The 288,358-nt window shown below is 43.3% G+C and overlaps 5 protein-coding genes across 5 annotated transcripts; 2 read left to right on the top strand and 3 right to left on the bottom strand.

Moving 5' to 3' along the window:
* Positions 1-80,268: 80,268 nt before the first annotated feature.
* On the top strand, positions 80,269-127,482 carry LOC311519031 (putative tubulin polyglutamylase TTLL2). Its single transcript, XM_084625187.1, has 10 exons — positions 80,269-80,635; positions 84,793-85,232; positions 87,934-88,115; positions 89,324-89,553; positions 93,911-94,042; positions 98,020-98,237; positions 103,486-103,621; positions 105,638-105,769; positions 120,109-120,204; positions 125,566-127,482. Exons 2-10 carry the CDS (start codon positions 85,146-85,148, stop codon positions 127,248-127,250), a joined length of 2,898 nt encoding a protein of 965 aa, XP_084481313.1. The 5' UTR covers positions 80,269-80,635; positions 84,793-85,145; the 3' UTR covers positions 127,251-127,482.
* Positions 127,483-130,823: 3,341 nt separating this feature from the next.
* Positions 130,824-193,326, bottom strand: LOC311518174 (centrosomal P4.1-associated protein-like). Its single transcript, XM_084623722.1, has 20 exons — positions 192,729-193,326; positions 189,094-189,190; positions 176,932-177,177; positions 175,786-175,881; positions 174,328-174,469; positions 170,439-170,529; positions 162,327-163,782; positions 159,511-159,637; positions 155,475-155,640; positions 144,660-144,875; positions 143,366-143,512; positions 141,054-141,212; positions 140,606-140,720; positions 140,200-140,306; positions 139,746-139,901; positions 137,478-137,582; positions 135,233-135,373; positions 134,378-134,462; positions 133,916-134,036; positions 130,824-132,283 (listed from the first exon to the last, which is right to left on the bottom strand). The coding sequence occupies exons 1-20, from the start codon at positions 193,164-193,166 to the stop codon at positions 132,094-132,096; spliced, it is 4,401 nt and encodes a 1,466-aa protein (XP_084479848.1). The 5' UTR covers positions 193,167-193,326; the 3' UTR covers positions 130,824-132,093.
* GPR31 (G protein-coupled receptor 31) lies at positions 183,360-184,545 on the top strand (the record flags this gene model as incomplete). The annotated part of the gene is made up of 1 exon (XM_084623723.1): positions 183,360-184,545. The coding sequence occupies one exon, from the start codon at positions 183,360-183,362 to the stop codon at positions 184,326-184,328; it is 969 nt and encodes a 322-aa protein (XP_084479849.1). The 3' UTR covers positions 184,329-184,545.
* Positions 193,327-233,594: 40,268 nt separating the features above from the next.
* Positions 233,595-257,047, bottom strand: LOC311517497 (monocarboxylate transporter 10-like; the record flags this gene model as incomplete). The annotated part of the gene is made up of 8 exons (XM_084622341.1): positions 256,999-257,047; positions 252,806-253,059; positions 249,632-249,847; positions 246,659-246,868; positions 243,747-243,898; positions 242,331-242,493; positions 234,054-234,257; positions 233,595-233,710 (listed from the first exon to the last, which is right to left on the bottom strand). The coding sequence occupies exons 2-8, from the start codon at positions 253,041-253,043 to the stop codon at positions 233,595-233,597; spliced, it is 1,299 nt and encodes a 432-aa protein (XP_084478467.1). The 5' UTR covers positions 253,044-253,059; positions 256,999-257,047.
* A 9,376-nt stretch (positions 257,048-266,423) lies between these two features.
* Positions 266,424-268,198, bottom strand: CCR6 (C-C motif chemokine receptor 6; the record flags this gene model as incomplete). The annotated part of the gene is made up of 3 exons (XM_084624935.1): positions 266,424-267,509; positions 267,753-267,914; positions 268,190-268,198. 3 exons carry the CDS (start codon positions 268,196-268,198, stop codon positions 266,424-266,426), a joined length of 1,257 nt encoding a protein of 418 aa, XP_084481061.1.
* Positions 268,199-288,358: the final 20,160 nt, after the last annotated feature.

Genomic DNA, 288,358 nt, shown 5'->3' with positions numbered 1-288,358 from the left:
CCAAGCTGCCGCCTGCGCACCTGGGGTCCCAGCTGCCTCCCTGCCAGCCCCTGCTGGGGCTCGGGCTGCCGGCCCCAACTGCCCGGCCCCACTCTCCATGGGGCTCGGGCTGCCAGCCCAACTGCCGTGGGCTCAGGCTGCTGGCCCCTCCGCCAAATGGGGCTCGGCTGCACGTTCCACAGCGCTCGGGCTGCCGGCCCCAACTGCCCGGCTCTGCGCTGCTCGGGCTGCTGGCACCTCCGCTGACCAGGGCTCAGCTGCCCGCTCAGCACTCCACAGGGCTCGGGCTGTCTGCTCCGCAACCAGGTCCCACCTGCTGCCTCCCCTGCCTGGGGTCCTCTGGCCGCCATTAAAGACATTTTTCTGGCGACCCCCCTGTAACATTGTGCGAACCCCTAGGGGTTCGCGAACCCCAGTTTGGGAACCACTGCACTAGATGACCTCCTGAGGTCTCTTCCAACCCTAATCTTCTATGATTATATGATTTTCCTCATTGGTTAAAAAGAAAGGAAATGCTACCTATCCTTATCTTCTTGTTTTACCAGGACACTATCAGTGTAGAAGTTAACCCTTTATGAACAGCATTTTCTTCCTACTCAAAATAGAATTAACCAGGATTATACTAGATTAATATATGAGCACTCAGATCCAACTGCACAACTCAAACTTACTTTGTACCCTTCTCCATGTTAATAAAAAAGAGAGAGAGAGAGAAGTTAATTTCATAAAAGAAAAGCATAGCTCTGGGAATTAGTAAGGGGTAGGCAATTGACTTTAAACAGAAAATAAAATTTTTAAAAAGGGGATGGGTGGGAAAGGGTTGTCTTATCTGTGACATCTTGAATTGGTTCTGATCTTCTAGGTGAAAGACTTTTTTTTATTTTAAAAACAGGTAATTCTGCTTATTCCAGTGAAGTGAAGATGTATTATTTTCACTTGTGGGTTATCATCTATCATTTTACAGCTGGCCTCAGGTGAAATTTGTAAGGCCCTTGTGCCAAAACAATTCACGTTCTCCTTGACCATAAATAGGAGTAATTTATGTCTTTAGCAGAGTTTGAAGCAGACCTAGTCTTTACTGTCACGAAAGTGTTTGTAGAAAATCATATTCCCTATAGGGGAATTGTTTAAAAAAACCCATCATACTGAAGCCCATAAAATTATCAGTGTAAATATAAATTTTGAAGAAAGATTTTTCTTCTTCTACTCAACTGTATAGAAATTACATATGCTGTATAAACTAGGTATGTGTGTTAGACATGGGCTTCAGCTGCCTAGGTCTGATCCATATTTGAATCTGAACAATCCAAAGTTCAGGGGTATTTGAAACTGTATTTTGATTTGAACCCAACTCAAAATATTTTCCGCAGAATCTGAAATCACTCACATCATCTCTTATGCTGGAATGGTTAGCACAGGCCTCCTCAAATTTATCCACCTAAAGGTAGCATTTAGTTGCACCTTGTGGTCCATGTGTAATTTCAGAACGTAGCTGAATTTTACTGCCTGCACCATCTGACACTTGGCGTTACATGTCTGTCTTTCTAGGTGCTTCTAAGCTGCTTTTTATCCCTTCCAGAAAGGCTGCCTCTGTCTACCTTTCCTGTAGTAATACACTGGCTGTTTGTATATAAGCAAGCATATTATAGTGCCTGATCACAGAGAAGATCAGAGACTTACTACTAGTGTGTGCTTTATGATTTCTCCTTCAGTTTACCTGGTAGAGATCCGCAGCTTTTTGGAGCTGAAGGCTCAGGGTTTCAGTTTCAGTCCCAGTTTCCTCTGTACATGTGTAAGTTGCATAATAATTTCATCTGTCTGCATCATATGGTTACACCATTGACTGTAAGCACGTAGTCATGTTCCAAATATCTAGCATGACAACCTGGCCAAGCTAGGACAGGTGAAAAAAATAGCAACTCCTATTCATCTTTGTGAAACAGTGCCACACCTTTTGAATAACTTGTATGGCGACACTGTTTCTTTGCCATCAGCAGATTACCTTCCATTGTGGGACATCAGTTTATTATCGTAGTTCCAAATCTTCATGTGATGGGTTTGGGAGGTGCTATAGCTGCATGATCTCTCTCTATTGTTGCTACATTTAACAAAACGATAAGGCTGTATTTGCTCCTAAGCTAATTTAGGGGGCAAGTTATTATCAACTGTGATCTAGGCTACATTTAATGAGTGCAAGTCTCGTGCATTAGTCTGTGTAACTGGGGAGAAAGGCACCAAACAACGCTCAGTAGCCAAGGAGCTTTGAAAAAGTGCTGCTGTCTCTATGTCCTTGCAAGTGTGAGGGACTCGCCCCTGGGGCTCCTCCTGCTGGTGTCCTGGGAATTAGCTCTACTTCCAGCCTTGGAGCGCCCTCTGCAGGCCGGTGTCCCGCTTATGCCAGGCCCCCGTGTCCCTTCCGGATCCGGTGCCCCTTGTACACCGGGGTGCTGCCCCCCCATAGTAACCCCTCACTTGCAAGGTCTCCCCACCCAGGGTTCCCCCACCCCCTAGCCCCACCTCACCTCACCTCAGTCTTTGGCTACTGCCCAGTCACTATCTAGCCCCCGTTCACTGGGGCTGACTGCAGTATATAAGCCACTCATCACAGGCAAGGGGGGTTTGGACCGGCTGCCTCTACCTACCCGAAGGCTGCCCCCTACAACCCCAGTACCTAACTGGCCTTTGACTAGGCCGCAGCCTAGGGGGTTTCCATGCTGGAGCTCCCTAGCTCCCTTGGCCTTCCCCCAACCCTGCTCCACTCTAGGCACTTGGTTAGGCTCCCCAGCAGCCAGGACCTACTCTCTCTACAGGCAGAGAGAGTCTGTTTGGACTCCTGGCTCGCAGCCTCTTATAGGGGCCAGCTGGGCCTGATTGGGGTGTGGCCCTAGCTGTTGCTGCCTTTCCCAAATCAGCCCAGGCTTCTTGTCCCCAGCCACAGCCCTCTCCGGGGCTGTTCTAAGCCCCTCAGGGCAGGAACGGTGTCTACCCCACTACAGTCCCTTATACAGGTGATACAAGGATAAACCTTACAGAGAGATAGAGAAAATAAGGCTGAGATAGGTGACTTGCCCAAGGTCACAAATTTAGTCTGGGGCAGAGCTGACGCTAGAATGCAGAGCCCCAATCCCTAGTGCCATGGTCTGGATATACTGGGTCACATTCTGCTCTCCGTTACACCAGGGTAAATCTCGAATAACTTCACTGTCTTCTGCTTTGCATTGTGTTGGCCTCCATGACCAACATAGGTTTTTTAATGAGGTTTTCCACTGGTAGCAGGTTCCTGTAAGCTTCCTGGATGTACACGTACTGTCAGATATTGACTCAGTTGACTCTGGGACAAAAAAACCAAACCAAACAAACAAAAAACTGTTGCAAGCCAAGCCCTCACTTACTACAGGCTGTTCCACCCAGGCAGGCCCAGGGTGTCATCTTTATTTTATGCCCTGGTAGTGGAGTATGTTGGTGCTGCTTTTCAGATAGAGAGCTGGGTCACAATGATGGGGAAGTGAGCTATCGAGTCTTTACTGGCAGTGTTAGAAGTATGCTATATAAAACTCACTGATAGCTTTGCCATTCATGAGTAATGCAGCCATCCTTAACTCATGCTAAGAAAGCCATTGTACAACACCATCACCTAACGCATGTATAAAAATTCTAACAATGGCTGGATCTGTACTTCTCCAAAGTTCCAGGAAAGAGGTTGAATGTGGTACTCATATCGAGGCCCATCTCTGGTACATACAAATTATGCCCCCACAGCAATTCTTTCCTTCCTAACCCATTCCACCTGTGCAGTTCCATATCCTCGTTCACTCCCACCAATATCTGCTCCATTCATTTTACTGAGATTCCCCTCCCACGTGCACCTGCAAATCCCTTGGATCGCCTCTCCCAATTGTCTCCATGCCTTTCAGTTGTTTTCTTTTACTTACCATGACTTTTAAAGAGCTTCCCATCTAGCCTCACCATAGGCAGAGAATTCACCAGCAAGACTCTCCTGCTCTGTCAGCATTCTGTGAGGTAAGAATTCAATTGACTCGGGGCCAGAAACCATATGTGAGCCCAGCCCTTGCTTGTGTGCTTCCACCCACACTGTCATCGCTGCTGTTTCATGCTCTGCTACGAGTTGCCTTAGTGTTGATCACCAGAAAATACACCAGGCCTTCATTTAATATCTATTCTTATCTGATCTAGATGATGTTGGACTGTGCAGATATAGGTCTCTTTTTGTCATCCCCTCGGAATTAGATTCTATTCATGCCAATGAAAGAGATGGTTAGCTACACAAGTCACTGACAACAGTGGGGATATGATGAGGATACACCTGGCTTTGAGACCCTTTTTCCTGGGCCCTCACAGCATGTGGATCCTCAGTCCATCACTAGGAGACTCTCTCCTCCTTTAGTGATCCATCAGGTAGCTCTCCTTCAGCCAACTCTCCTTAAATGGCTCCTTTTTTCTGTGAAGTCTCCCCCAGACATGGGGGATGCCGCCCATTTGACTCTAAGCCGAGGTGCCATACTTTCAGCACACCACCAGCAGGACAGACTCAAGGTGGCAGTATCCATTCAAAGACATTCAACCCTTTTGGTAGCAGAATTTCCTCCATTCTGTCCCAACAGCACATTCCTCCTTCTTGTTCTTCACCCCCATTTCCCATTCTCCATTGACAGGGTTTCCCCATGAGTTCATGCACTTTCACAGGCTGCATTAGCTGGTTGAACACATGGCCAACCAAGGTTGGGTGGACACCATTTGAATATATCCTCCTCTGCCAAATCCTTAACACAACCACCACCACCCTTTTTACAAGAAAGACTAATACACTAAACTGCTTTATTTTATGGGGAAGGAGAGAGGAACTTTGCTCCTCTTCCTTGTGGGAACTGAGGTACTGTAAGTTTAAATTCAGAAAAATGAATGCAGGCACAAATACCTTAGAAGTATTATTAATACATACTTATTATACAAACACATGGCAAGAGGACATGAGGAAGGACTTGGGTGTGTTTGCAGGCAACTCTATAAAAATAAAACAAAATTATCATTGTTTGACAATGTTCCTGTTAGTGACAGGTGAACTTACGAAGCAAAGGTTCGGATAAACATGAAAAGGTTGATCTAGAAAGTCTACAAAACTCTGATGGAAGATTCTTGACACCTGACTTTCTTAACAAAATTTCAGGCACTTCTTGCTTCCAGCTGTGTTGCAAACAGGAAATACCATCACCATGTAAAGAAAGGAAAAAGCAATGAAACAAAACTTTGAGACACTAGAGAAGCTTGAGAGTCTGGTTTTTGGATGAATGCTTAGGCCAGTCTCCTGAAGTTGCCCACTCATATTTAGTTTCTATAGCCATCACACTTACACAACACCATCAGCAAGTTCCAGTACTCCCATAGCCCAGCGTTAATTCTCTTTTTCATGGAGCACACAGTTATAAATCCCTTCCCTCTACTTAAACAAGCCTGTATATCTACCGAGTTGAGAATGGCCCTGTAGAATAGCTGAAGGACTCCTAACACACAGCACTCCCGTGGGAAATAATTGTTCACATTTACAATTTCTAGATGCTTTACACAAAGATTAACTAGTTGATCTTTTCAACACTTTTGGAAAGCAAGTAGATATTATGAACCCTGCTTACAGATTTGAGGAAGAATCAAAGTTATTTACTCAAGACTGTCGAGCAAGGATATGAATCCTGTGATCAGTCCACTAAGGTGCACCTTTCACATAGCCACATGTTACTTTTCCCCCAACTACATATCATTTTGAAATATTCATCACTATGGACAAAAAAAAAATTGTACTCCATACATCTGTGGTCCAAAATGACCAGAGCAGTTGTCAGGGCCCTCTGGACTCTGAATATCACCAATGCTTCATTACTGATCTGGACACTGAATGAAATCAGTCATCCTAAGAAAGACACATTTTCAAACTGCATCTGTTTGCCTAGAAGAAAAAAAATATGAAATATTCTGTGTAATCATTCTCCTGAAAACACAGCTCCTGTCAGCTTATATTATATGTGAGTTACAAGCCAAACTTAGACCCACAGATTTTAAAAGAGACCAAAACCCCATGAAGCCTATAGAACGTTAGCAGAATGGAACCCAAAATACTAAGCAATCTAGCTAGGGGAAAAACAACGCTTGTCCTCAAGAGTTGCATTCTATACGAACAAGAAAGAAAATATAGATCACTTACAATGCTAAATGAAAGCAACACAATCCCCAATGAAGAAAGCAAAGAGCATATTAGAGTAAATCTCAAAGGAAAAACAGCAGACGTCAGTCAAGAAGTCACAGAAATATGAACAACAATTAGCATTTTCCCCACTTGTCACCATTCTTCACACATACTTGGTTTCTTTGATTGCATCCATGCTGAAAATGTTAGGCATTTCTAGCACCAGTGCAGCTCCACCACTGCTAACAATGGTAAGAGTGCTAACATAGGAAAACCATAGAACATAGCTCATCTAACCATGTTCAGAACAGATCTCGACAACGATAGTATAAAGTTGCCTGCAGCCAGTCTACACTAACAATCCCATTGTTGCTAGCCCTGGTTTTAGGACAAATGCCTAATTTTCTGGGGACTGGACTCTCCAATCTGTTCTGCCACTTTGAGCTGACCAGGTGGCACAGAATGGGTGGATTTTGGCTGTAGCTGGCCAGAGCAGAATTCCCTTTCACACAATCAAAATATCAGGGTTGGAAGGGACCTGAGGAGGTCATCTAGTCCAACCCCCTGCTCAAAGCAGGACCAATCCCCAACTAAATCATCCCAGCCAGGGCTTTGTCAAGCCTGACCTTAAAAACCTTTCCAACATAGGAACTTTCCACTGGCATAACTGGTGCCGGGTCCTGTGCCAGCTGCCCCTCCTCCCCATAACATAGGGGGAAAGAGGGGCAAATGGTATAGCAGAGCTCCCCTACATCTATCCTTCACCTGCATAAGGTCCCGTAGAGGCCTTTCACCAGTGGCACAAGTTACAGCAGCTAGGGGTGTGCTCTAAGTTTTGCCAGGCTTGGTTGGCACAGGATCAAGGGCTGCAATCGCTCCTTGTGGCCACCACTCTCCACTTTTCCTGAGCTCCCCTTGGATGCAGTTGTCCTCACCATTGAGGCCTCACCACAGACAATGCCATTCTTGCCTAAAACCAAAGTATGTTGGGCAGAAAGTTCTAAGTGTCTTGAATGGTCACTGAGAGGCTGGCTATTTTACTTCCACTCCTTCGCTTTGCTGGTTGGAATCAGACATACCCAGATGTTTGTGCCTTTGCCACCATTTAGTGGATGACCTAGAAAGTAGATAAGCACCTTTATGTGACTCCCAACTAATGGGAACACGTGTTAGCATAAAATGCAGAGACTTGTGGTTCTGGAGAGGAAGGGTCACATGTTTTGTTTCACATGCTACAAGTAAGCAATTTAACTGGTGACCATGGCATCTGTGTTTGTTATACAACTAAATAAAATGTGAATTCCATGCGCACCGATGTCATTTGTGTCTTCAGATTGAGCCATCATCAGTGTTAGCTAAGGGAGTGAAACTGGGTTCTAATCAGGTTTAGATAGGTGCTCTTGAAAATTTTACCCTCTAACTGAAAATCAGTGGAACGTAGCTGGCTCTGTGCCCGTTGCTCTTGAAAATGGGACAAAGGTACTTTTGAACGTTTTACCTAGAAAGATTTTCTTCAGCTTTGAAAAACAGACTCAGCTGCTCTACAGGCAAGTTTTAAAAAAAGCAACGGTTGTTGTCTTTCTTCACTGAAGAACTATTTGAGTAGAAGGATTATGTAGCTGGGGCTACTTAGATTGAAAGGGCAGAGACTTTGTTTTCATATAAGTCCCCAACATACGACATTTCCTTGTTTCCTGAGACTGGCATTTCAAGGATTAACAGTCACGCTTAAACTCTTGGATGACCCAGTGTAGCCAACCACGGAGCTTGCTTCTCTTTCCCTTCTCCCACCCCATCTCAAAGGAAAGGATGGATTTTTACTTGTTTAATATTTAATGACGCCTCTCTAAAGAAGTTTCAGCCCAACAGAAATACAAGCCTTAAGCACAGAACAACACTGCAGTGTTTGGACTATTTCGTCTGACCAATTAATCTTATTTTGTGAGAGATTGGGCAGCTTCGGCAGGGTGTTGAGCATCATCAAGTCCCACTGAAGCCCAAGGGAATAGAGGATATTCAGCACCTTGCAGGAAACGCTGAGCAGCTTGCAAGATTAGACCCTAACGTAGTACAAAAAGAAGGGATGATCGAAGATAACGATTCTTGGTAATCAGTATCCCACAGCTGATCTATTTTACAAGAGTTCCCCCCCTCTACCCTCATTGTATTATGGACTTTTCTCTTTTAGGATAGAAGGCACCGTAGACATGTACAGTATTTTCCCGGGACGTCTGGAGTTGTTGATTCAGCATGGAAGGGATGGGTGGTAATGTGTCAGGAAGCTGTCTGGCAGACGCGTGTATAGACCTTTGTTTTGTAATTTAGACAAGCTGCCTGGTGGGTCTGCCATATGTAGCAGTCTCCCCGTCAGCCTGGAATGTGATGTGTTAATGTCTGACACTGACTTGTTCTTTGCTTTCACCAGAAGCAAGAAAGCTCTGGCCAGGCCAGAGCCCTTTAAAGGGAATTTTCCACTCCTCCAGTTCTTTCCTCAGCTGTGCCTTGGCCTACCATACAGCCACTAGAAGCCTCAGAGGAGAATAGAATTGTTCTTTATCAAACTCAAGTCTTCTCTTCTCCCTAGATTTGTTAGAAATATTTGGAATATGACAGGCTTTTCCACATTCAAAGTACTGAAGGTTTTCTTTCTAGCACCAATGCTTCCATTGTAATAAACAAGCCAGCTGATGACTCTGCTAAAGAATCAGAACCCACATGCCATTTGTATATGTTAAATTAATGTTTGATTTACTAGTAATCATTTGAAAAGAAATAGAAAACACTACATATTTGCCTAAGCCAGCACATACATCTCATAATAGGTGTTGTAACCTTTATGCAGCATACACACAATACAGAACCTAGTCTATATTTCTTCATCTGTCTCACCCAGCATTGTACAACAGTTAACTTTCATGATGATCAAAATCTTTTTTCCCCCCAATAAAGCATTCCAGATTAAAATTGGCAGGGAAACCCCCATTCTCCCAAACCTACAAATCAAAACAACCTCAGTGGTCTTAAATTTGTGATGTTCTAAATTGATTAAGATCTCATGGGTTTGAATCAGTTTTTCAGGACTCGCCACACAGATCTGTGCTCCCTCAGATCTGTCTGCTATAAAATGTATCATTATTATTTGTATTGCAGTATTGCAGCATCACCCCAGTCAAGGGTCAGGGCCTCAATTTGTTAGGCACCGTACACACATAACAAAAAGACGGTCCCTGCCCCAGAGAACTTACAGCCTTTGCATACTGGAGGGTGAAATGGATCACCTCTGATCAATCTTTCAGAAAGGTCCCCAGAAAACAGACTTCATAGCTGTCTCAAACCCTGAGAGCTTCCCGAATGGCAGATCTAGCCCATTTCTATAGAACAGGAGAAAGTACGTTGAGCAGGAGTGTGTATGTATGTATGTGCGGGGGGTGGTTACACAAATTTCACAAGAGCAATTCTGTGGCAGGGTGAGATTTGATTTATTCTTTGGCCTTCTGTACAGTACAGGATAAGAGTGTGTTTAAACATGCATGTGAACAACCAAGTTAGATGTTACAATGTTGACCGCAAGTTAATGGTCAGGGTAGACCAGGACAAATCATGTTCAGCATCATGTTAATTAATTGTAATCAAAGCCTGTTGGAACCAAGGTTTATTCCTGATTGGCTGACCTGATGCTGACTGTTATGGGGTCTACCCTGACGACGTATGGCTTCCTACGTTACATGACCCTTCCCCAGAAGGAATGATTCACAAGAGGATATATGGTATGTATGGTAGGAGAAAGGACCGACCTTATTTGCTCTTTGCAATTTCCTCTCTCAGAAGTGGTTCTGTTGGCGGCGCTTATCAGTGGAGATGCTGTCAGAGGCTGTGAGGCTTTATTAGAACATCAGAGTGATCATTATTTTTACTCCTTCTTCAAAGACCTCTTTACAATGAAACCCTGTGAAGTTTTCCCCTTTTGAAGATCTTTCCTGTCAGGAGGTTCACATCCAATGTTCTCTCAAACCACAAAACCCTTTCCCCATGACACAATGTTAGGCTGCATAGACTCCATGTGATAAACATGTTGCATATTGCAGAACTATGAGTCAAATGGATGCAGTGGAAGAGAGGAGAAATGTGGGGGTAAGAGATCTACTCTTCTCTCCTTTGTTTCTTGGGGGTGGAGGTGGGGACTCCCTGTAAACATTCACAAAGCTGCCTCATTATCCTCCTTCAAATCCCTCCTTAAAACTCTCCTTTGACATGCTGCCTAAAAAAAACTCGACAATGGTTAGGCTGCTGGTGTGCCAGCCATGTTGGCCAAAATTATCTCATTATTCCCTCGCACGTCCCTGTCTGTCTGTATCCATCTCTTGTCTCTTATCTTCTTCTTCAATTGTAAGCTCTTTGGGGGCAGGGACAATCTTTTGTTCTGTTTTTGTACAGCACCTAGCACAATGGGTCCTGGTCCTCGACTGGGGCTCATAGGCCCTATGGTAATACAATTAATTAATAATACAGTACAATCCACAGATCAATCAGATGCTCCCAATTTGGTTTTAACTCATAGAATCATAGAAATGTAGGACTGGAAGGGACCTTGAGAGGTCATCTAGTCCAGTCTCTGCACTAAGCCAGGACTAAGTATTAACTAGACCATCCCTGACAGTCTAACCTGTTCTTAAAAGCCTCCAATGATGAAGATTGCACAACCTCTCTAGGTAATTTGTTCCAGTGCTTAACAACCCTGACAGTTAGGCAGTTTTTCCTAATGCCCAACCTAAACCTCCCTTGCTGCAATTTAAACCCATTACTTCTTGTCCTGTCCTCAGTGATTAAGGAGAATATTTTATCACCCTCCTCTTTATAACATTTCTCCAGTTTGTCAAGAACATTTTGAATTCTAACTCTGACCTCCAAAGTGCTGGCAAACTGAATATTGTCCACAAACTTTATAACCATACTTTCCATGCCAATATCCAAATCATTTATGAAGATATTAAATAGAACTGGACCCACGACAGATTCCTGTGGGAATACACTTGATATGCCTGCCAGCTTGTGAACCATTGATAAACGCCCTTTGAATATTATTTTCCAATCAGATGTGCACTCATCTTATAGTAGGTTCGTCTAGGCTATTTTCCCTAGTTTGCTTCTGAGAAGGTCATGTGAGACAGTATCAAAAGCCCTACTAGAGTTGAGATATTTCACATCTACTACTTCTCCCCACCCACAACACTTGTTACCCTATCAAACAAGGATGTTAAGTTGGATTGACATGATTTGTTCTTGACAAAGCCATGTTCACTGTTACGTCTCACCTTATTTTCTAGGCAGGTGCTTGCACATTGGTTGCTTATTTGCTCCAATATCTTTCCAGGTACCGAAGTTAAGCTTACTGGTCTATAGTTCCCTGGGTTGTGCTTATTTCCCTTTTAATAGATAGGTACTATATTTGCCCCTCTCCAGTCCTCTGGGATTTTTTCTGTCCTCCTCAAGTTCTCAAAGATAATTGGTAATGGCTCAAAGCTCTCTTCAACCAGTTCCTTAAGTACTCTAGGATGGATTTTATCAGGCCCTGTGCCTTGAAGATATCTAATTTGTCTAGTTGTCTAGAAGATATCTAACTTGTTTTTTCCCTGTTTCAGTTCCAGGTCCTACCCCATTTACACTGATGTTCACTATGTTAGTCATCCAATCACTGCTAACCTTTTTGGTGAAAACTGGGGGATAAACAAACAAACAAACAAAACATTAACACTGGCCATTGCTGCATTTTCTGTTATTGTCTTTCCCTCCTCATTGAGTAATGGGCCTACTCGGTCCTTGGTTTTTCTCTTGCTTATGTATTTGTAAAATGTTTTCTTGTTACTCTTTATGTCCCTAACTAGTTTAATCTCATTTTGTATGTTGGCCTTTCTAACTTTGTCCCTACATGCTTGTGTTGGTTTTTTATATTCATCCTTCATAATTTGACAAGTTTCTATTTTTATATGACTCCGTTTTGAGTTTCAGGTTGTTTAACATCTCCTGGCTAAGCTGGGGTGGCCTCTTACCATACTTTCTATCTTTCCTGCATATTGGGATAGTTTGCTCTTGTGCCCTTAATAATGTCTCTTTAAAAAACTGCCAACTCTCCTGGACTCTTTTTTGTCCTCTTAGGCTTGATTCCCATAGGATCCTACAGACCAATTCTTTGAGTTTGCTAAAGTCTGCCTTCATGAAGTCCATTGTCTTTATTCTTCCTTTTTCCCTCCTACCATTCTGTAGTCCTGAATGCTATCATTTCATGATCACTTACACCCAAGTTGCTTCCTACCTTCAAATCTCAACCAGTTCCTCCCTGTTCGTCAGAATCAAAGCTAGAATAGTCTCCCCCTTAGTTGCTTTTCCATCTTCTGTAATAAAAAGTTGTCTCCAATGCATTCCAAGAACTTGTTGGATAATCCGTGCCCCACTGTAATTTTCCCAATAGATGTCTGGGTAGTTGAAATCCCCCCCACCAAGTCTTTTGTGCTTTGGATGAGTTTGTTAGATGTTTCAAAAAAAGCCTGATCCAACTCTCCTTCCTGGTTTGGTGTTCTATAGTAAACCCCGCACCATGACATCACCTCTCCTCACCCCCCCCCCCTTTAACCCCTTTTATTCTTACCCAGAGACTTTGAATTTTTCCAATATCTTTCCAAGTATCAAAGTTAAGCTGACTGGTCTATAATTCCCTGGGTTGTACTTATTTCCCTTTTCATAGATAGGTACTATATTTTCCCTTTTCTAGTCCTCTGGATTGCCTCCCACTTCTACCTTGACTTCTGTGCAAGTGTATATTTTTTTGATATACCAGGTAACACCTCCTCCCTTTTTCATTGCCTGTCCTTCCTGAACGAACTGTACCCTTCTTTACCAATATTTGCAGTCATCTGAATTATCCCACCAATCAGTGATGCCAGTTATGTCATAATTCACTAGTATTTCTAGTTCTTCCTGTTTGTTCCCTATAGTTCTTGTATAGTATACAGACATCTAAGATGTTCATTAGCCTTCCCTTCTATATTCCCCATTGTCTCTTCTTTGTCCTTGCTATGATTACACATGTTCCCCCCAGATTCTGACCCTTCACCCTGGTCTCCAGGTTCCGGACTTACCTGTGGGCTTTTGTCTCCTGTCCCTGTTGAACCTAGTTTAAAGCCCACCTCACTAGTTTAGCAGTCTGAATCCAAAGATAGTGTTCCCCTTCCCTGATAGGTGGACCCCATCTCTGCTCAACAGCATCCCATGGTCGAGGAAGCTGAAGCCCTCCTAGCAACATTAGGATGCGCAGCCATGGAGTTACCTCCAGGATGTGTCTGTCTCTGCCTGGCCCCTTACCCTTCACTGGACGTGTAGACATTACAATTCACCATTGTATTACACCTTGTGTAGCCACTTACATCAGTACAAAATGAGTATAGAGTAGGTATAAAATGATCCCTGCATTTTGTTGCCAGTAAAGATGGTTTAGCAACAAAACCTGATTCCAAACACCTCCAAAGTTCAAGAAAGATCAAATTCAAACTTCATGGTTGGCCCATATTTCAATAGTGAGACAAACAAATGTGCCAGCTCCATACAGCCCTGAAGTCTGAGGCATCTTGGATCCAGATCTGAACCCAAATTCTGCTGCTTAGGGTGTGTGTGTGTATCTCCAAGGTTTTCCACATCTGTAAGCCAATGGTTATGTTATTTCTACTGGGTGTTAGCTATAGATTTATGATGCAAACTATGCGTTTTGGTTTCCAAATTTATCTGGAGTAGACATATTTACAGTACATTTTATATGGCAACATTTAAGGATATATCCAATGCTATTCTGGGAAAAAGTCCTTAAGACTGACTCTAGCTGGCTGTGCTAGGGTGTAGAATGGTAAACAGAGAAGGAGACAGAAAAGGGAGCACCATTACTCAGACTCAGGCTGTAAACTGAGATCAACAGCAAGGGTATGCAAGGTTGGTCAGATTTGCACACAGCAGGAGGTGCTGCTGCTGATGTCAGTAAGAATTAGGATAGAGGCTTCAGCCAAGGGACAGAAAGATACCATAGATATTAAACACAAAATAGATAGTGTAAACAAAGCCTCAAGGAAAACACTCAGAGAAGTAGATTTTTCAGTTACTCAGTGCACAGGCAATGCATTGGGGTGAGGGTGGGGGGGGAAGAATAGGGGGTCACGTGCCAGATTTCTGCCTTCCCTTTAGTACAGAGTTTCCCAAAGTGTTTGAAAACCAACACCTCCTGCCAGAAGCCAGCTGATCGGAAGCTGGTGGGAGCCACTTGCCCCCCTCGGGCCCCTGGCTCTCCATGCTGTGGGAGCCAGGGTGCTGGCTGGCTGCCTGGCAGCCCTCCTTGCCAGGCTGCCTCTGCGCGGCCAGATGCTCCTCAGCTGGGTGGGCAGTACAGCTCCGAACTGCACCCCTGATGCGCTCTTGCCTCTCTGCCCAAGAAGCCCGGCTGCCATGAGCTGCTCCCCGAGGCGCTCACTCACTACTGCCCTGGCACTCCTGGCTCTGCTGCTGCTCCTCACGAGGGAAATGCACTTCAAGTTAAGATGTTTCAATTCTTGAGCTAAAATTAATTCTTTAAGCAAAAAATATTTGCAAGTGATTCATACTGTGGAAAGTTACAGTATTGAAACTGGAAAATCTATTTCACAGTGAAAAATAATTGTCTATTTAAACAGATATCATTATTTCAGTGTTATAATGAAAGCCGTAGATGCTTACAGTCATTAATATGTCTTGATCAAACATAAACGTCTTGATTTTTCAGCTCAAATGACCCGTGATGAGCTATTAATGTGAAGTTCTATAATGAGCATTGAGCTTCTCCTCAAGGTAATTGCTATTTCTTGTTTAATTGCTGAGTGTAAGGTCATACAAGTCACCTCATAATCAGAAGTGGTCATGTGTCCCGTCCCCACATTTAAATTGTGCTCCCTCCCACTATCAAGAGTTAACCATTGCTTCTGATTCAGTGTAAAGGTGGGGGGACACCACTGACTTCAAACAAGTTACTCCAAATTTACACCAGTGTAACTAAGAATAGAATTTGGCCCTTTGCTTCCACTCTCCCAGTTAATGCACTAGGATTTGGATTGGCGTTTCCTGTTAAGAGTAAAAGGAGTCACCCCAATAAATTACCCTCATCTGCACATCGGTAGGAGACTGAGAGCCCCTTGTCAACTAACAAAGTGCGCCATATACAAAATAAATGTAGCATGCTAATTATTCTCTACAATTGTCATTGATTTTTGTGTTCGTTTTGCACATTCTGTAACTAGGAAAGCTAATTTACTAATTTTTATAGTAAACATTAAAGCCTAAAATGGCTATTCAGGTCTATGCCCAAATGACATATTTGTCAATTCTGCAGGCAGATTCTACAGCATTCAAAGCTGGTTGCAACCTGGATGCTGTTTATTTCAGGCAATGTACAAATTTGTCTCCATAAACTGTATCCAAATGTGAGCTCTCTGGGTTACTGTAGCTGATAGAATTGTAAGCTTAGTGAATGCTCATGGAAATCTGATGGGTTATTTATAAGGACCTCCAATATAAATATTGATGAGCCACCTGCTCATCAAATTTGGACAGCATAGACACACTGTACCTGTGAACCAGAAATGTAAGAAGCTTAGCCAACAATTAAGCTCTTTGTATAATGAAAGGCAGTCTTTGGGACCTGCAAAGTCTGAAATCCTGGTTCCCTGATAAGTATAAGTGCCAAGGGGGGATGTAAAAGCTCAGCATGCTCTTCTTTTGCTCATTTACAAGTTTATTTCTGGCCTGTTTCCTGACAAAGACAGTTTACATTTGCAAGGCTGATTGCTAGGCTTGATTCCCCTGCCCCCCCAAATAAGTCATTGATTTTGGATGGTTTTCACCTACGGCCACCTAGGGATGGTCTTTGGAGTCTAAAAACCACAGGTCTCTAGCTGGATCAGTTAGCCTGCAGTCATATGAGACTGTGCCATCCAGACTGCTGGTGGTGGTGGCGGCATTAGAACCACTGGCAAGCTACCTCCCAGCCATCTGCATGTAGGCTCCAGTTTTCACCTTTTGAAGAGCAAAGAGATCATAGCAGAGGAATTTGGATTGTGCAGCTCTTGAAGCTGGAAGGCGGGAACTTGAAGCTGAGAAAAGTGTTAATTGTGCAAATAAACAAGTGAGAAATGAAGGCCCAAATGAGATCTCCCTTACAGCAATATACTCCTATTGGCTTTGACTGTGTTTCTTCTGATTTACACCAGCATGAGATAGTTCAGAATCCACCTGCTATTGAGTTGGAAGAAATACATTAGCCCTCACAGGTAGGTGTTTGTAAAAACCCTTCGTAGCTGCAGTTTGCTAGCACGAAATGAAGAACTCTGGAGCAAAATGTTGTGCATTCTTTTTATCTGTATAAAAGATAAAGATACTAGATATAGTAACTATCTATATTCAGAAGGGACTGTTAATCCTAGATTTCGATGCCAGACCCAATCTTGCACTCCGTAATCCCATTGATTTCCATCAATGGGAGATTGTTCTGAGTAGGGCTTGCAGGATTTTAAGAAGAGAGTAGCTTTACATTCCCAAGAGCCTGATTCTATTCTCTGTTGTACCAAGTTCTACCAAAAGTAACTACAGTGAAGTTGATGGAATTACACTGATATTAGCGAGAGGTGAACAGCTTAATTGTGGGGCCCAATTGTCTAGGAAGAAATACTGGTTTAAAATGTAATACTAGAGCTAGCTGGAAAAAATCCAATGAAAAAATATTTCATTGGTATTTGCCAGGTCATCAAAACTGAAATGTTCTGCGGAGATGGTTCGAGTTGAATGAAGTTCTGATGGAACCCAGGGCAGGGATTTGATAGAACTCTGCATATCAGGCACGTTTGGAAATCTGCCTGGCTCCAGTCTGGTCCATTCGCTGGACTGCCTTAGAATCTGGGATCTCAGGGCTTCCAGAGACCAGAGCTCTGGGGCAGCCAGCCAGATCGACTGCCCTGGAACTGGGGCTCCCTTCCCTTTTGCAGGGAATTTCAAAAATTTTGGAATCAGAACAAAAGCAATTTTTGACATATCGAAATCCTTTTCAAAGCTGTTACCTCTCTCCACATGGCTCTATTTAATGCACATTACGGACTCAGTTTTCATCTGTGTTGTATCCAGTGCAGTCATTTACCCCTGTGTAATGTGTGTATAAGGTGCTACCCAGTCAGGTTTCTCAAATTCCTTAGCTATAATTTCTCTCCCTAAAAGCCCTCAGTCAGGCTGGGTTTACGAGCAGAGGGATATAAAAATGTATACCGTCCTGGCTACATTTGTTTTAAAATTCAAAACTATTATTAAAATTATCCCCCCTCCTTCCTCACCACATCTGTGGCATGTCACTAAACAAACAGATATTGGGGGCTATGACTTCTTATTGGTATGAATTTGGGACGGTCTACTTGATACTAATGTGGTTATCCCAAACACATGCCAATTAAACATCCATCTTTCCCACACACAGACTACTTTTTCTTCCTCCTTGCCCTCCTCATGTTCCCTCACCACTAGTTTATCCTCATACTTGGGCCCGTAGTGGCCTACTTGTAAGCTGTATCTGTGTTTTCTCTATGAGGCACCTTTTTGTTACTGATTCAGCAGAGGATGTTGAGGATCTACCATTTACATAGTCTTTTTGGTAGGGCACAGGATTTCATATACCAGCTATGTGACAGTCCGCTGGAAAGTTACCCATTGGAACAAGGTACCAAGGGTTGTGGTAGATTTTCCAGCACTGGCCATTTTAACATCAAGATTAGATGTTTTTCTGAGAGGCTCTAATTCAAACAGGAATTATTTCAGAGAAGTTCCAGGCCTGTGCAGGAGGTCATAGTAGATAATCACAGAGATCCCTTTTGGATTTAGATGCATAGATTTTATTCCTAATTGCATTACTTGAATAAACCTCTTTTGTAAAGCTTCACTAAGCTGTTATGTTCAGTTTTACTCAGAAACTTAGGTCTGGTCTACACTACAGAGGTAGGCTGATGCAAGACAGCTTCCATCGATCTAACTACAGAAGTGTCTACACTTAAATTTTGCTCCCGCCAATGCAACCGCCCTGCTTCACCAGTTTAAGAATCACCTCCACGAGTGGCAGGTTGACACAGTGTCAGTATAGTAACTATGTTGCTGACATCGACTGCTACTGAGTTGCAGGAGCCATTTCATAATGCCCTACACCGACAGTACAATCGATTCAAGTGCTCCTGGTGGGGAAACGCACTGCCGACACCAGGAGCAAAACAATGCAATTACTGCGGTGGCTGTATGCTGACATAAGTTAGGGCAACATGATTTGGTAGGGTAGACATTCCCTGCAGTGAAGGCGTTGGCTTATCACAACAAAGACCTGCTAGCTAGAGCTAAGAACTAAAATCCCAAACAGTTTAATACATTGCAGGCTGGCATTGCCACGTTCTGAAAGGCTACCCATTTTGTAACTCTATTACTGAGACAGAGATTTTCTCTCTTCCTTACAACTTAATTTTGAGGACCTTTCCATAAAAATCACATTAAGTGTAGAGAGCAACTGGCAGTGGTTTTAGCCCTAAAGATGAGACTGTCAAAAGACTTAATAGTGGTTTTAATCTTTTTTATCTGCCCTAGGATTCAAAGGAAGAAAGTCATTTATCAAAAAATACATGTGAAAGGCCTACAGTCTGTATATTTTAGATCAGCTTAGTCTCACTGATCCTTGCTTAACTCTTTTTTTTCTGATTATAAATCCAATTCTCCACTTGTTCTCCCTTGTCTGACATTTTCTATTGAGAAGTATAATATTTACCTTTATATGTCAGAGCAATCTCAGCAAAATATCTGTAAGACTCTATCCAAATAAACACAAGACCAGTGGGATCAAAACCTCAGACCTGAAGTACCAGCCAATACCATTACAGCTAAAGTAGTAACTCCATCAGCTGCCAATAAGTAGCAGACACTTACCTTTGCTAGGATTGGCCACTGGAGAGACCAAGACTTTGTCTTCACTGGAAAAAAAAAGTGCATTTTTTTAACCATGAAATAATTAACATGCAGTAATTAGCATGCTGTGAAATCCTAGTGGAGACAAAGTACCTATAGTTTTTACCATGAGATTGCTAACTGAGGTCAACACTCAGTCCACTTCCACCCATGGCTGACCTCTCCTAGTTTACGTTATGGTAATACTAGTCAGTGCCCTTTATGCACTAGGATATTACCGTGGGATAGATAACACACAGTAGTTATCCTGCAGTGAAAACATACCTTTTTGTCAGTGACGACAAGACCTAAGTAAAAAAATGACAATAGCATAGAAAATTCGAGCTAAATTCTGTCTCATTACACTGATACCATCTCTTTGATTTCACCTCACAGACACTGATTGGTTTATATGGATTGCAGACTCCAAGCAGAGTTTTGCCCATTATCTGTAGATTTTATTCCAGTGCTGTACTCCCTTCTTTATTCTCCCCATGTTTACCAACTGCCAGAGCAGAGTTCTCCTGGTACCCTAGATATATGCAGTAAAATTCTAGTTTCCTATGTCTAGGGCATAGGATATTGTCCCATGGTTTCATGATGCTACTACATAAATGGCAAGGCAAAGCCAAACTGTTTATTTTCAAAAGTAGCGTGGAAGACCTTTCAGAAACAGCGATCTGTTGCATGGATTTCATCCCTCTTATGCCAAATTTCAGAGTAGCCGCTGCATTCTGATTTGCTTGGGGAACAAAGCTAGTGTGTGCTTTAGCCAACCAAAGCCGAGAATTCCTGGGTTTTTAAAATCCAGAATCTTGCATTATTATGAACAAACAGGTTTCTGAATGGCTGAGTTAGAAGCTGGTTTTAAATACATATACCACTAAGTTTTACAAGTCAGCTAATAAAAAAAAGCTGATTGTCTGGGACAGACTCCTGTTGCTATAATGCAGTACTTATTCAAGTGGTCACTGATGTAAGTGAGATTCAGTCAAACCCTAAGGGAGCAGCCTCTGTTTCCTTGCAACTCTGGCAGTGGAATCTCTCTACAGAGAAAGTTGCTTGTAAAGAGCAAAACAGCTTCCCTGCATACACTCCCCTCCCCCGTCTACTTTTTATTCCTTCTGTGGTCCCACTCTCCCTCCTCCTGCTGCACACACAGCTAACTCCCAGATCAGAAGCAGCTCTCCACTAAAGACAGGAAGCAATTCATTTGTCTTGAACCTCAACACCACACTAATCCGAAACATGCTGGAATCATTCTTCTTTGAAATAGTTTTCTAGCCCATTAGCTGTAGTTATGGAGCATGGAGCAGTGCTACTTATGTTACAACACAGGGATCCAGAGCTGGAAATGAGGATCATTGTCTCAAACCAACAGCAGAGAGGTAGGACAAAAGATTCTCTCAGTCAGCCTGCAGCCGCCTGTCCTAGGGGGAGCATAGAAGTAGTGTATACCTCCTTCTTGAAACCCCTATACATTTCAGCAGGCTGTTGGCTAGCTTTGAAATTCACAGAGGGGAAGGAATACCGAATCCCTTCCAATCTCCACCATGCCAGAAATTCCCCTGGAAGCTTAAGATTTCATGTCAGATGAGAAGTTTCACATCCAAAACATTTTTTTAAAATGAAATGATAAATACAAGGAACCCAGGTAGAGTGAAAGTGGGTTCAGTGCAACTCCTTTAGTGAAGTAGATTCAAATGGTCCCACATTTTTGCAGCATATTGTGATGCCAATGAGCCTATTCTTTAACTGAAAGGGGGTTTTTTTGGTTTGTTTTTGTAAGGGAGAGAAATGAGTTCATAATCAAAGGGCATGATTATAAAATATCAGTCTGGGCCATTCCAGTCCATCCTAATACTCTACATTTTGAAAGTAACTTTCTTTCTTCATGAGAGGGCATAGGTGAGAGAGAGAGAATAGTCACATCTTGAAAATAAGAAGTAGAGAAAGTCAGTGACTTGTGTCTGACAGAAATTCCTTCAGCAACATGGAGAGACTCATTAGAATTTTCCCATGACACACCACAAAAGATAGCTGGGGAAAACAAAGTAAGGTGCTGGAGCTCAGTATATTCCTTTGTCCTTGAGAATCCTGGCCTTGCTGAATCTCACGGGCTGGTGCATGCATAATTTGGGGCAGCTAATTAAGTGCTCTTGCCAAAATAAAGGGGGTTGAAAGGGGTGGGGGAAAGATATAAAGTTGGCTTTAATTAAAACCATGTGATTGTCTTTAATATTTACATAACGTGCTATCATAATTGCCCCTGATTGGAGACTTAAAACTGGGAGGAGGAAATGGCAGGCTGGAATTTCCCAGCTGTGAAAACCAAACACAAGCCCCTTCAACCAAACTGACCCAAAAAGCCACAGCAGAGGAAATGCATTTGAGCAATTTTAAACCCAAGAGTTACGAGCTGGGCTCAGATCAGCATATTTGTTATCATGCATTAATATGCTTTCAACAAATTGCAACACTCATGCAGGTGGTCCTATGAGCACCATTATTCTGGTTTATGGCTGCACACTTCATTAGTGCAGACAGGTTGCACGATATCAGATGGCAGTGGATTGGGGGGGGGGGCTGTTAAGTAAAGCGTGTCTTGTTTGGTGCTGGTCTCCTGCCTCTCAGATTTGAGAGTCAGCAACTTGTTATACCAATAAAATAAAAACCAGCAGGATCTTATTAAAGAGGAAAAGGCAAAATGCCACATTTATTGTGAATACAGAAAGAATCATAGTAAGCAGTTAGTTATAGCTATAACATTCCATTCAATTTCATATTTATTCACACACACACACAGGTTCTGCAAGGTTATCATAGTTATCAGCCTTAGAGTTGCTCATGGCAAGCCTCTGGCCAGGTGGCCTGGACATGAGGAGGGAGCAGGGCCTCGTCTGATGCTCCTGGAAGTTGGTTTGCAGAATCAGACCCCAAAGTTCTCACTTTCTAGAGTCCATTTTTATAGGAATTTCTTCCTATGCCAGTCTACGGGAATTGCTTCATCATGCTGTTGCTGATGGCACATTCCTGACGGGCTCCGTGCTGCCAGATGTTATCTTGTTCTTTGGTTCTCCCATTCTTGAGGCTGTTGGGTGGATTCCAGTCTGCCCGTGTGTGTGTGCGCGCGTGTGTGTGTGTGTGTCCGTCCCTCTGGTTATTTCCACTTGACACCTTCTTCAGCCGATGGACACTGCATTCTTAAACTGACACCTCCTTGATCATTCAGTTATTATTCACACCAAGAATCAACCACATACATCCTCCATCTCTATTTTAATCACAATTGTTAACAAAGTGAGATGAATACAACAAAAGGGCGGGGAGTCTCTGGGTGCTGTTTCTGTTGTTACAGAGTATTGCTTTGAGAGTCTCTGTGTGTGAGTAGTTGTTGTTACAAAGAATTGCTTTGAGAACAGACTCTGTCTTAGAATGTACTAGCACAATTAGCAGCTTGCAAGTTTCACACAGAGGGAGAGAAACAGTACCAAAAACCAAGAGACCTCTTAATTAGTAATACCCTGGAATTTAAACTCTGGGGAATCAAACTCATTTGTGATTTTATACAGAACTTCTTTAATATGATCCAACAAACTAACTGCTAGGGAAGGAGGAGAGTCTGATAAGAGTCTACATAAAAGAAAGCGCAATACTTTCTTTTGGTCTTCATTGTATTAATGTAATGTTAATCATGATGACCTTTTTAGATGCAGATTGAATGTATAATTTTGTATGAATTTAATATGGCTATAACTCAATACATAACAGGAAACAGATGGGCCCTGTACCTGAACCCTCTGAAAATTGACATCTGGATCCAAATATTGCAGTTCAGAACCATCTCTATAAAAGGCCTTAACCTGAACCCAAGCATGCTTGAACTTAATCACTTGTGGAGATAGCTATAAAACTGATGCCGTGTGTGTGTGTGTGTGTGTAGGGTATTTTTAAGTTTAAAGACAGCAACCATTTTGGCTGCTATGATGTGCAAAAGCAGAAACCATTTTGTGCTCAGAGATCCTGTTATGGAGGAGAGACAGTCACTGTGCTCTCCCTCATGGAAACTTTATTTTGTTATCTCATTGGTAACCTTGATCTACAAAAATGTATAGAGTTGCTCTTTGTGTATGGAAAGACATGAGAATTGTGGTGATCTGGAACTATTAGAACAAAAATAAAATTTCCATGAGAGAACGCCCAGTGTGTGTTTGTGCAGCCCGCACTGTGTACGGCTGCAGCATCTCTGATGAAAATATGGCAGCTGTCTCTACATACATTCAAAGTTCTTGGAAATTTAAAGGTGCGGTATTCAGAAAACAAAGGCATACTGTTTCATAGCTACTTACAACAAGGAATTATAGGTAATGAGAACCAAGTACAAAGAGAAACGCAATTGTATTGCTCTGTGAAACATTCTCTAGGCTCATATAATGAGAAATTGTTAAATTTCTATCCTTTTCCTTGCAAAGATACCCTTAAAAATGCATGCTAACGTACTGCTAGGATTGAAAGTTTGGCACTGATTTTTCCTAAAAGTCATGGAATAATTGCTATTTCTCACACTTACAACTCCTACAGCCCAACTTTAAGGAACTTGAAAACCAGGGACACAAGTCCTTTCTATTTTTGAGAGGACCCCAGATCATTTCACAGCTATTGAGTGTAATTCCACACAACTTGCCATGAGTAGCACCACTGAAGGTTCTCTCCTAGCCAGTTCCTTCCAAATGGGCTGGCTCTGCTCAGCAACCAGCACAACCTCTGACCACAGGAAGATGCACCTGAGTAGTATGAGGCACCATGTGGACTAACCATGGAGTGAAAAGGGGACTCCTGGGCTCTAATGACAGCTCCACCACCGGCTCTCTTTGTAACCTTATTCAAGACACTTAGGCCATGACCATCAGGCATATCTATTAATTCAGGGTCCGTAGGGGCGCTGAGCACCCACATTGACTTCAACTGGAATTATGGGTGCTCAGCATCTGTGAACATCAGGCACGAAGGCTCAGATGGCAGTTAGGAGCCTAAATACTTTTGTGGTTCTCGGCGTAACTGTCAGACCTTGAGCACTCAAAGACCAAAATTTATGGACGCAGGAAACTGTTGCTCTTAACTTCACTGCCTTAGTTTTTCCTAATATAAAATGGAGATAATTATAGCCTTTTTGATGGATGGGTGGTTTGATTACTGGTTAATCTCTCAGACTGCATTGGTTCAAGATTCTGTCTTCCGAGGGCTACAGCACCACTTGCCCCCAGCACGTGGGCCGGGCAATATACTGGTACTTCCCTACCTCACAGGGATGCTACAGCCATTAGTGTGTGTAAAGTGCTAAGAGTCACTGGAACACACACACAAAACCCTCCAGTGGCTGAGGGCTTAGTGGCCCTCACATTCCCTTATACACTGACACCATTGCAAGCAGCTGGTCTCCATTTCTCCTGAACAGCTGAGAGGGACCAGAAGGTTTGTTGTTTTAGTGCTACAGCCATAATGCTAATTGCCTATACGTTATATCTAGCTTCACATGTTGTGTTAGTGAGCATACTGAGAGCAATGCTCTTTACCGTAGACGGGCCACGCAAGACCCTCTGCATGGTGGGTTGTCTGCCGGGAGCCCCTGGCAGAGTGGATGGCAATGGGGATGGACCAGAGTAGTGGTGTCACAAATTCCACCGATCTCATGGCTCACGTGCAACGGATGCAGAAGAGCTACAGCTTCTATTCTGACCCAGTGTTGGACTAGTGGCCACAATGGGGCAGTATGTACTGCAGCCCTACATCCTCTACGCCCATTTTATTGATTAATACCACTCAGCATCAAGGTTTTGACTGTGAAATGCTGCTGTTCACTCGCCATCTTTGTACAAGCAAACTTCAGAAAGTTTCAGTGATGAACTTAGTTTCTGTCCCTTCCATCAGAGAGAAGCTAGTGACCTGATGAATCTACAAAGACATTTGGAAATGCACTTTGGTATTGCTGTGTCATTTGATCATTTCACAGCAACGACAATAAGAAGAAACTACTCTGCCACAGTCAGGTCCCCAATAGCCACATTTGCCAGCTGTACCCAGATACAGTAGATTTAGTCACATACACATTGCTGCTCTGACTAGTTTCTGGCCACTTCCAAAAGATAACCTGATAGTGGTGCTCAAAACGTTCTAACAAACTCTTTAAAGGCATACTACCTCATTGCTATACACTACACATGCCTCTCCCCTTAATGTAAAAAGAACAAAGTCACAACTGCATTACTATCATTAAATATCAACATGCTACAGATTAAGTCTGAGAAGTGGTTTACAACCTCTCTCCGGATAACATTTCGTAAGCATCGCAAAAACAGCTAGAACAGTGTTTGTACATTACCAGCAACATCTTCCTGCTCTATATTGGTAAGGTTTCAGAGTAACAGCCGGGTTAGTCTGTATTCGCAAAAAGAAAAGGAGTACTTGTGGCACCTTAGAGACTAACCAATTTATTTGAGCATGAGCTTTCGTGAGCTACAGCTCACTTCATCGGATGCATACCGTGGAGTAAGGTAATTTGTGGTATACTACTCTGTTCCTATTGGTACATCACAAGTGCCAAATATTCCTTTTCAGTACTCGAAAGAATCAACCTCAATGAGAGAAATCCATCTGTGTGACCTAACTCTCTTGGTTAAGGAAATCATCTGCACAAGAAACTACATTTCAGTGCCGTCAGTGAGCTCGCAACAGAAAAGTCAAGAAGCCTATATTCCATCCCATAAAACTCACTGAATAAAGAGGCATGACGTATGTGCAACCTTGGACATAGCTCAAACTCGTTGTTGAACTTTGGGCTCACAACATATGTGGCCTCTCAGACTCTGGGCTTGTCCATACAAACACTTAGTTCACAGCAAATTGGGGTGTAAATCTACCCTGCGCTAGCCAACTGCACACTAATCGTCCATGTGGACCTTGCTGCTGTGCAGTGAAAGTTCCCTAGTGCACTTTGCTCTACTCCAGCACCACTCTAGCAGGTGAGGGAATTTACAGTACTAAGCAGCGGAATCCACACGGACAGCGAGAGTGGAGCAGGCTAATGCTGGGTAGATTTACACTACAGCTTGCCATGAATAAGTAAGTGCTTGTATAGACAAGCCCTTACTTTACCCATCTACAAAATGGATACATTAGAATGGGGAAACACAATGGATACACACTAGACTGAAAGTTATGAGACCTGGGTTCCCTTCCCACTCCTTCCATTGATTCCCTACTAAACTGCAAAGTCTCTTAACCTCTGTGCCTCAGTTTCCCCCTCCCCCAGACCTGTAAGAATGGGGAGAAACAATGCTTACTAACTTTTGTAAAGCATTTGGAGAAATACATAGGCAAGTCACTATCCAACTGCAAAGCAATTTCCTTTTTAATACTTAACAAAGGAATGTTCTAAGGGTTAATACTGGAAAGGGACTCCGTCATGGTAGGTGTAAATTATTATTTCTGTGAAGTTGATTTTTGTCAGAGTAAAGGCATCTGAATGTTTGTCTTTGCCAGGAGAAAGCAAAAATGTGACCAGTTCAATAGCACTGTTGTGGAAAATTCAGACAACCTTCAGACAGGAGAGTGCTCCCCACAGCAATATTAATCGCATAGTTTACAGTTGTAAACAACTAGACAAGAAGCTATTTAGAATATAATAGGCTCTCAAACATATGTTTTGAATGTCATGCATTTCTAAACACCGCTTCAATACCTTGCTTTTCTGGACATTTCAGTCACGGACTAGGTGTTAAACGGGTCATAATGTATTGTAACTGCTCCAGATTAACAAATCATATTAGCAAATAGCTTGGGTAGCACAGAGCTACAATATTTTCTGCATTCCTGCTATCCCCTTCATGCATTTCTACTAGGGTTACCCTTACTGGCCCGTATTTGACTGGCCTGGTCAGTTTTTCTATGGATTTGCCAGTTACCATAAAAATAAATTAATCTGCTGGGGTTTCTTTTACATGGGTCTAAAGATTTCTATTATCACCACAATACACTGGGATATCTAATGTTAAACGTTTCTGTGCCCAGCTAAAGATGCTGCAGTGTTCCCACTGCTGCAGTTTAAGCAATAACTAGGGCCCTACCAAATTTACAGCCATGAAAAACACGTCACAGACTGTGAAATCTGGTCTCCACCCGTGAAATCTGTATAGCATAAGGTAAAAGCATACAAAAGACCAGATTTCACGGGGGAGACCAGCGTTTCTCAAATTGGGGGTCCTGACCCAAATGGGAGATGCGGGGGGGGGTCACAAGGTTATTTTAGTGGGGTTACAGTATTGCTACCCTTACTTCTGCACTGCTGCTGGTGGGACACTGCCTTCAGAGCTGGGTGGCCAGAGAATAGAATCATAGAATCTCATGATTCAGAGCTGGGCAAGCAGAGAGTGGCGGCTGCTGACCGAGGACCCAGCTCTGCAGGCAGTAGCGCAGAAGTAGGGGTGGCAATGTCATACCAGGCCAACCTTACTTTTGCACTGCTGCTGGCGCTTCAGAGCTGGGCTCCCAGCCAGCAGCCGCCGCTCTCCAGCTGCCCAGCTCTGAAAGCAGCACGGCCACCAGCAGCTGCACAGAAGTAAGGGTAGCAGTACCGCAACCCCCCCTACAATAACCTTATGACCTCCCCACAACTCCTTTTTGGGTCAGGACCCCTACAATTACAACACCATGAAATTTCAGTTTTAAATAGCTGAAATCATGAAATTTACAATTTTTTAAATCCTATGACCATGAAATTGACCAAAATGGACCCTGAATGTGTGTGAGAGAGGGTTTGAGTCACATGAGAGTGAGGAGACATGCTATGTTATCAATCTTATCTATGTGTGTTATCTCTCTAGATCAGGGGTCAGCAACCTATGGCACGAGTGCCAAAGATGGCACGCAAGCCAATTTTAGATGGCACGCAAGCCAATTTTTAATGGCACGCTACTGTCTGCCGGACCCCGGCAGACAGCAGCATGCCATTAAAAATCCTACCCGGCCCGCTCTTTTCTGCCCCCCACCCACCGCTCTCTCCTTGCAGGGCAGGCAAGCTTCCCCCTCCCCCGGCCTCTTCCCCCAGCGTGCTGGGTTCCTGTCCCTCCTTCTCTCCCTCCCTATGGCCGATCAGCTGACAGCCCTTGCTACAGAGCGGGAGGGGGAGAGGGAAAAGCGGAGCCACAGAGCGCTTTGTGCTCTGGGGACCTTGGGGAAGGGGGTGGAATCAGGGCATATCCCCTCCAACCCCCTTCCCTGAGCTGCTCAGGGCAGGGGGCTGGGAGAACCCCCACAGCCCCAGCCCTCACTTCCAGCCCTCTGCCCTTACCCCTGAACCCCCCCCACCCCAGCCCCATGCCCTGACCTCGGAGCCCCCCAGCCCCGTACCCTGACTCCGGCACCCCCCACACATACCCAGCCGCCCCACACCCCATGCCCTGACTCTTGCACCCCCCACACATACCCAGCCACCCCACACCCCATGCCCTGACTCTTGCACCCCCCACATCTCCACCCCCACCCTGAGCACTGAACAGGAGCTCCTGCACCCCCCCCCCACATTCCCACCTGCACCCCTCATACCAAATGGGAGCTGACCAGGAAAGCGCTCCACACCCATACCTCCTGCCCCAACCTGAGCCCCCTCAGTCATTTTAGTTCCTGGCCAGACCCTGCACCCCAATCCCCAGCCTGCTCCTTCACCCCCAGCCCTGTTCTCAGCGCACTCCCACCCTCATCTCAGTGCAGAGAGAGGAAGAGAATGGCTAGAACCAGGGAGAAGGTAGGTACCCACTCTATGTGGACAGGGCCGGGACCCCAGACCAGCAGTGGGCTGAATGGGGCCGGCAGCCGGGACCCTGGCTGGCAGGAGCCGGCAGACAGAACCCCAGACCGGCAGCGGGCTGAGCTGCTCAGCCCATTGCTGGTCTGGGGTCCCAGCCGCCGGCCCGCTCAGCCCACTGCCGGTCTGGGGTTCTGGCTGCCGGCCCCTTGCCAGCCAGGGTCCCGGCCGCAGGCCCCGCTCAGCCCGCTGCTGGCCTAGGTGAATGGAACCCTCAGGCTGGCAATGGGCTGAGCGGGCCGGCAGTGTAAGATCAGCATTTTAATTTAATATGAAGCTTCTTAAACATTTTGAAAACCTTGTTTACATATGACAATAGTTCAGTTATAATAATATATAGACTTATCGAGCGAGACCTTCTAAAAAACGTTAAAATGTATTACTGGCACACGAAACCTTAAAGTGAATAAATGAAGACTCAGCCCACCACTTCTAAAAGGTTGCCGACACCTGCTCTAGATACTGTAAGTGGCTGTTAAAGGGGGGGGAGGTTCAGAGTTGCCTTGTAGTTGTGGGATGGAGTTGAGGTGGGCTTGCCTGCCTTGTGTGTGGGGGGCGTGCTGGTTTTTTTGCATTTCAAAGGTGGTAACCCCCTAGTTTCTACAATGAGAGTAGAATAGAACCTCAGTTACAAAAACTTCGGGAATGGAGGTGGTTCATAACTCTGAAATGTTCGTAACTCTGAATAAAACTTTATGGTTGTTTTCAAAAGCTTACAACTGAACATTGACTTAATACAGCTTTGAAACTTTACTATACAGAAGGAAAATGCTGCTTTTAACCATCTTAACCAGCTACCCTGGGAAACTACATGAACCTTAAGAGCCCCCAAACAGTCATAGGCCAGAACTGCTCACACCTGGACTCTGTAGGCAAGAAATAGGTAGAATGCTTTCCTTCCCACTTTAACAAGCACACCTCCTCTCTTTAAAAGTCTAGTCATTGATCTTCCACTGGTGTAGTCATAGCTCCATTGACTTCAAAGGATTTATGACAGTTTACAGCAGATGAGATTTGGCTTCTCATCTTTGAGGCCCAGCTGTCAGCCTCTCCCTCCAGGACTAACAGGCTGTACTAGTTTTTCAGGGTGTGGCAGGTACTTTCCTCCCTCTAAGGAATCTGATTAACCTCAACCTCCCTTTGCTATGGCCAATGAGTACAGGCACTCTAAGACATGCAGCAAAGACCATATTTTAGAGACTAATTAAGATTCTAAAATTGACAGGAGCCCTGTTCACAGATGTTACGTAACACGAGTCCTTTGCTCACTCTAGGATGCCTGGAGTATGGAGCTGCATTCTATTCTGTACTTGCACATTTTAATACCATCTCTTCTCCACCTGTATTCTCTGAAATGCCTCCAAAGATTTATTGTTTTATCCTCTCAGCTTTGAACTGGATACAGGCAACAAAACCTACATTTTATTAAACTGATTTACACAGGCATATAAGGTCAAGCTTAATCCCTGTGTTTTGTGTTACATAATGAAACCTATCACAGCAGGCTTTCAAGTTATTAAGCTTTTTTATGTTACTCAATTTTTTTGTTTATTGCTGCATTCCTCCCCAAGGATTTGTTGCTTTATTGTTTTTGGTTATGTGGCAATAGTGAAACTCATTTTAATTCATTTGCTTTTGCATACCATGCCCCAGCACTTATGGATGAGTAGCTTTGCATATGTGAGTAGTCCCATTGACCTCTCAAAGAAGTAAAGTTACTTGTGAGTGAAAGTCTTTGCAGTACCAGGGCCCATGCTTTTAACAACCACTGTATACTGTTCTTAAATATTTTGGGTCTGCCCCCGGGTAATGCCACTGAAATAAATGGAATTACACCAATGCGAAGGTGGTGTCAGGATTAGAATCAAGTCTACTGACTGGAGTAAATAATTAACAAAGCTATTTCTCCAGCTAGCCTAAGAAATCTAACTCTTTGTAGGTTAGTAGTAGTATCTGTTTTTATTAGTTTTGAAAAGTAATTTTCTAATATAGAAGTTCCCTCTTCCTGGTGATAAACAGCTTCAGGCTCCCCCCTGCTTTTCTCCCAATCCTTGCTGTCTCTAATTATAATATATTTTTCACTTCTACAGTGTCTCATCTGAAGATCTCAAATTACTTTCCAAACCTTAATTCATTAATCTTCAAATCATCCCTTTGACGTAGGTGCTTATTAATAGACCCATGTTATGGGTGGGCAAATTCAGGCAGAGTGAAATTAAGCCGTTTGCCCAAAGTCACAAAGCAAGTCAGCAGAAGGATAAGAATGGATTCCTATGAGAAGCCATTGGAAACACTCCTGCTCAATGAGGATTCCACATTTACAGTTAAATTTTGAGACCCATCAGCTAGCCAGTTTTCAATCCATTTAAAGGTGCCATGATAATTTTATATCATTCTAGTTTTTTAATCAAAATGTCATGCTCAGTACCTCTGAAGATCAGATCCAAATTGGCTGCTACCCATTTCTGCAGTAGCTTATCCACTCTAATGAGACTCACAGTACTTTCATGGCTGCATTAATTATTTTCCTTTTTACTGAATGCTCTTCTGAATTAAAATAATCTATCCCCCAACCCACCCGCTCCAGCCCCCCTTTTTCTTATTTTCCTCCTAAATGCTACAGAAATTGCTTTCCTGGGACTCAGAAACTAATTTATGCAAATTGTTACAGAGCATCACCACTGCCATGGTGCCACTACATTGGTGAGATGGTTAATTATCAGGATAATACAATTTGTCTGCTCTCAATACCCTTGTGCTGCTCTTAAAAGGAAACAAATGAAGCAGCATCAGTGAGACCAAAAAAAGAGGGATACTTCAGTACTCTATTAATAACAGCCATAAAGGAAATAAAAGATTAAAGGCCATTCCCAGTACAAATGGCATGCAGCTTTATGCAGCACAAAAGCTGAGGGGCTAGGACCTCAGTGGCATACCTGGCCTCGTCATTCATGAGGAGATAAATCCAAAGGTCCTTTCTTAATTGTTATTTAATTACTTTTACCTCACTAGGAATTTCAGAGAAGAAAGAACTGAGTAAAGCTGAGGACCTGTGGTGAGAGATTGGACTTGGATTCAGAAGACATACATTTTCTTCTCAGCTTTGCCACTGACGTGCTGTTTGACCTTGGGCAAGTCATATAAATTCTCTGTACCTCAATTTCCCTATCCATAAAATGGGGATAACTATGATTATTCATGGTTGTGTTGGGAAAAGTGACAGTAAAATTTATATCAGCTTACTCAACCTTTATGCTCTGTGGGTGTCTTCAAGTTATAGCTGCTTACTTTCATAACAGAAACAAGAGTGTCTTCTGTTAGGGCCAGTACAGCTATAGGAGAGCAAGCTGGGAACTGTTTTGGCTCCCACATGAACAGATTTGTCAGCTAAGTCCTGCCACCAGTTCTTTACTACTGGTGATGCTGTAAGATGCAGAAAGAACCAGCTTGACTTTCAGATCCCAGGCTGCATCTGCAGAGCTGCAGCTCTGAAGAAAACAACTTTTGCTAACTGAATAAATTTGATGAGAAGCCCATGAGAGAATAATAATGAGCGGGGATAGCACACAGTGAGCCTGATCCCATACTCACAGGGACCAATCACGGAACTCTTCCTTATGCAGCGGGAGCAGGAACAGACCGGATACCATTTTCCAGTCACTTTCCTGACTGCATCTGCAGCTTAAACTGGATTAACTGCCCTTTATGCTTGCGCATTACTATCCAGATAATTGCCCTTGGCTGAACATTTTTAAGTGCTTATTTTTCCGCTAGAAAAACTCTCTCTCCCTTCAATCAAGCGCAGTTACCTCAACCTCCATTTCTAATTGTTGATTTTCCACACATGCACAAAATTCCCTTGGGGGTTTTCTGCCACTGTCAGTAGATACTTTATTAGCAGAATCCACTGAAGCTATTGGAGCTGGCAGCCATCTTTCATCTGTGGCTGGCAGGTACTAAACCACCATGTATGGGGATGCCCTGAGTGGCTAGTGGCATGAAGGGGAGGAGGGAGAGATAGAGACCTAGAAATACACATGTGAATAACAGTTGTGTGTCTTGAATTAGAGCCAAAACTCCACAGATGCCCAGCTGGCAGAGCCCATATGGAGCCTCTGAGGCCAGGAACTATGGAGACGCAATATATTTCCTAGATGTCTTCCCATTTTAATTGCTGAAGTAGTCTCTTTTCTTTATCTCAACAGGAGCTGCAGTAGGAGAACAGAGATACATATCTTGGCTGCTCTTCTATTGTAAAACCATCCTGACAAGGGCAGTGGGAAATTAAAATCAGCTGCCAGACACTTTACGCAACTCTCGGCTTCAGGCCAATCAAGAAGAAACAAAAGAGGCAACAGGAACACATTCCCTATTCCCAGTGTCTCTGAGTCAGACCAGTCCCAGGCATGTGCCGTTACTGCAGACTGTACACTGAAAACAGTCCGGTGGGATGAATAGAGCCAATATAGATTTTAAAAGAAAATCTATTGTTGGGGTCGGTCTGTCCCCTCTGTTTAAGGGGCGAAGACATGTTGGCTTTGTACAGCACTATAAGTGGGGCAGGGAGGGCGGCAGAGACCTCAAATGCAGGAGACAAGAGCTTTATACAGGATAAAAGAAAAATTACTTCTGTTCCATTACCCTTGAAAAATGATTTAGAACCTCCCTCCCCTAGCTTTTATTGAATCTAAATTATAGCAGGGTTTTCATCATCTGTGTCATCTCTGCCTTTTCTGTAGCAGGCTTGATTAAATAAGTCATCATTGGACAGTTTTTCCCCCACTCAAAAAAAAAAAAAAGGCAATTTGGACAGGTTTTTTCCTGTTAGTCTTTTGCAAAATGGTGCAAACGTGGCATTTGGGATGTAATCGTAGCATTTATCCTACCACTTCTTCACTGGGTAATGCTGTAGGGATGTGCACAAATATGAACAGGATGCTTTTCGGAACTTTTTTGGGATCTAACTATCAGAGAGTACAAATCTGTAACATATTTGTCCATCCACTTCCGGTGGCCATGATGAGACAGGCGCAACTCAGGACGGAGTGGCAAAAATGGAATCACACCAGTTTTGCATCTGCAGGATTCTGGGGCTTCCAGGGACAGGTTCAGGGGGCTCCTCAAACAAGTCTGAGGCGCAATGGTCTGTGAGAAACCACCAGTTAGGTCAGAACAGCTGCCGTGCAGAGCAGAGTAGAAACATCCTCTTCTCCCCCTAATATGCTCCCTGCTTCCCCCATCCTTACACCAGGTGTGGATTCTCTCTCCTGTGGGTAGATCAGCTGCTTGTCAGCCCACTCAAGCTGCAGAAGCAGCATAAGAGAGTCAGAACAGAACCCCAAACTGGGGCCTAAAAATCAGCCTCCTGTGATTTCAGGCATGTTTCCAATCCCTACACTGTGACCAAACCACAGGCCTCTGGTGACCTCTTTTCTTCTCTGTGACCCTGGCTTCCAGGTCTCTTCCTCCCAGTAACCCCTTTATCTCCCTGAAACTTCCATTTTCTTTCCATCCAGGACACTACTTGCAAGGACCCCCTATCTTTGATCCCATGGAGGCAGCTTTCTTCTCTGATACATCTACTCTCTCAGCCAGGCCAGCTCCTCCTTCTTGCTTCCAACTGATTTAAAGAAAATGGGCCTAAACAGGAGAATTTGGATATCCGTTCAAATTCTGAACCCTTCCCATGTTCTGGGATTTTGGATCTGAGGAGTTGGTTCACCTCATTATGGAGATAAGGCCAGACACTACATTTTGATCCAGACTTACATTCAGATTTTAAGTCCTACCCAAAATGCCAGGATATTCAGAGTTACAATTCTGGTTTGGGCCCGTGTCTAATTTACATCTTGCAGCTCAAGAGCGTTCCCTGACCTGGAGAGCTCCTAAGAAACTGAAATAGAGACGCCCAAATTCTTGTGCGTGGAGCACTTGCTGGTGATCTACAGAATGTTCAAGCACATAGTGATGGAGTTTGTTGTTTTTTCCCCCTGTCCAGCTGCTTCTACAGGTGCCCAAGTTCCTCACTGCAAAAATGCTGTAAAAGCTGCTAGGGGCTGCTTCTACAAGAAGAGGAAGAGAAAAAACAGAAGTCTGGAACCACCAGGTTCCGGGGGAGCAGGGAACAGTACAGCTAGGCAGGATGTTCAAAGGAGTGGGAGGGGTCAGGAGAGGAGAAGAGATTCAGATGTCCGGCAGAAGGAAATCGTGTGGCAGGGATTTACAAGCAAGGCAAAAGAAGCATGTGCAGGGAGAGAGGAGGAGATGGGAACCGGGCCTGACTAAGCCGAGGAAAGAGGAACGGTGGCGGGTACAGAGAAAATGGGGGGGACAATGGGCCGATTCTCAAAGGTATTTAGGCACCTAACTCCCATTGAAATCAATGGGAATTAGGTGCCTAAATACCTTTGAGGATTTGAGCCAATGTGATTAACTTTCTGAAAGAAAAACACTTAGGCACAGATTTTAAGTGACAAATGATTTTGTTTGCCTCAATTTCTGGGCAACCGACTCGAGATACCTTAAAGAAACCAGATTTTCAAAAGTGCTGAGCACTCCCCTTCTGAAAATCCAGGTCCCTTTAAAGGTGTCTCAGGCTGGGAACTAAAAATGGAGGCACCCAGAATCGCTAGTCACTGTTGAAAGTCTGGGCCTCATTGTATTAAAAGAGTTATCATGCATAAATAATGCCCTCACTACTTCTGCCTGGGAGCAACAGCTCTTCTTGCCACTGAAAATGGGAAGGCAGGGGAGTCCACAAGACAGGCTCTCAAACCGGGAGCACTGTTATGAAAGAGCTTCAGGACACCTGAAAAAAAGATCCTATGTAATACCAGGGCAAGAGGCTCGTGCAGAGCCGTGAGCATTTCCAGAGATGGGCCTTCCCCAGTGGGATCAACAAATGTAGGGAGGCGTCATGAGTCTTCTCGGGTGGGAAGAAGGAAGACTGAAATCTCTGCTGTTTGTAAGAAGGGAGTATAGAATAAAGCCACAGACAAGGAAAGCGGCTGAAGAGTCATAGCAGGGGCGATGAGCCAACACAGCCTGGACAAAAATCCAGATCCCAGGTTCTATGGCACCTCTGTAATATCCATAATTTTTCATGGATGACATTAAGACACAGGACAATTCAAACATTTAAGCTTTCTAGCTGTAGCTCACGAAAGCTTATGCTCAAATAAATTGGTTAGTCTCTAAGGTGCCACAAGTCCTCCTTTTCTTTTAGCTAGAGTAGTTTTCCCTCATTTAATAGGACTTCTTTTGCTACCCAAGTGCATATTTTATCTCTCTCCACCCCTGCCTGCCCCAGCTTCCAAGTGCTGATTTAAATGCAACTCTTCAGAATCGGCTCATTAATGTTAAGCTCCATATCTCCATTTTCCTTGGCAAAATAATCTAACTACTGGTATCCTTTGCTCTGCCACTGCAGAGATGATTCCTGCATCCTTGAAAGACAGGGAGAGAAAGCTAAAAGAAAAGTTAACAAGCAGTCAGGGGAATGTAGGTTACTACAAACAAACAGAAACTGGAGGGCTGTAATGAGATACAAATTGAAAATGAGACAAAGCATTGCCATGCTATCCTTCTACACACAGAGACAACATCATTCACCTTGACTAATGAGAGCTGTGGAACAAAATGGGCAAAGAGGGGGACTTGGCTGCACTGAATAATATTCTAGTGCAAGTTGAACTAATAGGTAAATTTCATCTGGTGATGAATGAACACGTTTGGCATGCATGGCAGAAAGAGCCCATGATTATGTCATGAGGGGGAAATGCATTTATCGAAGGGGATACTGGCAAGGTATTTAAAAAAAATTGTAATAGTTTTTTCCACTCACTGTGTTTATAATGAATCACCTCTTGGAATCTTGAGACTGAAATTGGTTTTCCTAAGGAATCCCTGTAGCAGGGCGAGCACCCCGGTCTGGAAAGAAAAGGGTTAATACCAGCTCTGGGAAAGGACTGCCCTGAGGAGCCGATCAGGTGAAGGCAGGTAGCAGCCAGCCAGGCCTGGTAGGGCTGGTATAAAAAGGGCTGTGAGCTAGGAGGCAGGCAGTCTCACTCTAGCCTTGGGGTGGGAAGGACTGGGCTGCCTGGGAGCACAGGGTACCTTCAACAGAGCAGTGGAGTGGGAGGGCAGGCTGAGCTGGGAAGCTCAGGCCTGGTGACCTCCCAGGCTGAGGCCTGACAGGAAGGCGTAAAGAGGTACTGGGGCTGCAGGGAAAGGCAACAGGTCCAACGCTCTAGCCAATGATGAGTGGCCACTTCAGACTGCAGTTTGCCTCTGAGGGACAGGGCTAGATGAAGACTGGCAGTGGGTCACTGAGGCGAGGTGGGCTCAGTGGAGTGGGGTTCCCTGCGTGAGGGGCAGCACCCCAAGGTAAGGGGCACTGTGGTCTGGGAGGAATGTGGGGCCTATACGGGGTGGAAACAAAGAGACTGCAGAGGGGTAGGTAAGGGCAGGAAGAAACTGGCCAGAGGAGGGCACTCCTGAGCTGAATAAGCTAATTCCCAGACTGACCAGCAGGAGGTGCTGCTCTGGTGAGTCAGCACCTTGCCACAATCCCCTTCCCCCACTTTGTGTTGTATGACTGAACTCACATTGATTATTTTAATGATGTATCAATATTTTGTAATTAGTACTAAAAGGGAATACTTTTTCCACATAAAATACAATTAGCTGGTGGAACTCATGGCCACTAGATATCACTGAGGCCAAGAGGTTTGGTCACTTCTGCATATTCCTCTGATTTGTATTATTAGAATAGTAAATATTTTACAAGTAAACAAGAGTTTTGGAAGGAATATAAACCCTTATGCTTCAGAGTAGTAGTAGGGTTTCTTGCACTTTCTTTTGAAGCACCTGGTGCTGGCCACTGTTGGATACAGGATACTGGACTAGATGGACATTGGTCTCATGCAGTGTGATTATTCCTAGGTTCCTACTTATATACCATCAAGAGGTGCATCTAGAGCACCTATAATTCCAGAATCTCAAAGTGCTTTACAGGCACTAAGGGTATGTCTACACTGCAATTAAAAACCTGCAGGTAGCTTGTGCCAACTGACCCACCTTGCAGGGTCCTAGAGCTTGGGCTCCAGCCAAGGGCTGTCTCTAGCTATTCTGGGGTCCTATACAACACCCAATTTGGTGCCCCAAATTTCCTGGTGCCCTACGCAGCTGCATTCTTTGCGTATGGGTAGGGACGGCCCTGGTCCAGCCCAATCCCGAACACCTACACTGTAATTAAACAGCCCCTTAAAGCCCCAGACACCAGAGCAATGCTAAGGAGTAGCCAAACTGGGGGGAAGCTCCCTGAGCTTAAGGTTCACTTGGACAGTTTCGAAGGACAAGGTGGAGGGAAGAGAACGGTTAGAAGACAGTAGGAATGGTTTCAAGATCCAGAATGAATTCCTAACTACATTTAAACTCAAACAGGTTTCTCCTCATTTATACTGTCAGACCATTAGTGAGTTTTAAGGTATGTTTATCAGTCTGAGGTAATGCGAAAAGAGGACCCTTTTAATTCTTCTGGCCCTCTCCATGAGGTACTTATGTTTCCTTCCCCCTCCTACTTCCATCTTTGTGGCCATCAGCACATTCCTTCAGACTAGAAGAGAAATGTCCCCAAACCCCACAGTTGCACTGTCTGGGATATGCTAAAAGGAGGCTCCTGATGGCTTCAGGAAGTCCCTTGCTAAAATTCTCTCACCCCTTTGAAGGCAGGGAGTTGAGGTGATTTCCCACAGCAGGATGGGCCCCTCTCAGAGAAATACCCACAGAAGTCAAACCTCAGGGAAGAGTTTGCTGGGATCGCTAAGAGTGGGGGCAGAGCTTTTGCTTCCCTGCAGAACAGGCAGCAGAAATTGCCAGAGGTTTACCACAAACACCCAAGTAGGCTGAGTAGTACATGCACAATGCCTTGCAACTGTTCCCTCCCGTGGCCCATGCATGCACCTCTGGGGTCCCTGGATGTGTAGGACTCCAATAGCTTGCCATAATGAATGTTGCTCAGACTGGCTGGTAATTGTAAAGAATCCCTTTGTGTTTTTAGGGTTAAATACGAGAATAATATTCCTAAATCCAATGTCAAAACTACGGTTAATCATTGGCGGCGGCGGGGTGGTAGTAGGGGTGCAAGTGTCCTATGCAGACATCTGCACTTTTATGTGGGCAGCCTCCTGACAATGCTGTCCAGTCAGAAAGCCATTAGTTTAATTTTTTTCCTAACATCTAGCTCACAGCCAGCTTGCAAGTAAAAGGTTTTCAAATGGCCATCAAACAAAGGAGCTGCCTGAGCCCTTTCTGCTGCCAAAGTCCCTCTACCTCATGTGGTATAGAAATCTTGTTTACGAAGTTGGAGTGTGACTGTCACGGTTCCTCCCCCACTCTGAACTCTAGGGTACAGATGTGGGGACCTGCATGAAAAACCTCCTAAGCTTATCTTTACCAGCTTAGGTCAAACTTCCCCAAGGTACAAAATATTACCCCCGTTATCCTTGGACTGGCCGCTACCACCACCAAACTAATACTGGTTACTGGGGAAGAGCTGTTTGGACGCGTCCTTCCCCCCAAAATACTTCCCAAAACCTTGCACCCCACTTCCTGGACAAGGTTTGGTAAAAAGCCTCACCAATTTGCATAGGTGACCACAGACCCAGACCCTTGGATCTGAGAACAATGAAAAAGCATTCAGTGTTTTACAAGAAGACTTTTAATAAAAAATAGAAGTAAATAGAAATAAAGAAATCCCCCCTGTAAAATCAGGATGGTAGATATCTTATAGGGTAATTAGATTCAAAAACATAGAGAACCCCTCTAGGCAAAACCTTAAGTTACAAAAAAGATACACAGACAGAAATAGTTATTCTATTCAGCACAATTCTTTTCTCAGCCATTTAAAGAAATCATAATCTAACACATACCTAGCTAGATTACTTACTAAAAGTTCTAGGACTCCATTCCTGTTCTGTCCCTGGCCAAGACGACTACAGACAGACACAGACCCTTTGTTTCTCTCCCTCCTCCCAGCTTTTGAAAGTATCTTGTCTCCTCATTGGTCATTTTGGTCAGGTGCCAGCGAGGTTACCTTTAGCTTCTTAACCCTTTACAGGTGAGAGGAGCTTTCCCCTGGCCAGGAGGGATTTCAAAGGGGTTTACCCTTCCCTTTATATTTATGACACGCCCCTCAAATCTCAGCTAGGGTGAAACACTGGCTGGGATTTCTTCCTGGAGCTCTAGGAAAACAGAGTTAATAAGACACATGCATCTCTAAATATACTACCAAGTACATAAAGACTAACAATATTTTCCACATCTCAAGGACGATTTTAACCAGTTGATTCTGGGAAACTTTCACGGGAGAGTGCATCAGCCACTTTGTTAGAAGCTCCTGAGATGTGTTGGATGTCGAAATTAAAATCTTGGAGAGCTAAACTCCACCGAAGAAGTTTTTTGTTAGTTTCTTTGACGGTGTGAAGCCACTTTAGTGCAGCATGGTCGGGTTGCAGGTGGAAACGCCGTCCCCAAACATATGGGCGTAGCTTTTCCAGAGCGTAGACAATGGCATAACATTCTTTTTCAGTGACTGACCAGTTGCTTTCCCTCTCAGACAGTTTTTTGCTGAGAAACACTACAGGGTGGAATTCTTGATCAGGTCCTTTCTGCATTAAAACTGCTCCCACACCACGCTCGGATGCATCTGTGGTTACTAGGAACGGTTTGTCAAAGTCTGGGGCCCTTAGTACAGGGTCAGACATGAGTGTCGCTTTAAGCTTGTTAAAGGCCTTCTGACACTTTCCGGTCCACTGAACAGCATTTGGCTGTTTCTTTTTGGTTAGGTCTGTCAGTGGGGCAGCGATTTGGCTGTAGTGCGGTACAAATCGTCTGTAATAACCGGCCAAGCCTAAGAAGGATTGAACCTGTTTCTTTGACTTTGGGACAGGCCACCTTTGGATAGCATCCACTTTGGCCTGTAGGGGGCTGATAGTTCCTTGACCCACCTGGTGTCCAAGGTAAGTCACTCTGTTTAGGCCTATTTGACACTTCTTAGCCTTAACAGTTAGTCCTGCCTCCCTTATGCGCTCAAGGACTTTTTGTAGATGTTCCAGGTGGTCTGCCCAGGAATCCGAAAATATGGCCACATCGTCAAGGTAGGCAACTGCATATTCTCCTAATCCCGCTAGGAGACCATCTACAAGTCTTTGGAAAGTGGCGGGTGCATTTCGCAGCCCGAAAGGGAGTACATTAAATTCATACAGCCCGAGATGTGTGATGAAGGCTGACCTTTCCTTGGCAGATTCATCTAGCGGTACCTGCCAGTACCCCTTGGTTAAGTCCAAGGTAGAGATGAACTGGGCCCGTCCCAGTTTCTCTAATAGTTCATCAGTGCGTGGCATTGGATAGTTGTCTGGGCGAGTTACAGCATTTAGCTTACGGTAGTCCACGCAAAAACGTATTTCCCCATCTGGTTTGGGAACTAGAACCACTGGAGATGCCCATGCACTTTCAGAGGGGCGGATTACACCCATCTGTAACATATCCTGGATCTCCCGTTCTATAGCAGTTTTAGCTTGAGGAGACACCCGGTAAGGGTGGACCCTAATTGGGTGAGCTTTACCTGTGTCAATGGAGTGGTATGCCCGTTCAGTCAGTCCTGGGGTGGCTGAGAACGTTGGCGCGTAGCTAGTGCACAGCTCCTGGATCTGCTGTCGCTGCATACGCCCAAGGGTCATGGAGAGGTTCACCTCTTCCACACCACCAGCACATTTCCCTTCGTAATAGACACCTTCAGGCCACTCAGCGTCGTCTCCTCCCTGGGCTGTAAACTGACAAACCTTTAATTCTCTGGAATAAAAGGGCTTTAGAGAATTAATATGATACACCTTAGGCTTTCGGTTGGAGGTGGGGAATGCTATGAGATAATTAACAGCTCCCAGGCGCTCCTGGACCACGAATGGCCCTTCCCACGATGCTTCCATTTTATGGGCCTGGAGCGCCTTTAAGACCATGACCTGGTCTCCTACTTTGAAGGAACGCTCTCTGGCATGTTTATCATACCAGGCTTTTTGCTCTTTTTGAGCATCCTGTAAGTTTTCTCTAGCAAGGGCTAAAGAGGTTCGGAGGGTGTTTTGTAGGTTGGTTACAAAGTCCAGAATGTTAGTTCCTGGAGAAGGTGTAAATCCCTCCCATTGCTGCTTCACCAACTGCAATGGCCCCTTAACCTCACGGCCATATACAAGTTCAAATGGGGAAAACCCTAAACTGGGATGTGGTACAGCTCTGTAGGCAAAGAGCAACTGCTGCAATACTAGGTCCCAATCATTGGAGTGCTCATTTACGAATTTACGTATCATGGCCCCCAAAGTTCCATTAAACTTCTCCACCATGCCATTTGTTTGATGTTGGTAAGGAGTGGCAACCAAGTGATTTACCCCATGAGCTTCCCAAAGGTTTTTCATAGTTCCTGCCAGGAAATTAGTCCCTGCATCTGTGAGGATGTCGGAGGGCCAACCTACCCTGGCAAAAATGTCTGCTAGTGCCTGGCACACACTTTTAGCCCTGGTGTTGCTTAGAGCTACTGCTTCCGGCCATCGGGTGGCAAAATCCATGAAAGTCAGTATGTACTGCTTTCCTCTGGGTGTCTTTTTCGGAAAAGGACCCAGAATATCCACAGCTACTCGCTGAAATGGAACTTCAATGATGGGGAGTGGCTGGAGAGGAGCTTTGACCTGGTCTTGGGGTTTTCCCACTCCTTGGCACACCTCACAAGACTGGACATAGGTAGAAACATCCTTGCCCATTCCCTCCCAGTGGAATGACCCCCCCAAACGGTCTTTGGTCCTGTTCACCCCAGCATGGCTACTAGGGTGATCATGGGCTAAGCTCAAGAGCTTGGCCCGGTATTTAGTTGGAACTACCAACTGTCTCTGAGGATGCCAGTCTTCCTGGTGTCTCCCAGAAAGAGTTTCCTTGTATAAAAGTCCTCTTTCTACAACAAACCTGGATCGATTAGAAGAGCTGAGAGGCGGTGGGTTGCTCCGTGCCGCCGTCCAAGCTCTCTGGAGGCTTTCATCTGCTTCCTGTTCGGTCTGGAACTGTTCCCTTGATGCTGGAGACATCAGTTCCTCATGGGATTGTGGACCTAGGCTTGGGCCCTCTGGAAGCGATATAGGGGATGGAGCTGTTTCTGTTGACTGTGAACCGCTCTCCGCTGGTGCACTATGTTGGGATTCAGGCTCCGGCTGAGCCTCTTGTGTAGGGTTATCGGCTGCTGCCAGTTCAGGTTCGGTGGGGCCCTCTGGTGTTGAGGTTGCAAGTACTGGATTCAGTGCTGGCACGGGGTCTGGTGTTGGTTGTTTGGCTGGTTCCGGTTCTGGGACTGGTTCCGTCTGGGTCTCTGGGACTGGATCCACTACTGCTGTTGCAGACATTGGCCTGGGGTCCGGGTCCATCACCTCTGACCGGGTCCTGATAGAAGTTTCCGGAACAGAGCTAGGCCTCACGGCTTGTTTAGCCTGGCTGCGGGTGACCGTTCCCACCCTCTTGGCCTGCTTCACGTGATTGGCCAAGTCTTCCCCCAACAGCATGGGGATGGGATAATCATCATAGACTGCAAAAGTCCACATTCCTGACCAGCCCTTGTACTGGACAGGCAACTTGGCTGTAGGCAAATTGAAAGAGTTGGACTTGAAGGGTTGAATCGTCACTTGGATCTCTGGGTTGATTAAATTGGGGTCCACTAAGGAAGCATGGATAGCTGACACTTGTGCTCCGGTGTCCCTCCACGCGGTGACCTTCTTCCCGCCCACACTCACAGTTTCCCTCCGCTCCAAGGGTATCTGGGAGGTATCTGGGCCTGTGGACCTCTGGTGTGATTCCGGTGCAATGAACTGTAATCTGTTGGGGTTCTTGGGGCAGTTGGCCTTTACATGCCCCAGCTCGTTACATTTAAAACATCGTCCAGCTGATGGGTCACCGGGGCGAGGTGGGTTGCTGGAGAACGGGGTGGTGGGACGGTAAGGGGTCTGGAGGGTTCTTTGGGAGGTAGGTGGGGCTTTGGGCGGCCCCCGGTAATAGGGTGTGGTCTGGGGTGGTCCCTTCTGGTCTCCGCTCCAACTGCGACCAGTTTTCTTCTTCTCTGCCACCTCCACCCATCTGGCTCCAATCTCTCCTGCCTCGATTACAGTTTTGGGTTTCCCATCTAGGATGTATCTTTCTATTTCCTCAGGAACACCCTCTAAGAATTGTTCCATTTGCATTAGGAAGGGCAAATTTACTGGAGATTCAACACTTGCTCCTGATATCCAGGCATCCCAATGTTTCACAATGTGGTAGGCATGTCGGGTAAATGACATGTCTGGTTTCCACCTTAGGGCTCGGAACCTCCGACGAGACTGCTCGGGTGTTATCCCCATTCTGACTCTCGCCTTGGATTTAAACAGTTCATACTTGTTCATATGTTCTTTAGGCATTTCAGCTGCCACCTCAGCTAAGGGTCCACTGAGCTGCGGCCTCAGCTCTACCATGTATTGGTCAGTAGAGATGTTGTACCCAAGGCAGGCCCTTTCGAAGTTTTCTAAGAAGGCCTCAGTATCATCACCTGCCTTGTAGGTGGGGAACTTTCTGGGATGGGAAGTGGTACCTGGAGAAGGATTGCTAGGGTTTGTTGGTATATTCTGCTGGGCCTTTATCCTCTCCATCTCCTCCACATGCTTCCTTGCCTCCATTTCCCTTTTGTGGGCAGCCTCCTGTACCTCCTTCTCCAGCCGCATGAGTTCTATCTGTCTTTCATGTTCCCTTTGTTTTTCCTCAGCCTGAAATTTGGCTAATTCCAGCTGTAGTCGAGCCGAGGATTTGGCCATTCTAACCTCTCTGTTTTGAACTAACTTTACACCCGAGGTTTAGAAATAAACAAACAAAACTTGGCTGTAAAATTTTGCTGTGCTGGAATAGAATACCTATTCTCTGATAGTGATTGTCAGCCTACAGAAAAAGACAATTCCCTTGTCTCTGCTCTGGGCCCAAATTAAAGCAAAAAACCTCCAACTACTTGGAAACCTGCTTACCCAGCCCAAAGGAAAAAAAAATTCTTTTCAAACCTGTGCTCCTTGTAAAACAAAAAAAAATCAAAATCCTAAAAAAAACCCTGCCACTTTTGTCTCCAGGCAAATGGGTAGAGCACACACCCCCTATTTACTTTTAGGAAGAAAAGAAAAAAAACCTCTGGGTTGGAAGACTGTGAATTTCCCTGCAGGAGTTAAGTACCCTGCCTCCAGGCAAAGAAAACCTGCAATTCACAAGATAATCCCCTTTTGTCTCTGCTTGGCCACAAAGCAGAGAGAAACCAAGCTGCTTTCAGTTTCAAAGCTGCTTTCTGGACTTCCTAAAAATTCCTTTTTAAAATCTGTATTTCTAGTTCAAAAAATCTCAACTGGATCTCAAAATGATTTCAGGTTAATCCCACCTCTGTGCCACCATGTCACGGTTCCTCCCCCACTCTGAACTCTAGGGTACAGATGTGGGGACCTGCATGAAAAACCTCCTAAGCTTATCTTTACCAGCTTAGGTCAAACTTCCCCAAGGTACAAAATATTACCCCCGTTATCCTTGGACTGGCCGCTACCACCACCAAACTAATACTGGTTACTGGGGAAGAGCTGTTTGGACGCGTCCTTCCCCCCAAAATACTTCCCAAAACCTTGCACCCCACTTCCTGGACAAGGTTTGGTAAAAAGCCTCACCAATTTGCATAGGTGACCACAGACCCAGACCCTTGGATCTTAAGAACAATGAACAATCCTCCCAACACTTGCACCCCCCCTTTCCTGGGAAATGTTGGATAAAAAGCCTCACCAATTTGCATAGGTGACCACAGACCCAAACCCTTGGATCTGAGAACAATGAAAAAGCATTCAGTGTTTTACAAGAAGACTTTTAATAAAAAATAGAAGTAAATAGAAATAAAGAAATCCCCCCTGTAAAATCAGGATGGTAGATATCTTATAGGGTAATTAGATTCAAAAACATAGAGAACCCCTCTAGGCAAAACCTTAAGTTACAAAAAAGATACACAGACAGAAATAGTTATTCTATTCAGCACAATTCTTTTCTCAGCCATTTAAAGAAATCATAATCTAACACATACCTAGCTAGATTACTTACTAAAAGTTCTAGGACTCCATTCCTGTTCTGTCCCTGGCCAAGACGACTACAGACAGACACAGACCCTTTGTTTCTCTCCCTCCTCCCAGCTTTTGAAAGTATCTTGTCTCCTCATTGGTCATTTTGGTCAGGTGCCAGCGAGGTTACCTTTAGCTTCTTAACCCTTTACAGGTGAGAGGAGCTTTCCCCTGGCCAGGAGGGATTTCAAAGGGGTTTACCCTTCCCTTTATATTTATGACAGTGACGAAAGCAGCATTCCAGCATGGTCATAGTCAATGCCACTGATGATGCATGCCAGCTCTTTACGCGTTAGAAATGCACCTTAATTGTCGTTTGTTAGCTCCTTGAAGAAGTTACAAACTTCTACAGAAAGTCATTAACTTTGACATGAAACCTAGGTGGAAAACCCCACCCAGTTTTTATTCTGATAGTAGGATTTTACTATTACTTGATTTCACCTTTAAGAAAAACACCTCAAATTAAACAAAATATAAAATCTGAAACTCAGGCTGGCCCACCTTTGTTCCATTTCATCTGAATCTGGAATGTTCTTTGGCAGCTCCTCTAACTGGTACTCAAAAGCAAGGTACAATAGTGTGACAAGTTCAGTTTTAATAACCTAAAATTCTACAGGCACATATTTCTGCCAGCCAGAGCCATACATAGTCGCACCTTTGTGAGCGACAGGGCGTTAGAGGGAGGTCGATGTGGATTCTGTGCGCTGATAGTGCAATGTAATATAAATGACCAGCTAGGTAATATGCTGTCAGTCATTTGCAGACCCCAACCACTTTGTAACTGCATGTGGGTTCATGTTGTGTACAGATACTGCAGTGATATCACCAAAATACCAACCAGATTACCTGTCAGAGAATAGATTTCAATTGAAATCCCTGTTTACACACCACTGGGACACTGAACTACCTATAATGGAAATTTAGGTTTTTCCTAAATACCACTGTCTACTTGCACCCACCCAAGTGATGTAACTTGCACAGACTAGTCAGACTGATACCAGTGCTTTTGACTCTGGCTCTTTAACTGTTGTGCTGCACTGCTCTTGTTTTGTTGAGCTTGAGCCAATGCCTAGTGAACTCAATGGGTCTTTCCATTGGGGTGCTGGATTGGACCCAAAATGCAGTGAATGCTTAAAGTACAAAACAATAGAATCACAGAAGAAAAGAAATATTTCTTGAAAAACATATTTGAATGGGAAATACAACTTGGAATTCCCCTAACCGTATGACAATCATAGAATCAGAACAGTGTAGGGCTGGAAGGGACCTTGAGAAGCATAGGCACCGAGTTTCTAATCTGCCTGGGGATGCTCCCCCCGGCTCCGCCCAGGCCCTGTCCCCACTCCACCCCTTCCCCAATGCCTCACCCCCACCCACCTCTTCCCACCCCTGCTCCGGCCTGCCTCTTCCCTGCCCAGTTCCGCCAAGCATGCTGCACCCTCCCTCCTCCCCCACCCCAATGCCTCCAGATGCTGCAAAACAGCTGATCCACAGGAGGCAGTAGGTGCTGGGAGGGAGGGGGAGGCACTGATCAGCAGGCAGGAGGCACTGGGGGGAGGGAGAGGCATTGATAAAGGGGCTGCTGGTGGGTGATGAGCATCCGCCATTTTTTACCCATGGGTGCTCCAGAGGTCATCAAGTCCAGCCCCTTGTGCTGTGGCAGGACCAAGTAAACCTAGACCAATCAGAGCAACAGAAACTGACCATCACCAGAAAGCTTTGCAATGTAATACCCCAGCATCTCCTGGCCTCAGTCTTGGGGCTGCTCCAGAATTTAGTCTTACCCACATGATACTGGACAACTCAGTCAGGAACTTATTCAACAGCAGAGGAAAGCAGAGACTCATGCCTGACTGTGTGCGCCCTGTAGTACTACTTTATATCATTTTTAGGTAGAGAGAGTGGCTCCTGCTTGTTTCATAGCCATTAACAAACACATGGCTTGTGACTCTTGGGGAAAATAACATCAAAAGAATAAATAGGATTCCATTTTCCAGGTACATTTTTCTCAGCCCGACAAGAACAATAAAGGTCTGGCTGCGTTGCGTTCCTTGAAAGCTGTGAGCCATGGAATAAGGCCACTGCAGCGGGAGTGCTCTTTCACTGCTCTGCTGTGTGACCTCAAGCAAAGCACTGCACCTCTCTGTACCTCTTTCCCCCTCCATCTGTTACATGGGGATGATACTTACCTGCCTTCGTAAAGCACTTTGAAAGCAAAGGATGAAAAGTGCTATATAAAAACTAAGTATGAATAAATACATTTTTCAAAAAAAAGAAAAATCAACATGAACAGAAGAAAAAGAAAAAGAAAAAGAGCCAGTACAGAGTGTAGTCATGATGAATAAAGTTGTTATATAAAGTTATTTAATAAAAAATAACCTGTACAAAAAGAAAAGAAAGAAAGAAAAGTAGGATTATAGCCTGCTATTGTTCCCAGAATGTAACTGGCTCTGTAACACTGTACAAAAATCTGCTACAATTTGTTATTTCCCTGTGCCTAGGTTCCAGAGGATAATGTAACAACCATTTCCTCTGCACAAATTCCTTAGCCATAATAAACTCAGAACAAATACAAGTAAATAAACATTTGTCTGCAGGTCTCGTCTGTTACGATCACTATTTATTATTTGTATGGCTGTTTAACCTACAAAGTTCTAGGTGTTTTCCAAGCAGAGAGGAAGATAGTGCTTTTGCCAAAGAGGTCAAAGTCTCAGGTCCTGCTGGTCTGATACCCATCAAAGCCAATGGGTAGGGCCTGATCCTTAAGTAAACAAGGCAGAAAAACAATAGGGGCCTGATACAAAGTCTCAATGAAGTCAATGGAAATACTCCCACCGATTACAAAAGGCTTTGAATGAGGCCCTGTATGAATAACAAAGCAGCAAAGTGTGAAGGAGGATGGTATGTATTGTGTTTGTTTTTTTCCTTTTCAGGACCTTCATCCCCAACCACTACACATCTGGCCATCAAGCCCCTCCCTCAGCCATATTCCTACCCTTTTCTTTCATCCAGATTACTCTCCCATGCCAAAGCACCAGCCTACCCATGACTCCCCTGTAATATTCCCCAAGACATTGAGTCCCCCAGCCTTTCCCAAGCCTCCCTGTCAAGCAGTCCACAGAAATGAGGAGCCCCCAGAATGGCGAAAGGTGTACTCTCTCCCCCTCCTCCCACACCATTGTAACTGCTCCAACCACTGCCAGAAAATCTCTGGCCTCCACAGAGACTGATGATGAGATTTCCTGCCCCATGTAGGTGTCTCCTTTTAATTTTTTGTCCAAACATTGGGTTTGCAGCCCAGATTTATGATAACACTTGGTATTCAGCCATAGATCTGAAACATTTTACAAAGGTGGCTAAAATATTATTGTCTCCATTTTACAGGAGAAGAATTCAGATCTTTTTAATCCCAGGCCAGTTCCTTAACTGCAAGGCCAGACCATCCTTCCTCTCTTCACAGCCCTTATTGGGTTAGAACCTGACTAACGCAGAAACTGCTCCACTCTTCATAAAAAGAAAAGGAGTACTTGTGGCCACAAGTACTCCTTTTCTTTTTGCAAATACAGACTAACACGGCTGCTACTCTGAATCCACTCTTCATGACTCTCACCTACCACACAGCTACAGAGTTCAGGAATATAGGAGATTACTATGTTTAGGGTGAAACTCTAATGGCTGGGTGTTTTCTCGCCTTCCCAGTTGCAGGACCATGGTAATGGAGTTCCCTTCCAGCAGATACCAGAAGATCCCAAATCCCACTATCTTTGGAAAATAATGTAGGTGCTCTCTCTCTCAAATTTCTGGAAGATGCCAAATAATAGCAATGAAAAGAAACCACAAATTCATCCTTGGTGCCTCATAAATTCAACAGGGAAAGTAGTCTGTCAGACTGATTGGTTTTTGCAACTTTGGTTGTGCTGATTGGCCAGGAGAGGTCCATGTGCTAGATTAGATAAAATACTTAGACTTTCAGGGCAAGGAGTGTCCATATTTTGGAGAAAGGATGGTTTTGTGTTTAAGGCACTTGACTATAACTCAGGATCTCTGGGTTTCAAATCCCAGCTCTGCCAGAGGCTTCCTGTATGACCTCAGCAACTCATTTAATCTCTGAATCTCTAAAATGGGTGTAATACGAGGGTCTGGGGGAAGAGGGCAGTGTTAGGCTAAATCAATACATGCTCAAAAGGAGATTAGAATCCACACTGTTCCTATTGGGATCCAGAAAGTGGGCAGGCGGAAGCCCGCCCACTGCTAAAGGGTCCTCTCCCAGCCTAAGGGGGGATCCACAGGACCTGGAAGACAAGTGATTTCAGGGGACAACTAATAAAAGAACAGGAGTGTGGTCAAAGGGTCAAACAAAGGGAACTTGATGGGGACACTGAGCAGAGAACCCCGAACAGCGCCCACTGCTCCTCAAAGGCATTAAGAGAGTCAGTGGGCACCGCCCAGAGGAATTCTGCCCAGATGCGTGAACAGACAGAGGATTGGAAATAGGCCCCACAGTCACAGGAGTCTCCATCGGCCAACCTCTTCTCCCTGGTTTTATAGATGGCCATTTTAGACAGGGCCAGGAGGAGGTTGACCAGGAGGTCCTGTGGCTTTGTGGGGCCATGGATAGGGAGTGCATAGATAAGGCAGTGAGGGGAAAAGTGTAGCCAGAAACGTAACAAAATATTTGTGAGAAGCCGGAATAGGGGATGCAACCTGGTGCACTCCAAGTAAATGTGTGCCAGGGTCTCCCTCACGCCACAGAAAGGGCAGGTGTCCAGGCTATATAAATAGACACATCGTGGGTTGGATCCTGGTCTTTCTTCTGACAGTGCAAAGGGACCATGAAGTTGTCTGGGCAATTGGGAATTTCCCTGGTGTGGGGAAACTCCTAGATGGTGTTAGTAAGGAGAAAGTGTCACCACCTCTTGGCCCTCTTGCACAGGGTACATGCCAGGGTGCCATGGGGCACGGCCACAGCATGCTACACTCCAGCCATCCTAGAACAGTAGAATGGCCCCTGGGAGACTGATCCAAACCAGCAGGAAGCGAGACTGCACAGAGTTATGATAGAAACCAAACTGACCACCTTTGCCCACCCCAACCTCTGTTTTACTGTGCAGAAGTCTGGGATAGCTGAGGATCTGGCCCCCTGTACCTTAGTCAATGCTGAGCACCATGTTGCTGCTTAACAAATATAAAACAACAACAACAACAGACGAAGTATCTATCATAACTGTTCTCTGCTACAATGTAAGAGTTGAGCTAAAGGAGACTTGTTCCAGAACAAACAATGTAATCTTTTATTTCAGGAATTACTGTGCTATGACTCATTATATGTCAGATCACACAGACTAGAGCCACTTGTATAGCCCAGTAACTGTTATCGATACTCATGCTAATGTAATTAATGTACACTACCTGTATATCTCTTTTAAAAACAGCGTAACTCTGTGTGTGTGTGTGTACGCGCATGTGTATACCTGCGCCAGGATTTCAAGGGATTATGTACCAGCTGTTTCAGCATGTGGCATATGATGCTGAGCAAATGATAACAAAACTTGTAACATGAAGGGCAGAATCTCTGACTGGAAGCTATCTCAAAGGACTGGAGAATCCAAGAAATTCCAGGTTTTTCTAAAGCACTTTGAATGCTCAGAGCTCTGTAAACAAAACGGTGGCTTGGAAAAGGCACTCCCTTCGTTAGCATAAAATTAGTGCAGTGTTGATGGCAGGTGCCCGAATGACAGGCTTGAGGACCAAAGTCCTCTCTTTACACAGCAATGCTGCAAACCTCATTACAGTCCCTTGCCAAACTACTTGACCCTTGCCCTGAAGGAAATTATAGGTGTGAACTATCCTGCAGTCTCCAAGCCTGTTTGCTGGAGCATGAACAAAGCGGCTTTACTAGTTGTAATGTGGGTTTCTGTTAAATAAATAGGATTGTCCATTAGGAACTGTACTGAAACCCCCAACCCATTTCAGATATGGATCTAACGGTCTTTGATTTTTCTATAGCACCTATCAACCTGGCATCTGGATAACCACCATACTCTGCTATATCCTCTATCAGCCTGGACCACACTGGAACCTGTGACCTGGATCACATTTTCAACCAATGTGCAAAATGTTCCCTATCCTGCTAGTAATTTTCTTAGCCATCAAGAATGTTAATAACAAATTATTCTCTCTCTAGTCACATTTATTTACTGAGCTCATTAAACCAACTAAAGCAGTGCAGATTAAATGTCGTTTCCAGGCACATGGCGGGTAGGGTACCAGAGCTGGGTTACAATGGCCTCCCACCAAATACAGTCACTAAAAACTGATAAAATAATCTTAATACACAAGTGAATTTCCTTAGCATAAACCTACATATTGTTCAGTAAAGGAATGGATTTCTTTTTTAAAAAATAGTAAAACTTATATTCTTTTTAGTAAAAAGAAAAGGAGGACTTGTGGCACCTTAGAGACTAACCAATTTATTAGTTAATAAACCAATAAATAAATAAATTGGTTAGTCTCTAAGGTGCCACAAGTCCTCCTTTTCTTTTTGCGAATACAGACTAACACGGCTGTTACTCTGAAACCATTCTTTTTAGTATCACTCGGAATCCTGTTCATGTTCATTTGTTCTTTATCGGCAGATCTTCAGCTGATTTAAATTGGCATAGCTCCACTGAAGTCAATCCATAGACCTATGCCAATGTACACAAGCTGAGGATACGGCCCTTATTTTCCATCACCTTTGGATGGCAGTGTATCAGAGGATCTGAATCCACATTCAGAAAGATATTGCTAAAGTATCTTTCCCAGAGTAAAACTTTAGCTATCTATACATGCACTTCATAAAGTCACTTTGGCTCAAGGGGTAAATCCATCTGATTTTGATCAAATGATTATGGTGATGTGAGGTGATAAAGAATGCCAAACAGCAAATCTAATTAAGCAGGGGTGTAATATGTATAATTTGTGCAAAGTTGTGGCTGAGCAGCTATAAATTATATCACCATATTCAATTACAGGAAACAATATTTCCTGTGCCAAACAACCTTTAAAGTCTGCAAGGAGATTTCCCCATTTCATATGTACATTTTTAATCACTGCTTCAATTTTTCACTTGAAAGAAAAGAATAGAATCAACACACAACAGGAAGGTCAAAAAGTTCTTACATTCTAGACTTCTAAAAGCATCTTAGTTTGAGAACTTTGGGTTCATAACAACAGATACACACACAGTATATAAACAAAAAATCTTAAAGGGACAGATACCTGACACATGAGATCCTTCACACCTTCATTTTGTGGTGCATCTATAGCAGAAACTAATAGTATGAGACACAAACACACCACAGGGAGGGGGCTGTGAGCAGGGATGGGGGAAGAGGGGTGCCAAATCTTGCCTTCATCTGGGGTATCTAGGCATCCAGGGGCCAATTTTGGAGTGTCCAAGGGTCAATACATTGCATCAGGCCACCTAGTCACCTGGCACTGAGAGGACACTATTTGCTGACATGAAAGCCCCTATTATCTGCCTAGCTTTATTACATGGGATGACCCTGTTTGGAATCCACCTCCCTCAACTCAAACAAAGCTACAGTTCCCATTTTGTCTCCTTGCACTTACTTGGCATCCAAGGTGGTAAAAGTGGTAAGAAGCCAATGGCCAAGGAGTTAGAGCAAAGGGCTTGTGAGCTTGGAAGTCCTGGTCCTGATTCTCCTCTGACTTGCACTGTGTTTGCAGCACTGTAGCCCCATTGAGTTAAATGGTGTTACTCTGAAACGATGCCAGTGTAACAGCAGAGGGGAATTGGAACCTCTGAGTTTAAACCCCAGCTGAGTCACTTGTCTTCACTAGATTTATTTTCCTAAAACTTCCCAGCATTGCAGCTCCACCAGCAGTAGCAGTAGTGTAGAAAAGGCACTGACCTGCTGCAGGTGTTTTAACCACGGTTAAAGTAGCCGAGACGAAACAATGGTTAAAATGCTGTTGTTGGTCTTCACTTGGGCTTCCATCACTGCTAACACTGGAGGAGTATTAAATCCACTGCTCTGGGATCACTGGGATTCCACTTCACACCTGCAAACGCTGAAGGAAACTGCTGCTAATGCACCACCAAGGCTTAAAGAGAGTGTCCAGGGACTGGAAGGGGCAGCAGAGGTAGATTGCTGTTTCCTGTAGATTTTCTCTCTTGTAGATTTTGCAACCTTTCAACTGGTATCTGGCTCATTATGCACATAAGCATCCCAGACCTTAAGAACATATCTTTTCACTTTAGATACATAATTCCTTAAATATTATCCATACATATATTTCACAATGATTATGATGACCCCAGTTGGCTCACGGTTCTTGGTAGAGACCTCACATACCAGCCTTTGGAGAACTATTATGCATATATCTGACCCAGGGGATCCACGTAAAACCCTACACATCCCTTGTGTCTGCCAGTTGACACTGACAGGTCCCTGGGTCACAAACCCCACATCAGAATATCTCATAGCTCAGTGGTTAGGGCTCTCTCCTGATTGAGGAAGGCACTTAGCTCATGGTTGCACGAAACAGTTTAGGCACTTAAGCTGCCTGACTCCCTGAGAGGGGTTCCTGACTGGGGATCAGAAGGAGAGATAGGGGCCTTTCTCCAGCTCGGAGTTAGGTGCCTAAATCTGTGAGGGGGTGGGGCCTAGGACACACCCCTCTCACTGGCATCTCCCAGTAGCTAGTTTAGGCAGTTCCCTTCCTAATTTGCTGGCTTTTGGGGCTCCCATTCATAGGTGCCTTTCTCTCCCCATTCATTGTATAGGAAACCGAGGCACCTAATTCAATTTTGTGGATCCTGCTGATGTTCCAGTGATTTCCAAGGTGCCTAAAGGTAGGCATTGCAATACATAAGTCCCTTTGTGGATCCAGGCCATTGTGCTTTAGAAGCACTGAGTAGGTATACTGACTTTTTGGAGTCATGGTGAAAAGCATGAGAGCAGAATCAGGCACTAATGCCAAAATGTTTAAAGTTGAGTTCCAAATTAGAGACTTAATAAAACTGGCCTCTGGTGCTGAGCACCCACAGTCCCCTGGGAGTCAGTAGAAGCTGCCGGTGCTCCACAGACAACTAATTTGCAGGGATAGTGAATAGTGGAAGCTCCTACTGACCCTTCCATCTACCAGCATTTTTCAGGCATTTATGACACTGGTGTCTGAGCACTCTGGGTCCCAATCTCACTCGTCTTTCTTCCACGCCATTTCAAGACTCCATCTTTATTCTACCCCTTCAGCTAAACTCTCATTCAGGTTCTCAACATATCCCATCTTAACTACTATCACTTCTTCCCCCCTGGACTCCCTGACATCCACACTGACCTCCTTGTGCATACAAAAACCAGCTGCTCAGATCTTCATCCTTGCCTGTTGTTTTGACCATTTCATCTCTCTCTGAAACCCACAGCTGGTTCCCTCTTTCTCCACCAACCTTCTTGTCCTGCTCTTCAAAGCCCTGCAAGGCTTTCCCCCTCTCTCCTTTACTTACCTCATTTCCCCCCTCCTCCAGCCCATCAAATGGTGTTGCCCTTGATATCCCGTTTGTTCACTTCTCCCATCATCATCTCCATGTTGTCTTTCACACTGCTTCCTAGGCATAGATATCCTTCCTTAGCTGCCTCTGAGAGACTTACTTCTGATGGTGTGTCTACAAGAAACTAGCCAACTAATAATGACTAGATAGAGGAACATTTCGGAATCCTATATAAAATGTCTGTATGCTTTAGCTGTTCCCAGACCTAACCCCATTTCTTTTCTTCATAGAACATAGGCTTTTGGACTGTGCATTTCCATTTCTGTCCAGCATTTAGCACACTGTGGATGCTGTAATTCATAATAACAGACATAGTTCTCTAGTGTGAACACCTGTCGTAAGTGTGTAGAAAGTAGTTCCCATGTTGATTTTTCATTAACGATATATATTGTCGAGTTTGCCAAAGCTGTAAAGCTTTGGAGAACGGCATAATAATGGAAACCAGTATTGTGGCCAATGCACATACTTTAAGCCAGACATGTACATCCATAATTGAGCACTAACGTAAATAAGTGACCTGATTTTCAGAGGCGTCAGTGGGCATTTGTGGCTTCTCAGCCACTGTGAAAATAAACCAGGCCACTTTTGTTTATGTTCCTAACACCCAAGTTTGAAAATGTCAGCTTATGATTCATGATTTAAAGAGAGAGAAAGAGATTAAACTGTGTGTGGTGGACTTGCAGGGAGTTTTGCACAAATTGGAATGTTGCCATGACAGACAGTTGATCAATGTAGGATTTCATCATATCATACAATTGCTTTACAATGATTTTCCCTGTACAGAGTATTGGCACTGTCCTTTTCAGTCCATTTGGAGTGTGGTGGAAGGTTAATGGGAGGTTTCCATAAGGTATCCAGATGGCTGAGGCTGCCTCTGAGATACACGGGGGGTTTAAAGAAACTTTTGACCAATAATGAAAAACAGAAGCCATGACTGGTGTTGGCTTCCAAGTTACTCATTTTCCTGTGAAATCCTTGACTGACACGCAAGCTGATTGGGGAGTCGGATTTGTAACAACCTGCTGCCATTAGAGCTACGCTGTTGCGCTAAGGCTGTGAGAAGTCAGGTGCGTCAGCCATTAGCCATAGATGTACAGTAGAAGGTTATAGCAGTTGTCCTGAAAACTGGGACGGGCTCATTCTTGTGAGCGAGTTAAAGAACTGAGAGTTAACAAATCAAATACCCTTGAAGGCCAGCACTTGTCCCTGAGCATTACCTTTGTACTAGTAGCTAAGGATTCTCTTGTATTCATAGCCTGTCTAGCATATTTTTTTCCAAACCCACATGCTAGTTTCTAACTCACTCTCTTTCCTTTGAGCTTAGCTGTTCTTTATTTAAGGCTCCCCTCCCGGGACTCAGTAAAGATTTTTACATCCACTAGGTTATTTTACAGCAGGTTTAACCCATTTTCCAAGTATGGCTTCAAACACTTGGCCCAAAGAATTAACCATAAGGGCCAGATCCTCAGCTGGCATAAAGCTCCATAAAGACCTTTAAAGGAAAATTGTCCATAAAAAGGCTACAAAGTGAGAACTCTTCTGAAGGGGAGAGGAGAGTCCAGAGAGTGAAGTTCTGTACAGCTACAGGACTCTTTTCCTGATAACTCTGCCATTTATCCTGTCAGAAACAGACCCATGGCTCTGGCTGATGGAGTCAAGTCTGAAATTAAGCCTCTTGCTGAACAAAGGAGTAATTGACAATAACTGATCCCTCAGGCTGTGAGCATGCACAGTGTTATTTGGGGCTCTCCAGCCACAGTTCAGAAACTTCAAACCATCCTCTCCCCATTTAGATTTCATTAGTCTTGTCTTCAAATGGCACTCTTGGAGTCAACCCTTTGGAAGCTGCAGGCATCCTTCTGAGCATTTGGCTGGTTGGCAGTCTGCAAAATGCCATCGTACAATTTCAATTTCTGAGGGCCAATATATGTTAGCACCTAACAAGGCCTCTGAGTAACATGCTGGCTGGATAATGTGCGGCTTGCTGTACCCGCAGCATTGGTGGTCACATGAAACCAAATTGTTCCCTCCCACAAATGGATGATACACAGAGATCATGAACCTGAGGGTTACCTTCAAATCTTGCCCTCCTGGGGATGGCTTGGGTGGTACCTTCTCTCAGAAACAGGGGATCTTATGGAAAGGAGACATGGAGGATTGGAATCCAATGGGATGTCACACCCAATGCAGCTACACTGCACCGGCACAAAAAGCCGTCCATTTATTGTGTACATTGGCCAAACTGGACAGTCTCTACGTAAAAGAATAAATGGACACAAATCAGTTGTCAAGAATTGTAACATTCAAAAACCAGTAGGAGAACACTTCAATCTCTTTGGTCACTCGACTACAGACCTAAAAGTGACAATTCAACAAAAAACTTCAAAAACAGACTCCAACAAGTGACTGCTGAATTGGAATTAATTTGCAAACTGGATACAATTAACTTAGGCTTGAATACAGACTGGGAGTGGATGGGTCATTACACAAAGTACAACTATTTCCCCATGTTTATTTCCCCTCCTACTGTTCTTCAACTGCTGGAAATGGCCCACCTTGATTATCACTACAAAAGGTTCCAATCCCGCCCCCCCGCCCGGTTCTCCTGCTGGTAATACCTCACCTTTCCTGATCACTCATTACAGTGTGTATGGTAACACCCATTGGTTCATGTTCTCTGTGTATATAAAATCTCCTCACTGTATTTTCCACTGAATGCATCCAATGAAGTGAGCTGTAGCTCACGAAAGCTTATGCTCTAATTAATGTGTTAGTCTTTAAGGTGCCACAAGTACTCCTTTTCTTTATACTTTACTTTGGACACAAAAAGAGAGCTCAGGTTAGGAAAATCTGGTCCTAAAACTCTATCCCTTAAGGACTCCAGCAATAGACATATTTCCAAACCAACCTTTGCTACAGCATTAAATTAAAAAAACCCACACAACTAAAAAACTCCCCATGGGCCAGATTCTGATACCCTTATGCATACTGAGTATCACCTTACTCCTTGAGCAGTCCCATCAAAATCACAGTATCTTACATCTAAGCAAACTCATGTATGCACCCTATCTGCTTTCACTGCACACATGCAGGAATTTGGAACACATAGCAAGCTGTGGGAGTGAGTTGATTTTTTTTTTAGTAAACTCTGCAAAATAATACTAATTTTAAAATGTTCACAGCTACAATCCTTAAGGTGAGTTCCATGATATGGGACATTTGTTGAGTCACATTGATTTGAAGTCCTACCACAACATTGACAGTGTTCCTCAGAATCCATTATGAATTCACCTTATTACCCTTATTACAATGCTTATCTCAAAGAACAGCCCTATATGAAGGGAGTTCTATACCCATAAAACTAATAGAGCTTTCTGGACATTTGCCCTTCCCGGTTGTGATATTTGTGTTTAGTGCTGCCTGCAGTACACCCAACTGGGTGTTGAGAGGTATGCCAGAAAGCCTCTGAATATGTGAACATTATCAGCTGGGACAGCACCATCAAATGCTGCACAATAAATGCCTGTATCTAGCTGTCCTGCTAAAGCTCTCTCTCTCTTTCTGTTTCTGGTTGAGTCTCACTTGTTTGCAGTCATTTACCTTTCAGGCTGATTTTGCATATCCTCCACACCGCTCCCCCACTGCCCCCCCCACCCCCCCAGATATTTTGGAATGTACGGCTGATCACAGGCAGCTGTAATTGGTCATGAATGGCAATGTGCTCTGGAGAAGAGGAAATACAGTATCTGTCACTCATCTATACTCCAGGCAAATTGTCTGCTTCAAGAGAAAAGATCGCCTTTAAAAAACAGGGGGAAATAAAATTGAAGAGGAAGAGTCAGAAGACATTTTGAATGAAGTCAACTGGCTTTAGAAAACAGCAAACTTCTCACCTACAAGGACATAACAGGCTGAGAAACTAGTTATTCCAGATGTACTGTATATCCTGCGCACACATGAAATACTACACAGAAATGTACAGTGCACTTCAGTTCCTATCTGCGTGGGCCTGCTTCTGATAAACATACAATAAATAAAAAGAAAAGGAGTACTTGTGGCACCTTAGAGACTAACCAATTTATTTGAGCATAAGCTTTTGTGAGCTACAGCTCACTTCATCGGATGCATTCTGTGGAAAATACAGAAGGTGTTCTTATACATACAAACCATGAAAAAAAATGGGTGTTTACCACTACAAAAGGTTTTCTCTCCCAGCAGGAGAGTGGGGTGGGGGGAGAGAAAACCTTTTGTAGTGGTAAACACCCATTTTTTTCATGGTTTGTATGTATAAGAACACCTTCTGTATTTTCCACAGAATGCATCCGATGAAGTGAGCTGTAGCTCACAAAAGCTTATGCTCAAATAAATTGGTTAGTCTCTAAGGTGCCACAAGTACTCCTTTTCTTTTTGCAAATACAGACTAACACAGCTATTACTCTGAAACCTATACAATAAATAGCATCTTACTTCCCATCGACTTAGGTGGTTACCTCTTGTGGAGGAAGGTGCCGCTCAAGGTGAGTAAAGGGTATCAGAATCTGGGAGAAGTCTTTTTGCATGCGACACAACTGTTTCTCTGCACCACGTTTTCCATCTCCTCTTTTGCTGGTGTCCATCATGTTGATTCATTTAAGTCTCATACTGTAGCTTTAAAAGGTTATGAGTTACATGCACAATCAATGGGCCAAGTCTCCATTCAGCTTCTATTGTTGCTCATGCCCATGGCTGTCAGTCCCCTAGCAATGACTCCTATGACACTGCTGCTATGGTTCATACATATCATCCTTTATGCCTTTCAGTCTTCCGTATGATAGTTCAGATGACACACACCTCCCAGAATTCTATGCAGAAGCAGGTCACACTCTCAACCTGTCACTATTTTGGATCATATTAAAGAAGTTCTGTATTAAAATCACAAATGAGTTTGATTCCCCATAGTTTAAATTCCAGGGTATTACTAATTAAGAGGTCTCTTGGTTTTTGGTACTGTTTCTCTCCCTCTATGTGTGAAACTTGCAAGCTGCTAATTGTGCTAGTACATTCTAAGACAGAGTCTGTTCTCAAAGCAATTCTTTGTAACAACAACTACTCACACAGAGAGAGACTCAAAGCAATACTCTGTAACAACAGAAACAGCATCCAGAGACCCCCCCGCCCTTTTGTCGTATTCATCTCGCTTTGTTAACAATTGTTATTAAAATAGAGATAGAGGAGGTATGTGGATGGATGCTTGATGTGGATAATTGAATGATCAGGGAGGTGCCAGACTAAGAATCCAGTGTCCATCAGCTGAAGAAGGCGTCAAGTGGAAATAACCAGAGGACCTCCGGTGGGCAGACTGGAATCCACCCAACAGCCTCAAGAATGGGAGAACCAAAGAACAAGATAACATCTGGCAGCACGGAGCCGTCAGGAATGTGCCATCAGCAACAGCATGATGAAGCAATTCCCGTAGACTGGCATAGGAAGAAATTCCTATAAAAATGGACTCTAGAAAGTGAGAACTTTGGGGTCTGATTCTGCAAACCAACTTCCAGGAGCATCAGATGAGCATCTGACAAGGCCCTGCTCCCTCCTCATGTCCAGGCCACCTGGCCAGTGGCTTGCCATGAGCAACTCTAAGGCTGATAACTATGATAACAACCTTGCAGAACCTGTGTGTGTGTGTGTGTATGAATGAATGTGTGAATAAATATGAGATTGAATGGAATGTTATAGCTATAACTAACTGCTTACTATGATTCTTTCTGTATTCACAATAAATGTGGCATTTTGCCTTTTCCCCTTTAATAAGATCCTGCTGGTTTTTATTTTATTGGTATAACTATGTTTATTTGTGCAGCATTTAGTATTGTTAATAAAGGGCAATTATGGTTAAAATGCATCATTCTGCTCCCTCACTTAGGCTAGTGTAAAACTCAAATAACCCAAGGAATTATTCCAGATTTCCATTGATGTAACAAAAATCAAAATCTGGCCCAGAAGCTCTATGTTAGAAACAACACTTCCTTACTCAGACTGTGTGTACACCAACTTTTCTGACAATAATATATTTTATTCCAATCCTGATAGCTTTGCAGAGCCCAACAGAGAGAGATTGAACTGGATTTTTCTGACTCATGCACCTTACAATGCCTGTAATAGTTATCAGCTTCTTCATAATTAACATTATTGTTAAAGATTCTGCAACAGGAACTTAGCAACTAGTGGCGTGAGAGCAAGAAACACTCCACCTGGACTTTTAGATCTGAGGTGGAGTTTGTGGGCTGGCAGTTAGAAAAAGGCCATCTTTTCACTTGTAGCCAGAGCAAAATTGTTATTGAGCCACTAGCCATGGTAACCCACAATGCCGTTTGTAAAGCCAGGTCATGAAGTATAATTGCATTTTTATCATCATTCTTGTGTTCAGGACTTTACAGAACATAAGGGAAGATCTGGTCCCTGCTTCCAGAAGCTTGCACATCCTCAGAGAGACAATTCAGTTCAAACACATAGCACTTCAATCCTGATTAAATCCCCTTTGCACCACTCTAGCAATATGGAAGGAATTTAAAGCATCCACAGACATCCACAGTTCAGATATATTGTGATGTGGGGAAGGAGGCAGAGCCAGTGTGTGATGCACTCCAGCAGCCCTGGGCCACCACTAGGGGGCCATTGCAGTTGGCATAATTCAGAGCAGCTCCACCGATGCTCTTACTTGCAACCAGTTTGGCTCCCAGGAAGGAGAGAGAAATGAAGGTGGCTGACCCTTTGCCTCCCTCCTCAGCTGTGCTGACTGTAAATTTACAGATGATGGTTGAAACTCAAAGCAGTGCAGATACTTTCTCTTTTAAATTCTGAATCTGTATTCCTGTGATTCATGTTGCAACAGCGGATGGTCTAATGCAGCTGCAGTTGTGGGTGGGCTGGTAGCGTTTCCATGGAAGATTGGCTCTGCAACAGAAGCAGAACAGGCAGTTGCCCAGGGCAGCAAAACATTAGGAACAGCAAAGTGACAGTTTGTTGAGTGAGTGACTGCAGGTCCCGAAAGCCTGGATGTTTTCCAACAGAGCAGCAGACCTCAGTGCTGGCTGCTGTATCTCCATGCATCACTGCTCAGACCAAAGGAACAGTGCTGACCATTAGTGATCACAGAAGAGATAAGAACAATAAATATGGGGAAGGGTCTGATTCACTGTCCTTTATAATGTTTAAGGCAGTGCTAGGGTAACAGAAGCATCAACAACGTAGAGAGCTAATCTTATTTTTTCAGCTGCTTAAAAACTAGATCACCCTTCTCCTCCAGCCCCACCATACTCTTTTCTTCCGAATAGCCGCACATATAAGCCTCGGGTGCTATTTAAATAAAGTTACTTTATTTCAGAGAGGTTTCCAAACCTCAAAGTTCAGACCCGGATTTAGATCCAGACTTCTCCTGAGTTCAGATGCAGTTCATTCCGCTCATTAGAGATAGAAGACAAGCAGGGGATTCTGATGTAAACGTTCCCAAAGTTCAGGTATGTTTAGAACTGGATTATTTTATTTAGGCCCATCTCCACTTTATTTATAATGCTGCTGGTGGTTCAGTAGGTGGCACTCTTCCTTCTGAGTCACTGGCTCAGCATAGAGCTAGAGGTTATTAGGCTACAGAAAGTGATGTCTTTGAGATGAGAAACAAAAATCAAGGACCGGACAATTAAGAAGCGTGTTTTAAAGTCTAGGTGAAACTCCAATTTAGCTAATGTAGATGTCCTCTCTGCAGTTCCAAATGGACAGGGTAACCTTGACTTCTCCAAAGCAATTTTGTATTTTTTGGGAGGGGTGGGCTGTATTAAAAAAATGCTTGTCAAAGCCTTATCCAGGGTCCATTGAAGTCAGTGAAAAGACTCCAATTGACTTCAAAGGGCATTGGATTAGGGCCAGACTCCTCCTTATATTCACTGGTAAGAGAGGAGAATCAGGCCCTGAGAGTTTACCTATCTGGCCCAAAAGCAGTGAGATGTGTAATGTTGTAGGGGCGTCTCCTCTGCACTCCCAGACAGGTCTTTGTAACAATTAACAAAGCAACTGCCTCCAGAGAATCCGCTGCAGAGCCCAATGCATGTTAAGAATCATTTTAAGAGATTTTTTCTTCAAGTAACCATAAAATCTGCTTATCTGCACAGGGAGGTTTCCAAAGCAGAGTGCATGCCCCTTGTTACAATCTACCACAGGAGTTAGTGGCGTAAGGGATGCTGTGTCCTTTGGTGCTACAATTTGGAGTAGCAACTGCTATCTGTATTTATTGAGCCTCATTCTCCCCCATCTTGCATCTTGTGTATTCATTTGCATTGGTGCAAAGTGGGTGTAAAATGCTGTCAGAGCAGAATAGTAGCATTTTACCCCACTTTGGACAGGGGTAAATAACTACACAAGGTGCAAGACTAGAGAATCAGGACTCCAGTGTTTATTCATGGAGATATATGAATAAATTGTCTGCAAAGTAAAATCCTTCAGAAAGAGAATATCAATGTAATTGGCTTCTGAGTTTCATGTGTGTAGTGATGCCCGGTGAATTGCGATGGTACTCAAATCAATTGCTGATTTGAAAGGGGTTTTACTGATTATATAACAGTGGAGGAACAGACAACAGTAACAAATGTTGCTCCCAAGGGCAGACATGCTGAATAGCATTCTGGTTATGGTAGAAAAGCTTTGTCAAATAAGGAAGATTGTGCAGCATTTCCTAGAGGTGGTTAGACTCTGCATTTGTATAACCTCCTTGGAAATTCATTCTGCAGCTAGATACCCTCAACTGGCAATACACTGTCCCCAATTCCTCTGGCACTTGGCCATCCAACCAGCTCCACGCATTGTTAGAGGTGCCTCAAGCTGAGGTTTGGGGCACACTAATGGGAGCAGAGTGGTTAATCAATCGCCATGATCCCTTACATATCTGTGCCATGGATAAACTGATGACTTTAAGTCTCAAAGGATGACAAGGCTGCTTCTTTCCTAGCATCAGATTAACTAAGTAAAAACCAAACCAAGTAAATTTAGTGAAATCTGCTTTCTGAAGAGGTCAGCAATTCATATCCTCTTGAGGTACCATACCAAAGTCTGTCACTCACCCGTCTAATTTTAGTTGCTTGGATTTTGTGGCTGCACTAGTGATGCTTCCTGGCTCTGAATACTGCTTAGCCTGCCTCGGGTCTTAGATTTACACTGGAAAGAGACCAGCAAAAATAATTTGCAACTTGCTTCAGAGCCAATAAACACAGTTGGCATTGTTTTGCTGTGCCACTCTGGTTGTAAAACACAGATGGGCTTCCCTTTATTCCTTGGATTCTTTTTTTATTATGACTATTTCAGAAATGTCCAAGAATGTCAGCTAACTTCTCTCAAACTGATACTTCAATGACATCTGGTGGTCTGGTCAATAAATTGTTTTCAGATGCTCTGAACAATCATAGTGGGGAATTGTCTTTTCAAGGGTAGGGTGTATTTCCATTGCAAAAACCTTTTATTGCTTGTAGGTGCTTTATTGATTGACGTTTTCATTAATCCCAACATAAAAAATGTGCTAGATTTTACTTTGAGCAGCAGCGTCAAAGCATATGAGTCAGCACTTGGCTTCCCTCCACCACCATGAACATCTGGGGAAACAGATGTCACCCCATAAAACTGCCAAAGTAATTCATCTCTGTCACCAAGGGGAGTAAGTGGGTTACTTGGGACAGTTGCTGAGTGGTTTCCCATTAGAATTACTGACTTGTTCTGCTGTACCAGGGCAGTCAAGGCTTTAGGGCTATTGTGGACAAAAATTCTGAGTAGTATTACGGAAGGATTCCCAAATTGGCTCTGATGTTGATATATCCTGGAGTAGAATCCAGATCAGCATTCTGATTGTTACTGGAGTGCAGACCTTTTCCCAATTTCCTCTAACATAAAATACAATAAATGTACAACTTTCCTGTTAATAATCTTACCTATAATAATAATAATAAAAAAAACAGTCTAACCTGCGTGTGTGTGCTTCATACTCTGAGTTGTAAGCCTGGCCAGTGAACTGTTGCAAATACCAGCTCAAGAAAGTGAATCAAATGCTGATGAATACACATATTACATACATAAAAGCAATCAAGTTTAAGGCAAAAGCCCAGACTGGGTTAGGCATTAAAGAATAAAAACATTTCATATTTACTGTAAGTGGAAGAATAATGGTTACTGCTGGGAGAGAGAAATGAAATACATTGGAAAACACGTAGTAAGTGCTGAGTCACTTTCCAAAAGCAAAGTTATGCATGAGTGAGATGCATCTGTTAACACGGTAAATGAAAATAGGGAATGCTACACTGGGCTGCTGCGTTCAGATAACTGTTGACATATAACTGGAGATACTGATAAAATATAATTAAGGAAGGTTCAGAACAGACACAGGAAAACAGACTAATGCAATTTCCAGAGGAAAATGCAATAGAAATAAAAAAGAATACACAAGCCACCTGGAGAAAAATAATGACTGTTACTGTCTTTACCAACTGTCCTTGTTCTCAAGGGGCAGTTCCTGTTAGCAGCTTTAAACCCATGCTGCAAAGTGTGGAGTATGAGACCAATGCAAAAGTTAATTTGTAAGGCCAGCCATTTTCAGGAGTTGCGAGAGAACAGTGTGCTGCCCTCAGCCAAAGAGTGGTTTTTCAGGGAAGTTGTCCTTATATGTTAGTTTGCGTTTCACTGGTTGAGTTCACTTAATATCTTGCTGCCAGAGTTGTGAGGCTACTTTTTGGAATAAACCGTCCTTGGTGCAAGTCAGAGCAGAACCTACCTGAAGGAGCAAAGCATTGGAAAACTGCAGAGTTCTCTATTACTTGTTCTGCTTCATCCCTCCACTTTCCTGCCCAGTTTTGAGAGGTCAAGAGGTCCTTTGAAATGTTGTGTTTGACTAATTGACCACATAACTTTATGTTCAACTTCCTCAATTGTTTAGATATGGGCAGGAGGGGAGATTGACTCTTGTTAACTGGAACATGATGTCTTGAACAGGGAAGCTTCCCACAGGGCTACCTTTAGAGAGACAAGTAGCTTGGAAGTGTCAGACTGGGCTAGCAGCTCTTGAATAACATGACTTTTGAGACAGAGCATTACAAGAAAAGACCTGTATAGCACACACGTTTCTTTCATATCACCACAGGGTTGTTTTTCTGTTTTGGTTTGGCTTTGGGGGGGAAAGTGTGTTTATTTTTTAAGCTGTAAAAAGCAGACAAACAATGATAGGGGAGTCTTTTTTGCTAACTCCATGATATTTGGTGTTTTTCTTATGGTTCCAGTTCCTGGAGTCACATGTGACTATGTGAGCATAAGCTTTCGTGAGCTACAGCTCACTTCATCGGATGCATGTAGTTGAAAATACAGTGGGGAGATTTATATACACAGAGAACATGAAACAATGGGTGTTACCATACACACTGTAACAAGAGTGATCAGGTAAGGTGAGCTATTACCAGCAGGAGAGCGGGGTTGGGGGGACCTTTTGTAGTGATAATCAAGGTGGGCCATTTCCAGCAGTTGACAAGAACATCTGAGGAACAATGGCAGGGGGGAGGGATAAACATGGGGAAATAGTTTTACTTTGTGTAATGACCCATCCACTCCCAGTCTTTATTCAAGCCTAAATTAATTGTATCCAGTTTGCAAATTAATTCCAATTCAGCAGTCTCTCGTTGGAGTCTGTTTTTGAAGGTTTTTTTGTTGAAGAATTGCCACTTTTAGGTCTGTAATCGAGTGACCAAAGAGATTGAAGTGTTCTCCGACTGGTTTTTGAATGTTACAATTATTGACGTCTGATTTGTGTCCATTTATTCTTTTACGTAGAGACTGTCCAGTTTGGCCAATACATGGCAGAGGGGCATTGTGACCTCATAATTGTGAGGAAAAAGTGAACCACAAAGTTTCAAAAGCCAGAAGGCAAATAAATCCCAGCAATTATTAATGTTAAAAATCTCCATGCTCTGACACAGACTTCTTGTGTGACCTTGGGCAAGTCTCTCTCTTGGGCAAGCTTCTCTGTGCCTCAGTTCCCCATCTATCTCACAGGGGTGTTGTGACGATAAATATAGGAAGACTGTGAAGTGCTTTGAGATCTATGAATGAAAAATGCTATACAAGAGCTAGGTGTGACTATTATTATTTATTGAACCAATCTCATTATTTTTGAATGCTTAGGATTGGTAATACTGTCCGTGTTTTCATGAAGGTGGGTCTAAGCAACTAAAATGCTCGAAGATAGCTTTCATCAGCCAAGGGAATGAAACCACACAAATCTTTGTTCTTTCTGATTAATCGTTAGAAGGGTGCCACCAACTCAGCCAATATTACCACGAACATCTCTGCACTAAACATCCATTAAACCCAAATGGTCTGATTTTTATTTGCACCCAAGGCAAGATAATTCATTATGAAGAATGTTTTTACATGGGCAGCTCAAACCCATTTCTGTGCGAGAAGAAAATAAGTCTACCAGAAAATTTAAAACCTTCAGGTGTGAGGTAAACAGGATGGAGCTAAGATTCCTTAGGGAAAAAACAACAAAGCAACCCAACAGTTAACTACCTTTTAGCAGGAGACTTCAATTTCAAGTAGGCAAAGAAAGCTGGAGATAAGAAGTTATCTGCTTAAGATTTCTAAGTATCCAGCCTTATGAAAGTCAAGAACAAGTTCCACACACTATCTGGTGAAGATTATGCCTGACTAGGCACAGAGTGTGTAAACAAGAACAGCATTGGATTATATATAGTGCCTTTCAAACTCTGGGAGTCTTAAAAGCATTGTTGGTAGTATCACTTTCCAAATGAGCTGCATTTAGTGGATCAGACCTATACTAAGAAAGGACATGAGTTGTGAGAGGTTCCAACTTGCACACACACCAGCAGGATACATTAAGTATGTGGAGCCTACCTGACCTTTCCTATCATATTCCATTGTGAGAGTGGGCAAATCACAATCTCTTTTTGCCTCAGTTTAATGTGAATAAAATGGGGATAATATTTCTTTTCTCCTATCCTTTGTCTGTCTTGTTTATTTAGATTGTAAATTCTTCAGAGCAGATAACGTCTCTTACAATGTGTTTGTTCAGAGTCTATCTCAACATGATCTTGATCTTGGCTAGGGCACCTAACTGCTATCATAACACCCATAAGAAATAGTAACATAGGCTAGAAAGAATGCATATGGCAAAGGATTGTGGGCTCCACTGATGGCACCACAGGCTGAAACTCCATTAAGCAGGGCAATTGGGCACATGAACAGACTGGGGTTTGACATGAGGGGAATTGCAGTTTCAATCCTTCCTCCAGACTCAACTTGTTCAACCTATTTTAGTCAACCTCGCTCTGTGCCCTAGAGTCCATCCCAAAGAAGGGGCAGAGAAGACAGTGGTCCTCCTTTCTCACAGACGGGCAGAGGTACATTGCAGGATGCAGACAGCACCATCCCAAAGAAGGTTGTTGCTCGCACATTCTCTCTGAGACACTGTCCCTCCCAGAGCTTCCCCAGGGGCAGGGCAGCTCCCCAGTGCATGCAACGCAGGCCTGTGGTTAAATACCACAATCTATGCCTACATAAATTACTCCCTCCGTCACAGAACCTTACAGGAGAGTTTAATCTGCTGGGCAGCTCCACCATGAGCAGTTAAGTCTCCTTTGTCTTTGACTAACACACATACTGCAAGAGCGGGGGATCATTTACACTGTAAGTAATTCTGGATTGGCTATGACTGCAATTAATGGAAAGGGGGAAAGGCTCTGAAAAAAACAGTAACCCGTTGGACTTACAATATATGCAATCCCACTGACTACATTTGGCTTCTAGGAGGTGTAAATCAGACAGGAAAATTGGAGTACATGTTTATATAGTATGGGCCTGATCCTCAGCTGGTGTCAATCAGCCTTGCCCCATTGACTTCATTGAAACTGTACTAATTGACACCTGGGGGGGATCTGCCCTGTATAGGAAAATAATCCTGAACTTTCCCACTCACAACAGCAAACTTGCCACATCAGTTAAGACTCTCTCAGTCCAGCCAGCAATACAGCTTCCCCCCCCCCCCCGATTACTATTAAAGGGAGTTAGGAACATGCATCGAGTAGAGAATGCAACCTACTGTGTTCAGTGACCTTCATCTCATTTAATCAGAGTACTAACTCACTGGCTCTACCAGACACTGCCTTGCACAGTTTCCCTTGGTGCTTGTGTGTGTTATAGGTAATTCATAACAACACATGACAGGATGTGCATTGGAGTCTCAAGCACTAGAGATGTATTACACAACATAACGCAATGCGTGACCTGGAGTGCTTGAATGCGTTTACTTGTGCAGTGAGGAGATAACTTGTATTCCAGTTCCCTGCAATCTAGCCTGAAATGTCTGCTTTATGGGAGATTTAGGTCAAGGAAAAAAATATATGGATTTATGTGTGTTTCAATTATTTCTAAAGCAGCGCTGAAGTACTTTGAGTTACCAAGGATTGGCAGAGGTGATGTAATGCATCATCGCCATGAGCACTGTGATTAGGCAAGTAGGTGGTGGTAGAGGATTCTGTTGCCTTGTCTTACCTTTTTTTTTAAAAAAAAAAAGGTATTTTCAGTGTTCCACGGTGACTTTCCCATTAAACAGACGGATTCGAATTCTGGCCAGACGCACACCCAGTACAATCTGCTTTTAGCTGAGAGGGTTGCAGGGGGCCTATTCTTGTCATAAATAAATGATTTCCTGCCTGCCTCACTGACAAACCAATGCTACCCAGGTAAATTCTGCACATCATTAGAGGAGGTAGAACAACCGCGCTGCATAACGATCCCATTTCTCTAGCACAAGATCCCCCTTTTTCCCCAGACCTGAGTTATGCCCAGGAAACTTGGAGTAATAATATTGTACCAATACATAGCACCTTTCATGTAATGTATCTACTTATAGCTCCTCTGAAATGCAGCCACCTCTGGGTGGGAAACCAGCGGACAGTCAACTGTGGCTTTGTGGGGAGTAATGGATGATTCTTTGGTCAAAGTCATGGAGCCTGCTCTTGTCAAAAGTATATCAGGATCTTTCATGTCCATAAAGGACTGACAGGTTTTTAAGAGTTCACCTGAAAGCCCATGACACAGTAAGATGTGTGGTACTGACCAGAGCTCACTGAAAAAATCTGAATTTTGTTTTTTTGATGAAAAAAAGGGATGATTTTTTTCACAATACATTTCCCCATTTTTTCCATTTGTTCTAGTATTGACTTTTATCATCTGACAGGCTTTAACACCATTGGATTCCTGACCCAGGTCAGGTGACTGGAGCCAAGAAACAAACTCATTCTGTCTTTCCAGCACTCATGTGTGTCAGAAGTATGTTATATCACCCTGTCAGGATCTGAGCCTGTTGTTCTAGGGAACCTAAGTATTCCAAATCTCCCTCTGATACTACGAAGTCAGGTTCTTCTAGTGGGCTGTCAACTCTCCTTTCCAGCACAGGGGATCATTTACCAAAAAATGAATTGTTCCACACACATTTTCACCTTTATCTTTCTGACATACAGTTTTCCACTCCCCATCTATATCCCGCTGTTGAAGAGACAGAAAAAGATTTTTAAAACTTCCAAAACTGTTATTCTCTGTTTTGTGCTTTCATCTGACAGCTCATTCCTCACCACTAAATTCTGTTTTTTGAAACTGGGCAAAGTGATATTTTGTGTGACTGAGTAAGCTAATTCCAACACTTGCTGCTGACCTCGCAATAGCCTAGTCAGTGGCCAATCAGATCACTGGATTTATATGGTCCATTTTATAAATGGAGTTGCTGTATTAAAGGATAAGCGTAGGAAGTGTTATTTTGGCTCCAAATATGGAACACTGAGACACAGTAACCACCTGTTACCTTGAGCCATCTTTTGAAGTTTCATGGAACCATATGGATCATCATACTGCTTTTGTAGCTCCTAAGTAACATCTGGCTTTCATTTTCCTTAGCCCTCTTCTGATGCACTTCTAAATCTAAGACTTCTGAGTCTTGGAAAGGAAGCTTTTACATTTTATATGCTTCAGAACACTAAATAGATTTTCACAGAAAGTTTTTAGAGAAAAGGACAAGGTCATATGGACCAGAGATCTCTTTGATAATTCGCCTTGCCTAGTCTTTACTTAAACTGACCCAGATGCTGAATGAGCAGATTTCCAGGTTCCAGTTTGCTTCCTTACCTTGCTGACAAGTTCACTAACCCTGCTATTTGTTATGTTCAGTTTCTATGTTTATCAGCTCTTCACTCAAAGTTTATGAAAAAGATGTTCTGATGAGGGGGATTAAAAAGAAGTAAAAATCCAAGGCCAGATTATCCACACTATTATGCCAGTATTATGCTGGTGTGACTCCTCAAGAATCACCTGTGTAAAACTGATGGAACTTGGATGAGAATCTGGCTTTCAGAATAAGTAGGGAGGAGCCACTTCTCACAAAGGATAATATATGGAATAAATTACCAGGGACATGATTGAAGCAAAGAGCCTAAATGAGTTCAAGAAATACCAAGATCTTTTCTGAAGGAAGGAATCTGTGAGGATAGAGAAAAAGACTTACAACTAAAAATAAATAAATAATAATTAAAAAGGGCTAGTGTGCTAAATGGCATTTTGTATTCCTAAAATCCCTTTACGTTGGACCTTCTTGTAAATGCATTAAAGTGACCCACTGGAAAATTATGCTCGCTTCAACTTTTTGTAAGGGAAAGGTTTCTTGGGGAAAAAATACTAGAAATGGGCCTGAATCATACCCCAGATACTAATTTGACATCTGGATCTGAATACAGAATTTGTCAAAGAACTGGATATTCAGATCCAGTGTTTAGATTCAGCCCATTAAATAAGTACAAGCTGTGAACTCAGATCTGAGGTCCAGATCAAGATTTGGGGTCATAACGTGGGTTTTAATATACGTTCATCTCTAAAGCATACTCACTCAATTATTTTTCAACATTTTCAAGATGGATTTCAGAAAACAAGCACTAATCTCTCTATGATGACATCTCTTGCTTTGTAAAATGTCATATTGTGACAGAGTAGTCGATATATATTGTCACTATACAAGCCTCTCCATGTCACACAGCCACTCCATGATTGGAAACCTTGGTAGTCCATGCCCAGGAAAAAAATCACAATAATAGGGTCTCCTGGGTTAGGACGGAGGCTTGTTAGCAGAGCTGTATGGAGGAAGCTTCCACAATGTCCACTATCATTTGGCTCAAACTAAGTGCTATCACTCCCTCAGATACATGAACATTATAACTCACTCCATTCTAAATAATACCATGCCGCTACCTGTTTATCTTACATTTTTATAATACACCAAGCCCTGTGCAATCTAAGTATTGCACAAAACTAAAGCGCACAAATGCCCCCAATTTGATATATTTATTTATGCTGGGAACCACCTTCCTTCAAAAATAGTCACATTGACATGAATGCTACACTACATGAGTAAGAGTAGCAGAATCTGACCCAGGGTGTTTTCCTTTTTTGTTCCTCTAGTGCAAAGAAGCATGAGTTAGTCCGCAAAGGATATTTTAAGAGCATTGACAAATATGTTTACAAAACACTTTGAAACAAATAGAGGTTAGCAATAATGAATTATTTCTGTCCCACAAGGTTCTTTTCTTTGTTCTCAGGTCTGCAGCAAATATACAGAATACTGCAGTCTGATTTTTCTTTACTTCCTCCCCCAAAGATCTACAGATTTTCAGTGGTCTCTAAATTGTTCGAGTCAATTTTACAGCCAGAAACCATTTCACGTATTGATTGTCATCTATTGAGTACAAGCAACTCCACACTGGACTTTCTGCAGGTGACATTCCAAGAGGAGACAATAATGACTCACATTTACAAGAAGGAAATGGGAGAAAGCTACAATCACAGTATTTCTAACCCAATCGGAATGTAGTCTCTGATGCACCCAGCTTTTAGATCAGATTTTCAGAAGAGCTCTGCTCTAATTTAAACACCAAAACCAGATAGATGTCTTTGTCCATTTTTAAACCATAAATTAAATGATCTTTTCCTATTGCAACCTGTGACAGCCGTCGGTCGGTCCTCCGAGCCCCTAGGGGTGATGGAGAGCAATGGTCTCCGTGGCAGGCCTCGGCCCCACCTCCCGGGCGTTGGGGAATTAGCGGGAAGGGGTGCCGGCCAGCGTCAGTCGCGCGCCCCTCGGGCAGGGGAGCGCCGGGGTAGGGGAACGCAGGCCCACCCAACTCCACTGCGTTCCAGCCCAGGGCCCTGACAGTGGCGGGAGGCAAAGGTCCCACCGCTGGGTCAGCGGGACAATCCGCACCCGCTGACCAAACACACCCACCCCACGGTGTAGTTGGGCCCCTGGGCTACTTCCTACCCGGTCTCTCTCAGGCGGGCCGCTCCGGTCCCTCCACCTCCTCCGGGTAATCCACTGAAGGCAGCTCCGGTTCCTCCGGGTATTCCGCTGCGGGCCACCCCTGCTCTCCCTCGGTATCGGACTCACGCTGGTCCGGGCTGCAGTCAGGCCTCTCCAAGTCCTCTGGGTATTCAGCGCCCGGCAGCCCTGGTTCCCACAGGCCTTCCCCCCGGTCAGGCTCCTCCTTGCTTCGCCTGGGTCAGCAGCAGGATCGCGAGGGAGCAGCCTGTGTCTCCCTCCCTCCCTGGTGCTCTCCTCACTGGGCAGAGGGACCCGCCCTTTGTACTTCCTGTCCCACCCTTCCCCTTCTGGGGATTGGCGGAAGCTTGGCCTGGCCCCGCTCAGGCTCAGAGGGTGGCTCTTTACCCTCTGGTTCGGAGGGGAGCCACTCTGGCTCCCTACACAACCCATTGCCCCAAGTTGAACTCTGTTTCTCGGTCTTAGGATATATGTGTACTGCCAAAAAACTTATCTTAATAAAAGTCAATCTCCACAGGAATGTTGAACCTAAAATTTGAACTTTTAAAAAATGGAAAAGAACTGAAAAAAAAATAGTTAAAGCTCAGGATCAAGGCCCTGATTCAGCAAAGCTCTTAAATATGTGTTTAACTTAAATACATGCTTAAGTCCCATTGATTTCAATCCCAAACACGGGGTATTTCATACCCTCTGAGTTCAATCCTGAGCTCCACTCCAGGTCCTTTGTGCTGCTCCAACAGCAGTCAAAGGGGCAAGAAAGTCAGTGGTTCTTCCTAAATGGGGATTCTCCTGGTGTGGGGGCATCCTTGGGTGGCACAGAGCTGGTATCTAGTCTACTCCTTTCCAGCTCCCAGCACCCATTGCAGAGGGACATTCTGAGGGTGTGGCCTGAGGATACTGCCCTCCAGCGATCCCCAGTTGGTAGAGCAATCCCTTTTTGCATAGCCAGATAGGAATTGTTTAAAGCAGCCTGAGCTGAGCTTTGAGACCCAGGACTGGTGGATCTCCCAACTCCCACGGGCTGGCCCTGGCATTTACAGAACATGTGGATTTAGGCTTCTATATGCAAATGAGGAGACACTCAGCTGGTGAGTCTGCATGCAAACTGAGCAGTTCCCTTTCAAAACCTCTTTTCAGTTAATGCTGTGGTTTTTTTCTCCTTCAAGTTCCATAGAAGACACTCTCTGTTACACTTATGCTTAAATTATACATGCTTTTAAACAGAGGGAGAGAGAACTAAAATCCAAGCCACTTTAGGTTAACATAGCCATATAAAATAGTTATATCACAAATTTAAAACCACCATATATCAGTTACATTATCCCTAAACCAAAGCAAAACTTCTCTAGCAAGATTATATGTGATATCTAGCCACAGTGAGTGATCTACATTAGACCCCAGCTCCCACAATAATTCTTCTGCAGCTTGTCCATTTCATCATGTGGCCATCAAGTATAGAGCAATTGAATCCCTTGCCCCTTTATTTAAAATGTGGAGGGCTTTGATCAGTTTTGTCCCATGTGATTTGAATCTGTGCACATGTAAGCCCTGCTTGGAAAATGTGGAGCCATTTTCCTTTCTAGTGACTGGTTCATATAAGAGATTAGCGAGCCTGCTACTAAGTGCTTTAGCTCAAGCAGTTGAGGGTCATATTTTAGTTTTGCAGGTTCTGGTTTCAAACCCTCAGTGTTCAAACTTTCTGGAAATTATCAGAACTATTGCTAGAGAAATTTTTAACTAATCTATTGAAATCACATCATGATTTTGCTTGCTGGGAAATATGACCACTTTAAATCTGAAGGGCTAAGAGAATCATGCTTGTATGAAGTGTAAACAATGCTAGTGACTGAAAGAAAGTGTCTCATGCCCACATGGGTTGGCCCATACCCTCTTTCATCTAATATGTGGGCAGAATTCCTATTGAAGACCTTGGTTTATAAGAAGTATCATTGCAAAAGAATGGACAAACAAGTACATACTTGTGGTCTCTGCTTTGGAGATCACTCCCTCAAAGTTACTTGTGTTGGAATTATGGATGACTTCATCTACTGTACAGACTTAGCCTCCCAACATTTTGAAATGCTGCTGTTCTCATATCCACCCACTTAATGATGAATAATAGCACAGAGCTATTTTGATGACTTCAGTACACGTCAGAAGCTATGTTTATATGCAAATTACATCATTTTTGAAAATTCATAACAAAATTTCTTCTTCAAGTAGCCACAACCAAATGTAGCTCTGCTCTGGCTCACTGGCTTTAGAGAATCCAGTAAACATCTCTCTTTTACCAAACAGTGACTGTGAAGGTTAATGAAAGTGGTTTAACTGGGAACTGGCTGCTATTTCATGGTTTCCCTCATGCTGCTGTGACAGTCTTTCCTAGCTGGTTCATGGACTGTTCCCTCCAGAAGTGCTTGGAGGGTCTCTAACCATGTGCCTCTGACACTGCCCCACCACTCGTCCAACGGGGCCTTAATGCTGCTCCAACAATGTTTAGAGTACCACAGGCATTTGTCAGCATAGCAGTCTACTCACTGCAAGATGAGAAAGGAGGCCCTGAGTCAGTTTAAATTCAGGCTATTTATCCAAGTCCTCTCATTGTCTGTTAGTCTCTGAAAAACCCAATTTGAACTATATTATATGCAAGCCTCTCCCATGATACTTCTCCGGAGGTGTTACATCCTGAGTGAATTTGCCTAATTATCCCCCACTGTTCTTAATTCCTGGAGGGCTGTGATTACCCTGCCCCATGGAATTACATGCAATCCCGGGCCTACAATGACACATAAACTTAATACAGTAAGTTCTCCCAAAGAGATTGCATAAAATTGCCATATCTGTCACAGCCTGAGCTTCCAGAAACGCGACACAGTGTTAAAACATGTATACATGGAGTGTTTCAGAGGTGTCATTGAATGAATGAGGGACTGGGAATGGAATGTAGAGTGTTTCATCTTTTAAAAACTCAGTTTATTAGGCTGAGGGTTACTGAAAATCATTACCATCCTGAAATTATTTGGTGACTTATGTGAGGTGTGTTGTAGGCCTTAGACCCTTTCTGACTAGACAAGTGACTATGTCACACATACACAATTGGGTTTCCTACTGACAAACTCACCATTACAACTGGCAGACACCAAGAAAAGAACAGGCATGGAGAACTAATTACCCATTAACCCTCGAGTTGGGTCATCCAGGGTCAGTGCACATGCTCTTCTACTTGGGCATGAAAATTGGGATGTACTTGTATGTCCCCTGGGTCCATTATTTGAGTTTAAGCCCTTAGAATGCTTCCTAATCGCCAAATGTATACCATCTGGAAACATATTTTGAGAGCTGGAAATAAGACTGCAATGGGCACATGCCCAAAGGCAGCAGGAAAGCTCAGCAGTGGAGAAACTGTCTCCAGTCACCCAGTACTGTTTCCTGGGGATGGGTAAACTGCATTGCAGTGTTTTGACCATTCATAAGAACTAGATAGGCAAGAAAGAATCAATTTTAAAATTGATCTCAAGATTATGCTTGCTTTGGGAAATAAGGATTGCTATTATTTGTCATGATTAGCAAGGGATGAGGTTATGTGGGGGTGACTTCATAAATATTATTTTGTTTTACTAGCTCAGGGCATACACCAGGAACTGACATGACTACAGGAAGGTTTCAAACAGAGAAGGAACAGGAAACAGTTTTGCAATTCTAATGAGCACACTGGGACTGTTTGCTTTTAGATCTGGGTAAGATTAGAACTACACACGTGTGCTAAATGTGTCCATGACAGAATCAAATGAGCTTTCCTGACTGAGGAGCCGAAGATTGTTGTGAAAGTGCTGAAGGCACAAGCACAGAGTCAGAAATCTCAGTGAATCTCTTTGTATTGTCTGCCTAATAAATGAACATTCAACTTTACAAACAAACAAACAAACACCACGTTTGCCAGCCTCACAGCGCAGAGGGGGAAATCAGGACTGATTCAGATGAACAGGCTGTAAATTGCTGCCACTGCAGTGACAGACTCCAGTGACTGCTTTTGAGAGGTCCCTCATCGATATTGAAATTGCAATTCACAGCAAGCCTCCTGAAAGGTAATTCAATTGAACAAATGGCTAAGGGTTAAAGTCTGACCAGCTTGTGAACATAGCAGGTGTGTGTGTGGACCAGCAAGGAGCTTCCTCCCATTATGCAGCATGTGGAAGGCCAGCCACCACTACAGTCCCTGCACTTAGGTGCTTTGCACCTTGCAGTTATTTATGCCTCTGCAAGATGGGTATAATGATTTTGTTGAACTCTTCCATGGGGGAAAAAAACAAAAACAAAACATTTTTTGACCAGCGCCAATCATCACTCTTTTTTTCTGCAATGTACAATTTACCCTGCAGGAGACCTTTCATTGCACCTCAGGCATATATCAAACTTTTTTTTTTCCCTTTTTTTGCTGTTTTTGTTTCACCAGTTTGCATTCTAAGAGCCCGATTCTGCAACCCTCTCTCACATTCAGTAGTACCTGCTCCCACTGAACTCAGTGAGCCTGTTCACATGAGCAACTGCTACAGAGCATAAACTAGGCTTGTAGCAGAAGGGGCGGAGTCTTGACCGCCTCACACTTTGCATAGTCATTTACACCCGTCAAAGTGGGTATGAAGTGCTTCCCGAATAGCACTCCCTTTGCACTGGTGTAAATGATCACACTAGGTACAAGGCAGGGGAGAATCGGAACCAAAAGCATTTAACAGGTTTCAGAGTAGCAGCCGTGTTAGTCTGTATCCGCAAAAAGAACAGGAGGACTTGTGGCACCTTAAAGACTAACAAATTTGTTAGAGCATAAGCTTTCATGGGCTACAGCCCACTTCATCGGATGCATAGAATGGAACATATAGTAAGATTATATATATACGTACAGGTAAGTTGGAAGTTACCATACAAACTGTGAGAGGCTAATTAGTTAAGATGAGCTATTATCAGGCACTCGTCACCAAGAACACTGGGAGACCAAGAGGTTTCTGCACATTACAGCAGTGGTTCTTGGCCTTTTCCATCCCATGAGCCCAATAGAAAATGTTTCAGGCTCCCCCCCTCCTATCTAGCTATAAAGACAGGGAGGAGAAGAGTTGTGACCCCTTAAGGCCTGTTTGTGGGTCTTCTGGGGATCACAAAACCCAGTTTGAAAATCTGTGTGTTACAGCATCTTTTGGGTTAGTTTGGTAATGGGCATTGCTGACATGGGTATATGCCTGGCAAACTATCTATGGCATTTATATGATCCCCCATCACTGTTGTGCCTGAGTGTCTCACAATTTTTAATCCTGTGAAGTAGAGAAATTCCCATTTTACAGATAGGGAACTCAGTCACGGATAGGCAAAGCGACTTGCCCTCAGGTGCAGTGGAATTCTGTGATGTAGTAGTGAATTGAACTCAGAGGTGCTAAACTAGAACCTTAACTGCTGGACCATACTTCCTGTCCAACTGGAATCGGCAAGATGTTGCAAGTTTAGGGACAGCATGGAAGGTGGCTTAGAGATGAGTGCAGGAGGAGTAGTCAGGCTGGTTTCATTAGCACAGAGAGGGGAGGAGTGGTAAGAAATGATGGCAGAGATGTAGGCATGGTGGAGTCGTACATGGCCCTGCAGATAAGAGAAGAAAATTAAACTTCAGAGCAAAGATGACAGGATGCCACTAGAGGGATTGAAGAGGAGAGTGAGTCATGAGTGCACCAGTAATTTTGAGGCGTGATCATATGAGATGTTAACAAGCAGTTGAGCGAATTTCCTGAGCTGCCAACAAGTGGCGACTGAGTTTTGCAGAGCAGCCGTGGTACAAGCCTCTGTTGTTCACAAACAGGATCTGGCTGCCCCTTTCGTTAGAAAGGGTCCATATCACAACAGGGGCATGTGCTTTTTCTTAGCAGTACTCAGTCCTGCTGAGTCAGAGTCACCTTGTACGCAGCCAAGCACAAGCCAGTAAAACGGGCATTAATCAAGTTGTTCTGAGCCATGCAAAAGAGCAGAGGTAAATGCAGATGTGAACTGCTTAGAGGCAGGATATTTTCAGAAGGTAAGACGTGGATGGGCTGAAGCAGAGGAGAGATACTGCAGGTAGAGAAGTGAATGCAATATGCATACTAGAGAAACAGACTACTTCATGTGTGGGGAGCTCCCAGCTGAGTTTAACGTCCTACTGGATCTGTGACACAAAGATTAAGTCTGGCACCCTGACTGAGCAAGCAGGAAATGCTTCTTTGTCCTGGCAATTTGGGATTCAGGGGAGGAGCCCTACTGTGCTGAGAGCACCCTGCCCCAAGCCAGTCCCAGCCTCTACTACAGGACCAGCACAGGTTACCTGAACAACTGGACTCAGCAGAGGTGGCAGCTGCTGTAAGCCTCCTGCAAGTAAGGACCACAGAGCCCCACAGATGTGCAGGTAAGAAGCCACAGCTGAGACTCCCGTCTGCATTCACTCTGCTCTCTTTCTAGCTGGGCACCTCTCCCCACCCTAGCTGCAGAGCAGGGGAAGTTTCTCTTCTTCCCACCTTAGGGGATAGGTAAAGGGAGTAGAGGGGTGTGGACAGTGTGGGAGGGGAGGCGGACGGGGACTGTGGGGAGGACAAGGTGGAACATCAAGGATTGAAGAAAGAAGAGCGTGGCAGGATGTGCAAGGGGTTTGCAGGAGGGGAGCCTGAGAGGGAGAAACTGGGTTGGGGACGTGGGGAAGAGGAGCTGGGGAGGAGAAAGCAGAGAGATGAAGGATGAAGACAAGGAGGAATGGAGAGATGAGACTGGGGAAAAGCAGAGCAAGGAGGGATGATAGGATACATCAAGGGGCAAAGAAAAGCAAGCGGGTGTCACAGAAGGAAGATAGAAAGGGGGACATCACAGGATAAGATTTAGACATACCTAGGGGCAGAGGGATACTGGATGTAGCAAAGGGACTGTAGACACCTTGGAAGAGTGAACAGAAGTGGGATATCTATGAGTAGGTTGCGGAGAGGAGAATGGGTGGTGTTTGAAGGGACAGGATGTAGAGACTGGATCTGTGGGTAGAGGAGAGAGGGATGGAAAGTTGGGTAGAGGCCAGGGAAACGTTTAGAGCTTTAGGTGGAGGTAGGAGAGAACTAATACTGCTGGGAGCTTTGGGCACAGCGTGGCTCCTGGTTCTGTGAGTGTCTTTGTCCTCCCTTCACTTTGTTGACAGAATTACTCCACTGATTGGCAGCTGTCTGCTAGGCCTGATTGATTCCCAGGAGAAAACAGCCTTTGCTACTTGGGGTATTCCACTTAGCCACCCCTCAGCATTTAATAGGTTGTATTCTCCCTGGCCACCAGCAGTATGCAGCTGCCCACCTGCATGATGGGTCATCTTTAGTCCTACTTATCAGTCACATCTGAGTGAGGAGGGAACTGACAGTTGAGGGAGGCTGGAGTCAGTGCTAACCTGAACTCCTGCAAACTTGGGAAAGGAGAAGCTATATACCTGCTAGGAAATGAGCAAGTTCAACCTACCCTACCTCCACCCACAGAGAAAGTGGAGACCCTCCAAAAAGCCCATTCCCTAAAACCAAGAAGCAGGTATGCTCCTTCTTGGAGGTGGCCAGCTATTGCATGGGATTCCTGACACATTTCGCCACACTTGCTTGAGCTTAAAAAACAGTGAGGCACCACAGCAGGTGTATGAGGCACAACCATGCAACCAGGCTTTCACAGTGATAAAAGAACATATTTTTTAAACAGCCTGGGCTAAGCAACCTAGATTTTAACTGGACGCTTACTCTACTGAGCAGATAAATTGGATATTGAATTGGGGGCTGTATGATTCCAGAAATTTCAGGGTGAAGACCACAATATATTATACTGGAGATGTAGACTCATTCCCATTGGGGTGGGGAGTGGGGAAGATCTTTAAGGAGAGAGTGGTTGCTTTAAGACAGTACTGGTTTGGGTACCCTTTTATTTTGTTTACAGGCCATGCTGCCCTGTGTTGGTTACATACTCTGAAAGAGTCTAATCTCCAGATCATCCATTACTACCTGAGGCTCCAGCCTTATGTTTTCCATGTGCAACACCGACCTGCGAGGCAGCATGGGAAGGGTTAACTTCCCATGCACCCTACCCCCAACTTGGTCGCTGGCAAAAACCCCAGTATCCATGCCTCTAATATAATGAGGCCAGTATGGGTTATACATGGGGAGTTTGTTAGACAAGTGGGCCTTGTTAACTTGCCAATATGGGGCATGTAACTTGCTGACTTTGCCTGTGGGGGAAACTCAGAGAACAGTCAGCCCACAAGAAAGGGCTCTAACCCAAGTAACTTGGAAGGGGGTCTCCTTACACAGTGAGCTATTTAAGTTTCTTTTTTTTAAAATTGCTGCTGTTAAAGACAATCCTGGGCCTGCATTCTAGTCCATCGGTGACACTCCAGCTGTGCAAAGGGGCTGCAAAAGAGCCAATGTCTCCAGCTGGTGTGAAACGTTGGCATAGCTACCTTCTGTCACTCCGCCCCCTGTTGTAGCCTGATTCCAGGGTTGGGAACATTCTGGGGGGAAAGCATGGCCAGATGACTTGTGTGCTCTGGCAACCCCCAGGAAGTGGTCACCCCTTGGGGTCCAGCAGCAGCCAGGGATAGTTTAGAGCAGCTTTTGGGCTGCTGTAAACTATGCTGGTGCCAGAAGCAGGGAGTGGATCACTCAATGGCTGCCTGTTCTGCTCATTTCCTCTGAAGTGCCTGGTATTGGTCACTGTTGGAAAACAGGATAGATAGCTGGACCATTGGTCTGACCCAGTATGGCTATTCTTACGTTCTTATGACCCAGGATCTGGGAGCCACAAAATGCTACTCATCCCTCCTTCAGCTGCATCCATTGGCTAGTGGGCATAGCCAGAGATCAAAGCCAATAAAGTAACAGCCAGCCTGTGGCCTGAGATAGAGGGATCTAGGGTGGGTCTTCTGTTTTTATTGGGTTTGTTCAATGAAAGCCTAAAATGAACAGATACCCCAGTAAAAGGTGGATGGCTAGAGGGAGGGGTGAACACTTGAGAAAAAAAAAAGTCAACCAGAAGGTCTGTTGTGATTTAAGAGAAGCCAGGGCTCAGTTATAGTCACCTCAGAGAACAAACGTTCTTGACTGTGGGATGGAGTCATTAATTTAATTGGTCCATTCCATTTCCAGTTTCAGTGATCCCTCCATGTGAGAGCTTTTAGCTAGGAGTGTGTCGATCCCCTGCTTGAGACCTGAGATTGCACACATGTTCGGCTCAGATCTTGAGACTCACTTAATCTTAGGTAAACTGACAGAAGGAATGAAAGGGGTGTCGGGTTGATACACAGCAGGCTCACTGGAGACGCTCACAGCTTGGTACAAAATGAAGAACATCTCAACCTTATCAGATTTCATTGGTAAAGAGTCTGCACATTCCTTTGGAGAGACTCATTAGAAGGCAGATAAGCCAAAGGTCTGGACAGGGACATACAGCAGGCCAAAATGTCTCTCAGATCAATCAAAAAACCAAAGAGCCCAAAAATGCTTTCCAGGAACAGGTGTTGCTGGTGGGAAAGACTGTGTGTTGGCTCTCAACTGACAGTCTCTCCAATTGTGCCTTTAAAAAAGAGTGTCATGTTAAAAACTATTTTAAAAAAGCTTCCCTTTCTAAGTGACTACCAACACAGTGAAGTATTACAAAACAAAGGATTTTGAAAATGTAAAGTGCCTTTCACTGTTGCATGTGTGCACTGTTTATTCTTGCATCAGAGTGGGAAGTGAGGTGTTTCAATTTTGTTTAAAGTCAGTATCACTGTCATGTTCTTATGTATTAGTTCAGTTCAGCACTGGTTTGGGTTACAACCACTACAGGAGAAGGCTGGGTATGTAACTATCAATACTTGCGCCTCCAAAACAAAGGCTGGGTTGAGGCTCAGCTGAAAATTAGACTCTATGTATGTGTGCCAAGTGTGATAGTCCTTAACATAAAGAGACAGTATTTCACTGTCTATTTAGAAAGTCTTGCATTTATTTATAAATATCCTATTCTCAAAGGGATATTAATAACTTCTTCACTCTCACTTGGGGTTGGAAGAATATTTTTCTTCTGCATTTACTTGAATTATAAAACAAGAACTAAAAAGATCAGAAAGTGGATGTTCCTCAAAAACAGGAGCTAGCTTTGACTTCTTGGTATGTTAAAATATATTCAGCCTTTTTCTTGTTTTCTTTGTTTTGGTCTTGATTGAATGTGTGTATGGGAAGCAACACTGTGCCATCTAGTACAATCCTGTGAATGATTCCCAGCCATGTATTCCCAAATTCCACTTGGTTTTGCTGGGGGTAGGGTATCTTCCATTAGACAAACAGGCAACACCCTTGCTTTTGTGTGCTGTATCTATGTCAAGATTGAGAAACCCTCCAAGTAACAGTCTCACATTACCCAGTCACATAAACAGGCTGGTTTGTTTGTGTGGTTTGCAACCTTAGTTAAGGAACAGACCTGATATAGATTTCCAAGCAACCTTTTCATCTTTGCCCTGTAAGGTTTAGCTCTAATTGTATTCAAGCCATGCACTTAACTATCTGCATTCTTCTGTTCCAGGAACAGGAGGAAGCCACATACTATACAGATGAAATATGAAATTTTGCCTCATTCTTACAAGCGATTTGTGAACTTGAATATAAAGTACAGAGATCTAATGCAAGCTGATAAGTCCTAATTGTTATTGCTTCACAGCAACTGAATGAGTAACCGGTTCATATGGAGTTTTCAGTATCAGAGAAAGTAAAGTTCACCGGCTGACACACAACTGGCTAACAATTCTTTCTACTATAGATGCAGTGAGAAGTTGATCCTTACCAACAAGCAGATCCTGTTTTTCCCTCCCTAAGTACCAGCTGGGCCACTTTGATCAATACCTTTAACTGTCAGGCCTTTATCTTCTATGAACCAACATGGAAAGCAATCTTAAGAATGTCCTTGTCATTTCTTTTGGATTTTTACTTCTATTTACTGCTTACGGAGGGCTTCAGAGTCTGCAGGTAAATGTAACTAGTTTCATTAGTTGCTATGATATCCGTTCCTGTAGTTTTCAGAGTAACAGCCGTGTTAGTCTGTATTTGCCAAAAGAAAAGGAGTATTTGTGGCACCTTAGAGACTAACCAATTTATTTGAGCATAAGCTTTCGTGAGCTACAGCGTACTTCATTGGATGAAGTGAGCTGTAGCTCACGAAAGCTTATGCTCAAATAAATTGGTTAGTCTCTAAGGTGCCACAAGTACTTCTTTTCTTGTTCCTATAGTTGCATCAGTCCAGTCAAGGGGTGTGAAACATAATCTTTTCTTGGTATCTTTGAACAAAAATGTGATTTTCTGGTGTGGGCTGAGATATGGCCTGGCAACAGATGATGTGTTTTACCCAAGTTCCAGAGCTTCTGTTAAGAATTTTATACCTGGAATGCAATGGAAGGGCTCAGAAATAGAGGGGATTTTTAGGAGTAGAAATAGTTCTAGAAATGCCTAGATCTGTAAAAAAATGCCTAAGACGTACGTTGGCCATGAAAAGGTGACACGGTATCTTGTTTGCAGACTTGTGCAATGCCAAACGCAGGATGTACCCTTCCTGCCATATGATCTTAAACTGTGATCTTTTCAGATCTCAATAACATTTTGGAATAAAAGGCTGTCTCGAAAAACCCAGAATGCTGCAGCTAGGGATGTTGGTAATTCAGGAAATGGTTCTCTTCCTTCTGTGGCCCCCTCTTGATGAAGAAAAAAGGTGCATTTTTCAATCATGTAAACGTAACATGATTGGAAAGTCCTGGTAAATATGCAGTCTAATACATCTGAAGCCTGGTTAACTGGTTGCATTGCAGCCTAGCAGGAACCCTTAAAGAATTTCTTTTTAAACTCATGATGTTTAAACCGATCTCATGGTTTTTTGTGTTCTGACTAATAATATTTAAATGCTTGGAGCTGGCAATACTTTAGATATGGATTTTTAAATAAGAATCCCCCGCTGATCTGCAAGCCAAATTTGAATGTCTATTGAACAATGAGTTCCTTACACCTGCACAATGGCAGCCATGGAAGGGAAGTAGCAGAAGCTAATATGGCTTCAGGCAGCATTACTCCCACTGGGATTTCCAAACAGCTCTCAGAGCCAACCAGGGATTATGGGCAGCTGGTCTTCAGCTCCACCTCTGCGGCCCGAACCCTGCAGAGCCAGTTCCCCATGAAACACTGGTGGAGAAGCTGCTGGAGGCTCAGGTGAAGGATGAGATGAGGCCATGCAGGTGGTACCCTGCACCCACTCCCCCAGATCCGAAAGATCTTAACTAGAGCAGGTCAAAAAAATGGCAACACACTAGTTTTAAATCAAAATGCAATTTCATCTAAATCAAAACTTTTTGCAGAAAAGCGTTGATTTCAACAATGTTTTTCAGTGGGAAAAAGCTGAAACCAATCATTTTGACTCTCATTTCAACTTTGTATTATAGTTTAATATTAAAAATATAAAAGTTAAAACAAATCAAAATGAGGAAGTAGAAACAACACATTTTTACCTTATTGAAATGACACATTTTGATGCACCCAAATCAAACTTTTTAGGAATTTTTGTTGTGTGGGAAACTTCAAAATTTTGACTTTTCATTCAGATTGGGAACTTCTTTTGTGTGGGTATGTGAAATGTCAGAATTTCCCATTGGAAAATGGAAATTCCAGTTGCTGACCAGCTCTGATTTTAACCCCTTGTGCTCATGGAAGTGGAGAGCATGATCTGACCCAAGGTTCTTATTTATTAATATGACTGTAGCACGTAGGAGCCCTCATCATGGACCAGGACCCCATTGGTTTAGGTGCTGTGTTTAGCTAGTAAACAGGAAGCACATTTTTGCACTCTTCTAATTACTCTATATACATCCAAGAACTGTAGCCAGCCACTGAAAAGCACCCATCTCTAGAGTGGAAGACAGCAGACAACCAGTTACACACCATGCAATGTGTCATAATAGTGATGGGTAGGGAGGAAATAATTTTGGCCGAGGACCCTGGTGACCGCATGCTCCTACAAAAAAAATGCCCCGGGGCTTACATGGGCACACACAACTTCAATTTTTAAGGTATCCTTTGAAATAACCTTCCCACACAGGGTAAACTGCATGGAACTCAGATCTACCTAGGAAGGGCCAACTAGACCATGCTGGAATTTGAACCTTTGGTTCTGAGATGTCTAAGAAGTTTTCAGACCTTGTGCTTAAAGTACTACGGCATTGCCTCGGGCAAAAATCCCCTTGGGATTATGAATCAAGAGACTTTCTTTTCAAAGTAAACAAGAAAGAAAAAGAGAGAAGGAAAACAGATTTTCCTTAAGTCTCATTGGTCTAAAAACCAAACTGTGTTTGTTGCAAACCAAAATCCTGGATCTGAACCCCACTCTGCATCCCAAATGTTTAGACAATTCACAATCCAAACCTGAATCTGGATCAGAATTTTGAAAGTGGCCCCTATCTTTGATGGCTTAAACCAAAATCCTGGAACTTGGACGGGTAGGGGATGTTAAAATACAGAGCCAACTTCTGGCTTCATCCTATCTCTGGCCAAAGCCAGTTTTGAGTATCCCCTTCCCCACTCTCCCTTTTCCATCCTTACCCTTGTGGCTTTGGAAGCACTGATATTTCAGCTACCATATCTCCCCTTCTCACATGGTAAATTCTGAGTCAACTTGTTTTTGTCTCCACAGAGCAGTCTCCACTCTGAAGAAGGTCTTGGTGTTGCCTCACTAAGTGTTATCTATGCAGCTCTCATCCTCTCTTCCATGTTTCTCCCTCCAATCCTCATTAAGAAGCTGGGCTGCAAGTGGACCATTGCAGGCTCCATGTGCTGCTACATCGCATTCTCCCTGGGCAACTTCTATGCCAGCTGGTACTGATGGCCTTTTATACTGTTCTGCCAGAGTTGAACTAGTGAAACGCCATTTATTACATCTGGGTTAGATATGCAAAGGGGCAATTTTTTCTCCTTAGAGGGTTATCCGTGTTTGGAATTTCCTGCCCCCCAGTGGTACTCCCAGAACCAACCAAATGGACAACAACTTGGGCAGAGTCGTTCCTTTGATAGGGCGAATCGAGGTGACTGCCCCGGGCCTTGCGCTTTGCATAAAATCGTGAGGAAGCAATCTTGTCCAATGCTTCTGGGGGTGCTGGGGTATTGTGGAACTGGGCAGCCTCTGCTAGACCTTTTTTCAAGCTGTAGTGTCCTTCATGCCAAACCCAGGTCCACTCTTCATTGGGTAGGGGATGTGAGGCTAGAGGGGAAGGCTACTTGTTTTGTCCCCCTCCACCTCTCTTTACATCCATCCAGGGTAGGCACAATCTAGTCCTTAGATTACAGAAGGAAAGGGTTCGTGAACTCAGACTAGGTGTATGAACTGTACAAGTCCCCCCATGCCCCAAATATAGTTGGCATCATTCTCAAACTTCACAGTGTTCAGTCATTCCTTGTTTAAATTCATTGGGGCAGATTTGACCCTGGAGTAACTCCACTGATTTAAACAAAAGTTGAATATGTTTGGGTTATGGGCGGCGGGTAATGGAGTCTGGGGGAGGCTAAACCTCCCCAAACCTCCACTAATGCTCCCTGTCACAGGCCCAGGGTCAGGCCGCGGCAGAACTCAGAGCTCCTCTGGGTGGCTCAGACTCAGGGCTCGGCCCCAGCTGGCTGGCTGGGGCTCAGGGCTTCTCCGGACTGCTCTGGGGCTGCTCCGGGCGGCAGCAGGCTGGTGGGGGTAGGGCAGCAGGCCAGCCGGGGTTCCGGGCTGCTCCAGGTGCCAGCCAGGGTTCGGGTCTGTGCTGGTGGGCCAGCTGGTGGGGGGGCAGTGGGGGTGGAAGAGCAGGAGTGGGGTCGAGGCCTCGACTGGAAGAGGCAGGGCAAGGAGCTAGCCTCTCCAAATGGGGATGCACAAACTGCCCATGGTTTCAGTGTATTGTGATGTCTGTTATGCATCTGAGACTCTGGGAATAATTTGGCTTATGTATTTTATTTATGGAATGCAGTGTTCAGTGATCTGCCTTGGAGGGGGAATAGATGGACAAACAGATAAAATCTATGCTAAATAAAGTATTCTTTGGCAGGTACACGCTAATCCCTACCTCCATAATCCTGGGATTTGGGGGAGCCCCTCTCTGGTCTGCTAAATGCACCTATCTCACAATAGCTGGCAATTTGTACGCCCAAAAGGCAGGGAAAATTGGAAGAGATGTCATCAATCAGTATTTTGGGCTCTTCTTTCTCATATTCCAGTCTTCTGGAGTCTGGGGAAATCTTATTTCATCTTTGATATTTGGCCAAACTATCACCACAGGTAATATATTATATGTATATGTATATTTAAAGATCTAAAGTATAATATTTCTTTCTTGCACCCTTCCATCATGCCGTGTTTCTGAAAGAAAAGATTTATTGCTTTAAAGTTTATTTTTTAAAACCTTGGTTAAAAAAGGCAGGCAGAATAATGCAGAAGCAATTTCATGGATGTTTTGAGGTGAAAAGTCAAATGTGTTTTACATTTTTAAAAATGCAAGTTTAATCACTGATGATAATTGAACTGATTTTGAGGTTACTTGGATTTAGTGCTTAATCCAGTTGCCAGAGAGAGGCAGAACTGTCTACTGGCTAGAACATGGGACTGGAAGCCAGGACTCTTGTGTTCCAATCCACACTCTGATAGTGAATTGCCATATAGTTTGGACAAGTCAGTTAACTTCTCTGCCTCCATTTCCCATTTATAAAATGGGGATAACAAGAGCTAACAAGGATGTTGTATTTGGTCAATATCTTGAAGAGGGGAAGTATTATAATGTATCATTATTACAATCCTCTTGCTGCTTCATTCAAAGGTCAGGATATAATGGAAATGGGAGATTCTTGAGTGGAAAGAAGTTACAGATCACTGGATCAAGCAGGAAAAATGGCTTCTTTTAAAGGAGGGTTTGTCTCCAAGAGTTCAGAGTTCAACTAGAAATTGGGTTTAACCTTATATATTCAGGAAGCTCACATCAGGTTTTATTAACAGTGTAAGTCTAAAAATATTGTCCAATCTGTTGCACCCTGTTTTATGCCAGCGCAGCTTTTGAAGTCAGTGAAGTTACCCTGAGACAGACTTGTATAACAGAGTGGAGAATTTGGTCCCCTGGGTATGAATCTCTACTCCAGTCCTTTGCCCCTGAGCAAGGTGGATATAACACACCACCATATCAGAATAGTGAGTGGAAGCACAAGGTGCAAGGCAATGGATAATCAGGTGCATTCTCGCTAATATTGAACTGTATTGTGGCTCACAGAGATACAGAAGATCCACTTTGAGGGGGTTCCCTCACTCTTACATTTGGGTTTGCACGTCTCCCTTAAAATGCTGAGGCCATCTCTGTGGGCCTCCACTTTTATTTCATTGATTGGCTCCTTTTGATTTTAGTGAATGCTGTACTTGTGAAAGGGGCTAACTTAGCAGCTCTCAAGTCTGAAGCTTTGTTTATCTAAACAGTGACAACATGGGCAGAGCCAGTGTAAGCTTCCCCCCATTGCCTGACCACTGAGCCTCAGCCTTGATGTGGAGGGATCTTCTATGAAGGCAAGACTAAACTCCAGTCTCCAGCTCATTCAGTTCTTAGCCTCTCTTTGGACACTACCAACAAGGGTGTGCTCATGTATTTTTCAGCACCAACAATGTTTGTTTTTGTTGTAGCAAAATGGAAAAAAAGTAAAATATGCTCATTTGGAAGAAAACCTTTACAAAATGTAGACCTGCTTCCCACACTCACGCTTATAAACTCGGCCAAACCCATTACCACAGCTAGCCATCCCCATGAAGGCAGGACGTCCCTGATTTTAATGGGAGACCTTGTAAGAATGAGATGCTTCCGAAATATCTAGGGGCTGGCATGACATGCTGCTTGGCTGCATCACGAGGGAACAACACAGGAGATAAATTTGTAAAGGCAATAGCCACATATAAAATGCAACATTCATTTTCCTCACCCCTTCCTACTAGCACCACTTTGGGCTTGATTTTCAGAGATGCTGAGCACCTATTGACCCCAGTTAGAGCTGTGGGTCCTCTGCACTCCTGGAAACCAGGCCCCATACTACTTAAGTGCCCTGTGTCACCACCAGGATATTGCACGTGAGAAGAAAAAGCACCAGGTTTTGCTTTACATTGTTGAAAACTTAATCAAGTTCTAGATTTATTTTTCACTCCCGAGCCTCAGGACTGCTCTACATTATAGTTTGCTCCCCAGGGGTCTTTGCAGCAGCTGAGAATAGCCAGAATGCAGTGTCAGGCCGTGATGTAAAACTGCTGAGGCAGGTCTCTGTCATCTGGAGAATCCTTTTATACCAGGGTTATTCCCCAGGGGCCATTTACACTCTGTTTAAGCTTCCAGTATGACACAAAGACTGGGACAAAATGAAGAGTTCACCCTTGTTTATTTAACACACTTCCAGAATATAATCACTTTCCTGAAGTTCCACTGGTCTGAAGCTATGCAAATGTGGCCACTGGCCACAGCAAGGCGATCACTTTATCCGCCTTGTTAATTTTTACCTCAGGGCATGTCTACACTGCTGCCTAAGTCGATATAAATTACGACACTGAGGGATGTGAAAAAGTCCCCCCACCCCCTGAGCAACATAAGTTTTGTGCTCTCCACACCAGCGCTATGTTGGCCAGAGATGCTCTACCGCTGACATAGCTTCTGCTTCTTGCATCGGTGCAGCTGTGCCAATGTAGCGCTGTAGTGTAGACTTGCCCTCACGGTAAACTTGAATTGTCTTTGTGGTCAATAAACAGCTTGTGCACGCGGCTGTTGTTTAAAGCTAAAAGCTGTGATGAAAACAAACCAACTGCAACTAATGTTTAAAATAACCATACAATAGACCTAATTAAGTAAGGAATCAACCTAGATAAACTTTATTCCCACTTATTCAAGAACTGACATGCTTTGCAATGAAAGCTGGTGAATTAATTTTAAAGCTCTCTCTTTTCCTCCTGGTACGCCCCGGCCTATTCAGGTTCACAATTTTGATGACTATTTTGCATTCTTACAATGAGTAATGAGTACAGGAGGGAATTAGCATGGTGTGATCACGCTACAGAGGAACTCTGTGTGGTGTGTGTGTGTGTGTGTGGGGGCGGGGGGGAATATTGTCATATGCTCAGCATAGGATTTAAGGATTAAACAAAGCAAAGCCATGTAGAGTTGCTTTAGTTTCAAATATATTTGCAAATAACAATAAAACCAGGAAGAACTGGTTCTTTTCAGGGATGGATTATGGCTAAATGTCACCTAGATCAATCAAAAATGAGCGTCTCAGAACTGTCCTCCCAGACAGAGTGCTACTGGAATGTGAAATTCCATTACGGAGCAGAGCAAAGAAGGCTGCTGCTCAGAAAAACAAAACAACCGGGGCCTGTGTTTCCTCTTCTGAAGTGTTAGGAGCAAGCAGAAATGTTAGACCATTCTTTAATATTATTTCTTCAGTGTCATTTATCCAGAAGGTTCCCAAAGTTGTTTTTTTTTTTTACAAACTAATTAATAAATACTTTGATCTTTTTCATCCATAGATGTCAAAGTACTCTGTAATGAATGGTAAGCATCATTAACTCCATTTTACCAATTGGAAAACTAAGAGAAGTGACTAAATCAAGGTTACATAGCTAGTGAGCTTCACTGGTGGGACCAGAACTCAAGTAGCCTGTGTTCTAGTTTGGTAACCTTGTCCACTGTCCTCCCTACTACAACAAACATGAATAGAAACTAACCCGCAATGGATCCCAACTGAAGAATTCAGATCTAGATCTGGATTTTGTACACTCCCAAGTTAGGGATATTCCAAACAAGGGGTTTTGGTATGACCTAGGATAACAAATTGGGCCCATTTGAAAAATCTGAGATCCAGATACTTATTTGAACTTCAAACACTCACAAAGTGAGGATGAGCTCAGATCTGGGATTACTGATTTGGGACCATTTCTACAGATAACCACTTATTTAGTAAGCTAACTGGAGCTCCTGTTGCACTGGAAATACACACTAGGAGGTGGGAGGACCAGTTTGGACAAACTAAGAACCTTACCTATCCAACCTATCACCCAGAACTTGCACTGATTTTTTTGTTGTTGTTGAGGTTCAGGAAAGCTCATTTAACTTGTATTTCATTTTCATGGATGTGCTAAAGTGCAATATTTCAAGGAAAGCAATTCCTGTGGTTTCTGTGTCCCAGATGTTAATCTCCTAGGGAAGGGTCTTCTTCAGATTTCCAGCCCAGTTTTGCAGACCCAAGTAATTCAAATGAGGCTTCAGTAAAAAGTAAAAAAACCTTTTTGAGTGCTGAACTGAACCATCAACCTTTTTGAAGTTTACACAGGGTGACTTCAGGCCTTGGAAAGCATGCCCCTCCCCCACAGGGCTTACTGATAAAGAGTGGCGTGAATCAAAGCCCCAGCTAAAAACAGTTCCAAATTTTGGAGCATCACAACTCAGGATTCAAACTCTGTAGCTGGTGCCTTCTTTATAAATGGCTAAACTAGAATATTGCTGAATTTTGGGGAAGTTTGGATCTATGATCAACCTTTGTTACTTGGATCCATTTCTACTTATTACCTTGAACTCTGCTTATCTGACTTCCCTCATGTTCTGCCTTTGTTTTCATTGTTACTGAAGTAGTGGAAGTCTCAGCAGAAGATCTGATGTGCTGTGGAGCATATGACTGCATGACAAATGCTACAGCTAACACCACTGCATCGAGTGGGCCAACCAAGACCTTAATCTATATCCTGTTGGGTGTCTACACTGGTATGTGCTTCCAGCGGTCTCAACCAAACATCACTTACAGGGAAATTAGATGCAAATGAAATCAAAGATGATCTTGCAGAGTATGTTTCCAGAGTCCTCCAATTTGAGCTGACAAAAAGGAAAGCCCTTTTCTCCTGAGCTGCAACCAGTTCCCTTCTGAGAAGCCCTAGCTGCTTTGTGCAACTCTGTATTTCTTTACTCCTTAAAGGAGCAGGACACCCTTTATATTTACATTTTTACTTAGAATGAAAATTACAATTAAGGTAGAGTTTAGACATTTAGGCAAACACAATCCTCTCCTGCTTGGACCAGTCTTTACTTCAGCTAAGGAAAGCCCCATACAATATGGCTTTCTTCAACGAGTGTCCAAAAGAGGGGTCTAAAATGTGGCTCACTTCAGACAACTCCCACAGAGGAATCCCCAGCCTCTTCCTAGAGATTCTGTCAGAAACTGAGTAGTGGATGGTCTGGTATAGTGGTTGGAACAGCAGCAGTCAAACCTAGTGATTGGGCTGGGGACAGGAGCCAGAATCAAGAACAGGGTTGAAACAAGGCTAAAGCAGAAACGGAACAAGGACAGGCTGGGGCTGTAACAGAACAAGAGCAAGCAGAGGCTGGTGCAGGAGCAGTCTGTCAGGGCCACCAAGCGGCAGGTGATACTCCTGGTGGGGGTAGCAATGTTGAGCAGACTGAAGTAGCTGCTCTCAGTGGGACCCTGTATCCCTGGATTTGGGATCACCTGGTGAGACCTGCACCTGTGGATTGGCTGAGCCCTGGTTGAGTGACATGGAAGCTCTGAGAGCAATCATCAGGTTCAAAGATGACTCATTACAGATCCTACCTCCCTGAATCTTAGTGCCAGATTCAGCCTTAACTCCGGACAGAACATCTGTCTTCTTGGATGTGCCTTAACTAGGATAAAAGGAGTTTTCTTAAGTGTTCACTCACTTATTTTAAAACCTAGGGATGTGGTAGACTCTTCATCCCTTGAAGTCTTTAAATTAAGACTGGATGGCTTCCTAAAAGATAAGCTCTAGCTCAGCCACAAGCTATGGGCTTGATGCAGAAGTTATTGCATGGAGTTCATTGGCCTATCTTCTGCAGGAGGTCAGAGTACTTCAATAATACAAATAAATAATAGTAAATAATAATGGTTCCTTTTGGAAAATCTATTAAAACTCTAGTGTAGACAGGGCAAGTTGTATCTCTAACACATTTTAGCTGGTTGAAGTGAATCCTAGGAGAGAACCTATAAAATACACTTTGTCCTGTCTACGCTAGTTAAAACATGTTAACTAATACTTTAAATAAATCCTTTTAACATAGTCTAGATACACCCCAGCTGTGCTTAGAGGACATAATTCCTTATAGCTGGTCGAGCCCCACAATACTCAGGGATAGGCATAAATTATTCTTCTTCTAGGCAGAGAATTAACAGCTTCCATTCTACCCTCTGGAACAGACCCCATGGCAGCACCACTATGATACCAGTATATTGGTACCATATGTACGACCCCCTCTTGCACCCCCGCACTGGATGTAGTATGTGAAAACTGCTCATAGGTTCCTTCCTCTGGCCACGCTAGTGGAGTAGAGTTGGGCCCAGAGCTAGTACAGTTGTCCAGTGACTATTTTGTCTGTCTACATGTGGCCAAAAGCCCATTATAAGGAATAAAGAGTGTATTACAATCTGCCCACCTTAGTGTGGCTGGATTTTGCCAATGTAGTGTTTTCCTAGATCTGAAGACAGGATCTAGCTGCTGAGAAGGGGGAAAAAATAGTGCAGCACAACATCCTCTGTTCTGAGGTAACACATGAACAGAGTTAGGTATCTCTTTTCACACCCTCTTTTCCCCTCAGTGTGCACTTGTAAATTAGAACTAATGTAGCCAATGAAACAACTTTAATTGGAATCCAGTGCTCAAGACAAAGAACACTCATGTCACTCAGTGACATTTTACAGCAGTGAGTAAAGCTTAGAATGCAGCTGACTGCAAACTGCGTAGATAAAATCTTCCCTTCTGGGTAAAGGGGAGAGGTTTTTGACAGCCACATATGTCACCTTTCACCTTTTGACTTGGTTTTATGTTTTCTACCGATATATGTAATCTCTGTGTGGAGATATAACACTAAATGTGTAATACACCAATGGAAGGGAGTGTGTCATCTGGCAAAACACCTCAAAGCTGCCATGCTTAATTAATGGGTAAAAGGAGGAAGTAAAAAGACCCCTCGCACATCCTCCACCTCATCTGGAGTGCATTGGAGCTGCTACCTTTCTGCAGAGTGTGGGTTTGGGTTGTGAGTTTTAGCTCTAAATCTGATTACTAACATGTGCTCCCCTAAGCTTTGCTCATACAAAATGAAAGTAACCCTGCTTTCCACTGACCTCACTCCAACAGTCTCAATTTCTCTTTCACTCTTAATAAGAGATATTACTTTCCTACCTTGAGGGAAACCAAATATCTGAATATTTCATTCAGAGACATTTTTTAAATGTCTCCTCAGTTTTGTGGATGACTATATACTTGGCAGTTCTTGGCTGGAGAGGAGGATAAATAGCTAGGCTATCTTGTAGAGTCTTTTGGGTTATTTTGAAAACCAGAGTGTGGACTTCTCTGTTTAGATTTATAAGCCTCACAACTGTTAATCTCCTGTAATTGCTCTCAGTTCACTACAGGAATTTATAGACTATTCATCCTGCAAGCTTCCCTTGATTTTCCTTGCACTCCTCACTTCCCTGCAATAAGTCCATAACACTGCTATAAACCTTAACAGAATTAAAAATAACTCACATCACTAATGGCTACACTCCAGTGGTAACAGAACACGTGTAATCACTTTATGAGAACATTAATATTAACACTGTCTTAAGGAGACATACCTAAGAAGCAAGTTTAGTGTTTTTGTGCAATTTATTGTAAGTCTGCCCCTGCAATGGGAGGCGATATGAAAAGCACAAAGCACCTGGCTCTGAGTTAATGGATAGGCAGATGCACACCTACAACTACAGTGTCACAGTGATGAATGGATGGACAGCATGTAAAACATGCAGTGGGCCTGGTTCTCCTCTCACTTTATAACTCCATTTACTTCAATGGAGTGATGCCTGATTTACACCAGTGTAGCAAAAAGATAAAGCAGGCCCTGAGTTTTTAATTAAGGAAACGATCACCTGTTGCTGCTTCAGACCTCTTGGCCCAAAATTCTGTTCTAATTTATACTAATGCGGTCCTATTGACTTCAATGGAATGACACTACAGAGACAGGAGAATTTGACCCTATATGTATATGATCATCTGCACTGACTATCAGTGTACGCCGTTATTTGTCATTTTTATATTAGGTGTACAGCCACAGAGTTGATCTATCAAGCTATACACAGTTGCCTCCTAGCATTTTTCATGTCCCATACATTCATTACTGTTCTAAGCACGTCAGCAACCAGCAGTGTTTTGAGATGACAATCAAAATCTCTAGTGGGATCCAGGAAAATAAAAGTTAAAATTCTATCCGTAGCCTGATATTTATTTTTTTCAAGTATTTTGAGAAAGACTATTACTAACCATGAATATCTTGTCATTGAACGTGGATGTTCCCTAGTTGAGCTAGGAACTGTTGATAGGTGCAAAGGGAACTCTTTCATGCCAGCCTCCCTATGACCTCTGACATGACTTGGAAGAGTGAGAGATTGTTCTGATGTAATGGTGCAGCTGACTTTGCGACTGTCATAACATGTATGTCACACCTCAGCAGAGGGAATTTTGTGAGGTGCACAGCGGCATACAGCGGTCTGGAACTTAGATCAGGCATTTTTAATTAGACAGTAATGGCCACTAGGCTGTATTTAAACCAGTCTTTCAGCCACCAAAACATGTGACCCAGAACTAAGCACTAGATCTGAATAATAATAAACCAACTGTCTGTCATTCTCTTGGCTTCCCTCCTGGTTTCATGCATTTGTTTTGTTTTTGCAGGTAGTGGTGTGATAGCGGTGTTGCTGATTGCTCTATTTCTGGATCAAATCAAAGCCAACCAAGCAGAGAGTGAGACAGAAAAGATGCAGACACAGTCCTTTTGGTCCACATTCCTAGCAACTTTCCAGCATCTTAAAGATAAGCGACAGTGTCTCCTAATCCCTCTGACAATGTACAGCGGGTTTGAACAGGCATTCCTTGCTGGTGACTATACAAAGGTGGGACTGAATGTTCCTAGTTATGCTCAATCTTTCTATAATTTACCTCTGCTTAATACTATTTCCTCTACCAGATAATTACTCAGAGTAAAATGATGTATATTCAATGGCAGGGGACAGTCTTGGCAATGCTAAATTACTGCCTAATACTATTTGAATTAACTCCGACTGAGCTGTTCAAATACAAGAGGCTGGCAGTAACCAAATCAAAGCAAAAAAAAAAATCTGGGAAGAAATTATTTTGAGTTTACAGCAAAAGGTTTTTTAAAAATTTCCTTAGAATTCGGTATAATATTTGTATTTGTTCAGTAATGAATCAATATATTATTGGTTTCAGAGTAGCAGCCGTGGTAGTCTGTATTCGCAAAAAGAAAAGGAGTACTAGTGGCACTTGTGGCATCGGATGCATCCGATGAAGTGAGCTGTAGCTCACGAAAGCTTATGCTCAAATAAATTGGTTAGTCTCTAAGGTGCCACAAGTCCTCCTTTTCTTTTTGCGAATATATTATTGATAATTAAAATGTTATTGACTTCTTTTTAAGTATTGCATGGACATTTTGGTTCCATTTTTGTTTAAGCCTATTAAACTATTAGTTGTATTAAGTTGTCTAAAATTATATCGAACATTTCTTTTCCATGTCTATAAATCAATGGCAGTTTTAAAAAGGCAGAAGTCAGGAGGCAGCATAAGATTGGAACAAAAATTAGAAACTTCTAACATGAGATTTGCAAATACAGGACACTCAGCAATTGCTGATTAGCTCATCCTGAGTTCTGGAACAGGTCCAAAAATATCACTAGTTCAAATACAAGTTTTTTCTTCTTTAACACTATGATGCCCTCTTGTCATTCTTCAGGCTTCCTTTTCTCTTGGCACATGCTTTTCACATTTTTGTCATAGTCACTAGTACAGTAAGTTTCAGAAAACTCCAGACCTTCTCAGGGTATATCACGCCACCCTTACTTCTGAGCTGCTGCTGGCATCAGTACTGCCTTCAGAGCTGGGTGCCCAGCCAGCAGCCACTGCTCTCCAGCCGCCCAGCTCTGAAGGCAGAGTGGAGGCTGCTGGCCAGCCGCCCATCTCTGAAGGCAGTGTTGCCATCAGCAGCAGAGCAGAAGTAAGGGTGGCATGGGTTGGTATTTCCTATATGCTTAAATGGCTCTGTTTGAATCAATGCCTTACTGTTTTTAATATTTAGTGAGAGTTGCATGTTGATTTTTTTATCGGTATATGTACTTGTGTGGCAGGCAGGGGGCATAAACTGCTAGACACAAAGAAGGAGGGCGTGAGCAAATAATTTGAGAACCACTGGTATAGGGAGCCTAAGTTAGGGCTGTGAAGTGAAGTTGAATCCTGTTGAATCCTACTGAGTGGCTTGATGGCTGATCTATAAGCTGGCTGGCTACAAAACATTATTTTGCACATGTTCAAAAGCCAGAAGTGATAAGGAAGAGTCAGAACCACCCCACCGCACATGCATTCTCAAAAAACAGCACAAAACAGACTTATTCGTCAGCTGTACATTCAGAAAGTCTTCAAGTAATCTGAAATAGGGAAGGAGCTAAACATCTTCTTAGACTGCTCATTTGAAACTTTAGCTTTCAGGCACCATGCACAACCAGAGAGGGAGGATGCACCCATTACTAATCTTGAATGGATCAAGTGACATCCCATAACCATTTAGGAGAATGTTTTTATAGGTAAGATCCATTCCCTTTCTGGGGGTGCACCATGCTCTTTTATGGAGATTAGAGTTCAAATCCCAATCCCAGCCAAGGAAGGGTAGAGAGTTCTTTGTGCCACTATGTAGCAAGAAAGTCTAGTGACCAGATGGCCTAGTGGTTAGCTCATGGCCTTACAGTTTCTACTGGTCTAGTCATCCTGGCTGTGGACTCTGCTATAGACCACCAGACCAGGGGGATGAGGTGGACGGGGCTTTCTTCCGGCAACGAACAGAAGTTACTAGGTCACAGGGCCTGGTTCTCATGAGGGACTTCAATCACCCCAATATCTTTGGGAGAGCAATACAGCAGTGCACAGACAATCCAGGAAGTTTTTGGAAAGTGTAGGGGACAATTTCCTGGTGCAAGTGCTGGAGGAACCAACTAGGGGCAGAGCTCTTCTTGACCAGCTGCTCACAAACAGAGAAGAATTAGCAGGGGAAGCAAAAGTGGATGGGAACCTGGGAGGCAGTGACCATGAGAGGGTCGAGTTCAGGATCCTGACACAAGGAAGATAGGAGCAGCAGAATACGGACCCTGGACTTCAGAAAAGCAGATTTTGACTCCCTCAGGGAACTGATGGGCAGGATCCCCTGGGAGAATAACATGAGAGGGAAAGGAGTCCAGGAGAGCTGGCTGTATTTTAAAGAATCCTTATTGAGGTTACAGGAACAAACAATCCCGATGTGTAGAAAGAATAGTAAATATGGCAGGTGACCAGCTTGGCTTAACAGTGAAATCCTTCCTGATCTTAAACACAAAAAAGCAGCTTACAAGAAGTGGAAGATTGGACAAATGACCAGGGAGGAGTATAAAAATATTGCTCAGGCATGGAGGAGCGAAATCAGGAAGGCCAAATCACACCTGGAGTTGCAGCTAGCAAGAGATGTTAAGAGTAACAAGAAGGGTTTCTTCAGGTATGTTAGCAACAAGAAGAAAGTCAAGGAAAGTGTGGGCCCCTCACAGAATGAGGGAGGCAACCTAGTGAACAGACGATGTGGAAAAAGCTAATGTACTCAATGCTTTTTTTGCCTCTGTCTTCACGAACAAGGTCAGCTCCCAGATTACTGCATTGGGTAACACAGTATGGGGAGAAGGTGACCAGCTCTCTGTGGAGATAGAAGTGGTTCAGGACTATTTAGAAAAGCTGGACATTCACAAGTCCATGGGGCCGGATGCACTGCATCCGAGGGTGCTAAAGGAGTTGGCGGATGTGATTGCAGAGCCATTGGCCATTATCTTTGAAAACTCATGGCAATCGGGGGAGGTCTAGGATGACTGGAAAAAGGCTAATGTAGTGCCCATCTTTAAAAAAGGAAAGGAGGAGGACCTCAGTCCCTGGAAAAACCATGGAGCAGGTCCTCAAGGAATCAATTCTGAAGCACTTAGAGGAGAGGAAAGTGATCAGGAACAGTCAGCGTGGACTCACCAAGGGCAAGTCATGCCTGACTAACCTAATTGCCTTCTATGACGAGATAACTGGCTCTGTGGATGAGGGGAAAGCAGTGGACGTGTTATTCCTTCACTTTAGCAAAGCTTTTGATATGGTCTCCCACAGTATTCTTCCCAGAAAGTTAAATAAGTATGGGCTGGATGAATGGACTATAAGGTGGATAGAAAGTTGGCTAGATTGTCGGGCTCAACAGGTAGTGATCAATGGCTCCATGTCTAGATGGCAGCCGGTATCAAGTGGAGTGCCCCAAGGGTCGGTCCTGGGGCCGGTTTTGTTCAATATCTTCATAAATGATCTGGAGGATGGTGTGGATTGCACTCTCAGCAAATTTGCAGATGATACTAAACTGGGAGGAGAGGTAGATACGCTGAAGGGTAGGGATAGGATACAGAAGGACCTCGACAAATTAGAGGATTGGGCCAAAAGAAATCTGATGAGGTTCAACAAGGACAAGTGCAGAGTCCTGCACTTAGGACGGAAGAATCCCATGCACCGCTACAGACTAGGGACCGAGTGGCTAGGCTGCAGTTCTGCAGAAAAGGAGCTAGGGGTTCCAGTTGATGAGAAGCTGGATATGAGTCAGCAGTTTGCCCTTGTTGCCAAGAAGGCTAACAGAATTTTGGGCTGTATAAGTAGGAGCATTGCCAGTGGATCGAAGGACATCATCATTCCCCTCTATTCGACACTGGTGAGGCCTCATCTGGAGTACTGTGTCCAGTTTCGGGCCCCACACTACAAGAAGAATGTGGAAAAATTGGAAAGAGTCCAGCGGAGGGCAACAAAAATTATTAGGGGGCTGGAGCACATGATTTATGAGGAGAGGCTGAGGGAACTGGGATTATTTAGTCTGCAGAAGAGAAGAATGAGGGGGGGATTTGATAGCTGCTTTCAACTAACCGAAAGGGGGTTCCAAAGAGGATGGAGCTAGGCTGTTCTCAGTGGTGGCAGATAACAGAACAAGGAGTAATGGTCTCAAGTTGCAGTGGGGGAGGTTTAGGTTGGATATTAGGAAAAACTTTTTCACCAGGAGGGTGGTGAAGCACTGGAATGGGTTACCTCAGGGGGTGGTGGAATCTCCTTCCTTAGAGGTTTTTAAGGTCAGGCTTGAGAAAGCTCTGGCTGGGAAGATTTAGTTGGAGATTGGTCCTGCTTTGAGCAGGGGGTCGGACTAGATGACCTCCTGAGGTCCCTTCTAACCCTGATATTCTATGATTATATGATTCAATCACCTCATCATGCTCCAATTGCTCCCCCCAAAGCTCAGTCACTACAAAGGAGGGGGGGCAAGTTAGGGGGACCTGGGCCCACCCACTCCATCAGGTACTAACACAGAGCACTAGGGGTTCTCTCAGAGTTTCCAGCCCAATTACTGAGCTACCCCAAATTATGTTACCCCCAGGTCACTTCCTACCAGTCTGGAGTTCCTCCGTTTGGAACAGGGTCACTGGTTTAGCAGACTCTCCTCAGTCTCTCAGTGTCCTGTTCAGTCAGTCAATCTCTCACACTTGTGGCTTTCAACTCCCAAGGAGGGTGGGGGAGCCTAAGTCCCTGCTGCTAGCGCAGCTGTCACAAAGCTGTTGTCATTCCTTGCACAGCTCTCAGCATCAACCTTGCTTCCTGGTGCCAGCTCATTCCCCCCTTTTCCTGGGCTACCAGTGTCCTTCTAAACTGTTCCTCCACTGAGAACATGCTCTGCACCTGTTGAGGGGGAGCACCAGTATTGACTACTCGCTGCCCTGGTTCAGCATGGGGCCTGTAGACCCCATCACACGCTACCGTGGGGGCTGATCTGAAGGGGAAATAGGGCTCCAAATGCAGCCCTTGTTCCTTTAAGAGAAACACTGGTGCTGTGGTGCAGGTCTCACTGGGAACTGGGATGGGAATGTTGCTGGAGGCCAGATACAGCAGCATTCCAGAGACTTGACAGTGGAGATACCGAACTGTGCTTTATTGATCATGTCTACACGGTATGAATATCCACCAGCTCCGAGAATCAGACCCTCTGACTTTAGCCACAAAGATGAGTCGTAGTCTGTGAATAATAATGCCGTGTGTCTGTTCTCTTCTCTTTAGTCATATGTGACCTGTGCCCTGGGGATACATTTTGTTGGTTATGTGATGATCTCCTTTTCAGCTACAAATTCGCTCTGCTCTCTGTTCTTTGGAAAGATTTCCCAGTTAACTGGCAGAAAAGCCCTATTTGCATTAGGTATGTAAAGACTGCTTGGAGGACCAATGATCTCATCTGGTAAGACAAATCCTGTGCTCCCTTCCCACAGCATGGGGCAGGGAGAATCATGCTATAGGTTACCAGTTAGAAGAGATATACCTGGAGGCAAACTCTTCATTCATTAGAGGAGCTGGGGAAGAGAGGAGTCGCAATTAAGCTGCATATTCAAGTCATTCCATTGACTCCGTCCAGCAGCTCTCCATTGTTGACAAGCTCAGCTCACCCTGGTTTTGGTGATACTATATACTCAGGTTGAGCTGTTAGTTCTTTGGAACGAATGTGACTGATGCCAGATTGTCTCTCATTATTGGGCCAAATCCTGATCCTGTTGAAGTCCATTGCAGTATTGCTATTTGCTTCAATGAGTTCTGAATTTACCAATAGCTCTGTCAGGACCAAACTCCTGGCCTACTTTTGGTTAAAAACCACAGTGAGTGATGAGCTAACATATTAGCGTGGTCCTTGGGGGAAATGTGAACTTGGGGCTACTAGCCATCAGTCTAATAACTGCAGGATATGTTTTGAACATTAGTCCTGTGTCCTAATTGCCATGTGTTTTGTAGTGCAGAAAAATGAAAATGAAAGCAAGAGAGAGAACTATCTCAGTGCGCCAGTTTAGACTAAATGAAGTGCTGCATATGGACGAGAAGTGTGTAGGGTACTGTGAGGAGAAAAGACTTATGGGATGGATATATTTTAAGGGCTCCTTTCAGTGGACATTGAAAAAAGGCTGTCCCAATAAATAATTTACCAAGGCAGAAAAATATCAAGGAAAGTGTTTCATTTGAAGCCCAGTATCTGAAAATGAGATTTCTGTGCCATTTGAAGAAAGTTTAATACAATGAGTTGTCCTGAATTCCATAGCATGGTTCCCTTTATTAATAGAAATTGCATTGCTTGATTCCACGTGCATTGCCCTAGAAATTTTCCCTAAGATAGCTTTAAAGCTAGAGACAAGAGATTCAGAGTTCTTAATATAGAACCGTAGAACTTTGCAGGTTCTAGTTATTCAGTTTTCCCATACATATTTTTGCTCTTTGTGTATTCCTCCCTCTTGGTGACTCATTTTATCTTAAGGAAAACAAAGAAATTACAGTCTTTATAAGGGTCTGATTCAAAGCCACTGTCCACCCACCCCTCATTCCACTGGGCTTTGAGTCAGGACCTTGGAGTGTGAGATCAAAATGCAGTGATTCACTAACATTCTCCATCTAAGCAGAAAGATAAAATGTAAGCCACCGCTTCAACAGGCAACCTAGATGATCTTAAGGCCAGCTTTCAGAGTAGCAGCCGTGTTAGTCTGTATTCGCAAAAAGAAAAGGAGGACTAGTGGCACCTTACAGACTAACCAAATTATTTGAACATAAGCTTTCGTGAGCTACATTCCACTGAATGCATCCAATGAAGTGAGCTGTAGCTCACGAAAACTTTTGCTCAAATAAATTGGTTAGTCTCTACGGTGCCACTAGTACTCCTTTTCTTTTTAGATTATCTTAATGGTCCCTTAAAAAAAACAAAAATCTCTCTCTAAAGGACAGTATATGGAAAACAGAATGAAACATCCTTTCAGTTATCTACCAGTAGACACCTACATCACATTAGGATTCAAAGTCTTCTGGGGTCCCGTATGCCTACTCAGTGGTACATTGGCTTGGCTATTCCCATTGGTAGGTCTTAACCTCTGGGTTAATATCTCCATTAGCTCAGAATTCCTCTCTATTTAGGACATGGCCTGGGATGACTATATAAAAACAGGCTCTTCCCAATGTTTCATTGTACAATATTAACTGATGATCAAGAGAGGATTGCAGTGTCTTTGTGTAACTTTAAACGGATGAGTACAGATGATGGAACCTTCCTGGTTCACTGACCTTATTTTATTCAATAGCGTTTGAAGAAATCTTGCAGTAGACTCTGAAACACTGTATATCTAATATGAAATTTCCAGTTTATAACAGTAATTATGTTTTCTCCTTCTCTCTCCTAAACATACAGCTGCAATTACAAACCTTGCCTGTATAATAGCACTATTGCTGTGGAAACCTCACCCAAACCAGCTTGCTGTATTCTTCATATTCTCTGCTCTTTGGGGCCTAGCTGATGCCATTTGGCAGACACAAACCAATGGTAAGTCCCAGCGACAGCTAACTGAACCTCACTGAGATATAGTATTCTGTATGTTTTTTATTTATATGCAGTCTGTTTTACTCTACATGGGCATAAAACATGGTGATGGGTTTAAGATGGGCTTCAGGAAATATGCTTACCCTCCTTTCAGTCAGAAAAATGAGAACAAATGCTCAGGAAGGAGAAACTAATTTAAATGCTTATTAGCCTGGCTTTAGCCAAGATGGAGGGAGGGGACATCCTTGAACAAGGTAATGGATGATCAAAATAAATCTTTGAAATGCTCACAAAATTCCAGAAGGAAAGTCAAAATTTGGAGGTAATTAAGTTAATACCCAGGTTGTAATATAGAGCTATCATTGTAGACATGGCCTGCATATATACTGACATCTGAGATAAACAGTTAATGCAAATGTTCTCAAAACTCTAAATATTAATATCTTTCGATACCTCACTCTGCTGAGAATAAAGGAGGCTCTTCTTTTTAGAGACGGGGGCACACACAACCTAAAGATTAAAAACAGGACAAATCAAGAAAGAGTCATGCACTCTGGTGGCCTGCGGGACTGCCTTTGAACACGTAAAGTCTAACAACCACCAATCTTAGCCTTGCTAACTGAATATCCCAACCTGTGCTGGCAAGATTTTCCATAGCCTGCCACAAGCAAGACACAGTTTAAGTGCTGTAACGAGGCACACCCACCTCTCACGAGCACCCCCTTGGCTGAGTGCATTGCCAGTGACTGCAAAGTCTCTCTCTCAGGGCTAGTCTACACTGCTGCAGCGCTTTAACATGGCTTGTGTAACTTGGCTTGTGTAGTCAAGAGCTCTCTCAGCGCTCTACAAAACCCACCTCCACAAGGGACATAGCTACTGGTGCTGGGAGCCTGGCTCCCAGCGCTGGGGCACTGTCTACACTGGCACTTTACAGCGCTGAAACTTGCTGCGCTCGGGGGGTGGTGTGTTTTTTCACACCCCTAAGCAAGAAAGTTGCAGCGCTGTAAAGTGCCCGTGTAGACAAGCCCTTAGCTTGTCCCTGCTCCAGGATAGTGCCCCAGGGCTCCCTCCCTGGTGACAATGTCTTCGCGCTCTTCTTGGGCCTTCTGGCTGCAGCTGTCTAGCTGGGCCACTATAGGTCAGTTGCCTCTTTAGGGTGCCTCAATGTCCAGGCCGCTTCCCCCCAGTGGCTAATGGAGGGGACCTGAGCCCACCCACTACTCCAGGTCGCAGCCCAGGGACCCTGTAGATAACAGCCCGTCCGCTGTATCCCTTTATCTATGTCACAGGGCTTTTCTAATTCCTCTGGGCCACTTCCCCGCAGCCCCCACCATCTTCACCCTTACCTCAGGGCCTTGTCCTAATGGAGTCCGAGCAACCAGCTCAGAGCTCCTTCTCGCGCTCCCTGGCTTCTGTCCACACTGCCCTGTCCAGGGTTCTGTAGGTCAGTCAGTCCATCTGCCAGCCAGCCAGCCAGCCACACTCCTACAGCTCCAGCAAGGAACTGAACTTCATCTGGCCCTGCAGCTCTTCTTATACTAGGCTGCTAGCCCTGATTGGTGGTGTCCCACACAGCTGCTCTAGGCAGCGTGGAGGACCCTCTCCACTGCCCTTTTCTGGGGTGGGGTGTGACAGGGCCTTAGAGGGTCTGGTATACCCCATCACAAGTGCTCTCCTATCTTATCATGTGTTTCTTTTCTCTCCATTTCTTAATTTTTTTCAACTGCAACTATAATTCAGATCTGGCTATTAACATAGTGTTACAGGTGCTGGCTGACCCTCCCGAAGGTGAGATGGGGGAGTATGACATGGCTGGCCTACCAGGTTCTATGTCAGATTGTGTAGCTGGGCCTCCCTTCCCCTGTAGTGCTTCAGCTTCCCTCTGGTTGGTTGGGTAGTTTGGATGAGTTGACCCTCTGGCTAAATAAATGCTCTACCCTTTCACGGTTCCAAATAGGCCAAAGGAAACAAAACACAGTTCCTTTGCCCTGCTCAGGCCATAATCCTCTTCCCAAGATCCACAGTCTTCCCCTTAGATACAGGGGAATGAAAGGTGGGGCTTCCTCTCACCCACTCTGGAACATCCCCCCCTGGGGAGCCCTAAATGAGAGCAGGTGCACACAGCAGGATACACACCCACACCTCTTCTCTCATGCCAGGCCACATCCTTCTCCTGCATCCAACATAAGTCTAAATCACCACCTCTCGTATCCAGGTTCACACCTGCTGAGCTAAGGTTGATATCAATAGTTATTTGCCCTCCCTGGTTTAAACAGTTCATTCATAGAATCATAGAATATCAGGGTTGGAAGGGACCCCTGAAGGTCATCTAGTCCAACCCCCTGCTCAAAGCAGGACCAATTCCCAGTTAAATCATCCCAGCCAGGGCTTTGTCAAGCCTGACCTTAAAAACCTCTAAGGAAGGAGATTCTACCACCTCCCTAGGTAACGCATTGCAGTGTTTCACCACCCTCTTAGTGAAAAAGTTTTTCCTAATATCCAATCTAAACCTCCCCCACTGCAACTTGAGACCATTACTCGTCGTTCTGTCATCTGCTACCATTGAGAAAAGTCTAGAGCCATCGTCCATCATCTCCTGCCTTGAACAATATACGGATCCATGGGGGTCCTGCCTCTTCAGCTCACCTTTCCCAGGCTTCTTCCCCAGCTTTCTTAACCATGCAGCAGGTCTTGTTTCATCCTCAGGCTCTCCTTTTACTGAGGAACAGGTTCTGTCTTTTATCCTGCTTCCCTCTTTCCCAGCAAGCCTTGCACGCCGCGACTTGCTCCTTCTGGATAGCACATCCTTCAGAATGCCTGGCCCTAAAGGGGCCATGGCCCAAAAACAGGAGGCTTGGGCTGCATCTCCCTTAAAAGTGGCTGCACGTCCTTACAGCAGAGAGAAAGAAAAAAACAGGAGGGAAGTGCCCACGGTCATAGAAGGAGGTTGAGGAGGGTTGGCAGTTCCTAACCACAGAGTAGACACTGACAACGGATGGTGCTTCATATTGGTGTAGAATGAGCGACTGTGACTAATGAGCCTTGTGGTGCAGCGGCATGGTTCCCCACTGTTATGTACTGTCCGCTAGTACAGGTGCCACCTTCTTTCCTAAGTTCCTGGAAGGTCATCAACCAAGTCCACATTTAGTGTTTGACCAGGAAGCACAATAAGTGTTCTTTATGCATGTACAAACCCCCTATATCTTTTCTTATTATTATTATTATCTTTAGCTATGCTGCAGGACAAAATAATATCACAACAGGACAATAATTTGCATCTTCACATGGTCACATGGCATCACTGATGATAACATTACCCCTTCATGGAGAGATGCAATGTTATTACATCATAATGCTGCATCACACCATGGGATCTCCAGTATTATATGAATCTGTTCAGGAGTCCTATATTGGCCTGATTCTCCTCTCACCTACATCAGTTTTGCACAGGTGTAACACCACTGCCTTCACCAGAATTACTCCTGATTTACAGCAGTCTGAGTCGAGATTCATGCCTTTTACAATAATAGTTTAAAGGACAAATCTTGCATTTCTTACTCTGGCAAACCCCCATTGAAGTCCATTGGGATCTTAAAGGCTGAGTAAAAACTGAGTAAAACTACCAGGTTGTGCTGCACAATTAGGGCTTATGAGATCATCAGAGATTTACTTTGACCTTGTATGGAGATGTACTCTAATACGGATCAAGGGTTCCCCCTACAGGATATTAATTAGAACGGAATGAATCCTTTCACCTATATCCTTATATATATTTTTTAATATTTCTGAGTGGCTGGGTGGTTGTGGTTGTGTGTGTCCCTAGTTATTCTGAATGGAATCTGTTCCATTTTAGAGTATGCAGCACCCTCTCTTATCTAAACTGAACACAGTCCCTTCCTGCTAATAATTGCAGTTCTTCAACAACAATTGTGTAGCACAGGACAACCAAGTAGAGGGTAGCAAAATAAAATTCTTTCCAGCCTCGCCTGCCTCTTTAGAAACGATGTGAATCAGTCTGGAACGCTGACAGCACTGGTGCTCACACTAGGTTCAGCAGCCCCAGTTTGTGCCCATTCCTAGTTGTAAACAGGGGGAAAGGAGGTAAGGGAACTACTGGAAAAATGAGGTCGGGGCTTGTGCTGCTAAAAGCAAGGGGCTGTTCCTGCCCAGTGGAATCAGGCATTTCACCAAGGAAGCACAGCGCTGCCGGGGCACCTCAGACTGACCTGCCAATTTGTGCCAAACTGTGTGCAACAGTTTTATGCTATGGACAACCATTTGTTAGGGCCTAGGATGAGACACCAGCCTCAGGTTCCTGTGTGACCTATGCCCAGCTCTTAGCACATGTTCAACCGAGAAGTTAGAGTTACAGGTCCAGATTTACAAAGGGACATAGTCCCAGACCCTCAGACCTATTCAGGCAGCTCACATCCATTAATCTCTCACAGTAAGGTGCCTAATTACCTTTAAGGATCTGGCCTTAGGCATTGCCATGCTGAGTGTTGCAACACTTAACTTTTAGGCGCCTAGAAAATCATTGGAATCCACAAATTCTGGGTTAGGCATTGTCAAGGTTCCTTCCCCACTCTGAACTCTAGGGTACAGATGTGGGGACCTGCATGAAAAACCCCCTAAGCTTATTTTTACCAGCTTAGGTTAAAACTTCCCCAAGATACAAACTATTTTATCTTTTGCCCTTGGACTTTATTGCTACAACCACCAAGCGTCTAACAAATATATAATAGGGAAGGAGCCTGCTTGGAAACATCTTTCCCCTCCCAAACCCTACACCCCCTTTCCTGGGGAAGGCTTGATAAAAATCCTCACCAATTTGCATAGGTGAACACAGACCCAAACCCTTGGATCTTAAGAACAATAAAAAAGCAATCAGATTCTTAAAAGAAGAGTTTTAATTAAAGAAAAAGTAAAAGAATCACCTCTGTAAAATCAGGATGGTAAATACCTTACAGGGTAATCAGATTCAAAACATAGAGAATCCCTCTAGGCAAAACCTTAAGTTACAAAAAGACACAAAAACAGGAATATACATTCCATTCAGCACAACTGATTTTATCAGCCATTTAAACAAAACAGAATCTAACGCATATCTAACTAGATTGCTCATTAACTCTTTATAGGAGTTCTGATCTGCATTCCTGTTCTGGTCCCAGCAAAAGCAACACACAGACAGAGAGAACCCTTTGTTTTCTCCCCCCCCCCAGCTTTGAAAGTATCTTGTCTCCTCACTGGTCATTTTGGTCAGGTGCCAGCAAGGTTATCTTAGCTTCTTAACCCTTTACAGGTGAAAGGGTTTTTCCTCTGGCCAGGAGGGATTTAAAGGTGTTTACCCTTCCCTTTATATTTATGACAGGCATCTAGGCTCCCTATACAATGAATAGGGAGAGATAGGCACCTGAGAATGGGATCTACAAAAGCCAGCATGCTAGGAGGGGCCTACACTAGCCAATGGAAGATGCCAATGAGAGGATTGTGTCCTAAATCCTGCCCCTCTGATGGAGTTAGGCACCTAGCTCTGCTTGCAACAAAACCCACAACCCCCTCCTGAACAAACAAGAAAAAACCCTTCTAAAATCCAAACTTTTTACACTCAGAAATACTATTATATTAGCAAATATTGTTTGTACTAATTCTCACTTCCTTAATCCAAGAATCTGATAATTTTCACCCCTTTTCAGAATTAATTACAAAGCATTGTAGCAAGGTCCCTTGTTACTAAAACATCATGACTTTTACAAAATGTAGTTCAGGGCATTTACTTGTATCCTGTGAAGGAAGATCATTAATACTAACCTACACTGATCCAGGTTAATGAAATATACATTTGGTGATGCACTAGCCTTGATTTCTTACCACCCGTGTTCGCTTACTCACTAATTTGTAAAATCCAATAAGTGTCCCCTTGCAATTGGCATGAATTAGCAAGGTTCTACTGCCCAGATGATGAGATGATACCCTTTGGGAGGTTAAACATCTCTCACAGCTCACCCTGACTTTTTGAGAGCAACTTCAGCAGGAAGAGATTTTTGTGACTCTAACACAAGCCAGAAATGCAAATTTACACTGAATGTTCTACCACCCATCAAGACAAAACTGCCCTCTTTGTTGTATGAGACTCTATGGACTGGGCTCAGCCCACGTCATTGATCTTACACTGAAACACTATAGGCCATATAAATACCTAGATCAAGCTTCTCATTCTACTCCTCATCCTACCTCCTCACTGCATCTAGCACTGTCCTCCTCTCCCTTCTTATGTTCTCATCACTTTATGTAAGAGCCTTCTGCTTCATGGCTCTTGGTGTCTAGAATAAGCTTCCTGCCACCTCATTTCAAACTTCAACAGAAAACATCCTTTCTTCCTTGCCTATAGCTGTCTCCCCCGACCCCCCGCTAGGATATATTCACCAAGTTACCTGTATTATTTAACTTCTTATAACACTATGGGATACAGTTTGCATGACAGAGAAGACTAAATTACAAGCTTGTATTTTCCTGTGATTTGACCACAGGGAAGGAAATATAGCTCATGTTGTAGGAAATATAGAATGTGTTCAGACTTACCATCACAAAGATCATCTCTCTTTCTTTGCAGCACTCTATGGAGTTTTATTTGAGAAACACAAAGAGGCAGCCTTCGCTAATTATCGACTATGGGAGTCATTGGGATTTGTCATCGCTTTTGGATACAGCACCTTCTTTCATGTTTACGTCAAACTGTACATCGTAATGGCTGTGCTGGTGGTGGCCATAGCGACGTATGGGACAGTTGAATACCTGGAAGCAAAGGACTTGCCTGGAAAACCTACCACTGTGAAGGAGGAAATAACAGGATCTGTAGTCCAGCAAACACGTCTTTAAACCCAACAGGATCAGAGCGGTAGAAACAAAGAATTCTGGGCAGCTCAGCACAACTGATTTCTTTAAGGGAGATTCAAAGTGTTCAATCAGATTTTAGAAGAATATAAAGGAACTGTTTTCCTGGTCAGTCTAATATAAAGAAATAGGAATAAATCTCCTTTCATACCTCTGTTTTTTAAAAGGTTATCTGACTTTGTCATTTCACTCAAACTCTTACTAATAATGAAAAATTATTTTTTTAAAAATTGTATTGGATTTTTTTTTCACAAATAACATTTTATTAAACATGATGAAAGACCTTTTTATTAGATAGGATACAAAAGGTTCTGATCCAGTGGTGCAAAATGAATGAGCTACACCTTTCAGTTCCCACTGACATCAATGGGCATAGAGTGTGCTCAGCATTTTTCAAGGGTCACTCATGTGAGTGGACCCCTATTTATAACTACCTCATCATAACAACATCGACTCTCATGAACACAAACCTAAATTATTGCAGTTCCTTCCCACCTAGTTTTGATGAAAGGCTGCTCCATTGCTTGTAGCTTGTGCAGAATGCAGCACTGTGTGCCTAAGAGTATCTGTGATCATACTATTCTCATCCTCTATTTGAATTTTTTTTTTTACACTTGCTGTCTGTAACCACAGAGAACTTGTAGTTGGCCTTGTTGGTCTTTAAAACCTTAATGGTGTAGGCCCTGGCTCTACAATATTTAAGAATTCTATCTGAGCTGTCTTCATGTGTATTTGCACTCCGCAATATCTACTCCATTATGCCTTAGGACAGCAGACAATTGTGTCTGTGCCACTGTGGTCCTTGCATCCTGGTACTCATGCCTTCATCCCTTCTTAGGGGCTAAGATTCGCGATGTGACGGAGAGAATGCCGAGACTCATCAAGCCCTCGGATCACTACCCCTTCCCGCTTCTCCACGTGGGCACCAATGATACTGCCAAGAATGACCTTGAGCGGATCACTGTGAACTACGTGGCTCTGGGAAGAAGGATAAAGGAGTTTGAGGCGCAGGGGGTATTCTCGTCCATCCTCCCCGTGGAAGGAAAAGGCCTGGGTAGGGACCGTCGAATCGTGGAAGTCAATGAATGGCTACGCAGGTGGTGTCAGAGAGAAGGCTTTGGATTCTTTGACCATGGGATGGTGTTGCATGAAGGAGAAGTGCTGGGCAGAGACGAAGAGAGAGAAGAGCATCTTTGCGAACAGGCTGGCTAACCTAGTGAGGAGGGCTTTAAACTAGGTTCACCGCGGGAAGGAGACCAAAGCCCTGAGGTAAGTGGGAAAGCGGGATACCGGGAGGAAGCACAGGCAGGAACGTCTGTGAGGGGAGGGCTCCTACCTCATACTAGAATGAGGGGCGATCAGCAGGCTATCTCAAGTACCTATATACAAATGCACAAAGCCTTGGAAACAAGCAGGGAGAACTGGAGGTCCTGGTGATGTCAAGGAATTATGACGTGATTGGAATAACAGAGACTTGGTGGGATAACTCACATGACTGGAGTACTGTCATGGATGGTTATAAACTGTTTAGGAAGGACAGGCAGGGCAGAAAAGGTGGGGGAGTAGCACTGTATGTAAGGGAGCAGTATGACTGCTCAGAGCTCCGGTATGAAACTGCAGAAAAACCTGAGTGCCTCTGGCTTAAGTTTAGAAGTGTGAGCAAGAAGAGTGATGTAGTGGTGGGAGTCTGCTATAGATCACCGGACCAGGGGGATGAGGTGGATGAGGCTTTCTTCCGGCAACTCGCAGAAGCTACTAGATCAAAACGCCCTGGTTCTCATGGGCGACTTTAATCTTCCTGATATCTGCTGGGAGAGCACTACAGCGGTGCATAGACAATCCAGGAAGTTTTTGGAAAATGTAGGGGACAATTTCCTGGTGCAAGTGCTAGAGGAGCCAACTGCGGGGAGCTTTTCTTGACCTGCTGCTCACAAACCGGGAAGAATTAGTGGGGGAAGCAAAAATGGATGGGAATCTGGGAGGCAGTGACCATGAGTTGGTTGAGTTCAGGACCCTGACACAGGGAAGAAAGGTAAGCAGCAGAATACGGACCCTGGACTTCAGGAAAGCAGACTTGGACTCCCTCAGGGAACTGATGGGTAGGATCCTCTGGGGGAATAACATGAAGGAAAAAGGAGTCCAGGAGAGCAGGCTGTATTTCAAGGAATCCCTATTGAGGTTACAGGGACAAACCATCCCGATGTGTCAAAAGAATAGTAAATATGGCAGGCGACCAGCTTGCCTTAACGGTGAAATCCTTGCAGATCTTAAACAAAAATAGAAGCTTACAAGAAGTGGAAGATTGGACAAATGACCAGGGAAGAGTATAAAAATATTGCTCGGGCATGCAAGAGTGAAATCAGGAAGGCCAAATCACACCTGGAGCTGCAGCTAGCAAGAGATGTTAAGAGTAACAAAAAGGGTTTCTTCAGGTATGTTGGCAATAAGAAGAAAGCCAAGGATAGTGTGGGCCCCTTACTGAATGAGGGAGGCAACCTAGTGACAGAGGATGTGGAAAAAGCTAATGTACTCAATGCTTTTTTTGCCTCTGTCTTCACGAACAAGGTCAGCTCCCAGACTGCTGCGCTGGGCATCACAGCATGGGGAGTAGGTGGCCAGCCCTCTGTGGAGAAAGAGGTGGTTAGGGACTATTTAGAAAAGCTGGATGTGCACAAGTCCATGGGGCCGGATGCGTTGCATCAGAGAGTGCTAAAGGAATTGGCGGCTGTGATTGCAGAGCCATTGGCCATTATCTTTGAAAACTCGTGCCGAACGGGGGAAGTCCTGGATGACTGGAAAAAGGCTAATGTAGTGCCAATCTTTAAAAAAGGGAAGAAGGAGGATCCTGGGAACTACAGGCCAGTCAGCCTCACCTCAGTCCCCGGAAAAATCATGGAGCAGGTCCTCAAGGAATCAATCCTGAAGCACTTACACGAGAGGAAAGTGATCAGGAACAGTCAGCATGGATTCACCAAGGGAAGGTCATGCCTGACTAATCTAATCGCCTTCTACGATGAGATTACTGGTTCTGTGGATGAAGGGAAAGCAGTGGATGTATTGTTTCTTGACTTTAGCAAAGCTTTTGACACGGTCTCCTACAGTATTCTTGTCAGCAAGTTAAAGAAGTATGGGCTGGATGAATGCACTATAAGGTGGGTAGAAAGTTGGCTAGATTGTTGGGCTCAACAGGTAGTGATCAATGGCTCCATGTCTAGATGGCAGCCGGTATCAAGTGGAGTGCCCCAAGGGTCGGTCCTGGGGCCGGTTTTGTTCAATATCTTCATAAATGATCTGGAGGATGGTGTGGATTGCACTCTCAGCAAATTTGCGGATGATACTAAACTAGGAGGAGTGGTAGATACGCTGGAGGGTAGGGATAAGATACAGAGGGACCTAGACAAATTGGAGGATTGGGCCAAAAGAAATCTGATGAGGTTCAACAAGGATAAGTGCAGGGTCCTGCACTTAGGACGGAAGAATCCAATGCACCGCTACAGACTAGGGACCAAATGGCTAGGCAGCAGTTCTGCGGAAAAGGACCTAGGGGTGACAGTGGACGAGAAGCTGGATATGAGTCAACAGTGTGCCCTTGTTGCCAAGAAGGCCAATGGCATTTTGAGATGTATAAAGTAGGGGCATAGCCAGCAGATCGAGGGACGTGATCGTTCCCCTCTGTTGGACATTGGTGAGGCCTCATCTGGAGTACTGTGTCCAGTTTTGGGCCCCGCACTATAGGAAGGATGTGGATAAATTGGAGAGAGTCCAGCGAAGGGCAACAAAAATGATTAGGGGTCTGGAACACATGACTTATGAGGAGAGGCTGAGGGAACTGGGATTGTTTAGTCTGCAGAAGAGAAGAATGAGGGGGGATTTGATATCTGCTTTCAAGTACCTGAGAGGTGGTTCCAAAGAGGATGGATCTAGACTATTCTCAGTGGTAGAAGAGGACAGGACAAGGAGTAATGGTCTCAAGTTGCAGTGGGGGAGGTTTAGGTTGGATATTAGGAAAAACTTTTTCACTAGGAGGGTGGTGAAACACTGGAATGCGTTACCTAGGGAGGTGGTAGAATCTCCTTCCTTAGAAGTTTTTAAGGTCAGGCTTGACAAAGCTCTGGCTGGGATGATTTAATTGGGGATTGGTCCTGCTTTGAGCAGGGGGTTGGACTAGATGACCTCCTGAGGTCCCTTCCAACCCTGATATTCTATGATTCTATTGTTCCTTTCTTCACCTCCTCCCTTGCCACTTTAAAACAACCCCCACTCAAAATGTCGGTCATCAACATTTCTAAAAAAAATCATAACCACAGTCACCTTGTCCCTCCTGCTAAGTACCATGCAGGGTTTCCCCAACCCCATTTTATTTTTGTTTGGAATTTTATTACATTGTTGGGATTATTTTGTGCTATCATTAAATTATTGAACAGTGTCCCCAGCACCTTGGCAGGTGGGTATTGTCCAAAATCAATGATTATTATTAGTCGTGTAACAGCAGAAATAATCCTTTTTGTAAAGCAAACAAAATGTAAGAGAAGAAAAATTGAAGACACTGACTACCAATCCTCAGGATTAGCACACACCTGGAAACAAATGACATTGTAAGATAAACTGTGTAATACCATGAAATCTAACATTTGAGACTAATAGGTTCAATTATTAACTGCACCATGAGAGTGAGGCATTAATGAAATAAAAACAAATGTGGATGTAACAAGAAGATAGAAAGAAATAATCAGATTAATGTGGGAAACCCCCCCGAAGTATTCCTTTTTACAATTTTTTTCTCACACCACTTTCCTTCCTCAAATAGTATTTTCTAGTACCAGGATTCCTGTCCAGATTTCACTCATGTTCTGTCTAGCGTTCCATATTATACCTTTATTTACCTTCTAGTTTATAATTAAGTATAATTCATTATGTCTAGCAAAAAAACAACAAACAAACAAACAAAAACAGGCGAGCTCCTTTACAGCTCTGCCTCCCTGATGGCTCTGTCAATTCTGAAAAAAGGCTTGTAATTAATCACTTTGTTCATTATATTTGTGACTAAACTATTATAGCAGTGGAATCCTCAGGAATGTTCACCATACATTCAGTGATTACAGATGGACTTTCAATAACATCTAGTTTACCTCCTGACTCCTTTACCGTTCTGTTGCATATTCTTAACAGGTGTTGCTTCCCCAGAATGCAGAATCTTTATTTCATCTTCAACTTGCCCTTTACGTATCAAACACACTCACTGCAAATACACAGGTGATAACACACTACCCCATTTTGCATGCACAGAGCTTGCATGCTGTCTTAGTGTCCTTCAGCCCAATGTCCATTTGTGTGCATGCAACTTTGCATCTGTTGATACAGCAGGTTTTTTCTATCACCATACTATCGAAATACTTTCAGTTACCTCCTCTCCTTCCTTCCAAAACTATCTGGATATTTTTCATGCTGTGGACATGTCAAGCAATGACACCACAATGGCCTGCCACAGACAACATAGATTCCAACTGAAGTTACAATGAATGAAGCAGGCAGTAAGCAACTGGATGGTGCTGGTATCTGGGAATCTCAGCACAGGTGAGGCAGAGTCAGAACTGGAAGGATGGTCTTGTGGGTCAGGCACTGGACTGGAGATTTGTGTTTAGTTAGTGGCTCTGTCACAGACTTCCAGTGTGACATAGGCAAGTCACATATCTCGGTGCTTCAGCTCCAACTCTGTAAAATGGGGATAATTACACCTCTCCCTCACAGGGGTATTGCGAGAATAAGTTCAGATAGTATGGCAATGGGAGCCATAAACATACCCAGCTTGACAGTTAATTTGAGAAGCCTTAGTCAGGGCAGAGTGAGGTGAAGCATATGATAGCCTCATATGCGAATAACACGGCTGAGCTGTCTGGCAGAGGCAACTATCAGACTTGATCTATGCAGCCTGAACTTTTCAATTAGGCCATAGATGAGCAAACCCCATAAGTGAGTTAGAACTGTGGTGATTTAATATAAAGTTAATAAACCGAGCCTGTGCTGTAGCACGACTCAAGACATCAAAATATTGGTAGGGGGCTGAGCCAGGGAGGCCTCTGTGCTCCAGTGGGAAAACAAAGTGACAGTTGGTATCACTGTGGCACGAAGCTTCTGGCCTTCCAGAGGAACATTCCACAAGCCTTGCTTTGGTTGACTGGGTAGTAAGCAGGCGAATCATGTTTGGATGGAATGAACTGAACCAGAGGCAGGACTCACTTGGAATCACCATCCCCTCTCAACTCACGCTTGGCTGATGGCCAATCTATTATAATGCCACCAGCAATAACTGCGTTCACCCCAGTAGGCTTCTATCACTGACTCCACCTGTATGAGGTTAATGAGTGCCCATTCTGGTCGCATGCTGAGCAACCCCAATATGTACAAGCTGCAGGCTTGAAGGTACTGGAAAGATAACCACTAGTCACCTGGACAGCAAACCGTCTATAAGCAGACTGCCACTAAATGCTGTGCATGATAAATGTTTATACCAGACAAATATTATGCAGGCTCACAGCTTTGCAAGGTGGAGAGCACCCCCTGCAAGCTGCTGAGTGCCTCCTGACAGATGCTGAGTTCCCAGGCTGAGGAGACACTGAAATGGGGAGCAAGGGAGCAGAACTGAATTAGCTGGAGGAGGGAAGCAGAGAATAGATGATGGGGACAAGGGAAGTCACCAGTTTTTCTCCCTCTGGGACCTGGTCTCACACTTTGTGATCCTGTTTTCCCAGTTCAACGCAGCTGAGATAGAAGTTTGATATGGAGTTGGGGGCAGTGATGAGAGCCCTGGCCCAAGCAGCAGCAGTCACCGGGGGCTAGGGGTGCGGAGGGAGGAGAGGAGGCAGAAGGTGGGGCATCCTAATTTACCAGCTGACTTTCTAAATTAAACTGAATACCATTAATATTAATCATTATCTACATACGTCCAGTGACTGCAGTGAGAGTCCTACACATAAAAACCAAAGCCCATCACAGCGCCGCATGAAACCACAGAGGAGAATGAATTAAAAGCAACATAAGCTAAAGTTTGATATTACTAAGCCAAGGCTTTCATGGACTCCTGTGGGAGTTTTGCCTGAGCAAGGCTGGCTGGCTTTGGCTTATGGAGATTAAAGAAGAGAAAGGAACTTATGGGCTGGTGACAGAAGTTGAAAGGACTCAATAAACCACTTTGCCCACTTCCATGATGCTGTCACTCTTTGCCTTTGTGTACAGGATTGCTACTTTGTGTTGCTAGGCAACAATACTTCAACCCTCTTGGCCTGCCCTTGGAGACATCCAGGCAAGAAAAACCAATCAGACAGCTGTAGCTGCTGAATCAGGCAGCCTGCAAATCCTACTTTGGCATTTGCAAGCATAAAGAGGGGGTTTCCTTCTGTTCGTATTTGAAAATTCAAGTGTATGTTGATGTTTTCTGATTCTCTACCTAGAGCTGGGAGTGTCCCGGCCAGCATGCATTGTTGATGAGGACAATTACCATACAGAGAATGCACCTGTCCAGAAGTGTAGATGTACCAGCGGGAGAGGTATGTGCCCATTTTGAATTGGTGAGTACATTCGTGTGTGTGTTAAGCACTTTCTAGTCCTTGGCCTTTCTTGGGAAAGAAGGAATTTATCCTGGGGGGCGGGGAGGGAAAATCCTGTGAAAAGGATTTCATTCCCAGCTGATGATGGAGGACACACAACAGGGGTTGAGAGCATAAGGGTTGGAAGCCTTCTTTGTTTCATACCAGATTCATAGAGATGTCATGATTTGTAAGATGCTGAATTCAACTGCATTTCAACTGGCAGAGTAAGAAAAGGGAGGGGTTTTTGGTAAGTCTCTCTCTACTATCGTCCTTATGCCAATACATAAATATTTAGTATGCACCTGTCCAATACATCGTTTGTCCATTGTACAATGGCTTTTACAATATTAATTCCAACATAATGCAGCTATTGCTAGATTTGATGTCACAAAAAAGTCTTTTGTTCAAAGAAAATCAGTTATCTGAGCTAGCTTGGATGCATCCTTGGAAGATATGCTTTAGTCAAACACAAGTTGTTGGGACCAATATGGGGTAACAGGGTCAAATTTGATAGCCTCTGATATACAGGATGTCAGACTACTAGATGATCTGATGGTCCCTTATGGTCTTGAAATCAATTAGCCAGGAAAGCTGGGTGAATAATGGATTTTTTGATTCAGTGGCAATTTCAAAAAGTTTAAAAAATTCATTTTGGGTCTCACCAAAATAAAAAAAAATAATAAAAAAATTGGACAAATTGAGAAGTAAAAAGAAAAAAAATTGTTTGGGTCAAATGAAACATTTCATTTGGACCAAACCAAAATATGCTATTTCAATTTTGACCATTTTAAAATGTTTTAGAATTTTAAAAACAACATTAAAGAACTTTTTGAAACAAAACCATTTCCAATTGAAACGTTCAATTTCAAAAATGAAATTTTAAAGCTGGACACCTGCACAGCGGTGGCCATTGCAATATCATCAGCATCCAGTTATTCGTTACGGCAGCATGAGTACTTTTATTTAAAATACAAGGAAATACATTAGCCTCTCAGAGACCACTGTGTGAGAGCTGTGGGCAGTTGTTAACTTTGAATGGAAACTACTACCAGTGCACTGGGCAACAATGATTGCAAGTAGATGGAGCTTAAAATTATGATGTTTTCATAACTTGCAAAAGAAAATTGGGCAACTCAGGCAAATTCATCTGAATGAAAGGACATTTGTATAGTGATTCACACAGCCATAGGAAAAAAAGTAGTCAAATTTGTGTTCACGCATTTAGGTGATCACTCGATGATAGTTCTCCTCCAGTTGTGCTTAAATTGTGTTCCTTGTATCTGAAATCTTTTTATTGTTTTTGCGCTCCATATACACTAGGTACTGAGTTTCCAAGGTATTTGGTGTTGATATTTATGTTTAGGCTTGCAAAGCACTTGTCTTTCCAGTCAACTTCCCTCTGAGTGTAAATGGCACGAAAGGTTTTCCATTGACGCAACCTGACATGAGCAAGCCACTGTCAACAGCTTTATTGTTTAGGTAGTGTTAGCAGCCAGTAATGAGTAATTTACAATGTGTTAGTTCAGACTCCATTGTGGCAGCATTTACTGTACTCAGTAGTCATATAATACAGTGCCTTTCAATGAAGGGTTGCTAGTTGCACTACTGATCAGTGCATCACACACACACGCAACTTACTGCAACATTTAAACTATGACTCAGAGATGTCAAGCTTGGTCAATTTAGTTAAATGTTATTTGGAATTTAGTATTCCTTGTCAGGGAAGCTGAGTCAGAGCCTAGAAAATTTGCAGCACAAATGTTTCTTTCCAGGGCTTTTAAAATGGATGATTAATAGGTATCTACCAAGGCGATTTTATAAGAGAGAATGGAACTTTAGGGAAGAAGATGGAGGCAAAGACAATAACTAACATGTACTTACATTACTGGAGGCTGCCATGGCAATGTGTGTTCTGCCTCAGCAGTGTCCACCACACTCCTGGGACCTTAAAGAGAATAGAAAATAGTCACTGGTGGGCTGCTTTTCCATATGCCCAAGTAAATCTACTTACATCACTAGGGTGCTTTAGTACCCACATGGTTCCCCTCAAACCCACCTCCCAAGAGTGGTACATCCCCTGAGGACTCTGCCTTATGTGTGGGAGAGAGATGGGGAGGAGTTACCTGAATCCTCAATCCAAAACTGGACCTGGACCTGGCTGACTTCCATCTCTGGCTCAAACACAAGAGAGAAAGAAGTTATAAGTTCAGCTGCAAAACAACAGAAAAAATATTCATTTATTTATGAACTACTTTGTTTTACTATAAATAGTATTGAGTAATGGATTAGAAATCATGAAATGAAGAAATTCAGCCCTAGTTCATGGGTGCTCAATAGTCTCTGCTCCTGCTGGACAGTGATTCTCCTTGTCCTCTTTCAGCAGGGATCACACTATTCTTCACCTTCCCGCCACTTCCCCCAAGTCCCTCCCGCGTGTACACAGCCATTTCCCTCTATGCAGGGTCCAGCCCTTGGGCCCTCCCATGACACACCTGGCTGTCTCAAAGCAGTAAAGTGCTGCTTCGCTGCTTCCCAGGGCCACTTCCTATGATGTCTGTCTCTTGTTAGGCCCTTCTCCTCAGCCTTTTGCCATCAATCCTCTGCTGAAAACCCTCCTGGGTTTTGTTCCCAGTTCCCTGTCAGGGGCACCACCTCCAGCCTCCGTTCAGATACCTGGTCACTGGAGAGCACCACTGCTGTCCCCAGATCTCTCCCAGCCACTGCCCTGCCTGTCAGCTTTCTCCCTTGTCTGAACAGCACAATCTGCCTTTTAACCTGGCTCCTTCTTCCCAGCCGGCCTGGCTCCAGTCCCACGGTTCGGGCGGCACGTCAAACCTAGATGGGAACTGGTCCTGAGCTCTTCCTAAAGTCCTAACTTGTCCTGTGCGTGTGGCTCATGACTCATGCACCACTGCAGATAGCACCAGACCATTCATACCTGTTTCAAGTGGCAACAATGAAATTTCTCTAAGGTAGATAAGGGTTAAAGCTCACAAAAGAAAGATACTTAGTGTGTTGAGCTGACAGTGCCAGCTGACCACAGCACAAGGCTCAGGGAACCAATACATATACATCAGGCAAGAATGTCACTGAATGCTGGAGTAGGGTGGGAAATGATTTTCCCATCCTGCAGAATTTTTTGAGGTTTTGAAATTTTTTTCCATCCTGAATCAGGACAAAAAGTCAAAATCTTGAATATGTTGGTCGACTGAAAAATCTGAAAAAAATTTCAAATCAGGTCACTTGAAACATTTCATTTCAACTGTGCCTTTTCTTTTCAATTGAAAAAGATAGAACTTTTCAACAATTTAATTTTTTTGTTCAAAAATATTTCAAAAAAGGACATTTGTGAAGCCAACCATTTTCGGTGAAAAGTTTCAGTTTTGACAAATTGCCATGTCCCCATAAATATTCTATCACAGGAAAGGGGGGTGAGGGAATGCTGTGAGGTATACACACATCCTAGGTTTCTATGGAGATTTAGAATGTATGGCATTTACATTCTGGGGATTGTTTCAAAAGTTGGGAGTTTAAACCTCAGGAGGAGAGATTCTCAACCTCAAAAAATATACCAAGATGTCAGTCTGAAAACAGGTTGAGCAGAGGATTGACTGCTGTATCGCGGATGTGCATGTCTTGGGCAATGTCAGACCTGTGCAGATACTAAGGCTTTGTCTACACTGGCAAGTGAACGACGAAACTTTTGTCATTCAGAGGTGTTAAAAAAACCCCACACACCGAAAGACAAAAGTTTTGTCGAAGAAAAGCGCCGGTGTGAACGGTACTTTGTTGGCAGGAGTGCTTTCCTGCCGACAAAGCTACCGCCGCTCTTTGCGGGTGGAAGTTTTTTGTCGGTAGGAGAGAGCTCTCCTGCCAACAAACAGCGGCTACGCGGCACACCTTTTAGTGGCACAGCTGTAGCGGCACAGCTCTGTCACTAAAAGCGGCATAGCGTAGACAAAGCCTAAGGGTTGTGATTAGGAAAATTCCTTTCTTCTTTTATTTTCTAATGTTGTTACATTCCAAGGGTAAAATTTAATGTCCGTCCCTGGAGACCCCATCCTGGGGGATTTCAGAGTGTGGAGTGGTAAAATAGGCAAGTTCATGCTGATCTTAAGGGCATGGATTTCAATGGCAGAGATGATGCCTTGTGGAACTATTCTCCCCCTAACTGCAGTCTTGTCCCCTTTCTAGACATAGAGGAACTTCTGCAGCAGGTTTTGGGGAAGGGCAGAGCACTGACACAGAAGCAGCAATACCCCCCCCAAGGCAGATATCCGCTGGGATTTTGTGTCCTCCACAGACAGCAGGGGCAACAGAGCCTTCAAGTTGTACCCCATTTCTTTAGATTGAGAATTAATTGGTATGTGTGGGTGTGGTGGGAGGGTGGGAAGTCTTATTTAAAAGTTAATAATTCTGTGTTAAAGCTGCTACTTTCCCCAGGAAACTAGAAGAATTAAAATGCATTTCCAACTCAGAGGAGCTGACATGCACCATCTGCGGTACATATTCTGAAATGGTGCATCATTTAGAGATTACATGAATTCCTATTGGAGATTATTTACAAACCTCAGGGAGTATTAACTCCTCTGCCGGAGGGAAATGGAGAGAAGGAACAGTGTATGGAGCTCTTCAGGAAGGAGGAAAAGTTTCACTGGTAACAGCAAAGTATTAGGTAGACCAGCCAGGTGATACCAGGACTTTAGGCTGAGATCCAAAGCCCACTGAAGCCAATGGAGTCTTTCCAGTGACTTCACTGGGCTTTGGATCAGGTCCTAAGATCTTGTCTACAATGGGGTTTTTCTCAGACAAGGGTTAGATAACATGGTTGTAAAATGTCTGGTCCTTGTCTAAATGGCAACTGTTGGGAATTATGGGTCATAAATTACTAGTGTAGACAAGGTCTAATAGGAGAAGTTATTATCATTGGACTGAACAAAGGCATTGTAAAATAATAGATATCTGTGCATTACAAAAGCATTAGTCTACTACGCCAGCCCAATACCTCTAAGATTGGCCAAGTTAAATTAAAAAGCAAAGCAAAAGAAAATATATGGACATTCAATTTTATAGAGACAGCCATGTGTCATGCTGCCTTAAAGTTTTCTGAAACTAAGATAATTGTACCTGAGGCTCATACAATTGCTCCTTCAGCAGTAAATAAATCTTTGGACTCCATTTTTCAATTGCAATTTGCTCATTCATGGTAGAAAGAACCATGGGAAAGAGAGGAGGCTTTGGGTGTGCCAAGACATATGTGATGCATTTCAGCTCAATTCATGACAGTCATTTATTTACCTTCTGATCATTCTTTTTCAGAAAATAAGGCCCACACAATGGCATATGACCATGATGCAGAAGACATCCTGAAGCCTCTGGTCTTCCGTCTCCATGAGAGCGTTCCTGAAGCAGTCCGTGAGGTCTTACTGGAACGTGGTTGGAGTGAATTTGATGAACAAGAGCAAGATGAAGCAGACTGGAATCTGTACTGGCAGAACTCCCCTTTCCGTATGACTGACCACCGTAGCATTAAACCATGGCAGAGGCTCAATCACTATCCAGAAACAGTCAGGATCACAAGGAAAGACTATCTGGCAAGGCATCTGAAACGCATGAAGGGAATTTATGGACCATCTCTTTACGAGTTTAGTCCAATGGCATTCATCATGCCTAACGACTATGTCAAGTTTATAGCAGAATACACTAAGGAGAGACAGTCACAGGGCAGAAAGCCAAGCTACTGGATTTGCAAGCCTGTGGGTCTATCTCGTGGAAGGGGCATTCTCATTTTCCAGGACATTAAAAACTTTGTATATGATTGCATGGTCATTGTGCAGAAGTACATTAGTAACCCTTTGCTTATTTCTGGGTACAAATGGGATCTCCGCCTCTATGTCTGTGTCACCAGTTTTTGCCCCCTTACCATTTACACTTATGAAGAAGGGCTAGTGAGGTTTGCCACTGAAAAGTTTGACCTTAGTTCTCTGGACAACGTCTATGCCCATCTGACAAACACCAGCATCAATAAATTTGGCGCCTCGTACAAAAAAAATAAAGAAGGGATCGGCCGTGGCTGCAAATGGACATTCAGCAAATTCCGTTCTTACCTACGCAGCCATGAGGTGGACGACCTGCTTCTGTGGCGGAGAATACACAACATTGTAATGCTGACCCTGCTCGCTATAACCCCTTCTGTTCCACTGACGTCCAATTGCTTTGAGCTCTTTGGGTTCGACATTCTGATCGATGACACATTCAAACCATGGCTTTTAGAAGTAAACTACAGCCCAGCCTTGCGCCTAGACTGTTCCATCGACAGAACAGTGAAAAAAAGACTTCTCCATGACATCATTGAATTGCTAAATTATAAGCAAACTGACACCTTGAGAGAAAACAAAGGGGCTGGCACTAAAGCTTCCTATGCTGGTAGAACACACATCCCCTTGACAGCACAGGGTGAAAATGCAACAGATGGTGCTCCTGATTTCCTTGCTTCTAGGCAAGAAAGTGAATGCACTGCCACTTCTGCAGTGCAGTCTCTCTTGGCGGTTACAGGAGGTGCGTTTAAGAAGGAGGCCATAGTGATGGAGAGAATGGCCAGAACACATCCAAGGAAAACACTAACCTCACAGCTCCGGGAAAGGATGAACAGGCCGAAAACATCTTCGCAATCAAAGGCGGTGTCTAAAAGCAACCAGCTCTCAGGAGCTAGACACCCTGCACATGCATCTGTCCAAGTCACCCATCGGTTGCCTACCACTGAGTTATGTAACTACAAATTAACTATTCCTCCATATTTTCTCTCCACTAAAGACAAAAGGCCCTTCCCTCGAGTAGGTGATTTTGTCCTTATATTTCCTTTCAACGATGCTGCACTTGAAGCCTCCAAAAATGGAATAGATGTAAAAAGCATCATACAAGAAATACACAAGTTAATGAACAAACAGTTGCCCCCAGGACAGCAGAGAGTAAAGAAGAGAAAAGATTATTTAACTTTTAGATAACTCAGTAGATGTTAGGATATAAGCTGCCACACAATGAAAGAGGAAGACAATAACCAGATATGAATGGTGCTGGGCTATTGACCCATCTTAGCTGGTGGTTTAGTTTGAAGATGGTGGGTATGTGCGGAAGTCATCTCAGAAATAGGGATCTTGCAAAACCACACACAATTTGAAAATGTCTCTTGTAATTTAACAATGACCCTGGGAAATTATTTTTTTAAATTAAATACTGAATTGCATAATTAATTTATACAGTATTCTTCTGCCTCTGAAATAGTCTCAAAATGAAAATATAAAATTGCATATTCTTTCAAAAGCTTTAACAATGTCAATCTTTGCTTTTGTTTATGAGTCATTTATTAATTCCTACCCTTCATTGTCAATGGCTTTTCTTTTCCTGCCTGGGAGGCTTTATAACTATAAAATGTTGGTTAGTTTACCCCTTGCAGCATGCAACTTGGATATCCATGTCCCATAGTTTACAGTGTTATTAATAGTCATAAAACTATCAAGTCTCTTTAAGAATTCAGTACATGATCTCATACACTGAGCTTCTGGGCAGTCACTGCTGCAACCTGATTACATGCTGCGTGAAGAAATACCATCCAAATAGAATTACATTCATTTGATTGAAAACTGGGTTTCTGCAGAAATTCTTATGAAATGTAATTTCAAAAATATCCTACATGCTGTTCCAGACTGGTTTTCAAACCCACTGCTCAAACACTAAACAAAGAATCCTGAACAGTCTTGGTGAGGTAGAAAATATTATAATTACCAGAGCAACAGAGGAATTTAATATTGGAGCTGCGTTGAGACCTCGAACTGCCATTTTTGAATCACCAGATAAAACCTCTCCCACCGACACAGTACATTATCTGCCTGTTGGGGCCTTACTAATGTTAAACAGTTACTCAGCTTTGTTATGCCATAATTATGGGGCCTTACATCAGATTGCTGGTTTAACACTTTTTGCACAATAAAGTGAGTAGGGAGAAACCCCACCACCAACACTGAATTGAAATATTTGTCTGACTCCCTGTCCAAACCATCTGAGCTCCTCGTGCATCTCTACTGCCACCAATTGTCCGTCTGGCAAAAACTGCATCTGCTATGGTCTACAGAAGTACATTCTCATTTTGTTCCAAACATGAGGCAAAATTCTAATTGCCATGGGCTTAGTCTGATGCCAGAAAATCTGTGGGTAACAAAGAATTGAGGTGTTGCAACTGTATTCTATCTCCCTGCAAAGTCACCCCTTACAGCTTCTATAATAAGAAACACAGAGGGATGTTTTGGGGCCGGCATGGTCTGTGTGTTTAGGGAGGGTAAGACGCTGATCCTGCAGAAGGGAGTATGCAGCCACTCATATATAGGTTATCTGTGTTCTTAGAAAGAATCATCTGTGGCTGGGAAAGGCCATTGTCAGTCAGAATAAAGGGCAGAGGGGTTTTGCAGCATGAAGGATTAGAGAAGAGAGGAGTGTGAGGAAGAGGTAGGGAGCTGTCTTTTTGTATTAAGAATAACCAGATCAGGGCTCATTTTTACTATGTTTTTATTTCCATTGAAGGGGTTCTGGTTACGGCATGAGCTAAATAGCTCTTGTGATTTATGCCATCACCTTCTCCCTCTCTCTGAGAGCAAACTAGTCTTGTGCTATTTGTTTTGATGGCTCCTTTGCTTTTATACTATTCAGCATCTCCTGAGGTTTGCTTTCTAGCATGCCAGGTCCGACAAGGCAACAAAATTACCATTAAATACTCATTACTAATCTCATCTCAAATGGTTATACTATGGGCAAGTGCAGCTGCAAAGGGTTCTACTAGCTAGGCTCTGGTTTGCCACTACCCCAGGCAGTAAGGTGCCAGGCTCCTGGGGGAGCTAGCAAAATGATCTGGGCCGTGGTATCACTAACATGCACAGGGCAGGCCGCTCTAAATCTCATTTTCGTCAGAACCAGATGGTGCAGTGTTCACGTTCCTAGTGCCTGGCCAGGACAGGGACTTAGAGCGAGTTGCCCGAGACTCAATCTAGACGAGACATAGGTGATACTAGTGGGTTGGAACCTAGGGGATACAACAGAAGTAGTTCCTGCCCCTGTGCCTGAAAGAGATTTTGCTCATCTTTTCTCCAAGATGTTTGCAATTTGGGGGTGCTACTGGTGAAGTTGTTGGCCCAGAGAACCTTTTTTACCTGCATATGGTAAGTAGTGCTTAAATTATGTGGAAAAATAGGGGGTGGCTTTAATGTAAACATTAGTGAGAAGTAAGGGGGCGGGGTCATAAGACAGAAGGGAGGTAACCACTAAAAGTAGTATATGGGGGCCTGCCCCTCCCTCCCCAGCCCCGCCATAATTCAAGCACAGCTGGTAAGACATTTGTGACATTTTACTTTGGATCAAGAGCCTGCCAAGGAAATCCATACTTTTGTAACTTTTAGTTGGGATTACTGCACTGTATTTTGCATCTACATGAACCTATACATGAAGGTCATGTGGAAGGTAATGGACAAGGCAACTATATCACTGTTAGATGGGTATTACTCACAGGAAATATTTTACACCAGTTCTTTGATGACTTTACTGTTCGCACTTTTACTTCTGGGTTCAATTCAAGCTCCCGACTTTGATGTGTAAAGCCCTACAGTACATAGTTTACATTAGAGCCTGGTTACTTGAGAAGTTGCCTCTCCTCCTATACCACAGTGCAAATGTATTTATTTCACTTACAGAATGCACTATCACCCTAGGCACATTTAAACAAGAACAATCTTATAACAGTACAATGCCTCCAGCATCTAATAGTAGCCAACACAAACAATCCCAAAAAACACCCTCAGAGAAAGCCTCGGCAAGCAGCTCTTACAATGTTCCCTGAAAGGCAACTGATTCAGGCTGTCAGACCTCTCCACTGGGAATGCTCTGCAACGCTTCTTATATGGGCCTGCCCAGCCCTGATTGGCTGCTCCTCACAGCCCTTCTCTGATTGGCTGCCTCCTGCACAGCCTCCCTGGGGCTCTATTAACCCCTTAGAGCCCAGTGTGGGGCAGGCACCCCATCACAGGATTATAATTAATGGTGTAAACAAGCAGATTTATAGATACTTAATCATGATTTAAGAGTAAAAGTGGCAAACAAAAACCACCAAACATTTCCTGAATACCTGTAAATGAGCACAAACAAGCTGCTTCATTGACAAATAAACTTTTTTAAAAACAGGATGCTTAGGAATTAACTTGATGTTTCTCATTGGCAGATGCAAACACGATGTCTATTTTTTCCTAACCTGATTGAATGCAGTTTTCAATGACAGCTTTGCTGCGATGGTTATTTGGGACAAACCATGTAGACTTGTTTCAGCCTTTGCAGCAAGAAGTATTACCCTGTAACAAAGGACATGGAATAGAATGGTCTCTTTCAAAGATCTTTTTGGACTTCTTTAATAAGCTGCCTTTCACAATCTATGTAGAAATAGATTAAAGATTACAATAGTGAAAAGCACACCATTCTAAATAGTTTATTTTACACATAGGGAGTAAAAGGAATAAAAATACAACTATGTTATCACACCCGAATTACATTAAAATGTATTCATCATCAAATGCTTCGAAAAGAGTAATTACATTTATACACACTGTAGTTTGTGATCAATATTAATGGGAAATAACTAGTTTCATACACTTTCTGTCTAGTCAGAATACGTCTCCCAGACTGCACAGTAATTTGTTTCTATTCTGAGTTGCAAGAAACAAAACAGAAAAATGAACAATTGCATAATCTTGCAATTATTTTATACTTGCATGTGAGGAAAGAATAAAGGTAGATTGCTAGGAGAGTCTGCAGGAGTTTACACATGTATTTTGGGTGCTGGAGTCAAAAGAAATTACATAATGCTAGAGAGAGAGAGAGAGAATCAACAAGAAATATTTGTAAAATTAAAGACATCGGTCCGATCTTCATGGAGTGTAAATCAATATGTCTCTATTGAAGACTGAAGAGCTGGACCTGGTCTTTAGATTTTTACTTAATAAACTGCATTCACGTTAATGATTTTGTTTAAGGCAGCATGTCTGAGTGGATCTACCATGCTGAATAATAAAAACAATATTTTTTACATTTATATGGTGTCGTTCCAAAGGATCTCAAAGTGCCTTACAGCTGTGGGGCATACATACAACACCACTGAAGTGCAGCCACTTCTGGGATAGACAGAGGAGCCAACTAGCACCCGAGTAAAGGGAAGGGAAATTTTGGGCAAAGTCACCAGGCAAACACTTGGTGGAAAGGAAAGTACCATGGGTTGGTTAATGTATATTCAGGGCAGACATGAGTGCAGTTTTAGAAGCCTTCTTCAAGAAGCACCCACCCAGAAAGCTGTAGTTTAACTAAAATTCAGTGAATGCAAGTAAAATTCAATCCCACATATCTACTTGGAATGTGAACTTATGGTCCACGGGAACCTAGGCATATCATATCATATGCTTAGTCTCCTAGTCCATCCCCTTCTTCCTTACACCTGGTGTGAAGAAATGAAATGTTCTCCACACAGCAATTTCTGTTTTTTTCTGGAGATGCATGGCATTCATTTATGATTTTAGAGAACACAACTCTTTATGAGCCTGATCCTTAATTGACTTTGAGAGGAGTTGTAGGTGCTCAGCACCACTCACAGTCAGGCCCTAATTCTTTCAAGGAACAGAAAGGCAGGCAAAGGGACAAGGAAGAAAACAAATCAGACTTGTGCACTTCCAGGGGATACATATCTACACTGTAAAATAATAACCAATCTCAACCAGAAACTGGCTTGAATGACCTACATACAACATTGCATCTAGAGCAGATGAATCACTTCTTATTGAGGATGATGTTGCCCTCTTCGTCTTTGATTCGAACCCGGCCAGAGGAATACTTTGTTTCCTGTTGGCCACTGGAGTACACAGTCTTTACAGTGCCATCGGGGTACTCCCTTCTCTTGAACTGTGACGTGTGAGTTTCCTTCTGCCCATTACTGAACATCACCATTTTATCGCCATTCCTGAAAAAAAAGACAATTGATAAAGTATTCAACCATGTACAAAAGCCCAGATTCCCCATGGGTGTATAGTATATCCTGACCAGGAGCGGTGGGAGCTCCCTAAAATTGGGCGGTGGGGCCACTGGCACCTGAACCGTGCCCTGCCCCTCCGTGCCACCCCTCCCCCCCGAGGCCCTGCCCCCATGCCACCCCTTTTCCCTGAGCCTTCACCCTCGCACGGCTCCTTCCCCAAGGCCCTGCTCCTGCACCGCCTCTTCCCACCAAGACACCCCCACCCGTGCTTGCTCCTCTCCACCCCTCCCCCTGTTGCTTGCTCTTACGGTTGGTAAAAAGTGATAGGGCCATGACCCCTTGGTCCCCCATGTTCTGGTGCCCCTGATCCTGACAGACTCCAGCAATGGATAATACACCGTGGGGAGATATACAGTATAATAGATAGCTTCAGAAACCAATGCTGAGGGCCAGGGCTGCCTCCAAAGTGGCCAGCACTCGACAGGGAAGGGGCGTGGATATACTCAATCAACTCACTCCAAGAGCTGCTTCTAACAGTGGGGCTTTGATGGAGTCCCAGCCATAACTTAAAACTGCTCCCTGCAGGGGAAAGCTATGAGGGAGGTGAAGCTACAATTATGCTGCCTGAAATGAATCCTCCCTATGGTGGATGGGCCCAGGCTGGTGCAAGGACACACAAATGACATCTCCTTGTGTCCACATGGGTGAAAGTAGCCCTAATGTTATATACACTGCTGCAGGAGATGGACAGGGTGCACAGAAATGCATCACTGAGACTAAACGTTCTTATGAATATATCTGATTTGCAGCAGTGGGAGTGGAATATAACACATCAGATGGAAGCTTTCCCCTCCAAGTTTCAGCACAGCTCTGATCTTCAACCACCCAAATGTAACAGCGTTTACAGAAGGACTGCAGTTTTCAGCAGTTCTCACAATGTGGCCTTCATCACAGAGATGCATCAGTACATAAAATTAACTCAAACAGTAATGAACAACATAATCTGCACTTACAGTGCACTCTCCATCCAAGGATCTTAAAGCACTTTACAAACAGTGGTTCTCACAATACCTCTGTGAAGTATGCGGTGATAAGTATTATTATTACTCATTTTTCGCTGAGGCACAGGGAGGTGTTACTTGCAGTGACTTGCCCCAGGAGAGAGAGTCGGCAACAGAGGTAAGTATAGAGGCCAGGAGTCCAGATCTTCAGTCCCCTGCTCTATGCACTAACCCAATGCACCTGGCCCTCTGGTGCCTTGCCCCTTGCGTAATAAGTTATTACAGCTGAACAAAGTGAGTGTAAAGTGCTACTAAATCAAATCACACCTACTGTATCCAGCTGCAAATGACTACACAAGATGCAAGGCAGTGAAGAATCATCCCCAATGCCTCGCTCTGGTAAAAACTTTCCTCCATTCGTACTCCAAATCCTTTCTCTTTTCAATTCTTCTGAAACCTCTGAACAAACTGTTATGTACTGAAAACAAAACAACCCTCTCGTTTGTAAAAATGAACCTTGTAAGACACAAACTAAAGCTTTAACCTTCTGCCCTCCCACCAGGAGAACCGGTATAGATCTGCTCAGTGCCCCAGCCATGTCACCTCACAGGATACTTACTTTTCTACTTTTACTACTGTGCCATCTGGAAAAACAGTTTCCTCAAGCCCACCATCATAGAAGCGTTTCACTGTCTGATCTGGGAACACAATTTCTTTGGTGCCACCCGGGTGGTGTTTTTCTGTAGAAAACAATATTTTTAAAGTTTATTTAGAAACTCCGTCATGTTGGTTTATATGAAACTACAGCATGTTCTTTCACAAGACATGGGGGTGAGGAATGGACTTGATAGATGGTAACCTACTAAAAATTGTAAAGAATAAATAATGATAAGCATCTAAATGGTGCTTTTACATCTGTAGATCTCAAAGCAAATATCAATTATCCACATTTTATAGATGAGGAATCCAAGGGACAGAGAGGTGAAGTGAAAAATCCCAGTCTCCCAGAGTTAGAGTCAGGCAATTTTTTATGAGAAGATACTCCTGCAAAAGTAGTTCAAAGTTATGAGCTACCACATACCTATCTGATTGTTAGGGAACTGCAGTAACTCCAAGCCATTTGGATAAGTGGTATGGGTTGTCTGTGCATCTGCATAATAATAAATCTGCAAGGACAGTGAAGAGTTTGTATTTTGTTCCTAACATTTTAATAAAGGGATACAGTTATAACAATGTTTTAAAAAAATCTCTCATAGAAAAATGATTTTGAATTAACTTAAGGTATTTGGATTACAAGTAATTATATTTATATTTCAACTCTCCTCTTTCCCTCACATATAGGATGTGTCCAGATTTTGCTGCTTTCTCCTCTACAACATACAAATAATCAATGCAGTTGCTAAAATTATCTTCCTTGCCCACTGGATCCTTCCTCTTGCTCCCCTTTGCACGCTTAATAAAGTGTAACATTCTCATCCTACCTTCAAGAACCTGCTCATTTCCACCCCAGCTCACATTACATTATTATTTCCTATTTGAAGGAAATAGTACTACACCTAGAGGAAAGGACCCAATTGCATTGGCACCCTGCAAATGTATAATAAAGAGACACTCCCTGTCCCAAGGAGCCATGTCTCACACTTTGCTTTGTATCATGGTTTCCATTTCCACCTGCTCCACCAAAGATGCCAGCATCAGTGCTCCATTTGTTCCATCTTCTACTGCTATCTTGGCTTCTTTTCACTTTTCCACTTGTCTGTGGGGTAGACTCTCTAGCCCAGTTCACCAAGCCACCCTGCTTCTCTTTCAAACCTCAACTAAAGACACTCTTCTTCTACCACGTCCACAAGACGTAGGACCTTGTAGTACTAGTCAATCTGCATAAAATATTGACGTGCTTTTTTTAAACAAAAAGAAAAGACAAGTGTTTACACACCACACTCTGATCCGGCATGATCTTCTTTACATCTCCATTGAAAAAAGTAACCACTGTCATCCTTTTATCAGCACTGATCTCTTTCTTGGTACCATTGCGGAAAATAATGATTCGACGGCCATCAGTAAGCACCTCTTCTACCTTTAAACACACAAAATACACCTCACAAGAGAAACAAAAATGGGCCAAACACCCCTCTCAGCTCCACCAGTGCAGCCTCAGTGCAGTCAGTAATGTTGCAGTGGTGTAACTGAAATGAGAGTTTGCTGCTAAATATTTCATTAACACAGGGACTTCAGGCTATGCCACAGCCCTTCAAAGCTTATTTCTATAGCATGGGTAAGTAATGCCTACATCACTTGTGTGCCAACAGAGGCCTAAAGATTATTTATCTCTCCCCCTCTCCGCCAAATGCGGGTTTTGGCAGGCTGGCCAGATTGCTATTTCTTCTCATTCAGTCTGAGTTTCAGAGCGCTGGCAAGCACAGTATTTCAATGAAGGACAACAATTCTGCAGCTACACAGTTGGAGTGAGCTAAGACTCCTGATTAAGACAATCTAGTTAGTCTGCACATATGTCCACACAAGTCAGAGCAAACTGAGTTCCCCACCCAAGAAACCTAGGATCTGGGTGGAGGGGACCAAAATGATCTGATCTGATAAGCTGGCATATGGTGGTGACATATGCAGATGGCAATTTTACTTCCAGACAACGTGACCCCATTAGAAGCACTTCAGCTCTATGGAAGCTAAATTTGCTGCATGCAGAGAGCCCCTGGGAAATCACCCAAGACCACTTGACAAGCAGACAGTGAACACATCACCAGTGTACTCTTTTGCAGCTGATGTGTTTGTCAGAGGAGACCTGCGGTCTAGCAGAACCTCTAATTAACCCAAGCAGACTTTGCTGGAGTCACTAGGGCAGCTACTTCTGGTCATCAGGTTGCATTGATTTACATAACACAATCCATTTAGTGAAATCCCAGTGGAGGAGGCAGTCAGAAGAGCTGTGCCTTAACTCTACCGTATGGCGCCAGTGTCATAAGCCATTCCTCATGGGAAAGGAAAGTCATGAACAGGAGAGAGGAGGAATACAAAAAATTTTGCAGGGAGGAAGAGAGGAAAGTAGGGCTTCCCAAAACAGGCATCGTAATGGATACTTGGGACAATATTTTTATTTAAATGTAATTGTATTCAAAGATGCCTGGGTAATAACTCAAAATTGTTATGAAGAACACTTTAACACGAAGTATTGTTATTCAGAGGTCCAAGTGCATTAGGGTGGCTGTTAATGTCTTGCTCCACCTTTAATGCCATCACATCCCTCTATCCCATTTCTCTAGCCCTCCCCATCCCCCACAAAAAACAAGCCCAGAACTCTTGACTTTATGAGCTGAAAGAAGTGGTGAAAATGCTTAATCTTTTCATGATTCTTTTCCTTTCCAGATGCAGAACTACAGGTCCTGCATTTGCTACTTCTGTGAGAAGGAACTGTGACAGGTATAGGCTGCCAGAGCCCATCTTAATAATAACTGTGAAGAGTTGGTGGTCTCTGGCCAGTCCCCACCAGCCAGGCAGTATCTACATCACGGAAACTCCCATTAAAACACAACTGGCATTAATTGACACCCTCATTGGTAGCTTTTGCAGAGAGGCCTAGGACTGAATGGACATGAGGAATGAACTAATGTCTCATGCCTTAAGCCCTGGTGTGTGCCAGAAAACTGACCCATACCTGACAATGGATCCCCCCTAAATTAGTGTTGAAAACAGTTTAATAGGACAAGACTGTTTGTAGCAATGTTACACAGGAGTTGGCGGGAGCCTGGGTGCAAGTCTCAACCACACTTCCTGTAATGGCATTGGAAAGAGGGCTGCCCAATCCATGCAAGCAGTTAAACACCACACCTAGGTAGCACTTTTTCATCAGTAGATGGTAGCTGTCATTATCTGCAGTTTACAAATGGGGTATCTGAGGCAGACAGGATAAGTGACTTGCCAAAGGTCACATGGTGAATCAGTGGCGGAGCTGGGAACAAAATCCAGGTGTCTGGATTCCGAGCCCGTTAGTTAATCAAATTTCCCATAACATATGGTGTGATCTTTACATTTTTGCTTTCCTGTGGAAAAGGGAAACTTCTCTTACAAAACGTTCTCTAGAGCCTGTGTAACGGTAATTCATAGCCATAGCAGGGATCCTACTGGTCACCTCTTTTCTATCCTGACATCGGTGTAAGGTCCCTTACCTTGCCATCTGCATACTCTATTTTTTCTCGCACCTCCTCATCACTCTTTTTGCTTTCTTCATATAGTGAAGATCTTCTGGATAATGTTGATTTTGGACGAAAATTCTACGGAAACATTACAGTCCCTGTTATATTGTTACATGAACATAGAGTTTTGCTAATATTTTTGCTAATCTTAATCAACTCTGCCAAAAATATGGTAATCAGGAGAGCATTACTATGGGAGACAAGCACGGCACAGAAGGGTGAGACACAGGGCCCTGTTCTCATTTACATGGAGGCCCCTTCAGGCTGCTCTGGCTGCATAAAATGGCCTTAAGTTATATTTACACCCACGGTGTAAAGGGCCCACAGTGTCCAGACCCATGCTGAACCAATATTAGCTACAATCAGGGAGTGTGCGTGCTTTGTTTTGGAGGCAGAAATCCAATGGAACAAAAAGTCTTTCTCCTGGCAGGGTAGTAACCCATTCAGGTGAGCAACACAAGAGGGAAACAGTCAACTGAAGACAGTTTAGGGTGTGAGAGTGAGCTAGCACCCAAAATCACAGAGCCTCTCAGTTCCAGCTAGCAAGGGGGTCACAAGAATATCCTGATCTGGTGTGTTCTGGTTCACCAAAGAATGTCACATGAGGTCTTAAATGAAAGCGAGGGTCACATTGGCCATTGATACCTCTGTGAAATGGATGTGAAGATACTACGTAAGGAGTTACATATCTATGCTAAAAATATGTTCTTAGATTCTGTATTACAGCAGAGGTGGAGAAACAGGTGTCCTGTCAGAAAAAAAGATATTTATTCATCTGTTTCTCTGTTGCAGGTAAATTAAGCATCATAAGCTAACACAATGGAAGCACATTTACATATGAAATCAACAGGGAGACATGAAATCAACAGGAAAGAGCATACAGAAAAAGCAAGTGATGGGTTATCCCATCTCAGAGTATAGACAATCAACTTTGGAGATATAGGTAGAAGGCAAAAGGTAGCAACCTGCACCTAGGAAGTAAACAGGTAGTGTGTTTACATTCATGAAAATGGGACCTTAATAAGCCTTGACTGAAGACGCTGAAAAAGGCTTTGGGTGAGATAAACTAGACAGGAGGTTAACCCAATAGTTAAGTTTAGTCTCTAGAAAGCATGTCATGATTTTGTTTTATATATCACCCTTTTGTTCCATTATCCTTACTCACTATCTCTTGAACCTTTGTTAATAAACTTCTTGTTCTCACTATACATAAAACTCAGTGATGAGGTATTAAACAAGGTGCTGATTCTGAGTTGAATCATACAAATTAGTGTGTACACTGTTCCCCTGGGGACTGCAGCCCTGATATTTTCGAGAGTGTTCAGTGGAGAAGGGGCTGGATGCTACAGGGCAAATGCTTCAAAGGAGTTCAGGGACTGGGGTGCACCTACTGTTAAGCTGCAAGGCAAAGGAAGGGCTGGCACAGCCCAGAGGAGAGGGCTTGGGTGGCTAACAGGCTGGAGGTATCAGGTTGCTAATACCCAGTTAAGCACAAGGAAGTCTCCCTCTCACTGGAGGCGGGGTGGGGGGTAACAAGGTGACCCACAATCCTGGAGACCCCGAGAACTGTCACAGCATTCCAGAAGCTGTGCACCCTCTCTGCAGCTCCTTAGCAATGCCTCTGCCCTCCCTGCCAAGATAAGGACCTCCCTCACCTTTTGTATTATTCATGCTTCTTCGATGGCATTTTCACCAGTGGTTCCCCTTCTCTCTGAATTTAACTGTCTTCCAAATCCAGATTTCCTAACTGTGGCCCAGAACACTTTGGGGTTTTCTCTGCTGCCTGCCAATGTATGCCAAGATATCTTCAAAGGGCCAGAGTGCTGCTTTTGCAGCAAAGCCTTCTGGGGCACATTAGCAATGTCAGGCAATGACAGAAAACACGTACTCTGAAGACAGCTGTGGCAACAAAACCGTAGGTAAAAAAATATTTAGTTTTGCTTAAGCTTTGCACTGCAGCTATGAGCAGTCCCAAGTCTTGCAGAGAGAACAATCCGGCTTCCTACCCCAACAAGGTCATATGCATTTTCATCAGGCAACAGAAGGCAAGGCCTGAACTAACATTAACCCTGGAAAGAAATGTGATGGTAGGAAAGGAGGCTGCAATGGAGGGTTCTGTTGCCCCAGGTGTATTTTATTTTGCTTGGATTGATGAAACAACATTTCAGCGCATGGTTGCATGGCTGGAGCTACGGGTGTCGAAGATCAGTACGTGAGCCAGTATCTAGAATTAGCTCAAACCTTTGCTTCAGCATCCAGTAAAGCACAAAAACCTTCTGCTGCTGGTTTGCTGCCACTTGGGATTATGCTGTTTCTCCTGGAGAGTGTCACAGAGGCTGTTTGATCCCAAGGTTTAAGTGATTTTTCAGTCCTTTTAAGGCACAGATTTTCTTTCTCCTGTGTCAAGATGAAAATATTAAATTGCAACGTAAACCTCCTTAAGACAAATCGTTATAAAGGGTTATTTTCACAGAGAAACATACCATGGGATTTGTAAGATGTCGCTATATTGTTTTAAGTACAATCAGCACCAACAGACGGGAGGAAAAATGAAGCAGGCTGAATACTTGGCCCCATGAAGACAATGGTAATTTTGCCAATGATTTAAATGGGACTAGGATTTAGCTCAGTGTCTGTGAAAGCTGAAGTATAAATCTTGCTGGATGATTAAATATATCTATATGGATAAATATACCTGTGTTTCCTCATTGTTACTGCAGGATGCAGAGCTACAAACTTCATCGCTCTGGTTGCGAAAGAGGACTGTGTCCTCTGAACTACCTGAGGTGGATGAAAATCTGCCTACAGGGTGTGGAAAGAAAAACAGATTCAAAAGGTCAGTGCAGGCCTAGGAAAGTGCCCAGTCATACAACTGCCCCGGTGTTGTTTCAGAGTCCATTTAAAAAATACTGACTTTCAGATTCATGCAACGCGTTGTTTATTGCCGCAATAATATCATTCTTGTTGACAGCAACACTTGGTGCTGCCTCCTCCTGGAGCAAAAGAAAGAAGCTGTACACTCACCTGCAGACCACTGCTGACAGGTGGAAAGTTCCCACAAATCATAGCCATAAAAACGTAGGGCTTGCGGGAAATCTTACCTTTTATGTAAGAAGATGAGTTGGTTTCCTTAGACACAGTCAAGTGTGAGACGGGAAGTATAGGTGACTTCCTGCCATAGGTTCTTTGTTCATTATGAGATGATTGACGCATAACCTAAAACAAAATTTTAGACAAATATACAGTCCTACCATCTCTGTAACTTGGCAATTCTCAGTGTATGAATGGTCATGTGTGAACTTCTCCTGGGCTGTCAAGAAATGAAGCTTGTACCATAAATAACCAATATGGTATCTACAATTTGTTTCTATTCAACTGTCTACCTCTCCCCAAACATAAGCATATTGCTTGTTATCTTAGATTGTAAACTCTTTGGGGCAGCACGTGTCATAATGGATCCATGATCCCAACCAGCGCCTCTGAGCAATATCATAATATAAACAGTAAATAATCATAACAATCAGAATAGTTGCACTATTAACTAGTTACCTTCTCTGGCTCAAATGGTGTTAATCTTCCTTGATGGGATGTTCTCCTGCCAGTGGGTGTTGTACTTCTGCTATGAAAGTGATTAGATGGTGTCTTTTCTCTGGGTTCCCTGGTTACTGATTTCAAAGACTCGGTCCTTTGCACTCGGTCCTTCATTGCCTGAAATGCATTCAATACTTTTGCATTAAATATACACCGTCATGTTAAAAAAATCACACTGAAGTCATTCTGTAAAAGTAGCAAAAATAATTTGCTTATTTCAAAAATGTTAGATTTTTTTTTAAATTTACTTTTCACTATTTTTGCTGTTTGTTTACTTTTCACGTTTCTCTCTCTGCTTGGAAAATGGAAGTGGACAAGCCACTTTCACTTTTGTTTCTAAGCAGTTTCATTTTCTGGTTCTTGTGAAGCTGGAAAAACCCTGTGAAAGGTTGCAATCACAGCAGCAGGATGTTCACATATTAAGCACTTATAGATTCATAGGGTGAAATCTGGCCCTACTGAAGTGAATGGCAAAACTCCCATTGACATCACTGGGGCCAAGATTTAACTCACAGTTTTTAAGGCCAGACGGAGCCATAACAATTGCCTTGGGTAAAATTTTTCAAAAGCCCTTATGTGACTTTGGAGCCGAAGCCTCATTTTCAAAAATGCCATAGGCATCCAGGAGCTAAAGTCCCACTGACTTTCAGTGTGACTCAGAAGCAGTGCTAGCCCATTGGAGGCCCTAAGCAGGAATATTTTGCCCGCCCCCAACACATAATAAAAAGCGAAAGGGGGCACCCTTGAGCTGCTCGGGCCCTAAACAATTGCTTAGTCTGCTTATGCCTAGCACCAGCTCTGATGTGACTTAGTCTCTTTTGAAAATGGGGATTTAGGATCCCAAGTCTCTTAGGTGCTTCTGAAAATTGAATCCCGACTCTGACCTCATACGTAACACAGACCATAGAATTTCACCCAGTAATTCCTGCATCAGCTCATAGCTTCTAGTTGAACTAGAGCATATTGTTTAGAAAGACACCAAGTCTTGAGGATAAACATCCAATCTAGGCCACCCCATTCAAAAGTGGGGAAATGACAAGCTAATAGTTCACACACAATATAAATGCTGCCCCTCTGTGTCTGTGCACATTACACAATACAGTCGTTATTTACCTGATCACATTTTACTTCACAAATAACATAATACAGAATTTTAAGGGTTTTTTCCTAAAATCTTCCTGACATCTCTATTCACGTTGCACAGTAACCTCATTTCACAAGTAACTGCCTTTTACATGTTTTTAAATTCCAAGTTAGTTCAGTGACTGGGCAGGCAAATGCGGTAATTGCTGCAGCTACTGTGGGAAGTAGCTTCCAGTCCGTCCGTGGATGTTAGAACGTATCTGTGTCTTGAGATCATTAACTGCAGAGACAGGAGGAATCTCAGTTCATCTGACTGACAAGGCACAGATTTAGACTAGATATAAAAAAAAAGGCAGGGGAAGGATTATTATTGGGATGTTCAAATGGAGACAAAACAAAAAAGTTACAACTTGAAGCCAGGAGGAGGAAAATTCTAACTAGATATTTAGGAAAAAGTTCTTAAAAGTGAGATGCATCAGACAATGGTGTAATCCAGCCACAGAAGAGCAGTCAAAGGGCTATCAATATGAGCCCAGTGCTGCACTCATTATGGTCAAATGGGAGTTTTGCCATTGATTTGACGGGAAGTAGGATTAGGTCTGATGTGCACTGAAGAGAAATTGGGTTTCACACTTCGGGCCAAATTCTGTGTGGTCTCTTTTGTAATTATGCAATGCCTGAAACAGTGAAAATACTGGATTTCAGCTTTAGAGACAAGGCTGCAGAGAGCTCATGAAAGGAGACCTCACAGCCTCCCGTGTGCCATGGTGCAATTCTTTAGTCTCTCTCTCTTCAGGGCCAAAGAGTCAGGGAGGGTTTGGGGAAGGGGAAGCTGGAAGAGTGGGTGGGGCAAGACTACTAGATCCTCACACTGTGCAAATTCAAGGGCCAAAACCATGCATTGGGGCAGGGGCACAGTACGCTGTGATAACTACAAAGAGGCAATTCAGTTATGCTTAAAATAGGAGACAGATGATTGTCTCACACCAGTATGGAGTTAGGAAGAGTGCAAGGAAAACTTTACTACTGAGTCATAACAGGGGGCCATGTAGAAAAGGTGACCCCACATATCTGGACACTTTGATTTACATACATTTTGGTCCCAGAAATCATTTTCTAAAATAAGTCTCATGTTAAACTGTGGAAATGTGCCTGTTTTGCAATAAGGACCCGAGTTTTGTCCATACTTTCATATTCACATCTCTGGGGGGGTGTTTCTCCACTGGCGTTTTCCTCCCCACCGGAGTGGTGCTGCGACTCTTCTGGCTACCTCGCAATGGCCTTTCTTCTAGGTTAGCCAGAGATGATGTCCCTCTCAAAATAGCTTCTGAAACCTAATGGAGAATTTATGATAAACAAAGCAATGGTTTAGCCGTCACATCTAACACAACCAGTCACTTCATCTTGTACCTGGTGAAAAAACTCAAATCAAACCTTCACATTGGCTGAGGTAACAAGGCAATATGACATAAATACACAGCTAGCGACTATTCAGTCAGCTAGACCACAGGAGGGTGGGCAGGAGTAGGTGGCACCTGTTTCCCCCCAAGCAAAGAGATCAATACGGCATGGAAATCCCTCACTAGGTGCCTGGAGTTGGAAAACTTAATGGCTCTGATAGGAGATAAAACAGAATCACCCTAAGTTTACACTCAAAGGACTAGATCCCCAATCTGGTCAAGTTATGCTTCTCTGAGCCTGGGGCTAGCCAGGGACAGGATGGTCCCCAGCATAAGTTACAGCAGCCTCAGGGTCATGTCCCATATACAGCGCCCTTATGCCGCCTGAGGATTCTCCAGCCCAGAGGGAATCTTCAGAGGCTGAAAGCCCAGGCTTTATGGCTCTTTTGCACCACCAGAGCAGGCCAACGCAGGTGGAGTGGGGGCCAGAATCTAGACCAAAATGTCCAGTGTATTTTGCCTTCCCTAGCTCTTGCTTTGTTTGGGATTGTTATACAGTTTTGCTCCGTACTGGTGTCCTTTATGTTGCATACAGCACAGCTGGAATCATCTTTGTGTGTGACCTTCACTATGCATAAGAAGAAGCGTCCTCAGAAGTAACAGGCAGATTTCAGTCAAGTTAAAAATCAAAATTAAATTTGAATATGGGATTACATTTTCTGAAGTAGCCTAAGGGAGTTAGGGGCTTAATTTTCATTAATGCTATATTAAAATTACATTAAAATATATAAAGATTATTTACCATTTCCCTTACTTTTTCAAGTGAAATTGGTGGTTCCAGGCACCTTGTAAAGAAGAATAGAGTTACTGTCATTTACAAAGGGAAGGATGGCCCAGTGGTTAGGGTACTAGCCTACGACTGGTTATGTCCCTGAGAATAATTGGCTAAGAGGGAGAGAGGAGTATACACATGCACTCCTGAATCTGAAGAAATCTCAAAGCTTTGAATTGCTCTGACATTGGTATACCAGACACTTCCACTGCTCAGACAACCACCCACAGACAACAGATCCTTCAGTACCGGGGTTTCTGATTTTCTGCTTATGAAATCCACAGCTCCAGATTTCTTTTCTGCTTCCAGCCTCTGATGCTCTGAAACTCTGAGCTCATCTCGAAGCTCCAGGTTCTGTTTGGTCAGCATCTCAATCTGACTTTTTAGCTTGCCATGGGCAGCCTGCCAGCGGGACTCATTTCTCCTGAACTCCTCCTGGAGCCCTGCAATCTGCTGTTTTAACATCTGTTATTAGAGAAAGGCATATAACATTAGTGCACCAGTCCAGACGAGGAAAGCGCATCTCATGCATTTGGAAAGATGCATGAAATCTATTGTTTTGCTTAAAGCTTTATTGAAAATTTTTATTATGACATAAACGCACACAAAACAAAATCACACAAGATCTACCAAAATACACAGCAATAAACAAAACAGACAACAACAAAAAATCCATGCTGCAGAAGAGCCAGAGAAAAGGAGCCTAAGAAAAAGGAGTAGCTATTAGCCCCCTACAGTATTTAAGGTGTACTGACAAGCATCTACAGCAGTGAGATATTCAGCCAACAACGGATGATTTTAGAAATGCTGAACACCCACTGTAAATGAAGTCAGTTGAAGTTGCAGGAGATCAATGCCTTTCAAAATCAGGTCCTAACATTCCAACCATCAAGGAGCATCTCGCTGTGTTTACATAAAAAAAAAAAAAAGAAAGATTTTCTTTAAGTGGCTTGGACTGATGGAACAATCTGACTGATTCAGGTTCTGATCCTAATGAGTCTAGAACATCCACAACTCTTGCTGACGTCAATGACAACTCAAGCCTGGATGTCTTTCTAAAACACATGCTGAGCTCAAACAGAAGTTATGGGCTTGATGCAGAGATTAGTAGATGACATGAGGTTCTTGGGCCTGTGTTATGCAGGAGGTCAGCCTAAATGATCATAATGGTTCCTTCTGATCCTAAAATAAAAATCTATGAATCTATGACCAAGCCATTTTAGAAATACATTTAAGCATATCTCTCCTTAGACATGCACTGCCCCTTTATTAACCCTGCACCTTTAAATGTAAAGGAGTGGATGAGCAAAGATCTCAAGCCTTTCCTTTGCTCAGGGAGAAGTACACCTAAGGCTTAATTGTAATCTGTCATTTTGACAAATAGGGAGGAACTGATTGAGAATTTGAAAGTGGAAGGCAGCTTGGGTGAAAGTGATCATGAAATGATAGAGTTCATGATTCTAAGGAATGGTAGGAGGGAGAACAGCAAAATAAAGACAATGGATTTCAAGAAGGCAGACTTCAGCAAAATCAGGGAGTTGGTAGGTAAGATCCCATGGGAAGCAAGTCTAAGGGGAAAAACACTAAAAGACAGTTCACAGTTTTTCAAAGAGACATTATTAAGGGCACAAGAGAAAACGATCCCACTGCGTAGGAAAGATAGGAAGTATGGCAATAGATCACCCTGGCTTAACCAGGAGATCTTCAATGTTCTTAAAATAAATAAAGAGCCCTACAAAAATTGGAAACTAGGTCAAATTACAAATGATGAATGTAAAGAAATAACACAAGTATGCAGGGACAAAATTAGAAAGGCCAAAGCACAAAACAAGATCAAACTAGCTGGAGACATAAAGGGTAACAAGAAAATATTCTGCAAATACACTAGAAGGAAGAGGAAGACCAAGGACAGGGTAGGCCTGTTACTCGATTCAGGGTGTGGGGGGGAAATAATAACAGAAAATATGGAAATGGCAGAGGTGCTTAATGTCTTATTTGTTTCAGTTTTCACCAAGAAGGTTGGTGGTGATTGGACGTCCAACATAGTGAATGCCAGTGAAAATGAGGTAGGATCAGAAAAGGCTAAAATAGGGAAAGAACAAGTTAAAAATTACTTGGACAAATTAGATGTCCTCAAGTCACCAGGCCCTAATGAAATGCATCCTAAAATACTCAAGGAGCTGACTGAGGAGATATCTGAGCCATTAGCGATTATTTTTGAAAAGTCGTGGAAGACGGGAGAGATTCCAGAAGAATGGAAAAGGGCAAATATAGTGCCAATCTAAAAAAAGGGAAATAAGAACAACCCAGGGAATTACAGACCAGTCATCTTAACTTCTGTACTCAGAAAGATAATGGATCAAATAATTAAGCAAACATCTAGAAGATAATAAGGTGGTAAGTAACGATCAGCATGGATCTGTTAAAAACAAATCATGTCAAACCAACCAGATAGCTTTCTTTGACAGGGTAACAAGCCTTGTGGATGGGGGGAAGCGGTAGACATGGTATATCTTGACTTTAGTAAAGCTTTTGATACTGTCTCGCATGACCCTCTCATAAACAAACTAGGGAAATGCAACTTAGATGGAGCTACTATAAGGTGGGTGCAAAACTTGTTGGAAAACTGTTCCCAAAGATTTCAGAGTAACAGCCGTGTTAGTCTGTACTCGCGAAAAGAAAAGGAGTACTTGTGGCACCTTAGAGAATAACCAATTTATTTGAGCATGAGCTTTCGTGAGCTACGGCTCCAATGAAGTGAGCTGTAGCTCACGAAAGCTCATGCTCAAATAAATTGGTTAGTCTCTAAGGTGCCACAAGTACTCCTTTTCTTTTTGTTCCCAAAGAGTAGTTACCCGTGGTTCATAGTCATGCTGGAAGGGTACAATGAGAGGGGACCCACAGGGATCAGTTCTGGGTCCGGTTCTGTTCAATATCTTCATCAATGATTTAGATAATGGCATCCAGAATACACTTATAAAGTTTGTGCACGATAACAAGCTGAGAGGGGTTGCAAGTGCTTTGGAGGCTAGAATTATAATCAGGGGTGAAAGTAAGTCGAGTGATTTACCGTTATGCTGGGGCCAGCTCTGGCCCCCGGAAGGGGCGGGGCCTAGGGCAGAAGGGGTGGGGCCGATGGGGTCAGAGCCAGCCCCAGCCCACCCTGTAAGGTAAGTGCCGCCTGTCCTTCTCCTCCTCCTACACCCCTCCCCCACCAGGGTAGCAGCGGCAGCTTCTGGGGCTATTTAAAGGGCCCGGGGCTCCTCTGCTTCTACCACCCCTTCCTTTAATTAGCCGCCAGACCCCTGGGGAAGCGGTGGGGCTCCAGCGGCTATTTAAAGGACCGGGGCGGCAGAGGCAGCTGGGGCCCTGGCCCTTTAAATAGCCCCTGGACCCCTGGGCTCTGGGGGCTATTTAAAGGGCCTGCGGCTCCCCTGCTTCTACTGCCCCGGTCCTTTAAATAGCCCCTGGAGCCCTGGAGTAGTGGTGGCAGGGCTCCGGTGGCTATTTAAAGGACTGGGGTGGTAGAAGCAGGGGAGCCGCGGGCCCTTTAAATAGCCATCAGAGCCCCGCAGCCGCTACCCCAGGGCTCCGGCAGCGGGGCTCTGGAGGCCATTTAAAGGGCCTGGGGCTCCGGCCACTGCTGGGAGCCCCAGGCCCTTTAAATTGCCCTCTGGGGAAGCTGGGCTGCCCCAGTACGGTGCACCGGCTCTTGCCGGTACACCGTACCGGGGCATTATAGTAGGGGGTTATAGTGTACCACTATAATCTGAGGTTATAGTGGACCACAAACTAAACATGAGTCGACAGTGTCACGCTGTTGCAAAAAAAGCAAACATCGTTCTGGGATGTATTAGCAGGAGTGTTGTAAGCAAGACACAAGAAGTAATTCTTCCCCTCTACTCTGCGCTGATTAGGCCTCAACTGGAGTACTGTGTCCAGTTCTGGGCGCCACATTTCAGGAAGGATGTGCACAAATTGGAGAGAGTCCACAGCTGAGAGGGGTTGCAAGTGCTTTGGAGGCTAGGATTATAATCAGGGGTGAAAGTAGCAACAAAAATGATTAAAGGTCTAGAAAACATGACCTATGAGGGAAGACTGAAAAAAATGGGTTTGTTTAGTCTGGAAAAGAAAAGACTGAGAGGGGACAGTCTTGATAACAGTTTTCAAGTATGTAAAAGGTTGTTACAAGGAGGAAGAAGAAAAATTGTTCTTCTTAACCTCTGAGGATAGGACAAGAAGCAATGGGCTAACAGTGCACCAAGGGAGGTTTAAGTTGGACATTGGGAAAAACTTCCTAACTGTCAGGGTGCTTAAGAAGTGGAATAAATTGCCTAGGCAGGTTGTGGAGTCTCCATCATTGGAGATTTTTAAGAGCAGGTTAGACAAGCTCCTGCCGGGGATGGTCTAGATAATATTTAGTCCTGCCACGAGTGCAGAGGACTGGATTAGATGACCTCTCGAGGACCCTTCCAGTTCTATGATCCTATGATTTTTGCTTGCACGAAGTGGTTTTGCATTCATTCTTTGTGTATTTCCAGACAAACTGAACTGTATATTTTAAATCCTTGACCCTTTAGAACAAAACCCTGCAAACCCCAACCCCCAACATTAGCAAAAGCAATGAGAAAAAGCAGCAGTTTTCCCATCCTCCCTCTCCTGTCTGTTCATCCTCTGCCTCCTTTCTTCCTTCAAGCACATAATTCTTTCTTCTTCTGCAACTTCACCATGAATAGCACATTGTCGGGTAGTGAAATTGTGATTTACCGCTTAATCTGCCAAACGTGGGACACTACTCCAAACTGAGGTGGACATAAGAAAACTATTTATTTATATATTTATGCACCCACCATTATGGCACTGGGGCACTTGATGTACATTGACAGGCTTGATCCTGCCCAAGGGCAGGTGTGTATTGTTGCTTGTATAAAAGCAGAAGGTGAAAAGTGATGAGCAGGCAAAGACAGCAGGGGTACCTGATCTTGCAAGAATGAGTGATGTTGTGTGTCCGCTACGTTACTAATGTAAGGCATTTGACTTAATCTTGCATGCAGTGTTTTTGTGGCCATGCTGGTCCCAGGACAGTGGCGAGACGAGATGGGTGAGGTAATATCTTTAGTAGAGAAGTTGGTCCAATAAAATATATTACCTCAACCACCTTGTGTCTCTTAATCCTGCAGGATCTTGTAATTGAAAAGATAGCACTATATAAAATCAATCTGTAGTCAATGAGGAAGTGGGTGGGTGTGGGTGGGAGGGGGTGGGTGTGTGGGTGGGTGGGAGAGATGGGAACAGGGAATGGGGGTAAGAAAATTGGAATCATGTTTTGCTAAAGGGGGAAATGGGAACAGGGAATGGGAGTAAGGAAGTTGGAATCATGTTTGGCTAAGGGTAGGAATGGGAACAGGGACACAGGTGTAAGGCTCTGTGGTGTCAGAGCTGGGAAGGAGGATACTAAGGAAGGAAACTGGAATCATGCTTGCTGGAAGTTCACCCCAATAAACATTGAATTGTTTGCACCTTTGGACTTCGGGTATTGTTGCTCTCTGTTCATGCGAGAAGGACCAGGGAAGTAAGTGGGTGAACGAATAAGCCCCCTAACATCTTGGTGCCGGTGACTCGGATGCATCGCATTGGATAGGTGAGTGGCAGCCTCTAAGTCCCCCTCCCCAACAGTCCGCGCAGCTGCTTGGAGGGGGTATCGCAAACTCTCGTGATGGTAGTTGCGGGTTCTGGCAAGCCAGGGTAAAGGATTTTTTGGATAAATGGATAAGGGAGAACCAGGGCCCATACCAGGTACAGGGGTCAACCTGGGATGGGATTAAAAAGGAAATGGAGGAAGTGATAGGGGACCCAGGGGGCTGGGGGGTGGCTGAGGAGCCCACCCTCCTTGGTACATGGGTAGTGGAAGAAGGTCTCTGCCCATGGGGACTGAATGCCTTCCAGGGAAAGGAGGCACTTCAGTCTGCTTATGAGAGGTTTGAAGTAAGGGCAGCATTATGGGAAGCTGCCAGTCATCTTTCAAGTTTGGTGCTGCTTCAGCAAGGGCTGCTGAAGGGTTGTAAATTAGTTAGGTGTAGTTAAAGATGATTTGGCACAAAAGGGTTTAAAGTCAAAAGCAGAGTTAACAGACTACCTTTAGAGACTGGATCTGAGACTTGGTTCTGGGGGAGTGGAGAAAAAAAAAAGTTTCAAAGTGCAATCTGCATTTCCACACTCTTGTTTTTCTGAAGTTTTATTGGAGGGTACTTTGGATACTTATGTGAGATGTCAAGAAAGAAGTTTTTGTTTAATGATAAAACCCAGTCATATACATGTAACTGTATGTGCAACTCTGTGCAGTCACATTGGATGGAAGCTTGGTAATTAAATTTTCCAAGGGGGTCAGGTAGAGTGGCTACTACCACCACTACGCTTCTGTCCCCAGAAGCCTTTACAGCTATTCTGAGGGAAAATGGGCCCTTTTCCCACAGAAATGGTCTATAAGGGACTGCTGCAGGCAGCAGGCAGAGAGAGAATCTGATCAAAATTATCTGACTTTTGGGTAATGTAATCAAAATCACTAAAGGATGGAAGGGGTTTCTATTGGAACTTAACTTGGCTGCCCCTGGTTGTGTCTAGTTGTACAAGATGGAAGTGTAATCGGGGTACAGTTGTGTAAAAAGAGTAATCACAGTGCAAGGGATGTTAGGCAAAACAGAATTTTGTGTGTGTGCGCACAGGTAAAAGAAAAGGAAAAGGGGAGGAATGATGGGAACACTGAGCCTTGGGATGGCTCTGGGGGATTAGATTGTTGCTTTGGTGGGTGTGCATGAAAACTCTGTAGGCATGGGGGAGGCAATTACACCTAGTGTAAAATTAATATGGCTAATATAATGTATGGAGGTTAAACTATACGGAAGGAATGTGCATTTTCCCAGGACGTGTGCAGTGTATATTGGAGAAGGAGTAAAAGAAATGCAAATAAAACATGGTACTTAATTAAAATCCTAATTGGGCTCCAAAAGGAGCCACAATAGGTTGTGCTTTCTTTTTCAGATCTCTGTGTGTTTTGGAGCAGGAGATGAAAGTAATCAGAACTCTGGTGGAAGTAAAATGCTTCCCTTTTAAGACAGTGTCTGAGCTGCTAACAGCTTTGGATTCAGAAGCAAGCTAGTAAGCCTCTGTGTGTAAATGCAAATTACCTAGCTGATGGGCACAAAGGAGCTGCAAATAACGAATACATCTGGTCAGCAAACAAGCTACTAGAAAAAAGAAAAGGAGGACTTGTGGCACCTTAGAGACTAACCAATTTATTAGAGCATAAGCTTTCGTGAGCTACAGCTCACTTCCTCAGATGCATCTGAGGAAGTGAGCTGTAGCTCACGAAAGCTTATGCTCTAATAAATTGGTTAGTCTCTAAGGTGCCACAAGTCCTCCTTTTCTTTTTGCGAATACAGACTAACACGGCTGCTACTCTGAAAGCTACTAGAAGACTCAGATTATGGCCCTCCAGTAAAGGGAGGTGAAAAAAACAAGTCAAGCCTGAAAATAAGGGGGACAGGTTAACCTTAAGGTGTGTGTGTACAGTGCTAAAATCTGAAGCTGTGTCTCAGCTATTACCTGAGAATAAACTTAAAGCTTGGTACAGCAGAGAAACTATTGCAGACTTGGTCTGTTGTACAAGAGGGGAAACTGAGGTACACCATCTCATGAATTTCATAAATGACCAGTGAGTGAGGTGATTCACTAGCCTGACTATAGAACAAACTAAGGACAGCCTGGAGGTAATTCTTCTGTTTTTCCTGCAATTAGCAAGGAAATTTGTAAAAGAAAGTGGTATTATTATTAAGCAATAATCTGTCCCCACAGGGGGGTGGAAATTGTTTCTTTTGTTTTTCAGACACTCTACAAGCAAGCTGGCGCCAGCGGAAGAATAACTCAGAATACCATGGATCTATGTTTTGTGTTGTTTGTCTGGTTGCTAGCATTCTTGGATTTCAATAAACACAAAACCTCATGATGTGGGTGGGGGATGGCTTCAAAAGGCTGACCTTCGGGGGGGGGGGGGGGAAGATGTGTATGGGAATGCGAAATGCTCAACTAGGAGGCCAGCATCTGTGTAATAGCTACCGTGGTACCTGGAAATGGAATGGCAACTAAGGTGGCCCCCACAAGCCCTATGAAAATAATGAAAAGGGGAGGAGCTCACTGGGAATTAATGGAGGGGTGTGTAAAATAGTGTAAATCAATAGAAGATGTTTGGATGTGCCCCTCTCCTATGACTATAGAGGAGCAGGATCAATGGCCTATGCAAGGGGTGGACAATTGGGTGTACTGTGTATAAGGTGTTTTGCTGGGAATGTACATATTACTGGGGGCACAATTACACCAGCATAACTAAACTACACACATTTACATGCTGCTATCTGGACTTTGGTGCACAAATGGATCTGTGAATCTTATTGCTGTGAATAATCAAACCAGGGCATACTGCCTGATTCCATACTAAGTGGTCAAGCTGGTTTGGACAATATCCCATTTCTCTGTGAACATTCAATGGACTTATGATATGGACAAAAGCATGCAAAACTTGCAGGAGCAGCTTGTTGCAACTACCAGCAACTGGACACATAAGATCGTGACCTCGTCGAAGGAGGAGAGGCAGTGTTTTGGTGGTGTCTTGGATGTTGGATCATACTGCAGTGGTCAGGACTTGGTGTTGCTGTGGATTTTGAATTGTTAACGGTACTTGTGTTACGTTGCATAGGGAGATAACCTATAAGTAATGTAATAAGCCCTCCAAACCCTGCAGTGTACTAGACAACCTGGACCTAACCTTCTCGGGCCCACTATAATGGGAAGTCTGGAACGCTAATTGAAATAGGTGTGGTATGCCCGTACGAGAGAAGGTGCAGGGCACTATACTACACAAGGGGCAGTGGCACAAATGGAATATCGACACCTTCCACCTTGATGCCTGGCCCTATCAGGAAATGTGTCGCCGTATGTCCTATGCTTTTCCAGGGATACCTGGGCAGGAGGATCCCAAAAGAAAAAAAAGGGGTGGAGTGTTAGGATAAAGATATTCAGGCCTGTCTGCAAAGGCCTGTACTTTAAGAATTTAGGTGTATTCTTATCACTTGGCTAGTTCTAGAGGTATAAAAGAAAGAATCAAAATCACTGTCTGCTGGTGTAAGGGCCTTCTCTTACTGTGACAGTCTGAGGCCCTGTTCTTAGGCTCAGGCCTTTGGCTAAGCAGAAGAGGCAGCCATAAGCTAGGAAGCAAACAGTCACATCCTCACATTCCAAACTAGTCACATTGAAATAAGGTGCTATTGGGCTGTTAGGCACTATCAGAACAGGATTGTATTCCTATCACCTCCAGAGAAAGGGAAGTGCCTAGAAAATGTAAAAGGAAACTTAGTTTGATAGCATCCTGTCTGGCAAGAACTCACTTATCAATAGCTGGGATGTGAAATCCTCACTTCTGTATTGTCTTGTCATTATAGTTCCCACTTTGCTATTGTTTGTCTGTATAATCTCTGTCTGGTTCTGTGATTGTTCCTGTCTGCTGTATAATTAATTTTGCTGGGTGTAAACTAATTAAGGTGGTGGGATATAATTGGGTACATAATCATGTTACAATATGTTAGGATTGGTTAGTTAAATTTCAGGAAAATTATTGGTTAAGGTATAGCTAAGCAGAACTCAAGTTTTCCTATATAATCTGTAGTCAATGAGGAAGTGGGTGGGTGTGGGTGGGAGGGGGTGGGTGTGTGAGTGGGTGGGGGAGATGGGAACAGGGAATGGGGGTAAGAAAATTGGAATCATGTTTTGCTAAAGGGGGAAATGGGAACAGGGAATGGGAGTAAGGAAGTTGGAATCATATTTGGCTAAGGGTAGGAATGGGAACAGGGACACAGGTGTAAGGCTCTGTGGTGTCAGAGCTGGGAAGGAGGATACTAAGGAAGAAAACTGGAATCATGCTTGCTGGAAGTTCACCCAATAAACATCGAATTGTTTGCACCTTTGGACTTCGGGTATTGTTGCTCTCTGTTCATGCGAGAAGGACCAGGGAAGTAAGTGGGTGAAGGAATAAGCCCCCTAACAGTAGCCCCTATTAAATGGATTAAAAACTGAATTTTTGAGATCTATCAATTAATAATTGTAAATGGGGAATCACCATCCAGTGAGGTGTTTGTAGTGGATTCCCAGTGGAATTTGTTCTTGGCCCAGTGCTATTCAATATTTTTATAAAAGCATTGCTGGTAAAATTTACAGATGACACCAAAATTGGTGGTGTGGTAAATAATTATAGGAACACGTCAGTTATAGAGAGTGATCTTAGCAAGCTGAACTCATTTGAACAACAAGTATTTTAACTGAGCCAAATGCAAAATCATGCATTTAGGAACAAAGAATGTAGGTCATACTTCCAAGATAATGGACTGTATCCTGGAATGCACTGGCAAAGAAAAGGACTTGGTAGATAACCAATTAAACATTAGATCCCAGTGCAGTGCTCTAGCTAAAAGGGAAAACGTGATTCTTGGATGTATAAGCAGGGGAATATCAAGTAGGAATAGGCAGCTGGTATTACCTCTGTGTATGGGATTGATGAGACCATTACTGAAATGCTCTGTCAGTTCTGGAGTCCACATTTCAAAAAGGATATTGAAAAATTGAAAAGGATTCAGAAAAGATCCCCAAGAATGATTTGAGGTCTGGAAATCATGTTTTATTGGGAGAGACTTAACTCAGTCTAGTTAGTATATCTAAGAGGAGTTTAAGAGGTGAATTGATTATGGTCTACAAACACTTACGTAGGGAAGTGATTTCTAAATCTAGCAGAAAAAGGCATAATGCTATCCAATAGCTGGAAACAGAAGCTAGACAAATTCAGACTGGAAATAAGTTGTAGGTTTTTAACAGTGAGGGTAATTCACCAGTGGAACAATTTATCTCAAAGCACGGTAGATTCTCCATGATTTGAGCAGCAATTCTCATATCCATTCTACGAGGGACTACAAACTGATCTGTAAAATCACATTTTCTTTTTCCCCTTCTTTATACACTGCTTACTTGTATTTCTTCTGATTTTACTTCCTCTTTAGTGACTCTAGCTGCTGTTGAGTACTTCTTAAATTCAACCTTTTCTTTCTGCGATGTGTGAATGTGGTCTGTCTTATATTCTTCTAAGCGATTAAGTTCTTGAGCCTTGCTGGTCTCAAGCTGATCCATTCGTGTTCTGTTCAAAAGGTAAATTGGGGATTATGAAGCTGATGTAACGAATGTAGGTTGAATCCTGTCTTTGGATGTGTATCCAGGATTCCCAGATTTAGGGCTTGATTTTCAGAGGTCTCGGGCATTCACAGCAGACACTGAAGTCCAGGGGAGCTATAGGTACTCAGCACCTCTGAAAAAATCAGGTCCTTAATCACTGAGAGTCTCAGGTGCGCACAGTTTCAGCTGTAGCCCTCTATGCAGCATGAGGTCACACTGTGCAGAGGACACCAGACAGAATCGTCCTACAGGCCAGATCTGGCCCATGGGCCACCAGTTGGGCCACGTTTTTTAATTCTGGGCCATGCAATGCATGCGTTGCATACTTAGACGGCACACCATCGATCGCAACCTGGAGCAGTTGTGCTTGAGAGGAGAGAGAGGGCACAGGTGTCTTCTTCCTCACACATACCCATGCAGGGTGCACGGTTGGAGACTGAGCTTCCGGAAGCCCTAGCTGCCCCAGAGTGAGAACAGCAGTAGACCTTATGTGCCAGTCAGTGGGCGGGGAGCTGTTGGGAATGCTTGCTACAGGTATGGGAAGTTCAAGTGCCCAGTGTACAATCTTAGCACCTAGGAGACATGTTGCTATTCCATTCCTAAAGCCTCTAGATGCTAGCACTGGTACAGGGCACGTTTTCCCTCACTGGAGCTCCAGGCTGTAAGTCCTTAACTGAGCCCAGAATGTAGCATATTTGTATGAATTGAAATCAGTGTTTGGCACAAACGCTGACCCCATTTTTGGAATATATTATCATATCATTTGTTAGCCTCATCGGCAGGCACATGAGGCAGCCGTGAGGTGGTTAGGAGCATTCACCTCACTAGCTGGGCCTGTCACTGCAGAGGGTTCTCTAATGGGCAAAATGGAAACTAACACTGACATTAAGAGACCCACGGGCCCCCTCCTCCTGCTGCCCGAAGGAAGGTGCCACTGCAGGAGAGATCTTTACGGTTGAGTCATTTGGAGTTAATTCATTGGTTCCTTTTTTAAAATATGAGCCCTTACAGTATTCTGGCTTCATGAACATTAAAAGTAATTCATCACCCCAGTAACCAATTAACACCTCACCCCAACATCTAGTAGGAGTAATAAATTCAACACCCCTGCTTATGCCCGTCCTATCCCTGCCCCTTGTGAGAACAGAAGCGTTACCCAGAAAGTCAACAAAGTTGGACCACAACAGGAAGCAATTTCTAAAGTGGAGGGTCTTTCACTGCAAATGCCCTACTTTCTTGGCTAGACCAGGGAGCAATTAGTTCCAGCATCTCAACTGATTTCATCTGCTGCAGAATCATCCAAAGAGAACAGAGGTGTTTCAGTTAGGGTTGACCCCAACCTTTTAGAGGCCTTATACAATAGATTAAAACCAAAGGCTTGAATTGCACATGGAAGTGAATTGGCAGCCAGTGCACATCACAGATGTAAAGTGCTCCCTGTAGAATACACTGCCTACAAAGCAGACCTCCATGTTTCAGGCAAACTGAAGTTCTCACAAGGTCTTCAGCTGTAGCCCCATGTAAAGCACATTGCAATGACCCAATTGTGAACTGATAAAGACCCTAGTGTTGGAAGCAAAATCCACAGCCAGGCGAAAACCTCTAAGCTAAACAGAGGGAAAAAGCACTCATGATTGCTGTTGCTACCTGGACATCCAGAAGCTGCTGTAGATCCAACAAGAACTGCAGGTTATATGTCACAAATGGCAGGCAAACTCCCCAGAAATAATTTTCCCTAATCTCCTTATGGCTTCCCATAGCCAACAGGAATTACCTCAGTTCTGTCTGGGTGGAGTCTGAGCCTACTAACTCCCATCTCTGCCCCAGTCTCCCATTAGGCACTGTGTACATGCCAAAGTCTAAACTCAGAGAATTTTCACCCTCCAGTCTGCACTTCTCATGTCTGCAGAGGCCTAAAGTAAAAAATGTGTTTGGAAACCAGAGAATGCACAGAAGCCTGGACAGGTCCAGGCATGCCAGCTGACTCTCTCAACAGGGCTCTTATTGCTTCCACCAGGCAAAAAAGTCAACATGGTATAACGGAAGAGCTATATCACTGTGGTTACCAGCCAGAGCTCCTGATGTGCTCACTAGTTTAAAAATACAGAGCCAGATCCTGAGCTAGTGTAAATCATTGTGAGATCATTGACATCAATGGAGCTAAGCAAGTTTACCCCAGCTGAGGATCTGGCCCACAAACTGGAAAGAAGAAATGAAAAGGTCTACACTACACAGCATGCCATCTATGGATTTGTAGATAAACACCTTTGTGAAAATGGTAGAGTCAACTACAACTAACTCCACGAAAACGCTGTCAACAACACTCTTTTTAGGGCCAACGCTGTTATTAGATGCCAAAGCACTATACTCAGTAAGACAAACCCACCAGAGGGCACTATCTATCTACAGGAGCAGAGTACAGTGCTGTCTGGGAAAGTATTGCATTAACTCTGCATGGAAACATCACTTAGCAACCGAAGGTAACACCAGTACATAACTCTGGAAAAACTGGAGCCTAATTTCTTTGACTGATTTTTTAGATGTTAAACATAAACAGCCCAAATCCACACACAGAACTCCTATTGCAGTCCATTGGAGATCAGCCTGCAGGATGCTTTGGGGATCATACCCAGAAAAAGATCTTTATTGAAGCAATTTTTAATAAATGCAAAGTATTTTGAGCAAGGCTAGCTAAGGAAAAATATAGCACACTGTAATTCTGAAAGGACTTGATCCTAAGCTCTTTGAAATCAATGGGAGTGAAAATACAAAAGTGTAAACTTTTGGTTTGGGGGCGCGTTCAGTTTGCAACATGTATTTTTTTAAAGGAATGCAAAAAAAAAATCTAAATCAAGAAATTACTCTTACTTTACATAAGAAAAAAAATATTCTCATACCGAGTAAGAAATAGAAAGAACACAGTAATATCAAAAAAAAGGAGTTTGTATTACAATAGATATACGCAAAAAGAAAAGGAGGACTTGTGGCACCTTAGAGACTAACAAATTTATTTGAGCATAAGCTTTCGTAAGCTACAGCTCACTTCATCGGATGCATATAGATATACGGTAAGTGTAGGTTCTAACAGATTTCAGACATGTTTTAAAAAAATTCACACTGGGTTTGAATTTAACCATGCTATGATTTTATTACAGGCATGCCAATGGCTACCGGGTGCCTACATTTGAGATGGTGCCCTTATTCCAAACCCCTGTTTTCAAACATAATTTTCTTCAAAATATTACATTTTTTACTGAAATTTTTCCTGCTTGATCGCAACCAAGTAGAAAATTGTTTGAATTATGCAAACAAACATTTTATAGCTATGCAATTTTACAGCTGCTTTACTGCACTTTGATTATTTACAAATCAGCTCTTTTGAAACTTTAAGCTTGGCACATCCATAGTTACAAATACATCCTTTGCCTGGTTTGGATAACTACCACGATATAAAGGTGGGTAAATCTAAATGTGACATAGGGATGATAACTAGGTTGGGCCTGATCTTCTGAGCTGGGAAGTGCCCCCAGCTCACAGTGACTTCAGGATGCTCAGCAACTTGTACAGAGTATTCAGCATTTCACAAGATCCAAGCCCTAAAACTCGTCATCTGGCCATAGGTTTCAAATCTGTGTGCCCTCTCGTTAGTCAGCTACATCCATATTTGGACACCCACATAAATGGCCTGATTTTCAGACCACCCACAGATCCCACTGAAATGAGGCCACTTCGGTAGGATTGAACAACCTAGCTTTCGGAATCCAAGGTTGAAAATATTGTCCGTAATGCATGGTCAGCTAGATTCGTTCTGCATGCCATGGGATGGTTTACTTACCTGAGCAAATGACTTGCTTTCTCTTGTTCTTCTTTCATCCTCACTAGAGGAGGGGTTTCTACATGATATACACCAACCTCCTTTTCCAATTCCTCTAACTTGTCAGTAAGCCTTCTCTGAGCTGCTTCTATGAAGACAATCATATTAGTACATATAACTTACTGTGTGTTCATAAAAATAGTCCACGTATTTAACTACAGTAGAATTGCACAGACCAGGAAAATGTAAATTTCTCTGCTATATCCATCATTAGACATTAACATCTTGGGCCCCAATCCTGAAACTATTCACTATACAGCATAATGCTTACTAGTGCAAATCAAGCACTACACCTGGCAGTAAGTGTGATGGATTGGGGGCTCTCTCTGGGCCAAGGTATAAATTCTATTTTGGTTTTTGTTAATGTCACGCTGTATTTCAACCTCCATTTTGAATGTAACTTTTGAAGTGGCTTTGAGCATCCATTTTGAAGCAGGAACTTGGCAGCTAGTGAAGAGTCTGTGTGATAGAGCAATCAAGGGCCATCAACACTGAATGGCTCTACTCCAGTGGAACAATTAATTATTATTAATTATTTGTATTACTGTAGTTTCTCTACCAGCAGGATCACTGACATTGAACGACTCTCTGCCCAGACATTCCTTATATAAGAAATTCTTTCTCTAAGCCTGTGTTTCCTTGCTTTCCTGCCATGTTGTCCCCAAAGTGTGTAACTAGAAAAACCACAGCTCCTACATCCAAGAATGGAACCAAGTGGGGGAACGTGTATAAGCAACAAGGAGCTCAGGCACTAGTTCCTGGGTCTAGGCAATCAGACTGAGGTTCCACTGCCCAAGAAGAGGGTTAGACACAGGATCTGCAACTGGGAATGTGCCTGAGCTAGGAACAGTGACTATCCACTCCTCATATCCAGATCCCGGGAGTGTATTAGTATGTGGGATTCAGTGATTGGATCCAATCACAACAGACAAGAGTCCATCCAGAGAGTGGGACTGGACCAGGTTGTGACGGTAGGATCAGGCTCTTGGTTACTGTAAATCCAGTTGGAATTCACCCCAGTTAAGTAAAAGGTGCGGCACCAAAAACTTTCTAATTCAGAACAGAGGAGACTCTCAGAACTTTCACTTGGACAGCAAACCGACCCAGAGGGGAAAGGAGACTGAACATGGTGGAAGCACAGTAATAAATAAATAGATAATTAACTTCCACTCAACCTCAGAAAATAAGGAACTAAATTGCATGGGCATGTGGTATTTTTATAATTTTAGGAATTGCAGCCCTCGGCTTCCAAGGGTCCAATGAACCAGAAACCACAGGGCAGGCTCTTTTTCTGCCACTGGAGTTCCACGTATTGTCGTTATCGCTCAAACGGAAATAGAAAAATCCCTCCTGAAAACCCACTTCCTCTGCAAGGCTCTCCCCACATTAAGAAGAAATGTAAGAGGATCAAATAAATTATAAGATTAAATCGAGTTTGTAAGGTAACTCTCCCCTCTGCTTCTTCCAGTGCATCCTGCTTTTTCTTGTGGGGTGAATGTCTCCTATAGTGAAAACTCTTCAGGGCAGAGGCTGTCTTCCTGTCTATGTCTTGCACAGTGCCAAGCACATTTGCCTGTGCTTAATAGCGACACGAATTAATTACAAAATGAGAGATGTGATGTTGGCATCTGAGCACGTGACCAGGAACCAGGATATAACAGGCCATAACTTCACTGATGATTCACCAGGGATGAATTTGACCCCCCCCAGCTTTAATCCCAGATCTCACACCATCTGCCATTCTGGCCTTGCATGTGTCACTTAAACTCTCTCTCAGTTTCTCCATCCCTAAAATGGCAGCAACTCAACTTTGGTGCCAACTTTGAGTGCGGTGAGGATGAATTGACAATTTGTAAAGTGCTGTGAAGATGTGAAGCATTATGCAGGCTAAGCAACCACACCTACACACCCACACCGAAACAGTGTTAAATTATATTCAGTTAGTAGTGGGTGGGCTCAGTCCAGCTCCTAGTGCACAGTTGCCCTCGTCATGAAACCAGTTACAAGTGGCACTGATAGACATCCTTGTTGGCAGTCTCTGCAAAGAGGCCAAGACTAGAATAGGCATATAGATTGAACTATCCCCTCAGCCCCAGTGGGAGCCTGTTTTTTCTAGGTCAGGGCTGAGGAATGTTGGCATGGTGGTTGGCATGGCATGGGATGGGACATGCACTAATGGAACATGTGGTGCAAGTATGGCGGTACGGTCTGGTACGCCGTACCAGTAAGATATTTATAGCCGGTACTCTGTACCAGAAAGACATAGGAGCAGAACATGGAGCTGCTGGGTGGCCCTACACCCACAGCTCCTCCGGCATGGCTGTACCACCTCCATCCTCACCCCCACCCCTTCCACGCAGCTGCATCTCCTTTCTGAGGACAGGGCTGGGGGCAGTACAGCCGTGCTGGAGGAGCTGCCAGGTGGCCCCACATTCTGCTCCTTTCGCTTGTGGTTCCGGAGAGCCCTGTGGTTCAGAAGTCTCCGGCGCAGCGGGAGGAGGACAGAGGCCCGCCCCCCCCAGGTAACATGGGTTGGATCATGGGGAGGGGAGAGCGCCGGGAAAGCGCAGAGCCCTGGGCTGGGGTGGGACAGGGAGGAGTCACATGGGGGGTCACATGCCCCCCCTTTAGCTGGTGCCCCTCTTTGTGTCCCTCCCATGAGTGCAGCGTACAGGTAAGAGATGAATTCTACTTGCACCCCTTGTGTAGAATCATTATAAACCAAGAAAAATTCAACTGCTGCTGACATCGGGACAGAAGTTTTGCTTAGCCCTTACCTAGCATACCCAGAACCGGTTTTCTTTGTGTCTTCTCCTCTGCAAAGGTGTCTTTAATTTTGAACGCAGGGAACAGGCTGGCCACCAGATCACATGTTGAGGGTGATGACTGCAGATCTACATTTTTAACATCCCCGACATTACTCTCACTCCTTGTCTCAGGCTCTCTTCCACCTCTCGCAGATCTTGGGGGCCAAAAGGGAAACTTTCGAAGAGAAGAGCAAGACTTGTTTCCTCTCAACCTAGCAACCCCATTACCAGACTCACTGCTGCTTGTGCTGAGAGAGAGACCCTGCTTGCCTTTTATCGCTTGAGCACCCAGTTTCTTTGGAGGTGGCTTGGTGTGCTTTTTCAGGGCCAGCTCTTCTGCTCCACTGGGCTCATCACTAGCATAATCAGCATCAGAGAGATCCAAATTTTTGTCTGTGCAACCTACTTTCTGAGGCACGTGCGTTGTGGGAGTCCGAGAGCAGTAAGATTTGGGGTCATCCTCACTGTCAGTGGACATGCAGCCTGACCCACTGGACAAAGGTTGAGCATTCCACTTGTTGGTAGCACTTCTACTGCTTTGCCACTCTAGCTGGTGGCTGACAGATGTGATGTTCTTTTTCCTGGCCATGCCTTGAGTTGATTTGTGGGTAACTTTCATTATTCTGTCATTAACCATCTTAAACCTAGTGCTGGGTCCTCTTTGGCTCTCTGCGCTTTTGCTCACAGTGTACTCTTCATTGTGGCAACTGCTAATTCCTTTCACACCTGGTGTGAATTTGAGGCCTGTGCTCCAATCCATCTGCTTGGTTTGGCTTCCTTCAAAATTCTGAAGCTTAGAAGCATCTTGAAGGATTTCCAAGGGATTTTCTGCTATCTGAGTTAGATTGCCCTTCCCACACTGATCCACAATATCTAGGTCCTTTTGAACTGTAGACTCCGTGGAATGTTTGTCTGCTTTGTCTGAATGTCCTAGAGAATCAGTACTTTGAGCTTTATTTTTCTCACCTATTTGTAACTTCATTTCAGTAATTTGTTCCTGACACGGCTGCAGGAGTTCAGCCCAGTTCATCTGCAGTGGTACAACAGGATCCTCCTTTGCACACTCTTCTTCACTACCTCCTTCTCCTCTTTCGTCTGGGCATTGCTCAGGATCTCTTGCCTTACTGTCAACCTGAGCCTTTATTTCACTCATGGAGATAGTGCAATCTGTATTCTTTTCATTAGAGACCAACACCGTGGGGCTGCTGACCTGTCGATGTGAACGATTTAAATGTTTCCCCAACTGTAATTTTCCTGCATCCTGTTGGTGAGGCAAAGAGAAGAGATTCTGGCAATCAAAACTAACTCTTTTGGCATGTTTGGCTTGTTCTTTCGCAAGGTTCTCTTTATTTTTTTCAAGTCTTGCAATGCCTTCTCCATGTTTCAGGAAAGATTTCCGAGGGGTCATTTTAGCCTCACAGAAGTTCTGCAAATACCAAAAATTATATTTAAATTATGAGACATTCTTCAAAAATGGAAAGAGAAATCAGATCCCATTAGGCGGAAGCCATAATAATAAAAACAGTTTCTTTGTTGTATGCCACATTTTTCTATTTTCCTTTATATCAAAACTTTTTAAACACGCACAATGTTAGTTTTCCAGCATTTATACTGCTCAAGTCATACAGCGCAAAATAAATTCTCACAAGGAGCAATATTATATTGAGATAATGTTCAGACAGTGTTATTAATCATTTTTTAGGAAATCTAAAAAACCCTTCCAGAGCGTTTGGTTAACATAGGTTAAAACTCACTTCTGGAATGCCCAGACATTCTTTGTAACCCTGTTAATTCAGTCCTTGTGCACAGCTATCTTAGAATTTTTATTTCCATGTGATCGAAGTGTTTTCCTATTCTGCTTTCGTAACAGTGAAATAGTTTCAATATCTCAGATGAAAGATATAAAAAATGTTCAAAAGTCATTCAGTGACCACTTTGTGGCTAAGGCCCTCCATTTCTTTTCTTTTTTTAAAATAAAAATTACAGACAGATATATAAATTAATCTGCAAATATCGGACTTCATGGTTTTGTGCTCTCTGCAACAGGTGATGACATCAAAGCTAGCACAAAATCATGGCCTCTTTTTCTAAGATCAGGTATATGGACAAACTAACAAACTGCCAACAGAATCTGACCCACAGTCACTGCACTAAAGAGTTTAGTGATGACATCAGATATTGCCAATAAATTCAGATTCCGGCAAGCAAATTATTCTCACTGTTTCTCATAGTTTAACAACTGCAAGGAAATATATTTTGAGTCTGCGCTTAAACCTGAATCCTGCTCAGATTATTCACAAAAGCAGTCCCATTGATTTAGTCCATGTTCTGTTAGGGCAACATGCATCCCTGTGTAGATGGACAGGACCTGGCCTTTCTGTATCCCTTAAATCCCACTAAAACCCTATTTTGAGGCCTCTGGTGGTGCTTAGGCCAAGTGATGGCCCTTTTGCACTGGGGGGAAAAGGACCTTAAACAGGATTTTGTGCTGTATTTTTTTTAAAGGTTTATGGTTTACTTTTAAAGTACATATTGAATTACTATACTCTGGGGAAAACAGACATACAGAGAGATAATGGGTGGAATTTTCAAAAGTGCCTAAATCACTTACGAGCACAGGTACCACTGAAAGTCAATGGGACTTGTGTTCCTAAGTAATTTTGGAACTTTTGAAAATCCCTCTCAACGTGCACAGAATTGAAAGACAGGAAACAAATAAAGGACATCACAGAAGGCAGAATGATAGACAAATGTAATGAATATAACTGTGCATTACATAGCAAATAATTCACTACTTCATTTTATTATTACATTTCCATGTACAAAGAAATACTGAGATTTCCCAGAATTTCAGATTAAAGTGAACCACGGATGCCTGCTATTGTGCTGATGTGATCTGGCAAAAGCCTCCCAAAAATTCTGATAGGAGTTAGAACTCTCCTTTATTTAATTTCAGGCCAGTGAAGTTTATTAACATAAACACCTTTGCTTTTATGTCACATGGACAGCACTACACGAAGTAGTGAAAAGGTTTATGGTAATAAGTAATTTGAGTTCTGTAAATCCAGATAATCTTTAAAAAAAGTGTTTTCTTAAGTTACTTGTATTTTTATAGTAGTACCTGAATTGATTGCTGTATATTGTATCACCTTGAAGTTTCAAAATGTTATACATTGTACTCTATATCACTAAACCAGAATAGAATGTTCTGGTTTGTGGTGATTATTTTGTCAATTTTAGAGTGCTTACTGATAGATAGATAAATTAATGGATAATATTTAAGAAGAGAAAATTGTTGTTTTAATAATCTGTTTATAAAGATAATTTTCCTTGAATTATATTAAAGTTGACCTTTTTCTGAACTCTCACACACCCAGGTATGAACTCCCGGCAAGTGGTCTCAGATTTTTTCTTCACTTGAGTTTTAATTGTATTTATTTGAACTGGAAAACCTAGCTGTAAACAATACGTCAGCACTTGACAGTTTGCATAGTTGAAAGTTACCAGGCTCAGGAGCCTTCTGATTAGAGCAGGTCAGGAATTTGGGGTGGGGAGGGATATGGGGCTTTTTGTTGAAAAAATGCCAATTTGTTGAAACCAAAACTTTAAATGGGAAGTGGTTAGATTCAATGCATTTTTCAATTAAAAAAATTTTTTTTTTAAAAAAAGATGTTTCTATTTTGAAAATAAAATATTTCTTGTTTTCTGGTTCAAAACAATTTTTGCATAGAAATTTATGCTAATTAAAGTAAAAAAAAAAAAGAAATGGTCAAAATCAAAATGACAGGTTTTGATTGACCCAAATAGAATTTGGGGTTTTTTTTGGATTTTCAATTCATAAACATTTTTTGAGTCCAACTTTTTGTCCTGATTCAGACTTGGGAAAAAATGTTGTAATCCTGAAAACTTGAAAAATCATGTCCTGCCCAGCTCTTCTTCTGATGCTCAACCAACCTGAGAGATTTATATGAACCTTCTAGATTCTGTGTTATGCTTACCACTGAACTAAGATAGTTACTCTTTCTGTTTACCTCATGTCACATCTGTTCCAATGTGCATGTGTACCCCATTATTGTTCAGATATCTGAACTGAACAAGAACTACACGACACCATAAAAACTTTCAAACCCAAAACATGTCCTTTATTCTCTAAAAAGGCCAAATACCCTCCATGCCACAGAAGACCCAAAGCTTGGCAGAAACAACACGTTATGATGGGAAGCAAGAAGCAGAAAGCAGAAGCCTCCACATCCCTGTGTGCTGAGGAAGCAAGACTAGAGTGTTTGTGGGTAGACAGCAGAATGGTAGCATGGACAATAGATCTTCAGACTGCACTGATCCACTGGACCACAAAACTGTGTGTGTACAGAGGAAAAGGGATGCTGTACAGCAAGCTACAGCTGCTACTAGGGCCCATACATTGTACCAGCAGCTATGGCCTGGGTGCAAAGGTGACTCAGACCCATCTCCAGCTCAGAGGACGGAGGAATTCATCCTCCTTTACCTGTGCTTTGCACCCCAAGAGAGATGAGTGAGGTCCAGTGGACTGAGTCTTGGACTAAGAGCCAGAAACTTCTGCGTTCTGGCTGTGATATTGATACCCGCAGTGACCTTGGGCAGCCGCTTACCTTCTCTATCTGATTGTCCCAATTTGTAAAACACTTAACTCACAAGAGTACTATAGGGATCAATTAATATTTTAGACGTTATCTGGGGGTGGAAACTACCACACAAAAGCTAGAGATACAAGGCAATTGAGGTAATATTCTTTACTGGACCAACTTCTGTTGGTGAGAGAGACAAGCTTTTGAGCTACCTGAAAAAGAGCTCCATGTAGCCCAAAAGCTTGTCTCTCTCATCAACAGAAGTTGGTCCAATAAAAGATATTACCTCATCCACCTTGTCTCTCTAATACCCTGGGACTGACATGGCTACAACTACACTGCAAATGTAAAAGCTAAGTATTTTTATTTTTAGGAGTCCTCAGTGCCTGCAGGGAAGTCTTATTCACGTCATTCCTATGAGTGGGAGTGTCATGTGGTTCCAGACAGGATATGGCCCTAAGTGTTCTATTATTCAGAAAGAGCACGTGGCTCCATTGAGTGCAAAGGTTCACATCCAGTAATACAAGCAAAGGGTTCAATAAGAAACGTAACTGGGCCACCAGAAGCCTAGTCTACGGTACTGGCTTTGGGTGATTGAGCAAATGAATCACAACTAGCCCCCAGAGAGGATATGAGAACTACCAGCAGCAGCTACAGAGCTGCTCCTTTAGCTCAAGTGGTAGAGGCCCGTGGGTTCGGAGCTAAAAGAAAGTGGTCTGGTTCAGGCTCCATAGATCTATGTGTTTTCTGTAACAAGTTTTTCTGATGTCCACACTTTTTAATCATATCATGGTAGGCCAACAGTTTCAAACTTGAACGCCTAAAGGTAAAGCACTTAAATCCATTATGAGGCACCTATATTAGTAGTCTGATTTCAGTTGCTGAGGCCTTGGGCTTCTGACTGACTTTGGATTTTTCAGCATCTCTGAAAATCAGCCACTAATTTAGGTGCCTATATATGGATTTAAGCGCCTAATTTTAGGCACCCAAGTTGGAAAATTTTGGCTCTAATTTCAACTACTATTTAACATTTTATTCAGTAGCACCTACATACTAGCTATCCCTTATGCAAATATAAGTACTAAATGACACGCAACAACTTATTTCCTTCTGTGTTATCGCTAGTGTTACTAAATATGATACTAGAAAAAAGAACAGCCCCTAAAGATGAGAAGTTTGCCTGCAGCTAAGGCAAGTATGAGTGTTTTGTGTAATATCATATAGAAAGGAAGATAATGCATCAGTTTGAGTTTGTGCGTTTCTTTGTTGGTGGACAAAGAGGAAACAGGAATCTATTGCTCTGGGTTTCCAAACGTTTGATACTGAACTGTACGTCTTCCAGGTCAGTAAATATAGCAAGGTGGCAGAGCTGGTAGACAGGATTGAAGATAAAATACAGGTCTCAGAACCCCCAATTTCAAGTGGACAAAAGCCACTGCTACATTTGACACTAAGGGCCAGATTTTCAAGAGTGCTCAGCACCCAGTAGCTCCCACTGTGACACTCATCCAGTGTACTGAGCACTGTTGAAAATCTGTCTCTGTCAACATTGTACCCTTGCTCTCAGTCTCAGCAGAAAGGACTTAATGAGCCTTGGAAAATGATATATCTTCTCACCCCCATTCCCACATAGCCCATCCAGATCAGGTTTGGAGTACAACATCAATAAGGCATGTGAGAAGTCTGGACTGTTAGTGTCCAAAATATACCCAGTGGTGAGCTGGAGCCGGTTCGCTAGAACCGGTTGTTAAAATTTAGAAGCCCTTTTAAAACCGGTTGTTCCGCGAGGGAGAACTGGTTCTAAAAGGGCTTCTAAATTTAACCAGCCAAAAGTGGTGCCTTAGGCGCCGACTCCACGGGTGCTCTAGCCCTGGAGCACCAAAGGGGAAAATTTGGTGGGTGCAGAGCACCCACAGGCAGCTCTCCGCCCTACCCCCAGCTCACCTCACCTCCGCCTCCTCCCCTGAACTTGCCGCCCTGCTCTGCTTCCCTCTCCCCCCCTCCCCCTGGCTTCCCATGAATCAGCTGTTTGCGCGGGAAGCTGGGGCGGGCTGAGAAGCAGGCCGCGGCTTCCCGCTCAGGCCCAGGGAGGCAGAGGTGAGCTGGGGGGGGGGCGCAAGGAGGGCCTCCTGCGCCACAGCAGGTAACCTGGGGGGGGTGCGCAGGGGAACCGCTCCCCGCCCCAGCTCACCTCTGCCACCCTCAGTCTGAGTGGGAAGCCACCACCTGCTTCTCAGCCCTCCCCGGCTTCCCGCTGAACAGCTGATTTACGGGAAGCCAGGGGGGCACGGAGAAGCAGAGCGGGGCGGTGCATTCAGCAGAGGAGGCGGAGCAGAGGTGAGCTGGGACCGGGCGCGGGGCAGGAAGCTGCCGGTGGGGGCTCTGCACCCACCAATTTTCCCCATGGGTGCTCCAGCCCCGGAGCACCCAGGGAGTCGGCGCCTAAGGCACCACTTTTGATGTGATCAGTGGGGGGAGCAGCTGCTCCCCCTGCTCCCCCCCAGCTATGCTCCCCCACCCCTAGGAGCCAGAGGGACCTGCCGGATGCTTCCTGGGAGCTGCCCTAGGTAAGCACTGCTGGGACTCCCCACCTCGCCCCCTGGCAGGTGCCTCTGACTCTTAGGGGTGGGGTGGGCACCCACTACGGTGGCCCACGAGACCCTCCTGCCCGGTCCTGGGGGGGACATCAAGGAACGCGGGAGGGTTGGATGGGGCTGCAGTCCCGGGGGGCGGGAGTGGGCAACGACCCCCTCGTGGGGTGAGGAGGGAACCCGTTTAAGATTTTGGCAGCTCATCACTGGCTATACCGGTTCTGTGAATTATTTGAAGATCTGTCTTCAGGGCAGCCAGATCAGAACATGTCACCAGGATTAAGGGTTTGATGCTGCCCAAGGTGCTGAGCACTCTGGCTCCAGTTCAGCAAAGGAGATTCACTTACGCACATGCTGATCTTTAAGCATGTGAGCAATCTCACTGAATAAGCACATGGGATTACTCATGTGCTTAATTTGCAGGATTGGGATGAGCATGCTCAGCACCAGGCAGAATGAAGCACTAAATTCACATTAGAAAAGACAAAAAGAAGAGGGACATGATTATCAAACACCAACAGTTTTAGGATAGGGAATGGTGACAAATGGAATAACAGAGTCATCCTGAGATCTAATTTAGTTTAAATAAACTGGAGGAGGCTAGAATATAGGCCATGAAGTACCTAGATGAGGAGGATACTGTGAACACTAAACAGCTCACAAAATGTCAGCAATATCATAGGCAAACAGCATTTCACAGTGCATTTATGGGGACACAGCTTTAATTTGTGGAAGCTAGTCTAGGCCTCTCTAGCATTAACAACAGGTGAGGGGAGAAATTCACCCTTGTGCAAAGAACCAGAACAAGTCCCATGTACCACTTAAGCCCATAGGGACTTGTAGAAACAAGCTGAACAGTTTCATCAATACAGCCAATAATACAGTACCTGCTCGTGGCTGTCTGTTATTTGAGAATCCACTTTAAGTTGTTCTTCAACAAATTCTTCAAAAGTCTTCTGTCTTACACCAATTCTTGGTCTGATTGGTCAAGGCAAAGAATAAGATGGCATCAAATGTAATAACTTCCCAGCTATTTTTCTTTATAATTATAGTACAGCTGACCTCTAGTTCCAATTTCAAAGGTAATCTGCATTTTTTAAAAGGGGGAAGTGGCCGAGCAATGAATCAAACATAACCTGGCACCTATTAGGGCCAGGACATAGGAACCCATGCTTAGTGCATGGAGCCAGGGCCAAAAGCCAGGAGCCAGAGCCAAGGGTTAGAGCTGGAATCAGGAAAGGGAGCAGGACAGGACTGGAGTAAGGTGTGTCATAATAGTCAACCAGTGATCCACCTACTAGCAGAGACAGCTTCCTGGAATTCTTAAATAGTGCTCCTCCTAGACCAATCAGAGGTCACAGGGATACTGCTAATTGAGGCTTCCATGGATGGCACTTCCTGTGATGCATAGTCTCCCAGGTTTACAGTGCACTGATCATGTCTCTACCATAGCTGCCAGAGAGTGGCAGGGCAGCATTGGTCACCTGGAGCCCTACAGACCTGGGTTCTGGATCCTTACAGGATCCACTTTTCACCTTGAAAATATCCTGTGTGAGCCTGAATATATGTTTTGCAGACAGACAGACAGCAATTTCTTCTAAAACATTGGAAAATGCCTGAAGGACAAATAAATCTGAGAAGCTGGACTATTTTCCAATCCTGCACAGCCTGCTTATTCCAGGCACTTGTCCCAGACCCGCACCAGCTCCAGCAGAAAATAATGCAGTGAGAGGGAGAAGTCTGCAATATTTGGTGAAAAAAGCGACATATCACAGCATGCCCTTACTTTGGCAAGGGAGAGAAAGAATGTCTGTAATGTATTGGAAGGCCAAATGGAAGTCTCTGAATAACAGACCAGGGTAGTGAAGCAGAGGTAAACCTTTCAGTAGTTTATTCGGGATGTATCTACAAGCTTACTTAAAAGGTCTCTGAAGTCTCAGGGAAAGCAAATCTTGAAAACAATGTAAGATGTGAAAATACTAGCGTGCTGAGGACACATATGGAAATGTTTCTTAATTTGCTTTAGAAAAGCATCTCAGTATTTATCATTACTTCCTCCTTCCAGGTGGATGATCCTTGCTTGCTGATGACATTATTGCCTGATCTGGAGCTCTCTGAAGCTCAATGAAGAGTAAAATTATGACTATAATTGTAGCTAATGCTTAAGAGACGTCTTGAGGCACCAGGTGATTTTTTTATGCATAGGCTTAATCACTTGAGGAAACTAGGGGCTGCATTTTCAAAGGGCCTCAAACTGGCCTTCACTTGTTCGCAGGAAACTTTGCACTTGCAGACACCATTTCAAGCACTAATTCCCACGTGTGAAAGTTGATACCTTCAAAGGCAAGAATGGGTTTTGCCCTTGTACATGCTACCACCTGTGCGTGCAAGTGTTCGTGCTCGAAAAGTGTGTGCGCAGGTGTTTATATATGCAAAAATGGAGGGTGCTTTTCCAAAAATGAGCCCTAGTCTTCTTGCCCACAGGGGTCAGCCTTTTCTTCCTTGTTTTCTGCTGCCCTGCTGCTTTTTAAACTATGCATAGTTGCTAATATTTAAAAGATGTTTCTGGAATAATTAGGGTTGCCCCAAGGAAGAAGGAGTGAGTGAAAGAAAGTGTGTGTGAGAAGTATGTATGTATGTAGTGTGCATCTCAGTGTTGCCAGTATTGGTGTTTTTTCTTAAAGCTTCAGCTCCAGGAGTCCTCTGATTTTGTGAGAATCTCAGCTTTCATTTAAAAAAACAAAACTGTTTTCTAGCCCTCAAGACTGTGGAGAAGAGCTGGAACATTTGAACCTGAAATGCAGAAGGCAAATACAAGAACCACAAAATTATCATTTTAAAAATCTCAATCTGCGGTGTGCAAGGCTGACTCATTATTATTATTTTTAAACACTTGTGGTTGGCAATCCTGAATCTTGGGAAATTCTAGGTTATTTTATTAGGAATGTCTTCCTGTGACAAAGTGTAAGGGTGCTTTGACGTGAAAGGAGTTATGTGGCTCCTCACTATCACATGGCTGATCTAGGCAAGATTATGCAAGAAAAGAGGAAGCTACTGCAAAGGAGGCTGTTTTGTGGGAAGGGTGCATCCTGTTCCCTTTCTCTTTAGTTACAGAAAATCTTATATAGGCAAAACCCATGTGTAACAGTCTTTTAGATGGCATTAACTATGGTCTTAGCGGTCCTTTTTGGGGAGGAAAAGAGAAAAAGTTAGTTGAGATGATCTTGAGCAGTTATTGTAGTTGAAGTCTGGTCCAGTCTCCTTTAAGGCAAACGCACATGAAAGGGGTGGGAAAGGAACAGTAAAGATAGGAAAGGCAGCTTCTGCCTGTGGGGCTGATTTTCACTTACAACCTTGCTGCTAGACGAAACACAGGCGCAGCGCAGTCTGATCAGCCACTTGAATACCTGGCTAACTTTTACCAGCACCAGGCTGTTTAAGGGATTGCTTTTAGCTGCCCTTCCAGTCACAGGATCACAGCAGTGTAGCAAAAGGTGGAGCTGTCCTGGCTGGCCAGTCTTATTAGGTAGAAGGCAAAAGGAGAGAGATAGGAAAGAGGAGAAATGGGGGCTGGGCGGGGGGGGGGGGGAGAGAAAGTAAGACATTCGGGAGGGGTTGACAGCAGGTTCACATCCCAAGTGTTGGTCAGGATTTAGCCAAAGCCAGTGGAAGTGGAAATGCCATCTGGTTCCCTCTCTTTAACTGGGTCTGGCGAGGATGCCTGTGCAGATGAGACTGACAAAGGCCCAGCAGTGTTGTGGTGGACCCCAGGATCCCTAAACCTGACAGGGCGGCAACCCCTGATGGTAGAGCTTGCTTCTTGCAGTCCATGCATCCCGTTGTTCCTTTCAGTGATGCTCAGATGGGCAATATCAGACCATGGATGGCAATGAACATTAACCAATTAAAACACATGTTGGTGATTTCAACTGCAAACATTTCCTTCCATTTCTAGAATCATTCAGCTCAGTGATGCCAGCCAGTGACTTTAGCAGGAGCTTTAAAGACCCTTTATTCCAGTTATTTTAACGTAAACAGTCCAGTTTGTACCAGTCTTGGTCTCCATCTTTTACTTTTACAATCAATTGTATATAACATGCTGAATTGGACTTCGGTTACCTGGGCAACTTAGAATACAGAGCTCTGTACAACATTCTTCTCCCCTCCAAGCTGCCTTAAACTGAAAAGGCCTGGGCCGGGGGTGGTATTAACCAGTAGTTTGAGCTGATCTATTCTGGTGTGTTTGGAAACCCTGTGAAAGGGATGTGAAGAGGCCCGTCACTGGGACTTTATTTCCTTTCTCTGGCTGGTTAGCCTGCATATCCACTTACACTGGTGTGCTCAGGGCGTCTGGCCCCCTCCAACCATACCTCCTCCATTTGGCTTTTTTTCTAGGAGGTGATTGAATGTTGTCATTGGTGTTTCTGCTCTGGAGCTGGCAGTCCTATCAAGGAGCCATGGATCTGTCCCAACTTTGCCCATGCACACAAACTAATCTCATAATCTGTGATACCCCACTGATATGCTAGCATTTGCAATTTACTGTATACAGGGGTGCGGGAACAATTTTTATAGTCGGGGTGCTGAGAGCCATTGAACCAAACTGTAAACCCTGGATATAGAAACTACTTCAAGCCAGGGGGTGTGGCAGTACCCCCAGCACCCCTAGTTCCAGCACCTAGGACTGTATATGTATAAAAGTGAGGAAAAGTAGTGACTGTTCACCGACAGCTTTATTTGTATCATTGTAAATGACAAACTAAACCCTTTCCTCACCTGTCTTCCAGGTTTCTAGTCCTTGCATCCATCTTTATGCCAAAAGAGGAAAGGGGAATCTGTTCATCAGTTTGCTCTCCCTCTTCTTCTTTAATGGCAGGCAAAGTATTCGGACAAGCCTCTACCATTAGTGGGCTTTCATCTAAACAGCAGTAAGGAGGGACATAAGAAGAAAGCCTTGACATTTTTCAAGTTTTCTATAACTTCTAAGATTTTTTTAATATTTGAAAATGCTTCCTGGAATATTTTAAACTTAACGAGATGGAAGAATGAGACTCACAAAAGACCATAAGAATCTCTAATCCCTAAATCTAATGATTACAAAGAGTGAAAAGTGAAAATGAATTGATTTATGCCCATTCAATGTATAAAACTGAAATTAACTGGCTAGTCAGTGTCTAGCAGTCTATCCAGCATTGCTATCTGCAGGATAGAATTAAACCTGCTCAAGTGTGTGCATTTATGTCACCTCCTAGTGGCTAGCCTACTAAATGGTCACAAGAAGAGCTGCATATCGTTTTTGTAATAGGAGGTTTTGTCACAGAAATGTGCCAGTCCCCCCACACTCTACAAACTGAACCGACCGGCAAGACTCCCTACAACTGGCAGGTTGTCACTTTGATAAAAGCCTAATACTAGTGTCAACCAATGGAGAATTACTTCTTTAGTTCAAATCACAGAATTCTGTGGTCTGGGAACAGAAGAGCCTATGTTTGATCCTTCATGTTTCACACACATGACATCGCTGGCAACTTGTGTCCACTCTTTACAGCACAAATACAGCAAGTGCTACTGAAGCCCTGTGAAGACATCTTCGTTTTCCTCTCCAACAGCCATCCCAACCCGCCATGCCAAGCCAAGCTACTCCTGCTTTGTGCAGGGGAGAGTATTTTGCTCCTAGAGAAAAAGCATCTGCAAGTGTTTCATGGAGGTTAAGAACTAGCTCAATTTAGCTTGAATGACTTAATGTAGGTGATTTACCAAGAATGCAGGGAGATGTAAGTTACTCCTCCTTGTGGTCAGCTGTAGTTTAGTTTATGGCTGGCTCTCCAGAGGAAGTAAACAGAGCAGTGCTAATGTACGCCAGATGGAGATACAGCCCAAAGAGTTCAAGTGGCATGTTCAAGGTCCCACAGCAAGTTAAGTAGCAGAACTGGAACTGGAACCAAGCTCTCCTGGCTTCCAAGCCTGCGCCAAATGCACTGGGCCATGCTGTCTCCCTTGCCTTACTACAGTGCCTGCCTAACTTTACAAACAGCTCCGAGATGAGCACTCTAATAACAGGCTGCTCTAGCTCGACAGGTTTCAAAAGGAAAGGAGGAAAAACAATATGCATAATGCGCAGCGTATTGGAGAAAGAAAATACTCTTCATAAACCCTCCCAAAACACACTTAGCATGTTTCATCTTTCTCTTACAGCAATTCAATATATTGCTCAGATCTGTTCCTGTAATTCACCTTTGCTGGATGTGATTTCCTCTTCTTGAGCAACTTGTCTGAAAAGTTTTTTTGTGGGGCTTCCATCACTTCGAGATAATGGCTCGATCTCTTTCCCTATAGTCAGAGAAACACCTTTTTTTTTAGTTTATATACATTTTGATACTTGTTGTTAGTTTTCAACTCTAGGGCCTAACAAAACACACCCATCGTAATTTCCACTAGGCCCCAGTTCAGTGAAGTATTTAAGAATATGCCTAATCAGTCGTGTTTAAAGTCAGGCACCGGCTTAAATACCCTGCTGAATGGGTCCCTTGGTGTCTCCCACTGTAACAGGAAACCATACCATTGTGCTGTAGCTGGTCTTGATATAAAGTAAACTTAAAGGAAGCTAGGACAAAGGTCTGATTTATATTTTCTCCCCTTGGCATCTAATTGCCTTCACCCTTTGCACTTTTTTCATCCCCTCCATAATAAATTCTCCCTGCTTTACCCTAGTTTCTCATTTCTTTTTCTTGCTATCATTTTCTTTGGCCACTTTGGTTTTGCTTCCTTCTCACTCCTCAACGTTTTCTTATAAAGCAGTTTGTCAACTACCAGTCTGTGGACTGGCGCCAGTCCCTGAGATTTCCCTGACACAGTGTCAGAAGGCAGCAAGCCAGTCCCTGTTATCAAAAAGGTTGAGAAATACTGTTAAAGAGGATGAGTACAGCACAGTGTGTTACTGAAAAAAAGCCAGACCAGAGCTTCCATCCCTGCCCTTTTAAGGCAGGACCATGTGCCTCTGTGAAAACAGAGATTGCTAACACAGAGACTTCCTCCTCGGCTAAGCAGACGCATCTATCACCTTCGGAAGCCATATCACTCAGTTCCTTCTTACCGTCCCTCTCCTGGAAACCACCATGTTCCCTACACTCTGTAACTCAACTTTTTTATTTTAATCTAACATTTACTTTCTGTTCCCCCCACATCAACAAGCCTCTGATTACTTGTTTAGCACTGGAAATAGCATGGCCATCATCTCAAACTAGTAGGGAAATGAGTTTAAAACTTTATTTCTAAGCTTTTAAAACAAAAAAACACATCAAAAATCATACGGATTTTAGCTTTCATGATTTGCACAATGTCCTTGGGTGCAAATTTCCAGTGCCTGGGTTAATTCCCCACCTGGACTTGGAGGTTGTGGGTGCTCCCCTAAGGTTTCTGAGCAGCTGTTGTTGGGTGAGGACGCTGGGGAATGTTTCTGAAGGGAAGTCTGCGTTATTGATGGACTGGTTTGTAAATGTCCGCTGTTCTGGACTGGTGAAGAGTTTTCGAAAGGGAGCTGGACAGGAAATAAAGTGGCAGGAAATCTTGGAAGTGTTGGCACCATGGCAACGAGCTGGGAAGGGGTGCCGGGATAGACTGAAAAGCCTGCAATAACAAACAAAGGAGAAAAGTCAGTCTGGTATAGGACGGCAAGCCAGTTCTGACCCAGAATACTCCTGCTAAACAGGCACTGTACTAAAATACTCATTTTTTCATGTTTACTGGTGTTTTCATGTTCAGCCAAAATGCTAAAATATTGAATCTTGTTACAAGATTTATTTGTAATGTTTAAACCAGGCCGACCACAACCAACAGTTATATGCCCATAATTATTAAACATAGATCAAAGCATAACTCAGCAGACACACTGTCATTTAAAGGGTCCTCACAAAGTACCCCCAGGCAAACAAAATCAGGTGCCCTCCATCCCTTCGAGGCCAGCTCATCAGGCAAAAAGGTGACTAAACAGAAAAGCCTTGCAATGGCTCCCAAAGGGGGGAACGAAGCATTCTCAGTGCAGTGCTGGAAGTGAGGAGGCCTTCCCAAAGAGCACCGAGACACGAGAAATACAGAATAGGGACAGTCAGTATGAGCACTTCTAGTGTCAGGGTAGAGCACCTGGAGAGAAGAGGTTTCTAGACCTTCTAGATATAACTTTAATACTGCTCTGAAATATTTAATTTTGAAGCGACTATGCCTCCTAATGAGATACATCAAATAATAAATTAAATCTATTCCATACTGGCTAGCAGCTCCAACTAGGTGACCAGGCCAATCTCATCTTTCCTCACTGAATACTGAATACTGGACTTGAACTCAAGGTTCTGAATTGTTAGACAGTTTTACCTGCAATGCTGTCCTCTGTCACCAGAGAATATAGCTCTGACTACTAGACAGATTCCCCCTGCCAGGAACCTAGCTCCCTGTTCTTTGCCTCTCTGGTTGCACAGCAGGGAAACAAAGGAGCAACAGCTGATAAGGGAGGCAGAGAAAGCAAGCAAGCAGAGGCACCAGGTCACACCTGACTTGTTTTGTAAATCTCTTGGAGATTTAAAATTCATGCCCAGTATGAAGACAGCATATGACAGGCCATCACTAGGGGGATGCGGGGCCCGGGCTGGAAGTGACGAATCTATCACTTCCAGGACCAGCTGCGCCGGCCAATCGCTCTGGCCCGTGGGGCCCCCCAAAGCGTGAGGCCCGGAGCAGTCGCCCCGATTTGCTGTACCCAAGGGACGGCTCTGACTGCAGAATTAGGGTTGCCAACTTTCTAATAGCACAAAACCAAACACCCGTACCCTGCCCCCTTCCCCACCCCTGCCCTGAGGCCCTGACTCTGCCCTGCCCCTTCTCTGAGGCCCCATCCCCACTTGCTCCATCCCCCCCTCTCCATTGCTTGCTCTCCCCCACACTCATCACTTTCACCAGGCTGGGGCAGGGGGTTGGGATCCAGGAGGGGGGTGAGGACTCCAGTTGGGGGTGCAGGCTCTGGGATGGGGCCAGGGATGAGGGGTTTGGGGTATGGGAGAGGACTCCAGGATGGGGTAGGGGGTTGGGGGGGGGTATGGGCTCTGGGCTGGGAGTGCGGGCTCCAGGTGAGGCTAGAAATGAGGAGTTCAGGGTGTGGGAGACGGCTCCAGGCTGTGGCACGGGGTTGGGGTGCAGAGTTTGAGGTCCCATTGGCGCTTACCACGGCTCCCGAGAAGCAGCTGCCAGGTCCCTGAAGCCCCTAGACGCATGGGTGGCCAGGGAGGCTCCATGCGCTGCCCTTGCGTCTGCAGGTGCTGCGCCACAGACCGGACTTTTAATGGCCCAGTCAGCAATGTTAACTGGAGCCACCAGGGTCCCTTTTTGACCACGTTTTCTGGTCAAAAACCAGACGCCTGGCAAATCTATGCAGAATGTAGCTGATCTATAGGGTAAAAGGCCTGTCGTGCTGTCCCAATTGTGTCATTTTATACTAACGCGTTAATGGAATCATTCAGAAGATCAATAATTGGTCATGAGACTGAAAATAAAAATGTATTTTAGTATAAAGATAATATATAACATTATGTTAGCTAAGGAGAGGGGTTAAGGACCTTCATCTTACAAGCTATGGCTAGAACTGCCTGTTACCCTCAGAGTCTGGTCCTGCCCCATCTGATTCAGCACACTAGTAATCCCCCTGGATTTAACTGTATTTCACATACAATATAAAGCCAAGTTCCAACCACCCTGAGATTTTTGTCTCACATACACCGATTTCCATATGGAAACTGTTCTTAACAGATGGCTTGGCCTGGCCACACAGACAGCTGCATGCTCTTTGCTCAGACCGTGCTCTGAAAGTCATGACTTAGAATCATAGAAGATTAGGATTGGAAGAGACCTCAGGAGGTCATCTAGTCCAACCCCCTGCTCAAAGCAGGACCAACACCAACTAAATCATCCCAGCCAGGGCTTTGTCAAGCCTGACCTTAAAAACCTCTTACGGATGGAGATTCCACCACCTACCTAGGTAACCCATTCCAGTGCTTCACCACCCTCTTAATGAAATCGTGTTTCCTAATATCCAACCTAGACCTCCCCCACTGCAACTTGAGACCATTGTTCCTTGCCTTGCCATCTGCCACCAATGAAAATAGCCTAGCTCCATCCTCTTTGGAACCCCCCTTCAGGTAGTTGAAGGCTGCTATCAAACCCCCCTCATTCTTCTCTTCTGCAGACTAAACAAGCCCAGTTCCCTCAGCCTCTCCTCATAAGTCGTGTGCCCCAGGCCCCTGATCATTTTTGTTGTTCTCTGCTGGACTCTCTCTAATTTGTCCACATCCTTTCTGTAGTGGGGGACCCAAAACTGGGCGCAATACTCCAGGTCTGGCCTCACCAGTGCCAAATAGAGGGGAATAATTACTTCCCTCGATCTGCTGGCAATGCTCCTACTAATGCAGCCCAATATTCCGTTAGCCTTCTTGGCAACAAGAACACACTGCTGACTCATATCCATCTTTTCATCCACTGTAATCCCCAGGTCCTTTTCTGCAGAACTGCTGCTTAGCCAGTTGGTCCCCAGTCTGTAGCAGTGCATGGGATTCTTCTGTCCTAAGTGCAGGACTCTACACTTGTCCTGCATCAGATTTCTTTTAACCCAACCCTCCAAGCTGAGCAATTCTAGGTCACTCTGGACTGTATCCCTACCCTCCAGTGTATCTACCTCTCCCCCCAGCTTAGTGTCATCCGCAAACTTGCCTAGGGTGCAATCTTTCCCATTGTCCAGATCATTAATAAAGATGTTGAACAAAACCGGCCCCTAGACCGATCCCTGAGGCACTCCGCTTGATGCTGGCTGCCAACTAGACATGGAGCCATTGATCACTACCCATTGAGCCTGACAATCTAGCCAGCTTTCTATCCACCTTATAGTCCATTCATCCAATCCATACTTCTTTAACTTGCTGGCAAGAATACTGAAGACTTGCCTTCCTCTTAGACAGATATAGTGCATCTTTCTGTAAACTGTAACTTCGCAGATTCATTGTCTCTTCTCTGTCATTACCGAAACCTCAGCTAGCTGCCTACTGCAGCCACTGGCACTTAGAATCGTAGAAGACCAGGGTTGGAAGAGACCTCAGGAGGTCATCTAGTCCAACCCCCTGCTCAAAACAGGACCAGCCCCGACTAAATTCTTCCTCTCCTCACCCATCTGTCTCTTCTATCCTGTCACGCCCCTCACAAACTGTCCCTGACAGCTCCACTTAATTCCTGTGCACACTCCCAGCTTGCAGCCTTCTTCTTCAACACTTGGAGCAGACTCTCGGAAGAGGGACACTGCTCACCTACAGCACCTCAAGTGGGTATTGTGAGGCGTGGGGACAGATTCTGCCCTTTTAAGCAACTGCAACAGCATGAAATGTCTGCAATACCCCTCTAAGAAATTATCCCAGCACAGGGCCAAGAGCCCTTCACCACCCTCACACACAGTCCCTGGCGCAGGGACATGGCTAGGAGCAGATCAGGAAGGGGGATGGCTAGAGGACATTGTGCTCCAGATACTCTAGACTGCAGCAAAGCCCACAGCATAGGCCACTCTGGGGCTGCTCTAACTTGTACCTGGGGCTGCACCAGCCTCTGGAGCACCCCAGAATTAAGGAAGACACCTCAGCATCTCCCCACCTGTTCTACATTTTCCAGGAACTCATAGCTTTTCCCTTGGATTTCTGGGTGGCTCCTGGATTCCTAGATAGGAGCTCGCCAATTACAGACTCCTGCTGCACACAGCAGGGGAAAAGAGAGCAGCTGGCATTTGGCTGACTCTCTCCCTCTGAAGCACCAATCAAGTGTGCTTCCCACTGCTACCCTCTGAAAGGCTTGGAGAAAGCAGTCAGTCCTGTGGAGAAAGCTGAGCAATTCTAGGAGAAGCATAGCTTCCAACTTTCCCTGGGGTGCTCAACCCCCACTCAGTCCTAGGCCGCAGCCTGACTCCACCCTTTCCCTCAAGCCTGCACCCCACCTCTTCCCACCCCAGGCCCTGCCCCCACCCTACCCCTTCCCCCAACCTCCCAACCCCACCCCTGCCCTGCCTCTTCCCACCCAGTCCCATCCCTCTCCTGAGCAAGCACCATTCCTGCTCCTCCCCATCCCTCCCAGCGCCTCCTGCACGCCGCAGAACAGCTGATCCATGGTGGGCAGGAGGCGCTGGGAGGGAAAGGAAGGAGTTGATTGGCGGGGCTGCTGGCAGGGAGGAGGCTCTGGGGGAGGGGAGCTTGGCCCTGGAGTTCCCACAGAGTCAGTGCCTATGAGGAGAAGGGTACTGAAGAAGAAAACAAAACAGATAGTGTGTGTATACACACAGAAAAAGCAAAAGGGTCAGAGAGAGAGAGAGAGAGAGAGAAGTGTCATTGGGTTTTTTTAAAAAAAATGTTCAATGACTTTCAGTTTCAGAAACTGGAGTCATTTTAAGCACACTGGGGAAGAAATCATGTGACATTATGTTACTGCACTTCCAGTATATTCTCTGGGAACGGCAGTATAATTAGTGTCACTTAATCCAGTGCTAATGACTCATTAGTAATGAGACTTGAAGTACCGTTGTTCAGACACACAGAAACGTGCCATCCCCCCCTTTTTTTAGCTGCATAAAAGTGGTAGACATTAAAATGGAATCATCTCTCTTATTGGCATACTGATTTGCTCAGTAAGTCACCGTCTTTTCTTTTCCCTAAAAAAGATGGCAACATAATAGTGACATGTGTGTACCATGGCAGGCTAAATAACACAACACTTTTCTGGGGTTTTACATCTATAAAGCATAAATAGAGCCAGATCATTCAAGGGGCTGAGCACCCTCAACTCACATTGTTTCACTGGGAGTTGTGTGCTCAGTGCTTCACCGGAGGTGCAGGTTCAGGCCAAGATTTCATGTTCAGGAAACTATTCTGTGTGTGGTTTTGTGTACACACATCTATATGTATATATAAATATACACACATATGTAGTACACAGTACATTTTATTTGCTGATGCTTAATAGTAGTTTGCTTTTGACCTCCTGATGTTGATGGTATTGTCAAAGTCAGATTCAGGACTCACATAATTTGTCAGAAGAAAGAAAAGGAGTACTTGTGGCACCTTAGAGACTAACCAATTTATTTGAGCATAAGCTTTCGTAAGCTACAGCTCACTTCACCGGATGCATCCGATGAAGTGAGCTGTAGCTCACGAACGCTTATGCTCAAATAAATTGGTTAGTCTCTAAGGTGCCACAAGTACTCCTTTTCTTTTTGCGAATACAGACTAACACGGCTGTTACTCTGAAACCTATAATTTGTCAGACCACTCTGTTTATTAGCAAAGCGCTTTGCTAATGCACCCAGATGTGAGCCCCTCTCTGAGGCTAAAGATAACTTATTTATACAGCTAAGCCAAAGCCAACTTAACATAAGAAACAAAAGGAAGCAGAAACTGACAAATATACATACATATCTTATTTGCATACTAACGTTTACCATCTCCTAGCTCAGTAGGAGCTCTAAGTTAATTAGTTTGAGGACCCATTGTCTCACACGCCTTAATGTTTCTCTTCCTGACAACTATATTTCCACAAACCCTTCAAGTAGCATTTCTTTAATGAATTATAATTTCATTATAATTCATTCTACTTTCACAGTATACTTCCTTCTCTGAGAAATGCAGAAGTAATTACAGTATTAGGAGGAAAAGAAATCCTTTTTTGGGGGGAGGGGGAGGGGCGCTTTGAAGTGTAACATGATCCTTTTCCGTTTTTCAGTCCTTTTGAGAAGCCAGCAGAAAATGACACGTTCTAACTGCTCTGTTTACAATGAGTCTGTGGAAATAGCCATGAACATCCTTCTAATTTTGGAATTTGGGCTGGGACTCACCAGCAATGCTATTGCTCTGTGGACGTTCTACTTCCGTTTGAAAATTTGGAAGCCACATGCCATCTACTTGCTCAACCTGGTTATTGCAGACGTCTTGCTGAACATTTGCCTGCCGTTTCGACTACTGCTTGCTCTCAGGTTTAGCATTCTAGAGACATGGGATTATAGAGAGCTATTCTGCTCGGTAATACTCTTCATGCTGTCTCTTTCCCAAGCTGTCTCCATCGCATTCCTCACGGCTGTAGCTCTGGATCGCTATTTTCGAGTGGTCCACCCTAACAATAAAACCAGCTCTCTCATAGCCAGGAATGCTAGAGTCACTGCTTGTTTGGTTTGGCTTTTAGCAATCGGATTGACTGTTGAGATCCTGGTTGCTCCTCAACCCAAAACCTTCACTGAGTGCCGCAGTTTCAGCCCACAAGGAGATGCCAACTTCTACAGCATCTGGCATGTCATCGTATTCTTTTTGGAGTTTCTCGTTCCCTTTGGCCTCATTTTGTTTTGCACAGTTGGCATCATCAGGAAGCTGAAGAAGAGCCCCCGGGATTTGAGCAGTCAACCTAAGCTGCAGAAAGCCATGTTGTTAGTGATTGCAGTGGTAGTGGTGTTCGGAGTTTGCTTCCTGCCCAGTGTGTTGGGCAGAGTTCTTGTGTATATTCTCCAAAACTTTGAAAGCTGTGCAGCTTTTCGTTTTGCTGTGAATGTATTTGATGTTACTGTCTGCTGGACCTATCTCAACAGTGCTATGGACCCCATCGTGTACTGCTTCTCAAGCCCGACTTTTCGAAGTTCCTATAGAAAGGTCTTGAATTCTCTCAGGGTGAGAAGAAATGAAGTGGAACCCCAGAGCTTAGACATTTCCAAAGATTCTGAAACTTGAAGCAATTGGAAAGATTTTGATAATCTCTAATGTATATGCCAGGTTGGAAAGGAAACTTTTTTCCCTCCATTACCATGTCTTATCCTGAAAATGAAGGGTCTGTCAGAACTCAGCCGTTCTAACCCCTTTCATTCCATTGGGCTGGAATTCTAGTTAAACAAGTCAAAAACCTAGATGTAACGTTAGCTGATGTACATGACTGTAGCTCCATTGACTTAAGTGGAGATATGCCAATTTATGCCAGCAGGGGATCTGACTCTATTTTTTTTTTTTTTTACAAAATCTACAGTCTAAGGGCCCCGTGCTCCCACTAAAGTCAATAGTAAAACTCCTATTGACTCCAGTGGCAGTAGGGAATGCCATCTTAAATCAGTTTAAAATTGTGATATATACAAAAGCCAAATAGATTCTCCAAAACTTATTATTTTCTTATGTTTAGCTGTACCTAATATAAAGATTAACATTTTAAAAATGAAGCTTTACAAGCAGTTGTTCCTTATATGTTGATTGAAACTTGAATTTAGATTGTAAATAATTCTGTCCAAACTAGCCATGTTCTGTTCCTTCATGTACATGTGAGGCACTATCATTTTATTTTTATAGGGATAGAGCAGGGGTGGGCAAACTATGGCCCGTGGGCCAGATCCGACCCACAAGCCATTTTAAGCCAGCCCTCAAGCTCCCACTGGGGAGCGGGGTCTGGGGCTTGCCTGGCTCTGGCAGTCCGGCCAGGGCGCTGGGTCAGGGGCCGCACCACGTGGCTTGGCCTGGCTCCAGCACTCCAGCTGGGGTGCAGGGTCGCGGGCCATACCACGCAGCTCCTGGAAGCAGCCGCATGGCCCCGCTCCAGCTGCTACGTGCTCAAATTGGAGCTGCAGGGGCGGTGCCTGAGGATGGGGCAGTGAGCAGAGCTGCCTGGCCGCGCCTACGCGTAGGAGCTGGAGAAGGGACATGCCACTGCTTCCGGGAGCCACTTGAGGTAAGCGCCGCTCAGAGCCTGCAGCCCTGAGCCTCTCCCCATGCCCCAACCCCCTGCCCCAGCCCTGATTCCCCTCCCACCCTCCGAACCCCTCAGTCCCAGCCCGGGGCACCCTCCTGCACCCCAAACTCCTCATTCCCAGCCCCACCCCAGAGCCTGCAACCCCTCCCGCACCCCAACCCCAATTTTGTGAGCATTCATGGCCTGCCATACAATTTCTATTCCCCAGTGTGGCCCTCAGGCCAAAAGGTTTGCCCACCCCTTGGATAGAGGGACTTAATTGTCTTTGTCAAGAATGTTTCCTATACATAGTACAGCAGGAGTGGGGGAAGTGAAACTACAAAAGATTTACATCTTTGATTGCAAAATGCTACCTCTGTGAACCCATGAAGCTTTGCAATTCACTCATTCTATCATCTGGTGGAACAATATCTTGGGTCTAGTGAGAAATGCAGAGGTGTGGACAATATTATACCAAGAATCATGAATTGCACGTATTATTTCTTGACGGTCGAATTTTTAAATCAAGTTTTTATTTCTTTACCAATCATTATTTCTGCATTATAGAATTATAAAAAGATAGCAGCATGAAGGTCCATTTAACATCCACTCCCCTACAATCACAGAAGATGGACCATGCAAGAGACATCCACAACATCCTTGAGGATTATTGGTTGCTGCTGAATGCCCTAACCAAGACCTATGCAGTGTAGTTGTAGTTGTTTCGGTCCCAGGATATTTGAGAGACAGGGTGGGTGAGGTAATATCTTTTATTGGACCATTCAAGAGCTCTGCTGAGTCTATGATTTTTAGTGATTAGCAGAGTTATGACCCTGGATGTATGCCTAATTACAAGTCTATAATCCACTAACCCCCTTTTTTTCCCATGACTGCAAAGGTGTTAACAGGCCACTCTACCTTGAATGGTCCCTTAGAATATGAGCTAGCTACTTATGCTAACCACTCTGTTCCACCTTGTATTGAGCTGTAATGCTCTCAGCATCTTTCCCAGAGCTGAAGAAGAGCTCTGTGTGGATTGAAAGCTTGTCTCTCTCACCAACAGAAGTTGGTCTGTAGCAAGGCGATGACTCACAAGCATGGCGCCTCCTGCTGGTCAGCCAGGGAATTAGCTCTTCACCAGCACTGAAGCGCCCTCTGCAGGCCGGTGTCTCACCTGCCACTGGCCCCGTGTCCCTCCCAGACCCCAGTGCCTTATTCCCTAGGGTTCTGCACCAGCAGGATCCCCACTCTGGGTCTCCCCTCCCAGGGAATCCCCAACCCTCTAGGCCCACCTTGCCTCAGTGGCTACTGCCAGTCATCAGCTAGCCACTGTTCACTGGGGCAGACTGCAGTGTAATGGCCACTCATCACTGGCAAGGGGGTAGGACCTGCTGCCTTTGCCTGTCCTCAGGCTGCCCCTCTGCAGCCTCAGTGCCTCTGGAGGCCTTCACCAAAGCCTGCAACCTGAGGGTTTATCAGGCTGGAGCTCCCCAGCTCCCTTTGCCCTTCCCCAGCAGTATTCTGCTCAGGCACCCTGTTCCCAGGCACCTAGTCCTTCCCACTCCAGGGCTAAAGTGGGACTTCTTTAGCTCCTGGGCCCCAGCCCTCTTATAGGGCCAGCTGGACCCTGATTGAGCTGGCCACAGCTGTGGTCAGCAACTCAGTCAGCTTCCCACAGATGTTCTTAATCCCTTTCCCTGCTGAAGCCCTCTCCAGGGCTGCTTTTAACCCCTTTTCTGCAGGAGTGGGGCAGCCACCCCACTACATGGCCCAATAAAAGATATTACCTCACCCTACCCAAGACCTGCCAGTCTGAGTCAGGGCTGCAGGTTGTCCACCGGAATCCAGGTTTCCCTCCATCCCTTACACACACACACACAAATAGTGTGAAAAACCAGTTCTGAGCGATACAAGAGTTAAAAAGTATCAAATGTTGAGTTATATTTCCCCCCTCCATGCACAGAGAGTTTTACAAAACCCTTTTACAATCAAACTCTATCATCATAAGTATGGACTAGTATATTTATAACATTGCCCTGGACAGACAGCAAGAACTAAGGGTTTTAAAGAGTCAAAACCTGTTTGTTCCAGCACTTCCCCACTACCAAAACCACCCTCCCACACCACATTTGAGTCTGAAGCTAGTCCCGTAATTTTACACCCTGACACTCCTACTCAAACACACACCATGGTAACCCACAGTTGCAAAAAAAATTCTGTACTGCTTCACACTATACTATATACGAGGGACACAAATGGAACATGATTTTCTTTACAATGACTCCATGCCCTGTATTTTTTGCAAAGAGAAGGAGGTGGGGGAAGATGGAAGGATAGGCATGCTTGGTGTTGGAAAAAGTCTGTGTCACTAAAAGCATGGAGAAATCATTTAACAACCATTTAACCACATAAAATATGACCCTGTCCTACAACCAAAATTAGTGAAATTCGCATTGTAAGTGCTGGTTGAACAGTTTAAAACTACTTGTGAGCTCTGCCATCCTAAGCATTTTGCCAGACCTATCCAGATTTTGTTTATGGAAAAGCACTGGACCAAATTCCAATCTCATTTGCACCAGTGTAATTCCAGAGTAACTCCACTGCTTCCAAAAGACTTCCTACTGTCTCTGAGCTTGTCAGGCACTGAGGATGCTAAACTGAAACTGTAGAGAATTGTGATAGAAGACGTTTTCTAAGGAATGCAGGTGATCCATGATTACAACATTGCTGGAATCATCGTTCATAGGTTCTTGATGAACTAGAGTTTAGCCTAGCATATGTGATGGCATGTTCTAGAGCTGCAGACCACCAGCAGTAGAAAGTCTGTCCTCAAGGCATCTCAGCAGCACAAGATACTTGCAATCCCCAAATTGGGTAATGTAGCCCAGAAAGTGGAGAGGGGAGGCCAGGATGCCAGAGCAATGTGCAGATGTACATACCGCAGGCAACATCTGCCAGTGGGGCACTGTGGAACCCTGTCCAAAAGGACAAAAACTGTTCCCTCTGGTGAAACACCTCCAGGAGAGCACCAATTCAAAGATCCTCTGGCTTTTCCGTGCCTCGTTCTCTACTTCCCCCTGCTTGCACTCATGCAGAGGGCCCCTGCAAAACCAGATTCTGTGCAGTGGGTGGAGATCCCAGCTGGTCCCTCACATTGCATTGTGGAACTACACCCATTCCAAAGTTGTGGGGTGGGTGGAAAGGGAAATCCCTGCAGAGGGTGGATTCTCCTTTTCTTATTTGCTATGCTGATGGCATTTTCTGGTACTGCTACCATTAAGGAGGAAGCTGTTCCGGAAGTTATATTGTGTTGTGGGGAAGAGACTGAATTACCAGCACGGAAAGTCTATTTCTAGAAGCCCTGTCTGCTGAATTCCTTCCCTTCCCCTTCTCATCTAGTTTTTATAAAGCGAGAAAGATGATATTTTAGGTTTTAGCAGTGCCTCCCACTACACTAAAATTTATTACAACACAAATGAATTTTAATCTAGACTTTAGTCGACACATGTACATGAATGTCTGTTAGTATTAAACAGAAATGCACTTTTACACATGAAATGTCTGTAGGAAATACTTAAGAGTCAAAGAAAAGTTTTCTGGAGTTATCATTTTTGTGGTGTGAATAAAATATTTTAGTACAACTCTCAGGTGAAGAGCCTTCTACTTCCTCCGACCAACCCCACATCATGGCTTGAATTTATTTTGGGAACTACAGTATTTTATTGTAGGAATGTGAACAGCTGCCATTTACAGTACTGAGTTCTTAGGAGGAAATCCTGGTAGTACCTGGGTTATAGTAGGTGATGATTTTCTGTTGTTCAGTTACCAGCCTTTGCAGCTGCTCCATCTGTTCCATCATCACCTGTTCCTGCTGCCCTGGGCTCTGTAAATAGTACCAACGAAATGAATTAAAATATGCTCATCTCTCCCTTTTAACAGGAAGGAGGTTTTAGTTTTGTGGTTTGTTTGTTTTTAAAAGGTGATTCCATTGTTTTATTCCAATAAAAAAAAGAGTGTATTTGTATTTAAACATTCTTTTGCAGAGATAACACTCAAAGAAAACAGCAGTGTGCTAAATAAGAGCCTTGCAGTGGGATTGGGATCTCATGGGTCCTGCAGGACCCACTGCCATAATAGTGGGAGCGGATAAACTGTACTTCATTGCAGGAGGGATTAGGTGGCAAAAAAAAGCAACAAACAAAAAAACACCAAATCTCTCCTAAGTTTGTCATAAATAGAATTTCAGCAATATAAAGCAAGTTTTCCTTTTTTTAAAATAAAGCTTTTAATTCTTAAATTTAAATGGGGGATAGAAAGAGATTTCATGTCCATTATAACAGGAGTTAAAGTATTTTTACATGGTTTAAGCAAGACTTTTTTATTCTTTGAATGGTAAAAATTTTGTCTGAATTCCGCATATATATATATATATATAATGTCGACATTATATATAGTATATATATAAACTGACCATTTTATTTTTAGTGGCAAGGGGAAATCTGTCTTTCCTGCGGGATTTGTGGGATCTAAGGGTTTTGTGCGTGAGAGTGGGATAAAAATGCAAGAAACCATGCAGGATCCGGTGGGAGTTGGTACTGCGGAGCTGGAGGAGCAGGATTTTAAAAATAGTCCAGCACAAGGCTCTATGCTTGGGCATGAGAATCAGGAAGTGAAACTGACAATTTTTTCACTGTCCAACTTGAGTGAAATGTAAATTAACCACATAAATGATGAAAAGTAGAGTTTTCAAATTCTTTCACATACAATAGTCTATGATACTGTTAGTAACATATATGGAAAAAAATTAAACACAATTTTAATCCTGACAGTATTCCCACTCTCCCAATCTTTGATGTTTTATGGCAGTTTTTACAGTCAAACCACACATACTTAAAAACATATTCAAGAGTGAATTATTTCATAGTGTTATTCAGTATTATGGCTGATAGGAAAATGCACACATCTTAAAAAAAACAAAAAAATGAAATTTTTCCTGAACATTTTTCTTTGAAAATTTGAAAAATTTAGACCACTCTATAAGCCAGTCAAAAAACAATAAAACATTTCTGCAAAACAATTTCCTTGAAATTTCAAGTGTTTTAAACATTTCACCCAGCGCTATTAGAATAAGCTATATCAGTAGAGTGAAACACATTTGCTGGCAGATTTGTGAGCGGCTATGTTAATAATTCATGACCTGATTTGCAGAGGTGCTGAGCACATAGATCTCTCACAAAAGCCAATAGGATTTGCAGGTGTCTCCGTAAACCTGGGTTCTATTCTCCTCAGCTGACCTGCTGAGTGACACTGGCCAAGTCACTTCACTTCTCTGTCCCATTTGCCCTTCTAGTTAGACTCTGAGCTGGTCAGGGCAGAGACTGTCTCTTACTACATATATGCATAATGCTTAGCACAATTAGGCTGTGATTTCACTTAGGGCATCTAAGTGCCACTGTAATATAGATAAATAAATAAATAGCCATGTTCCACTCTTTCCACATGCTGAAAATGCCTTACCTGCTTGGCACTCTGTGAATTTGGGCTGGGTGGGGGTCAAAGAAGAAGAGAGAAGATGGGTAGAAAGGAGAGATTTAAGAGTGCCCCTAAAATTTCAGGACCTACGGCACTCTACAGCTGTTAATGCCACAGTCATAGGCACCTCAAGCATTAAACTATTATGGAATAGAACAGGTCAGGTACTATCCTTCTATCTCCAACACAAGCGGGTTAGCTCCCTACCTCCATAGAACTCCTGGTCCAGAGAAACAGAGACCCAAATCTGCCCCAAATTAAAATGCTGCTACTAACCTGCCCACTGCTCCTTCTAGTCAGTCTATCCTTCTTTCTCTCTCCTTCACTCGTGCACTCCCCATTCACCTTGTTTGTCTCCTTCCCATCTCTCCCCTTCTGCTTTTTGGCTGTTCCCCCCCACTGGCCTGCTTCATCTGTCCTCTCTGTTGATCAAAACTTCTAGCCCCTAGCAGTGCAGGAATGAGTTAACACTTGCGGGGTGGAGAGGGAATAGCTCATAACCAAGTAGAGAAAAAGCAACATTCTAGTCTTTGTGCATATCCTCCCTCCATTACTCCGCTCCTGCAATTTGTCTTCCTTGCCTTTCATCTTTGCTTAGGCTGCAAACTCTTTGGGGTAGGGGCCATGTCTTCTTTATGTTCTGTGAAGGCCTATCTCATTTCAGGAATTAAACAAACAGTAATTATGTGACTATATTATTTCTGCATCTTGTATTTCTCCAGCAGCCTGCCTGAGAGCATTATCTTCATTCTCCTGCTGCCCCTTCTGGCCTCACTGGGGAAGCACCATACACAGAAGCCACCCAAACATGTTCTTTCTTTGTAGGAGTCTCTAGGAAAAGCATTTCAAAAAGACAGAGGCAAGGGCCTACAGGAAAATCTAGGATCTCCAGGACCCTATGCCAGATTTTAACTGCCTGACAATAAACTGAAGACAAGTTTACACCTCACAGAAAATGTTGCCGACCCTCTACACGGCAACCTAATCTTAAATAACTAAGCCCCAGCAAACTCCATTTGCCTGCTAGACATGATCTTCAAGTAGGGCCCTGTCTACACTTGCACTTTTACCAACATTGGTCTATTACCAGGCATCTCCCTGGGGTAGCAGTAGTAAAATAAAGTCTGTGCCTCATCAACACTACTGCTTCTGCCATTGCTCTCTCTAGTGGTGCTGCACAACGATGGGAAAAGTGCTGAAGAGTCCCAGTGTAATCGTACCCTACATTTCAGATAAGCTGTTGCCTATTATAGGTGGTGTCCATAGTGCAGTTTTATTTGGTAGTTAGAAACCCAGTGCAGCAGGCTGCTTTGGTGCAGGAGACAGTGCAGAGCTACTCTTGTCCAGCTGTCTGTCTGCCCCTAAAAGAAGAAAAAAGAGAAAAGGGACAGTCAAAAGGGAAGAGAAGGAGGAAAAGGACATAAAAGTTGAGAAAAGAAAAAGAAAAGGGAAAAGGCATAGGAAGAAGACAGACAATAGTGATCATTGAAAAAAAAAATCCCCAACTTTGGTTTCCCATGTCATTGTCACACACATGATGATGTACTACCAAAGTCTGGAATTCTTCCTAAAGGAGGGAAGTGGAGAGGAATAAACATCAAAACGACAGGAACAAGGGGTGAACAAACTGATTTGTTCTTGGAAAAAGGAATTTGTTACTACAGATTATCATAACAAGCAGCATTTTATTGTCTTTAAAACAGCATAATCAGACACAGGGTCACACTCCACATCCTGACATTGCCACTAAAGCCTCTCCGTTGCAGACACAAAAGTTAGCAGACCTGTTCCTTCTTAGGGCAATGCATTAGACGCTATTTGTGCAGTCTTCAAAAACCAGACATGCTCATACTCCACTGAAATGCAATGAACGCTTAAAGCAAACTCACCTGCTCCATGTTTCTGTAGTGTATGGGTTCCTGACTTATCTGAGGATCAGGAGCAGCAGCAGAGGAAGGACTGAGTGTTTCCGAGTCACTACATTTACTGGCCTGGACAATTCCAGTCTGAGTTACGCTGGATGCCAACAAATGAGGAAAAAGAGCAGAGTTGGCCAAATAATTGAATTGCTTTGCATCCTGAAAAGCTTGGCCATGAAACCTGTTATCTGATGAGCTGCCATTACTGCCCATCATACTGCTTTGTGCCGAGTAGCAGAAGGGTGTAAACTGTTCATTGAATGAGCCATTTGTGCTGTTTATCTGGCCCAGGGGCAAAAAGGACATGGCCTTCCCAGCAATTTTGCTAGGAGATGGCACCAGTCTTGCTGGATCATTGGCAGTCCACTCAGCCATATGGTCTTCATCTTTGAGAGTATCTGCTTCCATATCCCGCTTTCTGAACTCCAGCCTATGGACATACAGTGAATGCAGTTGAAAATAAGCATGCAGTGCTAAAGCGATGGTCCGAGTGGATCCTACCAAGTGCCTCCATTTTTTTTTTCAATCCCAGAGCTTTTTTTTCAGGCTGAAGGCAAAGGATCTTCCATCCATAATAGCTGTCAAAAAATAATATTATTCAGTCAGGAAACATGCAATAAAACAAGAAACAAAACCCCACATTTCTACCACTTGGAGTATCCTGCCTGCCAACTGCTCACTGTTAAATTCCAAAGTGTCACACAAATGGGAAGCAAATATAAAGGTATGTTGCAAAAAATATACTTTTCAGCACCAAAAACATCCTTCAGAAGTGAGCTGCCTTGTCCCTTAGCTTCACTGTAAGCCTTTAGGATTAGAGAAATCTGCTTTGTGGCCAAACACCACAGAAGAAACATGGAGAACAGAAGATGATTATGCAGAGAATGCACTACTGAAAAACTATCTGATAGGTTTAGGTAACTCAGAAGAAAGCTTAGTTATAAAAAGGAAGGGGAAAATACACTCATAACTTACAGCCCATTCTCTTTGACTCAGGTGATTAAGAAGATTAGGGCATCTGAAAGCTGTGGGACAAAAAAAGCACATTTCCCTGTTTTAAACTTTCTTAACCTCTCAGTCCTCCTCTCTGAGAGAATGGCTGGCTGCTCCATTTTCTACACAGGTGATTTTAAAAATTATTTAATCAGTTGAACTTAGTGGGTCTTCCAGGTTAATTTGATTCATAGGCAGTTTCCCTGCCTTCTATGAAATGCAATATAGGCTCTTCAGTAGATTAAGCTTCGAGATAATTAATGACTTTTTCTCCCCACTTCAATTTAAGTGGTTTGAATATGATATACAGACCCATTTTATCTTGATCACTTATTATTATTAGTTAAGCACTGAAGATGTGCGTGGTGCTGGTACAATACCTAAAATACAGTCTCTGCTTCTAACAGCTTGCAATTGGTGTCTCACTGCTGTTTGCATTACATGTGTAATTTTATTCATGTGAGTAGCCCCACTGAGTTCAATGGGACATGTAATTTGAGTAAAGTTGAGTAAAGTCTAAGTGCTTGCAGGTTAGAGGAGAAGACAGGGAGAAAACAAGATATCCTGGGAAATGAAAGGTGGGAATAATGAACAATTTGAAAAAAATTAAACTAAGATATTAATCAGTCAAAGTTTAACACCTTCTTCCTTGTTTGAAATGCAGGCTTCCAGTTTCAGAAGGTGTCTGGAATACAAAAATTTAAATTACAATAGAAACTCAAAAATCTTAGTCCATCAGAGTACCCATAACATTTCATATATCAGTATGATATGTGAACGTACAGGTGTAGTGCATACGGTTTGCTAGTGCTAGCCGTTCATCTCTGGAGAGCTGGGTTCCAATCCTGGATAAGACCAGAAGTAAATGTGAGTTTGGTGGTCTCATCTTAGTGCCTAGAGCACAAGCGTTTACATTGCATGACTGGCAATTTCTATTTAAATACAGCATGGCAGGGTGGCTTGTGCAGAGTCTGTCAGCACCAAGGAGCCCATCCTCCTCTGAGTGCACGCACATAATTCCAATTTATGTTTCTGGGAGTCAGTTGCACCCCAAGGGAGGCAACTTCAGCTACTAGAGTCATTTAAAAATCAAGTTGAAAGGTTATGTTGGTTAAAAGATATGGATAGTGAATATCGGGCTAAGAATCCAGAAGCCAACACTGCAGAATGAAGAGACAGGAGAAGAAGACAGCCAAGACAGAAATAAAACCTGATTATTAAAATTATCTGGCAGGCATGAAAGTGAAAACATTAGCATAGTAAATAATATTTTATCTTAATTTTCAAGCAGAGTAGACTTCTCTTATTTGAATAATTGCAAGAATATAATATACAGCATTCAACTACTAAATCTACATATTGTATGTTAAAAGACTAGCACTAACAAACTTTATAAATTAGAATACATTAAAATCTATTAGTTATGAGCCCTAAAGAAGATACATTTTGTAGATTACGTTGTACTACTTTTACTTTGAGTGTGGTTTTATTGTAAGAGTTTTCTTTTAATATCCCCTCCTGGCCTCCTTTAAGCTTTCCTTGTGAGCTAGTGCAGTTGACAAGCATGGAGTTGTAGTAATAAAATTACTGTACATGCCAAACACCAAACAATTCATCACTCTGATGTGATTAGTGATTTGGGCTGCTGAGAATGAAGCAAAATGAATATTTTCAGACACTTTGGACATGATATTACATGCTGTTGCTTCCACTCAGTCAGCCAGATTTTATCATGCATGTGATTAATTCCTTGAATGCCATATATTAATCTCACTCAAGGCCCCAGCCAATTCTATTGCCTGTCACTGATTAGAAATGGAAGAGCCTTGCATCAGCATTGACCTTCTCTCTTCTTCCTCTCCTGAGATCCTCAGTGTTGGGAGAATTCATGATCGCTGATCCAGTGTTTCCAGATCCGCTTATTATGATTAATATCACTTGCCCTGCTCTGTGGTGATCCGGATGCCAAAGTCAGAGTGAGGATAAAAGTATCAGTTATAAGTAGGCTTAGCAGAATTTTATTTTTATTTTTTTATAATTTTGACCAATAATATTGACTTTTATTGTTAAATATTTTCTATTTTTATCTATTTAAATAGTCACAGTTGCACAAAATTACGGGTTTTAAGCTTATTTTTATCTATTTAAATTTTCATTGTTGTGGGAAGTTATGGAGGAGTCAGAGGCTATGGGAAGGTCAGACAATAATTTTTAATGAAGTAGATGTTGAGATTCAAAAACTTGCACTTTATAATGGTTAAACACAAATTGTCAACATCATGTGTTTAAATATACAAAGTAAATATCTTTACATCAAACCCTAATAAGTTCTCAAGCAGCCTTTTTCTTACTTTTCCCATCTGTATTTTTGATTACTGTCAATGGAAATGTTTTTTCAACAGTATGTGTGTGCATTGTGAAATCGATGTTTATTGACATTTGCCCAATAAAAATCTAATCCTTCCAAGTCTAGTTATAAGACGGGGGTGAACTGGCATGAAGATATGCAGGGCTGGTATACACTAAAAGTTAGTTTGACTCAGCTCGGGGATGTGAAAAATCCACCCCCCTGAGCAACGCAGTTAAGCCGATCCAAACCCTGGAGGAGACAATGCTAGGTCAACGGAAAAATTCGTGGGGAGGTAGATTAACTACAGCAATTGGAGAATCCCTCCTGGTCGCGTAGGTAGTGTCTGCACTGAAGTAATACAGCAACACAGCTGCAGCCGTCAACTACAAAACCCTCAGCTACAAACGCGCTGACTGGAGGAGATATCCACTATAAGCAGGCACTTAATTAAAAAGCTTAAGTAACAACAAGAAGACTCACATTTGCCTCTTTAGAAATCCAAGACCAATAAGATAGATGTCTGTCAATGTGGGGGTTTTCTATAGTACCCATCACTGTATTATCTAGGTCAGGGGTAGGCAACCTATGGCATGTGTGCCAAAGGCGACATGCAAGCTGATTTTCAGTGGCACTCTGCTGCCAGCCTGGGGTTCTATCTGCCGGCCCCCTGCCAGCCGGGGTCCCGGCCGCCAGCCCCACTCAGCCCACTGTTGTCCTGGATGGACTGAAGCCCAGGCCGGCAGCGGGCTGAGCGGGGCCGGCGGCCGGGACCCCAGCTGGCAGAGGCAACCTCAGATCGGAACCTCAGATCGGCAGCAGGCTGTGCTCAGCTCGTTGCCGGTCTGGGGTTCATGCTGCCAGCCCCTTGCCAGCCGGGGTCCCAGCCGCCGGCCCCGCTTAGCCCGCTGTCGGCCTGGGGACATTGGAAAACTCAGCAAGGAAAAGAAAGGGCAAGGATCACACTAAACTGATAAGATCTGCATTTTAATTTAAATGAAGCTTCTTAAACATTTTAAAAACCTTATTTACTTTACATACAACAATAGTTTAGTTATATAATATAGACTTATAGAGAGAGACCTTCTAAAAATGTTAAAACGTACTGGCACACGAAACATTAAATTACAGTGAATAAATGAAGACTTGGCATACCACTTCTGAAAGGCTGCTGATCTCTGATCCAGGTGCTCCCCAGGTAAATTAAATGTGCCTGGTGAAATAGTCTGCTCTTCTCCTTTCTCTCAGATAAAAAAAGCATTGTTTGGGGAATAATATAGGTGGGGCTGGTAGCACCACCGGTTACTAAGTTAGCCTGATATTTCCATTATAAGCAGCTGAAAACAGGTTCTCATAATGTTGCCAAACTTGAAATGTTTGGGTTGAAATGTCCCATGCTGGATGTTTGCTTCTGCTTGAATTTTTTTGGAAATGTTCAGCCAAAACAGTTCAGCCATTTCCAAGAATGAGACTAGGAAATAATCTGTTGTTTTGCCCATGTTAAAACATTTTTGACAACCTTTTCTTTGAAAAGCGTTGGTCTGTCCACGCGTTGAAGTGGGGGCTTGAAATTTGGAAGGAAGGTGGCCTTTGTGTTAGAGATGCATCTTTTGCTATTCCTGTGAAAATCCACCCAAATTTGGCCAAGTTATAAGCCTTTGAAAACTCTCAGTTTGCACATGCTCAGTAGAGACTTCTTAGATTTAGAAGTTAAAATCTCCAACACGTCCGTAAGCAGTGAGCATGTTCTATCCCCTCACAGCTCCTAGTGCTGACCAGACCGTGCATGCACCATTCTCACAGGGCAACTGAGCATGTTCCAGCCCCTCACGGTTCTTATATTAGACCAGACTACACATGTGCCATCCCCACAGAATGAGCACGCTCCCTCCATAGTAGGGATACAGGGACTAGTGTGCAACTGGGCACCAGAACTGAGAGCAAAAGCTTGTCTCTCCAGTGCTCCCAATTACCCCCCAGCTGGCACCCAGGCAGCCTAGACGGGTACTTGAACACAGAGGAAACAAGAACCAGAGTTTGGAATTTAGAGAAGGAGGCTGAGAGGAGTAGATTGGGGCAAGAAGATGGTGAAGGCAGAGACACAGATTGGATGAGAAGCCTGTGGAGGGATACTGGGACCCAATGGGGATAGGACACAGGAGACATAGAGAGGATGACTGGAAACCAGGGGAAGAGAGAGAGACAGATTGGGGCATAGGGAGGAAACTGGGACTGGCTGAGCAAGGAGACTGGAGACAAGGAACCAGGAGTAGTGGTAGTGGGACTGGGAATGGCTGGGCAAGACGAGAAAAAGTACCTGCTGGGAGACTGGGACTGAAAGGGGATAAAATATGGTCAGCACTAGGAGCTGTGAGGGGATAGAGCACGCTCACTGCTCACGGACATGTTGGACAGTTTGACATATTCGGGTGGGAGGTTATATTTAGAAGTTAATCTGGCACCTCCAGCACCCACACAATTGTGGGCCCGATCCTTTTTTCCTTTTCCTAGTCTTACATCTCAGGACTATCTGTTCCAGTATCCCCTTTCAGTCTCGGAGCTAAAGGCCCTTCCCCTCAGTTGAGGGGGAGAGGGCCAGCGAACCTAGGCCACAGGTAACAGTGAGGGACAACAAATGAAAATGTAGTGGAGGATACTAACAGTAGGATAAGCAGTCCGAGGAGCAGAGACTGGAAATAGGACAAAGAGCCAGGGTGGGCAAGAGACATGACTGAGGCAGGGATAGGGTGGAGGGCTTGAGATAGAAAGGGTCCAGTGTGGGCAGAAATGGACAGAAGACTCTGTGTCCACTAGAGAACACACCCTTACAGAGCTTGGAATGGAACTGAAGATTCCTGAGTCTCATCATTTGTCTGCTGCCTGCCAATATCTTGAAATACACTGGCAAAGTGATCCATTCTCCTCTAGTGCTGCTCTACCTAGAGGATGACAACATACGACTTCTACCAGTTACTCCATTAACTCAAGTGACAGAGGTCTGTGTGGTGGATTTCAAGGTTCCAGTGCTGCTGCTGACCCATGTGGTGGTCAATATAATGCCAGATTAGGAATTTATGGTTTTTTCAGTTTGCTTTTTTAAAAAACTAAGGAATTATACCCTAAAAAAAAAGTGAAAAAAACATTATTAAGTTGCAAAAACTAGTAAATGCCAGGTTGCTTGTGAAATCTTAATTTGGCCCCCTTGTGTGTATGCGTTATAATACTGCCTTTATCCATCCAAGTGACCATCACATACTATTTTTCCCACAGGACCCTGTCTCATTCAGTACACAAGCTAGATGGCGCTCTGGAGGTGAATCAGTGTTGTGTAGTGGAGGAGGCTGTTGTCTGCACAACACTGCTTCACTTGTTGCAGAAGTGGGAAGGTGCATACCTAATGTAGTTCTGGGAGATGGCAAGCCTAAACCCACTCAGCGCTAAAGGCCCTCCCCTCAGTTGAGGGGGAGAGGGCCAGCAAACCCAGGCCACAAGTAACAGTGAGGGACAACAAATGAAAAACCCAGGGATGGGAGTGAAGGTCATAAGGTGAAAATTAGGTAACCAGAAGGGGACACCAAGCAAAGAACCCCCGACAGCGTCCACTGCTCCTCACAGGCATCTAAGGAGTCACTGGATACTGCCCAGAGGAACTCTACTCAGAGGCACGACCGAACAAAAGAACAGAAATAGGCCCTGCAGTCGCCTAGCACCACTCTCATCCAGCTTCCTCTTCTCGGTGTGATGGATGGCTACTGGTCAGGCTCAGACTACAACCCCCTTGCCTAGCACGTCTGGGAATGACTCTCAAAAATAATAATACAATTCTGCTTGGATACCAGTGGAGTAGAGAGATGACATACCCATGTGTGTACAGGTCCCTCTGTGTTCAGATACACCTGAAGTCTCGAGAACTTGGTAACAAATTTCTTTACAGTATTTTTTAAATAATTAAAACAGATTAAAACTGTAATCAGAATTTTAAATCAGTTCCTTGATTTCCAGTCCCAGTAAAAGCAACGCTCGTTAAAATGTAGGGCAATATGTTGCCTTTCTTTTCCCCTGTGAGAAAACAACAAAACCTTTGCAGTCAAAAAATTTTTTTTCTTGCCTCTCTCCTAGGATTACTGGGATATATACATTTTCAGAAAATAGTTACTTATGCAAACTAATTGAGAGAAAGATCCTGATACACCAATTCACTGTAGGCTAGTTACGCTTTGATATGAAAATTAGGGATTGGAGAGATGGGGAGCATTTATGCCCAATCCTACAATTAGCTCCATGTGGATGGACACCTACTGAAGTAAATGGGACTCTGTACATGCAAGGAGCCAACTACATGGACTTGATTGCAGGCTCGGGGCTATATATTGTAGCAGATGCTTCCTTAACTGCTTTTATGGATTTTAAATTAGCAATTGTTTTCTGTACATTATTTATTTATTTCATGGAACTCCTGTTGTGCAGTATGTTTGTTCCAATGGTCTGCTGATTTTATAGGAATTAATATGCTTATTTCAGCAAAGGAATGTCTGACCAGGTAGTCTCATTAAATTGCCCATCACCAGCCTGGCTGCTCTGCCTGAGTGCTCCCATGCAGAGTTGGTGGAACTCACTGCTGTAAATTAATCTGAGAGCAAACATTCATTTACAAAAAATATTTCCAGCCCTGGGGCCCAATCCTGTAATCCCTTACTGGATATTATTGTTTACACTGGGAGCAGTCCCACTGAAGTCAATAGAGTCGATATCAGTGGACTTGGGCCCCTTCTTCTGTATGTTTTGAAATGGAGCAAACCCCTTTCTGCAAGTGGCAGCAAGGAAGGCTTCCCCTGCAGCTCTGGCTCTCCCCACATCACCCATGGAGCTCTTGATGCTAATGAGAAGGGGTGAACCCAGCAGTTTGCATGCATCCCACAGGAATTTAGGTGGGAGCCTCTTGGTGGGGCATGACCCCCTCCCTCCCCGAAATGGGGCCGGGCAGCAGAGAATAGAGCTCCCCATTCAACGCACTTGGACTTTGCTCCTATTCTTCTGTTCAGAGCAATGCGTGGGGTGGGGGGCAGATGGGGTCATGTGCCCCCCTGATTTCTGCCAGGGTTAATATCCACTGGAGACACCTGACTCACCCCAGAGTAGAGGCTGGGGGCGGGCTGCTGTATGAGACACCCCAACTTCTCCCCTCCTCACAGACACCTGGGCTCAGCGAAACCGCGGCAGAGCTTCCCCTGGGCGGGCAGGCAGGGCACTTATCAGTGGGGCGCCGGGCTCCCTCGCCAGGCTGCAGGGCTCGCACCTGCTCTGGGCAGCATCCACAGTGCCTCCCCCCGCACCCCCCCCCCCCAGCTGGCTTCTGCCCCCTTCCCCAGTACCAGCGGGCTCTAGTCCTCAGCGTCTGCCGCCCCACCCGCCCCTGCACAGCGGCCCCGCCCCCCGGGACCACAGCTGGCTCCGAGCGTTCGCTCCCAGCGTCCACAGCTCCTCCCCCGCCGCTGCCGGGCTCTCCACGTGGCGCCGCAGCCCCGCCCGGCCTGCCTACCCCCAGAGAGCCGAGCGGGAGCGGGAGCAGCTCTCTCCCTCCACTCGTCTCCCCCAGGCACTGGCTTCCTTACCTGCCCTGAGCTCTCCCGGACCCTGGCTGCCGCAGCCTTTCCCTGGGGTCCTAAAGCCCGACGAGTCTCCTGCTGCCAAGGAGGGAGTTTCCAAGCTTGCGGGCCCGGTGGGCTGTCAGCCTCAGCAGTGGCCCTTTCAGAGCAGCCTCCATCGGCTACTACATGGTGTCGTAAACCGGGCCCTCAGCAGCCGCTCTACCAACCGAGCCTCCCCGGCTCTCTCTGGAGGACGCTGCGTTGTACAGCCAGCCCCTTGAGACTGTGCCCGCCCCGCTCCCTGCAGTCCCGGGTCCCCGCGGGGAGCCGGAGCCCCTCGCCCCGCTGGGGAGCTGCCAAGCCCTGCAGCAGCCCGGCGCCGTTGAGCTGCGGCGGTAGCTACAGCAACTGTAAACAGCAAGTGCGGCCCCAGGCAAGGGAAGCGCCGTCCCGTCTCTCTGTCCCTGCCTCCCGCGGCCCTTCAGTGAGAGCCCGCCCTGCGGCAGGAACTCGCCAGCCGGGCGGGAGCGGGGGAGCTGCCCAGGGGAGCACCCCAGCAGCCGCCTCCAGTGGCGAGAGCCGCCTCGCACAGCGACCCCACATGTCTCCAGAGGCGCTGCCCAGAGTCCCTGGGGGAGGCTGCACAGCGCAGGGCAACGATCCCCGCTAGCGCCACCAGGCAAACACCGAGGTGGAGCATCTCACTGCCCTTGGTAACAGCTCTTCAGCCCTGCAGCCCTGTCACCTCCCCACCCAAGTGAGTGCGTGGAGTGGGCTGCGGGACAGGGGATGCTGCACATGGGAACGTAGTGCTTGATGCAGTTTGACAGGCTAACAACCGAAGGCCGGTCTGCTCAGGGCGCACATTGAAGATCCATGGAAATACTCATAAGGGGCAGGGGGCCTGGTGTCAGCTACATTTTCCCTTCTTGTCGTGCACTGTGAGCTTTATGAACCACTTTGAACCAGAGTGCCTGATGATTAAGGATACCATTTAGTCATGGCAGGCATGGACTCCCTGACTTTACCAGACCTCTGTGATGTTTTCAGCTTCAGCTGTCAGCCGCTGGAGCCAGGTCCCACTCCCCACACTGCAGCCTGCTGCCCTGGCCTGTTAGAAGTCAGAGCACACTGAGAAGCGCTTCTCTGGCATGCATGGGGCAGGGAGTAATGGAGGGGGGGCAGTAACAGGCGACCTATCTAGTCCCTTCCTGTGATCCACTGGTAGGTCCGGACTCACTGTTTGAGAATTACTACTCTATAGAATAAAAAGAAAAGGAGTACTTGTGGCACCTTAGAGACTAACCAATTTATTAGAGCATAAGCTTTCGTGAGCTACAGCTCACTTCCTCAGATGCATATCGTGGAAACTGCAGCAGGCTTTATATATACACAGAGAATATGAAACAATATCTCCTCCCACCCCACTGTCCTGCTGGTAATAGCTTATCTAAAGTGATCATCAGGTGGGCCATTTCCAGCACAAATCCAGGTTTTCTCACCCTCCACCCCCCCACACAAATTCACTCTCCTGCTGGTGATAGCCCATCCAAAGTGACAACTCTTTACACAATGTGCATGACATTAAATAAATAAATTGGTTAGTCTCCAAGGTGCCACAAGTACTCCTTTTCTTTTTGCGAATACAGACTAACACGGCTGTTACTCTGAAACCTACTCTATAGAATGTTTACCTAAAATAATTATATCATTCGCAGTAAGGTATAGTACTCCACTAGCAAAATACTGATTAATCATTTGAATATTATACATTTTAAAAATTTAAATTGAATGTAAACCAATGCCAAAATTGTCTTTGTACTTTCAGGAAGTATTTATCTCGCCTATCCAATAAAGGTTTTAAAGCAGATTCATAGTGAATGTTATTTGCTGGCAATCTGAATTGTAATTGTTGCTAAATCGCCCACTCATAATGATTATACAAAATTCACTTAGAAGCAGTGAAAATTATTTTGGCATTTGTTAAAACATTCAGTCTGCATCAAATGCAAGTACACATATTCTGGGTCAAATCCTCAGCCAGTGTAAATCAGGGTAGCTCCATTGACTTCAGTGGAATCACACTGATTTACACTAGCTGAAGATATGGTCCTTATTCTTGTTATTTATCATTACAAGTGCATTTTAAAGTCTCTAAACATCTCTGGTCTGAATACATATCCTCAGCAATCATGGAGAGCATCAGTGACGCTCTTAGAAATTAGACTGTAATAGCAGCAAGAACTGAAAGATGAAGAATATTGTATCTCCACCCATCCAACAGGGTCATGATAAAAACATACATGGTCAGACACAAAAAATCCTAGTTCTGTATGCACAGTAAGTTGATGCCACTGGAGACTGTGGTTCATCTAAAATGTTGTCCTAACACTTCCACAGATTTGTACTGTCCATATGTGATTTCTTAACAGGTGTTTGTGTTGTACTTTTTTTTTCTTGCTGTTACAGATTCTGGTACTTTTTTTAGCATGATTTGTTCAATGGTTTCTAACACAATAAGAACTACCAAATTTGGTGCAATAGTCTAGGTGTCATAAATTATTTTAATTTCAGCACGTTTCTTTAGTGCCTGCTGTTTAGTATACACTGGAGTGCTTGAACTGCATGTGGTTTATCCTGGCAGTTGTAATGAAGCCTGATGCCCCAATGCCATGGGAGATTTTTGTTTTACAAATTACTCACTCGGGTTGATCTAAAGCTAAATTATTGTCACAGTGAAAAACCTCCACATCAAGTTTCCCCTTTCCTCACTCATAACCTTCTGCATAGAAAAAGTACTTCTCTATGAAATGCAGTGCAAGATAACTATCTTTGAATACTGCTAGTTAAATCATTGTTCTCAGTTGCATACCACGTGGCAAATGCTGTGGTGGTCACCAAAGATCACATTTATCAAGTGAATATTCATTGTTCATGGTTTTGTGAGGAATAATATTTAACCAAATGCTAAACATTTTTGAAAAGTATACACAATTTAGAGGCATTTTACTGCAAAGAAAACTTCCCCTTTGGACATGCTTGACCATTACACTGATGGAAATCGAGAGTAACTCCATCAATGTATTAATATTTCTCAGCTACAGCGGTGGTATTTCAGGGTTGTACCAGATGCTGTGTTTTAAAATGGACTGGAATCTGCCAATAGCACCTGACCTGCAGTGCTGGTGGCTAGATTTCCCCCAAAAAGCTTCTAAATTCTGATTCCAGGTCTCTAATTGGTCCAGAGAATTTAAGAGTGAATGAGCATAAGGCAGGAGCAGAGAGGGAATTAGGAGCATCGGGGAGAGCGGGGGGAGGTAGATAGAAGAGTTGCAGTGACAGAGATGCTCCAATCTGTCTTGCTTCATATAGCTCCTCATAGCTGGGGCTGATGCTGAGCCACTGAAGTGGGGACCACAGCCTGGTGGGCTCCCTTTAAGCAACTGGACTGTCAATCTACAGATTTCTATGCTCCTTTTGCAGCCAGCTATTGGACCCACTCAGGGAGCAATAACAGGGAGGAAAAGTGAGGAACAACGGGAAAGGGAAGATCAACAAATGAGGAAAAATCATTATGAGACAAGTGGGGGCTGTGAATAGGGAACAGGGGTAAGTTGTACCCAGTTTTGTCCCTAAAATGAAGGGAATGCATATTTCTTTTGTAGTTTTCCAATCTTAGGGAGGCAGTTGATTTCTCCTGCATTGTTTCTAAAATACAACGATACTAGAATCTTGTCTGTAAGCAAAAGGAGCCACTATAGTGATCGGAAAAAATTTCTCTCCTATGTGCAGTTTTTATCTCCCCACTATACTTATCTTTCTGTGTGCCTTGCTGCTTACTTGTCTCTTCCCCCTTGCCTACTGTCATTTCCTCATGTCCAGCTGCATTACCTTGCTTATTACTCTTCCCATTTCATTTGTCTGAGATGCTGATCAGTCGCATTGAAACAACTCAGCTTGAGGCAGCAGAAACTACAGTGGAGGAGAAAGTGCTATTTCATTTGGATTACACAAAACTTCTCTCTAACAAAGAATGCTAAATTCAGTTTAATAGACTCGAGAGGAGCAGGAACAGAATGCAAAAGCAGATCACAGATAAGAACATCCTACTAAAGCGAAACAGGGGTCCCAATCCACAAAGATACTTGAACACCTAAACCCATGACTTAGGCACCACTGCACTCCACAAAACTCCTGCTGAAACTTGTAGGTGCCTAAATTCATGCAGTGCCTACATTTTCAGATTAAGAGTTCCCTCAGCACTTAAGTTTCTGCCTCTGGGCAGGAGAAAGGGAATGCCAGTAAATGAAGATAAAGAGAAAAGTCATCATGAGACAAGTGGGGTCTGTGAATGGGGAACAAATGAGGTGTACCCAATTCTGTCCTGAAAATGGAGAATATGTAGGGAATGCATATTTGTTTTGTGGTTTTCCCATCTTAGGGCAGTTGATTTCTCCTGCATTGTTCTTAAAACAGTCTGATACTGGATTCTTGTGGATTCCAGCACTGCAGGATCACTGCAGAGATAGGTGCACAAATTCAGGCAGTGGGGAGGCACCTATCTCTGTGAGGGCAGCAGGATTTAGGATACAGACCTCTCCTGGGCATCTCCCATTGGCTAGTTTAGGCAGCTCCCCACCTAATAGAGTGGCTTTTTCAGATTGCATTCTAAGGCACCCTTCTCTCTGCATTCATTGTATAGGGGGCCTAGGCACGTAAAAAATGGTTACCTTTCTTTCTGTAACTGTTGTTCTTTGAGGTGTATTGTATATGTCCATTCCACTGTAGATGCATGCACACCTCAGCAGTTGTTGAAGAACTCTTTCTCTCAGCAGTACCATCAGGGCCAGCTTGAGTGCCCTCTGTCGCCACACATCACTGCATGCCAGGTTAGGGGCAGAGGTACCCCGACCTCTCTCAGTTCCTTCTTGCCGGACAGACTCCAATAGAGAAGGTAAGGAGGGAGGGTGATGGAACGGACTGAGGAAATGACTCACATGCAACAAATCTCAAAAAACAACAGTTACAGAAAGGTAGGTAACCGTTTTTTCTTCTTCAAGTGATTGCACATGTCCATTCCACTGTAGTGATGCATAAACAGATTAATATGGAGGTGGGATCGGAGTCCACCTGAACATGATTGAAGAACAATCTGTCGAAAAGTGGCATAATTTCTGAACTGTTGGGAAATGGTATAATAAGCAGCAAAATTGTGAACTAATCATCAGGTTCCTCCCTTACAAATGTCTTGAAAAGGAGAACTTGTGCTCAGAAAGCTGCTGACGCCGCTTGAGTTCTAGTCGAATGCGCCAGTACTGTTGGGAGTGGCATGACATTAGCTAATTGGTAGCAAAACCGAATGCAAAAGCAAATCTAGGAGGAAATCCTCTGCATGAAAAACGGTTTGCCCTTCATTCTGTCTGCAATTGTGGCAAATAACTGCACTGAGGATCAAAATAGTCTGATGTGATCCAAATAGAAGGTCAATACCCACCTCACATACAACAAATGCAGCCTTTGCTTATCTACATGCATAAGTCTTTTGGAAGACCATTGGCAAATACATTGCTTGGGTCACATGGAAATTGGAAACCACCTTTGTCAAGAATTTTGGGTGAGGGTACAGGTAAACTTTAACCTTATGGAAAACCATGTAAGGAGGTTCTGAGACCAAGGCTCTCAGTTTGCCCACTCTCCTTGCTAAGGTTATTGCAACGATAAAGAAGATGGAATAAGGAGCAAATCAGAAAAGGTTCAAAGGGAGCCCCCATTAACTTCATTAGCATGAGGCTGAGATCCCATGGCTGTTGAGGCTGTTGAACCTGAAGGTATAATTGCTGCATCCCTTTTAGAAATCTGATTGTTTTTTTCCACCCTTATAACTATCTATTACATCCAGTGGAGGGTGGAATGCTGACATAGCTACCAAATGTACTTTATTGGAACTAACTGTTAGAACCTGCAGATCTGGAACCTTGGGAGTGCTTGGCCACTCACACCTCACATCACTCCAGAAGTCTTAGGCTGGGCTCCCATGAGAGGACCCTGTGAGGCTGGGCTCAGCAGAAAGTAGCGCCCAGTGGGACCTGAGTGGTAGCCCCTCATAGCCCACTGATTGGCCAGTATCAGTACTTAAATCAGGAAGCCATGAAGGGGAGCCGTCTGAGCAACAACAACACAGACTGCCTGCCTGTCTCTGCTCCAGATCCTGCTTGCGATAGACTCTAGTTTGTCCTCAACTTCACTATTTGATTGTTGTCTGTAACCTGATGCCTGACCCCAGTCTCCTGGTAACCTGACACTGCCTGCCTCCTGATTCCAGGTCTGTCCACTGGCCTGTCTTGGGTCTGATCGCCTACGTCCCTGTCATGACACTGTCATGCCTTGATGTTTTAGGTGCAACAGATAAGATCTGCTGAGACCAGATATAAAAGTGTTACTCTTTGGCAAGGTAAGTATACCTAGTTGAAGGCTTTCTGCTATTCAGAATCAACTCCTGAATGTTTTTCAAGAAAGACATTTCAAGCTGAAGCCTGAGCCCTGCCATGGTAAGTTGAAGCCCGAGCCCCACCGCAGGGGGATGATGTCTGAGCCCTGCTTCCCGGGGATGAAGGATGTAACTTAGCTTTGTGGGGCCCCCTATGGAGTGGGGCCCCAGGCAATTGCCCTGCTTGCTACCCCCTAATGCTGGTCCTGCACTTGCAACCCCCCAAAACCCATCTTGTGACCCCCAGGTTTAGAAACACTGGTCTAGACTATGTCAACAGGGGGCATACACCAACGCTAGCCATTCTTGAAGCCTCCTTAGGTGGAGCCTGGCACGTTCCACCACATAAGTATATGCTGCTATGTGTCACAGAAGTCTGAAGTAAGTGTACACTGTAGTAATGGGATGTGGCTTTAGGAGCAATACTAGGTCTTGCAGCATTTGGAATCATGACTGGGACAGAAAAGCTTTGGCTTATGAAGATCCAGGAATACTCCAATAAACTCTGTTCTTTGCAAAGGTTTTAGAATTGATTTGTCTCAATTGAGTAATAACCCTGGTGCACTGCAGGTGGACTGAATGATGGCCACATTTGACAGAACTTGAGTCTGGGACCGGCCCATTACTAGTCAGTCATCCAGATAGGGAAAGAGGTGGATTCCCAATCTCCTTAAATACGCAGCTGCTGGTACCATGCATTTCATGAAAATGTGAGGGGGCTACTGATAGCCCAAATGGAAGTACTATGAATGGATAATATGTTCCGTGCACTATAATCTCAGAAATTTGCAGTGGTCTGGATGGATCGCTATATGGGAGTAAGTGTCCGGTAAGTTGAGGGCAGCATACCAGTTACCCTGTTCTGGCGAAGTAATGCTGGAAGCTAGAGTAACCATTCAGACCTTTATTTTTTTCAGGTACTTGTTTAACTCTCTTAGATATAAAATAGGTCTGAGATGGCCTTCTGCTTTGGAAATACAAAATAGTGGGAACTAAAATATTTCCCTCTGAGGAACAGAAGACCTTCTCCCTATTGCTCTCACTAGGAGAGATCGGATCTCCTGCTGAGGAATGGTCTTGTGACAGTGGTCCCCAAAGAGGGATGGGGAAGTGTGTAGAAAAGCTGGACATGCACAAGTCCATGGGTCTGGATTTAATGCATCCGAGGGTGCTGAGGGAGTTGCCTGATGTGATTGCAGAGCCACTGGCCATTATCTTTGAAAACTCATGGTGATCGGGGGAGGTCCTGGACGACTGGAAAAAGGCAAATATAGTGCCCAGCTTTAAAAAAGGGAAGAAGGAACCTCACCTCAGTCCCTGGAAAAATCATGGAGCAGGTCCTCAAGGAATCCATTTTGAAGCACTTGGAGGAAAGGAAGGTGATCAGGAACAGTCAACATGGATTCACCAAGGGCAAGTCATGCCTGACCAACCTGATTGCCTTCTATGATGAGATAACTGGCTCTGTGGATATGGGGAAAGCAGTGGATGTGATATACCTTGACTTTAGCTAAGCCTTTGATATGGTCTCCCACAGTATTCTTGCCAGCAAGTTAAAAAAGTATAGAGTGGATGAATGGACTATAAGGTGGATACAAAGCTGGCTAGATTGTCGGGCTCAACAGGTAGTGATCAATGGCTTGATGTCTAGTTGGCAACCAGTATTAAGCAGAGTGCCCCAGGGGTCGGTCCTGGGGCTGGTTTTGTTCAACATCTTCATTAATTATATGGATGATGGGATGGATTGCACCCTCAGCAAGTTTGTGGATGACACTAAGCTGGGAGGAAAGGCAGATACGCTGAAGGGTAGGGATAGGGTCCAGAGTGACCTAGACAAATTGGAGAATTGGGACAAAAGAAATCTAATGAGGTTCAACAAGGGCAAGTGTAGAGTCCTGCACTTAGGACGGAAGAATCCCATGCACTGCTACAGACTGGGGACCGACTGGCTAAGCGGCAGTTCTGCAGAAAAGGACCTAAGGATTAGAGTGGATGAGAAGCTGGATATGAGTCAACCATGTGCCCTTGTTGCCAAGAAGGCTAATGGAATATTGGGCTGCATTAGTAGGAGCATTGCCAGCAGATCGAGGGAAGTGATTATTCCCCTCTATTTGGCATTGGTGAGGCCACATCTGGAGTATTGCATCCAGTTTTGGGGCCCCACTACAGAAAGGATGTGGACAAATTGGAGAGGGTCTAGTGGAGGGCAATGAAAATGATTAGGCGGCTAGAGCATATGATTTACGAGGAGGCTGAGGGAACTGGGTTAATTTAGTCTGCAGAAGAGAAGAGTGAAGGGAGATTTGATAGCAGCCTTCAACTATCCGAAGGGGGGGTCCAAAGAAGATGGAGCTAGGCTGTTCTCACTGGTGGCAGATTACAGAACAAGGACCAATGGTCTCAAGTTGCAGTGCGGGAGGTTTAGGTTGGCTATTAGGAAAAGCTATTTCACTAAGAGGGTGGTGAAGCACTGGAATGGGTTACCTGTGGAGGTGGTGGAATCTCCATCCGTAAGAGGTTTTTAAGGCCTGGTTTGACAAAACCCTGGCTGGGATGATTTAGTTGGTGTTGGTCCTGCTTTGAGCAGGGTGGTGGGCTAGATGATCTCCTGAAGTCTCTTCCAACCCTAATCTTCTATGATTCTATGATTAGTGGGGTGGAAAGTGGGTAGAAACAAATTGAAGGGAATATCCCAAATCCACCTTGCTTATGACCTAAGCATGGAGGATGTGGGATAGACAACAGGCAAAGATATGGATAGGAAAAGACTTGTCTACAAATATTGGTATGCTGCCCTCAACAAGCCCATCAAACTGTATGTTTAGACTGGCTGTTGGTCGAGAAGACCTTGCTGCTACAGATGATGAGGGGGGCAGTGATCAACTCCAGTAACTCCTGTCTCTTTTTTTCAGTGGCTCCTGGGGCCAAAGTATAAAGCTCTGATATCTGTGAGCCTGCTAGAGTTGGAATTGCTTCCTCTTCATTGCCAGTGTGTAGCTTCCAAGCAACTTCAATGCTGCCCTGAAATCTTTTAAGCTATGCAGCCTTTTGTCCATCTTTAAACAAAAAACGATGGACACTCAAATGGTAAATCCTGGAAGGTCTGCTGTACTTCAGAAGGAAAACCAGAACACTGCAGCCATGAACATCCCCTCATAGATATGGCAGATGCCAGGAAACAAGCTGCTGAGTCCACTACATTCAAACTGTCCTGAAGTGCTGTCCCGGCTACCAGCTTACCTTCTTCTACCATGAGAGTGAACTCCTACCTGGAGTCCTCCAGTAGCCTGTCCTTAGACTTCGTAATGTTTTCCCAGACTATGAAGTTATAGTGACTTAGGAGGGCCACTTATATGGTGGTGGTAGGCCCCATGGTTGTGCAGGCCATTGCCCCTGGTAATGTGCCCACAGCTGGGACTGTTGAGACATCCATGGACTCCACAGCTTACATGAAGGATATGCTTCCCATCTGATATGGGACACAAAAGACCCTCTTCGGAATCTGATGATGAGACTGAGTTCTGTGACAACAGTGGAGTAAAACCTGTGTGGACAGGAGACAGGTAAGCCAAACCTGGAGATGACGATACCCAGGGATATTAACGATGGCTTGCCCCTGGAATGTCCCAATCTCCTAGGCACCAGAAGTGGCATTGGTACCACATGCTCCTGCAGGTCTGATGTAGGAATTACAGTTGCCAGTACTGCCTGAAACCCTTTCTGCACCACCAGGGACACTGGTACAAAGACAAGTAGATCTCTGGCAGCATCGTAAGCTTCTGGCATTGTTGGTACTGGAACTGGTTCCTGGGTTTGACTAATAGAAACTTCAGGGGTTAGCATCAATGGACCTGGCACAGGTTCTAGAGTCAACAAACTCCCTTTTGCGACAGAGGATCGCTCTGGAGAATGCTTTCCCTCAGAGTCCCTTGCAGGGTCCTTATTTTAGCAGACCTCGGTACCAAAGGTGCGGTACTGTGTCTTTGGCAAATTGTGTCTACTGCAGTACCAGGAATACCAAAGCTGGAGTCAAAGACATTTTGAGAGGCACACTCTGCACTGATTGTGCCCCACTCAGAGAATGCTCTGAACCTGAAAGATCTGATGCAGGGCAAAGTGCCACCTCCATAAGAAGACACTAAAGCCTTACTGCTCTATCTTTTTTTTTAGCATGGCTTGAACCCTCTACAAATGTGACACTTGTCACTGATGTGGGACTCCCCAAAATATTTTTGGCAGCTGGGGTGTGGATCACGGACCGTTAAAGGTCTGGCACACAACTGGCAGGACCTGAACCCAGAAAGCAAGGCACAGTTCTGATCCTCGTCCCAAAAAGTCAAATTTGGTCCAAAACGGACCTAAAAACTAAAAACTTAACACTAACTATATACTATATCTGACTAACTACTAAGTACTAAATAAGAAACAGATTATATATAAAGAGTGAGGAAAATAAACTTGCAATAGCAAGAGCAGAAGCACTCCAACAACTGTCACTGGTGGTAAGAAGGAACAGAGGGAGGTTGGGAGTGGCTTTGTCTTCTTATACTGGTATGCACTGGTGCACAGTGACAGAGGGTGTTCAAGCCACCCTGAGGGATAACGCTGAGGGAAAACATTCTCTGACAACTATGCATGCAGCATGCATACCCCTACAATGGAATGGACATGTGCAATCACTCAAAGAAGAATGCAGGCTTTGTGGATCACATTGATGTTCCTATTATTTTCTGGGCACCTAAAAGTTAGGTGCTGTGACACTGAGCATTGTGATGCCTCAGTGCCTTTGTGGATCTGGGCCAAGATCCTTTACAAATAATAAAGATTCTGTTGGAAGTCTGAACATATCCTATGGCTTTTATTAAGCTTTAATTTTATACATGTTACATTTCTCCTGCTGCTTCCTTCACTCCAAGTCTTCAGATCATTATCAGACCTTGCTTTTGGTTTATCTGATGGTTCTTGCACTCTCAACATCCATGAGTCTACTTGATGAGACTATTGGCAGCCCCCTCCTCCCTTGAAGTAGCTGTGATATTCAGGAAAAGGCCACTGGCTACCCACCTCCCTCAACCAACTGCAGAAAATATTTAGGTCACAGACAGCCTGCACAACCTTTTTACCTTGGATATGTTTTGTGAACTCCCAACCATATCTCTCATATGTCCTTGTTTTTTTCACCCACGGAGCTCCAGTGTATGTATGATTCCCTGCCTTGCTCCTATCTCCTGAAGCTGCTTCCTGAACAGAACTGGTGCCCCCCATAAATTCTGGTGTCTAGATGTTGCATTGTGGCAGCTGTGCCTCAGTTTCCCTCTTGGGTTTTTGGCCTATTCCAGCTATAGGCATAACCTGACCCTCCAACCAAGACACATTCAAGAATCTGACTCCTTCTATGAAGTGAGCTGTAGCTCACGAAAGCTTATGCTCAAATAAATTTGTTAGTCTCTAAGATGCCACAAGTACTCCTTTTCTTTTTGCGAATACAGACTAACATGGCTGTTACTCTGAAACAGAGTCTTTTAACACATCCAACAAAAATATAAAGACAATTAAATCTTCAGCTCCAATAGGGCACACCTTGCCACCCCTCTTCCTCACAGGCAAGCTTTAGATACAATGCAATGTCCTCACACTTCTGTACCTCACTCCAGCCCAAAGGCTAGGGCTGGCACAGTTCTCTACCTTCTAGGATCTCAAGCAGGCCATCATCCTTCAACAGCTCCTCATCTGCCCTCAGACTACAGGTTCACCTGAGGAGACTGTCTGGTTCTCTCCCCTCCTAGCCTTCTATCACTCCCTTTCCCAGAAAGAGGACACTCACTACATTCTCTCCCTGGTCTCTGTCCCCAAATGAGCTTTCCTTTAAGTCCTTTCCCTTCACCTGACCACACCCTCCCCAGATGCAATCAGTGAGATTCCTAGTACTCTCAGGCACTTTATGGTGCCTATGCGTGATTTACACCCCATCACAGTTCCCCATTAATGTTCATAAGCAACAGAGATAACAGCATTATCTAGAGGTTACAGGCCAAGGGTATGTCTTCGTTTTGAGCTGGGGGTGTGATTCAAAGTGTGGATGTGCCCTCAGAGACAGGACTCCTGGGTTTAAGTCCCATTCCTAATATGATCTCATAGGATTTTGGTCTAGTCACAAACTGAGGTACAGAGAAGATATCTATCTGTAAAGCGAATAAAATCATATAATCTATCACTAGAGATATCGTGAGATTTAGTAGAGTGTTTTCAGATCCTTGGATGAAAGACTATGGGCCAGATCCTTAGCTTGTATAAATTGATCCTTAGCTTCACATACTTCAGTGGAACATGTGTGGATCTGGCCCACTGTGTTAGTGAAAAGTATTATTACCTTCAAAAGAATAGCTAACCAGTCCATCCACTCCCCCACACCAAAGGAGCTCATCAGAACTAAAATAAGTAATTTGCTAACAAAATTAAATATATTTAGTGTTTGTTTAAAAACATGTAACATATTAAAAATGTTCTAATCCCACTACGGTTTATATTTTAAAATACTTAAATATTACAATTTTACATACAATATTAAACAAACTGACCTGAGATATGAATTACGAAACAGAAGTATAATTAAAACAAGAATGATCTAACAAATGTTAGTCAACTTAGAATATAGCATAACAGAGTAAATTATTACTGACATGTTGAATAGCTTTACTAAATTTAAGATCCACTGTTTTCATGCCACTGATTTAACTACTGCTGGTGATACTTGGATCATTTTTGTTCATCATCATGTAGGTCTTCATCTTCGTGTTGCTCAGCATCTACGAAAGCCACATGTGCTGCTTTTTTTGAACCTGAAGCATCACCTTCTTCAAAAGGTATTTCTTCTACCTTTGCTATGCCTTCATCATGTAGGTCCTCATCTTCATGATGTTCAACATCTACAAAAGTCACATGTGTTTCTTTTTTTGAACCTGAAGTCTCACCTTTTTCAAGAGGTACTTCTGTCTTTGCTGTGCCTTCATCACGTAGGTCTTCATCTTCACTATGTTCAGCATCTACAAAAGTCACATGTGTTTCTTTTTTTGAACCTGAAGCCTCACCTTCCTCAAGGGGTATTTCTTCTACCTTTGCTGCGTCTTCATCACTTAGGTCTTCATCTTCATGATGTTCAACATCTACGAAAGTCACATGTGTTTCTTTTTTTGTACCTGAAGTCTCACCTTTTTCAAGGGGTATTTCTTCTATCTTTGCTGTGTCTTCATCTTCACGATGTTCGACATCTACGAAAGTCACATGTGTTTCTTTTTTTGAACCTGAAGTCTCACCTTTTTCAAGGGGTATTTCTTCTATCTTTGCTGTGTCTTCATCTTCACGATGTTCGACATCTACGAAAGTCACATGTGTTTCTTTTTTTGAACCTGAAGCCTCACCTTCTTCAAAAGGTACTTCCTCTACCTTTGCTGTGCCTTCATCAAGTAGGTCTTTATGTTCATGTTGTTCAACATCTATGAAAGCCACACATGCTGCTTTTTTGGAATCTGAAACCTCATCTTCTTCAAAAGGTACTTTTTCTACCTTCGTTGTGCCTTCATCATGTAGCTCTTCATCTTCACGATGTTCAACATCTACAAAAACCACATATGCTTCTTTTTTTGAATCTGAAGCCTCACCTTCTTCAAGAAGCACTTGTTCTACCTTTGCTGTGCTTTCTATTGGAGATGCTATAGTAGTATCCTCAACTTTAGGTAAGTCTGCTCTGGAAGTCCAAACAGAACTGTACTTTGTACATGAATCATTTAGACTCTAAGAAAATACATTAAAAATGAAAACATAAATATGGACATGATACATTTAAATATCTAAATTATATCAAAAGTTCTAACAAAACGGGATGTTCGTAGATCAAATAGGTTTTAAGGACAGAAGGGACTATTACGATCATCTAGTCTGACCTGTATAACACAGCCAAATAGACTTCTACCCAGTAATTCCTGCACTGAGCCTATAACTTCTGATTGAACTAGAACATACATTTTAAAAAGACAACCAATCTTGATTTAAAGACTTCAAGGTGATGGAGAATTCACCATATCCCTTGGTAACTGGTTCCAATGGTTAATGGTTCTGTTAAAAATTTACATCTTATTTCTAGTTTGAATTTATCTAGCTTCATCTTCTAGCCACTGGATCTTGTTATGGCTCTCCCTGCCAAATTAACGAGCCTTCTGGTATCCAATAATTTGTCTCTGTGTAGATACTTATGGACTGTGGTCAAATAATCTTTTAACCTTCTCTTTTAATAAACTAAATAGAATAATCTTCTTACATCTCTCACTGTAAGGCAGGATTTCCAGGCCTCAACTCATTCTGGTAGCTACTTTCTCCAATTAGTCAACAAAACCCGATGTTGCAGGAACTATACATAGAAGCAACTAACTATACATTTTTAGAATATCTATTTCCACTTTATCTTTGAACTGGGCTCTGATAAATGGCTCATCCAGAAAAGGATAGAAATGGATCTCTTCCCACCGTAGGGCTGCTACTAATACCACAAGGACTTTCATAAATAATCTAAGCACTGTGACCTGTCCAAAAGGCAATGATTAATATTGAAATACTGATGCCCACAGGCTAAATGGAAAAAAATTGAGAAGGAAAATTGGAACATAGAGGTAAGCTTTCTTCAAGTCTGTGGATGACTGGTTGTCTCCCCTACTGATGGTTGGGAGGGTAGGCTTGAAGGTTTCTATCTTGAAAGATAGGTTACTTACCTTGTACAGTAACTGGAGTTCTTTGAGATGTAGAGTCCCTATCCATATTCCATGTAGGTGCTCATGAGTTCCTTGCGTCTGAGAACAGAAGATTTTTGCTAGTAGCATCTGTTGGTTCACACCAATGCTCTTCGCCTCCTCATGCTCTGTGCCAAGGGTATAAGTGATCACACAGACCAACCACCTCTCCAGTTCCTTTTCTACCACAAATTTCATGTCAAGATCTGCAGCACTGGGGAAAGAGGAAGGGTAGTGGAATATACATAGGGATCATACATCTCAAAAACTCTAGTTTCTGCACAAGACAAGTAACTGCTCCTTCTTTGAATGATGGTCCCTATCTCTATTCCATTGTGGGTGACTGACAAGCAGTACTCATTATGAATAAGGGTGCGAGGACCTCTGTGAAGTCAGCAATTGCAGGACTGATGTGATTGAAGCCTCAGCAACAGATGCTTGCATTAAAATGTCATGCTTTGCAAAGGCGTACACAGAACCCCATGTTGCTGCTCTGTAGATATCAATTAGAGAAACATCACTGAAGGAGGCTTTGCTCAAACTGAGCTCCTGTTAATGCTGAGAGGACTAAGTTGAGGTCCTATGACAGAATAGGTCTTGTTCTGATTAGTCCTTTTAGGAAACATATTGTCACTGGATGTTTGAAGATGGAGTGGTTGTCAATCAGAGGGTGACAAGCAGTGATACCTACCAGATGGACCCATACAGATCTAAGGGAAAGACCCTTAGTCTTCAGAAAAAGTAGATAGTCCAAAATACTGAGAATGTCAAAGGGGTTAGTTGATGTGGTTGACACCAGACTGAAAACCACCTTCACTTAGCTATGCAACATTTCTAGTGGATTCTCTTCTCCTAATGTTAAGGATGGCTTGAACAGCTTCTGAATATGTGTTTCTAGGTTCAACGCTGATTAAAAAACCAGGCTTTGAGGTGGAGATAGGTAGGTTGAGTTGGGGTGTTTTATCTTGCCCTCCTTCTGTATCAAACAGTCTGGGAAGGGTTGGATTGTCATATGCGGTGGAGCTGAATTTATAGAATACTGAGGTACCAGAACTGTCTGGGCCACCTGGGAGCAACCAGTATGCTCATTATTTTTTCTACTTGGTTTTTTGCAACACTGAAGTAAGTGGGATGGGTGAAAAGACATACATCAGCTCTTCTGACAAAGGTACTAGAAGTACGTTCCCCCTCTGGATCCTGATCTTGACCCCCTCTGGAGCAATAGGTCCTACATTTTCTTTTCTCCTGAGTCACAAACAGGTCCCAAGATGCACCTACAGACCCCCCCTTTTGGTGGAATATGGTTTGAACTACTGAGTCATGTAGTTCCTATATGTGATTCCTGGACAAGAACCTGGTGAGGCTGTTTGCCAGAGTATTGTGTATTCCTGGAGTTATGTGATGGTGAAGACACCAATTCCACAGATTAACAGCTTCAATACATAGCAGGGTAGATCTCACACCTCATTGCTTGTTGATGTACAATACTGCAACATGTTGTCTAACATCACTTGAACATGCTTGCTTTGTGTGTATGATAGAAACTGGTTGCAAGTCTTAAGGACTGCTTGCAGTTCTAGGAGGTTTATGTGCATCAGAGCTTTTGTGGAGTCCATATGACTTATGCTGTAGGTTTGTCTAGATGGACACCCTTCCTAACTGGGAGGCATCCATAATCAGTGTTATCTTGGGAGGAGGAGGGATGAACAGAACCCACACACACATCTGTTTTCTGTTCTTCCACTTGCATACTCAAACTTAGGGCTTGGGACATATGCTGTCCTGAGCCAAGCTTGTAGGCAATGAAGTCAAAGCCTCGCGAAGGGTGTCATGTATGTGCAGGCAGCCATGTGACCTGAAAGTGTGAGACACAAACAAACAGATGTTTGTGGGCTGATCTGGAGCTGGGCAGCAAGTGTCTTCATGGTCTGGAACATGTCCAAAAGGAAGGTATGCTCTGGCTCTGATAGAATCCAGTGTTTTCCCAATAAATTCTATGTTTTGTGTAGGAACTAAAACAGATTTTTCTGTGTCTACACAGATTCCCAGTGATCATAACAGCTTGAGTAGGAATGATGTTGCTGAGAGAATCATTTGATAAGAGCTCCCCATCAAAAGCTAGTAATAGAGGTAGGGAAAAATTAATGACCTGCTGTGGCAGAAGTGAGCTGCCACTACTGATACTACTTTTGTGAACACTCCAGGGGCTGTTGAAAGATTGAAGGGAAGACCTTGTACTGGTAACGGTTCATATCTACAGTGAACCTGAGAAATCTTTCTGTGTGCTAGATAGATGTTTATGTGAAAACTGTCATTTTTTACGTCGAGAGCTGCGAACTAATCTCCCTTGTTTGACAAGGGAATTATTGCTGCCAAAGTTACTATTCTGAAGTGTACCACACACATGAAGACATTGAACTGATGCAGATCCAAGATGGGTCTCCATCCTCCCTTCTCCTTGAGAGTATGGAAGTATTTTGAATAAAACCCTTTTCCCACAGTACTGGTGAGTTGCCAGTTCTATGACTCCTAGATGAAGAAGTCATTTTCCTGAACAAATATCATCACAGGAAAGCGGTCCCTGAAGAGGGAAAGGGATAGAGGTTGTGGGGAGAGGAACTCTATAGTGTAACTGGTATGAAAGATGTTGAGGATCCATCTCTCCAATGTTATACTCTGCCAGGTGTGGACGAAACAGGCTAGACAAACACCAAATTGGGTATGACAGTCTTGGTTAGATGACACTGGCAGTTGAGTTGGTTTGCAGTTCTTTACAGTCCCATTAAAAGTGTTTCTGTACAGATGGCTGGAATTGGAAGGTAGAAGCAGGAGTGTTATGTTTGCTTTGTTGCATTTCTTTGGTGGTTCATAACCCCACTGGTAGAAAAAAAGGTTGAGATGTTTGTCTTTGTCTATATGACTGTGGCCTACGGAACTTCCTCTTGGGTGCTGGTGTGAAAATTCTCAGGGAGCAGAGGGTTGTCCTTGGGTCCTTCAATGAAAGTGGTGACTCGTTTGTCCTCTAGTTAAAATGGCTGTTTACTTCAAAGGGCAAGTCCTCCACTGTAGACTGAACTATCGGGAATCTGGAGGAGTGAAGCCATAATGCTCTATTCATGACAACAGCCATCGCCATTGAGTGAGAGGTTGTATCAGCTGCACCGAGTGTGGTCTGCAGTGATGATCTTGCAATCAATTTACCTTCCTCAATGAATACCTCAAACTGACCTCTAAGCTCCTGTGGAAGATTATCTGTGAATTCCATGAATTTGGTATAGTTGACAAAAATTATATTTAGATATTAATGCCTGACAGTTTGCTATACAAAATTGCAGGCTGGTGGAAGAAAAAACCTTCCTGCTGAATAGATCAAAGCACTTAGCTTCATTATCAAGAGGTGGAGCTTGGATAATGTTGCCTGCTTTTTTCTGAGGTTGTCTCTACCTCCAATGAGTTTGGTACAAGGTGAATGAATAAATATTCTGCTCCTTTGGCTGTCACAAAATAATAGTTTTTTTCTGTTCTCTTAAGGGTGAGAGCACATATGGCCAGAGTGTGCCAGACCACTTTTACAGGTTCCAAGATTGCTTAATTGATCAGCAGTGCCACCTTGATGTGCCCCACACACTGCAGAATATCTAAGAGTTTATGAGTTGTGTCTTCCACTGGGATCTGTAGCATGTCTGCCACCTTCTTTAGCAAGTCTTGAAATTGCCTGAAATTGTCAGGTGGAGATGGGGAGACGGGAGCACTTACCTTGTCTGATGATGACAAAGAGAATCCTGTTGGATCAGTCAGCTCCAATTAATCTTCCTCAACTCTTTCCTGCGGGGGTTTTGTTTCCTTTCTGTGGGGAGAGGGGTCCTGTGATTCAAGGAGGGATCATGTAGACTTGGAACCATGAGTGTACAGGTCCCAGGATCGCCAAGTGTGGTCTGTACAATGGGTCTTCAGAACTGGGAACTCTGGGTAAGCCAATCCCATACCAGGATGACAAGGCATCAAGAACATAAGTTGGAAAGGAAGTTTTCCTCTTTGAAGAAAGGCTAGTGGGAGATTTCTCTCTCCTATTGTGGGAGTATTTTCCGTTGTCCTCTATTTACAGGAGGAGGAAGTCTTACACCTAAGTGTCTTGGTGGCAATATTAGAGGTGACCAAACTTGAAGGCACGCTCCTAGACTCTTCAGCCCTATGTAAAGGGGGGGTCTACTGAGCCCGGATCAGACTGGGCCCACATGCCTGGCAGGTTCTTATAGGCAAGAATCAGCAAACTGTGCACTTGGAAGAAATGTGTGCTTCTCCAAAGCAGTAGAGGTACCTTATGTGGTTGCCACTGACTGGGAAGACCTGAGGACAGGAGGCACACTTCTTAAAGCCCAGGATCTTGGGCATACTATTTGCCTTAGACAAGACATATGAGAGGGAGGGAAATCCCCATCCCTAACCACAGTAGGACTAAGAACTTACTTACTAAACTAATATTTATAATTTTTTACAGAAAGAATCGTGAAGGAAGCAAATGCTATGGACACTGGAATGTTCCAACTCACACCAACAGCTGTAGAAAGGAACTAGAGAGGAAATGGGTCTGCACGGCCATTTATACCCTTGGTCCAGAGCACTAGGCATGAAGTGCGCAAGCACAAACTATTGGACCCTGCCAGCAAAAATCTACTAGTTTCAGATGTATGGAGAACAAGCACACCCACAGTGGACTACAGATAGGAACTATCACTCAAAAAAAACCCTGGACTTTTTCAGGAATCTGTTCAAGTGTTTCATATCAAGTATGGCTCACAGTTGTCCTGAACTTTTGAGATCAGAAACAGCATGGAGCATAGCCCTAGTGCTCTCTCTTAATGAGGGACTACTTCCAGTGGATAAATTAGATCCCTACAGATCCCAAACTGGAGTATGTGGGCCCAACTCTCAAGTCTGTTCAAGCTGCAGTCAGTGCAGGACATAAGTATGAGAGCAAAGGTTGCTTTATGCCACCTTTATGATCCTATAACTGTTGGATTTTCAGGGGGACAATATGACTCCTAGCATACATTCAGGGAAGTTGCAAGGCTGCTCTAGTTTACGCCTGGCTGCAATGCTATCAAGAGGTCATTGTGGCAGCTAGAAATTAGCAGGGATCCTACTACACACCCATCCTCTTGACATGTCCCTGACATGTGCCTTATGTCAGAGGCTGTGATACAGGATAGCACAGGACAGACTATGCCAGAACCATGGAGCTCAAGGATTCCTCTTATGCTAGAAGAATTGTCTTCTGGCCACTTTTAAGTATGCCGTGCAATTCCAGAGCAGCACAAAGTAGACTTCAGGCTAGTCTGTGGAACCTTCACGTATGTCAAGGAGCATTTACTCACACATGAAGTCCCATTAACTTCAGTGAGATTATTTCTGTGAGTACAGCTCATTAGCTCAAGGGCTAAACAAAGTAAGCCTTGGCGGAGACATGATCTGCCCTGTTGTTCTTCTTTACCACTTATACTTATTTTCTGGCCAATTTACCATACATTTAACTACCATTTTATGTTTCTGTGTCACTGCTTAATTTGATCATATTATATCTTAACTTAAATATCTGCCTTCGATACACTCATTTTATATAGTAAATCAAAGGTTCTCAACCTTTTTTCTCTCATGAACACTTTTCTACCCTTCCATGCTGCTTGGAGGAACAAAAGACTCAAGAGATGAAAAAGAAATGTCTATGCAAGATGGTTCCCTTTTGTACATTTACTAGAGTATTGGCCTGTGTTGCTTTTAGTTGTGTAAAGTGATAGGAATTCTATCAACTGCCTTGGAAGAGTGTTCTACAACATGGGCAGTCTATGACTCCAGTATTTTGGGGAGGCTGGGAGTGGGTGCCGGAAGCTCCCTACAAGTGTGTGTGTGGGGTGGGGCACCGGTGCCCAGACCATAGTCCTGCCCCCTGCTTTACCCTGAGGCCCACCCCAACTTAGCCTCTTTCCCCCCAAGGTCCCATCCATGCTCCACCCCACTCTGCCCCAGGCCCCATTGGGCCGCCTCCCCCGAGATCATCCCTCGCACCCGCTCCTCCCTGCCCTGAGGCCCCCCTCCCTGCTGTTCATGCCTCTTTACCCCCTCCTTCTGAGGACCCCCTGCTCATCACTAGCGTCTCTCCATCCCCTCCCATGAGGACCCTCCCTCCTGTTGCTCCTTGGCGAGGGGGCCTCAGAGGACAGTGCAAGTGGTGGGCAGGGGGGATCCTTGGAGGGGAAGAGGCAGAGCAGGGGTGGGAAGAGGAGTAGCGTGGGCAGGGCCATGGAGAAAGAGGACAAGCAGGAGGGGACCTTGGGATGGAGCACAGGCAGGGCTCCAGCATGGGTGGCCCTTTCCGTTGCGATGCTCCAAAGGCAGTGGGCCAGCGTGCCTCCAGGGGAGGTGTGCCGCATCCTGTTCAGGGAGACTTAGTCTCCCCTGGCCTCTTATACCAGCTGCCCATGTTCTACAACTTATTACATCTTCTTGTCAAAAATTTCTTCTAACATTTGGCCTAAATTTTCCCTTCCAGTTTCATCCAATTGCTCCTAGCTAAAATACCTACTTTTACGTTGCTAAGATAAATAGCACCTCTCCCTTCTTAGCATTTATACCCTTCGTAAGTTTACAGAATTTTATCATGTCTCGTCTCCTTCCAGTTGTTGCTTAGTCAAGCAACATAGGTGCAACTCTTTTAATCCTTTCTTGCAAGAAAATCCTCCCATGAATTCTGATGCTCTTTTCTGATTTCACTCCATTTATCAATATCTTTCTGGTGGCTAATTGCTTGTTCAAAGGCTGGAGTGCTTAAGGAGCTTCTTCCCACTTATATCCTGGACAAAGGCCCAACACAACTGCAGTTATTGGACTCCCTTGAGCTCAAGGACTGCTCTTGGCTAGCTGTGTTGTCTGTAAAAGGGAAACAGATGGGAGGGAGAAGGCAGGGATATGAGTCCACTAGCTGTGCTTCCCAGGAGCACTGACAGGATTGTGCCTGGTATAGGTATAATATCTTCAGGAGCTCCTTCAGGTGGAGGGCAGCTTCATACCACCCTAAAGGTAGGGCACTACTTATACATCACAAAGAGATGGGAAGAGCATCTTCGCAAGCAGGCTGGCTAACCTAGTGAGGAGGACTTTAAACGAGGTTCACTAGGGGAAGGAGACCACAGCCCTGAGATAAGTGGGGAAGTTGGATACCGGGAGGAAGCACGAGCAGGAAAGCGCGAGAGGGGAGGGCTCCTGCCTCATCCTGAGAAAGCCGGACGATCAGTGAGTTATCTCAAGTGCCTATACAGAAATGCAAGAAGCCTGGGAAACAAGCAGGGAGAACTGGAAGTCCTGGCACAGTCAAGGAATTATGATGTGACTGGAATAACAGAGACTTGGTGGGATAACTCACATGACTGGAGTACTGTCATGGATGGATACAAACTGTTCAGGAAGGACAGGCAGGGCAGAAAGGTGGAGGAGTTGCATTGTATGTAAGAAAGCAGTATGACTGCTCAGAGCTCCGGTATGAAACTGCAGAAAAACCTGAGAGTCTCTGGATTAAGTTTAGAAGTGTGAGCAACAAGGGTGATGTCATGGTGGGAGTCTGCTATAGACCACCGGACCAGGGGGATGAGGTGGACGGGGCTTTCTTCCGGCAACTAACGAAAGTTACTAGATCGCAGGCCCTGGTTCTCATGGGAGACTTCAATCACCCTCATATCTGCTGGGAGAGCTATACAGCGGTGCACAGACAATTCAGGAAGTTTTTGGAAAGGGTAGAACAATTTCCTGGTGCAAGTGCTGGAGGAACCAACTAGGGGCAGAGTTCTTCTTGACTTCTTGCTCACAAACCAGGAAGAATTAGTAGGGGAAGCAAAAGTGGATGGGAACCTGGGAGGCAATAACCATGAGATAGTTGAGTTCAGGATCCTGACACAAGGAAGACAGGAGAGCAGCAGAATATGGACCCTGGACTTCAGAAAAGCAGATTTTGACTTCCTCAGGGAACTGATGGGCAGGATCCCCTGGGAGAATAACATGATGGGGAAAGGAGTCCAGGAGAGCTGGCTGTATTTTAAAGAATCCTTATTGAGGTTACAGGAACAAACCATCCCGATGTGTAGAAAGAATAGTAAATATGGCAGGTGACCAGCTTGGCTTAACATTGAAATCCTTCCTGATCTTAAACACAAAAAAGCAGCTTACAAGAAGTGGAAGATTGGATAAATGACCAGGGAGGAGTATAAAAATATTGCTCAGGCATGCAGGAGTGAAATCAGGAAGGCCAAATCACACTTGGAGTTGCAGCTAGTAAGAGATGTTAAGGGTAACAAAAAGGGTTTCTTCAGGTATGTTAGCAACAAGAAGAAAGTTAAGGAAAGTGTGGGTGCCTTACTGAATGATGGCGGCAACCTAGTGACGGAGAATGTGGAAAAAGCCAATGTACTCAATGCTTTTTTTGCCTCTGTCTTCACGAACGAGTTCAGCTCCCAGACTACTACACTGGGCAGCACAGTATGGGGAGGAGGTGACCAGCCCTCTGTGGAGAAAGAAGTGGTTCGGGACTATTTAGAAAAACTAGACGAGCACAAGTACATGGGGCCGGATGGGCTGCATCCGAGAGTGCTAAAGGAGTTGGCGGATGTGATTGCAGAGCTATTGGCCATTATCTTTGAAAACTCATGGCGATCGGAGAGGTCCTGGATGACTGGAAAAAGGCTAATGTAGTGCCCATCTTTTAAAAAAGGGAAGAAGGAGGATTCGGGGAACGACAGGCCAGTCAGCCTGACCTGGAAAAATCATGGAGCAGGTCCTCAAGGAATCAGTTCTGAACCACTTTGAGGAGAGGAAAGTGATCAGGAACAATCAACATGGATTCACCAAGGGCAAGTCATGCATGACTAACCTAATTGCCTGCTATGATGAGATAACTGGCTCTGTGGATGAGGGGAAAGCAGTGGACGTCTTATTCCTTGACTTTAGCAGAGCTTTTGACACTGTCTCTGACAGTATTCTTGCCAACAAGTTAAAGAAGTATGGGCTGGATGAATGGACTAAAAGGTGGATAGAAAGCTGGCTAGATCGTCGGGCTCAATGGGTAGTGATCAATGGCTCCATGTCTAGTTGGCAGCCGGTATCAAGCGGAGTGCCCCAAGGGTCGGTCCTGGGGCTGGTTTGTTCAATATCTTCATTAATGATCTGGAGGATGGCATGGATTGCACCATCAGCAAGTTTGCAGATGACACTAAACTGGGAGGAGTGGTAGATACACTGGAGGGTAGGGATAGAATACAGAGGGACCTCGACAAATTAGAGGATTGGGCCAAAAAAAATCGGATGAGGTTCAACAAGGACAAGTGCAGAGTCTTGCACTTAGGATGGAAGAATTCCATACATTACTACAGACTAGGGACCGAATGGCTCGGCAGCAGTTCTGCAGAAAAGGACCTAGGGGTTACAGTGGACGAGAAGCTGGATATGAGTCAACAATGTGCCCTTGTTCCCAAGAAGGCCAATGGCATTTTGGGCTGTATAAGTAGGGGCATTGCCAGCAGATGATCGTTCCCCTCTATTCGACATTGGTGAGGCCTCATCTGGAGTACTGTGTCCAGTTTTGGGCCCCACACTACAAGAAGGATGTGAAAAAATTGGAGAGAGTCCAGCGAAGGGCAACAAAAATGATTAGGGGACTGGAATACATGACTTATAAGGAGAGGCTGAGGGAACTGGGATTGTTTAGTCTGCGGAAAAGAAGAATGAGGGGGGATTTGACAGCTGCTTTCAACTACCTGAAAGGGGGTTCCAAAGAGGATGGATCTAGACTGTTCTCAGTGGTAGCAGATGACAGAACGAGGAGTAATGGTCTCAAGTTGCAGTGCGGGAGGTTTAGGTTGGATATTAGGAAAACTTTTTTCACTAGGAGAGTGGTGAAGCACTGGAATGGTGGTGGAATCTCCAGGGAGGTGGTGGAATCTCTAGGGAGGTGGTGGAATCTCCATCCTTTGAAGTTTTTAAGGTCAGGCTTGACAAAGCCCTGGCTGGGATGATTTAGTTGGGGATTGGTCCTGCTTTGAGCAGGGGGTTGGACTAGATGACCTCCTGAGGTCCCTTCCAACCCTAATATTCTATGATTTTATGATCACAGATGAGCCCCATAAACTAGATTCTCAGGTCCACTAAGTCTCCTTTGCACTGTGGACTTAAACTGACTGAAGATGGCCAGTGGATAACTCCACCTGTGCAACGCATGCTCCTCTGGTGGAAAGATAGTGGAAGTGGCTCTGCTACCTACTGTGCTAGCTGCACACATTCCTAGTATAGAGGGGAGAAAGGTGTATTGGAAGCATTCCAGGACTAGGATGGGGAGGACCAGCAGTATATGTTAAGAGTTGCTCTCCTCAGCTGTAAATTGCTCTTGGCCTGATGGCCCCTCCTCTCCACTGCACCAGCTCAGGTGGAGAATCTGCCCCTAAATATTTAAGGCCAGATTTTGAACCCCTTACTCACTCTGGTGAGCATTTACTCTCATGAGTAATCCCATGGACCTAAATGGGATTCTTTGTGAGAGTAACTGTCATTAGTAAAGGGTTCACAATCTGGCCAATAGTGATTTAGTGATCTGGATGGATTGCATGGTAAGCTGGGAACAAGCAAACAATATACATTTAAAGATGGCCAAATGTAAATTTATACATCTTGGAACATACAGGCCATACTTACAGGATGGGGGACTCTATTCTAGGAAGCAGTGACTTTGAAAATGATTTGGGGGTAGTGGTGCATAATCAGCTGAACATGAGGTCTCAGGGCAATGCTGGAGCCAAAAGGGCTACTGTAAACAGTGGGATCTCACATAGGAGTAGAGAGCTTATTTTATCTCTGTATTTGCCCCTGTTGCAACCTCTGCTGGAATATTTTGTCTAGTTCTGGTGTCCGCAATTCAAGAAGTTGATAAATTGGAGAGGGTTCAGAAAAGAGCCACGAGAATGATTAAAGAATTAGAAAACATGCCTTATAGTGATAGACTCAAGGAACTTAATCTATTCATCTTAACAAAGAGAAGGTTAAGGGTTAAGATTTGATTATAGTCTGTCTGTATGTACATACATTAATATTTAATAATGGGCTCTTCAATCTAGCAGAAAAAGTATAACAAGATCCAATCTCTGGAAGTTGAAGGTAGGCAAATTCATACTGGAAATAAGGTGTACATTTTTACTAGAGAGGGTAATTAACCATTGGAAAAATTTACCAAATATTATGGATGATTCTCCAATATTGGCAATTTTAAAATCAAGATTGGACGTTTGTGTAAGAAGCTATACTCTAGCTCAACACAGATTTATTTTGGGGAAGTTCTATGGCCTGCGTTATACAGGAGGTCAGACTAGATGATCATAATGGTCCCTTCTGGCCTTAGAATCTATTAATTTATTCTCTATATTGCATCCATTATTTTATTAGTAATAGAAGCTAAACTATGGGATACTAATTGTAATTATCACTTTTTTTTTTAAGACAGGTATTTCATTCACTTTATTGTTTTTATTATATATAATGATGCCTGTCAATTATTTTAGGTTTACAAAACAACTTTTAAAAAACACATAATAATGTGAATTAGCATGTCAAAAATATATTAATAAAGGCTTCCATAGCCACTAACGAAGAAAAATTGCCCAGTTCAACCAGATCGTCCAGCTGAACCAACTCATCTGCCTGGAAAATACCTAATTATATGTGTTTTTCACCAATCTTCTGGTACCTCCCTGTTTGTTTTTTGTGGGTTTTTTTGGTCTTTTCAGACAGAATATTTGGAGTATAGGCAATGGAAAGATCTGATGAGTAAAGGTTATAGTCAAGCTTTTTTAACCAGAATATTTTAATCTAAGTGCCACAAAACTCCATAATACAGCCTTCATTATTCCAATAGAGGACTTGATGGAAATTTATTGACTGGAGAGGCTGGTGTTGTTTGATCCCATGCAGTATTCTTAAGGTGACTAGATGTCCCAGTTTTATAGGGCCAGACCCGATTTTTGGGTCTTTTTCTTGTATAAGCTATTACCCCTCACCCCTTGTCCCGATTTTTTAAATTGGCTGTCTGGTCACCCTAAGTATTTTCCACTTCACTGGCCAGGGAACTGGAAATATAACCAATTTCCCAACATTCCAGCCCTATTTCATTTTCAAAGACAAAATAAAATCTTCCTTATATATGGTAGTAGTGATGTGGTCTACCCTGGTGCCAGCTCTGGACAGGGCTGCAGGCTAATTCAATCATATGCTAATAAAAATCAAAGGAGTTTCAAAAGGTATTGTAGTGTAATCAGGCCAATTCAACTAGCATGTTAATTTAGTTCAAAGGAAATGTTAATGGTATTGTTTTCACTTATCTAACCTGTTGATCGCTATGGCATTACCTTCTGTATATCCCTGTAACTAGTTAACCCTAGATCAAAACTGTGTGTTAGTGTTAAAATGAGACTATACTTGACGTGTAAACTTAATGAAAACTAATGAAGGATTGTTGTTTGCTATTACATTAGGTTTTACATTGTGTATATCCCTGTAATTAAATTACCCATCAAATGCAATTGGAGCCTTGGAAATATAAATGAAGAAGAATGCTAACTTCAAAGCAACGGCCATTCTGTTCAACAATGGAAATTCACACACACAGTCTGCATTTCCTACTCATCCAACCCACACAGGTGAAGACACTGTTCAGACTGCTTTCTGGAGAAGAAGCTATAAATACTGATTCAAGGAATGGTCCTGTATCTCTGACTGTTTGGACTTTTACAGGGAAGATACCAAATGCAAAGTGGAGATCCCCAGAAACATTTGGGTTCCCTGAAAAGACTTCTGGGAAACTGAGAGATTACGACATCTCTGCTATCATGTTGGTCTTAAAATACATTAACAGGTGAGTCAAAGTTTATACCTGCTTTAACCTCTCAAAAACTCTCATTTCTTTTTCTTAGCTAATAAATCTTTAGTTTACTATAGAATAAGCTGTCAGCATTGTCTTTGCTGTGAGATCCAAAGTACCAACTGATCTGGGGTAAGTGACTGATCCTTTGGGATTGGGAGTAACTTGATGTGGTGTGATTTTTGGTTTATATGACCATTTTTACTAACTCCAGTTTGTCTGAGTGGCAGGATAGGCTAGAGGGCCTAAGGGAACTGTCTGTGACTCCATGGTAAGACTCCATGATATAGTGATCCAGGAGTGCACAATTGTTACTGGCTTGGTGAAATCTAATTATAGAATATACCACCAGTTTGGGCGTCTGCCCTGTTTTCTGACAGTCTGAACTGAAATTGGCAGACACAGTTGTGAGCCACTCTAGACAGCATGACAGCAGTATCTTCCTTAATCTTTAAAATTTACTGTACAGTGGTGGAAATTAAGGGAACAAATGATCTGCTAGCATAATTTCACTGACTTCAATGGGAAATTTACCCCACAATGTTTCCAACAGTTCGAAAATTATCAGTTTGAGAAATATTTTCTATATATAGAAATGGGGAATACCAGGAGAACCCATAAAAACTTTCAAATAGGCAGAAACTTTTAAAGTTGGCCTACTGCACTAGTATTACATTATTAGTAAGATTGAGAGAATATATCAATATAAGAACATTAATAAATTATAAGATTGTGCTAATCTTTTAATGAAGGTTAGAAATATCTATCTATCTATCACTCCTGAGGGAATTTTGTACCACTACACAATGCAGAATTTGTGTAGAAATTAATGCTCTGTGCAGAATTTCCTTCACCCCTACCCCCAGAAATAGGCTGAAGAGCTGCCGGCCACCAGTAGGAGCCAATGGACCTGGCAGAGCTAAGCTCATGAACAGAATACACTGGGGGATGGAGCAGGAGAGTTCTGGGCAGCTGAAGTTCCCGGCATGCCCTGAAGGAAGGAGGTGGCATACAGGAAATTCCACACAAACCAGAGACCCAGCATCAAGCTGTTTCTCACTCTGGATCCCTGGGCTCTGGGAGGGTAGGGGGTCTGTGCGAGTTTTGGGGGGGGGGTGCAACTGGGGTCTGGGAAGGACAGGGTGCGAGTATCTGGGCTGTGGGGGATAGGGAATGCAGGTGTCTGGGCTGGGGAGGGCCTGCAGCTGGGCTCTGTGGGGTAGAGGGTGTGGGTGTCTGGGCTGAGCGGGGCCCGCAGCTGGCCTTTGGGGATAGGGGATGCGGGTGTCTGGGGGGGGAGCACCCCATGGCTGGGCTCTGAGGGTAAAGGGTGCAAGTGTCTAGGCTGGGAGGCACCCTGCAACTGGGCTCTGGGGGGGTATGGAGTGCGACTGTCTGGGTTGGGGGGGTGCCCTATAGCTGGGCTCTGGGAGGTGGGTGTCTGGCCCCCTGGCTGGGCTCTGAGGGGGAGAGGAAGGGGACAGAGAAACAGGAACTGGATTGTCATAGGAGTTTCTTTAACTGTCTACTCCTAGGGGAATTTTTTTGTGTCTGTATTGTTACAGACATAGTTGCTGACAGGTATTTTGAAATAAATTACCAAAATAATTGAAACTGGCATAATTATATAATGTTATTTTGACAAATAAAATATGCAGAATTTTAAAATATTGTACGCACAATTTTAAAATTTTTGGTGCAGAATTCCCCCATGAGTAATATATAGCTGCTTTAGCGTCATGTAAAATTTAGAAAGCCAGTTCCTACATGCTTAGAATAAAGAAGTTTTAGCATAGAAAGACCATTTTAGCATAGCTGCATTCAATCTTTTGTTTACCTGCATTGAATGAACTGGTGACCCCCAAGGTATTATACTGTTTGTTATCTCACAAACAGAAGCATGAATAATGTTTTTCTTCTGTTGTACTGCTGTATTTTTAAGCCGTGGAATGAAAGCAAGAATACCTGCTGCTCCAACAGAGCAAAGTCCAGGCACTACAAATCCAATGTTGTAACTTCCTAAGAAGTCATATATCCAGCCTGTAACAAATAATATTCCAATTGCATGTAATCATATTCTCTCTGCATCAAAGCACATCTTTATCTCCACATTGTTCTTTATTATCCTACAATACGATGAGTGCCTTAGAAAACATAGAAAAGTCGATAAGCTAAATAAATTAAACTCCTTTTGAAACCCTTTATTTTACTCAATCCAATACCTTTAGACACATTATGTACTCAAGTGTGAGAGAGCATTTTCAATTTACGTAGTATATATGGAATCACCAAGCTTTATGGAGAAACAACCCACATCTCTTAGAAAGGTTCCATGGTGGGTCCAGTAGTCAGGTGATGCAGATCCTGGTGGACTGAAAGCCCATTACATCAAGATTTGTGTCTATGGCGCATGTGAGGAGTAGAACTGGGTGAATTTTTTTTATTAATAGTGTATTTGCTGAAAAATGCAGTTTCAGGTCGACAAACTATTTGTGAACACATGTTGAGTTTCGACTGAACCGAAAAAGTCAAAACGTTTTGGTGATGACAAATGAAACGTTGTTTAGTCCTGAAAAATTTGTTTTGCTTTTCAGGCATTTTGACAAAGAAAAAGACTCACAAAATAGCCAGAGGATGAGGTGCTGCCTCCTTTGTAAGATTTAGTGAACTGGTTAGAACACTCACCTAGGATGCTGGAGATCCAGATTCAATTCCCTACTCTACCTGATGTGGGGAAGGGATTTGAACTTTGGTCTCCTACATGTTTGGTCTCCCATCCTGACCAGGGGGTTTAGGCTGCAGTTCCCCTACAATCCACTGTGATTGTCCCAAGCAGGTCTAACTAATGTCTAGCTCCTGCTTTTTACTTTCTCTCCAAGGACAACAACAGTGATTTATCAGGAACAAAACTGCTCTTTCAAAGCATAGTACATTTATTTAAGGACAAAAGCATACAGAGAAAACATATAAAACAATAAAAAGGTCTTAATCTAAATGCACACTAAAGGTATCAGAAGTCACCAATTTTTAGCATGGTGGAATCTGACAGGTTCAAGTCTTCCAACTTCCCAGCAGGGTGGGATCCCCACTTGGACCAAAAGTCAGGTCTGTTTGTTGAATAAAAAAAGAAGACTCTGAGTCTATTTAAACTCAGTCTTTAAACCCTAAAGCCTTAGGCTATGTCTACACTACAGCCTATGTCGGCAAAATTTATTTCGCTCAGGGGTATGAACATTCTCCACACCGAGTGACATACGTTACACCGACATAAGCGTTTGTATGCACAGGGCTATGTTGGTGTGAGAGCTTCTCCCGCTGACATTGCTTATGCCGCTTGTGGAGGTGAGTTTTTTATGCTGACTGGAAAGCTCTCTCCTGTCGGCATGGAGCATCTTCACCAGACATGCTGCAGTGGCACAGCTGTATCAGTACAGCTGTGCCACTGCAGTGCTGTACATACAGTCATGCCCTTAGTCTCTCAGCCTCTTGAAAACACGTAAAACCAATCACTGTCTCTATCTCCGGGGGCCCAAGCCATAAAGATGGGCATTTATATAACTGGCTTTGGGATTTTGCATTAATCACCCGATAGTGATTTCGGATTCCACAGAGAACATCCCCAGTCAGTTAAGAACAAATACATAAAGCTTATTGATACAAAGATCTCTGAATATTCCAATGAGCCCCTCTCGTCTCACTCATCTCCATATCATGGTCTTTGGAGTTTTCAGGCTTTCAAGAGCTGGCTCATATATACAGGTAATATTCATAAAATTAAACATAATGGTCTCAAGATAGCTCTGTGTTTGTGTATCTGTCACAGTCACAACAGAAAAAAGAACAGAAAAATCATTCATCTTGAGAGAGGAAAAGTTTGTATGGCAGCATCAGCTTGAAGGAGGGGAGGTTTAAAATTTCTCTCCCTACTATTCATTTCTCCAATTTCATCCCTTGGCCTATGGGGAGGGGGCTGTCTCAAGAACTATAGACAGTGAAAATCACTAAAAGGACACTTTAATATGGCTAGCAATGCTATTAATAGATATAGGGCTAAACATTGTTCTTCATATGGATAAAACATTTAAATACCAGCATATGCAAAGCATCATTATTTAGAAACACATTCAAATATAACTTCTCTGTATTAGATAACTCACCTGCAAATGGCGGACCAAAACAACTAATTGTGTGGACAGCCATCATAAATCCCCAGGCCACAGGCATTTTCTCTGCTCCCATCAAGTCTAGAGTTAGAACAGGTAAAAGAACATAGTTTCCTGCATCAAAAAATCCCAACAGCGAGCCAAAAACAACTAGGGAGGGGAAAGTTGTGCATAGAGGAATTGTCAAGTACAACAGCCCTGGAAAACAAAACAAAACAAAAACAAAAAACGTTAAGGTGGTTTTGGTAGGGCATTTGCTTAGACTTCTTATGGATGAGACACCTGTGTTGAATGGAACCAGATGAAGGCCATGTTTTCTATAAGTAGTTAGTTGTGTAGTCTATCTGATTATGGAATGACTCTTGGATTTCTTGCTAATGTTAAATTCTCACATAGCAGCATATATAAGTAATGTTTTTTTACCACCTCCAGTTGGCTAGGAGACTCCATACCATCCTGGCAAATGCTGATCTAGCCTTGGTTATACATGCCTTAGTTACCGCTCTACGGGACAACAGTGCAATATACCTGGGCATGAAGTCATCAGTGCTTAGGAATGTTGCACCATGTCTTCTCAGCAACACAGGCCATCACAAGCAGATCACACCTGTCCTTTAGTCTCTACATTGGCTTACCATAAAATATAAAATCAAGTTCAAGGTCTAGTGCTTACCTTACTTTCAAGGCACTCAATGGCCTGGGCCCAGAATATCTAAAAGATCACCCACAGCTTTGACACTGCTCCATACAGAACTTACCACCATAATGGTAAAGCTCATCTGTGCGGGTGACAGAACTTTCTCGGGGGCTGGTCCAAGATTGTGGAATGAAATCCCACAGGAAGTAAGGCCTATCACAAACCTCACCATCTTCCCACTCCAAGTGCAAGAGGCGCTTCTGTGATCTTGCCTTTTCCAATATAAATACAGAACATAACACAGACACACACAAAAATAAACCCCTACCACAACAAAACACTCCACTATATACACAATTCTCCCCATGGCAAGAGAATGAGAAAAAGAACAAACCACATGTAGTAGATGTAAGTCATGTCACTCAATGCACTACTGGAAGAGGCTCATATACTATAGTGATGAAGGCAGTAAACAAACCTGTATAATTTAATGTTCAGATTGGTGGTGGTTGTAGTTGAGCAATGTAGGATTTTTTGTGTTAGAACATGAACCATATTTTGATATGTATGGTTTGCTTTATTTATTCAGTTGTGAGTTGTAATGTGGTGGTAAGTTTGTTTGCTGTTATTAAATAGCTTGAATAAACGTATTTCTCTGTAATGCTATATACTGTCTGATAAGAAAAGTAGATTTGAACTAGTATAGCGCTTATATTACTTATCTGAACTTAAAAGCTTTGCTAGTCCTTCTTTAATGATCTATTTGATACCTGTGGCAAAGTGACTTACCAGTCGGAGCATCCCCTTACGGCTAGGTGTGACATTGAAGGAATTTTCTCCACTATAGTACTGCAGACCAGCCATCCAAGCCTGCTAGTGGTCCCATTTGCCTTGTGAGTTGGCCCTCTGGCCAAGTCATTCTTGAGACATGCCCCTTGCAAGGTAATTCAGAGTCCAGGTCATAAGACAGGAAAAACCTAAAGTCTAGTAGCCTCAATGCCAGGGCCTCGGCCCCCATCTGGCATATGTAATTCCTGATCTCATTCAATCTGGAAGCCTGCCCTTCTCCTCTTGATCTAGGGGAGAGATAGGGGAACATAGGCTCATCCTCTCCTCTAGGTGTCAGGAATCGGGGTCTGCAGTTGATCCTGAGACCACCTAGCTGCCCCACAGCTGAACACCTTGATCGAACAAATCACCAGATTGACTGAGAAGCATCACCAGACCTGCTCTGAAGCCCAGCAGCAGCACTAAGCAAGTAACTGCTCAACGCTTCTGCCGCAGTTGTAATCATTCCTGTGCAAGCCTTGTTCCCAAGCCTTGCTCCAGCTCAGCTTCTGCCTTGCTCCTGCTGCCCTGCTCCAGTCCACGCCAGCCTTCCTACTGTGCTTGGTTCCTGACTCCAGCTCTGCCCTTCAGCACTGTTCCTGGTCTCTGACTCCAGCTCCAATCACTAGGCCTGACCACCACAGCTCTGACCACTAAGCCTGATCAACCATGCTCCTGTCTGTGACACAGATTTCCAGCCCAAGGACTATGTTTAGGTGGCTAAGGATTGTTCCTTCAATTCCCCCTCTGCTTCCATGCTCTGTTTCTACCTTTCCCTGCTTGTCAGTGTCTTCCCCAGGCCTGTGAATATTGCAATTCCCACCATAGAATTGTGGCTCCTTGCCGCTTTTTTCCAGCTGGCTAAAGTGAGGGGCTTCTGCCCAACCTCTCCAGCAGTAACTGGGCTATATTCCAAAGAGTTCTTCTGGTCCGCCCCAGTATTCCTCCTGGAGCTGGAACTGTGGTTCAGGCAGTCCCGTGGTCACCCTTCTCGAGGCAGGAGTTCTCCAGGTCTCCTTCGTGGAGCTGGACTTCTGACTTGGACCACCTATAGGACCTCAGTTGACTGCTCTTTCAACTGGCTCCTTTTCCCCCAATTCGTCCCCAGGTTCAGCAGAGTCAGTAAGCCAGCTTCTTCTTTTTCATGTCTCCCACCTAGCAGCTAGGGGAGAAAACTGTCCACCTCCCAGGGTTTGGCCTTTCTGAACTTGGCTTCTTCATTTCAAAGTTCCTCCTCCATGACTGGCATGCCTTGCAGATGCAGCAGGATAGAGCTGCCTGAGGCCACAGCTGCTCCTTAACCTCTCCCTGACTGGTATAGCGTTTGTACCCCATGTCACATACACAGATAAAGAGTATGTGGGGAATGGTCTGCCTTGCTTGAGAGCTTAATTTGTGATGGAGTAGAATTTAAACAGACGTAGGTGCTCTAAGAAAAAAGTGGGCTGTACAATTAAACATGGTATACTGGTGATCTTTAAAGAACAAAGACAAATATTCCATAGTGCTAGAGAACTTTCATGTATTTGCACACTCATAATTCACATTAAAGATCTGACATTCTAGTCTTTTCTTTTCAGTTTTAATACCAAATTATTGATATACTATGAGTATTATGGAATACTATGATTGTTGATCAACCTTAATTTACTTTGACTTTCCAAAGTGGCCAGATTAAGCAAGTGCCCTTCTTATGAAGATTTCCTTCTAATAATTTTCTTATAAAGAAGTTGTATTTTTATACAAAAATTGTGTATTGTATAAATTGTGTATTGTATTTTTATATAAAAAGTGCTTGAGGGACCTGACTTTGGAAAGTGTTTAAAAGACTATTATAAAGAAGCTATTTTAATTCATCCACTTTGTGCTCACTTTTCCCATGGCCAGATTACCAGTATTGCAAAAACCTGGAGTAATTACAGGCTCAAAACTGGAGTAGAATATTAGATTGCTTCAGACACAAGATTATATTTCCACAGATTTGTCATAAATGATCTCCAATAGAGGGCAATTGTGCACTACTCTGAGCGAGCAAAACAGGATGTATGAAAAAAGCAAACCAAAGTACCTTAGAAAAAAGGATAACCAGGAAAATAGCCTCTCACTTAAGAAACTTAAGATCACAATAACTGAGTGGATCAAAAGCAGCTTTCATAATCTTATCTGGACTATATTGTCTCATGACAGATGAGGCTTTTAAATGTGAAGATTCAAACCATACAATTACGGGCTGCAGACACACTGTCTTACCTAAAATTGACTTAGAGAGACAAGGTGGGTGAAATATTGTCTTTTATTGGACCAAGTTCTGTTGGCGGGAGAGATAAGCTTTCGAGCTACACAGAGCTTGTCTCTTTCACCAACAGAAGTTGATCCATTAAAAGATACTACCTCACCTACCTTGTCTCTCTAATATCCTGGGACCAACATGGCTATAACAACACTGCATAAAACTGACTAAGGCACTTAGAAGCCTAAGTCTCATTGAAAAGCTACAGGACACAGAATCCTAAATTACTTACTCAAACTATTTTGAACATTTTACCCTGAATTCCTTTAGTGTGTAATCCCTCTGCATGGGTTTCCCATTCCAGACTGGATGCACCTGTGTCACTATGATTTGGACTGGAGGCATCCAGGAACCCATCTCTAAATAAAGATTGTACCTGGAATGCCACCAGGTCAGAGAGGCTCTGAAGTTGTCTGTTATCTGAAGCAACGTGAAAGTCCCTGGGATGCTTGCTTTCACTGAGGTCACTAAAGTTGTCTCTTATGAACATATGCCATGGCTACTACTGAATATGTTTGCAGCCATCAGATTCAATGTTCACAGTATTGTCCTAGCTGTCACCTGTTGGCTTTTGCTTAATATTTCTGCTCATCCAGTGATGTCTTGGATGCTGTCTGGGCAGGAATGCTTGAGCTGTGTCTAACAGGGCTTCTATGTACTCCAATCATCTACTGGAGACAAGGTGGGACTTAATTTATCATAAACACTAGGGTATCCAATATCCCTGTTGTGTTGGCTTTTTGAATGCTCAGGAGTTTCCTTGATAACCTAATTGTCTAAGTGGGGCAACACATGCACCCTCAGTTTGTGCAGATAGGTTACAACTGTGATGGGTTGGGTTACAGAGATCCCCTTGGGACTGTCACCTGATGTGCTGAAATTACCTCTAAGCCCGTTTTCCCTGCCAGCTTGGGACTTCCAGAACCCTATCTTGTTGAGCCAGACATACTAGCCTGCTGCAATATAGACCCAGGGTCTGGTCCATGCCCCCAAAGCTGCAGACTTAACTGAAAACAGCTCAGCAGGTTACCTGTCTCCAGCACCCAGACACTGAGCTCCCAATGGGATCCAAACCCCAAATAAATCTGTTTTACTCTGTATAAAGCTTACACAAGGTAAATTTATAAATTGTTCACCCCCTATATCATTGATAGAGAGATATGCACAGCTGTTTGCTCCCCAGGTATTAATCACTTACTCTGGGTTTATTAATAAATGTGATTTTATTAAGTATAAAAACTATGATTTAAGTGATTTCAAGTAATAACAGCCAGAACAAAGTAAGTCACAAAGCAAAATAAAACAAAACACGCAAGTCTAAGCCTAATACATTAAGAATCTGATTACAGGAATATCTCACCCTCAAAGATGATCCAATAAAATTCTTTCACAGACTAGGCTCCTTCCTAGTCTGTGCCCAATCCTTTCCCTTGTACAGTCTTTGTTAGATCCACCAGACATCTCAGGTGGTAAGCAGGGGTTTTCTCATGACTGGCAGCGCCGTTTGTGCTGCTCCACCCCCTTTTATAGCTTTGGCACAAGGCGGGAATCTTTTGTCTGTGCTTGTCCCCACCCCCACCTAATCAATGGAAAAGTACAAGGATTAAGAGGGATTCCAGTACCATGTAACATGGTCACATGTCACTGTAAAACCCCTAATCTCCATTCTTCCTGGGTTGGCATACACAGGAAAGTTTGCAGGTAAATAAACCATTTAAAACCTATTGTCCTAGTCAATGGGAGCCATCAAGATTCTAAAACACCATTAATGGCCCACACTTTGCATAATTACAATAGGACCTCAGAGTTATACTTCATATGTTTAGCTTCAGATACAAAAATGATACATGCATACAAATAGGAGGAATATATTCAGTAGGTTATAACCTTTGTTATGATACCTTACAAGAGACCTTTTGCATAAAGCATGTTCCAGTTACATCATATTCACACTAATAAGCATATTTCCATAAAACATATGGAGTGCAACATCACAACAACTACTGCCAAACATTTTGTGAAAATGTGGTGTCAATGCTATTCCGAAAAGCTAAACATTAGTAATGCTTGTCCCCTACAACAAAAGAGACTTGTAAGGTAAGGTAAGGTAAGAGCTTGTAAGGTATCCCTATGTCCACATAAGTATCCATAATGTCCAGATCTCATAGCCAGTTGCCTTTCTCTAGAAATGATATAATTGTTCCTAAGATGACCACATTGCATTTTTTCTTTACCTAATACTGGTTTAGGTTCTCAAGAACTGGAGTGGGCTGGAGCTCTCGTGTCTTTTTGACCATCAGAAAATTATCTGTTATCAAAATTCGTTCCTCTTTAGCACGTTGACATAGGCTTGATGGCTCTCTTTTGAAGAAGAAATGGATATCCTGGAGTATTTATTTTTTACAATAAGGTGCCCAAGAGACTTATGAGGTGGGAGTAAGGACAAGCAATCTAGAACGGGGTGGGCAAACTTTTTGGCCCGAGGGCCACATCTGGGTATGGAAATTGTATGGCGGGCCATGAATGCTCATGAAATTGGGGGTTGGAGTATGGGAGGGCTCCAGCTGGGGGTGTGGGCTCTGGGGTGGGGCTAGGGATGAGGGGTTGGGAGTGCAGGAGGATGCTCCAGGCTGGGACGGAAGGGTTCAGAGGGCAGGAGGGGGATCAGGGCTGGGGCAGGGGTTTGGGGCATGGGAGGGAGTCAGGATGGTAGGCTCCAGGTGGTGCTTACCTCAAGCAGCTCCCAGAAACAGCAGCATGTCCCCCCTCCAGCTCCTACGTGGAGGCGCAGCCAGGCAGTTCTGCACGCTGACCTGTCCGCAGGGGCCGCCCCTGAAGCTCCCATTGACTGCGGTTCCTGGCCAATGGGAGCTGCGGGGGGTGGCGCTTGGGGTGGGGGCAGTGTGCGGAGCCCCCTGGCTGCCCCTACGCATAGGAGCCGGAGTGGGGACATGCCACTGCTTCTGGGAGCCGTGCGGAGTGGAGTAAGACCCTGACCCCACTCCCTGGCTGGAGTGCCGGAGCAGGGCAAGCTCCACACCCCACTTCCCGGCGGGAGCTCAAGGGCCAGATTAAAACATCTGGAGGGCCAGATGCGGCCCTCAGGCCATAGTTTGCCCACCTCTCATCTAGAAGGTTTTCTGAGAATCTAATTTTGTCACCTTACCAATCAATACTCATCTGTTTGAGGTAACCAAAGGCTATCAGGGATAGCTCACAGTCTGCCTCTGACAGGGAGGTCCTGGCAGGGATTGAAAGTAATCATTTGGCTATATGCTCTGGAATCTTTCAAAAAAGCCTTTGGGTTTTAGAATTTGCTGAAAGGACCCATAGAACCCTCCCAGAATTCCTTTTAAAAGACTGCTTACCTGGATATTATGCAGCGGTCAGGATTTGGCCCTTAACTTGCCTTTTTCTTTTAAAAAAACATGACTGAGATGGCATAGAGTACAGTTTTCTGTTTTGTGTGCATGCGTGTAAAGCAGTTGTGAAGTAAACTGCATTAAATCAGTACTTGATAAACCATTTTAATATCAACGTATGTATTTTTCATAAAATCTCATCACATCAAAAATAATATTTTAATTCTCTATATTTCCAAGCAACCATTACCTGTTTGTCTTATCAGTGTCAACTTCAGCAGAAAAACAGAACCTGTTTCATTATGCAAATAATATTGTTCTTCCACCTATGCTGTAAAGTAATACCAGACCTCAAAAGTCTTTAACCTATTTTCCCTGTTTCTTCAGACTCAGTTGTCCATTTACAGCATATGCTGGCTGCCACTGACTGACAAAGGCAGAAGTGAAATAGTTCACCAGGTATTCTCCCATAATGCAAACCACTGGAAGGACAGCAGAATTTTTCAGACAAGAGAAATGTTATTCAACGTGGGATTATATCTATTTATTTGTTCTCTTTTTGGGATTGCAGCATAATGCTGAACCAAACAAAATGTGAACTGAAAACATACCTATTTAGACCTGGATTCCGTTACTCTTACTCATGTTAAGTAGTAATTTACTACATACGTAGTCCCACTGATTTCAATGAGACTATTTGCCAAATAAGTTAATTACTCAGTGTGAATAAGTGCAACAGAATCAGGGTCTAAAAACCTGAATTCTATAGGAACTAATAAATTATTGCAAAATACATATAACAAAAACAATAAAAGGACAAACATACATGCAAAGACGAATAGCCTATTTGAAAAGTAAACAGATTTTGCAAAGCTACCATCACATTAGCTACTGAGCAGGAATACAGTAACACTGATAGAGAAGTATTATGTAACTCCATTCCATTACTTATAATTCTCCATTCCATTATATCAGCTTTATGCCAGTTCAACTCCATTTCAGGAGTTGTACTAATGTGAAACTGGTGTAACAAACAAGAGAATCAGGCTGTGTGCATCTAAATACAGTGGAAAGATAAATGGTAGAGACATTCAAATACTCAAAGGCAGTTTTAAAAACATTTCTTATTTTTATTTGGAAAGAGTAAGACTTACCAACAGACAGTACAGATGCCTGGTTAACATAAAGGCGGTTGATATTTTCTAAATCACAGATCTTCCCAAATAGAAGACAACTAAGCAGGCTGCTCATTCCAATTCCTACCATAATATATGATGCATCATCCAAAGAAATACCTAAGTCACCTGCAAGTTTCATCTGTAAACAGAATATCAATTAAATCTATCTATCACAAATGATACAATGCACATTTGTTAGCTTGTGCAAGTATAGAGTTTGGCCATTATTCCAAACAATTTGAGTTAAAACTCTGCTTAGAAGGAGGTTGTCAAAATACTGCATGTTTCATAGTTTTTAAAATATTTTTTGTCCTTGTTGTTTAAACCTCTTGGAAGCTTGACAGTTAACTGTTCCCTTGCTAGCAGTTTTATTTTTTTATTCTGTGAGCACACAGGTAAGCATACCCATGACATAATGTTTGTTTTCACTCCAGTTTTGAGAGAGGACTGGCATAATATTTTACATTTATCTCGTGCCTTTCATCCCAAATAATCCCTAAATGTTTCAGATGCTGCAATTTATGTTGAGAAGGGTAGCAACCACCTGGTGTACAGCAGTGGGAGGAGAGAGGTCTAGCTAATGACATCAGAGATTAACCCTTTCTTTTATGAAGAATGAGATGCTCTTATTTGCCCCACAATGTCCACAGCATAGATTATTCCTAAAAAGGGGGAAGTGGAAAATCGCAACTGTTCCTTGACAACCTTCTGTCAAGGGGCAGGGTTTCCATCATTGCTCCACCTTGAAGAGTCTAGAAGTTCTACCTCCTAAACCAGCAGATCTCAGGTGATCTGCTTGAGATAAGAGGCTTCCATATGGAGGACCCAAGCCTCTGCAGTGCTCTTTAGCCCACCAAACCAATTACAGGACATGCTCCCCAGCACTGGATGGATTTTTATGGCACTAAGAGGTAGAAGCTGCACAAGTTACTGTTGTGATCAATGAGGCCTTGATCTCAGCTGAGGCCTGTAGGTGCTACCGTAATACGAACAATAATAATAATGAGTCTAATATTTTCTTCTGAGGTGGAGAAGAAGGGCCTCTGTGAAAACTCTTTAAGACAGGACTCCAGACAAGGGGAAGCAGACTAGAGAACCCAACATTGGGCCTTTTATATAGTGCTCCCTGTCCCTTAACTGACAAGTGACATACTGCTATTTTAGATGAAAATGCCATTAAACAGCAACTACTGAAGAAGTCTGTTTTATTGAAGTTAGGGTGACTGATACACATCTTTACTAATTAGTATTCAGTCTCTATTCTTTTGAAGACAGACAACAACTTGTTGCTCTTCTAAACTACAGGTAAACTGTAGAAATTTCAGAAATTTATTTAAAAAAAATCACAAATAGATATGTCCATTAATCAAAATACAGAAATTACATTCTTACCATATGCACAAAGGGTATGAAAAATCCAAATTTTGCTAATCCAAGAGCACAAACCCATAACTCAAAGATACTATCCTTCCATAAACTCAGATCTACAATAAAACCTCTTAATGGTGATGTCTGGAAGTTTTCAACAACACTTGGATGTCTTCCTTTAAGAAAAGAATAAATAATTAAAATAAAATTATATTTAACATTTACACATATTTTATATAATTTAGATATTTTAAGTAGAGCTCTCACTACTAGGTAGCTTGCTACAACTGTGGATGTTTCTTTCAGACTTAAGTTTCTACTTGAATGTCTAATTTAATTTTTAAAATAAAAATGTATCCTGGTATTTTCAGAGGAGCCTAAGGGGTTTAGATGCCAAAATCCTACTGAATTTCAATGGGATTGAGATACCTAACTCTATTAGGCTGCTTTGAAAAAATCTAAGTTTAAAATGTTAAAGAAAACCAACCACAAAAGGTATTGCAAATGCAACATGAAATTTTGTTCAGAACAGCTTCCTACCGCAGCAGTCAAAGAAAAGACTGGACAGGGAAACTGGATTCTTCTTACTGAAAAGAAATCAGGCAGAGTGATAGAAGCAAGTACTGTAGTTTTGACTCTCCAAGCTCCCTAGCCACCTTATAATGTAGTTTATTCTAAAAGGAAAGTATGCAAATCACAAAAGTTTACTTAAAAGGTCTTAAGTAAAAAAGGTAAGGGGGCCAGATTCACCAGTATGCACCAGCTACTCTATACCAGCCCATCATCATAAAACACCTGTAAATCCAGTTTCACTGATTTACACCTGCTTTATGTTGCTAGAGTACAATAAATCATCCAGAGCCTACTGATGAATCTTATGCAATATATTTAAGTGAAGCCCTTATACACGTTATTTTTAACATAAAACCTGGTATTAATTTAAGGCCATTTAATAAATATTAATTTTATTAATAATTAAATGTAACATTGCTAAGGAATCTGGTATTTCAGACCAGATTAAACTTTCTGAACTGAGAACATATTTACTCATTTATGAACAAATGATAGACCCAATATGAAAGGCATTTATACTTAGGTCACAGAAAATCTTCATGGGTCCACTTGTGAGATGGAGAACAAGAGCAACAGACCATGATTTGAAAGCCTCTTTTTTAACCACCTGAATAGTCTGAAGAGTCAGTAAAATTCAAATATTTAATCCAAACAACACCCAACAATCAAGAAATTAATCATAAAAGTTAAGCAAGTTTTGACATTATGGATCCTAGAGTGAAAATACTTGTGTTAGGATATAGATATTCAGGCCTGTCTGTAAAGGCCTATACTCTATGAATTTAGGTGTATTCTTAACACTTAGCTAGTTATAGAGGTATAAAAGAAAAGAATCAAAATCTGACTGTATAAGGCCTTTTCTCACTGTGACAGTTTGAGGCCCTGTTCTTAGGCTAAGATCTCTGGCTAAGCAGCAGAGGCAGCCATAAACTGGGAAGCGAATTGTCACATCCTTACATTCCAAACTAGTCTCATTGAAATAAGGTGCTATTGGGCTGTTAGGAATACAGTCCTGTCCTGATAATGCCTATCACCTCCAGAGAAAGGGAAGTGCCTAGAAAATGTAAAAGGAAACTTAGTTTGATAACATCCTGTCAGGCAAGAACTCACTTATCAATAGACACAGCTGGAAAACCCTTATGTCTTTATAGATGTAGTTGTAAAATCCTCATTTCTGTGTTGTTCTATCATTGTAGTCCCCATTTCCCTATTTTTTGTCTGTATAATCTCTGTCTGGTTCTGTGATTGTTTCTGTCTGCTGTATAATTAATTTTGCTGGATGTAAACTAATTAAGGTGGTGGGATATAATTGGTTACATAATCATGTTACAATATGTTAGGATTGGATTAGTTAAATTTCAGGAAAATGATTGGCTAAGGTATAGCTAAGCAGAACTCAAGTTTTACTATATAGTCTGCAGTCAATCAGGAAGTAAGGCGGGAAATGGGAACAGGAAATGGGGGTGGGGAATTGGAATCATGTTTTGCTAAGGGGAGGAAATGGGAACAGGGAATGGGGGTGGGGAAATTGGAATCATGTTTTGCTAAGGGGGGGAATGGGAACAGGGACACAGGTAAGGCTTTGTGGTGTCAGAGCTGGGAAGGGGGACACTAAGGAAGGAAACTGGAATCATGCTTCCTGGAAGTTCACCCCAATAAACATTGAATTGTTTGCACCTTTGGACTTCGGGTATTGTTGCTCTCTGTTCATGCGAGAAGGACCAGGGAAGTAAGTGGGTGAAGGAATAAGCCCCCTAACATCTTGTATAAAGCAACCCAAACTGAAAGCATAACTGCCCTCATAGACTGCTGATCTCCAAAACATAAGTTGTTGGCATCCTTTCGTCTGCGAGAGAAAGCTGGAACTCCAGCCTATGCTGTAGATGGTTTGCAATGTCTCATGTGACTGAATAGGCCAATCCGAGATTTGCATGAGCTTTGGCAGTTATTGCAAATGTATGTTTCTTGGTTGGGAGCTGCTTGCTTGAAGAGAAAACATAAGAGGAATCTCACATTTCCTACGGTATCACAATTAAATGAAGAGACTTTCCATGAAAAAATGTGAAGCTCCCAAATATTTTAGTTCTGACCATTGTATTGTTACTATCCAGTTTTTAAAATCTGGACACCAAAATTATGACTTCTGTTGGAGTCAACCTAAGTAGAGAGTGGGTGAAAAATGAGCAAGGATCTCAAGATTTGCCTCATGTTAGTACTTTTTTCTCTTTCACAAGATTATATCCAGAATTACCTTAGTTAGAAAGCCTATCAGTCGATGAAGAATTTTGTGGATTTATAACAGAAACACAGGAATAACAAAAACTAATCTAACGTTTAACAAAATTTCAAAAAGAAAGACATACGTTTTTCAAGTGGTCTGTATGCAAACCCAGCAAAAATACATATTGTTAGAATTCCACAATACACACGCAGACTAGTTCTCCATCCAAATGCATTGATTAGGTAGCGATGCACCTGATTCTGTACCAGAGTTCCTGCTGCCCCTCCAGCCATCACAATCCCAGTTGCAAATGAACGCTTTGTCGTGAAGTAAAGGCTCACCATTATCAAGCCTATCAAAAACAAATAAAAATGTGAAAAGTTGAAAAGGAAAAAATTGTTTTATATTAAAAAAAGTAAAGTTCAGCTATTCCCTATCCCCTTCACTCTCATCAAAGGCAATAGAAGCAACAACTCTCTCAGGAGGAGAGGGCAGGGTGGGATGGGGCACCTTGGCTGAAACAGCCAGGGGGAACCTCACACAGAATGCTCTATTTCAGTCACAAGTTGGGATCAATACAGGAATTACTGGTTGAAGCCTGTTACGCAGAGATCAGACTAACTGATTGTATTGGTCCCTTTGGGCTTAAAATATGTGAACGGAAGAGGCCCAAGCGCAGTTTGTGGAGAGAAATACAATGACATCTGATGCAAGGCTCCATATGCCCAGATAAGCATTAGAACATTCACATCAATGTGAACTGTTACAACATCATGATACAATATATATGGTCGACAATGTGGGATTGAGTGGATTTTTTAATTTAGTCCTCTAGGGCAGTGGTTCTCAACCGGGGTACATGTACCCCTGGGGGTACACAGAGGTCTTCCAAGGGGTACATCAACTCATCTAGATATTTGATAGCTTTACAACAGGCTACATAAAAGGCCCTAGCTAAGTCAGTACAAACTAAAATTTCATAAAGACAAAATGAAAAAGTCAGAAATTGTTCAATAATAGTATTCTGTGACACTTTTGTATTTCTAGGTCTGATTTTGTAAATAAATAGTTAAGCGAAATGTAACTTGCAGGTACACAAGACAAATCAAACTACTGAAAGGGGTACAGTGGGGTACTGGAAAGGTTGAGAACTACTGCTACCTAAAAATTCAACAAAATACACACAAAACACTCTACTGCCTAGAGGGTTGGCAACCTCATTTTATACAGAGCATCATCAATTAGAATATGTTTTGCATGCTGGCAACTATATGCAACCTAATTAAGTCTAGAACAGGAAACAATATTGAAAATTCAACAGGACAGTATATTTGTTTCCTGAATAGATTTATTTCCATTTAAAAATACTAATGCTCTCTGAGAAAAGTCCATGACGTTTGTAATCTTTTTCACTTGTAAAACAAAATTAGTGCTTATGCTTAATTAACATTACTAAGGAAATCCTCTATCCACAGAGCTGGTACACCAGGAATAATATTTTCACCATACTGCCCAATCAATGTGCTTCAACCCTGCTTTTGATAGACCATCTCCATAGGTGAGTGGGGTCATTCAGCTTGTAATCCAATTCCATTATTTGCCTCTCTGATGAGACTACCAAAAAGCATGCCAATCAGTGGCAGTGTTTGTGAAGTGGACACCTGGGATATATACTGTCAAAGCTAATTACACACGCTGGCACTTTGAGTGCAGAAGCCCACACAGATTCTAAAGATTAATACTGGCCACTTCAGGCTTGTATTAAACTCCTAAGGTTACAGCTTTTTTCTGACTTTGGATAGGTAGATGCTGCCACCACCCAAGTGAAGAACTCCTCTGAGAGCCCAGGAAGGTGCACTTGGGAATTCCTTCCTGTGGGATACCCTCAAGCCCTTTCACCTCCCCCTCCCCCTCCTCCCGGGAAGAGCTGAGAAAGAAAGAAAAAAAAGGAAGTAAGCTGTTGCGACCAGCTAATTAAACAACGTGCACAAACCTCTTAAGACACAAAAATCCAATTCTGTTCTTAAAAAAGGTAAATTTTATTTTTAAAAGAATACATCTGGGAACTCAGGCTATTGCTAGATTTTAAAAGAGAAACTACAAGGATTAAGCACCAAAAATAGCTTTCTTGAGGTCCAGCTTAAAGGTTACAAGCAAAACAAAAGCACTTGGGGTTAGCACAGAGGACTCCACAAGCCAAAGAAATAAAAGGGATAAACCTAATCGCATCTTCCTAGACATTTCCTGAACTACTTACATATCTGGGGTTTTAAATGAGTAGTTTCTAGGTATGATACTGATGATTTTTTCATATCTGGCACAAACTGCTTATAGCATAGCTGCTGCCCTGTCCACCTCTCTCCGGGAGAACAACCACAGACAGACAAAAGGGGAGTTTTTTCTTAATTTTAAAAAGTTCTAGCCTTCCCACTGGCTCTGTTGGCCAGGTGCCCACTCACTTCCTTTTACCTATACATAGCAGTGAGACTTTTTAACCCTTTACAGGTAAAGCAATTAGAGAACAGCTACTAAGAGGGATTTTATAGCTACTGGCTGGCTGGTGTACGTAAAAGGGAGCTACCCCCACCCCCTTCATTTATCACACATACCCACTAGTAAATGGTCTGAGAATATCAATACATTTCACATAAACCAGCACAAAACTGTAAAATGTTAATAGTTTTTATCAATACCAATATGGATCAAATTTGAAATAGCAAAATAGATAGGAAAGACTTTATATTTCATTATTAATCCCATAAATCATCTAGTTCCCAAGGCTTTTTTAAAAAGTCTTTGTTTATTATCATTTTTCTTGCACACATTTAATGATCATTAGTATTTTAGTATGGAAAAAAAGAATATCTTAAGAAGTGTACTGCCCATCACAAATGCAAGATGCATGCATCCAATTCATATTTTTGAATGAAGAATGTGTTTTCTTCATTAGGTCACACTACTTTATCCTCTACTTTTTATTTAAGCAATGGAAGGTGGAACTTAAAAACAAATAAAACACTGACAGTCATTAATTTTTTAAAATTATTTTGTGTGTAGCTAGCTGCATTTTTACCTAACATCCTGGTCTACTGGTAAATAAATAAAATCAAGTTACCTGGAGTAGAAGCAAAACTTGATCCTACACCTACTAGGATTCCATGGGTTAAAAATAGAACACGTATATCACCAGCATAAGATGAACAAACAACACCCAACATGACAACTAGAGCTCCAAATATGGCTACTTTGATGGCTCCATATTTCTGCAAAAGTTTTCCAGAAATGGGACCAAAAATCATAATGAAACCATAACTGACTGATCCAATCCAGGCTGAAAAAGAAAAATATACTTTTGCAATTAAATGCATTAAATAAAACCGTAACAATGACACCAAATTAAGTGCCAGATATTCCACCTCTGTCAACTGCCATAGTCAGTGGATGTATGCTGACATTTTTATCAGCTGAGGATGTACATACTTACTACTTCCAAGATATACTTGTACTTCTATCATCAAATACTGGATACTGTGGGAGGTACTAAGTGCCCTCTATTTTCAATGCAGCCTCAGCACCTCACAAGGTTCTGTTTAAAATTTCTAATTATTATACCAGTGCATATTATTAACATTTAAAAGCAATTTCAGAAATAATAGTGGAAGTAGATCAAGGTGTCTTAAATCACACCTTTTAAAATCTAAAAGGGAAAATGTATTAAATTACATTGTGTTAAACTAACTTTACAAATATAGCAAATTAATAATTCAGTATTTGCTTTGCACTTCTAGTAAAAAAAAATCATACACATTACACCAGAGGCATGAAACTCATTCAAGGCAGAGAAACAAATTTTACTTGCAGTTATAGGCAGTAGGAGCCAGGATATAAATGTAGACTACATTCTACCCTCAATCCCACCACTGAGAAAATATGTTCCCTTTTCAGGTCACCACTACTTCTGCCCTTTGTTTTTCTTCCTTGCCCATTTTCCTTTCTTCCCCTCTCCTCTCTTTGTGCATTTTTCATGTTCTTCCCTCTGCATTTCCTGTCAGCAACTCCCAAATACCACTTCGTCTTTTGTGCACACCTGTTTTGGGCTGAGTGACCCAAGGTAAGAAGTTGTAAACTATCAGGAACCCAGAATATTAACTACTTAGCACTTATGTAAATGTAATTTTAAAAACCCTGTATTTATAATGCAGTATATTGATCACAAATGTCTCTTTATTTCTGTAATAAGATCAAAATTTAATACCATAATGTGAATGTTATTAGACTTTCAATCATTTAAATTTTAAAGTCACCAAAAAGTTCTAAAGAAGTTATATCATTCATTTTTACAGGTTTCAGAGTAACAGCCGTGTTAGTCTGTATTCGCAAAAAGAAAAGGAGTACTTGTGGCACCTTAGAGACTAACCAATTTATTTGAGCATAAGCTTTTGTGAGCTACAGCTCACTTCATCGGATGCATACTGTGGAAACTGCAGAAGACATTATATACACAGAGACCATGAAACAATACCTCCTCCCACCCCACTCTCCTGCTGGTAATAGCTTATCTAAAGTGATCACTCTCCTTACAATGTGTATGATAATCAAGTTGGGCCATTTCCAGCACAAATCCAGGTTTTCTCACCCTCCGCCCCCCCCCCCACACAAACTCACTCTCCTGCTGGTAATAGCCCATCCAAAGTGACCACTCTCTTTACAATGTGTATGATAATCAAGGTTGGCCATTTCCGTCATTATGCAAGGCAGCCTATTTCCCCTTGTTTTTTCCTACCCCCCCCCAAGACGTTCTGGTTAAACTTGGATTTGTGCTGAAAATGGCCCAATTGTGGATAAATTGGAGAGAGTCCAGCGAAGGGCCACAAAAATGATTAGGGGACTGGAACACATGAGTTATGAGGAGAGGCTGAGGGAGCTGGGATTGTTTAGCCTGCAGAAGAGAAGAATGAGGGGGGATTTGATAGCTGCTTTCAACTACCTGAAAGGGGGTTCCAAAGAGGATGGCTCTAGACTGTTCTCAATGGTAGCAGATGACAGAACGAGGAGTAATGGTCTCAAGTTGCAGTGGGGGAGGTTTAGATTGGATATTAGGAAAAACTTTTTCACTAAGAGGGTGGTGAAACACTGGAATGCGTTACCTAGGGAGGTGGTAGAATCTCCTTCCTTAGAGGTTTTTAACGTCAGGCTTGACAAAGCCCTGGCTGGGATGATTTAACTGGGAATTGGTCCTGCTTTGAGCAGGGGGTTGGACTAGATGACCTTCTGGGGTCCCTTCCAACCCTGATATTCTATGATTCTATGATCTCTCCCCAGCTCCAGTCACTTTATGCTACCCTTTATGATCAGAATCTAATCACAGCTGCCCAGCACAGAATTCTCCCTAGGCTACTCTAACTTGCATTGGGGGCCACAGAAACTGACGCTTGAGAATAAAGAGCTGCAATCAGATCCTTAATGACTGCCCAATCCTGTGATAAAACGATCTAAGCTTAGGACAGAATCTGGTTCATAGGCTGGTAATCGTCTGAAGCACTCTGAACAGATCAAAAGGTAATATAGCAATGTATCCATTTAGGGAGGCAGGTGTCTAGTTGGCTGCTGCCAGGGTTGACATTAGAGTCAGACTTAATTGATATCTTCATTAATGATATAGAAGTGAGTGTAAATAACACCTTAACGAAATGTGTAGATGGTACTACATTAGGACGTGTTCCAAATACCAATGTGGACAGAGAAACGATACAGTGGGGGACCAAAAGTGGTTATCAAAGATTAACAGAAAATAGCAAAATAAAATTCAGCTTGCAAAATGTAACACATTTGGGAAAAATAATTTGAAACATACATATTCAATGAAGAAGAAGAAGAAGAAGAAAAGAAGAGATTTCTCTTCAATTTCAGAAGATTCAATTTCAGATTGAATCAGAGATTTCAGATTCAATGAAGAGAAGAAGAAAACTGGAAAGCAGTAAGTTCATAGGAGACTTAAAGTGGTATTCAATGAAAAAAAAGTCTTCATGTGTCACTGTATTTAACCTTCCAGTCGTTCTCATTCTAAGCATAGTAATATATTAAATACAACAAATATCATGGTAAATTCAAACACCACAACATGACAAAAGGTGATTTTTTTTAAAAGGTGACCACTTTAGTGGTAACAGCAGACAGTAAATTAGGTGAGTTTTCAACATGATATGGTATCAAAAAAGATTGATTTAGTTTTGAGCTACCTGCACAGAAACATCAAGCCTTGGTTTCACATTATAAATGGATGACCTACCTGTTCGTGACCTACTTGACTGGAAAGTCTCAAGTAAGGAAATCATGTACACACCAAAAGCGTTGTGGAATCCGCTGACAAGCAAAGCATGAGTACATGCAGCCAGCACCACAACCCAGCCCCAACCCCCATCTGGGGGAGGATAGAAAAATGACGACTCTTTCCGGAGATTATCAGCTTTACCCAATCTGTGTATGGCATGATGCAGCACAGTACGTATCCTTCTCCCTTTAATCATGACAGGAAATTACGACCTGTATACAAATACATTATTTTAGTCTTTAAAAATAGTTTAATTAAAAATGTACAACATAAAAGAAAATTAAATATACTTATAATACTGTACAAAAATAAAATGTCTGTTACTATAGAAATGTTTTGTCATGATGAGACATAATGAAAAACAGAAAAAATCTACTGTCTAAAAATCACACACTAAAATCTCTTAATCATAATATGATTATTTCATGACATCACTATAGAGCAGAGTCAAGGTTTGTTGGGTGCTCTCGTACATTTCCATACCTTGACATAAGTTTAACCTTAAGTCTGAATTTCCTGGTGTCATAAATATAAAGGGAAGGGTAACCACCTTTCTGTATACAGTGCTATAAAATCCCTCCTGACCAGAGGCAACATCCTGTTACCTGTAAAGGGTGAAGAAGCTAAGGTAACCTGGCTGGCACCTGACCCAAAATGACCAAATGAGGGGACAAGATACTTTCAAATCTGGTGGGAGGGGAGGAAGGCTTTTGTCTATCCGTGTGATACCTTTGCTGGGAACAGATCAAAGATGCAAGCCCTCCAACTCCTGTAAAGTAATCTAGCTAGAAAATGTGTTAGGTTTTCTTTGTTTTGGCTTGTGAAATTCGCTGTGCTGGAGGAAATGTGTGTTCCTGTTTTTGTGTCTTTTTGTAACTTAAGATTTTGCCTAGAGGGATTATCTATGTTTTGAATCTGACTGCCTGTAAGATTATCTTCCATTCTGATCTTATAGAGTTGTTCTCTTATTTTGTTTGTTCTTCTAATAAAGTTGTGTTTAAGAATCTGATTGGGTTTTTTGGGTCTTAAAAATCCAAGGCTGGTCTGTGCTCACCTTGTTTATTCTGAAGCCTCCCTAGGAAAGGGGGTGAAGGGCTTGGGGGGACATTTTGGGGAAGTGGTCCTTTCCCTGATTGTTTGTTAAATCACTTGGTGGTGGCAGCATACTGTTCAAGGACAAGGTGAAATTTGTGCCTTGGGAAAGTTTTTAACCTAAGCTGGTAAAAATAAGCTTAGGGGGTCTTTAATGCGGGTCCCCACATCTGTACCCTTGAGTTCAGAGTGGGGAGGGAACCCTGACACCTGGGTTTATATAATTACAACTGCTGCAACTTCTATAACACCTTCTCCTAAACTACTGGTGCTCTCGCTGAGTTAGTGTAGGGCTAAACTCTGCTACTGCTGCATCAATCGAAAGGAACCAAATTGCACTTTGAAGAAGAGCAGGGAGTTTTTTGAGGCTAGACCCACAAAGGGACTGAGGCATTGCCCAATGCAATTCACAGCCCCAAGTGAGGCATGTTGGCTCTCTGTATTATGCATGGGAAGAGTTAAGTGCCCATGTTAGACAGTGGGAAATGTTGAGGAAAGGAGTAGGGGCTAAACCTCCACCCCTCACAGGTAGTTAGGTGCTTAACTTTAGGGTGTAGGTAGGTACTTCCCTCTGCTTAGGTTTCAAAGCCATGAACGCTCTCTGGGTGTTAGGCACCTAAGCCAGCTCAATTTTTCCCCACAAAGATTAAAAATAAAAATGAGAGCACCCCCACATTCCAGCCAATTGGTTAAGGCACTCCACTGGGATATAACAGACCTATTTTCAAATCCCCATTCTGCCTGATTTGAAGCAAAGACTTGAACCAGAGTGATTCTCACTCTGTAGAGAGACATTCTCACTCTCTCTGGGGCCCAATGCTTAATTTATTTTACGAAGTGGCACAGCTCCAACAGGCGGGATTGAGAGAGACCCACCCTGGAATACCCATTAGGTTGGTGATTAAAGCACTCAGTTGGGAGTGGAGATCTCAGTTCAATTCCCTGCTCCAAATCAGGCAGAGTCTCTCACACTGCAGGTCAGCGTGGGCTACAGCACTCATACATCAGCTAGCCCCAAAAATTCCTGATCTACTTGCCCCCAGCTGTCTCTTGTGCAGGTTAGGCATGCTCAGAGCATCCCGATAAATTGGAAGGGGGGAACAGCCTAATTTGAGAATCTGCCAGAGTTTAGGTGTGAGCAGCTCAGCAGCATCAGGAATTAGGCAGTTTTGCACATTCCCACCAGCAGAAAGTTAGGGAAACCTAGGGAATTTAGGTGGCAGTTGAGCAGTGGTTCTGAGGAGCTCAGTAGCAGCTAAATGTTGAATTTAAGCATGTACAGTGGGAGTTAAACACCTAAGTCCTTTTGTGGATTTAGCTGCAGGTGCCTTCTTTATTGCTCCTCTGACTAAACTGAATGCCACAAGGAATACAAAGGAGGCAGAAGAAACTCTCCAAGTGTGATTCTATCCTGAAAATAACTGTAAAAACTCTACTCTCTTTGGCCTAATCCTGAACCTCTCAAATCAATGGATGTAGCTTCAGGTCCTTACTTAACAGATCTGATCCTTGTGAATATTCAGTCACATCCATGTCTATTGTTGAAAAAAGTAATTTTTATTACTCTTTACCACTCTGAGCCCTGCAAATCCAACACAGCTCTAAGAAACTGAAGTGGATTCATGCATCAGCAACAGAACTGCTAATTAGACTCCATTTTCAAGGCTGCTTGTGCAATCCAAATGCCTTCAAATTATGTATTCAGGTTGAACTCCAGTTCAGTAGCTCCTAGGCTAGGGGAAGGGCCCATAGACATGGGCAGGCTTGCTCCCACCCACACCAGGTACACTTGGGCAACTAGGCTGTACACGTGTAAGAGCAGCATTTGGCCTGCCAGAATTTGTATTAATAGTGATGATTCAAAAAGCAGAAGGAATACAGCTTGATTTTCAGATCATGTGCTGAGTTGGCATAGTTGAGAGTTAAAAAAAACTCAAACTGTAAACTGAGAAAATTTGATTTGAAAATATTGATACGATATATGTGAAACCTCATGGTGCCATTTTTACAAAGTCACTTTTAAGAGTACAAACCACTTTTAGAACCACAGCTGAAGAGGTTGGAAATTAAAGCAAAGTCTCCAAAGACTTCTCTCCACATCACTCCAGACTGGGGGAAGCCAAGAGAAGATACCCCAGCAGTTCCAGGGACTTCAGAGGTAACATTTTTGCTTCTTACCTAACCTGCAGGAAGCAGCAGTTAAAATGCAGTAATTGCTTATTAAACACCTGATTCCGATACAAGGGTTGATTCAAAGTCTGCTGAAGTCAATAGGATTCTTTCCATTCACTTCAATGGAATTTGAATCAGGCCATATTTGGGGTACATTTTAAATACACAGTAGTAGCTAATTTTACAAGATATGCAGCAGGATATCACTGCAGGACAGTGTTTTTGTACCAAAGCTGGATGGGAAAACAAAGGAAAGAAAGAAAAATTAAAGAAGGGAAGGAGGGAAAAACAGAATAAGAGGATAAAGTGGGGACAGAAACAGAGTAAAAGAATCAGGCTGGTAGCGTAAGACCTGTTGAAATTAACCTACCCTTATAATGTAGGTGGTCTTCCCATTTGAAAGACTGATGAGGTAGTTGAAAAAGACCTGACTTCCACAGACAGATCTTGAGAACTAAGAAAATTGCGAACAAGTGCTCCTTGTGAAGTCTCTTGCAAGAGGAAGCACGTCCTTTAGATTCCCATAAATGTTTACCTTTATTTCCTCTATATTTGATATACCAATGGCTTAAGTCTCTTCAGTATTTTGCTTTTACTTTTATGAGGTAATACTATTCACAAGTCATACTTTCATATTGTAGCTATCAGTAATATTCAAGATAAAAACCATAAACCTGAAATTAACTAAAGAAAGCTGCCTATTCAGGAAGCAGATTGAATTAATTTCATAACTCATTTGAGTGGATATGCCTTAGCAGCTTTTTCTACCTTTCCCTCACTTTAGTCCTTCTAGAGGCACATAAGTCACACCTCTGAGATAACTGTACCTCCAAGGGATTTGTAAAGGGATCTTTGCACCTGAACAGTCAGTAAATCAAGCCACCTACCTAATGTAATTTGCTCACAGAAAATTCATGTATCTTTGGTTTATATGAGAACACTCTTCATCGGAAAAATATGGAGAATATGAGACTCTTGTATACGATTTGTTCTTTTCTCCTGTTTGCTAAATGGTCGATTTGTTTCTTTTCCTAGGGGAGGAGTAGGTAGATTTCAGTCTGAATCGGGGGAGGGAAGCTTATTTTATTTCTCCTTACTCTCTTCACTCCAGATGCCCCTTACCTCTGTTAATTATTAAAATTCATGTGCTTTGCAGTGTAATTATTACTTTGTATTATCTACACTGCAGCTGCCTGGAACAGCCCAAACCATGGAGGAAGAGGCAGCAACTGTGAAAAAAGTGACTGTCAGCCTCCCTCTGGACCTGTCTAGCTGACGATGAGCACTCCCTGCATCCTATAATCCCTTACGCCCCTCACCCCTCCTCCACGTTTCTCTTCCTCCACTGCCCCCTCTTCCCCCCCATCACGCATCACCCCTCCCCAGAGCCCTCCCCACCCCTTACCCAGAGTCCTGCCCCGCATCACCCCCTCCCCCCATACACCGCTCTGCGGCCGCTCCCCTGGAGGAAATGGAGGTGACGCTGCCGCTGCCGCTGCCGTTATTCCCCAGCGCGCCGGGGGCGGGGCCGAGCCAGGCGCGCGGGCGTGGCTGGGCTGGGCGGGGCGGGGGTGGAACAAGCTGGGCAGAGGCCGACACCACCCACTCCTGAGGCGCACGCGACCCCCGCTCCAAGGCGGGAGGGGGCAAGTGGGAAACAGGCTGGGGGTGTGGCCGCGAGCTGATTCCCTGAGGGGCGGGGCCGAGTCAGTGGGGGGCGGGGCCGGGCACTCGGACCGCCCCCGGCCTACTCGTGTGCTGGACACGTGTCTAGGCTGGGGGCGCTGCTGCCCTGGGCAGCTGGGTAGATGCCACTTGCCCACAGGGGTCGCTCTTCCCAGGTCCCTGCGTGACCAGAGAGATTGATGTGTTCTCCGACTTGAGAACATTCCTAACATTTATAACATTCATAAACCAGTCGGAGAACACTTCAATCTCTCTGGTCACGCGATTACAGACATGAAAGTTGCGATATTACAACAAAAAAACTTCAAAACCAGACTCCAGCGAGAGACTGCGGAATTGGAATTCATTTGCAAATTGGATACAATTAACTTAGGCTTAAATAGAGACTGGGAGCGGCTAAGTCATTATGCAAGGTAACCTATTTCCCCTTGTTTTTTCCTACCCTCCCCCCAGACGTTCTTGTTAAACCCTGGATTTGTGCTGGAAATGGCCCACCTTGATTATCATACACATTGTAAGGAGAGTGATCACTTTAGATAAGCTATTACCAGCAGGAGAGTGGGGTGGGGGGAGAGAAAACCTTTTGTAGTGGTAAACACCCATTTTTTCATGCTTTGTGTGTATAAAAAGATCTTCTATACTTTCCACAGTATGCATCCGATGAAGTGAGCTGTAGCTCACGAAAGCTTATGCTCAAATAAATTGGTTAGTCTCTAAGGTGCCACAAGTACTCCTTTTCTTTTTCCAGAAGACAGACGGTGTTGTCCGCTTTGTCAGCAGCCCTCACATTTCACTCACTACATGTCAGAAATTGAGCAAGGAATTGCACCTTGATAATGAGGGCAACTGTGAGTAAGAGTGTAAGGAGGACATGGAAAATGTCATTCTTGAGGTGCTATCAACAGCCCGATCAAGCACAGCAGAAGGTATTTTTTTGCATGGGACTTCTACTTTAAGTGTGAGTAGTGTAGCAGGCGCTAGCAAGATTGCTAAGAAATCTCCAATTAATCTCTCTTTCCATATATTTTGAGACAAAGGCCAACCTGGGATCCTAAAGGCACGTTTGTAAACTTAAAAGCAGCTTGATTTTCAGTAGTTTGAGTCATCCACTTCAATGGAAGTTGAGACTCCTTTTTTTCCCCTGATGCCTAAATTATAGATTTGGGAGTTTAATTTAAGGCACCCAGGTTTGAAAATTTTGGCCACAGTTCCACTTCTGCTTTTATTTAAACTCAGATTGGCTTCAAAGATAGCAGGATTGGGTCCCACAGGAGTTTATCAAGTCACTATGTTGATAGGGAGTGTTTCATTCACTTTTATTTCTTTATTATGGCTGAGTCAACAAAGTGATAAGTATAATGATTAAATCCTGGAATTTGTAATTTCTGTGGCTTTTATTTTTCCTTTTGATTAATAGTGGGTTTTTTTAAAAAATACAAAAAATAACAGTACAGGAAATTATACAACAAAAAATTGTTAGCAAAGGAAAGCATGAATGATGCCTCACCAATCTATTAGAATTCTTTGAAGGTGTCAGCAAGCATGTGAACAAGCATGATTTAGTTGCTATAGTGTACTTGGACTTTCTGAAAGCCTTTGACAAGGTCCACACCAAAGGCTCTTAAGCAGAGTAAGCAGTCATGAGTAAGACTGCGAGTTTGTCACGGAGGTCACAGAAGTCATGAATTCCGTGTCTTTCTGGGACCTCCATGACTTCTGCAGAAGCCAGTGTGGCTGGCCCGGAGGCTGCCTGAGGAGTTCGGGCAGCTCCCAGGCCAGCCACACTGGCCGCTGCTGGGGAAGTCTTGGGCCATCGCTCTCTTTGCCTCCCCACCCAGCAGCAGGATTTTGAGTGCATCAGGTGCTCAGGGCTGGGAGTTGGGGTGCAGCTGGGGATGAGGGGGGCTCTGAACAACGCTTACCTTGGGAGGCTCCCCTGAAGCGGTGACATCCCTCTCCCTCAGCTCCTAGCAAACAGCTTTGCGCACTGCCTCTGCCCACAGGCTCCGCCCCCGCAGCTCCCATTAGCTGTAGTTCCCGGCCAATGGGAGCTGCAGAGCCGGTGCTTGGGCAGCGTGCAGAGCTAGGAGCTGAGGGAGGGACACGTTGCCACTTCCAGAGAGCCATGAGGAACCGAGTAGGGAGCATGCCAGGCCCACCAATCCCTTCGCCCCCCCCAGCATCACTGGCGGCCCCCCCCACACACACATTAGTGAGGTCCCAGGCCATCCACCCCCTGAGCACCCATGGCACCCCCCAGGCTGCCGCCCTGCCCTCCCCAAGATTTGGTCAGGGGTATATAGTATAAGTCATGGACAGGCGGTCATGGGCTGTGAATTTTTGCTTACTGCCCGTGACCTGAACACGACTTTTACTAAAAATACCCATCACTAAAACTTAGCTTTAATCATGAGCTAAGAGGGAAGGACCTCTCTTGTATCTGATTAAAAGGTAGGAAACAAAATATAGGAATAAATGGTCAGTTTTCAGCATGGAAAGTGGGCAGTAGTGGAGTTCCCCCAGGATATGTACTAGGACCAGTGCTATTCAATATATTCATAAATGATCTGGAAAAGGGGTAAACAGTGAGGTGATGAAGTTTGCAGATGATACTAAATTACTCAACATAGTTAAGTCCAAAGCTGACTGAAGAGGTACAAAGGTATCTCACAAAACTGGGTGACTGAGCAACAAAATGGCAGATAAAATTCAATGTTGATAAGTGCAAAGTAATGCACCTTGGACAAAAAAATCCTAACAATACATACAAAATGATGAGTTCTAAATTCACTGTTACCATTACTGTTACCAAGAAAGGGACCTTGGAGTCATCATGAATAATTTTCTGGAAACATCTGCTCAATGTGCAGCAGGAGTCAAAAAAGCTAACGGGACTTTAGGAACCATTAAGAAAGGGATAGCTAATGAGACAGAAAATATTATAATGCCACTATATAAATCCATGGTATGGCCACACCTTCAATACTAAGTGCTGTTCTGGTTTCCCCATCTTAGAAATGATGTGTTAGAATTAGAAAAGGTACAGAGAAAGACGACAAATCTGATTAGGGGTGTTGGACTCGTGACAAGGAGTGATTAAAAAGACTGGGACTGTTCATCTTAGAAAAGAGAGAACTGGGGGGGGGGGATAGGATAGAGGTCTATAAAATCATGAATGATGTGCAAAAACGAGTAGGGAAGTGTTATATACCCCTTTATATAACACAAGAATCAGGGGTCACCTCATGAAATTATTAGGCAGCAGGTTTAAAATAAACATAAGGCAACATTTTTTCACACAACACACAGACTACCTTTCAGAGTAGCAGCTGTGTTAGTCTGTATCCGCAAAAAGAAAAGGAGTACTTGTGGCACCTTAGAGACTAACAAATTCATTAGAGCATAAGCTTTCGTGAGCTACAGCTCACTTCATCGGATGCATAGAATGGAACATACAATTATATATACATATACACACACATACAGATAAGTTGGAAGTTACCATACAAACTGTGAGAGGCTAATTAGCTAAGATGAGCTATTGTCAGCAGGAGAAAAAAACTTTTGTAGCGCTAATCAAGATGGCCCATTTAGACAGTTGACAAGAAGGTGTGAGGCTACTTAACACAGGGAAATAGATTCAATATGTGTAATGACCCAGCCACTCCGAGTCTCTATTCAAACCCAAGTTAATGGTATCTAGTTTGCATATTAATTCAAGCTCAGCAGTTTCTTGTTGGAGTCTGTTTTTGAAGCTTTTCTGTTGCAAAATTGCCACCCTTAAATCTTTTACTGAGTGGCCAGAGAGGTTGAAGTGTTCTCCTACCCGTTTTTGAATGTTATGATTCCTGAGGTCAGATTTGTGTCCATTTATGTCTACCTTTGGAAGTCATTGCCATGTTCTGAAGGCCAAAAGTATAACTGGGTTCAAAAAAAGAATTAGGTAAGTTCATGGAGGATAGGACCATCAATGGCTGTTAGCCAAGATGGTCAGGGACACAACCCTATGCTCCAGGTGTCCCAAAACCTCTGACTGCCAGAAGCAGGGACCGGAGGACCGATGGATCGCTCCACAATTTCCCAGTTCTGTTCATTCCCTCTGAAAGACAGGATAGGGGGCTAGAGGGACCTCTGCACTGACTCAGTATTGGCATTCTTATGTTTTTATAATGATGAAGATACATCCATGATAATGGCACTGGGACTTCTGGGTGGCTTGCAGTTTGTATGCTGCTTATCAAGCACCTAAGTATGTATTTTTGTTACTTCCCCATGACCACTGTGTAAAGACGTCTTTGAAACAACCTATGATCCATTTATTTAGCTGTCTGGCAAGGAATATTGAGTTCTATAGATTTTGTGTACTCTGTTTAGTGATGCCTTCAGCTTCTAATATGCTAATCACTAGGCTCCAGATCATTCCCACAGGCAGGAAACCCCAAAAAAGTTTCTTCCAAATTTTTCTGTTGAGTTTAAACACACTCACACAGGATAAGCACACAAACCCTGCAGGATCCCTTGAGATCTGTGCAGATTTTGGTGATCCTGTGGAGCTCAGCTTCATCTGCATGGAGGTTCTGTCTCTACACACCTGTTCCAGGATCCTTGCCATTCACTCAGATTCGCTGGCAGCAAAGTTTCTCCTCTGTGGTCAGGGGACAGTGTCAAAGTTGTCCACCCCTCATTCCCACCCCACCTCACCTCCATACTGACTGGAGCAGATCCAAATGTGGAGATTCTCCTCTGCACATGGGTCACAGAGATAAAACGTGGTGCCAGGATTGTGAGTGTTTCCTCAGGTCCTCTACCATTTCAGAATCATCACTCACGTGCCACAATTTAATAATATGCAAACCATCATGGGATTTGTGTGAAGAAAAGCACACACAATTCAGTAAAGGGCAAAGTTCCCTCTAAGCTGCTCAGGTGTACAGCAGGCTATCAAGGGCCGCACAGGCGGGAGAGGCACTTCTTCCTCAGCCCCGGAGCTGCTGCGGTCAGGACGAGATGCCTCTCCCCCGGCCCCGGAGCTGCTGCAGCGAGAGAGGGTTCGGGGAGTCCTTTCCCCCCGCCGCAGCCCCGGGGCAGCCTGCACCCCAAACCCCTCATCCCTGGCCCCACCCCAGAGCTTGCATCCCCAGCCAGAGCCCTCATTCCTTCCCCACACCCCAACCCTCTGGCCCTGAGCCGCCTCGTGCACCCCAAGCCCCTCGGCTCCACCCCCACCACATATCACCTCCATATTGGTGCACTTAACAAAATTCATTCCACAGGTGGATATAAAAAATTAGAGGGAACATTGATAAGGAGTTTATCTTTTTTAATATACACAGAATATAAACTATAATAAGCATATCTTATTTATACAGGTTTTTCAAATGTTACCTAGGAAATCTGTTACAGTTGCAGGTTCATTTGCAAAAATCATAGAAGTAATATTATACACATTTTAAATACTATTTTCTACTATAAAACAGCAAAACACATTTCAAAGTCTTGTATCTAATCATAAGGGAAGGAGAAAACATTGAATAGGCTCTATAATAGAGTTTTTAAGATGAATAAGGAATTTTCAATGTAATCAAGTGACCCTGTTTCAGCTATTTAACGTTAGGATAATGAAGACAGAACTGTATTATTTTTCTGCCAATCAGTTATCAAAGTTTTATTTGCTGGAATGTCTACTAGTAAGAATGCTTTGCTATATATGAGTAAATATATGTATTAATATATACATATTTTTGTATCATGTTTGTATAATTTACAGTTAATTAACAATAAAAGCCATATCTAATTTCCAAATTTGAAGAGAGTGTCAGAAAAATCAGACTGGTGTCTGTAAAATCATGACTGGTATAGAGAAAGTAGATAAGGAAGTGTTGTTTACTACTTCTCATAACACAAGAACTAGGGGTCACCAAATGAAATTAATAGGCAGCAGGTTTAAAACAAATAAAAGGAAGTATTTTTTCACACAGTGCACGGTCAACCTGTGGAACTCCTTGCCAGAGGATGATGTGAAGGCCAAGACCATAACAGGGTTAAAAAAAAAAAGAACTAGGTAAGTTCATGGAGGACAGGTCCATCAATGGCTATTAGCCAGAATGGGCAGGAATGGTGTCCCTACCCTCTGTTTGCCAGAAGCTGGAAATGAGCAACAGGGGATGAATCACTTGATTACCTGTTCTGTTCATTCTCTCTGGGGCACCTGGCACTGGCCACTGTCGGAAGACAGGATACTGGGCTAGATGGACCTTTGGTCTGACCCAGTATGGCTGTTCTTATGAAAAAAATAGATCTAACATTTATATCTGAATATCTCAAATTAGTTTACAAACATCGATATATGTTTGTATAATTTACAGTTAATCAACAAAAAAAGCCATGTCTAATTTCCAAATTTGAAGTCAGAAAAAAATAGACAACATTTATATCTGAAAATCTCAAACTACTTTACAAACGTCGATAAATTGCTCCAACGTGAACAGTCCCCGTGTAGCATGTCCCATCTGTGCTCTCCCTCAGTACTCCATCAGCACCAGCAGCACAGCTCTTGGCCCTGTCATGCTGCCACTGGCAGGCACTTTGCTGGCTCCAGTCTGCTTCCCCCTTCTGCAGCCAGTTAGAATCATGCAAGGGTAGTTACTCTGCCAAAGCCAGAACTTATATTGATCTGAGAAGGGAACAGTCCACATGCAGGAACTATTCCCCAGACACCTTTCGGGATCTAGCTAGCCACTTCCCCACATTTCAGCTGTTCTGCAAAGGAGCTGTGCTTGTAGAGATTGAAGCAAAGCAGCTGCTTTTGCTCCTTTCTACACTTTGCCCCCCACCCTCCATTTCAGACTGAAATTGCTTGCTTGCTACACTTCAGAACCAAAATCATTTCCTCCAAGATTCCAAGCTCCTGTCTAGAATATTCTCCTACCAATCCCATTTATGAAGGGGTGGGACTTCTTCTCTTATTCTCTTCTGACCGCTGTTACAATTTTATGAGCTCCCATAACAAACAGAACTTTTAATTAACTACTCAGAAGTATTAAAGAGACTGTAACAACCATTTTAAGTAGCTGTGTTATTAACATATTTTCCTGAGTGTTGTGCATAACTTAAAAAATCCGTTAAGTTTCATCCTGAATCTTTATTGCTGAAAACTTGTGTAAATATAAAATGTGAGAAATATCTAAATTGCATAACAGATTATCCCCGTTTTGTGCTGGATCATGATTAGGTTGTACTGTATGTCTCCCGCACTGACTAATAATTTTACAGTTTATTGTTTAAGTATTGAAGGTTTATTCATAACGGGTCAAATACTGAAGTCCTTACTCAGTATTAACTCTGGCAGACTTTAGGTTGCAGTCAATGAATCAAATTCTGCTCTCAATCATATCAGAGTGATTTCTGAAGTTTGTGGAGTTAGTCCAGATTTGCATCAGTTTAGCAGGTAGCACAATTGAGCCCAACAGGAATTTTAATGACTAATAAGGACTGAGAAACAACTTCAAGATTTTTCTCTATGTCATTTGTCCAATAAAATAAAATAAAATACCAGAGTATCAAGTGAGCCAAATACTGCCCTGTTAGGCCATCTTCATTGAAAAACGGAAATCACTCATGTGAATTTAAAATTTCATTTAATAAAGCAAACAGAAAAATATTCAGAGTGGTGTTTTGGCCATTCGCAAGGAGAAATTTACAAAATGGTCAGTTTCGGAGGAGTCGAAAACCTGAAGTTCCACTGCCAAATCAGGAAAATATCTCTTCTCAAATAAACCTTATTTTCTGTTCCACAGATGATAAAAACTGAGGAGATGTTCCCAAACCTTTCAGTGTGTAGTTTTAGAAAAACAAACTATTCCCTTCAGTAGCCATGCTAGTATTGGTCTGGACAATTCAGTGCTGACATAAGAAGGCACAACTATATAGGGAGGCAGCAGTCAGTAGTTAGGGCACTGCACTGTACGGGGACTCAGGAGACCATTCTTCCACAGCCCTACTATGTGAGCTTGATCATGTCCCTTCTCATTCTCTGGCTTGGCTATTCAGAATGCAAGGTCGTTGGTACGGGGACTGCCTCTTACTATGTGTACGTACAATGCTAGCACAAAGGGGTCCCAGTCTTAGTCAGGACCTTGAGACATTACTGCAATATAAATAATTAATAATAACATAAGTATAAATGGAGTTGGGTTGGTGGTGAATTTGCCTCTCTGATTCTTTTAAAACTGTTGTTATTCTATTAAAATTGTTGTTATGATATGAGATAGCTGAGTTGAGCCCTGTTTTAAAACCAAAATACAAAGGCAATGTTCAAAACAAATTTGCAATTTTTCATTAGAATCAAGGAAGTTGCTTGATAAATTTAGCTCCCTGGAGAATTTTAAGTGCCTGTATTTGAAAACAGCATAAACATTAGCTACACAGTGATTAATATGAGTTTTCCATAGTCGTGTCATTCTTCTGTTTATGTTAATTGTTTTGATGGAGGGAGCTGCAGATCATAGAAACTACTATTTAGGGTGTCAGAAAGTCAAAATCACTGGCTGTGACATGAATAATGAGATTGGTTTGGATTGTTGGATGAATATAATCAAAGCTCCTTCGTAATAATGTTGAAGTCATATTACATAGTAAAGGATGACACATTGTCACTCATAATTTCACTTGTCTGTCTTGAGTGATAGGTATCAGAACTTATCCTTGAACTCTTGGTCTTGTATTTCTTGTATCTCAGGCACCACAGATCCTTCATCATATTCACAAAGTAACTTCTAAATTTCACCCCAATAAATGCGTAGAGCACTGGGTTCAAACAACAATGGAAGAAGGCCAGGGTTTCTGTAATGTACTTTGCAAAGGCTATTTGCTTTTCACTATCACACTTTTTATTTAATTTACCCATATTTATGGCAGTCACAAGAAGAACCATGTTATATGGTACTTGACAAACCAGGAAAACAATGACAATTAATATAATCAGACATATTGCTTTGTTTCTTTTGGAATTCTGAGCTTTCACCAAGGTTTTGACAATGAATGCATAGCAAAATACCATAAACAGCAGAGGGATAAAAAATCCAAATGCAAGTTGCATACCCAGCAGCAATAATTTCAACACAGTGCCTTTGGTCTCTGAATTGGATCTGTGTTCACAAATCTTTTCTGTTTCATTGACGGAGTGGCTGTAGCTTTGACTGAATATGAAAGTGGAACTGGAAATTAAAATTGACGATACCCACACAACCAAACAGATCAGTCTACTGTATGCTAGCGTTCTAGCCCGAAGTTTAAATGACTTTGTTGCCTGTACAATAGCAATGTATCGGTCCATACTGATAAAGGCCAAGAGCAGCATACCACAATTGAAGTTGATTGCATAAATACCTCTGGTAATTTTGCATATGAAGTCACCAAAGATCCATTTTTCAGCAGCATAATTTACTGCCCAGAATGGAAGAGTGAGAACAAACAATATATCTGCTATGGCCATGTTGAAGAGGTATATATCGGTCATAGACTTGGTTTTTTTATATAAAGCAAAGGTCATCACTACAAAGATGTTACCCACTAAGCCCAAGACACATATAATTGAGTATGCAATTGGCAAAAATACTTTTGTGAAGTTTCTGACTTCCCCCTTGTCACATGGTGATGTAATTTTATCATAATCAAATGTATAGTCTGGATATTCTGTGTAGTTGGGTTCTACCTGCAAAAACAATACAGCCAGTTAGCGTAAACATTAGTGCTCATTTCTGCAAGTTCTCTCTATTGCGTAAACAATGGAGAATTGATGGTATGAGACATAAAGGATTCAATTCTGCTTTTAGATACATCCACCCACTCCTGTAATAGACTCCTAACTACTGGCTGAGTTACTGAAGTCCTCAAATCATGGTTTAAAGACTTCAAGTTAAAAAGACTCCACCATTTACATAACACGGTCCCTAACCTTGAATGATGTTTTCCCATATTTACAAGTCTTTCTTCTAGCATAGTGTATTTGTTGTTTTTCTTGCACTTTAGCAATATTACTAAGAGCCAACGAAATGTCAGCATTCTTTCGAGCATTCAAATTAGTGCTGTGCTCCTTGGAGTATTGTTCATTGAGTTCCTGGAAATATGGTGGCTAATGAGCTTAATAAAATTATAACTGAACTATAAGAGGTGGTGATAATCTTCTGGAATAGTCCACAGAACTCCGTACAAAAACTTCAGCAGGATATCCAGTGACAACACAGTCTATGAAACATCACATCATCACAAATAACTCTTATTAGCCAATCAGTCCCAAGGTCATGACAATTTGTCCAGCACGTCATAGAACTCCCACTTCCAAATCAATTGTTTCATTGGTATATTAATACACTTCACCAATACACTGCTTACCCCATTCATTTTCGTGATGGGCTTCCTCTGATGAGAAAAGAAATGGTGAGGACAGTTCTGGTGTCCTCAGAGTCCCTGTGCAGGAGGGAAGTGGATTGGATCAGGAGAGCAAAACAGGAAGTGTCAAGAGAGCAAAACAAGAAATATGCAGCAACAGAGAAAACCAAGACTAACAAAATTCATCAAAATACATTGGTTTCACTGAGATGTTCCAGTTTTGATGAAGTCTTCTTTGAAAAGGTGGGAAGTTTTTTGAGGCAGGGGAAAGTGAGTCTGATACAGTATTCTGGAGTCTGGTGGTTAGGGCCTTGGCCTGTGGTGTAGGAGACGCAGGTTCAAGTTCCTGTTCTGCCAGATTCAGAGTGATCTGGGAGGAGAAAACTCTGCTGTGAATCAGGGGGAGCAGAGACTTGAAGCTGGCGTCTCCCCCACCACAGGCCAGTGCCCGACCCATGCACTCTCCCTTGATGTCTGAAAGGTTTTGCTTTCATGCCAATGCAGAACAAAAACTAATTTCAACATCTCAGCAAGCTGCCGCGAAACAGAATTGTTCTCTGGTCAACTGTAGTTGAAGGTGATGGTGCCTTTGAACTGAAATTGAGTGTGTTTGTGTTGGTGAGGAAGGGCGGTAGTGGACTAACACTTGGAGACTGGTATTAGTTGTGTGAATTCTGCCTTAACTTACGATTTCTTTGCTTTTCAGTATTTGCATTGTTGTGAGGAAACACACACACTCAACCTTAACTCTAATTTAACAAACTTTTTTCTATAGGAATTGTTTGGGTTTAAAAAATTTTGCATATGGAGCTGTGGGGACTGCAGACGCATTTGTGAAGGGGCTGGAGAGAGAGCCTAGTCTGTGTGTGGGACTGAGGAGATGGTCTTCTCTGTTTCAGACTTGGCACGCCCATTAGAGAAAGCTTTAACCAGTGCTCCAACTTCCTTTGCCTGCTTCTCAAAGTTTTAGTTGTGAAGCTGCAGTAGCCTGGAAGCCTGAAGAGATTTGAGCACCTGGTGGAGGAAGCTTGAATACTATTTAAAGCTCTTTCTTGGAAGTATAAAGTTTCAAACCAAGCGGATGTGATTGTTTAACAGGCTCCACTGTTTCCCCAACTCTGCTTCCTGGCCAGCTCCACTCTCAAGACCCTCGGACAGTCTCTATCTGCTCCTTTAAGTCTTGAGTAGGCACTTTCTGTCTCCATCCAGCTATTGTCATTTGTCCACTGTCCAATCTCCATTGTCCCAGCTGATTTTCTTGTTTGTTGTAAGCTATCAGCACTCGCATGCAGGACAGCTGCTCCTTCCTATGGTTTTACCAAGATGCAGGAGACAGGCTGTACCTGAGTCCTTGCTTATAGTTCAGCCAATGAAGCCTTGAATTAACTAGATGTAAGACAATGCTATCTCTGTCAGTTTCTCCCGAGGTGATTTACCTTGCAATTATATATTAAAACCACACACTCTGTCACAATGAATCATTGTGAAATCAATTATTTGCCACAATAGTTGTTGTAAAATGCATTTAACAACAAATAAATTGAAAAATTGCATGCAGTGTAAATAGAAATAGTTATGGCTCAAAGTATTTACAGACCATACACATCAATTTAAAAAAATAACCCATGCCTTAGATTTTGGAATAATCTGCAAGTGAGTCTGTTCTCAATTCTCAAACTCCAAGGCCCTAAAGATTAGATTCAGCCCTCCCTCCGCAGCAAAAAATCAGAAGTGGTGATATAAAAAAGTTCATAACTCAAATGAATTAACAGATTTACTTGAAAAACTCTCAAATTATAAAAAGTAAATTCTGTCAGTTTGGTGAGGATACAGAATTTAAGCCCCATTTTAAATGGGGTGAATAAGGACTGCAGTATTTAATCCTGAGTCCGAAGGCTTGCCACACTTCATGCTGACTACAATAGGAGCTAATTCAGACCAAAAATTTGTTACTAATAATAGTAATTGGTTAGCATGCCTGCTTCTGGCTCTATTTTTCTATACTGTATTAAGTAATTATCAGGGGTACATTTTCATATTGATCCACAAAAAACATAAGTTCTTTAATAGTGCTTCTATATATATATATATATATATATATATACACACACACACACAGTCTATACGCTATATGTAATACAAACCCAGCAACATGCCATTTTTCCAGTGCATGTACCTCAGTGTATTTCATTTCACTATCAACGAATACATGAGTTGTCAAAAGTACTAATGTGATGCAAAGGTAAACAAGTGAATAACCTGGAATTATAACAATATAGACAGAAGAGTCTTATGGGGTGAATAAATGATAAGCATGGGTAAGGAAGATAGATTTCTGAAAGATAAGAAGATTTCAGATACTTCAATTAAATCAGAAAGTAACCTCCAAATATTACTAAAAATCATCATAGCTCCACTTCTTACGCTTTGCAGATGCATGGATTAAACAGATTTGGTCAGACTCCCTTTCAAATATTTGCACAGCCTTGTTTTATTTTATTACTCACCAATACAGAAAACTTCGCCAGGCAAAGAGGAAGTACGTATTCTGTTCTGATGGGTTCACTCTCAACTTCAGTAAAAATGCACTTGAATATTAGGAACTCGAGAAACAAGAAATAGCAGCATTATTATAAGTACGGGTTAAATTCAAATGATCACCACTTCCTCCTAACATGCAACAACAATAATCTGTTGTGCATGTAAGGGCAGAGATTCAACCGTAGGTGTATTGTAGATGACAGAACTGGATGTTACTCGTTCAGGCATTAGACACTATTAAAATTTTGATAGTTTTGATTAAATGGTCCTATTAGCATTGGAACTATGGAGAATAGGCTTGTATCTAATTAAATGATTTCATTGTGCTTGGAACATGTCATGAATTATGGCCTCTATCCTGCAAAAAATTAAGGAAATAAGCGCTTAACTTTATGCATCAGAGAGGCCAACTGAAGTCAATGGAGTTACTGGCAGTGGCTATAAAGTTAAACACATCGAAGTGTTTGTAGGATCAGGGCCCACCTTAGTTACTTAACTGAGCAGTAATTATGTTCTGAAGTACACAAGATCTTACTATATATTGGGTTCTAAATTTTCCAAATGATGTACCTGAATTGTACTCAAGCAAAATGTGCACTTGCACAGACAAAACAGGAAAATCTTTGTCGCCTATTCTTGCGCACACTTTTGGTAGTTATATAGTCATAGCTCAGGCACAATGTTAACATTTGTTCTAATTAGCCTTGGAAGGATTTGATTTTATGTTGTATGAATTCTGGATAATATCCGTGTTTATTTCCATGCATTTTATTATTCATTTATGTTCATTCAAATGTTTGCAGTAACACGAAATTAAACAAAAAATAAATCACTCAAATATGAATGATTTACTCAATGTCCTGAGTGTAAAGTTGTCATAGTTTGTAATATTATTGGATGTCACCAGATGACGCTGTTTCAGTGGGCCTTACAAATTTTGTTTAAATCAATCGGAGGCTAGATCTTGGAGAAATGCTAGATATTGGGTGTGACAGTTCTTTCTGGAAGTTGAACATATAGCAATAAAGTTGGTTCCCTACCTGATTTTCTTTGACTGGAATAATTTTATAGATGCCAGGCTGCTCTCTACAGGACATACCCACAGAATCAAACACATTGCATGGTTTCAAACATTAAATAACTGGTCAAACTATTATGTCAAAAGTCAATAATAATTTACAGTTACTATCTTAGATCTGTTTCTAAGGTCCCTTTCTCCATATATCAGCATGAAAGGCCCTGAATGGAATTATGTGATAGAATCCAATCCTTTGCTAACATTACTGACACAAGGACAAATACTCTCTTATTAGCCTTCAAGTGAAATAGAGTTTTTCCCCTATATATGCACACACACATTTTCATTATTACTGATAAAAAATAGGGCTGTCAAGCACTTAAAAAAATTAATGGCGATTAATATGCTGTTAAACAATAGAATACCATTTATTTTAAATATTTTTGGATGTTTACTACATTTTCAAATATATTAATTTCAATTACAACACAGAATACAAAGTATACAGTACTGACTTTATTTTTTATTATAAATACACTAAAAATAAAAAATAGTATTTTTCAGTTCACCTAACACAAGTACAGCAGTGCAATCTATCATGAAAGTTGAACTTACAAATGTAGAATTACGTACAAAAAATAACTACATTCAAAACCAAAACAATGTAAAACTTTAGAGCCTACAAGTCCTCTCAGTCCTACTTTTTGTTCAGCCAATTGCTCAGACAAGCAAATTTGTTTACGTTTGCAGGAGATAATGCTGCCCGCTTTTTGTTTACAATGTCACCTGAAAACGAGAACAAGCATTTACATGGCATTGTTGTAGCCGATGTCGCAAGATATTTATGTGCCAGATGCAATAAAGTTTCATATGTTCCTTAATGCTTCAACCACCATTCCAGAGGACACATGAATGTTTAACATATTTGGCATGTAAATACCTTGCAACACTGGCTACAAAAGTGCCATGCAAACGCTTGTTCTCACTTTTAGGTGACACTGTAAATAAGAAGCAAGCAGCAGTATGTCCCGTAAATGTAAACAAACTTGTTTGTCTTAGCAATTGGCAGAATAATAAGTAGGACTGAGTGGACTTGTAAGCTCTAAAATTTACCCTGTTTTGTTTCTGAGTGCAGTTATGTAACCAAAAAAAAAATTTGCATTTGTAAGTTACACTTTCACGATAAAGAGATTGCACTTCATAGAATCATAGAATATCAGGGTTGGAAGGGACCCCAGAAGGTCGTCTAGTCCAACCCCCTGCTCGAAGCAGGACCAATTCCCAGTTAAATCATCCCAGCCAGGGCTATGTCAAGCCTGACCTTAAAAACCTCTAAGGAAGGAGATTCTACCACCTCCCTAGGTAACGCATTCCAGTGTTTCACCACCCTCTTAGTGAAAAAGTTTTTCCTAATATCCAATCTAAACCTCCCCCACTGCAACTTGAGACCATTACTCCTCGTTCTGTCATCTGCTACCATTGAGAACAGTCTAGAGCCATCCTCTTTGGAACCCCCTTTCAGGTAGTTGAAAGCAGCTATTAAATCCCCCCTCATTCTTCTCTTCTGCAGGCTAAACAATCCCAGCTCCCTCAGCCTCTCCTCATAAGTCATGTGTTCTAGACCCCTAATCATTTTTGTGGCCCTTCGCTGGACTCTCTCCAATTTATCCACATCCTTCTTGTAGTGTGGGGCCCAAAACTGGACACAGTACTCCAGATGAGGCCTCACCAATGTCGAATAGAGGGGAACGATCACATCCCTCGATCTGCTCGCTATGCCCCTACTTATACATCCCAAAATGCCATTGGCCTTCTTGGCAACAAGGGCACACTGCTGACTCATATCCAGCTTCTCGTCCACTGTCACCCCTAGGTCCTTTTCCGCAGAACTGCTGCCTAGCCATTCGGTCCCTAGTCTGTAGCGGTGCATTGGATTCTTCCATCCTAAGTGCAGGACCCTGCACTTATCCTTATTGAACCTCATCAGATTTCTTTTGGCCCAATCCTCCAATTTGTCTAGGTCCTTCTGTATCCTATCCCTCCCCTCCAGCGTATCTACCACTCCTCCCAGTTTAGTATCATCCGCAAATTTGCTGAGAGTGCAATCCACATCATCCTCCAGATCATTTATGAAGATATTGAACAAAACCGGCCCCAGGACCGACCCTTGGGGCACTCCACTTGATACCGGCTGCCAACTAGACATGGAGCCATTGATCACTACCCGTTGAGCCCGACAATCTAGCCAGCTTTCTACCCACCTTATAGTGCATTCATCCAGCCCATACTTCCTTAACTTGCTGACAAGAATACTGTGGGAGACCGTGCCAAAAGCTTTGCTAAAGTCAAGAAACAATACATCCACTGCTTTCCCTTCATCCACAGAACCAGTAATCTCATCATAAAAGGCGATTAGATTAGTCAGGCATGACCTTCCCTTGGTGAATCCATGCTGGCTGTTCCTGATCACTTTCCTCTCATGCAAGTGCTTCAGGATTGATTCTTTGAGGACCTGCTCCATGATTTTTCCAGGGACTGAGGTGAGGCTGACTGGCCTGTAGTTCCCAGGATCCCCCTTCCCTTTTTTAAAGATTGGCACTACATTAGCCTTTTTCCAGTCATCCGGGACTTCCCCGGTTCGCCACGAGTTTTCAAAGATAATGGCCAATGGCTCTGCAATCACAGCCGCCAATTCCTTCAGCACTCTCGGATGCAACTCGTCCGGCCCCATGGACTTGTGCACGTCCAGCTTTTCTAAATAATCCCTAACCACCTCTATCTCCACAGAGGGCTGGCCATCTCTTCCGCATTTTGTGATGCCCAGCACAGCAGTCTGGGAGCTGACCTTGTTAGTGAAAACAGAGGCAAAAAAAGCATTGAGTACATTAGCTTTTTCCACATCCTCTGTCACTAGGTTGCCTCTCTCATTCAGTAAGGGGCCCACACTTTCCTTGGCTTTCTTCTTGTTGCCAACATACCTGAAGAAACCCTTCTTGTTACTCTTGACATCTCTTGCTAGCTGCAGCTCCAGGTGCGATTTGGCCCTCCTGATATGATTCCTACATGCCCGAGCAATATTTTTATACTCTTCCCTGGTCATATGTCCAACCTTCCACTTCTTGTAAGCTTCTTTTTTATGTTTAAGATCCACTAGGATTTCACCATTAAGCTAAGCTGGTCACCTGCCATATTTACTATTCTTTCGACTCATGGGGATGGTTTGTCCCTGTAACCTCAACAGGGATTCCTTGAAATACAGCCAGCTCTCCTGGACTCCTTTCCCTTTCAAGTTAGTCCCCCAGGGGATCCTGGCCATCCGTTCCCTGAGGGAGTTGAAGTCTGCTTTCCTGAAGTCCAGGGTCCGTATCCTGCTGCTTACCTTTCTTCCCTGCGTCAGGATCCTGAACTCAACCAACTCATGGTCACTGCCTCCCAGATTCCCGTCCACTTTTGCTTCCCCCACTAATTCTACCCGGTTTGTAAGCAGCAGGTCAAGAAAAGCGCCCCCCCCTAGTTGGCTCCTCTAGCACTTGCACCAGGAAATTGTCCCCTACGCTTTCCAAAAACTTCCTGGATTGTCTATGCACTGCTGTAGTGCTCTCCCAGCAGATATCAGGAAAATTAAAGTCACCCATGAGAATCAGGGCATGCGATCTAGTAGCTTCCGTGAGCTGCCGGAAGAAAGCCTCATCTACCTCATCCCCCTGGTCCGGTGGTCTATAGCAGACTCCCACCACTACATCACTCTTGTTGCACACACTTCTAAACTTAATCCAGAGACACTCAGGTTTTTCTACAGTTTCGTACCGGAGCTCTGAGCAGTCATACTGCTCCCTTACATACTGTGCTACTCCCCCACCTTTTCTGCCCTGCCTGTCCTTCCTGAACAGTTTATAACCATCCATGACAGTACTCCAGTCATGTGAGTTATCCCACCAAGTCTCTGTTATTCCGATCACGTCATAGTTCCTTGACATCACCAGGACCTCCAGTTCTCCCTGCTTGTTTCCAAGGCTTTGTGCATTTGTATATAAGCACTTGAGATAACCTGTTGATCGCCCCTCATTCCCAGTATGAGGCAGGAGCCCTCCCCTCACAGACATTCCTGCCTATGCTTCCTCCCGGTATCCCGCTTTCCCACTTACCTCAGGGCTTTGGTCTCCTTCCCCCGGTGAACCTAGTTTAAAGCCCTCCTCACTAGGTTAGCCAGCCTGCTGGCAAAGATGCTCTTCCCTCTCTTCGTAAGATGGAGCCCGTCTCTGCCCAGCACTCCTCCTTTATGGAACACCATCCCATGGTCAAAGAATCCAAAGCCTTCTCTCCGACACCACCTGCGTAGCCATTCGTTGACTTCCACGATTCGACGGTCCCTACCCAGGCCTTTTCCTTCCACGGGGAGGATGGACGAGAACACCACTTGCGCCTCCAACTCCTTTATCCTTCTTCCCAGAGCCACGTAGTCCGCAGTGATCCGCTCAAGGTCATTCTTGGCAGTATCATTGGTGCCCACGTGGAGAAGCAGGAAGGGGTAGCGATCCGAGGGCTTGATGAGTCTCGGCAGTCTCTCCGTCACATCGCGAATCTTAGCCCCTGGCAAGCAGCAGACTTCTCAGTTTTCCCAGTACTTTTCAGTACTTGTATGAGGTGAATTGAAAAATACTATTTCTTTTGTTTATTATTTTTGCAGTGCATATATTTGTAATCAAAATAATAATATAAAGTGAGCACTGTGCACTTTGTGTTCTGTGATGTAATTGAAATCAATATTGAAAATGTAGAAGAACATTCAAAAATATTTAATAAATTTCAATTGGTATTCTATTGTTATAAGTGCGATTAATCGCGATTAATTTTTTAATCACAATTAATTTGAGTTAATTGTGTGAGTTAACTGTGATTAATTGACAGACCTAATAAAAAATTTCCTTCAGTTTTTGGTGTGTGAATATGCATGTTGAACAAAAAAGGGGTGAAATTAGTTTGTGATTTGACTCTATTGACTTCAATGGAATCATTTTGGGGATGAATTTAGATGCTTGTCACTGTATTGCCTAACCCAAAGTTCCATTTGGATAGGCCTGTGGCAGATTATTAAAGTCATGAAACAGTTGAGAGACTGACCCAGTGTCTAGTGGAGATTGAGGCATGGAAGAGAGAAAGATGTCTGGATTGAGGCTCAGCCAAGACAGAGGTGATGTTGGTAGGCTGGGAGAAACAACTGCAAAAAATGGCAGAGATAATATCTGCTTCTAAGTTCAATTGCCTTTAGTCACCTGAGCTTATAACATAGGGCTTTGTTAGGCCAACAGCTGCAGTTAGAAAATCGGGTGGGAGCAGCGGTTCCAAAGGTATTTTACCATCTATGCCTGGCTTGACAGCTGTGACTGTATGGAAGCGTGCTCCCACTATCCATGCCTTTGTCACTTCCAGGTTAGATCACTGCAGTGCACTTCACATGAGACTACATCTTAAAACCGTTTGTAAGCTGCAACCTGGTGCAGAAGATGGCTGCTTGGTTTGTAAGTACAGTGTCCTTCAGAAAGCACATAACGCCTGTGTAATGGTATCTGCACTGGTTACTTGTGAGCTCACAGATAGGTTTAACAATGCTGGTTTTAAATGATATAGCCCTAAATGATCGAGAGCCAGTCCAGCTGAGTGACGGTCTCTCTTGCTTTGAAACACTGCCACAGTTGTGGTCGGTATAGGTACTGATGTGAGTTCACCCTTGATATAACAGAGAAGGTGGCTAACAGGCGAACAGAATTCAGAAGGGCTCCAGGGCTCTGAAATAGCCTGATTTAGTGACTTTCATGGCATGCGTCAGGGCCCATTTGTTTCATCTGGCTTTTGAAGAGGGGTGGATGGAGTGAGATACTGTCCAGTGTCTGACGAGGAATAGTACTTAAGCACGTGTTAATGGTGTGGTAGATAGAACTCATGAGCTGAGCATATTTCATTTTTGTTTTGTATGTTTAGATAACTGGCAGGGCACCCAGAACTTGTGGATGGGTGCTTTCGATTTATTGCAAACAAAAATAAATTGTAGATACAATAATCTACTCTGTATAATGTATTTGTTTTATGATGTATAAAAATGCACTCATCATTAAAATCTCACAATCTTGTAAGTAAATTAGGTCCCCAAAAGCCTGTTTTAACAGCTGTTGAACTTGTTTTATTAAGAACAAATGAAACCTGCAGTTATTACAATCAAAAAATTATGCAGCTTGGTTAAAAAAAAGCTTTTCCTTAAGATCTTATTTGCTAATACTTTTTCTTTAGATTGTTTATTCTGTTTTGCTGTCTAGTGAATACTTGCATTTCCAAAGGGTCTGATCCAAAATTCACTGAAGTCAATAGAAGTCTTTCAGTAATTTCAGTGGACTTTGGATCAGGCTTATAATGCGGTTTCTGGACTGTTCTGGAGGTATAAATACTAGTTTTATTTCAAATTATTTTGCTTCTGAAGTATCAAACTATAGCATATAACCTCCTCACTCACTAACACTTTACATAAAAGGAGCATGTGCAAATGTTTTCATAATGCTGATAGAAATTATTTCTAATAAATTATTATAAAATATTTTAAAAATCCTGAATAAGAAATTCTGTTGCCTGTTACAAGGCATTTGTAAACGGAGTTACAGACAGTTATTTATACCATGTCTTTATTATGGGTGATAGCATGTCTTCAAGGAACTTACTAAAGAGAAAAGCAGTTTCTCTTAATAGCTAAAGCAGATCCCTAGATTCATAACAATCTTGCTTTCTACATTAAAATTTGGCCTCAGTCCTGCCATGAGCCACACCCAGGCAGACACCTGGCTCACAGAGTGCATTGCAGGATCAGGGCCTTTAACGTTTCTTTCTTGCCATGAGAAAACTTTTGACAGCTTTGGGAATGAAAAGGTGATTGTAATTCTTTCAGAGCTGACTTCATTACACAAAGCCAACTCCAGCTCACCTCACTGGTATGAGTAGTCTGATCAGCTTCAGTGGGATTACTCACATGAGTAAAGTAAGCAGGCTATGGTAATGATTTATATTCTTCTAAACTGGATACATAACTCAATAAATGTGCTAGTTTTCAGTCCAGATGCTCACTTCCAAATGAAGAATTCTGCTAGTAATGGGCTTAATCATCCCTTTGAGGTGCTGGCCGACATTCTAAGCATTTACAAAGCAATGATATAACTACCTTGAGAGGTAATTAAGTATTATCATCATCACTGTGCTACGAACAGAAAAACAGACCCACAGTAGTTCCATGACTTTCCCAAAGCCACACAAGGAATCGGTGGCAGTGGTGGAGATAAGAAGTCAGAAGAAGAAAAGTTTCAGAGTAGCAGCCGTGTTAGTCTGTATTCACAAAAAGAAAAGGAGGACTTGTGGCATCTTAGAGACTAACACATTTATTTGAGAAGATAACAGATTTACAATCTGAGCCCTAAACACATTTAGTTAAAATAAGAGGGATGGTTATTGCCCACTAATTAGACTGATCAGATGTTCAGCTTGGACACTATACAAAGCATTGCTCATTCTTTTCTGTATTCTAATATTCCCTAATTAAAAAGTGTAGCTTTTACTTTTAGTCTGTAATAGACACAATTAGCAGCAATAAAAGGAGACTTTGAAAATGAAGAATTAACTCAATTTTAACTGGCTAAGGTAGCTAGTCTGACTTACCACCACTGCACATCTTCTTTTGACCCATTTATTAAGTCCAGACAGCCATTTGAGCAGACACCAGACTTCTTCAAAGTGTTGTAAGGAGAGGGGTTTTTTTCTTTTTAAGACATCTTACTAAAAATCTGCATGCCATGCAAATGAAGCACCCACACAGTCTTATATTTCAGCTCAAAAGGAAACTTACTCTCATTTTGCTAATATGGTTATTGTGGTTTGTCAAATCTCACCACCGGTGAGCTGTCTGCCACCACGAACTGAACCAAGAGAAAATAAAAGGTAAGAAAAATACTGTCCATGTTATGCAGATGAAACCCACAGGCTTAATCTGGGATGATCCTGCGTTTATTTTTTTTTTCCAACTCTAGGAAAACTTCAGCACGTGTCATCCACTTTGTACCATCCCATGTTTTGAATTCATTTACACTTTGACATATATTGATTTATAAAATAGATATACACAAAATGGCACCCATCACAGGCTCTGGGCTCCCTGTCATTCCTTAAGAGCACAGAATTTAAATAATACACAGTCATATTTAGTTTATTATATGCAAGTTAACACATATTGTCACTGTACTTTCTCTCAGATATATTTACCTTTTTCCTTTGTCCATCTCCTTATTCTGTTTCCCTCTCAAACTTATTTTTCTATAGTGCATAGTTTTCCCATCTGTCTCTCTCCCTCCATCCCACTCCTTCCTCTTTCAGTCTTTTCCCTCCCTTTTCTCCATCAGTCACTCTCACATTTTTCTCATCACCCAAAATAGCCCTCCCACCACCTACTTGCTGCCTTTTATTCTCAGATTGCTCAAATTCTTTTTTTTTTTTTACTTCCAACCTTGACTCACTCACTTGCTCGCTCTCTCTCACTGTCATACACACACATTCTGCTCTTGCCCTTCCCATATCCATCCGTGGCTCTCACAGACACATACTTCTGGAAGGGTTGGGGGTTTGTCAAGGTTCCTTCCCCACTCTGAACTCTAGGGTACAGATGTGGGGACCTGCATGAAAGACCCCCTAAGCTTATTCTTACCAGCTTAGGTTAAAAACTTCCCCAAGGTACAAACTTTGCCTTGTCCTTGAATCCTATGCTGCCACCTCCAAGCGTTTTAAACAAAGAACAGGGAAAGAGACCACTTGGAGACGTCTTCCTCCAAAATATCCCTCCCCCCAAGCCCTACACTCCCTTTCCTGGGGAAGATTTGATAATAATCCTCACCAATTGGTACAGGTGAACACAGACCCAAACCCTTGCATCTTAAGAACAATGAAAAAGCAATCAGGTTCTTAAAAGAATTTTAATTAAAGAAAAGGTAAAAGAATCACCTCTGTAAAATCAGGATGGTAAATATCTTACAGGGTAATCAGATTCAAAACATAGAGAATCCCTCTAGGCAAAACCTTAAGTTACAAAAAGACACAAAAACAGGAATACACATTCCCTCCAGCACAGCTTATTTTACAAGCCATTAAACAAAAGAAAATCTAATGCATTTTCTAGCTAGATTACTTACTAACTTCACAGGAGTTGGAAGGCTTGCATTCCTGATCTGTTCCCGGCAAAAGCATTGCACAGACAGCCAAAAACCCTTTCTCCCCCCCCCCCACTCCAGATTTGAAAGTATCTTGTCCCCTTATTGGTCATTTTGGATCAGGTGCCAGCGAGGTTACCTTAGCTTCTTAACCCTTTACAGGTGAAAGGGTTTTGACTCTGGCCAGGAAGGATTTTATAGCACTGTATTTCAGAAAGGGGGTTACCCTTCCCTTTATTTTTATGACAGGGTTCTTCCTTCTTCAGGATAGGATCAGCAGAGAGTATTTCTAATTCCCATGCAAATGAGAGGGACAGAGCTAGGTTTTCAATGTTGGGGGTTAGCTCAGATTTTAGCTCAATCTACTTGATCTAGTCTCAAGCCAGGCAGAGAAAGCTGAGCCCTCATCAGCTATTCGGCAGGGGTTTTTCTGGGGATGGAGGAGAAACAGGAGGTGGATGGGGGTGTGATTGCACATGGGGCAAAAGTGAGACAGAGGGACTGCATGGTTGACCCCTGTGCTTAGCTCTTGTTCTTAGCTCATGAGATACTTGACATTTTACTCTGATTGCAAAATCTCATCACATTGGTGATATTCTGTTACCAATGCATGCACCATTTACCATGGAAGGTAACAAATAAGGCAAAAGCAAACACAGTCTGAGTGGGAAAATCGGAAGTGACCTGTGTGGCAATGATAAAGAATTACAGAAAGTCTCTCTTTCTTCTACATTGAACAAAGAAGTGTCAGAATGAGGAAAACATTATTTCTTAAGCTTTTCTCTCTCAATCTTCTTCACTGTAGAACTTCTGTTTAGAACCTTCTCCCATGCTGCCTGGCTTCCCAAAACAGATTTAAAGAAACAGTACATGTGTCCTCACACTTGTAGTTAACTTTTCAATGGAGTTAGTGAAAAAATATTTTATTTTCCCACAAATATTTTTTAGGAAAACAAAAAGTTTTATCTAACTTGCCAACAGAAAATTTTGATTTTTCGTCAGAAATTTGAATACCAAAACATTTCTGCAGAAAAGACAAACATGTTATGACAATGTATCAAAATAATTGTTATGGTCAGAACTAAACTGACTAAAGAAAGGAAAATCTGCTGAATTGTCTTCTTTAATTCACCTGAGCATGCCTAAATACAGGGGTAGCGGTGTGTCCATTGAATGAGTCTCCACATCATAAATGCTGCAAACTTCAGGCACTAGAGGAGAGTTACATGTGAAATAAATAAATAAAATAAATAATAATATCCACATTTTTGATGGTTTAGTCAGAGCATGAACCTTGTGTTAATTTTTTCTTCTTCTTCTTGTCTGTTTTTCATACCTCCTTGAAATAAGTACCCTGGTAGTTTCTCAAAGGTTCTCATCATTTAACTAAACCCCCAAATGGTGACATTTCTAGCCAAGCACATTGAATACACTGATCTGATTTCTGCTCAGAGTTATGCTTTCTTTGTATTACTCTGTTTCTACAAGAAATCTGGTTCTTGGAATGCCCCAGTGGAGCAGAGGCAGCTAACAGGAAGGTTTTGGAGGGACTTTAGACCAGGAGTGTGAGAGGCTTTCCTTCTAGGTGCAGCTCTGCATGCAATTTCAATATGGCTAATAATGGAACAGTTCTGGTGACTTGCAATGAATGTGCCATACTTCTTTTCCTGCCTGAAGCCAGAAGGGACTTCCTGTGCATGAAGTGCAAATTGGTGGCTGCGGTGGAGGAAAAAGATTCCTGAACTGGAGGGACAAATAGAGATGCAATTGAGAATCAGAGCAGCAGAGGTGGTCTCTAGACAGCGGGTTCAGGAAATATCATTACTCCAGTTTCAAGGGGAAAAGGAGCTGGCCGCCAAGAAGATGGAGAGCGAGGAGCCCTAGAAGTTTGTAACCACCAGAAGCAAAAGTTCACTGTGGCTTTATACATGGCTGGAGACAGATAAGGATGGGCAGACCATGGCTGCCAGAAAGAGGAGGACCAGGAGGCATTCCACACAGCTACAAGTTTCAACACCAGGGCCTCAGTGTGGAAACTACCTCTCAATATCCATCTAGACCAAGGGAACAAAGATGTATGAACACACATGTGAATGGCAGCTTGGCAAAACTGATAAAAAAAAAATCAAGCTTGCCCACAAAGAGTTCTCCAATTGTCCAAGGAAGATAGATGATCCTTTTTAGGGATTCAATACTCAGAAGAAACAAGAGAACTGTCTGCAAGGGCTAGGCAGACAACAGGACAGTGTGGTGACTTCCAGGAGCCAAGACATGAGTTGTGTCTCTGAGATTGGATAGGCTTCTGAAGTTGATGAGCAAGGATCCACTGGGTGATGGTTCATATCAGCACTGATGATAATGCATATTGGGATATCTCCTACATAACAGATGACTTCAGGGAACTCAGAATCATGCTGAAGGAGAAGAATATTTACTCAATCTTCTCTGAGATCCTTCCTGTCCCACAAGCAAAGAGAAAGCAGATGATCCTGGAAGTGAACAGCTGGCTAGGTAAGTGGTGGGGAGGGGTTGGTTTTGTGGAACATTGGTCCACCTTCTGTGGGAATAGGGGGCTGTATAGTTTGGATGGGTTCCACCTCAGAAGAAGGGGAACCAATCTCTGTGGGGACAGGCTGGCTAGAATAGTCAGGAGGGGGTTAAACTAACAACAAAAGAGGGAAGATATGAGCACTCATTTAACACAAAATTGAGAGGTTGACAACAAAATTAATCAAGGAACCAAAAGGATATGATGAGAAGATGATCTTGAATTACCTACATACCAATGGTAGGAGCCTGGTGACAAACAAGAGGAATTGCTCATTCATGAGCATACATTTTATCTTGTTGGTATTACTGAAACCTGGTGGGATTATTCACATTATTGGAGTGTTACAGTCAATTGTTATAATCTATTTAGGAAGGATGGAGTGGGGCAAAAGGGGAGGAAGAGTGGCACTGTATGTAAAAAATGGCATTACCTGTTTTTGAATCACTGATAACTCAGAAGACGATCTAGAATGCTTATGGATCAATGGCCTAACAGATAAAGCACAAAATGGAGTACAGGATATTAGTCTGTTTGCTACAGACCACCAAATCACACTAGGAAACAGGAAGACCAGCTCCTTAAGCATCTATATATATTGTGTAGGACTTCAATTTGACTGACACATGCTGGAGGTGTTATGCTGCCAGTACAAAAACATCCTTGGAATTTCTAAATATTAGAGATGATAATTTCCTATCTCAAAAAGTGTTGCAGCCAGCATGGGAAAATTCATATTAGACTTCTTTTGACAGATAAAGAGGAACTGATCATAGAACTAACAATTAATGGTAGCTTAGGTAAAAGTGATCATGACTTGATCACATTTATAATGTGCAAATAGAATAAAGTCTAGGCCAGTTTATATATATTTGGTGCTTTAAAAGGGCCAATTTCACAAAGCTAAAAACAATTATGAGCCAGATCAGATGGAAGAAGGAATTTAATTGGAAAAATGCATGAGATAATTGGGAATTGTTTAAGAACACTTTTCTAGGTGCCTAAAAAGACCCAATCGACAAAGAAGGCCATGCTGGTTAAAAAACTGATCTGAGTTTGCGGGAAAGTGAAGGCAGCTATAAAAAAATAATATTAGGGCTGTTAATTAATCGCCGTTAACTCATGCAATTAACTCAAAAAATTAATCGTCTGTTAAACAGCATACTAATTGAAATTTATTAAATATTTATGTTTTTCTACATTTTCAAATATATTGATTTGTATTACTACACAGAATACAAAGTGTACAGTGCTCACTTTATATTAATTTATTACATTTTATTGTAAAAATGATGTGGGTTTATGGAAAATAGATCCTTTCAAACTAATTTGGTATTTTTTATGAGATTACAGGTTTGTTAATAAAGTTAATAATGTTGCTGTGAGATTTCTGTAAGCTGTTTGACTTGGTACTGCACAACATTTTGATTACATGAATTATAAGATGGCTAACTGGAAAGTCTCAAAATGTAATTGTAAATGGGGAATAATCAAAATGGGTATGTTTCTACGGGGGTTTCGCAGGGGCTGGTTCTTGGCTAACATTTTTATCAATGACCTCAGAGGAAACACAAAAACCAACACAGACAGTTTGCAGATGACACAAAAATTGGGGAAATGGTAAATAATGAAGACAGGTCACTGACATGCTTGGTAAGCTGGGCAAGCAAACAATATGCATTTTAATACAGGTAAATATAAATGTATACTTCTAGGAACAAAGAATATAGGCTGCACTTACAAGACGGGGGACTCTACCCTGAGAAGCAGTGACTCTGGAAAAGATTTGGGGTTGTGGTGGATAATCAACTGAGCATGAGTTTGCAGTGTGACTCCATGGCCAAAAGGGCTAATGCAACCCTTGGCTGCATAAACAGGGGAAATCTTGAGTAGGAGTCCAAAGATTATTTTACCTCTGTATTTGGTACTGGTGTGACCACTGCTGGAATACTGTGTCCAGTTCTTGGGTCCACAATTCAAGAAGGATGATAATAGGTCAGAGAGGGTCCAGAGAAGAGCCACAAGAATGATTAAAGGATTAGAAAATCTGCCTTATAGTGATAGACACAAGGAGCTCAATCTAGTTAGTTTCCCAAAGAGAAGGTTAACGAGTGACTTGATTACAGTCTGTAATTACATACATGGAAAACAAATATTTGATAATGGGATCCTCTATCTTGCAGAGAAAGATATAAGACAATCCAATGTCTGGAAGTTGAAGGTAGACAAATTTTCAGATGGGAAAGGTGTCAATTTTTAACAGTGAAGATAATTTCATCATGGTGGATTCTCCATCACTGGCCATTTTTATATCAAGACTGGATGCATTTGTAAAAGATCTGCTCTTGAAATTATTTTGGAGAAGTTCTATGGCCTGTGTTATACAGGAGTTTAGACTAGATTATCGCAATGGTCCTTCTGGCCTTGGAACCTATAAATCTATTAATTTATTTCAACAGCAGTGGCTTTAATGGGCAGATATGCCTGAGGAAGAACCAAAGAATTTAGGGCCAGTCATCAACTAACACATTTCTCTGAACTCAGATGTTGGCTGTTAAAATCCCTTTCATGTCACTTCTAAGAGTAGGCCGTCGCTGATTTTGTCTTATCTTTTGATCTCTAGCCTTTAATGCATGTCGTTTGTTACTGGGGATCAGCAGTTAAATTAAGAACTACTGTTTCCAGAGTTGGTTACAGTTACTCCAAAAAGATATATGAAAATAATGATTCAAAAAAGTAACGAGTTGCACATCATTCATCACTTTGTCTCAGGAGGAGTAGGTAGTGATTGTTTTAGATTAATTCTGCGATGTACATGGAGTTGAGGGGCCTATAATAATGTACGATGATCACTACTCCTGAGATGTACTGGCTTTGTTTCTTTCTGAATTGCTGGGACTTAACCTTGCCATAATGCTAACACAGGCACACACGACTTGTGGGTGTGTGGGGAAGAGCTGTACAGCGAGACTGTGGCCACCATGACGTCACTGCAGGGAATCAGGGCAAGGGACAGGATTGCCAAGAAAAATAAACAAACATAGCCCAAGTGTTCAAGGAAAGAGATTGCTTTTTAGGATCATGTTTCTAAAAAAGGATCCTTTACTTTAGCCAGTTACTTTAAAGTGATATGATTACATGAAGTTACTGTAATTGGTTTCTTTACTTTATTTCTCTGTTTCAATATAAAGAAAGACTATTTAGCAACTTCTCTAGGACAATTTTATTGATTTTTAAAAAATGTTTGTTATTTTGGTAGTGCCGAAAGGTCGGAGTCAGGATCATTGTGCTAGCTGGACAGGATAGGACAACAAGGTCGCTGACCTGGTGAGCTTACAATTGAAAGTGACAAAGACAGGAAAAGATTGGGCTAAAGAGGAGCAGCAGAGGAGAAAAACACGCTAGACGACAGCTCACACAAGTACGTGACTCAGTGTAATGGGTTAGACTAGAGAGAAGTGAAACAAAGGTTTCATAGATTCATAGATATTTAGGTCAGAAGGGACCATTATGATCATCTAGTCTGACCTCCTGCACAATGCAGGCCACAGAATTTCACCCACCACTCCTAACAGGTTACCTCCTGTTCAGAACAGCAGCTCAGCACTATCATAAGTTGCTCAGCACAGAGGTACCAGAGGTAATCAAGATGCTGAAGATTCACGTTTTTGCAGAGATTTGAGGCAACTGTCTATTAATCTGGGTAATTATGTGGCTCCCATCACCATGGCATTTAAACACCTCACAAGTATTTAAAAATAGAAATAATAGGAACAATCTTTCCTTTTCTCTTTCCCAGCCTGGGGGATAAATCTTTCCCCCTGCCCTCTATTATTTGTGTGTGTCTATACCTTTCTGTCTGTACATGGAGAAAAGCCAAGTAGAAGAGATGAGCTTTGCATTTAATTGTGAATGGTTGAATTTCTTGTGGGAAGGAATTCCATAGTCTAGGTCCAACTCCTGTGAAAGTTCTGTCTCCTCCTCCTACAATCCTTCCTCTTGGTTATCATTGCTCCAGTGGAACATAGCTCTCATGGGAGACCTGAAGGGAGAAGCACTCTCTCGGATAGCTGGGTCCAATCCCATATTTCAGGACAGAAACCATGAATTGGTTTTTGTTTGCAATGGAGATCCAGTGCAGAGAGCAGAGCACCAGGTAAACTGTTCATGACAATCTGTGTTGCAAAGCAGATGGACTTCTTCTTTTTTGTACCAACGGGAGCTCAGGCAAAGTACGTGGTTTTGTTTCTAGATATAAATTGCAGTAATCAAGCCTGGATGTCACGCATTTGTGAATCACTGTGGGCCAGTCTGAGCCTCATATATTCCTGTACAGAGTGATTCGGGGACTCATCACATACTTGGTGCACATTACTGCACTTTTATTTCATGCTAACTCAGGTCATTGCTTTCCATCAGTGATTCTCAAACTTTTGTACTGGTGACCCCTTTCAAATAGCAAGCCTCTGAATGTGACCCCCCTCTTATAAATAAAAAACATGTTTTTATATATTTAACACCATTATAAATGCTGGATGTAAAGTGGGGTTTGGGGTGCAGGCTGTCAGCTCGCAACCCCCCATATAATAACCTTGCGGCTCTCTGAGGGGTCCCAACCCCCAGTTTCAGAACCCTTTCTCTACATTCTCTTCTGAATCACATATCACACAACTTGAACCATATATATCACAAACTGGATTGGATACACAATAGATTGGTTAAATCTAAGCAACTAGCTACTGATTCAGATATGTTGGTGATCATTCTACAGTACATCAGGCTGCGAAGGGATGGACAGGTCTAAGATAGATACAGGACTGGGGCTCAATTGAGAG

The sequence above is a fragment of the Lepidochelys olivacea genome (genome assembly GCF_965140295.1).
Source record: "Lepidochelys olivacea isolate rLepOli2 genome assembly, chromosome: 3".
NCBI lineage: Eukaryota > Metazoa > Chordata > Testudines > Cheloniidae > Lepidochelys > Lepidochelys olivacea.
This window is presented reverse-complemented; position numbering and strand designations above follow the sequence as displayed.

Coding starts and splice junctions, on each gene's coding strand:
- LOC311519031 (XM_084625187.1), top strand. CDS start 85,146: ATGGAAAGCAATCTTAAGAATGTCCTTGTCATTTCTTTTGGATTTTTA. Junction 88,116..89,323: donor GGCAACTTCTATGCCAGCTG/GTACTGATGGCC, acceptor ATTCTTTGGCAG/GTACACGCTAATCCCTACCT. Junction 89,554..93,910: donor TGGCCAAACTATCACCACAG/GTAATATATTAT, acceptor TTGTTACTGAAG/TAGTGGAAGTCTCAGCAGAA.
- LOC311518174 (XM_084623722.1), bottom strand. CDS start 193,166: ATGGAAGCAGATACTCTCAAAGATGAAGACCATATGGCTGAGTGGACT. Junction 137,583..139,745: donor TACTGGATGCTGAAGCAAAG/GTTTGAGCTAAT, acceptor ATGTTTCCGTAG/AATTTTCGTCCAAAATCAAC. Junction 135,374..137,477: donor TAGAGTATGCAGATGGCAAG/GTAAGGGACCTT, acceptor GTGTGTTTAAAG/GTAGAAGAGGTGCTTACTGA.